This window comes from Anomalospiza imberbis, chromosome 6, assembly GCF_031753505.1.
Source record: "Anomalospiza imberbis isolate Cuckoo-Finch-1a 21T00152 chromosome 6, ASM3175350v1, whole genome shotgun sequence".
Classification (NCBI taxonomy): Eukaryota; Metazoa; Chordata; class Aves; order Passeriformes; family Viduidae; genus Anomalospiza; species Anomalospiza imberbis.
The window spans coordinates 8,374,415-8,657,647 of record NC_089686.1 but is presented as its reverse complement, the minus strand read 5'-3'; the positions used below and the strand labels follow the sequence as shown (position 1 = coordinate 8,657,647).

At 45.0% G+C, this 283,233-nt stretch overlaps 5 protein-coding genes and 1 long non-coding RNA gene across 18 annotated transcripts in view; 5 read left to right on the top strand and 1 right to left on the bottom strand.

The window, feature by feature from the left end:
• The first annotated feature begins 30,812 nt into the window (after positions 1 to 30,812).
• On the top strand, positions 30,813 to 37,222 carry ZBTB42 (zinc finger and BTB domain containing 42). 4 transcript variants are annotated; one of them, XM_068192267.1, is made up of 2 exons: positions 30,813 to 31,064; positions 32,440 to 37,222. In XM_068192267.1, the coding sequence occupies exon 2, from the start codon at positions 32,454 to 32,456 to the stop codon at positions 33,879 to 33,881; it is 1,428 nt and encodes a 475-aa protein (XP_068048368.1). In that variant the 5' UTR covers positions 30,813 to 31,064; positions 32,440 to 32,453; the 3' UTR covers positions 33,882 to 37,222. The 4 variants fall into 4 exon arrangements, with proteins under 4 accessions (XP_068048368.1, XP_068048367.1, XP_068048366.1 ...); XM_068192266.1 differs by lacking the exon at positions 30,813 to 31,064 and adding an exon at positions 31,146 to 31,301; XM_068192265.1 differs by lacking the exon at positions 30,813 to 31,064 and adding an exon at positions 31,373 to 31,723.
• A 35,687-nt stretch (positions 37,223 to 72,909) lies between these two features.
• Positions 72,910 to 131,876, top strand: CEP170B (centrosomal protein 170B). Of its 5 annotated transcripts, XM_068192245.1 has the most exons (21): positions 72,910 to 73,065; positions 74,306 to 74,441; positions 86,238 to 86,327; positions 89,337 to 89,415; positions 92,016 to 92,074; positions 93,345 to 93,483; positions 102,471 to 102,572; positions 103,128 to 103,604; positions 105,838 to 105,900; positions 106,798 to 107,546; positions 109,567 to 109,752; positions 109,947 to 110,055; positions 111,502 to 113,277; positions 116,571 to 116,820; positions 119,040 to 119,199; positions 123,039 to 123,077; positions 123,629 to 123,772; positions 125,257 to 125,345; positions 125,892 to 125,985; positions 126,912 to 126,963; positions 127,679 to 131,876. In XM_068192245.1, the coding sequence occupies exons 2-21, from the start codon at positions 74,322 to 74,324 to the stop codon at positions 127,912 to 127,914; spliced, it is 5,013 nt and encodes a 1,670-aa protein (XP_068048346.1). In that variant the 5' UTR covers positions 72,910 to 73,065; positions 74,306 to 74,321; the 3' UTR covers positions 127,915 to 131,876. The 5 variants fall into 5 exon arrangements, with proteins under 5 accessions (XP_068048346.1, XP_068048344.1, XP_068048343.1 ...); XM_068192243.1 differs by lacking the exons at positions 72,910 to 73,065; positions 74,306 to 74,441; positions 86,238 to 86,327; positions 89,337 to 89,415 and having other exon boundaries at positions 91,922 to 92,074; positions 116,676 to 116,820; XM_068192242.1 differs by lacking the exons at positions 72,910 to 73,065; positions 74,306 to 74,441; positions 86,238 to 86,327; positions 89,337 to 89,415; positions 105,838 to 105,900 and having other exon boundaries at positions 91,922 to 92,074.
• A 4,610-nt stretch (positions 131,877 to 136,486) lies between these two features.
• Positions 136,487 to 150,751, top strand: PLD4 (phospholipase D family member 4). 2 transcript variants are annotated; one of them, XM_068192238.1, is made up of 11 exons: positions 136,487 to 136,627; positions 139,530 to 139,619; positions 141,787 to 142,025; positions 142,685 to 142,868; positions 143,187 to 143,307; positions 143,666 to 143,793; positions 143,962 to 144,162; positions 144,564 to 144,703; positions 147,602 to 147,767; positions 148,783 to 148,879; positions 150,138 to 150,751. In XM_068192238.1, exons 1-11 carry the CDS (start codon positions 136,625 to 136,627, stop codon positions 150,353 to 150,355), a joined length of 1,587 nt encoding a protein of 528 aa, XP_068048339.1. In that variant the 5' UTR covers positions 136,487 to 136,624; the 3' UTR covers positions 150,356 to 150,751. The 2 variants fall into 2 exon arrangements, with proteins under 2 accessions (XP_068048339.1, XP_068048340.1); XM_068192239.1 differs by lacking the exon at positions 139,530 to 139,619 and having other exon boundaries at positions 136,488 to 136,627.
• A 4,078-nt stretch (positions 150,752 to 154,829) lies between these two features.
• AHNAK2 (AHNAK nucleoprotein 2) lies at positions 154,830 to 229,516 on the bottom strand. Of its 4 annotated transcripts, none has more exons than XM_068192234.1 (6): positions 229,241 to 229,516; positions 182,307 to 182,383; positions 181,435 to 181,524; positions 179,859 to 180,000; positions 179,344 to 179,519; positions 154,830 to 178,540 (listed from the first exon to the last, which is right to left on the bottom strand). In XM_068192234.1, the coding sequence occupies exons 1-6, from the start codon at positions 229,293 to 229,295 to the stop codon at positions 155,813 to 155,815; spliced, it is 23,268 nt and encodes a 7,755-aa protein (XP_068048335.1). In that variant the 5' UTR covers positions 229,296 to 229,516; the 3' UTR covers positions 154,830 to 155,812. The 4 variants fall into 4 exon arrangements, with proteins under 4 accessions (XP_068048335.1, XP_068048336.1, XP_068048337.1 ...); XM_068192235.1 differs by lacking the exon at positions 229,241 to 229,516 and adding an exon at positions 207,317 to 208,083; XM_068192236.1 differs by lacking the exons at positions 181,435 to 181,524; positions 182,307 to 182,383; positions 229,241 to 229,516 and adding an exon at positions 180,605 to 180,695.
• LOC137475199 (uncharacterized) lies at positions 180,621 to 187,002 on the top strand. The gene is made up of 3 exons (XR_010999738.1): positions 180,621 to 181,756; positions 185,836 to 185,867; positions 186,597 to 187,002. It is a non-coding gene; the product is annotated as an uncharacterized lncRNA (long non-coding RNA).
• A 51,555-nt stretch (positions 229,517 to 281,071) lies between the features above and the next one.
• Positions 281,072 to 283,233, top strand: part of CLBA1 (clathrin binding box of aftiphilin containing 1) — a 9,927-nt gene continuing 7,765 nt past the window's right edge. Inside the window, exons 1-2 of one of the 2 annotated variants that reach the window (XM_068192228.1) lie at positions 281,072 to 281,214; positions 281,769 to 282,453. In XM_068192228.1, coding sequence (XP_068048329.1) covers positions 281,995 to 282,453 — 459 coding nt within the window. In that variant the 5' untranslated portion in view covers positions 281,072 to 281,214; positions 281,769 to 281,994. Of the gene's footprint in view, positions 281,301 to 281,768; positions 282,454 to 283,233 lie in introns of both variants that reach the window. The other variant, XM_068192229.1, reaches the window with a different exon arrangement.

Sequence of the window (283,233 nt, the reverse complement as noted above, 5' to 3'; positions counted from 1 at the left end):
GCTCCGCGCCGCTCCCCGGACGGGGTTCGTGGCCTCGCCGGCCTCCGAGCTCCCACAGCGCGGCGGAGCAGCGCCCGCCGGCCCGGCCCCCTCCGCCCACCCGCCGGCCCGGCCCCAGGCCCCGGGGGCGGCGTTTCCTGGCCCCGGGCGGCTCGGTGTTCCCCCTTCCCCTGGCACCGTCCCGGCCTTGGACCAGAGCGGTGGGGACGCTGTGCCCCGGGAGGGGCGGGATGTGGCTTCTCCTGACACGGCCTGTGAACCGGCTGCCTGGAGCATGGACAATTTCACAGAATCACAGAATCAATTAGGTTTGAAAAGACAGCTCACCGAGTCCAACCTATGACCGAACACCCCACGTTAACTAGACCATGGCACTAAGTGCCACTTCAGTCGTTCCTTAAACACCTCCAGGGACAGTGACTCCATCACCTCCCACTGAAATGGGCAGCCCGTTCCAATGTCAAAACACCCTTCCTGTGAAGAATTTCTTGCTAATGTCCAGCCTAAACCTTTCTCGGTGCAGCATAAGACTATGTTCTCTGGTCCTGTCATTGATTGTCTGGCAAGAGAGACTGAGCTCCACCTGGCTACACCCTCCTGTCAGGGAATTCTGCAGAATTATAAAATCCTCTTTGAGCCTCCTTTTTTCCAGGCTAAGCACCCTCAGCTCTTTCAGCTTTTCCTTGTAAGATTTGTTCTCCAGGCCCTTCACCAGATTAGTGCCCTTCTCTGGACAAAGGGCACCTCCAAAAATGAGGCATCCTGCCCCACATATGTGAGAGGCTCAGGCAGCCCCAGCATTTCAGACTCTAGGAAGGGCCAGGCTCCTTTAAACCTCTGGGGGTGCTTCCAGCAAGCTTCCCCAAAAGCATGGGGTGCCAGCTCTGCTTCTCTGCCCTCAGAGTTTTCCCTTACAGTACTCCTGTAAAATACCAGGTGATTAAATAACGAGGTACCACAGCACCTTGGAGGATGCTCAATATCCCTTTCCACACTGGACAGGCTGCATTAAGGAATTGCCCGTGGAGGGGCTGGGGTGATGATTCTGGATGTTGCACTCGAGGCCATCCAGCTTTCACAGTAGGAATGGCTCAAAACATGGCAAATTGCTTCAACTATTGCTTCCAGCATGACAATATTTTTGGTAAGGTTTTTGAGAGCCATTCTGCTCTAAAAAACAATGCTGTGGAAACCCCTATGACAGATTAGCATTTCTCTGCCCTTCCACTATCAAAATTTGTCTTCTTCACTCATTAAGAGATCGTGCTTATTCTCAAATTGACAGTGCCATAAACATTAACTGGGTTGTAAGAAATGATTGGATTTCTTCAGAAACATACGATCACTGATGATCACATTTCTGCAATCGGAAGCTGGCTGGAATTTAGGAAACAGCACATCTTCCCACAGCTTTGCACTGTTGGCAATATAAAAGTGTATAAAACACATTTACAGCAGTAAAGCTGGGGAATACAGTTCTGCCTTTACAAACTTATTGGATCTAATAAGAGGCTTTTTTACCACATCATTTTTACGATTGTAAATGTTTACTGAAATTCACTTTCTTCTTCCGTTTTGGTCAGCTAGGTCTGACTGATCATATCTGTCATCAGGGTTCCCGAGCATCAAATGGATTCCTGGATTTTGGGTACACTGGTGCACTAGAGGAGCCAACGAAGAGGCAGAGGAGAAATGTTTCACTTTTCTTCATGGAAGGTGAAGAAAGAGTAATGCCTCCTTTCCCACCAACATACAGAGCAGCTGCTGCTGGCAGAGCAGCTACACCAGTGTGGGATTTCTGTGCGTCACCTTTAGGTTTACTGGGGCACATTTCAACACAATTTAAAAAATGTACCATTCAGGCACTTTAGCAGAGTAAGCAGGCCCCATTGTGCTGGCCCAGTTACCCAGGGCAGAATTGAATGGCTGTGGGAACTCTCTAAGATGTAAAGGTAATGGAAAGGAAAAATTTGGGTTTGTGATCACATTTTGACCTACCAAGCATTACTTACAAAATACTTAGTGTGTATTAAAATGTAGGTAGTCCTTGAAGATGTATTTAAAATTAAATTAATCATCAGTGTGCAAAACTTGCAGGCAGCTCAGAGGACATGTATTTTACTTAACAAAAACAAAATTAATTTATCAACTAATTTTGAGCCTTCAGGCTGTAGTTACATCCAGAAGTAAAGAGTGCATGTAAGTACAGGAGTTAACTGGCCGTGAGACAGTGGGGGCAGGGGGATCTCTGGTAATAGATCTGATTTCAGGAGAGCTTTCTCACCTTCCTGACAAACCCTCTCCTGACTGATAAGCTCCCAGGCTTCGTGGTGAGCAAGGTCATTAGGACTTCCCCCTGCAAATGAAGCAGCAGTTTAAAAAATAAGATCATAGAGTAAACAGTTTTCTGTCCTGAAGAGAAGAAAATAAACGTCCGTTGTTTGCTAGAAAGGAAGTACAATTAAAAAAAACCCTCCAGATTTCAACATGAACATATTGTTTAGATTTGCCGACTGTTGATTTACCATGATGAAAGACAGGCCCAAACTAGAAAGTTTGGATCCCGATCTGGATCTGACATTCCCCAAATCTGAGGGGGAAGTGTGATTCAGAGTCTGGAGTAAGGGCTTATCTCTCAAACACAGCAAAGTACTGTGGATAAAAATACCCAGGTAAAGTAGGAAGTGCCTGGTCTGCAACAACAAGAGTGACTTTGTATCAACAATGAACAAAAGCAGCTTTTTTTTTTCTTTGAGAACAATGAAATCACTCAAGAATTGTTATAAATACAAACAATGTGGGTTTTATCACTCAGCTATCATCAGTGGGATTATAGTCTATAAACCCTAATTTTCAGGGAAGTCCCTAGATTTCCCTGAGCGCTTCCTCAGATTTCACATCTGTTAACTCTAGTTTATTAAGTGCTTCAGGATAAGGTGCATCAACTGACCCTTGGTATTACATTACCTGAAAATACTGACTGTAGGAGTTAGTGGCAAAGAATGGATGATTTCCAGACAGTGTGTTGATACCACGCCAAAAGAGCAGGCACTCCTGTTCCCATCCATTTTTAACGCATATATAGATAACAATTAATTCAGCATCACTTTTAAAAATTACTTCTAAATTTTTAAATTATGAAGCTTTGGATAAAATTATCCAGTCAGGCATAAGAAGAAAGATTAGCATGGTAAGATGAAGTGGAATTACTGAGTTAACCCCCAGTAGAACAAGCTCTGTTCCATGATTCAAGTAATGACAGCATCTCTGTGGTCCAACAGTGAATTTGTTCCTCCCTTTTTAAAGGGTGGGCTGTACTCAGACATACTCAGAGGAAAAAACTGTATGACATCTTATTAGACTTACAGAGCTGGTATCTCAGTCTAGGCATTAATAGCTTTTAAACAAACAACTCAGTTTTGGTCTCAGAGAAGAATCTAGCTCAATATAAATAGAAATTAGAAGTGCTTTTCACAATGTCAAATATAATAAACATAGTTGTGCTTCTAAAACTGAACTAATCCAATGTTTGAAGGTGTATTTCTCAATAGCAAAACAATAGCAGGCTCTCTGGAAAAAAATAATAAATTTAGTCATGTTGAAACATGGTGCATTTGCTTTTTAGAAATTATTCTTGAGACTTAAATAGATGTATGAGTTCTGTATGTCTGTAATTCTCCGATGAATTTCTTACAAAACTGCTGTCAGCTGAACTGGTAACATTGCTGGAGAGCAGCACTGAATGAGGCCTTGCTGCTCTTCCTCATGCTGAAAGTCCTGGAATAGGCTGGACAGGAGACCTTTCTTTGGTTTCCTGCTTCTGTTCCTGTGATGCTAAAGCTAGACAGCCCTAGGATGGCGGGGTGTCAATGCTGTTAACTCCAAAGTGAGAGCAGTACAGTCCTCTTCACCAGGAGTAATGATAGCCATGACAAGGGGCAAATATGCTGTGGGGAGTTTGATACATAAACAGGAACCCAATGGGTTTGCATAGAAAATGCTCTAAATAAAACATACAAAATTAGCAGATATTCAGTTCTGTGCCATACCCTGCTGCAATAACCACATGTCTCAGTCTGGACTAGGCACCGTTAGGCACTGTAGGCACATCAGAAGACTTGGGCTTTGATCTGAAGGGACTGAAGTCTGCTTCAAACCACTGCTTTCCCCCCTTCCTTGTAAAGTGACTTGTCATGAATTCTTAGATCAGGAAAGATACCCAAAAAAGCTAAACTCCAATGATCAGCATGAGAGAACATCGCAATCTTGACTATAGTCAGATAGGCAAATCCTCCGAGACTGAAATACTGACATTATAGACACATACTAAAAGAAAAGCAAGAAACTTTCAGGTTCCTGTTGCATTCCCAACACTCACGCACCCAGTGCTGATTACGTTCTTCACCTAAAATTACAGAGCTAAGCAACCTGGGCATATTAACCTGGGGACTATTTCAGTGGTTGATTACCCCTGCAGATCCCCACATACAGATCTCTGTGAAAGGAGCAGCAGCCACTCTGCTGGATGAGGGCACAGGCACAGCAGTGGGTTCTTGGAGCACTGGTTCTGGCCCCATAGATCTCCAGGTGGCAGCCAGCACAGAGCAGCTCAGTTTTCCTCTTGACATTTGCAGTTTCCTAAAGAGCAAGAGTTGCAATCAAGTTTTTAAAGTTTTAAGCATTATGGTGACAGGGGCTTCCCATATCCTTTAAAGTGTATATACCTATGACATTTATCCAGTGCACTGGCAAGCGTTTTTATCATTTTCATAGTAATGCTAGAAGAGAGGAGATTGCTTGTAATTTCTTCAGTGTGTTTTTAATGGTATCTGCATGCACACAACAATCTGCTATGCTTTGAATCACCTGCTCAAAATTGTATAGTTTGGAAAATTAAGGGGAGAAGTGACTGCTTCATCATCATTCTGGTCTGACACTCTGGCTACTGCAACCACAAAATTGTGTTTACTAATGTCTTTATATACAGATTCTGCTTTATCTGTAATACAAGAAGCAGTCCTGTGAAAGGAAAGGTGCAGAAATAATTTATATATTATAATTTTTTTTTTGTTTGTTTGAGAATCTTTCTCCTGTGTTTCTTTGATGTCTAGGCTTATGCTACCACTTGTCTTCAGTGAAATCACTGAGTTCTCCTTTTCTGCAAGATGTCTTATTGTCACAAAACTTTTAAGTGCTTTTCTAGCCATACTGGTTTTGTTAGCTGTGCCTACAGATAGGCTTGTGGCTGCTGCACTCTGTGGCCTGAGTGAGTTATGTCCATCCTGCTCTGAGGGGTCTGGGCTCCTCTCCAAGCCCAAACCCTCTTCCTCTGCCCTCAGCCTGAAGTTCCCTGAGAGCAACAAGCTGCAATGCACTTGGTGTGTGTGAGCAGCAGTGGCCCTGGAGGAGTGGTTTTCTGGAGTGATTCTGTGGATGTTGAGGACCCCATCTCCAAACCAGAGGTGTTTCAGGGAAGTGGGGGTCCCATGGACTATATACCCAGTGATGGCCAGCGTTCATGTGAACTGCTCTGGAGGATCACACTGCTTTAGGTTCACTGCAAGGGCATTCAGTTCATGCACTCCCAGACTGGTCTGTGATACAAACCTAACTGCAATAAATCAATGTGATCTGGAGGTCTGCCTCAACAACACAGTCCTGATTCAAGCACGCTCGTAGAGAGTAAGGCATTGAAACCACAAGTTAAGTAGATATTAGGGAGAAGTTTAAGAAGATATTAGGAGCAAGAATCAGACACATGCACTGCAAAATTCAGAGTCAAAACCCCTGCACACATGCTGATGTTAACAAGTACCTATTTGGTTGCCCACCCCGCCCCTCAGCATACTTGGCACGTAGCATCATTTTTCTTGGACATTGCCTGTCTGCTGAGCTTCCCATCCCAGCCTTGAACAGAAGGGTTCATGCATTATCTGGGTCCAAGAGGAGCCTGTGTAGGTCAGGACAGGACTATGCCCCCAGGGCTGTGTGGGGCAGAACCCACCTCTCCACGTGTCCATGTCCAGTGCTAAGCACCATCTCTGCAGGAGCTTCTTGGTGCTCACATAACATACTAACTTTTAAAATAAGAAAGGCAACCCCAAAAGAAATCAATCTGTTGACTGGCCTTGCGGTCTTCACTGCCCTCAGCCTTGTCATCTGCATTCAGCTGGAGGAGCAACTGCTCCTCAGCCATTTATTGCCTGGCAGCCCAGAGGGAATCGAGCCCACTGTGCTCCTCTGCTGCATCCAGCCTGGCTCTCACACAACGTTCCCGCTGCAGCCCAGGAGCCTGCCAGGACAGGCTGGCAGTTGTAGGGAATGATGTCACCGAATGGGCAGGGCTTCTTTGCCACCGATAACATCTTAGCAGATGTCCTCCAAACGTGCTCGCAGATCTCCCATTATAGCATCTTTATTTTCCATCTACCTTTCATAGTCCCACCTTTTCAGCTAGAAAAGAAGTTACTCTTTGCTAAAGACTGTGTCCAAAACTGGAGAATAGCTTTGCCAAAGTTGTTTTAAGTGTTTTTGATTTATTCTTGGGCAGAAAAACTTTACATTTCAGTAAAACACCACTACTGAGATACTTCGAAGTGTATAGGTACCTGACTATCACTGAAAAAGTTTATGATTCTCCCTCATTCATTTACCCTCTTTCAAAATAAAACAAGGGATCAAAGTTGCTACCCATTACCTATAATGGTATGTTACCCATAAATCCTGCAGATTTTACTCCCACCTACTGTGCCTCATCCCTATTTAGAAAATCAGATCTACCCCAGGGTATCCTTTTGGACGTGTAGAGTTCCACTGAAATCAGCAGGGATCTGTTTAAGGACATGCTGGCAGAGAGTATCTGTTATTCTATATTTACACAGTACCCAGCATAATAGGACATGAAACCTGATTAAAGCCTCCAAACACCACTGCCATGGAAATCAGTCTTGTTATTGACTGATGACTCAACATGTCTGGATTTAGATGGAAGAGGGCTACTTTCAATTCCCAATTCTTTTATAGACTCTCTGCATAACCTAGCCAAGTCATTGAATCTCCATGCCTCAGATACTCCTGTATTTAATGCAGAGAAAGTCAATCATTGATTAATTCCCTTCTCCCAGCCCATTCTGCAGCTTTTGATTATAAGTTCCTTGGGGCAGGCATTGTCTCTTGTGAAGTGTGAGGACAGCACACAGCACCGGGGAGCTCTGGCAAGTCTATAAATAATAAAATAACAATCACGTACAATAGCACAGAAGCAGCTGTGATTGTCCTAATATTTGTCCTCACAGAGTCATTTTTTAATTGAAAGCACACCTGGGATAATTCAGTTCCAGGAGAGGCTTGGCCTGATCTTGGGATTATGACAACCTCTGAGTAACCTGAGCTACAGCACTGCCTTTAACAAAATAAGAAAATGTAAAATGAAGAAGAGTAATAGTTTAGTGGGTTTTTTGCAAAATTTAAAGCAATATGGGATGGATTCAAACCTTAAATAAAATACCAGCAGCCACACAGCTTTCCCTCTTCATGAGAACAGATGTGGAAATCCATTATTATAATTTGCAAATAATGTTACCCCCTTATGTGTGTCATTGGAGCTTTTTTATGACATGGATTCAGCTAGAGAGTTTCTTACATAACACTGTTATTGTGTTTTCACTTCAGATGTAGTTATCAGGTGATGGTTTCCCATGTAAAGGTTCTATTAATAAATAGCTATCAGTTACATAGCTATTTAGCTCAAAAAATCAGCGTTCTGAAATTGTGAAGGTATTTCCTAGGCTGGAATATTTGCCAAAATTTAAGCCCAGGAGCTAGGACAGATTCCTGCAGGTAAGCCACACAACTTGCACAGACAACCATTATTAATACAAATCACTTCAATTAAAATTGGCATGTGAGCTAATTAATAGGATGTTGATTGATAAACAAGACCTTGCTCATTTTATCCAGGCATTTGTTAATTACCTGCCCGATGTTGCAGATGACCAGCGAGGACACACTCCTACTCTAAGGAATGTTGTGAGGTTTTGTACATTCCAGTTTACCAGGGATTGGCTGTACCTACAAAATAGCAGTATTTTTTTAGCCATGCAATATGAAGTTTTGTGTGTGCCTGCATCACAGATGGGATACAGTATGCATCAGTTCACACACAGTAAGGAAAATAATACCTGTCATGTGATGCTACAGTAATTTTTCACATTGTTTGCTCACAGTATGTATCTTTTTTGTCTTCTCTATTTCCCCCTGTTTCTGAGGGCAGTGGCAGCCTCCACAGCGCTCTGTAGCAGTGAGCACACTGCGACACTGTTGCAGGGGTTCCCTACAGCAGAGCCTTCCCAGTGCCATTGATCAAGCCACAAGCACTAGTTAAGTAATGCAAGGTTGCTCTAATTCCCTGACTCATCTCCTGCTCCCCCTGGAAATCCTAAATGTGGTGCTGGAAACCAAACTGCAGTCCTCTGCAGCAGGATGAAGTAACTTTGATTGCTGAGTCACCACGCTGACCCACACAGCTCAAATGTGTAGTTAGCAATAGTCAAAAATGCTCATTGTAATCTTACCACAGTCAAGGTACTAACTGCATATTCCCTGGAAATGCATTCAGCCTGGCTTTCAGCTCGGGGCTCACATTCCCCAAATCACTATTTGTGTAGTGTTTACAAAAACACAATCCATTTTAAGTAGCCTTGAATTATTATATTCCTGGGGTCCTTTTTTTTATGCATATGTCATCTTAGGGCTAATCAGCATTCTGCTCTTGCGTTTGCAACTGCTGAGAAAGTCAGATCTTAAAAAGCCATAACTCCTTGACAATTTCTGCCCGTTGATAGCTTGTACAAGCTGTTTGGGTGTAGAAAGTAACGTGGAGGAAAATTGAAGATCAAATTATTCGCAGGTATGAATTAAATCTATTGCTTTGTAGCCGCCAACACATCTCCTTGCTGTGCGTGGCAAAATTCTCCTCATTATGTACTGCACGCTTTTACAAACACTGCTGTCCTCCTGAGCATGATCTATGTTTCTCTGATAGAAATCTGTGTTTTGCCACAGTGCCATCATTATGGAACACTTCTGATAGTGTTGGCAGTGAGTCCCACTGTTTTAGCTGCAAACCTTTTCTTCTGGTCCGTGATGTGACGTGGAATGTGTTTGACGTGAGTCTGACTGCAGAGGTAAATGGAAGAGTAGCAACACTTGTGTGCTATAGTTTGTTTCTAAAACTGGTCTTGACCAGTCAGCATGAAATGCATCATGTCAAAGCAGTTGCCATGATGCTCTTTCCTTAGGAGAAACGATTCCTCTTGGGCACAAGGCAAGCAGGAGTTGAGGGGGATACCTCTGCTGCCCCTTCAAACTGGCTGACAGAAAAAAGTCAGCTTGCAATTCAAAGCAAATTATGAAAACAGATTAGTGTAAATAAAGATGAAGGAAGAGGGGACTCACATCAGAGAAGACACAAATGAAAAGGCATGTGACCAGTTTAAAATACGAATGAGCTTCTGTTAAAAGAGCTCTCTTCAGTGACCTTCTTTCCTGCCATGTGACCAAATTCTTCAGTCAGGCACTGTAAAGGAATGCTAAAATTGTCTTTATTTTCATTTCAGATCTGACCACATTAGTCTGCACTTGGTGTATTCATTTATTGCCCAAATAATCTCACTTTCCGGTGAAGTCAAAGGGTATTTTTCTTGAAACCCCTCTCCTGGGTCTGCTTTGGGCTTCAGTGATGGTGCCTGCAAGGTTTCAGAATCCCAAGGACCTGGGGAGGCCAGCTCTATGCCATCTCAGGCCCATGTGGGAAGGGTGCAAGCAATTTTAAAGCCAGCAAATAGCTATGGAAGGAAACTGATCTCTGAGCAAGGCTGAAGGGCAAACTTCTCTGAAAACATCCAGCCCCAGCATGAGCAGAGGGTCCCTCTCTTTGGAGTTTATATCTAACCAAGACAAATGTCCTAAAAACAGGCACAGAGAGGTAGCAAAGTGGGTAACTGTATCTATGCAGTTTCTGTAATTTCACAAAATCCCTGCTGAATCCCAGACCCAGACCTGGAGGCAGCATTCACTTGGTTGCACCAGGTGTGAAATGCAGCAATATGGCAACTCCTTCTTCTCCACTCCCCCCCACTTAGAATTCCAAGGATCGCAGAAGAATTTCTGACATGCTCCAACATTGAACAAAGCAATCTCTGATCTTAAGGAGAAAAAAAATAAAAAAGAAAAGAAAAGCTGGGTTCAGTTTAATACAGGCAACTGGCAGAGATTCAAATTGCATCTTATTTTAGCCAAAGCTGTTCACCAATCCTGAGGAGAGATGTGAATTTTAAGCTCCAGTCAGATGCCTAATTATTCCTTGCTCCTTATCTTGCTTTTAAGATCTTGCCAAGGCTGCACCCATCCCTCTATCTCCAGGCATTTGAATACCACTCAAGGAACATCTGAACTCTGTGACGTTCAGCCTGTTTTCCTGTCACTGTGTAACCTCTCAGGAACCCCTGCAGATGACAGTGTCTGACAAAAAGCACCTCGTGCTGGAATGATGCTGCCTCTTACCTGTAGAGGTACCACTCCGTCCAGAAGGGATCTCTGGGGCTGTCAGCCTGCTCTCGCCACACAGGGGCACACCCTTTTCTACAAGGTGTTTAAGCAGAGCTACTGTGTGACAAATAATAGCATCCATTTTGCTCTAGGCAGGACCCAAGGTTGAATCCTGTTATTGACTACACAGTGGGGGCTTCCTCAAATTGCTAAGTCTAAATGAAAGAGAATGGCAAATAGGGTAAAACATGCAGGTTGTGTAGCACAAAATAAAAATTTTCCAAAATTCCAGTTTTGTTTTCCTTTCTAGCCAACTTTCTCATCTTCCATTTCCTCCCCACCCATGTTTTCTGCAAAGGTCTCTTTCAGAGGCTCACCAAACACTTGTTTCCTTCAGAGCTTGACTTCAGTCTCACCAAAGTCTGTGTCAGTCCCTAAGGATGTGAGATGATCACATCTGAGCCCCAGAGAAGAGACACTTTGGCTTCTGGCAGAGCATCAATTATAGAGTCAGAACAGATTATTTTAATGTGTCAGTTACAATTAGAGGAGTGACCTGAGTGATGGATAACTCTTGTGCGGCTTTGCACAGGGGCCACGCTCGCCCAGGTAAGGGTTAGCTCCACTAGGAGAGACTGATGGCATTTTATATTGCCTGGGAGACATGCTGTACATGCCACAGGACTAGTTTCTTAACATATCATGTAAGAGGATGCTATGGTTTCCTATATCACCTTCCACTTTTAGATCTGCTTATACTGTATCAGTTATAAAAGTGATTATTGTTTATTACCTTTGGCTTCAAAAATGGCCACCTGCCACTTTAGAGTACAGGACATGCTGAGAAACAAATTAATTTCAGTTCCCTCTCATTTATTAACAGCTTTGTGCTTGGGCTTCAGGTTTGGGCAAGGAAACATTAAACAAAATTCAGATTGGCTAGTGGAGAACCAAAGTCTCATTTTTAACCTTACAGACCTTTCTAAGACACATCCATTTGTGGGATCCCTGGAGAGTGTGTGACACCAAAGCCCCACTCTGAAGAGCTTGACATGCTTTAGAAGAGCAGGCATCAGTGACATTGATACATAATTTAGTCACCACCTTGAGGGTACATTAAATTAGCAAATTCCCTAATTTGCTAGGAATTCACATAGATGAATTGATGATTAAATAGCTGATTGAACTGAAGAACCCAAATGGAGTAGTTTGTTTCTAATTTAAATGCTCTCTATGTCTAGACCACTCTCCTTGTTACATTCTAATTGACCTAATTATTTCCAAAAACACCCTTTTAGTAATTTCTTTTGCATTTAGATTGTTCCATATGGGGGCTGGATGTGGGAGGAGGGCTGTTCTGGCGTATTCCAACAGCAGAAAGTATTTTAAGCATTTACTTTGGATAGCAGCAGCAGTGACTGCTTGTGAAGCCGTAGAACTTCACGTAGACCTGGGGAGAAGATTGTGGGCTTCCTATTTGAACTTTGCCACTGCACAGCCACAGTCCACTTCTAAGATGTCTGAAGAATGTCCACATCTCTGGAGAGGTCTCAGTCGAGTTCCTGCCTGTCAGCCCAGCCGAGTGAGGTGACTGCTGTAACCATGGGCCTGCTTTGCCTCCCATAAAGGCAGCAGAATGGCACTTGCTTGTGGTGAAAGCAGGGCTGAGATAGCACACTACAGTTGCTGTAGGGAGCTATTCTTATTGCTTGTAGGAGCAAGCACCCACAGAGTTACCAGAGCTCAGCTGACATGAGGTAGCTTGTTCGCTTGCGGTAGCTGGATCGTGCATCTGAGCCCCACGGGGACCTGGGCTTCCCTCACATCATACTGTTATATTTAATTTAAAGTAGTGAGGACAGCAGCTGTTTCATACAGGAAAGCTAAATGTTAAAACACATTTCTAGTCCTCTAGATCCTCTGTCTTTAATGTCAGGAAAAAAGCTAGGCAGCCTGTAAATGCTCTGCACAGAGAATCCACCATGGTTGCTGGGAAGCTGTTGCATTGGCTCATCATTTGTCCTGAAAACATGCTTTTTACAGTCAGGCTAAACTGCAAGTATTTTACTTTCCAGCTCCTGATCTTGTTTTACCTTTAGTTGTTAAATGTTCACCAAAAGTTACATGCAATCATCGAAGGAGCAGAATGGCTGTAATTATGTTTAACTCTTCTAGAATGCACTGGCAGATATCAACTTGTGTGACCAAAGCAGCCTTTTGTTTCCCTCATTTAGAGAGAGAAACTGAGGTGGGGGAAAGAAAAATTACTATCCCAGGTCCTACACAAAATCAGTGATGGTGCAAGTGGGGAAATTTGGATGGCTTGGTTAAGAGAATATCTCATCAGGCAGAAACATTTTAACCAAAACTCATACCATCTTTGGCCTGTCCTTCACTGGTCACAACTGAATTACTCCTGGCTCACTCCTGGTGGCTGAGAGAAGAGAATGAGGCTTAAGATGCACAAAAATGCATTTTGTTATCCTTGATGGCTGCTTTGGGTTTTATCAGTTTTCTGTAGCTGGATATGTGTCAGTCAGATGTTGTGCCAGATGTTTCCCCCAAATGGTCACATAAATGAAATAATTAGAGCAAGGTAGGAACATATCTGATTGCCAACTGCCTGCCAGTGCCTGCTGACTGGGTTTGGCAACCTATGGCTCTGCTCTTCTTCCAGTCAGCCTCAGAAGACTGGCCCATCCAAGGGACCCAGAGCAGATGGTCACGGCCACAACAACTGTGAGCAGACAATTACAGCGGCCACCCTGGTCTAGGCTGCCCTTTCTCTCTCTCCCTTTTCAGGAGGTCAGGACCTGTTGGCAGGGGCTGGCTGGTGTAGACTCATTGAGTGGCAATGCTGGACACCTGGACAGAAGGGCAGTTGCACAGCCATGGACAAGAAATAGCATAAAGCTTCTTGGTATAAACGATTCTGCTCCAAATAGCCTTTCAACAACTTTCCTGTAAAGTTTCTTTTCCAAATCCAGAATGCCAGGCGGGTGTTTCCTGGATCTGGGGCTTTAAGGGAGGTTTTCAGCTTACAAAGCACTGGATGTTTTCTGTCGCGTCAGGCCATGAGAAATTTCTGTCGTGTACTCATTTCTCAAATCAAGTACATAAAAAGATGGTGCGGGCAGCCAAGTCTCACACAGATCCGGCTGTGTACTGCCAAACCTTTACACGCTGCCACTGACCAATGCAACTGGCAGCCAAAAGTGGCTGCTAAATCCAGCAGCCTCCTCTGGAGGTGGTGCACGATGTGCAGATGCAGAACGTCCCTCCTCTCCATGCACCATCAGCCAGAGGCTCCCCAGCCTGGCCCCCAGTTTCCTGATCCTTATCCCCCCATGCTGATAGCAGTGAACTGGGTCTTTCCTTTTCCTCTAGACAGTCTCTCCCTTCCCACCTTTGGATACCCTAAAACCAAAAAATTAACCCTTTTTTAGGGAATTTAGCAATAAAAATCGGAGTAGCAGAAGCTCTGCTCCTCCTTCCAATACCTCGTGCATTATTATTCACCACACTTTTGGCTGTATCTTAGAAAGATTGTTATTTAGGGAAATCAACCATCACCTGGATCAATAGCCTGCATAAACCCTCTGATTATATCAGTGATCTCTGCCCATCACAGACTTCAACTCCCTCTTTTGGCTCTTCAGGGAGATCTTTGGTCTTTTCCAGGTTTTCTGTGTCAGTCCTCTGCTCATTCGCTATGATTGAATTGCAGTTAAATCCTTAAGGTATTTGCAAATATCTTTTCTCTTATTCTTGGTTTTTTTTTTTTTTTATTGCCACTTATACCATGAGTTTTCACTTACGGTTTTCTCAAAACTTCAGAACTAAAATTCTTTTTATGTGTGCATAGTACTTTTCTCTGAACAATATTTCTGCATGCAATTAAAAAACCCCTGATTCTGTACATTTTATAAATAAAGCCTCTAGACTTATATTTAGATTACAATGATCTCTTGGGCATGAACTGTGTTTCCAGTCTCTATTTATGAAGCACACAACACTACAGTAACAATAAAAGCAATGTCATCTGGTTGCATTCAGACAGCAAAGATCTATCATCAGCTATATCTGGATATCCTCCTTTCATCAGCAGCATGTAAAAAAAAAAACTTACATGAAAATTTCTCACTTGAAAAAAAAATTAGATTTCCAGCAAAGAGAAAGATTCTTGGGAAATTTCAGTTTTATTTGTTTTCTTGTTTTCACTGGGCACTTCAAACACAGCACAAAAAGTTCAGTGCAAACAAAACACAGGGATTTGGCATGTTAAGGTAAAAAACATACTCTTTGGTTTCAGGCCAGAACTACCAACAACAGAGGATGTTTTTTAATTAAAAATCAAAATTTCCTCTAGCTATTCTTTTGTTTTTCAGTAAAAACTGCCGAACAACATTTTCTTGCCAACTCTAGCACAAATAACCTCTCTTCTGGTTTTGACAACTTCCTTGGGATTATGTTGTTCTATTTCAAGTTCCTCCTTGTTTTCTTTCCTCTACCTTAATGCCAGTGTTGGCACTGAAGCTTCCCTTAATGATGACATATGTTCCTCACTCATTCAGAATATGATCTAACTCTTTATATAGAGCATCTGTTTATTTATCTGTGGGACATGTGGCTAGAACATAAACTTGAATGAGCTGTGGGAAAGGCCAATTTTAAATATGAAAATAGACTAACATTGGTGTAGTTACAGACACTTGCAGCTCCCTAATTTGATTACTAGTCACAGAAAATGCTTAGACATTCTCATGACAATTAGTATAAACATTATTCTTTCCATTGGAAAAAAATATTATCATAGCTGGACAAATAAACTGACCCAACTTAAAAATGAATGTCATTTCATTGCCTTTGAAGGCATAATTCAGTAGTGGTGCTTAATATTCTCAGCTGTCATCAACCATGCAGTAATTAGTTTCAGTTCTAATGAATATTTATTTATATGAACAAGGTATAAGAATTGCAAATACCATACGTATTTGACCACAGTTTATGGTGATGATATTGTACGATTGCATGTATGTATTCGTTATTATTACATTAATATTTCATAGATCAGTGTGAAATGTAATTACACCCCAGTATGTTTGCTTAATGTCAGTGTCAACAGTTTGATCTAGATTAGCATAAGACCAAGTCATTTTCTCAAGTTTCTCATCTCTGGTAGCAGGAACAAGATTTTGGGGATCATAAATAACAATGAGTTGCTCAGGGTACTTTTCCACAGCTTGAATCACTTGACAGAAACCTCTTCCTCAGCTCAAAGACAGATACAGGAGAAGAGGGGAAAATCATGTTCAGTTTTCTTGAATGCTTAACCCTAGATGAATCAAAGATACAGAGCTATCAGAGTTATGGAGTGTGCTGCAAAGATCTGCAGTCCATTGAAAGCCATTTATCCATTGCTCTTGCTCGGTTCAGGAAGAGTCCTAAACACAAACAATCTTTGTATCCTGCTGTCAGTAAGAATAAGATATTGTTTCATCGCATGCTAACACCTAAATTCTCTATTACATCAGTTGTTTAAAAATTTCCCATTTGCCTGAAATGTTGGAAGTTCTCTGTAATCACAAATATCCCCTAAAAATGAAAGATCAGAGAGAAAATAAAGCACTGCTTTCTATTTTTGTCGGTGTTTACTTTGTTCCCTTGTTCACATGTCATGCACAAAACCATTTCAGTTTCCTCTGTTGAGACAGTTTCTCTTGCAGTTTCAATGTCTTTCTCACAGAGCAAGACAGCAGAGAAAACATGTTTTAAATATAGGAAAATGTGACTGTAAAACCACAAACTTGTGTTTTGTACAGAGAAGAGGTGAAGATGGTCAGAGAGCTACTGCACAGAAATCCCTTTAATCTAAGTTTTGAATTGACAAAGTCTTACTAAAGATGAAACTCTTCACTTCTATACTCATATCAGCCTTGGTATCAGAACCTGTATACATTTGCATGTAGGAAATGATTTTTCAGTATTATTCAGCTGCATAATTTCCCTTTTTTCTTTAGATACCCCAGTTTGGGCATCTTTCATTTCCAGTACTGCTGACCCAAATTGCCCATTCTTTCTGAAATACTTCTGCTGAGATCCTAAATCGTGAAGATTTCACTGTATTAATCCATCAGTGCTGCAATGCCACAGCAGCTCTGTGGGACTCAGCTCAAGTCCATTGCTGGCTTAGTGTGTTTGGATGCTGCTCTGTGTTTGTGGGGGCTTATAATGCTGTTGGAAGGGAGTGCAGGATGGGGAGAAAACACTTCCCAAGGACAGGGTCACAGCCAACTTTTTTTTTCTGATCCTCTGAGCTGTGAAGCATATGCTGACATTTTCTACTGGTTGCTCTTGACAATCTCTGAACGATGTATATGGGTTTGCTTAGGACTTGACATTTTCTTGCTCAACCTGTGTATAAGGCGGAACCCCATGTGTCTGCAAGGGGCATATTCTCACCAACAAAACCTGCAAGTGCTACTCCTAGTCCCATCCCCCCAAGCATTATAGACCCAGACAGTACATGGATTTCATGAGAGGTGGCTTACAGAGGCACAGGAAGGGCTTCTGAGGTTTGGGGTGTGGAGAAATCCCATGGTGGGAGTAATCTGATGGTTGGAAACCTCTTCTGAGGCTGTGAATGGTATGCTGTCTTGGAAGAACTAATGGATTTTTTGCTGCTTTTAGGAAATGATTTTGTATGGAAAAGTTCTGGAAAAGGAGGCAGGATTTGTCTTTGCCTAAAGTCCTGCTAAGTCACGCTGCTTTATGATGTTGAGATGGTTCCCAGGTGTTTGGACTGAAACCACCAGCTAAGGTGACAGTATGCACAGTTTGTCACAACACAACGGGCATAGTGCCTGGCACAGGCTTTGTGACAAACTGAGTTATGGTAAGAGAGTGCCCAGACCCAATGACTCTGATATTTCTCTTTAAAGAGCCACCAGCTACCAAAGGCTTGAAGGATGGTTGGCAGAGGGGTGGCAAGAGCCACAGGCTTTCCAGGCACTGCTGATTTTGGGAATGTGTAGTACTCCATTTTCATCTCACGTGGGCTGTTTTTCTCAGTGTATCAGGTTGATATCAGCACTTTGCTACCTTGCCTCTATCAGCCATTCCCATAACTGCTGCATAGCCAGCACTGCTGTAATTTCAGCTGCTAAGCCCTTGGCTCTTCTTGGTTTTAATCTTCCTATCCATTTTCCTGTTTCAAATCACAAAGGTCCATCCTCATGAAGAACAGTCCTTTCCTCTTTGTGCTACTGCTTGTTCTGCAGCTGAATTTTTCCTTGATGCTTCCCTGGTGCTTTGTGTCTAAAGCACAGCACAGAGACATGCAATGTGCGCCCTCCTTATTAATATAGATTGATGTTGAAAGGAGTGCTGGATGCAAGATTTTAATCAAGAAACTGCAGCAACTTTATGAGCATTATATATCTCTCTTAATTTGGCCAGCAATGAAAATATGGTTGGCAGGAGGAAAAAAGAAAACTCCTTCTCCCTCTCTCACCAATGTACTTTCCAACATGGAAAAAAAAAAGGATTTTGAATGAAGTGCCAATATGGATGCATTTGAAACTGCGAAATGTGATTCTTAATTGCTCGTGATTGTCTCTCCAACAACTGGTAGGTTAACCACGGCAGGCTGACAGCCTGCACTAACTGACAATCAATATTGTTGAAGCACAGAACCTTTGCCTGCAAGACACAAAAACATTTCATTTTCAAACACTACAGGACATCTGCTTCTGGAGAGAAAAAGTTGCTTCTTCTCAGCAATCTGCACCAACTTGTAACTTATTTTTTCTCCTTGCTTCGAGGAAACAAAAGTCTTCTTTATACCATATCCTTTCCACTAATCTGGCAGCTATCCAGTGTGGGTTTAAACAGATGTTCTGGAAAAAAATATGGCATATACAAATGAGATGGAATCCAGCAATTCAGTCATGGATTATTACAGATATAAAATGTGAAGGGCTAAATTCTTCCCAGATTCACATTCTGTATAATATTTGGCACTAGATGTAAGAACAGTACACAAACAAATCATTAATACCCTCATTATAATAATTATTATATATTTAGCACAAAGACCCCAAGCTGGCTCAAACCCTACATGTTAAATACTGTACAGATGCATGTTCAGGCTGAGGAGTTGATTCAAATGGCTGCTTGCACCAAAGACTTAGATATGTAAGTAACTTTCCTTGTGCATGTTTGCAGGATTAAGCCCCACATGTGATTATATTATTGGCAACAACTGGCATTTCTTACTTTCCACGCTGCAGCCTTTGAATAAATCACAAAACAACGAACAATTTGATTTTAAAGGGAAAGAATTTGATTCTTGCAGCATCTAAGGCTACTAAGGGCTGCCACAGGGTTGAAAATTTAGTGGTATAAATTGTATGGACACACTCTTCATAAACATGTATTACACAATTACACACAAGGCAATGAAACTGATAAGCTTTATCTTTTGAAGTGCTGAAATGCATCATACAGTCTCCTGATGTGAAGGGCAACCACCTAAGCCCTGAGCTCTGATGACACTCCTGGGATGACCTGTGAAAGCATCAGGGAAGGAGAGCTTGTGTCTCATGACAGATGCTGGGTGGGACTGAGGGATGCTGGTAACTTTGGGAAAGGCACAAAGAAATTGCTTTCAGCTTTTACTGATATTGCAGAGCCAGTATGGTCTGATGGACAGAATGTCTAAGAGCAAGTGTACCCTTATGGTCTGTGGAGACCTCAGGGTTCTGATGCTTGTGGGGGAATCCTTGTCTCCCAAGGATTCAGCCTGAGCTCCCAGTGACTGGGACTGTGCCTACCATAACCTGCTTTTCTTTTTAATTTTTCCATTTCCAAACGTTGAGCAATGAAGCCCAATGCTTATGGTAATAAACTAAAAAAAAAAAATCACCTTTTTGAGTATTCACAAAGGACACTTGATAACTTGATAAAAAAGTCTGTATCCTATTATTGTTATTGCTGAACAAAATGAAATGAAAGATGTTGGGGTGATGCCAGGGTGATGAGTGGGAGGGATTCCCTTGTCCCCATTTTTTCTGGCTGCTTTTTCTTTGCAGTCTCTAAGTTCTCATCACTTCATAAACTTCAAAAAAGTTTCAGGGAAATGAAAATACAGCAAACTGTAGCTTTTCTACCCCCATACTTTTTGAAATGAGAGCTCACTTGATGGGTTGCAATGGAAGAATAATGAAAAAATGTAAATGAGGAAAACAAAGAACTGGGCAGGTTATTTTTTCCCCTGCAGACAGGGTGAAACACTAAACATCAGATCTTTGTGAAATCCAAAGATATCCATAAATCACCATCTAGGAAACATCCCAAACGCAACTGTAAAAACCACTGCATGTGAAACACCATGAAAGAAAAGCAGCCTGCACTTTTCCTTGCAGGAGTGTTCTTCCCTTTCCCCACTGCTGCCTGTTGCTGTGAGAGCACTTGCAAGAGCAGCACTGCTTGATGCCGGTGGCCTTTGCCAGGGGCAGATGTTCTGGCGCTTTCCCAGATGTTCCGGGAAAGCAGAGGTGCTGGCAGTGCCCGGAGCAGCCCGCATGGCTGCACACACCCTCCTCCCCACACACAGCCCGCCCAGGATCCTTGTGAACTTGATGTCTCTGCAGAAATGCTGGTGAGCAGCCACATGGAGATGGCTCCAGTGCACACTCTTGGGCAATTTTAATAAATTTAGCAACAGAAGAAGGAGCTGAATTGAACGTGCTGGCTGACTGCTGCAAACTGCCTGGTTCTGGTTACAAGCTCAAGAAATCGAGCGAAATAACACGCAAAGCTTAGCTTATCCCATCTAAGCCAGTGAGCAAGTCAGGCTTAGTGGGTTATTTGATGATATTTGATTCTCCTTCTATATGAATAACATCTGAAAATATGCTGAGTCTCTTTGGAGTTGGTTTTGGTTTAAAAGAATTTGTTATTTAGAGCATTTCAATCAGTCACTCCCTGCCTTGCTGCTTTGACTGGTCACAGTGTCACGTTTGAGCCTTCCCATCCCCTGCCTCAAGAAACATCATCCTCATAACAATCAGGTGTTTTTTATGGAAGCCTCCAAAGGCAACAGGAGAGAGCACTGATGCTATAAGCCCACTGCTGAGGGTTAGAAATGAGGATGATGTTAAAGCGGGGAAAAAAGACAAAATTAAATAAAGAAAAATATCTGATTTCCAAAGCTCCACTGGCTACTTTTAGATGTCTCAGCTGCAGCCAGCTCAGTGCTAGGTTAGTTCACATGTGCACCCACATTGCTGCTGTGGCAAGGCCAGGGACACTGGCAGTGTTAAGCCTCCCAGACATCCCAAAGACTCTTCCTGGGCAGCGATGCCTGGTCTTTCTAGGAAGGAGCTCAGGCAGAACTGTTTGTCTTTTTCACCCCAGTCAAGTCACAGGTGGGTGATGCTAGAAAAATTAGTGGCCACCACACCTTACCTCCATCATCTCCATCACATATCTAGAGGGCTTCTGCAACTGCCACTCGTAGCAAAGTGACAGGAAGCTTTCTTCTCTGTCTCAGGATAATAATGTAAAAAGGCCATCCTGGGACAGACCAGAGGTACATCAAGTCTAGTGTCTTCTCTCCAAAATAGAACAGCAATGATGTGGTCAGATGAATGCAAGAACAGGGTAAGCAACCAGTGATTCTACCCCAGAGTATTCTTCAGGCTGTCAGCCCTGTATGGCTTTATAAGCCCAAATCTGTGCATTGCATTTAACACCTTTTGATAAATTTATTAACCATGAAATTTTCTCATGGTCCTCCAAACCTGTGTAGTCTTGACACCCTAGAGGTGCTGTATCAAGGAGATGCACACCTTAACCACAATCCCACAGAGAATCACCTTTAATTCATCCTGAACCCACAATCTTGCTGAGTTTTCTGCTGTTCCCGATTCTTATCCTGGAAGAAAGAGGGAAGGCCTGACCTCCCCATAATGATCTGATCCTGCAGTGTCCTGCCACCCCACCCTGAGTCACCTCTCACCGAGGCTGCAAGAGCTGTCCCTCTACAACCAGCCTGAGACTACGTGGCCACGTCCACTAGTCTGGACAGTAAGCTTGGGATTGGGAATGATCTAGACACAAGCTCAAAGAGAGTCTCCTGACTGGTAAGCAGTTAAGCCTCACCCAGGCAGTGTGGCTTAACTCATCAGTGCCCACAAAGAATGCAGGTACCCAAGTGCCATGCATGAGAGCCAGCAGTGTGGCAGCAGATGGAGCAGACAGTACCCCAGCTTCTGGATATGTTTAGACAGACAGCAGTGTTTAGCAACAACAATTCTTCCACAGTTTTCCCACCTTTACCTCCTCTTTCCTTCCAGACTTTAAGGTAAGCAACCTTAAAAGCAGCTCCAGAAGTGGGCAGGGACTAAAGAAGAAAGTCCCAGAAAAAGCATCTGGGCAGGGAGAGATGGGAAGGAGGCACATGCCCGTACCCACTGTCACCAGCCTGCCTGAAAAGAGAACTAATATAATTTGTGTGGGATTTTCCTCCCCCTCCCGCAGATCAAAAGGACAGCAGCAATGCAATCTGCTGTTTGTGTAGGAAATGTGTCAGAAGAAGGAAGGAGGGGATACACATGGGAACATCTGCTCAAAGAAGCCACTTGAACATTAACCATTTAGGTCCTGATCCAGGGAGCACCTGCCTAGAGTTAAGCCTCAATGACACCAGGGTGTGCATGCTCATGGCACCTAATGCAAAGTCCTGGAGGAGGTTAAGGGTGATGAGCAGTTCTTCCTCAGGCTGGGCTCATGCTTGCAGAGTGGAGCCCTTCCTGGTGCGGCTGGGCAGGTACATGCAGGCTCACTCTGGTGGCTCAGCCAAAGATGTGGGAAGAGCTGTGGCTGGCCAGAGTTCTGCCTCTCCATCAAGGCACACCTGGACAAGTGCAAGGTTTGCAATGTGGCTCCCTGAGTCACTGGTGCCAAGAGCACGGCACAGGGGAGACAGGACTTTTTATCTCATTTGTCTGTCAGGCTTTAAGCATCAAATTCCTCCCTTCCACTGCTCTACTCATTGTTCTCTCCCTCTTTCTGCAACAGCTGGACCTGGCAGCCCACAGAAGAAGCAGAAAATTAAAGGTGAGAGCAGCACATCTGTCTGTGAGTATTAGAAGTGCCCTGATCACTCACGGCCACCCCTTGTGACCTTTGCGCAAAAACTTGTCATTGGAATAAAGTATTTGCTGACCTGGCCTTGTAACACCACCACACATAAAGATAAGTACAGTGGAGAAACAGAAAAGTAAAAAAAAAAAAAAAAAGAAAAAGGTTGAATTCTTTCTTCCTTCTGCACATAAAATTAAAAATCTCACATTGTCCCAGCGCAAAAGAGTTGAGCACAGAAGGGAAACAACAGCCCCGTGTTGTTCTAGGCCAGGCGCCAGGACAACTTGTGTGAGTTTGTGCTGGCAGCCGTGTGCTCCGGCTGAGGGTCCACGCTCGGCCGCCGCACGGAGCTGACACCACCGACCCTTCCTCCCAGGCCACTGAGTCACCTTCCTGCCAGTCCCCCGCCACCCTCAACCCTCCAGGCACTGCAGCAGAGGCTGCTTTTTTGTTGTTGTTTGTTCATTTGTTTGGTGTGTCCTGTAAGACATGTCCCATGATTGTCATTTACTACCCAGGGTGGCATAGGAAAGACTGCTGCCTCTGTGAAAACATCAACCTTAACCCAGTTTTGGACACAGTCCAACAAATCCTTTACCCAGAGAAATACTTTTACACAAGTATTGAAGTCAACAGGAATCCTTGCATGAGTAAAGGATTGTGGGATTTAGCCTTTACCCATCTTATTTTTCCAGTAAATAAAATGTACTTTTTTGCCATTTTTATCCTTTCACTGTTCCTTGGTGTTTGCTTATTTCCCCAGAGTTCCCTATGATTACAAACATCATTTACCTTGTAATTCCTTTTTTTCTCATCTCTGCTGTATATAAATTTTGCTATTTTTGCCCACCTTACCTGTATACATGAATCAAATGGGCAATCTGATCTCCAAATTAGGAAAGAGAAATTGTTTGGATTTCAGCTTCTGCATCAGAGCTGATCTTCTCAGTACTGACTCCACATCAAATGCAGTGCTGAAAGAGCTGGGTGAAATTAGGTAACTCTCAATAACCAAATTTAAAAAAAAATCCTCTTTAACTATATTTTTGTTAGAACTGATCTTAAAAGGACCTCTGCTTTCCTTTTCTGTCCCTACCTTGTTAGGAATCTGGTCTAAATGCATGTAGTCACAAATCCTCTCCTGTATTCATCACTAAGATGCAGCAGAGAGCCTGAGAGTATCCTGATTACAAAGGTGTCGTTTGAACATTGCTCTGGACTAGAACTGGAGGCTATCTCTACTTCACTCAGCTGAAAATAAGTACTTAGCCTTTTGGACTATGGAATTAAAGGTAGGCATGACCAGCAGCACATCACACCATGTACACTGCTGGCTACAAAAACCTTGGGTCCTACAGTCACCCCAGCCCAATGGACCCCCTAGGCACATCACCAAGTCTGGGTCATGAGGGTCAGACAAAAAAGGGAGATGTAAAAACCACAGGGTTTTGGCCCACTGCTACTTCTGCAACTCTCCCAGTCCATTTAGTTTTACTTTTAGTTTGGCCCCTTCTTTGTCTCCTGCAAAAGAGCCTTTCATTGTTGTGCCAGCTTCTACAAAACCCCTTCTTGTCTACAAATGGTCACCAGCACAATTTCCACCACTCTGCTGTGACCAGGTAACATCCTACCAGCAGCACCCGCAGGCCCCCGGCAGGTGATCACCATTCCAGGTTGTTCCTTTCACTTATTAACTGTTATGGGCTGGCCTCCAGGTTAAGCGTGGTGCTGGGTGTCTTTTTCTCTTTAGCAAGTGTCACCGGGTTCACCAGATGAGAGAGACACTCTGCAAAAGCATCAGGAGTATATCTTAATGAGCCGGTATTCTTTTCCCAAGGCTTTGTACATTTTCTGACATCTCTATTTCCAAGAGCAAACTACTGAAATCCTTCTCCTCTCTGGGTGCAGGTGGAGCTCAGGCTAGTCGCTGTGTTGCAAGAGGAACTTGGTAACGTGAGAGCCTGGATCTCAGACTACAGCCTGAACTTCCTGATGCAGTGAAGTCTGTTGCTTTGTTGTGAAGTCATGATACAGGAGCAAAGTGCTGAATACACAAGTACAGGCTCTGAAATTAAAACTCTTCCACAGACAGGGGTCTACCTGCATGTAAATTCAAACTTACTCAGGTTTCAGGGAGGCCATTCTCCCTCACTGCACCTTCACCTTGGTACTAAGTGCTCATCCTCCCACAGACCCAGCTGGGTGATCAGCTTCAGGTATCCAACTCTGCAGCCACATTCTGAAGCTTAATGTTATTCACATCTTTCAGTGATTCATTAAAGCAGGACTTACACTGAAAGCCTAATTAAGAGTGAAGTCCCATATTCATTTCCAGAGCAGTAAAAGGCAAGTTATGTAAACTCACAGCAAGTAATTCTTCTTTTACCAGAAGAGCAACATAAAAGCATAAAATGCATCCATAGGCAAAACAGTAAAAGAGGGGAGTGAAGGTTCTGGCAGACAGTACGTAAGAGAAGGAAGTCTAGAAAGACATTTTTATTTGCATTTCTTACATGACATTCTCTGGACTTCCCCTCCACCTGGAATACATCAGAGGGAAGTGGAGCAACCAGTGTGATGGCTACTGTACAGCTCTGAGACAAAAGCAGCTCATTTTGACTAGAAAAATGGTCTGTCTTGCTCTCCTCATGCCCAGCCTCCCATTTCCCTCTCCATACCTGGAGCTGGGCTGCTCTCAGAGGCACAGGTTTGGAATTCAAGCTCCCTAAGGAGTCAAGCAAAGACAGCCCACTGAGCCCAGCTTCTCTCTGCACACAGCTCCCTGAATCACCCCAAAATTCTTCCTATCCACTGTCACCAAAATCTTCATCCCAGCTCCTTTGACTACGTTGTGAGCAACATCAAGGCAAGGTTGAGGCACGGCAAAGAGCAGGACTTGTCTTTGCTGAAAGGGTCAGCACAAAAAGGTTACGAGGGTGAGGGAAGAGGAAAATGTCCTAGGAGGGTAAGGAATAAAGTTAAGAAGATGATACCAGTGTGAGCACTCCAAGTTACAGAGGGTCTTGGAAGTGGGAGCAAGCAGCTTGGTTTTGATTCAGTACCTGATAAAAGGATAAAGGAATAGTAGAGGTGATAGCCGCAGCTATGGGGATGTGTTTGGGAGGGCAGGAGTGGGTATCACAGACAGAGATTGTAGAAAGGACAGTCTGAACTGTGTAACACAGGAGGTTTTAGTATGGGCAATGGAGGAAAGTGAGATGTTTGGGATTTTCTTATTTAACAGGCATCTGGGATACTTATTTGTTTATACTCAGGCTAGGTTGATTTAGAAACCCCATGGAAAAGCAAAAGAGAAGACTGATATTATAGACCCTACATGTGTGGAAAGACAGAGTCTTTTATGCCCTGAGATTGCTGATTTATCTAATAAGGAACCCAACACTTGTTCTAAGAACACATTCTGCCAACTCCACAAGTCCCAGGAGAGGAATGGATCCTGCTTAAGAGATCTTTTGCAGATAGTGGGATAAATATGCCAGATCTCTGCCTTACAAAGCTCAGGGTAGTAGTTGTGGCTAACATTGATTTGTCTTGGGATGAAGTGTTTTCTGAGGAACTGCTGCAAAAGTGGTATGAGAACATCTTTAGAACGAAAGCCCTTTATTCTAGGTTATATTTTTTGCTTAGCAAGTATTTTGATCCTGAGATTTCCCAGTCCTAGTCTAGCAAAACACTTCTGCAGTATTAAGGTCTCTTCTGGGACTTACCAGAATAAAGTGCATTGTTAATACAGTGCATTATTTGCTTACAAATAGAGCAACGCCAATTAAATTCTCTGCTTTAATAAGAAATTAGTAACTCTACACTGGACCCTTAATGAGGATACAGCAGATTCTGATTTAAAGACTTTTGTCTGAGTTTGATAAATTTTATGTCTGGTCCCAAAGCAGAGACCAATTTTGTCTCTTACTGTCCACTGGTGTTTATTGTCTTTCACCATCCTTCTCTATATATCCTGCTACAAACTTCTATACACATGTTATTTTATAATGTGGGTCCTCAGGTTCTTTCCTGGGCATTGATAAATACATAAAACAAATATTAAAAAGGAAGGAACATGCTTAATTTTATTTGAATTTTAAAATTAATTTTGGCAAAGAAAACCCAAGCAATGTTAAAATACAGTTGCCAGGGTGATGAACAAGAGTGAAAGAGGAAAAAAAACTCTGAAAGAAGAGTGTGCCTTGTCAATGCCATGCAAATTTCCTTCACCATTGCAAAGCAAGAAGCATGCTCTCTTTACTGAAAAAGCAATGGCTTTATAAAGGTTGAAAAGGTACCTTCATTTACCATTTCTAGAAAAACAGAACACAGCAAACCGAAAAAAAACCCTACACAACCAGAAGCTAAGGGTGAGTGAAACTATGGAAGATGAATAACTGAGTGAAAGCTGCCTCCCAGATGCTGACAGGAGAGCCAAGGTACAGGTGTGATATTAAATGCTTGGCTGGCTTGGACAGGGATGTTGCAAGCTCTCACTGCAGAGTAGAATGTGACCTGTGCCAGTGGTACCTCTGCAGAGTCTTTTTTGATTTTAATGCGTGTTCCTAGATTGATGCAGCCTTATTGACAGCCACGTTATTGCAAATAGAACAATATGTAATTTATACATGCAGCTTAGTGCCACCAGCCTCTCCATTTGGTAGGATGATTTGACAATGGCCCTGGCTGCTCCTATATGTATTCACAAATACTGCAGCACATGCAGGGCCTCGTTATCGGGGAGAAATCAGCAGGACAGCCATAAAACAAATACGACTCACATAAGCGCACTGCTGAGGAGAATGTCTGCAATATATGCTCTGATTAATGTCTGGAATGGCAGCAGTGCAAGTTAATGCTTTCTGGAGTTTTGGATGACATGCTTGAAAAGATCTTTGGGAAAGTCGTGCCCACTTTTACGACTTGACTGCAAACTGAGCAACCCCCCAAATGCTGACCTTGGATTTGACTGCAGGGCAAGTGCTGGAGGAGATTGCTAATTGGGGATGCCAAGGGCAGCTCCTTGTCTTACCACCAGCATCTCTGCATCTTTTGGAGTTAAATTCCTCCCTGTTTCACAGGAGGGAATGAAGCATTCAGTCCTTCTAATTCTTGCTGCTGTCTGCAAGGATAAAACAGCCTTTGAAAAAGTTTGGAAGAACTTCTGCAAATAAACCTCACTATGACCAATGCACTTAAAATAGCTTCAATCCTGCAAGTATTAGACAGTCTTAGGCCCTGACTCTCCCTCTGAAATATAACTGGACTATCACAAAGAAGATGTCCTATTAAAAAAAAAAAAAAAAAAAGAACATAAAAGCACTGAAATCATGTAGAAACAAACACAAAGAGGCTTCTGCCCAATGCGGTGAGAGAGAAAACGATTAAATTGCATGAAAAACCTGTTGCTACCACTTCTGCATCTGGCCAACAAAGAGGGCTAGAGAGGCCCCACTCAGTAAATACCTACTCTTGTTGGATCAAAGGGGTAAGAATGGAAGCGAGTCCTCAGGCTTTATGGATCCAATCCAGTTGGTTTTTCTACTAATTTCTGTGGGCTTTGGCTGATGTCCAGGCAGCAAAAACAACCAGGAGCAGGGCTAGCCTTGCCTGGCAAGTGGAAGCCCTGCCAGCACCACTGATTTTTACTCTCTCTGCCCTAAAGCTGGGCTTTCTGTTCAAGTCTGGAAAGCTCCATAGGCAGCAAAAGGTTTGTTGGAGCCCAGGAGAGTTTTAGCCAGACCCAGGAATGCACACAGCTGCACAAAGATGCCCAACATAGTCACTCCCAACAGCTTCCATCAGTCCCCATCCACATTCAGCCGTCCCGCTGTTTGGTGGCACAGTGGTTGTGATCTCCTCCGAGCACAGGCACCAGCCACAAAGCTCTGTATTGGCCAAGCAGCTCTGCCTGGCTCTGCTCCATTGAGGAAGGACTGAAAACAGAGCCTTCTCTGGGCTTGGTGGGAGGGGAGCCCTCAGCCTGAGAAGGGCTCAGGGGCCAGGGAGAGGAAAGCAGATAGTTTGCTCACCCTGTCGCGCTCTCACAAGGGCTGTCAGAAACGCAGGAGCTCTCGGAATAAAGTTTCTGGGGCAGTTCTTCCTGTTGCCTTGCTTCCAGTAATGACTTTGTGCTTGTTTACATTAGCGAGTTGTACTACCAGTATTTTATACAGCCGTAGCTAAATCAGTACAACACCTGTATTGTACCCAGAGTTGCCTTGGTGTGAAGGTGAGTATAGTATTTCTGAGTCCTGAAAAAGCAAGCCAGCAACATGCCAAATGGATACTTAGAGGAAATGGGAATGCTGTTGTATTTTCTGACACTGCAAACTTGATAATGACTGCAGACTTACTGTGAAATTGTAATTGGCTTCCTAAAAATAAGACACTGCTAGATTGTAGACAATTATACCTAGCTTACAGCGCCCAAAGAGGAATTAAGACCTTGGTCCTTTTTGTAATCTTGTTTTTTTCTCAATTTATGTACTAAAGGGGAGAGGGTAACATGAATTATTAGTTACACAAAACTGCCTAGAAGCCTAATTCATACGAGTACAAAATTCTGCCTAACATTTCCAATGTACAAAGACAACAAAACTCCACAAGTTAGCAAATCCACAGAGTAACTTCATGGAGATTGCACTTGCATTTTGGGGAAGAAATTGCTCCAGTCTTGGTAGAGCCTGTGCAGGCTGTGACTGCAGGATGTCACCGTCTTTAAAAGGACAGCACTCCTCAGTCCTGTCTGCCATGGTGGACAAATAGATAAAGCTCTCAGCTTTACTGAATGGTGACAGATTTAACCCCAGGACCTTTAACTCTTTTGCTGGGCACCTCCACACTCTGAGCTGGAATTTTCCAATTTGAGCCCTGCAGCTGACAGTATTACCAAATACTGTTACTCTGAGAAGGGCTTTGTGACAACACAATCATTAATGCTCAGACACCCAAATATCCTGGCATTCACTGCAAATGGAGTTAAACAGTTGAGGTTTGTGGAAGAAAAGTGGTGTTGGTGATGCAGACCCCAGCTCCTGTGACAAAGAGCCTTAATATATCAGAAATCCAAATTAAATTAGATTAAACTCAAATTAAACCCAATGTTTTAAGGTGCTAATGCTACCATTGTAAAAAAAATGTGGAACAAAATGGATTTATTAAAAAAAAAAAAAAAACAAAAAAAAAACTTGCTATTTTGCAGATATTGTAATCTAGGCAAGGCAACCTAGAGGAAGGAAAGGGAAAGGAGTTTCCCTGCTGTACTTGTTGGAGACTAAAGCACAGTCTGGAGACTTCAGCTGGCACCACGCACGGCGTTCGCAGGGGAGCTCTGAAGCGCCCCCGGTGCTCCGCTACCCCTCCACTCTCCTTACCCACCAGCACTCTCACGTTCATCCCTCAAAAACGTCAACATCCACCTCGACCCGGAGCCTGAATCCACAGCCCCCTGCCCCCCCTCCCGGCGCTGCTGCAGCCCCGAGGCTCCGGGACAAGCCAGAGCCGCGACATCCCGGGCAGCTCCCTGCGGGGTCGGAGCGGCACCGGGGCTCCGGCAGCCGCAGCTTCCCAGCGGGTTTCGGCCGCGTCTGCCGGGTCCGACCGGGGTGGGAACCCCGGCGGGAACCCCGCGCTCCGCTCCCCGCTCCTTGCAGGGCGCTCACTTTGGATGCGAATGCAGCTAATTAAAATTTAAAATTCAAATCAACTATCGAAAAGGTCATCTTGAAAAATCCGTCGGCGTTTGGTGTTTATCAGCTGGCGCGCAACTACAGATAAACCCGGTGTGTGTGTGTGTGTGTGTGTGTGTGTGTGTGTGTGTGTCTCGGGGGGAGCAGCGCCGCGCCCCTCGCCTCAGCCCCGCGGCGGGGCGGGCGCCGCGCAGCTCCCGCGGCCGCGCAGCTCCCGCGGCCGCGCTGCCCCGGCCCCGCGCTCCGCGGCACGTCGGGCTGCAGCGGGCGGGCGGGCGCGCCCTGTCCGCGGCGGCGCAGCGGAGTTGGGAGCGGGACGGCGGCGCTGCCAATGCAGCGGCCGGGAGGGGAGGGCGGCAGCAGCAGCAGCGGCGGCGGCAGCAGCAGCAGCAGCAGGAGGAGGAGGAGGCGGCGAGGGGGAGGGCGCAGCCGGCAGCGCGCACCGGCCGGCGGCGGCGGGGCTGGCCGGGGCGGCGGGGCCATTGTGTGCTCCAGACGGGGACACGGCCGCTCGCTACCGCACCCTCGCCCGCACCCGCGGCTCGCAGCAGCGAAAGTATCGCGAGAGCGGCCGGCGAACAACCTGCTCCGCCACAGCCCCGCGCCGCGCCCGCGGAGCGCCCGCGCCGCCGCCGCGCACATGCGGACGCCGAGCGCCGCCGCCGCCCGCCGGTGAGTAACGCGGGGAGACCCGCGGAGCGGCGAAACGCGGGGGGAACTCGCCGCCACGCCACACCCCGGCGGGGGGAAAGTCCTCCCCGCAAAGTTGGGGAGCGCGGCTGTGAAAGGGGGAGATCCCAGGAGCGGCTCCGCGGTGCTTCCCCTTGCCGGCCCCCCCAGCGCTGCGCGGAGCCGGGCACCGGCGAAGGTCACAGCGGCGGGCTGCGGGGAGCAACTTTGCGGCGGGAGGTGGGGTCCGGGCTGGGGGCTGGTGGTGGCGAGAGTGTCGGAGGGGGGGGGGCGGGCTCGGGGCAAGTTTGTGGGATTTAATCGCGGGCTATAAATGGGGCTGCTGGAACTTTAAAAGGCAGCAAGCTGTGGTTGGCTGGTAGCGAGATTTGGAGTAACATATGGCATTAAAAGGCGCACAGCTGGAGGTAGCATTTCCATCGCAGTGAAGTCAGAGCAGCTGACTCTCCAGCTTGCGGTGTAATTAGCAAACCGAGCACTCCTCCTTCCCTCCCTCCTCCTCCCTCCCGCCTGCCTCTCTCTCTCTCTCTCTCTCTCTCCCCCTCCCTCCCTCCCGCCGCGCCTCGGTCGCACTCGCACCGCGCTCCCTCCTGCCCGCCCGGCTCCGCGCCCGCGGCCGGCCCCGCCGCGCCCCGCGGAAGGTAAGCGCCTGGCCGTGGCACGCAGCCGGCTGCAGCCTCAGTCCTGCCCTCCCGCCGGCCTTCCGCCGCTTATTTTCCTCCTTGCCTTTTAATAACTTCAAGGGAAACTTTTTTTTTTCCTCCCCCCTTTATCCTCCCCGCCCTTTTCGCGTGCGGGGGCCGGGGCCTCTCGCCCCCCTCCCCGCAGAGCCGCCGCTCCCCCAGCGCCAGCCGCCGCTGTTTTGTTGTGATTCGGTGCATAACGACTGAGGATAAAGTTTAAATGTGCGTGTGTGTGTGTGTGTGTGTGCGTGTGTGACGCGGGGAATACGCTTTATTAAAAGATGCCCCAAGTTAGCGTTGCTGGGAAGACAGCCTGGGAGTTGATGCTTTTTTTCTTTTTGGGGGTGTGTGTGCGCTTTCCTCTGCATAATTTTATTAAAGTGCTTAGTGGGAGAAACAAAGGTTGGAGGGGCTGCTGCCTTACTAGCTTTTGTTTACTTACAATCAAGTTTTTCCTGTTCGGAGCAGGTGCGAAAGGATGAGAAACATGTTGTGTTGGTGTTTTTTTTTTTTTTCCTCCCCCCCCTTAATAAAACTATTACAGACAATTAACAGTAAATGTTATCTCCAAGGCTGTTTCTTTGGCTTGGGTTACCAAAAAGCCGATCTGTTTGTTACAGCTGCTAGGAGGCTTTAGTTTACAGTAGCATTCAAGTTTTTCCTGTTTTGAACAGGTTATGAAGGAAGAATGGAGTTTCCAGACCATAGCCGCCAGTTGCTGCAGTGTCTGAGTCAGCAGCGTCACCAGGGCTTCCTGTGTGACTGTACTGTTTTAGTTGGAGAAGCTCAATTCAGAGCTCACAGAGCCGTTCTTGCCTCTTGCAGTATGTACTTCCATCTTTTCTACAGGGACCAGTTAGACAAAAGGGATATTGTGCATCTGAACAGTGACATTGTCACAGCCCCTGCCTTCAGCCTGCTGCTCGAATTCATGTACGAGGGAAAGCTGGAATTCAACAGTCTCCCAGTGGAAGATGTGCTGGCTGCGGCGAGCTACCTTCACATGTATGACATTGTGAAAGTCTGCAAGGGCAAGTTGAAAGATAAAGAATTGTGTTCGGAAGAGAAGATTAATGATGAGGCGGCTAGTTTGGAGAAAGCGGAGCAATTTCTAGACGCCGGAGTGCCCGTGGTCCACGAGTTTGACCCAGGAAACAAACAAAAATTCAGCGTTGCAGAATACGAGAGAGCAGCAGGCAAAGAAAAGGTCAGCAGTCACCCCGCCTGGTCCTCTGATCATATAAGTGTCAGCTCTGTGCCGACAGAGGCAGAACCGTGCGCCGCAGCAGCTGGAAAAACAAAGGCTAATGTCAATAGTTCCACAGGACCTTTGTCCCAAAGGTCTGTTAACCATCCCCTGGCTTCGAGTGATGTGGACTGCGCGCTGGATTTGTCTTTCAAGCCCGTGCCGGGGAGAGATTCTTTACACCCCTCCTATGTCTTTGGACAGCTGGCTTCCGACAGCCAGCAGCAGGGTACCGAGCCACTTGTTAAAGATGAACAAGACTTGCTGTCAGATCAGGAGGACAGCGAAGCCAGGAGTCCAGAGAGTCAGCATTTTGGGAATTCAGCCAAAAGCCTAGTGACAGGGTTAGGACACATGTTCGCGGGGAATGGCAGCTCTCATGCCCGAGAGGAGGATATAGATCAAGAGCGAGACGAGAGCGAGGACGACATGGATTCATCGGACATCTCCTCGGGCGTCCTCGTGCCTCCTGGGCATATCTGCATTTGTCCCCTCTGTAGCAAGGTGTTCCCGAGCCCGCACATCCTTCAGCTGCACCTGAGCTCTCACTTCCGTGACAAGGACGGCTCCCGGACCCGCCTGTCCCCCGACGGGTCGGTCCCCACTTGCACCCTCTGCGGAAAGACTTTTTCCTGCATGTACACGCTAAAGAGGCACGAGAGGACTCACTCGGGGGAGAAGCCGTACACCTGCGGCCAGTGCGGGAAGAGCTTCCAGTATTCCCACAACCTCAGCCGCCACGCGGTCGTGCACACGAGGGAGAAACCCCACGGGTGCAAGTGGTGCGAGAGACGCTTCACGCAGTCCGGGGATCTGTACAGACACATCCGCAAATTTCATTGTGGCCTTGTAAAGTCCTTGGTTGTTTGAGATGTGTGACTTTTGCTTTGTTTGGTTTTTTTTTGTTTGTTTGTTTTTTTTTTAATATCTACAACCCCCCCCCCTTTTAAAACAAAACAGAAAAAAAAAAAGGCAGCATCTGAATTTTAATTTTGTTTTTCTCCCTTTCCTTTATTTTGTTTTGGTGATACTCACTTCAGGTATATAATCTTTAAAAGATGCAGCGGTATACACTCCAGAGGCCTTTTAATGCAGTCCTTCCACCTCTCCATCTCTCCCCTTCCCCTGCCACCTTCCCTTCCTAGCACAGTCCTTTAGGTCTTCTTTTGTGCACCCATGTTACATTATTAATGTGAAATGATCTTAAGTAATTCTGCAATGATTTAGCATCACTTTTCACACTGGAAGTACTTGCTTAGTGGTCAGGGTTGGTTTGGGTTTTCTTTTCCTTTTTTTTTTTTTACCCTTTTTTTTGTTTTTGAAAAAAGAGTATCAGCACATTCTGGAGAAAAATTTGGCTTCCATTAAGCTCCCCAAATGCCCTCTGTGTGTTGCAGAGAAACATCTGAAGAGATAAACTATTATTTAAATACATTTTGGTGTAAGGAAACCTGTCCACACATTGCAGAGTGGGCAAGATGTACTTTTATTTTATAGAGTTAGATGAGACATTGAATTGGCCCTAATTTTAAAGGGGTTGAGAATTCCTGGCTGCGTCTTTGATACTGGTCATTTTTTATTCTCTTTATTCCATTAATACTGCTCTGCAGTTGGTCCTAAAATCTAAATGAGAAGTTTTTTGCCTTGGGACTTGACTTAAATTTTCCCTTCCCACCCATCCTCCTCACTGGGCTGACCTGCTGAAAAGCTGCTTTTGAGCATAAAATGTGGATGGAAAAACACTTTCTGTCTGCAGTGTATTCACTCCCAAAATGTTGAAGGATGTACACTAGGACATAGAAAAAATTTGTATAATATGTGAATATTTTCATTCCCATATTGACATCCAGAGGCTGATCCCATCTCCCTTGGAGGGGACAGCAGCTATAAAGTGGCCAAATACCCCTCCTGTTACCGGGTTTCTGGGGTTTCATAGTTCTAGGTAACTCATACCTTGTGCATTAGGAGATGCCCTGCTGTCTTGCCCAAAAAGTTTGCTGCCATGCTAAAACCAGCAGCATGAAATTATATTTTATTTTATTTTATTTTTATGAAGTTGGCAATTCCCTCTGAGCCAAATTGTGTGCAATTGCTGATGTTCCCAAGAGGCAGCATGAAGATGAACTGCTGAAGGGAAAGCGTGGCCTAACTTTGTCCCCAAGTCCCACCTTTTCAGGGGAAGTTGTTGGGGGTTTTGTTTTTTTCGTTTTTTTTTTTTTTTAGTTTGTTTGTAAACTGAGGCTGCCTGTAACTATAGCCAGTTTTACTCCAGATGATTCAGTTTATTGCCTATTAGATCATCATTTGGTCTGTGCATGTCGGTGGATATCACTTTGTTCCCTTCCAGTCAAATGACCCATTCAAGGTACATGTACACGGGACTGAAATATAATAATAATATCTGAGGGGTGTGAATGTCCTTCTGCTGCATTAGCATTGCTTCACCAGCTTTCTTGGCACTCCTGGAGTTGTTTGGTGAAACTTAAGTGTGGGTTTTAAAATGAATTTGAAGCACTGATTTAGATTATTTTTAAAAGTTGTGCTTAAAATACTGTATTGCATCTTATGAAGAAAAAACTTCCCAATGCCTTTCCCCCTCTGGTCCAAAAACTGAGCACTACCTACATAAATAATATGGGATTGACTTTTTTTTTTTTTTAATAAGTACTTTCTCTTTAAGGAAAATCAGGATATACTTGTTACAGCCTCTTACTATTCATCTCTTAAACTATGAATGTACATGTAATGTGAAATTTTGCTTTTATTTATAGTTTTGGGGTTTGTTTTCAGTTTATTTCTCAACTGTAAAATATTTTTGCTGAACCTGTTACATATGAAAGTTGTGGGAGAGTACTGTATCTTGAACATAAGTGGCTTTGGTACTGTGGTCTTATTCTACTTAATCAGTTTTTTTTCTTTTTTTTTTTTTTTCCTTTTTTTATTTTTGCTGTGATTGGAAATAGCACTGAACAAAATCTAGTAAAATTAAGTTATTTTTCTTTCTACTAAAATTAAGTTATTTTTTTCTCCTGAAGATACTTGATATAGTATTTATTAGATTTTTTGTTTTGTTTTTGAAGTGGAATTATTACTTTTAATCTATTTCAAAACTAGTTAATTTACACTTTAAATTTTATAACAATGGGTTTTGCATGTTGAGCAACATGTAAAGAGTTTAATGTAGAGTCAGCATTACTGAATCTGGTAATCTTAATTTTGCATTCTTGTGACACTTTTGTTTGCATTTCAGTCTTCAATTACTGTTTGTTTTTTTTTTAGAAGATCATAAAATAGGATGTGCCATAAGAACGTCATTAGTGTATGGAGCAGGGAAAAGTTGAAACAAGTTTTTGTCTGATCTTAGTATAGAAAAAATTCATTAAACTGATGCTATGAGCATGCTCTGTGCTGCAGTGAATATGGGGCAAAAGTTTTTGTTTTGTTTTTTTTTTTTTAATAAGAAAAGAAAAGACTTTCTCATCCTTGACTACATCATGAACACACTGTTCTCATAGTCTGGTGTTTGTGTTCCCACTCCTCTTAGCTTGAATTTCTAAAGTAAAGAAATGTTTGCACTTATTTTTGTTCTTAAGGTGACTTTATTTTGGCTATTTCTCTGTGTGTCTCTTATTTTTAAGTTGCAATAGGTTGGAGCATGTTTTCAAAATGGTTCATGGCTCTACGGAGAAGTACTAAAACACGGCACACTTAACGCTTGTCTCTTCATAAACTATTTCTCTGTGGGGCAGTTGCTGTCTCCATAGGGAACAGTCCTGCTCTGCATTTTAAACACTGGATTTGTCTTCTACTACAAACAAATACTGTGAAGTTAATGTAAAAAAAAATCATTGATATTTTTAATTGTTTTTAATCTTGGTGCAGTTCAGATTAAATATGTATATTTAAAGACACTAATTTTTGTGGGAGAGTTTTATAGTATACAGTATGTAGAAAAGCTATTGGAATGGAATATATTTTATAAAAATGTTCTATCACTGTTTTATAGTGAACTATTTTTCCTTCAGTGTTAGTGTAATACTGTTAGTCTAGATACGACAATCGCAGGAAGAGTGATTCAGGCTACTGTAGCGCTTAGTTTTGTGTGGAGTTCTGTTTGCAACTGTATTGGTATGTGCTGTACAATGTGACAATCGTGACTAGGATTGTTGTCTTTATAAATTTACATGAAATAAAACGTGCTAGCATTGTAAGCTTGAGCTTCCTCCCCCCTTTAGCAGAAGGGGTGTGGTGTTTGCCATTTTTTATGATGGATTAATAATGATTACTTTAATTGCAAGTATTTTATAATTTGCCACTTTAAAAAAATTTATTACTATGTACTCTAATAATTTCTTTGTTTTTCAGGGCCATCTGGAATTTTAGACATGTAAGGAGCTGTCATTTCTCAGTCAGAGCCTGACGGAACATTTTCTTAGTGACTGGGCTGGACCTAACCCAGCACCACTTGTGCATTTTGACCGGGGTTTTTGGGGCTGTTTGAAGGGGCTCAGCGCTCCCTGGGGGAGCTGTGGGCCAGCCCTGTCCCGAGCGATGCTGGTGGTGGCCAGGTGACAAACCTGTGAGCACGGGGGTGACGTGGTGTGTGAGGACAGCCCGGCACACTCGGGCTGATCCAGCACAGTGCTGGCTAACTGACATGAGGGCGTTCTCTTAAAGTGCAGAATCTCTCCCAGCCTTGGGGAGCTGGGCTCTGACCCACTCCTCTCAAAACCTGCCTCAATCCTTGGGCTGAGTTTAGCAGGAGCTGGGACTGGGAGGAAGAAGGCACGAGCTGTCCGTGCTGGCTGCTGCTCAGAGGAGGGCACTAAGCTGGTGGGGAGGTTTGCACATGTACCATGAGCACCGTGTCTTGTGTTTCTTAATTATTTGGAAGCAAAAGATCCTGGCAGAGTGGGACTGCCTCAAAGTGGTGCTGGTTAAAGGATGGGCAGGTTATAGTTAATGCTGGTGGGGAGGCACAGCTATCGCTCCCCTCCTGCTACCACGTAGCGGTTTCTTCGCAATCATCTCAAAATAGGTGGGTATTTCTTGCCTTCAAGCATGTGTCCCTTCCTTAGAGATCCTGTGCCTGCATCCCCATCTGTGGGGAGGGCTGAAAGCTGCTGAAGATACGTGGTGATCTGCTGCAATGTGGTGAAGTGTTAAAAACTATAAATACATAATTTTTTTTAGTTTTTTTTTTTTAGTTTTTTTTTTTTAATTTCTGCTGCTGAGAGTTAGGTGTCCCTGCAGCTGCTTATTTGTGGCACTCTGTTTCCAATCTTTTCTACTGCTGTGGATTCAAAGGTGTTTTATATTGCCCTTGCCCCCCCCAAAAATTAAATAATTTGCCCAAATCTGAGTGTGGTACTGGGGAAGGAGGAGGCAAAAGGCTTTTCTTTGAGAGAGAGGGTGCTCAGAAAGAAGCAAGCTTGAAGCTAAACCTGGGAGGTGGATGGCTTGCAAACAGGCTATAAATAACCATGAGTAGATTGAGGAGAGCAGCCCACATCTCCTCTGGCATGGGCATGCTGTGCCCATTTTCTTTGTTGATAGCAATTGCTAATGTGAATTCTGGCACTCCAAATCCTGATGCCTGTTGTTCTGATAACATAATTAAATCTTAGGAATGTGAAATATAAAAAGCTTTGAGAAGAAACCAGGCCACTAAGCGGATACTGGGAAGGGGGGTGTGCAGGCTGTGTATGTACCAAATAAGAAATGGGGTTGCTCTAGACAGGATTCCCTGCCTGCCAGCTCTTGGCCACGTTGGGAAATGCGACCTACAGGAAAAGGGGTGACCCCCAGGAGCATCTGCTGTCCTAATCCCATGCTGCAAGGGCTGTCATTACAGCACGTCATGGGCTCCTTACATTGGCAGGGGTCAGCTGTGCCCATGCCAGCAGCTTGGGTTCATGCCGACCTTACAAAGCCTGGTTCTCCTTGGGATGAGTGTTGGGAAATGGTTTTGTTTATTTTTAGCTTTTGTTTTGAAGTTTTAAGTGCCTTCTGGAAGTGGTTTGGTAGGCACAGAGGTGGCTGTGGCTATCTGGGTGCATCCGGCCGTGTGTCACCAAATGCTGCCGTGCAGCTGAAGACCACGGAGAAATGGCTTTTTCCTGGCTTAGGTGGTGGGGTCTGGGTTCGGACCAAGTGCCTCCAAAGCACGAGGAGGGTTCATGCTGACCCATAAGAGTGTCCCTGGTGCTGTTGGATTCTACATAGAGGGGAAGCACTGTGAGGATGGATCTCTTTTATTGCTTAAATTGGTTAAGTTCTTGCACGATTTTAATGAGGGAGGTCCCCTATGTGAAGTAGTTGGGGTAGAGGGATCTTTGTGCTATTGCCCAGCTGGTTGGCAGTACTGTCACCTTCCAGTTTCTACTGTGCTCGAGGTCAGCTCGTGCCACCCTGAGCTTCGCTTGCCCACGAGTGTCTTTCTGCGCCGTTGTGCTGAGCAAGGTGAACAGCAGAACATGAACAGCAGCTGTTTTCTGAGGGAATCAATGGCAGGTGTGACCCAGCAAAAACAGCCTATGTAGCACAAAGCTGGGCTCAAGTGAAATGGAGTCAAGCCTACAGTGCAGTTGGTGTGTGAAAACGCCTTGTCCTGGGAGGAGGAGGAGGAGGAATCGGGTAGAGCTGCAACTGACTGCCTGGAGAGCACATTATCTCAAAGGACTTGGTGTGTTGTGCCAGGGAGACCCAGCTGGAAGTGCTGCAGGTTGTGCAGCCATGTCTCCTGACAATCAGACCAAGGGATCCCAGGTTCTTACCATTCAGAGGCGGGATATCAAGTGCTTTCCAAGTAGGCACCCTCTATGTATGTGCTGTAGCTCTCTGCTCTTCCTGACATGCTCTTTTCATCCCAATAAAAAAAAAATAAAATAAGAAATTGCTGTTTAACAGGAGGAGAGTGAGCAAACAAATTGGTTATTGTTACCTGTTTCCTGTTTGTTGTTCTCTTTTGTACAGCTGCTTGCTTCTGTGCACAGCTGGCTCCCCTGCACTTTCAAAATGATCTGTTGCTGAAAACTGAAGTATTTTCCAACCTGGCTCTAAAAAAAACCTCAAACAACAAAAACCCAACAACTTCTCCTAAATCCTTCTTAATATTCTTCAACCTCCAACATATCAGCCTCCTCTGTACCCTACCCCAGCTAGAGGAGTTTGGTTCAGGCATGGATGAAGGCTGGTGCTCCCACCAGCAAAGCAACCTGGGCCGGGCGGTGCTGCCAGCATTTCCCAGTGGCAAAGGGCTCTGGCATCCCAGTGGGTTTTGAAGGCTTTTCCCAAGGGGGTTTTAAACAATATATGCTGTAGATGTCGGGATAGAGTTTCTAGGAAATTGATGTTCTCAGTCTTAATAACGCAGGAATTTGGGAAAACAAAAGTTCAAATGCCGACCTTATCCACAGGTTACTTATCCCTGGGGATAACTCAGCCCACACACTAGGTACTCTCTGTTCCCCAACCTTCGTTATCTCTCTCTCTCTTCTGTGCTATCCAGGTGGTGTTACGAACCATCTGCTGCAGTGATTCAGCAGAATCCATTTAGCGCTTTCCCAGAGAGGCCGGCATCTGCCAGGCAAGGGGGAGACCGTGGGGAAGCCCGGCACATCTGCCGCCGTGTCTGCGGGCGAGGGCCGGGGTCAGCGCAGCCTCCCGCGGGGCGCGGCTCCTGTGTGAGAGCACCGCCAGCTTCACCCTCCTCGGCCGGGCTCGTCTGGCTCGGCCCGCGTGGTTAATTATCAAATGGCTGATTTGGCTTCGGGAGGGAAGAGGTTCCCTTGCACTTTGTGGTGTTCTGCGGTGTCTGGCCGGCGCTTGGCAGGCGCTGGACTTCCTGGCTGGCACAAGATGGGAACGGGACGGTGCCATTTTCGTTCCCAAGGTCATGCTGAGAGTGCTTGGACTGAAAAGCACCAGAGTAAAAAGCTCTCCAAGGTGGGGGCAATAGGGGGGTGAATTCCCCTGCGGGGCTGTAAGACAGCTCCGGTCCAGCAGGATTTTGTAGAGCAAACGCTGTGCGGTACAGGAGCGGGGCAGAAAGGGTGATGCCACTTCTGCCTTGGGTATCACAAATTCCTTGGGGTAAGAATTTGCCTTGTGGTAATTTGCCTTGCCTTTTGCCTGCTCTTTGAGTGTGAAAATCACTCAGATTTTACTCTGGGATGGGGGGAAGATGATCTTTCAGATAACATGAAGAATTTCATTAGCAGTGCTACCTTTCCAACGTATTGGTAAGAGTCAAGTAATGCTTGGCAGCGGCTCTGCCAGCAAATACTGAGTCAGTATAAAAAGTAACTACCTGGCAACATGTTTTCAGTGCCTGTATGCATTTGAGCCTCTGGCAGGAAACATAATAGATCTTGTGTTAAAAAATCCATCACATCTGTGCAATAGGTTGTGGAAATGAGCACTGAAAGAGGACCAGGAACATTAAATTTCTCATGTACTGGAAGATGTTTTTAGCTCATGGAGGACCAGTGACATTTGGAGGAGCAGAAGCTGCTCTCTTTCTCACTCTGTAAATTAAATAAAAATATCTTCATTGTAGTAGACTAGGAGTAGTAACACTGACTGGGGTTTCAACCCTTCTGATGTCTAATCAGCTGTCAGAAGAAGCTGCTTTCCTTTTAATCATTTCCTCAGAGAGGTTTTTATATATCTAACAGTTTTGTTTCTGAAAATGTTTTGTAAGCAAAACCTTTCGCCATGTTGATGTCAAAGGATATGCACTAAATCCTTGGCACAAGAGGGGAAAAGACCTTGTCTGGGATCTGGTCTGCCCTGCTCCTGGTGAGGGGCAACCTGCTGTTAGTTTTACCTGAGGAGTATGTGTCTAACCTGCTTGTAGGAACCTCCTTGGGCACTCTGTCACGGTGCTCACCTCTCCCTTAGCTTAGAAAGCCTTTTTTCTCAGCATAATATTTAGTGCGGGTCATGGGCTCTGACATTTCACCTTTTTAGGTGGATAAAGAGGCAGGCTCTACTGTCAGTGTGATACCTGAGATGTAAAAATGTCTGTGTGGGGGACTGACCCAGTTCATAAACTAGACCTGGATGCAGTCTTGGGCAAAGCAGCTGAACAGCAGAACGAGCTTATTCTGAAGCCCCCTGGGGATTTTATTTCACAGCCAGGAAGATCTAGGAGGCCTCAGGGCATAAGCTGCTGTCTGTAGGTGGCCAGCATGAGGAACAGGCTGTTGGGTTGGTGCCTGCACAAGTGCCTTCAATAAAACATGCAAGATTAAGGCTGTTCTTCAGGACACTCTTAGGGACTGACTCCTGCTTAGCCAGCATTGGCTGAGTTCTTCTGGGCCTTGTCTTAGGCTTTTGCTTACGGTAGAATTTTGATCTCTTTTTAATGAACACAATTTAAATTTTTAGAGGTGTGGAGGGGAAACCCCAAGTGAGACTGTCTTCCCTTTCTTGTAGCCTTCAAACTGATCATCTGGTTCTGCCTTCAGAAATAACCTCATTAGCCTCTTACTAATGAAAGTAATTTCTCTTGCATTAATTCAAAACAAGGGTATTCAGACAGAGCATGCTAGGAAAAGGGGGACAGGGACCAGGTTACACCAGGGGTTATTAACCTTGTGAGACCTATTGGGCTGGGGCTGGACTGGTGTGGGACTGTGGTGGTGTTGGCAAGTGGATGAGGCAGTGAACATGGGAGTCCTTCCTGCCTTTGGCCTGCTAAGATCTGAACGCTTCAGCTGGCAAGATTGTGGTGGAGAAACTCGCTGCTGGAGGGAAAAGGACCTGGGGCTGCTGGGGGAGAGCAGAGAAACACCTGCTCTGTGAGACCTGGTGCTGGAGGTGCCCGTATCTCTGTTCTGCCTCGGGCTGATGGAAGGGTGAAGCAGGATTAATCAGTCCTGCTCAGTCATCCCCTGGTCTGGGCAGCACTTTGTCTCCAGATGCTTCTCATACACCTGGCAGAAAAACTTTCAGCTCCATGACTCGCAGGTAGTGTGAGAATTTTCCTTAAGCCCAAGTTTACCCAGTGCTTGGAGTTTTGCTTTAGGTCTGGAGCAGGTCTGAGGGAGCTCTGTTGAGCCACTCAGCTGAAATCCAATCTTAGTTTCAGTGCCATGAAAGTGGAGCGCTGAATTCCATTCAGCTCCATGTATCCAGAGGTGGTACAGCCTCAAGCACTTGGTAAGGTCTTGTTTGTACCTTTTTGAAGCTGGGGAAGGAAAGGAGATGAAGTCAGTGATGCCATTCAGTGCAATAAGCCTGGGATAGCAGCACTTGCCCAGGAGGGATCCCCTCCTGCAAGGGCAAGATTTGTCCAAAGAGAGAGAGAGAAGACAGCCAGGCTCTGCACCCACTGGATGAGGACAGTTTTGGAGAGGTCACAGTCTGAGGTTGCAGACTTCAACACAAAAGGTGTGATAGTTTTCAGAGCAAAGAACAGGGCTCTGACCCTAAAATCATGGTGACACTGCTGCTGCTTCTTGTTGCTTGTGTAACAGGACTGGGGCGCTCTGGGCTTCCAGCAGCCCCAAATTCCAGCAGGGCAGAGAAGCTGCAATACTTCCAAAGGCTGCATTTAACTTCTTACCATCAGCAGAATCAAAAATGCTTCTTTCCCCTAATATTAGGCTAAAAAGTCACCCGTGACTTCCAACAAAAAAGCCCCCTGTTTTATTTGGCTCAGGTTTCTTAAACCTTGCTGCTTGTAAAACCAGAATTTAAAAGATCAGACAACACTTTGTTCTACAGTATTTTCAGACATCAAAAGATGACAAAACTTGCTGAGCACTGCTCTGAAGTTAGGTATGAGCACAGTGCCTTCCTCGTGGTGTTCACTGTGTCTCCAGTAGCATTCTGGCAAGTTCTTGCAATGCTTTGTGTTCACCTTCAAATCAGAAATTCTGGCTTTTTGTTTCGTTTATTTCAAACTCAACAAAATGTGTCAACTGCTTTTGGAATATGGAAACTTAGGAGATTTATCTTGGAAATTATTTTTCAAAACATGCCTTTTTGTGTGTGTTTTTCTCTGTTTACTGGGTCTTCAGGGTATGCAGTGTGGCTGTGCACAGCTGATGGAGCACAGGGGAGTGTGGGGAGGTATCAGGAATGTAACTACAAAACCCGAATTTGTCCCCCAGGATGATTTCATGCACAGTCATGATATCTGGATCTCTTAATTCTCCTCTCAAGTTGACATATGTAACAGCCTTTTTGTTAAAATGTCAGTGCTGGGAGTTTCCCTGGGAGAGCCTGTCTCCACATCATGACCTGGCACAAACTCCCTTAGCTTCTACAACTGTGTGGTGTTAAAGGGTTCTGTGGAAGGAAAATAGATGTAGTGAGAGCTCTTATTGCCTCGCTGGCTTCTGGCACTGCAGCAAAAGCTGACTGATTCAGTTGGTTTCAAAAAATGGGTTGAAGTCTGATTCTTTTTTTTCTCTTTTTTTCTCTTTTTTTTCTCTTTTTTTCTCTTTTTTTTTTCCTCTTTTTTCTCTTTTTTTTTTCTCTTTTTTCTCTTTTTTCTCTTTTTTTCTCTTTTTTTTCTCTTTTTTTCTGTTTTTTTCTGTTTTTTTCTCTTTTTTTCTCTTTTTTCTCTTTTTTCTCTTTTTTCTCTTTTTTTCTCTTTTTTTTCCTCTTTTTTTCCTCTTTTTTCCTCTTTTTTTCCTCTTTTTTTCCTCTTTTTTTCCTCTTTTTTTCCTCTTTTTTTCCTCTTTTTTTCCTCTTTTTTTCCTCTTTTTTTCCTCTTTTTTTCCTCTTTTTTCCTCTTTTTTTTCTCCTTTTTTTTCTCCTTTTTTCTCCTTTTTTCTCCTTTTTTCTCCTTTTTTCTCCTTTTTTCTCCTTTTTTCTCCTTTTTTCTCCTTTTTTCTCCTTTTTTCTCCTTTTTTCTCCTTTTTTCTCCTTTTTTCTCCTTTTTTCTCCTTTTTTCTCCTTTTTTCTCCTTTTTTCTCCTTTTTTCTCCTTTTTTCTCCTTTTTTCTCTTTTTTCTCTTTTTTCTCTCTTTTTTCTCTCTTTTTTCTCTTTTTTCTCTTTTTTCTCTTTTTTTTCTCTTTTTTCTCTTTTTTCTCTTTTTTCTCTTTTTTTCTCTTTTTTTCCCTTTTTTCTCTTTTTTTCTCTTTTTTCTCTTTTTTCTCTTTTTTCTCTTTTTTCTCTTTTTTCTCCTTTTTTCTCCCTTTTTCTCCCTTTTTTCTCCCTTTTTTCTCCTTTTTTCTCCTTCTTTTTTCTCCTTCTTTTTTCTCCTTCTTTTTTCTCCTTCTTTTTTCTCCTTCTTTTTTCTCCTTCTTTTTTCTCCTTCTTTTTTCTCCTTCTTTTTTCTCCTTCTTTTTTCTCCTTCTTTTTTCTCCTCCTTTTTTCTCCTCCTTTTTTCTCCTTCTTTTTTCTCCTTCTTTTTTCTCCTTCTTTTTTCTCCTTCTTTTTTCTCCTTTTTTCTCCTTCTTTTTTCTCCTTCTTTTTTCTCCTTCTTTTTTCTCCTTCTTTTTTCTCCTTCTTTTTTCTCCTTCTTTTTTCTCCTTCTTTTTTCTCCTTCTTTTTTCTCCTTCTTTTTTCTCTTTTTTCTCCTTCTTTTTTCTCTTTTTTTCTCTTTTTTTCTCTTTTTTTCTCTTTTTTTCTCTTTTTTTCTCTTTTTTTCTTTTTTTCTCTTTTTTTCTCTTTTTTTCTCTTTTTTTCTCTTTTTTTCTCTTTTTCTCTCTTTTTCTCTCTTTTTTCTCTCTTTTTTCTCTCTTTTTTCTCTTTTTTCTCTTTTTTTTCTCTTTTTTCTCTTTTTTCTCTTTTTTCTCTTTTTTCTCTTTTTTCTCTTTTTTCTCTTTTTTCTCTTTTTTTCTCTTTTTTTCTCCTTTTTCTCCTTTTTCTCCTTTTTCTCCTTTTTCTCCTTTTTCTCCTTTTTCTCCTTTTTCTCCTTTTTTTTTCTCCTTTTTTTTTCTCCTTTTTTTTTCTCCTTTTTTTTTCTCCTTTTTTTTTCTCCTTTTTTCTCTTTTTTCTCCTTTTTTCTCTTTTTTCTCCTGTTTCTCCTTTTTTTTTTCTCCTTTTTTTTTTCTCCTTTTTTTTTCTCCTTTTTTTTTCTCCTTTTTTTTTCTCCTTTTTTTTTCTCCTTTTTTTTTCTCCTTTTTTTTCTCCTTTTTTTCTCCTTTTTTCTCCTTTTTTCTCCTTTTTTCTCCTTTTTTCTCCTTTTTTCCGCTTTTTTCCGCTTTTTTCCGCTTTTTTCCGCTTTTTTCCGCTTTTTTCCGCTTTTTTCCGCTTTTTCCCGCTTTTTTCCGCTTTTTTCCGCTTTTTTTTCGCTTTTTTCCGCTTTTTTCGCTTTTTTCTCGCTTTTTTTCTCTTTTTCCGCTTTTTTCTCTTTTCTTCTCTTTTTTTTTTTTAATTTTATTTTTATTTTTTTTTTTAATTATTTTAATCTGCTAAGGAAAGTATTCCATTGGCAGCCTTTCAGTTAAAAGTCTGCAGGTTTGCCATCCCCGCAGACTCTCGCGTGTGGAGGTATCAAGCTGCCGAAAATAGAACGTGCCTGGATTGCTGGCTGGGTCCTGCGAGGCTCAGCCCCGCGGTGGGGGCAAACTCCAGCTCAGTGGTGCAGAATTTTGCCCACGAGAGGCTGCGGGACGGGCTCGGCTGTTGCACAACGTCCGAGCGGGCTCCGCGGAGCCGGTACCTGCGCGCCTCTCCCTCTGCCTTGTGTACTTTGAAACCCCGAGGGAGGGAGACGCGGAATGAGTAAGTCACTGGGAACAGATGTTGCACAGTAGCAGCGAAACAAATATTTTGTGTTTATGCTACTTCCATTCAAGGGTAACGTTAACAGCGATGTGTCTGTGTTAACTTGCCCTTTTCTCAGCAGAATCTCAGCAGACCATCGGGATTGGTTACTAACAGAAGTCTGCTTGGAGCAGGGTGAGTGCTGGGCTCCTGAATGTGTGTGTTTGGTTCCTAATTCTGCAAAGTATATTGCTTATTCCCTTGCTATGTGTCATTTCTTCCCCTGCCTGACCTGTTTGCTCTCCCCCTGCTGCCAGTGGCAGTTTGCTTTGCATAAGGAGGAAAAGCACTACCCAGAAGGACTCAAATTTTTCCCCCCAGCTTTTATTTATTTTTTTTCCCAACGGAGTTTCTGAGTAAGAAGCACATACCCTGGTTTTTTTGTTTTTTGTTTGTTTTTTTTTTTCCTCTGAAGAGACCTGCCTATTCCTCTTGAGGCTTTTTCATGTAGATATGATGGGCTTGGGGTACACAGCTGCCCCACCATCCCCTTGTTCTCAGCTTGGAAGTCTGGGAAGTGCTTGGCTCCCCAGCCCTGGAGGATATTATCCCCGTGGCAGCATCTGGCTCTTGGCAGACTCTGTGGGCAGCCACACTGGCAGGGTTTGAAGTTCCCTTTTAGTTTTGTCGTGTGGTAATCTGTCAGTTGGCTCTTCGGGCTCCCTTGTTCTCTTGTGTGCCTTTTCTTTTTGACAAACCTCTTTATTCAGAGTTGGTCATTGAGAGTTCTGAGAATGATCCCTGGAATCTCTATCCACAAGGCATTTCTTTTACTTTGCTGCAAAGAGGGGTCTTTTGGAAAATCTTTGATTTATTATAACAATGGGGAGAGGGAAAAAAAAGCTGATCAAGTTCCTGGTAGCTCGTGGAATCTGTTAGTGTCAGTGGATAGGATAATTTGCTCAGCAGACTGATTTATTTACAGTAACCCTAAAAGCATTGACTCCCTCCCCAGGAAGGAAGCACTGATGGTTTGAAACAGAAAGAAAAGCCCTTAAACAAACTAAGAGTAAAGAGAAAATGCCAGTTCTGCTGCTGCTCTTGAAAATGAGTGGTTTTGGGGACAGACCTCAGTTGAAGTAAATCCCACCTGTCCCTTGGATTGTGTCACTGTGCACTGTTTGAAAACTGTCCCCCAAGGATATTACTATTATTTTCTCCATGTATGAATAAGCCACTTACAAGGCATAGCTGCTATATCTGCTATATTACAATTTCCTAAGAGGTGCTGGCATCTGGAGAGATTACATTCCACTGACCCTTGGGATGGAAAGAATGAGTTCAAGAACAAAGAATGAAACTCTCACTTCTGCACTCAGAAATCCAATATTCACCGAAGGGTAGGGGCCAGCCAGTAACCAGACCTCGACATTGCCACTGCTTGGCGTAACCTTCCCCTTCCCTGCCAAAAATTGGGCTGCACTGAACCATCCATAAACTTAAGCTTAATACTACTCAGGCTGAACTTGGTTGTGGGTGAGGGGGAGAGGAGGAGAAAAAAAAAGGCTCCTCTCTGTGGTGAACTTTGTGACACTGCAATGTGTAGGATTAGCAGCTCTGCGCTCCGGTGTCTATTTGCAGGACTGGCACGGTTCACGCCGTGGTCTTGGCAGCCGCGGCGCAGCCCCGGCACCTTGCTCTGCAGAGACACCTTTCTGGGTGGGAGGAGGATGCTGAGCGCCTGGCTGGCCGCCAGCCCGCGTCGAACCGCCACGCAAATTGCAGCGGAGCTGCAAAGAAACGGAGATCGCCCACTCCGAGCAGTCTGTGCCATCGGCTGTCTGGCAGGATTGATGGTTGTCACTACCGAACGCTGCTGAGCTGGAGCCAAAATCAAATGAGTGGATGTCCTTGTGAGCCTGCTTGGGGGAGAGAAAAAAAAAGCAACTTAAACTAAGAACTTCTTTTCAGTTTAGAAAATGAGCTAAAGAGGCTGGTTCCACTTTGTAATAGCTTAGTTGAGAAGAAGGGCTGGGAAGCATTCCTGCTGCATGCAGAATTGGAAGGCCACAGGTTTTTGTCTTCCTTGGTACTGATTTGTAGCAGAAGAGACTCTGTCAGGAAGGAGGGAGCATCTCATGTTAAACTGTCCATAGGGCACAGAGGAATGTATAACCATGGCCAGCCCTGATCTTGAGAGGTGTGGCATTACGTTGATGGTGGCAACAGGGGATGGGCTGATGTCCTTTAATGGTTTTCCCTCTTCCCACATGGACAACCAGCCCTGGGCATGCTCCAGGTCATGACTGTAGCAGTGGCTGATGTACAATGATAGTGAAGCAACTGGTTATAACCTCCCTGGGAAATCATAGAATAGTTTGTGTTGGAAGGTTAAAGATCATTCAGTCCAACCCTCCCGCAATGAGCAGGGACATCGTCATAGAGAGACAGAATGGTTGGGGTTGGAAGGGACCTTAAAGATAATCTAGCTCCAACCCCACTGCCATGGGCAGGGACACCTTCTGCCAGAGCAGGTTATTCAGAACCCCATCTAACCTGACCTTGAACACTTCCAGGGATGGGGCAGCCTCAACTTCTCTGGGCAGCCTGTGCCCGTGCCTCACTGCCCTCACAGTAAAGAATTTCTTCCCAATATCTAATCAAACCTGTCCTTTGTCAGCTTAAAACCACACTTCCTGTTTTTCCTATTGCTATGTGCCCTTTTATCTGATCTTCAGCTAGGTAAGATTGATCAGAGCCCCATCCCAAATGACCTTCAATGTCTCCCAGACAAAAAGAGGGGACTTGGTTTCCTGAATCTGAGAGGTGATACCAAAAGAATTTTACAAAATCACGGTAGAAACACAGTGTTGGAGCCTGGTTTGTCTGTAAGGGCTGAATTGAGCCACATTTACACCAGCAAAGCAGAGATGAGGCCCTACCCATGGCATGGGGTTGGCTCACCTTTCAGTCTCCAAATTGTTCACAAAATGGACAACATATCCTGAGGGGCAAGAACAACTTGGAAAATTGAATGCATTAATCTCTGCTCCTTCACCTCTTAAGAGAGGGACAAAAGGAAGGAAAGCAAGCCAGAAAGGAAAGAGATGTGCTTCCTTTTCTCCTCTATGTTGGGAAAAAAAAAGCTTACTCGTCTGCCACCATCCTCTTTCCTTCCCTCATGTCCTTAGTGTGGTAAGATACAGAAAATAGTGTTTTTCTCTACCAGGTATATCAAGTCCCTCTCCTGGGATGGAGGTGCTGTGGTGCTGCTACTGACTGGACTGAGGAGTGCTGGGTCTGGTCCTGCCAAATTTATTTTTTGGGGGTAGATCTGAGCTATCCAAACTAAATCCATGGGCCTTGCTAGAAAAATGGTGCCACAAATTCTTGAATTAGGTCAACAGATGTGGTGCCAAAGGTATCTTTGAGCCTCCTTGAGCTGAGGAAAAGCCTCCTGCCTGGTGATGTGACCTCTCCAGGATGCATCCTTCTGTTTTCTTCTGGTGTGACTTGAAGGGACTGATTCTGGCAGGGAGGTACTGCTGGGGGGACATCCTTGTGCCTGAGGTGGGGAGCGGGGTGGGGGCAGGGCATGCTGTGTTTGTGACATTGGCAGTGCCTACGTTCCTCATTCCTACAGGGATCCAAGCTGTAGAGCTAAAATGCCTGGTAAACACTGGCTTGGCAAATAGCAAAACTATGGCTGCAGTGAGGTAAGGACCATGTCCCCTGCCCTGCAGCCCAGCACTTCTTTGAGGTTGTATCCTCTGAGAGATGATCCCTCCTTGTTGTCCAGGCAGTGAGGTGAATCTCTTCTTTTCCTTGGAGCTCCTGCCCTGATGACCAGGAAACTCCACTCTTCAGATGGGCTATAAATATTTAGAGGAGAAAGCATAGGAGCCTGGCCATGCCAGGCCATCACTTCTGTGGCTTACAAACCTAAATTACTCCCATAAGCTGAATTCTTGGTTTGGAGGGTACTGTTGCGTGTTCAAACACTTTTCACCTCCCTGAGCAGGTACTTCCTCTCTCTGTTGGCTTCAGGAAGGATGCTCACCGCAAGACACCTCCTTCCTGACTCGGGTTCAGCCTGGCTTTACAAACCCACAGACACCTTCAGCCTGAGGGATCCTTCCATCGCTTCTCTGCATCAGAGAAAACCATGTCCAAGTGCTGTGTCTATCCCTAGGAAGGCATGTGGAGGATAAACTGGCTGCCTGTTTGTGTCTGGTCAAAGGTGTTACTTGGTTTGATTCCTTCTCCCTCCCTTTTCCCTGTTAGTCCAACGGTATCTTTATATTAAGCAGCACAAGAGAAGAATAAAGATTTAAGCTCATTTAACCTTGAACACAGCCATTAGTTAAGCAATTAAAATTAAAGGGTGAGTTAATGGGCAGTGTCAAACATTCAGAGAAACATCTGTTGTAATAGAAGTCTGCCTTTTAGTTGATGAATAATTGATCGTCTGTTTGTCAGCACCTAAGCCCAGGCAAGGCAGGAGCACTGGCACTGCCAGAGCATCTCCAGTGCCCCCTCCCCAGCCACAGGCTCCAGGAGAGCAGGAGGACCCAGCCACCAGCCCTTGGAGGTACATTAGGAAAACCACCTGTACTGCACCCCCTTGCTGAGGTGGTCCCTGCTGGGTCTCTTACTTAGCTGGGATCAGATGTGTTAGTCCAGGTCTGGAGGAATTGATGGTCTATTTTTAAGTCTTTATTACTGCATGTGTGGCTGGATGTGGTGTCTGGACACCCATAGCCAGGGATGTAGATGATTCAAACTGCTTTGAATTTAATCACTGAGTTAAATTTACTTGCTTTTTGGCAAGCAGTGGATGTGAGGGAACGTCTTCACTAATGCATTGAAGGCAGTACTGTAAATATTACCCAGAGTTTGAGTAGTAAAGAGCAGAAAGGGTTTGTCTCTTGGCTGTGGTAGAGCCAGTATTGCTGGAGTCACTTCTGCAGTATTGCCATCTCCCACAGGCATCCCTCTCTCCCTAGAGTGGAGAACAGCAAAAGATATTTGGGTGAAATCTTGTGTCCTGTGAGATGGAGGAGAGCTCTGCTATTGCCAGCAGCAGGGTGCCCTTGGTGCCTGGTCCTGCACACCCAGCTGGAAAGCACTTTCCAGCCAAAGCAGTCTCCATGTGGGGCTGGGAGTGCCTTAGCAGGGTGGGTTGATGGAGCAGGGTCTGGTTCCTGTGCTGAGCTCCTCGTGGCTGGGGCTGGGAGAAGTGCCAGAGCAACCCAGAAACCGAATCGAGGATATGAAACATTTGCAGCGTGGGATGTGGGAGAGGAAACCTGGGTCACGGAGGATTCTTGACGTGTTGTTTTCCATATTACCTCTCAATCCCTTTAAAAAAATCAAACTGAGCTTGTTGTGCAATTCTCCATAATTTGAGCATGCAAAACTGTGCAACAAACGGAATTAAATCAAAGCCACTGTCCCAGTCCAGCACAGAAGGAACAGTGGGTTTTTAGCAAGCCCAGGTGAGCCCCTCCACCCCCATATGGGGGATGCCATGAGCACAGATCCCTTTATAGAAGGCAGTTGGGAAAAGGCAGTGGGAAGACAGCAAAAAAAGCAGAAGGAAATTATTTTGAAGGTATGTCAGAGATGAATGTTGTCAGAATGTGGGCTCTACCCCTGCCTCAAGCTTTGTCAAGCCAAGCTTTTACCCTTTGAGGTAAAAAAATAATATCCATCTGGCTGTTTGTTAGAGAGAAACACAACAAAATCACCTCCACCCTCCTAAAGAAACCAATAGTAAATATATTTCGGTTTCATACACTTATCTTTCTTTTTTCCCTCCAAACTATCTGTAGAACTTGAATTTATGCAAGAGTTCAGGATTTGTTTAAAATTGGGTTAATTGGTATGTGCATCATAAGCATAAAGAAAGGGAAATAAACTGGGATGAGAAAATTATCTGTGTGTCTTCTGCTGGTTTTAGCTGACAACAAACAGAACCTGTAGCTTGGTTTCTTCCCCTATCTCCTCCTCTGCATGTAGAGGCTGCCTTAGCATTTGTCTGCACTTTTACTGCCGCTTCCACTTCCTTCTCTGCTTCTTTGGAGTAGAGCAGCTCTTTTTCAATTTTATATTGAAATTTCTATTTCAATGTAAAAAATCTCCTTGCATTATTATCAAGTCTTTGAAGCCTTTTCCCACTTGTACCTTTTCATTTAATTTGTCAATAATGTCTTTAACCACATGTGAATGCAAACAGACCTTGCTCTGAGGCCTGTGTACAGCAGGCAACAAATGTGGCTGTTCCAGAGTTCTTTAGACAAATTGTTTTTAAGCAAAATTTTAACTGCTGAGGTTATGAACACACAAACCAGCCCATCCAACTGTGTGTAGGACGTGCTCAGAAGAGATGTTCATGTTGAAATTAGTGTGGAAGCTTTTTTAAATCAGAGATGACTGTGAGGATGGATGAAGTAAAGGGTGGGGGTTTTTTATCCTAGATGAATTTTGTTTGAGGAAATCAGACCAGTTATTAAGGAGATTGTATTCAAAACTGTAATTCAGCCATTTTCAAATATGAATAGCAAAACACCCCTCAGAAACAACAACAAAGATCTTAGACCTCTGACTTTTCAAATTTACTTCTTCCTATGTTTGGCTATATTGTAGAGCCAAATGTGTATTTTCTAACTTTTCCCCAAAATTCCATATTCATATCTCTGCCTCAATCTGAACTTTGAGATTGTCCCCATGGTGATACAAGTGACACTATTTCCACTTTAATAACCTGGTTATATTTTGTTGGCCACAAAACTACAAAAATCATAATCATACTTTCTTTCACTCAAATATTTTGCAAGAAGGATCTATGAAGAAATCTCTGCTAAGTAGTTTAGCTGAAATTCATGTTTATTGACTTAAATGGAAGAAGATTTGAGCCTTAAGCAGGCTGCTGCCCTTTAGATAATATCCCCAAACAGCACTTTTTCATGTGTTTTCTGAGCCAGGTATTTTCTGAGTTGACTTCTTTCCAGCCCTCTGTTTACATCTACAGACAATAAAAAGGAGATTTACCCCAGAGCTTTCTTGCCTCTGATGAACATTTGTCCCCTGCACACCACATCTTCTCAGAGAAGGGAGCAAAGCAGTGCTGATTTATCTGAGCATGCAGGTTACAGGGAGAGCTGTTTTTTAAAAGTGGAGTTTATGCACGTGAATAGGGGATAGCTGAGAGCTGCTAACTAATCTGCTGCAAGCTTCCCCTCTACATTGTTACAGCAAAAGATTTAGGTGGTAATGCCTAATTTTTAATTGCAATTTCATTAGGATTATCAGCTAGTTATTTCATCCCTGTTGGGAGTGGCTGGGCTGCAAGGGAGGTACAAGGGCATCCTCAGCCTGGTCCAGCCAAACTTGTGTCACTCTCCCAGCAGGGGCAAATTCAGTGCCTCTGCCTGAGCTCTGCAGAGCCCACATACAGAACCCCTCATGCAAAAGCAGGAAACTTTCCAGGAGCCCTGCAGATGCTCGGGGGGACAAAGTGAAGTTGGGGATGGAGGAGGAAACCTCTTGATGTCGCAAAGACATCCCAGAGTCATAGAATCATCAAGGTTGGAAAAGACCTCCGGGGTCATCGAGTCCAGCCTTTCACCCAACACCACCTTGTCAGCTAAGCCATGGCACTGAGTGCCTCATCCAGGCATTTCAGGGATGGTGACTTCTCCACCTCCCTGGGCAGCCCATTGCAATGCTTAACCACGCTTTCAGTGAAAAGCTTCTTCCTGATGTCCAACCTGAACCTCCTCTGGTGCAGCCTCAGGCCAATTCTTCTCATCCTGTCACTGGCTGCCTGAAAGAAAAGGCTGACTCTCACCTGAGTCCTTTCAGAAAGTTGTAGAGAGTGATAAGGTCTCCCCTGAGTGTCTTTTCATCCAGGCTAAACACCCTCAGCTCTCTCAGCAGCTCTTCATAAAACTTACTCTGAAACGAGCATCTACCTCCCCAGAGATGCTGCTGAGGCAAGTCAGAATAACTACTGCTTTGTTTCAAAATAATAGAGGATTGATTTGGCATTTTCTTCTGAAAAGCTGCTTGCAATGTTAGCAACTACCCAGGCAAAACAGAGGAGAAAGGTACAACTTCCCAAGCCCTGGGTGTTCTCCCCCTGCCCGTGACTGACAGCTCCACTCTGCCTGTCATCTGCAAATGAGTTGAATTCCTCACCATAACAACAGTTGGAAGAATCTGTTTTTCTAGCCTAGAAATAGGGATTTGGCCTTGGCCTTTTTGGGTAATCTGTTTGGAATTTGGTGGTGGTGATGATGATCAACAGTTGTTCAAAGCTGCTGGCAGCCCACTGGCCTTCACGCATCGCACGTCTTGGGCTCTTTCCAGCTCTGTGCATTAAACATTGCTTTCCCATGATGCAAGAAAAAGGGTGCAGTCGATGCTAAAAGGCAGAAAATTTAAATCTGATGAAAGGAAATGTTTTTCCACACAATTAGCCTTTGGGATTTGTTACAACATGGAGCTGCTTAGGCCAAACATTTCACATGTCTTTGGGGGGAGGAAAGGGTGTCTGGGGATTTATATGGAAAGCAGATTTTCCAAGGAAAAAGGTTCAAATTTGAATGAGGGCTCTGAAGTTCAGAGCAGGAGTTTTAGCTTCATTTTGAGTGATTAAGATGCTCTCTGGACTGCAGCAAGGTCTCAAATTGCAACCTGCAGTCAGTCCCAAGTGAGAATCACAACTACTGGTTATGCTGTTCAGCAGTGGTACAGTTTGTTACCTTCCTCCTTGGGCCATACCAGCACTATGATACATGGGGCTTGATGATTTCATATGTGGGCAGCAAAGGCATTAGTGGCTTTCCTCATCACTCCAGCTGGTGGGTGACTTTGTGCTGTGGGAGAGGTCAAAATGTGCCTTCCCTTCAGACAGGAGCAAACCACAGGAAGTTTTGTGTATGAAATAAACTCTGCTGGATGGTCTGGCAAGGCTGAAGGCTGGAGGAAGCCTTCTTCCTGGGAAAGGTTTCTCCTGGCTATAGCCCCACAGGAGCTGGGCCCCTGAAGAGCCACCTGAGCTGGAGTTTTAGTACGGTTTTGATGGACACAGCCTCCAGTAATCACATCGTGTTAAAATTAATGTGCTTTTTAATGGTTGGGTTTTCTTTCACTTTTGTTTTGAGAATGCCAGGACCATTTTTAAAAACCAAAAAATCCCTCCCTGGGTTTTCTAACTTCCCCTGAAATATCAAGCCCTTCATTTAAAGTCCATTTTTATTATTAGTTTGGATTTCACTGGACAGTCTCAACTGGCATCCAGGTGTTTTGTTAGACTGGATTTGTTCCCGTGTGCCACAATGAGTTTCATCCTTCAAAATGAGGCAGTTTGCAGAAAAGGGGGGTTTTAGAGGAAGTCTATCAAACCAGAAAAATAAAACCATGGCAGAGCAAGAGACTATTGCCATTATAAACAAGTGTTTGGTGCAAACACAAATGTCTGCAGAAATTCCCTCGTTCCAGTGGGTGGGGCTGAAATTCAGAATATTCACGGAGCCTTTGGGAACTCCTGCCTGTTGGGAGATGGGTGCTGTGGTGGGGTGGGTGCATCTGCACAGTGCTGGAGAAATGCATAACAACCCCAATTTCCTCGTTTCCTTCCTTGTTGTCTATGATAAAGAGACATAAGGATTTATAAGTGTCCTTTAATTTGCCCCTTATTTGCTGTCAAAATCACAGAACCACAGAATGGTTTGGGTTGGAAGGGCCCTTAAAGATCCTCCAGTTCCAAACCCCCTCCATGGCCAGGGACACCTTCCACCAGGCCAGGCTGCTCAGAGCCCCATCCAGCCTGGCCTTGAACACTCCCAGGGATGGGACATCCCAGCTTCTCTGAGCAACCTGTTCCAGTACCTCACCACTCCCACAATTTTCTTCCTGATATCTAACCTGTACCTGCTCTCTTTCAGTCTAAAGCCATTCCCCCTTCCCAGTCACTACTCGCCCATGTGAAAAGCCCCTCTCCAACTCCCCTGTATTCTCCTTTAGGTACTGGAAGGTCTCCCTGGAGCCTTCTCTTATGTCCCACATAATGTATCACAAATAGGTGACTGAAAAAAACCCCAGCAAACAACTATTGGCCTTATCGAAGTCCCTGCCTGCCTCCATGCTGGTTCAAAATGTATATTGAGCAGTAATAGCGTTGCAAAAGCAGGGTAAGTAGTTTTTGTCACTGCTTTGCCACTTTTGTACGTGTGAACGTTTTCTTCTTATCTTTTCAAGCCTTGAAACACCGCCTAAGCCTTGGCTAAGCCTTTGTGAGCCTCGAAGCCGAGCGGATCGAGAAGGGAGAGAGGCGGTTTGCCTCTCACTGCTGACCCAAGAGCATCCTCTAGTGTGGATGGAAGGTAACACTTACACCTTGCCTCGAAAAACCGCTCTGGCGGAGCCAAGCAGCGAAAACGCAGCGCCGAGTTCGCGGCAGAAGGCAGCACGAGGGACGGAACGCAAACACCGGCACCGGGCGCTTGGCCCCGCTCCAGGCTGGCTTCGGGAGGAGGTGACAGAACAGAAACCCCCATGGCCTGAGCCTGTGAGGTGACTGGGCAGCTCTCATCTGCTAATCCCGAGTGAAACTCAAATGCCAGCCATTTCATAATGTTAAATGTATTGATGTGGCCAGGTTTATAAAAAATGGAAGAGCTGCTGTGGGCAGGCACCTTAAAATAATTTAAAATGTGTAGTATGCACTTATAGATTACAGTAGTTTCTGTAAGGGGTGTATTTTGAGTTTAAATGTATTTTGCTAAAAAAGGTAAGTGAAACCACCTTTGAGGCTATGGGGTTTTTTTTTTCTTTTTCTGTGAAAACCTTCTTTATATTTTTGGTAACAGTAAGCAATTTTTGTGCACTGAGCAACCAAAACCACACTTTGATTTTCACTGCACTGTAAAAACTGCGCCTCCATGACAGCAGGAGGACTGAGATCCAGCAGCTGCCATGGTCCACTCCTAGGACCATGTAAGGGGATGCATCTCCAGTAGATTGAAGGCTGGATAAATAATGAAGAGTGCGACTAAAGATTGTTAAATAGTCATTACGTGGCTGTTATGTGTATTTATGCTATTATGGTATTATATGACACAGATCTAGTCCCCCTGTGCCTTATTTTTGGTTCTGTAAAATGGAAAAAACAAGTTTAATTTCACTGCCTCAGGAGGGGATAAACTAATTATCCTGAGTGTGCATCTAAAAGCTGATGGGGAGCTGTAGAATTATTGCAGGTGGGTGGACACATGGCCAGTGACAGTGTGTTACCTTCCAAAGCCTGAACAGGAGAAATGAGGCCACGCTTTCCTTCCCCACCTCACTGCACCTCGGAATCACAGAATCATAGATTGGTTTGGGTTGGAAGGGACCTTAAAAATCATCCAGTTCCAAACCCCTTGCCATGGGCAGGGACACCTTCCACCAGACCAAGCTGCTCAGCCTGTCTGAGCCTGGATTTGGACGCTCCCAGGGATGGGGCATTCAAAACCTTTCTGAGCAACCTGTGCCAGGGCCTCAGCACCCTCACAGTAAAGAATTTCTTCCTGATATCTAATCCAAATCTACCTTTCCTTTGGTTTAAAACTGCTAGCCCTTGTTGTGTCCCTACACTCCCTGATCCCTCATCTTTCCTCTCCTTTAAGTGCTGGAACCATCCTGTTATGGGGTGGCCGCGTTGTTTCTGGTTGTTGCTGTTTGCTCAAAGCTTGCAGTGAAACTTTCTGCAGGAAGGAAGGCAGCACACATGCTGTCACCTGGAGAAGCTCACGTATTAGGACGAGTAACACACTCCATCTGTGCACAAATTTGGAAGAAGTAGAGAGGAAGGGTGAGATCAGGACAGACACAGGTTGGAGTAATCTCACCTCAGTGGGATGAAAGGCTTTGAAAGAAGCTTTGAAGGGATAAGTACTTATCCAACATGGGAGCAAACAGAAAATGAGATAAGATCCAACAGAGCTTACCCAAAGTCCACCATGCCAGCCTAACCTGTTAGCTTCCTTTGATAAGAGAGCTGATCTTCCAGATAAGATCTGCTGCACTACTTGCCTGGTCTCTCAGAGCAATTGGTAAAGTGCCATTTGGGAAATTATGCCCTCAGATGGGAAGTGGTAGAAATGTTGTGGTGAGGTAAGAAACTGGTCAGGGCAATGTCAGTAGCAGGGAAAGCCTTGGGGGAAGCTGTTGGAGACATTCCACAAGAAGACTGGAAAATCATTGCCAGTACAGGGCAGATGGGGTGTCCCAGTAGGGCACAGATGGAAAAAGTAGGAGAAAGGGAGGAAATTCAGTTGCTGTGAGCATGAGCTCATGGAGTAGCAATAGAGTTTCTGCCATCAAACAGGTACTCAAGACTTGGGAATGACTGGGAAGGAGAACACATCAGTGCCTCCCCTGAGAACGGGAGGATTGAGATCCACCAGCTGCCATGGCCTTGACAGTGGTGTGTCCACTCCCAGGATGTAATGGGTGGGGATGGATTTCCAGCAGATAGAAGGCAGGACAAAGGCCATAGAACAGAGGTGGGTGAGACTTCACCTGGGATATTCTGCTCAGTCTGGTCCTCTGTGGGAGGTACTGGGCATATCTACTAGACAAGGCAGGTGGCTTTGGGGAGAACAGGCACAGCTTTTTATAGGTAAATATTGACATTGGACAGGATGATCATTGCAGATCCCTTCCAACTGGAACTATCTTATTCTATTCTAACACCTTAAGAGAATTGCTGGGCATACCCCAAAATTTTCAGCTTACTTCTTTTGCTGACTTGTGATTTAATCAGATCATAGAGCTAAACACAAGAAAAAAAAGTTCAAGCAACACAGATCTTGAAAATTAAACCAGAAAAGTTAATACTGCCAAGGATTTTGCCTTGTGTCTGTGTGGACATCTGCCCATGGACTTGCAGGGCTGATTACTCACTTCCTGCCCTGCCTTGCTCCTGTGTCCTCTGAGTAAGTTACTGCAATCCCACCTTGAGAGCACACCAGCACCATTCAGGTTATGCTGGCAGTGGCTTCAGAGGGTTGGTATGGACAGTACAAGCACTGCAACAAACAGATAACATGAATAGACACAGGTGGGGCTAAATGATGTGTCATTTGGTCAATAAAAACCCTCTTAATAATACTCTGGATAGTAGAACTCCTGCATAGCAGTGGTGAGGGGAGGTGTTGCTGAAATTATGCAAAGCCTTGCACCCCCTTCCCTGTTCCATCATGCCCTGCTGAAAAGAGCAGCGGCTTAGCTCCTGATTGGAATGAGCATTTGATTGGGTGCTGAGGAATGCTGTGTGTTCTTCCACTCTCTGTTTTGACTGGCAATGCCACCTGCAGCACTGACTGCCAGGTTCCTCCCTAGACCCCGAGTGATGCTGCCCCTGGTGCCTTATGGTATCTCTCTGCCTTCTCTTCTATCTTTCTAACCAGGTTTTTACTCATTCACCCAGGCTATACTATTTTCCCCATGCTTGCTGCAGGAAGATAGGCTCTGGAGAAAATTCTGTGTTGCTTTTTGGCTCTTTGGCATCTGTCACTTTTAGGAAATCCATCCTACCCTCCCAACACCCAGTCCTGTCTCCCAAAACCAGCCTTCTAGCTATGCCATCTCCCTTCAAATCCAGAAGCTGCTTTTCTCCAGCAATTGAGCCAAGATTGATTTGTAAAGTTTATGGTTCTGAATAGTGCAGGCAATTACTTAATCTCTTTTAAGTCTCCCCCCTACCCTAGAAGGTTTAGCAGTTGCAAGATCCCTTGTATCCAGCTGATGGTCTTGCTGAGCACACGGATTGTGGTGGGAAGCCCCCCAGAGCCACACTGCCTTGGGCATGACTCCACTGAGGTGAATCACTAAAGCTCAGTGCCAAGAAATCACAGTCATTGCAGAGGGGCCTGAAGAAAAACTGTGCAAGCTGATCTAGAACAGCTTCCAAATGCACTGAGCCCTTCCAATACTGATGTCCTAAATCTCCTCTGCCTCTGCCAATATCAGGGACCCTGCTGTGCCCTGGTGAAAGAAGGTAGAACATGACCCCATGTGCCTTATATCCCTTTGGTGCAATTATATTGCAAATGATAAAAATTATTTGGAGTTTAAGGAGAGGCTGGGCAGATTCACAAAAGGCTGTTTACAAGAGGGAAACCACACACACATCAGGAAGGCCCTGGCAGCCAGGCTGCACCCAGGGCAAGTAGGTGTTTTTGCATTTTCCTCTAGGAATTCACTTGGACTGTGGCCAGGGAGGGACAGGATACAGCCATTAACAGGAAAGCCATCACTTTGCAAAGCACCTGTGAGCTCCTGGGTCTCATCACACACAGGCTCTGCTGCACATGGCTGCCATCAGTGGGAATGGGTCCCCAAGCTTTTGTAGTCTGGACCTTCTTGCTTCACATCACATCTAGAGCAAAGTGAAAGTGCTGCCTGAGCTGCAGTTGGCAGTGCTAGTTCTGGGTCAAAAACTTTCAGTTTTTCTTCAAATAGCAAAGGCTGCAGTTTAAACCTTTCCCTAAGCACAGGGTGATGTGTGTTTCTGACAGACAAGAACACAGCATGTAAAAGCTTTCCTTGCTGAACTCATCAGGAATTTACCTTTTCACATGGATGAGGGGCTTTTCTGGCCACCCCCCACCTTCCCATTGCAAAGGAATAGAGAGATGTGGTCCCACACAGCAGTCTCCAGTCAGCAAATCCTCCCATTGGGAACAGTAAGTTTATGAATTTTCATGATATCCATTAGTAGTAAGCAGAAGTTGCCTTGAGACAGACTTTTTGTTAATTAACTTTCTGAACACGCACTTTTGTTTCTAGATGGTGAATGAATTTGGTGTTCAAAGTCTTTCTCACATGCCCAGACTTTTGTCTTTTTCTCTTCCAGGTTAATGGCTTTATAATTCTTCATGGATAGTAAAATAATCACCAAAAGGCAAGAGCAATAATTACACAGAGCTGAATAAATGGATGTGGTCAGAACCTCAGCTAACGTAAAGAGATTTTGAGGGACCTGTTCCTACTAGATGAGGGTGTTCAAAGATTTTCCTGCCCTTCTGCCTCCTCAGAAGAGGAATTTGGAGTGTGTGTTCTCAAGGATGTGAAATTGTGCTGTGTAAGGCTGTCAGCATCTTCAGGTTTACTTCTCAGGTTTTTAATTTTACGCTGTCTAAGAAAAGCATTCAGGGCACAGATGAAACACTCAGATGTGCTAAATACTCCCAGTGAGACTGCTTTGGTGACTGAAAACCAGAATCCCAGGTTCTGAGCCTCTTGCACTCCAGTGGGTCCATGGCGATGGACGGTGGCACAGAGGGCTGGGAAGTTTCCAGGAGCAATGCACAGGAGGACGTGACCCACATCCAGCCAGCAAGGGGTTTCCTGAGCTGAGGGTTGGAGGGATATCTGAGGGCTCTGCACAGGGACAAGAGCAGAGCAGTTCAGATCAACTTGCTTCTCTGTCTGACCAGCTCTCATCCCTTCTGCCACAGCCCAGAGAGAGGCCCCAGGGCTGAGCTCCTGTCCTGCACCACTCTGCACTACCTAAACACCAAGGGACCAGCTGCAGCCCAGTTATACAATGATATTTTTAATAGCCAGTAGCAGGGAAGGCATTGGTACAAAAGCAGCTTCAGCTGGCATCCCTACAAACCAAGACATTCCATGTTTTTAGCAGGAGTCAGTTTTACAGAAACCACACACCTTAGAAGAAGCAGCAGAGTGATGCTGGCTGCAGTATCCAAACCTGGTTCATTCTGTTTCTTTCCAAGTCTTTACTGAGGCCTGTATTTCACTTAGGACTTGCCAATTTGTCATTTCTTAATTCACCTACCTTAATGCTATTACTTACTGCTATAAGTAGTGCAAACAATAAAGCAGTCTGCAAAAGGCAACTATCTTATATCTGTTTAGAAGCTGTTATCAACCAGGCAAATAATTTATGGAAAAGACAAAATCAAGCTCCTTTCACAAGCCTTTTTTCCTGTAAATTGTGTTGACCTCTATTATATACACTGGCATTCTTTATAGCTGACTTCTATACTAATATTTCATTACTTTGCCCAGAATGGCTGACTGGATGGCTTAGAATTACTTACATTGCCCTAATCATTTTTAAAATTATTTACCCAAAATGCAGCATTCCACCAGTCCTCTAAAATATTTTCAGTCCTCCAAGATTAAGTGGGAGTGGGTCAAAGATCCCTTGAGCCAATTCATTTCAGTTCTGAAGATGACAGTTGTCTGGACCTGTTAAGGTAATAATGTTTGTCTCTAGTAATGCTGTTTAATAGCTTCCTTGGTTACTAATGGGATGGAAAGTGCATTGTCCTCATGACATTTGTGCATGATTCTTCTTGTTTCCAAATTCAGAACAAAAATATTTATTGAACACCTCAGTCCTTTTCACATCATCATCAACAATTTTACCATTTCCACCATGTGATTCAAGTGTTTTTGAAGTGAGCATCATCTTAAATGTAAACTAGAGCCAAATGCCAACTTATTGCCCTGTTCTATTTTAATGCACTTGTGACCGATTTAGGACTTGATTGTTCAAGGCTGCAGCAATATGAAAATCCCACTAAAATCCTAGAGGATCTTCAGGGGTGAATTCAACCCCCAGATGGTATTGGCTGCCAAAATTACTTAAAAGATTAAAATAGGCAATGCCTGACACAGCATACCAATTGGCCTTATTGATTTTGTTAAAGCTAAAAATGGCTACAATTCAAGTTTTAAATTAGTCTGAAAAGCAGTATGGTACTTTTATTAAGCCAATGGCATTCTTAAATTTATATTCCCACAGCAAGCATCTTTCACGTAATGTTTTTAAAAGCTGGTCTCTATGCGCAATCCTTTCTAAGTGTTTCTAATGTTAAAAAAATTAACCAGGTGTAGCTCAGATAGGGAAGAAAATTGCTTAACTGCAATAGCACAGCACAGAAATGGCAGAGAGCTCCAAAAGTGCACTGTAAGAAGTGCCCAATGGCCAGTGACATCACTGCTGCCACTGTTGTCATCTACAGTCTGTGACCTAACCTGTGACCAGGGCTGTGCAGGGACTGAAACACCTTCCTGTGAGTTATGTTACATCAGGCAGACTTCTCTTTTCTTGGGCACTCTTGGGCTCAAGCTCCCTGCTGCTGTGGGTGCTCCCCACCAGCACAAAAACCTCTCCTGCTATTCCTTGTGCAAAGGGCTCAATGGGCACTACAACTGATAAAGTCCCTCTGGTCCTCCAACTCCATCCCCCTTTTCTGTAAGGAAATATAAAATGTTTTAAAGGATAGCTATTTGGGAGGGTTGGTTGGGGTTTGGGTATTTTGGTGGGTTTTTTTAGGTTGGATGGTTGGTTGGTTCAGAGGGTTTTTTTTTTTTTTTTTTTTACTTAAATCAGGAAATGCCATCTCTTTGAAAGGTGTTGTGCCTACTTCTGTTTGCAAAGGCAGATCTGTAGGGGCAAGGAAGTCTAAGCCATACCTCTGCATGATCCTTTATCCTGCAGGGTGGAACAAAGTAACCTGGCAAATTATTGGCCAATGCTCTAGGCAGAGTTCAAAATGCTTTCAAGCATTAACTGGAAGTTTTGAAAGTCCTTTTGTGCCACCCGTACAGTATTGTATTGCTCATTTTCTTCCCTTGAAAGACTTGCAAAAGACATTTGCATAGGGTTTGCTGAGCTCACTGTCAGAGGGCATGGCGAGCTCTCCACAGAGTGTGTTAACCTCACCTCCTCTCCTTGTCCAGACGTGTCCCCAGAAATCAGCTTATGGCTCAACAACAGATCACAGGACCAGTCAAACTACACACTGGAGGATTTCCTTTTCATCTTCTTCTTGCACTAATAAGACGACTTGTTATAAATGTGATCATTTTTCTGCTCAGCTATTACCAGTCCAGCAAAGAAAGAAATTATAGACCATGTCATCAACCTTAACTATTTTCACCAATTCTCTCCCCTCCTCAGTTTATTGTCTTAGATAAATTCCTGTAAGACATTATCTCTGGTTTACCTGGGGTCTTAAAGGGATCTGATTTACAGCCTTGCAAGGTATACACAAGCTTCTGTTGAATGATTATTTATATTAGAGGAGCGCTAAGAAGCTCAATGCATAGTACAAAAACATTATTTAAGACAGACCCTGATTAAAAATGGTTGCAGTCTACTTGGGAATCAAAGATCAGAGGCAAAACTGTAAAGTGGGACAATTCTTATGTCCCACCCATTGTTGCTGCCTCTTGGTCTCATAGAAGACCTACATGTACTGTCCTCAGGATTTTTCTTGCTCTCCTTGCATTTCCTTTTGCACTTGAGTTTTGCTGACCAAACCACTTGGAGAACCTTTTCATGGCATCTCTCTGCTGTGATGGCTCCTCTGTTCTCCATCATGTGTTTGAGCTGATGCACATGCAGGCCCAGGTACTGAGAAATATCTCTTGTAGAGTGGGGAATATAACCCTCGGGAATGAATGAGAAATTAAGATAAAATACAGTGCTAATGAATGTTTCTGCATTCAAAGTTAACTCATGGTGTGAGGGAGGAAAGCTCTAGCATGTTTCTTCAAGATCCCAAGAGCAGAAGTTTGACCTGTAGCAGCTAGTGGCAAAGGCAAATTGAGGGTAGGCATGACTGAGATGGGGAAGTGCTGTGTTGTGCCCACTGATGTGAGGCAGAACCTATTCTGCATGTCCCAGGACAAAAAAAAAAAAAAAAAAAAAAAAAGATGGCTAAAATCCTTTAGTGAGATTTAGTAGTATAATCTGTTCTCATCCCTAAGTACCCAGCCTGTGGGCAGGTGTGACCAGCATTGACTGGTGTGGCAGTCAATGTTTTTTTCTAGAGAAAAAACTTGCTTGCTGGTGTTACCTACCTCCTTTTCTTTCTGGAACAACTGCCAGGGTCTTTGAAAAAAGGAGAAATCTGCACAAATCTGCTCTGCAACAGGGAAAGGAGAGGCATCAGTCAAAGCTGGTGACTGGACCCTCCTGCACCCTCTGATATTAGATCTGGCCAGAAAGCTACAACATGGTCCTTCTGCCTGCCGTGGCCAGATGTGGTCAGTTCAGAATTGTTTCTGCTAAAGCTATTCCTGCAGAAAATGCAATTCAACCCCAAACATTGAAGCTGATTATTAACAAAGGGAGTTGTATGGTGACATTATCTCCCAGCAAGCATCCATCCTATAGGTACAGGTATTGAAAGGGCCCAAAATTTTATTAATCTTGAAAAAATTGTGCAAGATGGTGAAACTTAGTAGAGGTGAGAGGCATTCTGAGTGTCTTCTGGACAATTTAAACAGAGCAGCCTGTGTGTGTGGGAAGTGAAGAGTTGCTTCATGCTTGGCAGATAATCAAGACTGTGGTACCTCTCTTTTTTGTTCAAACGTCACTTAGCCTTCCTCAGTCAACTATCTCAACCTCCCACAACTCACTTTTGGGAATTAATTTCACCAGCATGGAAATACCCGGGAACCTAAGTCTTGCCAGGAGTGTTGCAATGATACAGAGATCTGTGCCCAGGTTACCTGAGAGCTTGTTTCAGTCCTGATCACTCTATTTACCTGAAATGAATGGAGCTTCTACTCATAAACTCTGTGGTGAGGACAGCCATGAGCCATGTGTGTGCAGTCAGAAAATGTGCATTTTTTGCAGGGTTTTAAGACGGTTTAATGAATGTGGAACACATGGCAGTTCATGAACCTGCTGACTAAAGAAGATTATTCTAGAGTATCCTGAAGCTTTTAAGAACCAGCATGTAATGAAGCCACTACTACATCTCAAAAATACTGCTCTGTTGGTCTCCTGCTTGCGGCTTTTTTTTCTCCAGTGATGCTGGTAATACAACTTTTTCCCCCAAAGAAATAAATATTATTCTGATGAGCTCTCATAAAATGCCTGACAAGCATATAAATCTCCAGCTGATGGCTTGTATGCTATAAATTACTAAAGCTGCCCCTACACTTGTCCCATCAAAGTGGGCTGGCTCCTCCAGACACTGCTAACCTTTTCTTCCACATTCATAGCATTCTTCCACCATTCTCAAGTGAAGAAAGAGCATCACTAAAGATCAACACAGTGGAGTATGGTTTTAACTTCACAGGGCAGAAAATATGTGAATCTCAAAGTGATTCAATAAATTATTCCCGGCAGGGCAGCAGATTATGAACCTTCACTTCCTCTAAGGCCTTTGCTGCTACACTGGATATTACTGAAGACATATTCTTCAATTTAAAGGGAAGTATATTTTTTTACATGTACCTATTACATGTTTCATCAAAGCTTTTCATCTTGCAGGCAAAAATGATAATGCAAGAAACCGAGAAGATAGTTTCAAGCAGAACTGACATTTTCATTAAACCAGAGTGGCATGATCAAGAGTCAGCAGAGTAAACACTTGTTTACAGAGGCAATAATAATGATTGCTTTAGAAATGCAACTGTACTGTTAACTAAAATGTTCTTTATAGCATCAGGAAAATAAGTTTATTGGTCTTGGATTTCCAGTAAAATGCATGAATTTGCTCAAATCATACAGGAATGACTTCTTTTCCAGAAGTTCTCATTTACCCATTGCTGAGTCTCTAAGTCTTGTCTTAACAAGTCTCTTAGGCAAGGAGCAACCTTGAATAGTTCATAAATCAGTGAGGTCCCGTTGAACAACAATGTTGGCTTTGTTTAGTGTAAACTGATGTTTCAATTTGAACTAGGATTTTTATAATCCTCATGAATTTTAACCAAATGGCCACAATGAACTAAATATGAAAAGGATTTTCCTAAAAATGCATAAAGTTGAACCAATGGGAGAAATTTTGTAAAGAATCTTCTAAGTGGACCCTTGGGAAAGGGTAGCAGAGGATCACCTGCATAGAACAGAGTCTGCAATGAATGTACTCACAAAATAAACCTTGGTCCAGATCTGAAAATGTGCAAGTACATGAGTGGAGTACTAGGGAAGAGGAAGGAAAATAAATAGAGGGGGTTACTGCAGCAAAACTGCTTAAGGAAATCCTGCATTTCTGGCATTCAACCAAATATTCCTGCCTTAGCATTATAATAACAACCACAGAGGAAGAGGAGAAAGAATTTGTTCATGGTTGGGAGGGCAAAGTACAGCCCTCTGGCCATGCATGTTGTGTTGAGTTCTCCAGGCCATGTGAAATCATTTTTCTGTTTAAGTAGGCTTGCAATCTTTCTCTTAAGAAATACACACGTATATGAAAATTAATTGAACGAATAAGAGGGAAAAGAACCCTGAAATAGAGACGATCTCAAGCTGCCTGTTGTTCCCATTCTCCCACACAGGAGGCCTCAAAACCCTGCTGCTTCTCTTATGAAACCAATCAACTTTCCCTGAGAAGCTATTTCTTTAAATGTGATATTGAAATGGCTCCGACTTGCCATAAGGTGATTCCCATTTAAGATGCCACACCATACAACTATGTATAATCTGACCTAATCTCATCAGACAGCACGACATCATCATTGACGAGCTTTTACTAATTAAACCCCCCTAAAAGGAGATCACTTAAGCGTATGTTTTAATTCTTTCAGCGAAGTTTTATACCACACAGATCCTAGATGAGACATTCTGACAATGCTTACACTAAACCAGCTCCACTCTTTTATTGCACTGATAATTCTTCCTGCTCCCCTGCCACAAGTTATGAGGGTCATAAATTAAAAATAGTTGTACAAATTCCTCTCCATAATAAAAATAAGATATTTTTTGTGGGTTAGCTGGGGAATAAAGGAGGATCACTGGAGAAGGCCATACTGCACATTCTGGAAAGAAGTGTTAACACAAATGGGGTTTTATTTTAGTAAATTCCATAGTAGTAAAATTAAATTGCATGTTGGTATGTAGGATTATGCTGTGGGTAAAAAAAAATACAAGTAAAATTCTCCAGCTGGTGTAAAACAACGATGCCAAACTAAAGCTGTTTTGGGCAATGCTACCACACTCCAGCTAAAAATCTGTCCTCATGGCTGGTTAATAAACAGGTTAAAAACACAAGTATTGTATAAAGCCATCTTGTAGAACCATCCAAATGACATAAGCCTATCCCATTCAGACTGTATCTCTGCAAACATTTATGCCAGGGAATAACCATGCACATGAATGGTCTTATTGTTTTCCAGTTGACTGGGCAGGGTTGGGGCCTGTTCCTGGCTATACAGGAGAGAAGAATGTTGGCAACCAGCACAACCGAGGTACTGGGCAGAGTGAAGGATTGGTGCTTAGACAGAGAGGAGAGGCAGATTGCTTTTGTTGGTCCAAACTCAGTTCAGCAAGGTTCCTACACCAAGCTAACTAAAATTGAGATAAACATCAATTTTAAAATAATTTAAAAAATTAATTTAAAAATCATCAGTCAGTAAGAAATGAACAAACAAAAAAAAAAACCTGAAATCAAAGGAAATATTTTTGAAATGACACTTAGAAGGTGTATATTCAGAAGGGGGATTATTTTCATGTTATGCTGATCCTGCTCATGCTGATACCCAGAACTAGTGATGAAAAGCTTTGGTCTCAGGCTCCATAGGAAAGGGCTCAGGGCAGCCAACAGCACCACTAGCTGTATGAAGTACACAGGTCCAGACCTGCAGCATTCTCTTGTGAAAGACCACAGATCTTTCCTGGTTACAGTAAAAATCCAGGCAGAAATCCTGACCTGAAGTGAGAATGCTGCAGGCACACATCTCCCTGCAGCAGGGCTCAAAGAGCTGGCATGGGTCCAATTTTGGCCTTCTGGGAAAGAAAGTAATCACTGAGGAGCAGAATCCATTTGAATGAAGAAGTGGTTAAGAAACCCTGCGTGACCTACTTGTGAACCTCTCCTGATGCTTCTCAAAGTGAGTTAACAAAGAACAAATGAAATAATCTTGGGGAACAGTGACTGACAACTACATCCCTTGGATGCAAAATAGTCAGGAATTCATGAGCTGCACATGTACTCATGAATGTGTGTGCATACAGCTGTGCATACTGGATTTCAGCCAGCCTGCAAAGAGTTAATCAGGCCACGTTCACTTAGCAGTCCTGCACACCTTCATTTATAAGCTACCCACCATGTTGACATCTAGCTCATGGACAGGGAAAACTGCCCTTCAGAGGGGAAGCCAAACAGGACATCTGGATCAGGCTATGATCGCTCTGGAACAGAAATCTCCTCTGCGGCAAGATGCAGCTCCTGTTTGGCAACTCTGTCAAAAAATCTCCTTCACACCAGAGCCTGCCAGCAAGAACTTGATTTAGCTCAGGTCCTTTGGGAATGGTGGGATCTGTGTTTTGAAGCAGGGATCTTAAGTGGTTCTGCTCCAAGCTGTAGGTTCAGGGTGTCAGACAGAAAGCATTTCAGTGGAGCAGATGACCTGATTCAATAGCTCCGGATACAGATTGCCCTGTGACCTGTTAATCTTCTGCCTGGACATTTTACCTTGCCTTCAATCTCCTTGTTTAGTGGGAATATGAGTGCTCTGGGACAGGGACTGGTCATTACTCTGCACCTGCACAACGTACAGAGCAGTGAACCTCCTGCCACTTGGGCCATGCAGGTTAACATAGCTGTGAGCATGTCCCCTGTAGCTGAAGGTGACAATGCTGTAGATGAATGTAGAGGGATTTGCATGATAAACATATGTCCCAAATTTAGTGTGAGCCACATTGTGCTGCTGCTACACCCAACTTTGTGAGGTCTTTCCCTGGCCTTTCCTCCTCCCAGCAGGAAGAAGCGGTTCTACGTCACTTTTATGGTGTTGTATTTTCCAAGACAGTTGTGTGTTTGGCTAGCCGGGGGGGTGAGCAGCCCAAGGGCTACACTGCCGGCCAAAAGGGCTTGTTTCAATAGGAAAAAAATTGTAAAACTCAAAGTACAGCAGTGCAACAGCTTGTCTTCCCCGTGGACACATGCTCTGACTGGGATTTAAAGATGACAGTGTTAGCATCAGGATATGCTGCCTACACACTCTTTTTGGAGGGGTGAGGAGTGAGGAGAGAGGACAAGGAAAAACTCAACTGATAATCTTTTTTATTCCTTTTAGATCACTGGAGTATAATAAAGATGCTGCAATGCAGCATTCAGCCAGGCCCAGGGTATTGGCCCAAACTTCATCTTCAGCCAGGTCAGAAGACACGTGGTGGGAACAGGGACTTTTTTTCTTCCCTATAAATGCTGAAGTACTGACTGACTGCTCAAATAAATACATGTGGATAAATGCATGGTAAAACTGGGCTTAAAGAGAGACTAAAGCAAACATCAATCTTTTTATAGCAACTTATAACAAAGATTTGCCTAGATGGCAGGCTTGTATAAAGAAGTAAATTATCCTACTTCCTTTGAGGAGTATAGAGATGCTCTACAGATCAGTTCATAGAGCAGCCTCTCCAGTAAATAGATGTAGTTCAGAAAGAAGTGAATAATATATATAAAAACTTAAGCTATAGGTCAGTTAAATCAATAATAAAACATCATTCAGTGACAGGATGGGCTGGCAAAATAGGGCAGAAGTCCATTTTTATTTATAAAGGATTTCTATTACTTCATGGCAGCACTCAATATAAAAGCCTTCAAAGTGCCGTGGAAGTGGCAGCTGCTCCCTCCGTCCTCCTGCCTGGTGTCTGAGGGACATGGCATGCTGCAAGGGTGTGGTGCTCTGCTCCAAGCAGAGACCAAGAGCACTTCAGTAAAACACAGATGCTGCGGCTCAGCCAGCTTCGAAGACTTTGAAGATAATGACACCCTGAAATCACTCCGGGGCATGACGTATCTGCCAAGAAAGAAGTCAAATGCTGATTAAAGAATACTATTAATTAAATAATAACAAAGTCCTACTGCTCTTCAGAAAGATGAGGAAAAGGAAGAAATGCTGTTTTCCTTCCCTCCTTACAGTCCTGCTGCAGTTCACTTTGCCCTTCCTGGCTCCTCAGCCTTGCAGCAAAGATATAAACCAGGAGTAAGCCCACAAAGTGATGTGGCTAAAGGGCCACCCCCTGCAAGTGGTGTGCCAGACCTGTGGTTTCCATGCCATCAGACTTTATTAAGATTACATTCTGAGCCAAAATTCCAAAGTGCACAACACTGAAGAGACCAAGAAAAGCTCTTGCATGTGACTGAGAAACGATACTCAAACCCAACTGTACAGTGTACAAAAGCAAAGCTGTCTTTCCAGCTGCAATATGAGCCTGGGGAAACATCACCGTGAACTTGGTGTTTTCCTATAGAATTCCTTTAGCAGCCTGTGTCAGCTGGAGCCAGAGAACCAGTGTTCAGCTGCTGCTCTTTGCAGCTCCACTGACATCTGCAGGAGCTGGGGCTCTCTTGAGAAAGCTTTACCATGATACTCAATGCTCCTCACAAAGGGAGAAAAAGTTGTAATTGCTCACTGCACATACAGTTCTTTAGAATTTTCTAGTTACCTACAACTGAAAAGATCTCATAGAATGGCACATCCTTTCACAGCACCCATTTCGGGCTCTTATTCCATGGTTAGATGCTCAAGATTAACTCAGTCCTGCCAACTGCATTTTGGTACTGCCCTGCAAGAGTTCAAGGAGTGTATGTAGAGATGGATGCTGACCTGCAGCTTGGTGGAGAGAGAGAGAGACTGGTGCTGAGGCTCGCTTGGGCGGCTGGAGAGGCTGTGCTGGGTCTTGGGCTGGAGAAACAGCTGGTGTTAGGACTTGCATGGGAGAAGAGGCTGGTGTTGGACCTCCCTTGGGCTGGTGTGGGGTCTGGTCCCAGTGTCTCGCAGAGGCAGCATCTCCAGTCCCATGGCATCAAGCTTGTATGTTGGACCTTCCCAGGTCAAGGATGGCTGCCCTGGTCAGAGAGGTGCCAGAGGCTCTGCTGGCATTCACTGAGCCTCTCTGAGAGCCCGAAATGAGGGACGCTGAACCAGGGCATGGCACTGCACTGCCACAGGCTTCCTGGAGAAGCTGTGGATGCCCCATCCCTGGAGGTGTTCAAGGCTAGGACAGATCCGGCTTTGAGCAACCTGGTCTGGCGGCTGGCATCTCTGCCCATGGTGGCAGGGTAGATGACCTTTAAGGTAGATGACCTTTAAGGCCCTTTCCAACCCAACCCATGCCTTGGTTGTGTCCCTGCAGCGACGACACGACCCAAAGCCAGGCCAGCACCTGCCGCTCAGGTGCCCCGCGAGCGCCGGCGAGCCGGGCGCGGGACCGGCCGCGGCACCGCCGCCTCCCCCGGCCGGGCCCGGCAGGGCTGGAGCCGCCTCCTGACGTCGGGAACCTGCGGCGCGGGGGCGGAGCGGGGCGGGCGCCGGGAGCGGCCCGCGGGGCAGGCAGAGCCGGCTGGCGGGGCGCGGCGCCCGGCTGCCACCGCGCCGAGGGCCGCAGCAGGTAGGGCAGGCGGGCGGGGGCCGGGGCGCTGCGGGGCCGGCACACAAAGGGCTGTGCCGGCGGCTCCCGGCTCCCCTTCCCGGGCGCTTTGTCGGGGCCGCGGTGTGTGGGGCCGCTCGCATGTCGTGACACGGGCGCGGCAGCCCGGAGCGGCAGGGAGGCGGCGGGGGCCGTGCGCGCTGTCCCCGTCCCCCGCGGAGGTCACCCATCCCCACCTGCGCGCCGGGGGCCGCCGGGGCCGCTGAGGCGGCGGTCGGGCCGGGGAGCGCCGCGCAGCCCGGGGAAAATGGAGATCTCCTTCCCCCGGTGCGCTTAGGAATGCAGCTGGGAGCCCGGGAGGTGGGTGAGGGGAAGGCGAGAGCCTGGCGTGTGCCGCTGAATCCTCCTTCCTTCAGCCAGGGAGAGGAAAATGGGATGTGGGAGAGGCAGGCGGAGAGGCCGCAGGAACAGGCTGCCCGCAGCCGGGCTGTAGCAGGGACAACAAACAGGTGTGGCCGGGAGAGCGCCCGGTGAGTGCCGCACGCAGGTCACAGCTGCCGCCCCTCCGCCTGCTGAGCACCGAAACCCCGGTGGGAATCGCAGCTTGTGCTTCGTGTCCTGGGGTAGCAGAGCGCTTCGGTGTTTGGACCAGCCGTGCAGCGGGGGAGGAAGGAAGGAAGGATTTGTGGGCTCCCAACTTACATCAGTGTGGAAGTGGGATGAGCAATAGGGAGGTTCTCCTAGCACTGGTGTAAGCGCTCCTGGGAATGCACTGTGAAAGGTTAAGGGAGCCACGTTATGTCACCTCACTGATGTGCTGGTCCACATCTCTGATGATGCGGGAGGCTCAAGCTGTGTAGCACTGTGGTAGTGGGTGAGGAAATGTTCTGGAAAGGAGATCTTTGTTGTTTTCTCTTTTTTCCCCTCCACCGTATTTCATAATTTCGTTGATTGGATTCAGCTGCATGCTTCCATTTTTTAAACAATCCTTTCTTCAGTTCCTTAGTCTTACTTTGCTATGGGAATATTTCTAGGGCTGCAGAGCTCCTTCCTACACATGGGCAGCAGGTCCTGGCAGACACTTCACAACTACTTGTTGTCATCAGAGATTTAAGATAGGAACACAAGTGCACGAGGCAGCGTTGGGTCCCACGGTAGAGGGAAATTTGGGAAATTGGGAATGGCGGCTACACACTCTTGTAGTTGCACGCTTCATTAATAGCTAACTGTGTCTTGTGGTTTTTTTTTTTTTTGTGTTTAGGATGTATAAAGGTTAAATGCCAAGCGCCAAAATGAGCGTGACTTCGTGGTTCTTGGTGAGCAGCACTGGCATTCGCCATCGGCTCCCTCGGGAGATGATATTTGTTGGAAGAGATGACTGTGAACTGATGCTCCAGGTAACATGGCTTTTTATTTTTTTGGTAATTGAAGATGCAGTAGATGTGTATGTAATGCTGGGGACCTGTAGAGATGTTTGATGCTTTCAAGTCACACCTTTTAAAAGGAATTCCCTCTTTTTATCCTGAGTCTGTTTCCCTTGAAGACTTCATGTTTGTGACAGCATGAGTGAGGTTTTCAAATTGCCATGTCATCAGATGGATAGGATCCGTAGTGGTGGGAGATTAATCAAATAGATTAATTGTCTTGATGCTACTAGAAGCAGTAAACAAAGACATACCATTCTGTCCTCATCTGTGATTATGCTGCTGGCTTTTTTAGCTTTTAGCACATGTGCTGTTTACATGTGATTTGAATGCAGGCAGGGTTTTTTGTTTACCTGTTTTTCCCTTTAAGTTTGATTAAATTATTTATGCTGGTATTTCTGGGGTGTTTTTATCATGGTAGAAAATGCTGATGTTTAGCAGAGGAAGTCTGTTTTGGTAGGCTGGTGACCTCTTCCCAAAGTAATTGTGTTACTTGGGCAAACTTTCAGCTTCTGTTAGTACTTTCCATACCAGCATGTGTCTCTGCTGGACCTAATCCAGCATGTCTGAAGTGTTGACTGTGGTCTGATGTTTGACAGCATAATGTAGTAGATGTCACTCCAGACAAATGAAGCTGGAATCTTGCAAAGAGCTTTTGACAGGAGCAGTTTAGCTCAGGAATTTGTAGAAGCTCAGAATTAAAATAGTGATTCTGCTAAACACCTTCCATGAGTACTTATGTGCACAAAAAATGTTCTACTGCACCTGCCCGTCCCCCTTTTGCCCCTTTGTGAAGGTGGCAAGTGTTCCTCTTGGTGGCAAAATTAGGAAGCTGCCTGCACAATGGAAACTCCCTCCTCATAATTTCCACTGCTGACCTGATCACAGGTATGTCCTAAATGCTGTGCTGATGATCTGCTGAGGAGGCTGCGTTAGTAGTTGCTGCAGGGATTTTGTATGATACGTTAGTAGGAGTTCTGTTTAGGGAGGTAGAAGTTCTTGTACGAGGTGTACTTTTGAAGGGCAAGGTGCTGTCTAGCTGTAATAAAATGTCAGTGTCCACAAGAGGAGAGCTTGCAGTGTTTGTCCTGCTCTGCCTGCTGGCAGTGCTGCTGTGGTAGAGTTGGGAGGTCCTGTTCCACAGCAGATCGTTTGTTTGGGTTCTCCCATGAATCACACTATCTCTTATTTCATGTTTCTACATGTCTGGCTGGTGAGGCATGTAAAGGTGAGACATTAAAAATGTCCTGATACTTGCTGTATGTCTGCATTTGGCTGCTCAGGAACCTGATTGTCATCTTCTCTCATGACTTGGAGGGAGAAAACACTCAGTGTCCCTGGTTTCCAGAAGTGGTCTGAGTTTTAGGCTGCCCATCTTAATATCTTGTGAAGGAACTTGAGGGTTGTTGTCAGCTTTCAGTACTCTGACAGTCATGTCTTAAGCTGTGGTCTCTAAAATAATAAAGAGCCCAAATACTAATTATGCTTAAAATGCACAGTTTATTTTTCTAGTTGCTTATGGGTTAACTGGATGTTGTGGATTGTGAGCCACTACATACCAACCAGAGTATTTCATGCTTCTTTGCAAGTCTGAGCTGGCTTGTCAGTGTTGCTTGTGGAGTACCCAGCCTTGTGAGGTTCTTCATTTGCCATGCGCTTTTCTACAAGGTAAATGAATTGAGATTCCTGGAGGAGCCAGGAATATCTGTGAAACAGTTGTGTCTGGGGGCTCATAGGTTGTGGGTGGTATTAAAAGAGATTTCCATTATTTCACCAGAGTGAAGGCTCTGGATTGTCTATAAAAGCCAGCATGGGGTGAGCTACATGTGACCCTTTATAAACATAACTGGTCTGCTATCTCCAGTAATAAAGCTTTTTCTAGGCTCACACGTAAGGTCTTGTTTTGAACAGCACAGCACATTCTTTTCCTAGCCATTTGCTTATGAAGATGTTTTCCAGAGCTACCTGGGGCTCCAAATGAGATGTCTGTAGTACGACTGAGTGCAGAAGAGAAACCGTGAACAGAGAGTCTTCATATCCAAGCAGAATTGTATGTGAGCAGATGGAGGATGAGATCTAAAAATAGACTTTTTCCCTGCTGTGACTGTCCATGTCACAAAATCGTTGTGCAGATTGGCACAATCATTTGTCTTGGGGGAGCTTAAGAAGCAGGGCAGTTATCAGAGCAGATGGACAGAGCTCCTGTGGCAGTTGTTTGCACCTTGTAGTATTTCTGTAGTACTGACCCTGAAACTGTATATTCACCGCGTGGTTATTTTCCATATATATTTCAAGATACTGGCATTTAATCCTTTAAAGTGCACAGCTGGGAGCAGACTGGCAGTGACTGGGTGACCTGGTCATTGTTTTTTCATGTCCAAGGCTGTTACTGCTTATTGATTTCATCGTGATACGGTTTGTGGTTCCCTGTTGAGACCATGTGTGACATGGTGCTTAAACACACAACACAGAGATAATCCTTGTCCTGGAGACCTGCAGTCTTGCCTTTCTCATTTTACTGTTTTAGGAATGTCTTGTCTATTGATATTTTCTTGGTATGTGCTGTCTCAAGTTATCAGATCTCTAAACAGCAAAAAAGGATGGATTTGTCACCAAACAATTAAGCTTTAGCTTTGTCTGGTTTTCTTATTTCATAATACAGGTAGTGGATTTGCTTTCTGATTAACAAAGAGGTGAAGAAACCCAGAGTCTTTAATCCTAAAATTGAGTAGGTCTGATAGTAGAGAAACATAATCTACCTTGATATCTTCTATACCTACTAAGAGGATTAGAAATATTTTAAATGTTTTTGCAGCCCTCTAAAGCTTCTAGTACAAGTAAATGCAAGATTTACATTGGGTTTGATTGTTAGTGCATGGGTGAAAATGCCATGAAGTGTAGCTGTAGCTTGGCATGCAGTGTTCCTACCAGAGCCAAGGGCTCCATTCTGCCCTTTTTCTAAGAAAAATGCTTGATTTCTTCAACAGCCTTGCTGCTTCCTTCAGGTAACAATCAACAAACTGCAGGATTGTGGAAATCTGCACCTTCACTAACTTGCACTGGTGTGGGTTTTTAATGTGAAACTTGGGGGTGTTAGGAAGTAATGGTCTGAAAAGATCTACTTTTTTTTTTAATCAAAAATAAAAAAATTTTGGGACCATCCTGAAGAAAATAATTTTTCCCTCCCCCCAACATCCTTCTTTTGGGAAATGCTGCCATTTTTATCAGCTTTGATCACTTGCTTAATGTGATGGGTACTCAGGGGACAAACATTTTGCAAGCTCTAAAATTTCACTTAACCATTAAAACATTCCCTGCTGCTCCTAAACAAAACTTTTTTTTTTTTTTTCATTTTTGCTAAATGTAAATATTTAACAGAATGGAAAGCAGTGTCATGATTTCCCTGTTTTTGTTTGGGAGTGATGTTTACTGGAAAATTTGGGGAATAGAAATGTTTAATCAGTGCTCCCCTGATTATTTCCCTCCCTTTAGAATGATGCTCTGGGCGTGTGAGTTTGTACATGAGTGTGAGTTACAGCAGGAGTAGGTGCAGACAGCATGGTGCTTTCTGTTTTATGCCTTTATCCTGTATGCCTTTTGGGACAGCCTGCATTTCCGATCAGGAGACACTGTTTGCAATTGCTTGTAACTCTGCTAAACTTTGTAGCTGTTTGGGATGAGAGTTTATTTCCCAGGCATCTGTTTTAATGCAGTGTGTTCTGGACGCAATAATTTATCTCCCTTCTTTGGTCTTAGCTGTGAGCAACTCTGAGAAAAATGCTGTTTCCTTCAGGTTAATTATTTAAAAGTATTTCTAGCCTGTTCTTTGAATTTCTGGCATTGTAGTAGAGCTGGGTCAGTGAAGATTTTCAAGAGTGAATTACTAGGTTGGAGGTGGTGTTTTTTTTTTTTTTCCCTTAATCGATAATCTAAATGTGTTTGACCAAGTTCCAAACTTTTGAATAAAAGCTGGAGTTTGACTGTGGTCAGCAGGGACTTATTTGATAGTATTGCCTTAAGTAATTTCATCTGGGAGTGAGGTTGACAAGGAGATGGAGTGGAGGAGTGTCACAGGTTGGGCAAAGAGGAGCTGGGTGCAGGTATTCACAAGGCTGGCGTGTAGATGTAACAGCAGCTGTGCTAGATTAGATCAGGGTACACCTAAGCTGGCATCCTGACTCAGTGGTCAAAGCAGCTGTCGAGGAAAGGGCAAGAACACGCCAAGAGTGTAATGATACTTTCAGAATGCTTGTTCAACCTCTTCACCTGTGTTTCAGGAAGCCATAGGTCAGATCTTTGCATGTAGTGGTTGGATTTCTACTCTATAGAGCTTCACCAAGTGATGAAGACTTGGCCAACCGAGGAAGTACAATGAGGATTCTGTTTGCACAGAGAGGAGGAGCAGCAGGACTTGGAAAAGTGGAGAGGGTGGTGCACAAAGGGCAGAAGCTGCTCGATGTGGGCAAAACGGGCATTACAGGATGTGGCTGCTGAGCAGCATCACCCTTAGGCCTGAGATGGGTCAAGACTTGCTGTTTATTATTCTGGTGTCAGAAGAGAGCTGTGAAAGCTCCTAGCCAAGCATCTGTCACTGGTCCAGATGGGACCAGTGCTGCTTATGATACCAATTAGTCAGTTCACGTGGTAGGGCCTTGTGAGCTGGACATACAAGTTCGTTCTGGTGAATTACACGAAGGTAACAATACTGTGTTTCCATCTTTTTAGCTTGCTTTGTTAAAAAGACAGGGAATTACAAGCATTCTAGGAACTGAAGGAGTATTCTCATGGCTGCTAAGTCAAGTGTTTATAACTGCAGAGCAGTTACAACACAGTAGTGTGAAGGCTGCTGAAGGCTGCCTGTGTAATCCTGCCTCTGCCCCTGTGTACATAGGCATGAAGATGCAATCTGTTATTGTGTCGTTCCCAGGTATTTTTCCCCGCAGGATCTGTTCTGTGTCTGGTATACAGGGTGCACGGCGTGCTCCACAAATAATAGAGTGCAAAGATGAACTCTGCCTGTGTGTGTGAGATCTGGTCAAATTAAGGTTTCACTGACCTGATGTATCCTGCCTTCCCTGGGCCATACTTGATAATACCATGTCTTTCCTATGTAGTTTATTAAGTGCATACATAAACAACCATAGGTCTGGTGTGGGTTGTCTACAGCGTTATGCTGGGAAGAAGCGGATGGTGAGAACTTGGTAGATGATCTTTTTCCTGGTCCTAGGTGGATTCACTACAGTGTAGAATTTGTATCCCTCCATTGCTCATGTATTTCCAGCACTGGGAGCTCCCAGAAGAAGCCATGAGGAGTCTCTGCTGGGTTTTGTGTCTGGACCTCCTTCCCCATGGCAGTGTAGGGTTGAAGTGGGAAGCTGTAGTCGGGACAGGGAGATGCCCCACCTGTGCTGTTTCACTGCAATTATCCGGAGGGTGTGAACAAGCACCTAAGTTACTCCCTGGGTGTTGGGAATTGCCAAGAATAATTCATTAGGTGTTACAAAGGAAGTAAATGTCTTACAGAAGGGAATGGATCTAGCCTTGGGAAGGTGCTGCTTTTTGACAGGTAGTGTTTCCAGGTGCTGGGACAGCAGCTGTGGGAGGAAGGATGCACATCCTGTATTTCCAGGCCTAGAGTTGTTTTTTTGGCTCTTCCTTGTCCCATTGTGTTCTGTTAATGTGCAGTTGATGGGAGGAGGTTACTATGACTGATGGCATATGGGTGTTTGAGGCTGGAGGCATAGCAAGATTGGCAGACCTGGGAGGGGAGTTCATTGCTGGAGGCAGGGTAGGGAGAGAAGTGATGGTAGCACTGAAGGCAGATGGTTATTAGGGTTGAGAGGGCTTCATGCAGGTGCTGGAACCCTGGACTGCCAAGGGTGGATTTGTCCCACTCTGGAGTGGGCAGAGAAAAAAGGGAGATGTATCTTCCTTGTATGAGATCCTGATCCAGACAGTAGCAGCTCAGCTGCACTATAAAAATTCAGGCTTGTGTCCCACCTAAAATGATGCTTTTCCATTCCTCCTGGGTGGCCATGTAAAACAAAGGGAAAGCCAGTGCATCTTGGGCAGCATGCTACCTGCCTGCCGTCAGGATCTGACCCTGGTTCACTTGAACCAGTTCACTTTGGGAATGAGGAACCAGCAAGCAAAAACCCATTTTACCCCAAAATAACGGGTTAAGTTTTTATGGGAACCGTGCCAGCCTCCAAATCCCTTTGCCAAGCTGTGGGGATTACAGTTTCATTTTCCTGGGGGATTTCTCTCTTTTGTTCAGTGCCTTATTTTTTGCTTGAATACTCAGGCCCTGGTTCAGCCACAGATCCTCAAAGCCCGTGATTTTGGCTGCAGCAAAGCTGAGGGCAGGAGCCTCTGCAGCCTGGGAGCTGTAAAGCGAGTCCAGCCCCAGGATGAGGTGGCTACACTTGCTGAAGAGATTTGTCTGCTTAGGCAGAGTCATTAGAAGCTGGCAGCACCTGCCCCTGGGAGAGATCAGGCTGCCACAGGGGTGGCACACTTGCAACCAGCCTGGGGCAGGATGGAGCATTCACTGATATTCTGGAAAAGTACTGGAGGGGGCCAATGCACACAACGCTGTGAAATGCTTTGTGGTGAAAGAGAAGGACCCAGTGTTCACATCTGTCATTAAATGTTATCCAGCATATGTTTACTTTTGAGGAGCAAAATTCACATTTCAGGCCAGAATGCCTGGAAATGGATTTTTTTATTATTGCTGTTGTTTTGTTGGGTGGGTGGTTTGTTTTTTGTTTTTTTAAATTTGGTTTTGTCTGTCTCCATTCTAAAGTGGGACACCAGCAGAGGTTTGTATTTCCTTACTGGGACACTTGTGCAGAGTACAGTACTGGCAGAAATGTAACCTGTTCACTATGGAAAGTATTTGAGCAACTGTTTTATTGCATGCTGCCACCAGAACACTGCAGTTACTTTGTGCCAGAAATGCACAGCAGACTGCAGTGAGGAACAGGGAAACTGCTCATGTTTGTTTATTTTATCTCCAGTGCCACAATGCCTCGTGGCACTGGCAAGGCGGAGGTCCAAATCTCAACCCCAACCAGTAGGTTTTCACCCATGGTAATTCTCCTGAGAAAACAGTAGCATCTGTATCTGCACAGACAGCTGAGCTGCGTCTGCTCCCCAGCCCTGTGGGGAAACGCAGGCTGGCTGGCTGGATTTCTCCTCCTGCCTTCCTAAGCAGGTCTTTTTGCCTTGTGGATTTTGTTTGGCATCTCTGCAGCTCATGCTTTCATCCCGAGATCCCTGCTCTCTGGATCACACCCTTCACCAAACACAAAGCTGTAGGGTATGTGCAGCACACGTAGCCAGTGTGATTTGTGCCTCTGGAGATTTCTGCAAGCTTTTGAAGCTGACTTTGCTGATTTGATGATGTGTGCAGTTTTGAGAATCACAAGTGAGCTGCCTGGTTGCATGGCTGATTGGAACCTGGTGATCCAAGGTGTTGGTACCACTGTGGGACTGGCAGACCCCCAGGTACTATTCCTGTGTTTTGTACTATCTAATTAACATGATTGTGGAAGAAGGAAGGGCTATATAAAAGTACCTCCATCCTCAGTTATATGCTGTGTGTGCATTTTGTCTACTAGGTATTTAAAACATGATGCATGGTAGATAGTATGACAGAAAAGCAGCACAACCTTATATTAGGAAGTGATTTGAATGTCTGGAAATTCCAGCCCTGGATGAGGGCTGAGTGTAGTAACAAATCAGTGTCCATGTTTTCCCTGCAAAGAAGTGTAAATATTCTTAATCACACACACGTGTTTTCCTGAGAGTTGTTTTTATTTGATAACAGGTCCGGCATTGGGACGTGGTGAGAATGCTATGTGCTTCCTTCATTTCAAGCCTTAAGTGTAGCTTTGTTTCTTGCCTGAAGATTACCACTGCTTAAGAGGACACCTTCCTTCCTTTTTTTCCCCTTCTCAACCTCACCTGAGGTGCTCTGCCTCTGGTTTGGTTGTTTGGATCTCTTACCCATAGCTCAGGACTACTGTTCACCCCATCACAAGTGCTTTTCTGGTGAAACAGATTAACTGCAAGGATGTACTGGTTATTTTTTGCTTTTGACATCTGGATATGGGTAATTGAGGTTTCTTATTAACACTTTATTGGAAATTTTTGTTGGGTTTTTTTTTTTTTTTTGGACCTCTGTGTCTACTCATGATGGATCAGTCTTGCCTTTCATTGTGGAGGTCATGGCTGATCATTAAGCAAAACTCAGTATTTGCTGCACGTGTGCATTTAGGGTAGAAGTCCTCTTATGTTAGTGATTCAGTCAACTTAATTGCAGTTTTTCAATTTATAGATGCCTAAAATCTTTCCAGTGAAGTTGAAGATGGCTGGGAGCTCTGCAGCCATGGATTTATTGTCTCGGGCTTCTTAAATCACTTTCTGTGATTCAGCAGGTCACTCCTTAGAAACCACTGGCCTGTTGGGCTGAAGTGACTGTCCCTGGGCTCTCAGCTGTTACCAGCATGGAAACTGGTTCCTCTCCTCATGGGAAATGGGATTGAGGGAGCCTGCTCCTCTCTGAGACAAAAACACCATCAGCTGCTGGCACTGCACACAAGAGCAGTTTATGTTAAATGTGACTGATGTTGAAATAAACCACACCTCAGTTCTCAAGTAAGAGTGACCTTTGGCAAGTCTGCATCAAAATAAATAAGGTGTGATTTTAGTTACTTTAAATTGAATTTCCTTGGAGACAGGCCCTTAGGAACTCCTGCTGCCAGTTCCTGTGATGTTTGCTGGCTTAACATAAACAAAACTAAGAAAATTCCTCTCTTCTCCACAAAAGCATGAAATTTCACAGAAGTGCAAACTGCATAACCGTTTGCCTTGTTCCTGATGTGCTCTTAAAGAGATGCTGAGAGGTTGGATGAAGACTGTGAGTCAGATTTTGCATGTTGTTTTGACTCCTTTTGCCGTGGGCTTTCTTGAACACAGCTGAAACTTCCTTGGAAAACAAAGTGGCATAAATTGGTTCCTTTGGTGACCTCTTTCTGCATTTATGGAGGGGAATATCATGTTGCTAGAATATATGTCTGCTCCCCTGAGATGACCCTCATCTGACTGGGGACCCCTGAGTGGCTGAAGTCAGCTGTTGTAGAACACAGCAGACCAAGGGCTGTGCTCAGTTACATCAGGGTCAGATGCAGGGCAAGTTGAATTTTTTGGAGACAGCTGGTTCCCAGAAATAAACTTCTTTTTAAGTGACCTGTGATACATTTAAAATCAGTTACCAGATCTGCCCCAGTTTTTTGTCTGGGTTAACTTTTTGGGCTGGAAACCTTTCTGCCCTTGGAAGGGGGCTAAATGGTTTGTTCTACCTTTAGAATCTGTTAATCTTTAAATGAACCTCCATGATGTGCTGTAAAAAGCTAAAGCAAACACTGCTGCACCAGTTAATCAGCATTCCCTTGTATCTCATTGGGAACAGTGACACGGACAATTTTGAGTAGCGGAGGGATCATGGGGAAGACAGACCCACGTCTCTGTTGGGCAGGCTCGGTCCCCTGTGCATGGTTGTCTTTGACTCCAGTGGCATGAAGCATGGCACATAAATGCCCATGGACAGGGAGAGGGGATGGTCATCCCCCTCTGCTTTGTAGCTGAGGTGTGGTGAGCCCTCCAGGAGGCCTGTCCAGAGCAGTGCTCAAACGGCCAGACTGTTGTGGGGACAGACTCTGGGCTCACATCCCTCCAAAGGGTGTGAGGGACCATGTGACAGATCAGGAACAACCCCAACTTGTGTAGCATCAGCTGCTGTGGCACCTGAGGCTGTGCCTGGAGACACTCCCGTCCTCAGGGCCATGTGCTGAGGTGCAGGGCCTGGGCAGTGTCCCTCAGCTATGCTTTCCTGGACCATCCTTACCTCGCACTGCACACACCTGCCACAGCCACTTGGGTCTTTGAAAAATGGACTGAGGAGCTGCATCTGGTGTGGATAATAAGAGAAAGAAGCAGTAGCTTCACTGCAAATGCTTGAGACCTGCCCTGCCTTGAGGTCAGGGGTCAGACACCAAGTGTGGGGATGGCATGGGGGTGAGGGTTTTGTGTGTGCCCCTCCTGGGAGGGCTTTGCTGTGTGTTGCTTCTCATGTTTAGTGCTCAGCATAGCAGGAGGCACAGGTGGGCTGTCTCCAGTCACGCTGTCTTTGCCTGTCCCACCTCTGTTTGTGTCTTTGGGGAGGTGATTGCTGTCTGAGCAGCATCAGTTGGGCAGCAAAGCATGAACTGCTTTCTTGGAAGTCCAGCAGCATGTGGGTAACTGTATTAGTGAGGGAGCTGGAGGCCTGGGGTCACCAGTCCTCGCTGCCTCTGCTTGGGGTGACATGTCATGAACAGTGTGAGGGACGTTGCAAGGTGGAAGGGTAATCTTATGGCCAGGTATGTGCTTGCTTCATATTGGTACTTCAGGGTTATTCTGGAGGATGTGTTTCCTGGGTTGATTGATGCTCTGCAGGGGAAGGAGATGCCATTTCTCAGGTGTTGTGGTACTTCTCATGTGCTTGACATTGGCAGAGCCAGAAGAAATTCCTGCAAGTAGTAGCAGTTTGTGTGAAAACAACCTCTTTTGTTTTCACCAAGGAATTGCCTGAAACAATCTTTGCCTCTGCATGCTTGCAAGAAGCCAGATAATGACTTGCTGAGAGCAGTGCTGTGGAAACCGGTGTGTCTCTACTTGGCAAAAGGGAAGGACTTTCAGCAAGGACTTGTTGGTTGGTGCCCAGGAAGATGAGGATTAGCTGACTTGGAGCCTGGCTGGTCTCTCTGCTCTGGTAGCATGCCCTCCCCTCCCCTGGCCTGAGGTACCAGGGAGGTCTAAGTGCTGTGTGTCCATGCTGATGGAGTGACTGCTTCCAGCCTAAGGTCAGCTGTAGCAAGGATTCAAGTTACGAGAGGCAGCAAGGCTAAAAACAGACAGTCTGGTGTCTTTATAGCTGTAACACCATATTTCAAAATTATTCATAGATTTTGTTCTAGCACTTCTTCTGAAGTCTGACATGATGCCTGCTCAAGTGTCACACTCTGTTTTGAAGATAAGGTGCATTACTTGTGCATTGTGACAAAGCCAGCGGCACCAGATCACTGTCAAGTTCAGTGTAAAACCCAGTTTACAATTTAAATTTTCCTGGAGTTGCTTTCTTTCTCATTCCAGGTTTACTAACCTCTCTCTAACTTGGAACACATCCTGAAATTTAAATCAATTCCAGGACATAATCCTGGGAACAGTATAAATTTTTGGGAACAAGTTTGGTTTGTAACTTAAGAAAATTATTTTTTTCTCTTTGAAAAATAGAAAGAAATGATCCCAAGTAGGAGCATCCCTAGTGTTGAGGCCATTTGCCTCAGCAGTTGAAAATTAGAGATCTTCTAGCTCATGCTGGCTCAGATCCTGGCCCCCAGGCTTTCAGTTTGACTGATTTTGTTCAGTGTGTATTGATACAATTTATTGAAATTGTGGTATAGTCTTGACAGCCTTCAGCGATTTTTTAAAAAACTTTTTCTTTTCCCTTCTCCATGAAATTAGCCTATTGTCTTCAAACTCTGCAAACAGCCATGGAAGCATTTACTGCTTATCCTTCCATTATTTATAGTAGTAAATAGTATTTAATCCTTCCTGCTTTCCCCCTCTGTCCCCCTACCCCACATCAAGCCAGTTTAATGTCTCAATGTTACCAGTGCCTGTTATGCCTGACCGCTCTCACGCTCATTGTGCTTCCATTGCCAGTCCCGCAGTGTGGACAAGCAGCACGCTGTAATCAACTACGACAAGGAGAAGGATGAGCACTGGGTGAAGGATCTCGGGAGCTTAAACGGAGTAAGTAGCAAACCTCCCAGCTGGCAGGGGTGGCCTGGTGCTGTGCTGAGTCTGCAAGCACTCATGTGCTCGCTGAATCCTGCTCTCAGACCCTTTTGGGTCACTGCAGCTGTTGGCATGAGTTAAGCCAAACATGCTTAATTATTTGCAAGGCCTGAGGTGAGGTCATGTAGCATCTCATCTTGGGAGGGTAAAGCTTTGGTGAATATTGTATTGCTTTTTCCCTCGCTGCTGGTATCCTTGCAGAATGCTTCAGGTCTTACAAAATTATAAAGCCTCTTGCAAAAAGGGAGGAAATAAATTCAGTTTCATGTTGAGGATCTTAACTTAAAACTGGTGGAGATTCTGGAGCAGCTGTTCAGCATGAGCAGGGTGACCTTTTGGTGGTTCAGTTGTCAGTGCATGAAGTGATTTATGGGGTGAGGAGACATTTAAGTTCATTGGGGGGAAACCACTTAAAACCACCTTTTTTTTTTTTTTTTAATAATAAAAATTGCTCTTTTGCCTGCCTTGAGCCTGGTTTGTGTGAAGACTGAGGAATACTGTGAGCACAGAGGAAGGAACTGAGCCTGACTGAATCTTAACCCTTGCTCTGGTTCGACTTATGTAGTGGTGTTAGACACTTGAATTCCATGATATTTAAATATACCATTGTTGTGAAAAATGTCCAAATGTCATAGCATGCCTCTGTTTTGGTAGTTTCTTCATGCAAGTCGAGCTATTCCTCTGCTGGAGCAGGCCTAAGCTAGATTCACATAATTGTCTTCCCAGTGGGGGTTTTACTGCAGCCATTGTTTCATTGACTTATAAGCCCTCCACCATCACAGCCACAAAAACCACAAGATGAGCCCAGAAACTTGTACAAAAACAGTGGCTAAAGCAGCCCTCAACCATTCTGCCTCTTCTGGCATCTGAACACAGCAGGAATGAGTCCTAATCCTTCTCATCCTAATAGCTGAAGGCACGGAGCCCTGCTGAAATGGGAATATTTCCAGTAACTGGTCTGGACTCTAGCTGGATCCCTGGTTCAAAAGCTGTGGTATTTAACTCATGGTGGCAGAATAGCATCTGAAGATTCTGCTTGCAAGGGAGGAAAGACTTGTACCACTAATTATTTCCTATCTTCACATGCTAACGCATAAGAATTTACAACATTTTAATAGTAGACTTGTGCTTAGAGAGGCAGTGGGGTAAAAGGGAGTTACAGCAGTGCCTGTCTTCTGCAGCTCATCAGACATTTCTGTTGAAAAAGACTGTTGTGGCCAAACCAAATTTGGCATGCAAGAAACATATCTTTATTTGAAAATTGTCACAAAAGCTTGTTTCCCCCCCTGAAACTAAAGAAATCATTTTTGAGCACCTTGATTTTAAATCCATGTTCAGAATTTCCTTTTATTTTGTATTTGTGTAGTCAGCAATGCATTATATGGCTTTGATGGATAATCTGGTTCATATTAATTGTCAAAGTGTTTTATATTGTTTTATTATAATGTTCAGGTAATCCTGCTGTCTCTATTCAGAGGTTTTTGTTTTTTAAGGGTAGCATTTTTATCCATATTAAGAGTTTTACTAAAGTTACTTTATCTCAGGTAAACATGGACAAATAGGTAACTATCAAAATGGGTTCTTGCAGACTTTTTTGAAGAAAATTCCACAAACAATTATTCCTGTTCCAGATGTGACTGTTGTGGGTTTTTTAAATATTAAAAACTTTAATGCAAATTGGAATTCTGTGCCTTTTAACTAGCTTCACTGTTTTTATTCTGAAATTATAGGCCTATTTCCCAGCTCTTCTGTAAATTGCCAGGAAACTGGGGGCTGTTGTCTGCTGAGGTTCTAGTTTCCTGCTCTACCATTTATTTTTCCTCTGTGGTTAATACTAGGTCTTATCATGCATGTTTGGCTTGGCTGAGGTGAGAAGACAGAAGGAAAAGACTGTGCTGCAGTCAAGAAAACATGTAAATTCATTTTCTAGTGTAATTTTGTTTCCTCAGCTGTATTTGCATTAATGGCACAAAGCCCCAGGAGCAGGTTCCTGGTCTGAGAGGCTGGATGAATCCCACCTTGTCAAGTAGGGTAACTCCTGGTGTCTGACTGCCTCAAATCCAGCTGTGGGAGTGGTTAATCCTAATCAGCACTCTAGGGCTTCTTCAGCCCCTTCTTATTTTTTGTTTGACCCAGGTAATTGCAAAAGTACATGGGTTTATTTGTGAAAAATGTACATGCACGCTTGGTTTCATGCTCGGTTGGTCTGGGAGAATTGTTTCATAGTGGGTCTCCTCAGGAAGCAGAGACATCAAAGACATTCATTCACAGCTGTGAAATACATGTCTTGCACCTTTAGAAGGATGTTAGTTTCTTTCAGCCTCAATTAACTGCCTGGAGCATAGGAAGAAGGGGTGTGTGAATTTTTAGCATGAGGGGTTTGGTTATTTCGGACAGTGTGGCCTCAGGTGTCATGGTGACACTGCTTCAAATTTTTTTTCCCATTTCCCTTGCATTTTCATTTCCCCTTCCCCAGTGATAGGCCTTGCTTGTGAAATTGTGAGGCCTTGGGGCTGACACCAGTCTTGTTTGCCATCCAGCAGAAAGCTGATTCCTAGCTCAGTAATTAAGGGCATGAGTTGCAACTGTTTGCTGGTTGAGACGGGTGGAGGAGAACCAAGAGCATTTGAAGTTCCTAACTTCAGGCACCTCATTTACCTGCTCAAGTCGGGGACTAAAATTGCATTTGCAGTTGGTGCAAAGGAAATCTCCCTAAAGGTCCCTTCACAGCACCTTGCTTTGAAGCATAATTGGGGTGCTCTGACTTGCCCATGGGAGCTACTTGCTGGTCTTGGTTTTTCCAGGGAACTTAGCTTCTAGCTCCTGACTTGGTGCTGGCACACTCTGAGTACGTGCAGTGCCATCAGCAGATGGACATGGGTGCCCTCCAGGAGCACCATCCATCTGAGATCCATCATCCTGATATCCTCAATCAAAACCCATTCCTGTGCTTCTCTCCTGCAGACATTTGTCAATGATGTGAGGATTCCTGACCAGAAGTACATCACCCTGAAACTGAATGATGTTATTCGCTTCGGCTATGATATCCTTTCTGAAGAGGATTGGGACTTGGGCTTTCTTTGGGTTTTGTGCTGTTGGCTGCATGAAGAGGTACCAGGGCTTACTGAGTAAGGTGTTTGTTTTGCCTCTTGGAGCCTTTGGATGGCTCATGAGCTTGTGTTTCTCTGCCATGAACCTGATTCAGAGCACATTAATCATGATGCCTGCATTGGGACTTTGGATCAGGCCCTGCACTGGCAGTACTGACTGTGGAAGTGCCTCTTCAGTCTCCTCCTAAGGAAGGGTTACGGTTTTTTTCTTTTTATTTGGGTGGCAACTGTAGCTGCTACCAGCTAGGAGCAAACATAGTTCATATAGTTTTGTATGAACTAACATCCTATTTTTTTTATTCGATTTGCCTTGTTTTATTAGTCATTTCACCCAGATGCTTTCTTTCAGACAATTTTCAGGCCTTCAGCCTTCAATATTTAGCTATAGAGCTTGTGGCCAGACCCTTGACTCTGTGCTGATTAAAGTTTGCCCATGCAAATTGGTTCTGCCACAAAATGCAAGAGTAAATCTCACTTTAGCAATAGCACATTTCACCTCTAGCAAGGGAAGCTAGGTTGCAGTTGCTGCTTTATTTACAGACCACAAATCCTGCTGGTGTCTGCTAAAACACCTTTGCTTTCATCCCTTTCCTTTTTTATCCTGATGTGACAGTATGGCTGGCTATAAACATAGATGTTGACATGCCTTTCTGAGCCTGAAGAGCAATAGTGATAAGTAGAGGCTCCTATTGCTGTCTTTTCATATAATCTAATGCTTTTTTCACTTTTTTTCAGTTGCTTCTATCTGCCAAACTTTGCCCACTCAAGCTGAATTTAGAAGTAGCAAGTGTCTTCTCCAGGGTTTTTTGTTTTTTTTTTTTTTTCTTTTCTGGGGAGATGTCAATTACAACAGTCCAGACATATCTGAGAATAGAGGCACAGACTAAGTTTTACCATTTGGTGGGGGAAAATGTTTGACTGGAGAACTCTTGTGCATCCTTGACCCCAAGGCCACATTCTTTTGCCTTTTGCTGTCCCCATGATAATCCATTTGTGCTTGACCATGCTTTAGCCCTTGAAATACTCTGGTCTTCCAGGGATCTGGTACTTCAGCTCTCAGCAGTGACAGTGCAGGAGCACTCACTGTCACAATCAGGATTGCTTAAACTTATGTGTGTGCCATCCTGGATCTGCAGGAAAGGAGGGTTTTCTGGGCCATGGATCATAATTTGGGTCTTGGTCACTGTCATAAAGGTGATGTCTTGCTGCACAAGTGATGAAATCTGTTACGGGCAACCTCAGTTGAAGCTTTTCTTGACTTTGCAAATATTTTTTTTTTTTTTATATAGCTGCTTGTGTATGTTCTGGTCTCTTGGTGTGTGAGGAAATGCACACAAGACTTGCTGTGAGCTCCAGTCCTGGGAAGGCAAAAATCAGTGCCTGGAGCATGGGTGGGTTTTAATGGCTGCAATACCAGTTTATACTTTTTACAAGCAATCCTCAGCAATGATCAGCTGAGTTTAAGTATTTAGTCCTGCAGCCCTTTCATTGATATTCAAGTGAAATTAATTGTGAAGTGAATTCTACAACAAAAGTGACTTGTAGAATCTGTTGCCCTCAACAGGAAAATTTTAAAGAATGTATGTTTTAGAGTAATCTTTGTAAGATGTACTGTACCTATGGCAGCTGTAAGGTCTTTCTCTGCTTTGCTGCTTCGGTGCCACTCTGTTTAGCAGAGCTTTCTGTGCACACTGCAGTCAGCTTGGTGTGGATGGCAGCATCTCCTAAGGTCTTGGAGTCACTGTGTCCTGTTGCACAAGAGCATTTCTCTTTTCCATTTACAGTTTCGCCTACAGGCTGTGCAGAGTTTCTCTGCTAGGCCAGTACCACTTGGTTTATTTTTAGTCTAACATTTTCCATCTTTCCTTTTTCCTTCTCTTTGCTTTCTGCTCTGCTGATTGGGTTGTTCATGATGACATTCCAGATGCCAGCTTTTTTCTTTCTTTTTTTTTTTTTTTTTTAATACAGCATTGCTGAGGATTATTGCCTGGGCTCAACCATGTGAATGCCTCCCTTCCTAAGAGGTCACAGCAGCTCATGACCTGATTTACTTTTCATCTAGAAAACTGCACTGACTGAAAGGCCTTGCAAGAGAGCCCCATAGTCCCAAGCATTTGAGCACGGAGCTGAACTCTGCTGCTCCCTTATCCATCTCCCTTATCATGTGAGACTGGCCCATCTTGGCCAGGATACTGAGTGGTCTGCCTGAAGCCATCAGCCAGGTGGAGACGATCAGGCTCTGAGCTGAGCTGGGGCTCTGGTTGCTCCCTCAGGTCCTGCACAGAGTTGCTGGTGCTCCTCCAGGCTTCTCCTGCTCAGGTCCCCATGTCTGCTGCCCCTCAGCTGTTGTGGGTCTGGCCAGCAAATGTGACTGTGCACAACAAAACCATGCTGGGCTGCAGCACAAGCAACTTTTACTACCCTGCATATTTTAAGACTTTCTGGTTTTATCATCTTGTTTTCTTTCTGTGACTAAATGCTAGATTTCTTTGTCTGTTCAATTCCTTTGCATTTTCCTTAATGAATTCCGTACATTCGAATATGTATGTCCTGGAACAAATTCAACACAAAGTACCAGAAGAAGCACTAAAGGTAAGAGTGGCTGGGTGCAGTGCATTTAAAAAAAAAATTCTAAGTACTCTAGTGATGGTCAAGCAGAGTGAAATATTAAATTACTCTTGATGGCAGTGAAATGTTTCAAAATGTGAGGCTCTCTTTGGATTTGGACTTAATAAAACCCTCCTTTCTGAGGTGCGATACATTTCCCAGTTATCTCGATTCTGATCTCTCCTGTCCCTGTGCTAGCATGTAGATCAAGTTCTTTATGTTTCATGACTGCCAAGCAAAAAAAAAAGGTTACTTAAAGCTGTAAGATGTTAAAGAACAACCAGTGCATGAACTTGTAGGTGAGGCACAGCAGAACTTTTTTCTTCCCAGAAGTGGAGCACAGATGTCTTCTTCTGAGCATGGGGACTTATGCCAGCTCCACCACACCTCCTCAATAAGGCTGAAGTTTGCTTAATTTATTCATGTGTACCATCTCAATTTTTGCCTTCAAGCTCCCAGTTTTTACTTACTGAGCAGTCAGTCCTCTTAGGAGTGAAGTGTTTTTTAAACATTGTTTAGTAGCAGGTAAGAAATATTCAAGCATTCCCTTATCTAAGGCAGAAAAGCAACCCCTTCTGGGCAAGAAAGCTGTAATGTTCAGCTGTGGGACTGGGCTGTCAGTGCCATGCATCAGCTCTTGGCTAGCAGATACTGCCTTCCTAGCCCTTTTCCATGTTTAGGACTTGGCAAGAATAGGAAATTTAACAGCTAGAATTGGGTAAATGATTCATTGAACTTACTCCGGGATAATCTGGATGGGTTCACCCTTTTATTAATTTACTTGTAATAAACCAACTTCTAAATAGCTCATTTACTGTGTTAATATGGAACCTGTTTTAAGGTAGAATCACTTTCCTAGCTGGGGAGAGGGTTTGGAAAAAATAATTAAAATAGATTCTAATTCCTTTGCTGAAAAACCGAGATACTGCAGTTGAGCGCCCTGAAATAATTTATAATGTTCCTTTAAGAACAAAGGGGATTTCAGGATTTGAATGCTGAGTGGAGAATGGCCTGAGCTCTGATTCTTCTCAGTCTATTTTTTAAAGGATTTTCTAATTAGTAGTTTTGCAGAGCTATGTCTCAGTGACCTTCTTGTGTACTACAATTGTCACTTAATGGCTTCCAAATGAGGTACTTCTGTTCTGTAGCTTCTGCTCAGGTGTGCATGCTTTTTGTTGAAGGACACAGCTGCAGTGGAGGTTTGGGTGATCTGTTGCTGGGGAAGAGGGGTTCACTGCTGTTTGTGTCTCTGCAGCATGAGAAGTACACCAGCCAGCTCCAGATGAATTACAAAGGCACGGCCATGAAGAGGGCAGAGCAGCCCATGGAGCACGGTGTCTACACAGAGTCCCCACAAGCAAAGCTGGAGAAAGGAGAGAGGAAAGCAATTACAGGTACCTACTTGGGAACCAGTTAGTCTGCATTCTGAGCAAAGTGCAGCTTGAGCCCTGTGCTGGGTTATAATTCTGACAGTAGAGTCTTGTGGGTTGCATTTGGGAGCAGTTCTGGAAGGATCATCTTTCTAAACTCCTGGAGTATTCCAGACTCTGGGTTTTTGGATATTCAGTCCCCTGCAAAAAAAAGTCAGCTGGTGTGATGGCTTCTACATGCCTTGTCGCTGTGTGTGTTCTGGAAAACCTGTGGGCAGAGCAGGTTTGGTAAGTTCTCTGGCACCTGTCTGGTCTATTTTTAATTTCCTAATCGTGAGCTGGTGTTTGAACAGAGAGGGTGACTCAGAGTAGAAGATGTATAGCTGCTGTGGCATGGTGCTGGCAGGCAAAGAAGCAGCAAGCCATTTCTTTCACAAAGCCCTGGATGGTTTTAAATGGCTGTATTTCCTAACATGCCAGTATGTGGGATTGAAACTGACTACCAAACTGGGAGATGACTGGGAGATGTTTGCTTCAGGTTTGCTGTTCCCTGGCTTCAAACCTTTTCTATTTGAGAAATTCCTTCTCTTCTCCATTTTGTTAACTGCTGCCTCCCTTTAAAGATCCTTTGTTGAACTTGGTTCCTCTGTGTTCCTCATTACAGTTTGTCAGGACTTCCCCAACAGTCTTGTCTCACCCATTTCACCCAAACTCCTGCCTCCTGTGTGTGCTGCCCTGAGAGGTCTCTCTCCCCAGTTCTGGTCAGGTATCAGTTCATGGCTTTCTGGAGCTTGCTGGTGCATGGGAGGAACAAATAAGGTTTTAAAGCATACTGGTGACATGACTGCCAGTGGGGGTGTTGTGGCTTCCGGATGGCAGAGCAATTGGAAGGCTTTAGGGTTCAGCAGGGGGAGTTGCCCACTCTCTGTTGGAGGGGGAATCAGGGAGGAGGGGGATGGGCAAGTAAAAGAGTGAGGTAAACATCTTGGGTGAGTTTGCCTAGAGACAGGTATGGCAGCTTTCTAAAAAAGTGAACAACTTTGGGCAAATCTGTTAAGGCTTCATGATAACTAATTGGAGTGGGTTGATTAACCATAATCTCCCATGTCTGGTCCTTATGAAAATCCCCTAAGCTGACACAGTGCACTAACACAGTGTAATGTTCCTCCCTGGTCTCCTTGCTGTCTCCAGCTGTGTGGTGAAGCACGTGCACCCACGTGCCCAACGTGCCTGACTCCCATTTTTGGCACCAGAAAACCTTTCTTTGTGTTGCTTTGACTGTGCCTGTGTGGCTGTGTTTGAGACTGAGCCTGAGTGTGAAAGTAAAGGGATGGAATTGTGGATGATTAGGTGTGGCACTGGGGAGGGTGAGAAGAGGTGAACCCCACTGAGGGAAGAGCTCTCCATTGCCTTTCAAGGGGCAGGACGTTCTTGAAAAGCTTTGCCAGTAACTGGAACCACTTTGTGTTTGCTACTGCCTGGTTCCATGAACACTCAGTTTTTTATTCTTGCCACCTTCCAAAATACACTCTCATTGATTTTAACCTACATAGTGTAAGCAGTGGATATTTGGAACACCTTCAAAGCCAGGACGTTGAGTGACTCTTCAGCAAGGTGACCCGTTTCTCTGGCCTGTGATTTGCAGACCTGCATTATGTTTCTGTCATCTTCAGTGGGCACAGACCAGAGGTCTGAGGCAAAACAGGCTCTGTGTTCTTACTGGGGACCAGCACTGAAGTATGTCACATGCAGTGGGACTGATGGGCAGAGCTAAAAAAATCTGTAAAGTGCTGCTAACCCCAGTGAACTATAGAGGAAATAAGGACTTTTTCTTTAAAGTATTTTGCTGAATTGGACTGAAGCCTGTGGAAACAAGAGCCTGAGCATTAAATCAGTTCCTGTCTCTCCCAGGGATTGATTTAGCATCTCTATCTCGTGAGCAGAATGATCAGTGAATCCCTTTCTCATCTGCGAGGTGACAATTCACCTTGTCCTTAGCTGCACACATGCACTGTTTCTCCTCGGCTGCTGGGAGGAGTGGCAGCAATTTGAAATGATTAGTGAAAAGAAGTGTGGAGTGTTCTTAAGGGGAGTGGGCTTGCTTAGTGGCAGCAGAAAGAGGCTTTAGGGAAAGAGCTATTTTGCTAAAGCCTGTAGGTATTTAGGAATTTGCATTGACTAATTAAAGCAAGGTCTGGGCTGACAAAAGCCTTTAGAAGGATCGGTTCCCAGGGCCCGGGTGGAAAAGAGGCAGAGGGAATGCGAGCTTTCAGGGAAGAGGTTTAACAAAACAATGTGAACAATTAGAGCTGCTTAGAAATGGGAGGAGGTGAGGGGCTGGGGATAAATGGGTGAGTGAATGGGAAACAGTCAGTTTAGTCTTTATGCTGTTGAACTTGCTGCTTTTGGGTGTGTGTTGCCTGTTAGCAGAAAATCATCAGTCTGTGAAATGTTTGAAGCAAGGAGCTTGGTTAATCCTCTAGCTTGGAGATGGATATGAATAAAAGTGTCCACAGTTCAGCTAGTTAATGCTAAAAATAACGATTAGCTCTCATGTCTAAAGCCTTAAGTTATCGAGAAGCCAGGTGGAGCCTTGAACTGAGTAGATTTCAAGGCAGTCACAATCCCTATTCCCATCTGTTGGTACCTGAGTTGAGGTACTTGATGAGATAAGCTGCTTTGTGGTCTTCTGTTCTCAGCACATAGTTAAATCCTCAGGCTGATCTTAATTTTTTGTTTTTTCAAAGCTGCCACTGCCTGATGGGACTGGGTAATCCTGAATCTGATGACTAACCTCTGAATAACTGCTGCAGGCCTGAGTTTCCAGGGGTGGAGGCTGCTTGCAGGGAAATGGGCATCATCACTTGCAGGAGCAGGACCAATTGCAGGAGCTTCTCCCGGGATCTGTGAAATAGGTTTGCTCACCAGGTCAGCGTCCATGTCATTAGTTAAGTCCTCTCAGCAGAGTGGACAGCTTGAAAATCTTGTTGATGTCCAGGGCTGAGGTCAGCAGACAGCATGGATGGAGGCAGTGGGAGCTGTGCCCAGTTGTGAAGTGGTTTCCATGGTCTTTGGCTGCTTTCCCCATGAGATCATGGCAATAGCTATTTAGACACACAGTACTGCCCTAGCCTTTAATTTAAGGGAGTGGTGTTATATCTGCTTTTTTGCCTGAACTAGAGTGGTGGTAACTGTAGCATGTTTAAGGTTTGACCATATAATTGATACATTTGTGATCATCAGCCTGATTTGAAAGTCCCTGGGATCCATGGATGTTCACAGCAGGTACAAAAGACCAGGGCCTAGATTAACCATGCACATAGAAAATAAATTGTGTGGCAAAGAGTCAGAGAACTACTTTATGATTATTCCTACTAGGTCTGAATTCCCTATTTTGGAGAGGAGTTAAAAAGCAGAGATGTAAGGGATTAATTTTAAAATGTTGTAGCTAGATCATCTTTTTTTATTCCCCAGGGCCTCTGCTGTAAGAAACCTACTCTGCATCTTCTGGACTTGGACATTATCGTTATTAATAATGAATCAAAAACAGTTTGACTTAAAGCAAGCTGGATTTCTCATGCTTTTGTTATGACTTAGAGTAGCGAGCTTCAAAGCTGTGTGTGCTTCTGTGAGCAAAGAAATTTGCTGTTGCTGACTGTCTCTCTCTCATGATTGTGTGAAGCTTTGTGAAGATTCGGGCAAAGCACAGTGCTCAGTCCTGTCCTGACCACAGGGGACACCTTCAAGGGAAATCAGGCCCCTCTGTTTAGTGGGAGCTGTGTGCTTGTCTTGAAAGCTCTCCTTCCTGCTTGATGATGGAAAGCAGCTTTAACACAGTCCTTCTCCTTTGCCTTTCATCACCAGGAGCGTATTTCTGGTTGTGGCCTTGTGTTCTGTGTGATTCACTTCTTCATAAATACACCCTTTGTATTGACATGTCTCATTCTCTCTTTTGATGCCTCTCCTTCAGATGATCAATAGTTCTATATTAATTTAACAGGCCACATTTTTGTCAGACTTTTAAGCAAATGGACTTCCCTTGTTCTGTGCTAAAACAGCCTTCATTTTTCCTTTTGAGTGACTGCCCCAAAGACTGAAATCCAGGAGCAGAACACGTGTATGTCAGTGGTCTTCCCTGTATTACACCATCACTGGTAGCTCAGTATTTATCTGGCTGAATGCTTGTGCTGACCTCAATTCAGTTATCTAAAAGGATGGTTTTCGGGCTGCCTGCCTGAATTGATGAGCCAAGAAATATGTCTAAATGAATTGGCACCATCTGGGCAGCCTGGCACAGAGCGGAGAGAGGTGGTAACGAGCTGCCATCAATTGGAGGAAGTCTCATGTCATTAAAATGACTGAGCAGTTCATTTTCATTGGTGTTCCTCCCTTCACTGCTGACTTGAACAAGCCCCAGGTTTCTCTGCTCTTGCAAGTGCATCCATCTTACACTAAAACAGAACAGACAGGAGGTGGCTTCAGGGTGCTTTGCATGTCTCAGGACACAGGCAAACATGCTGCTCTGGATGTTGCAGGTCCATGTTGAGGTTGCTACCCAAAATGGATCCCAGCTGGTGAAGAGCAAAGCCCGCTGGCACAACTGCATGTGTAGCTGCTCCCTGGCCCACTTCTGTCACAGCCATCTGTTTTAGCTGCCTTCCCATCGTGCTTTCCCCCCTGCCCCTCCCCTTTTCGTACAATGTTGTGTTAGAGCTGGAGCTGGGAGAGGTGTCAGTTGTGCTGGCAAATTAGAAGGGACAGAAGCTTCTGACTGAGCAGGGCAGCAAATTCATGTAGCTCTTTGTGCTGGTTTTGGCTGGGGTAGAGTTAATTTTCTTCCCAGTGGCCAGTATGGAGCTGTGTTTTGGATTTTTGCGGAACACAGTGTTGTTAATACAGAGCTGTTTTTGTTATTGCTGAGCAGGGCTTACACAGAGCCAAGGCCTTTTCTGCTTTCCATACTGCCACGCTGGTCAGGGGACTGGGGCTGCCTGGGAGGCTGGGAGGAGGCACAGCCTGGACAGGTGACCCAAAGGGACCAAAGGGGTATTCCAGACCACATCACATGCTCAGTATGTACTATAGGGGAAAGAAGGAGGAAGTGGGAGGGGATGTTTGGGGCGATGGTGTTTGTCTTCCCAAGTCACTGTTATGTGTAATGGAGTCCTGATTTCCTGGAGATGGCTGAGCACCTGCCTACCCTTGGGAAGTGGTGAATGAATTCCTTGTTTGGATGTTGGGGAAGATGAAATAGGAAAACCTTATAAATATGATTGCCTGGCAAAAGATTTGGAAAATACAGAAACTGAGATGACAACTAGATTTGAAATAAGAAACCTTGACTGCTGAATAACTAGAAAACAATAGTATAGCCAGGCTGAAAGCAATCCCCCCTTCTGATTAAACAATGCCCTTTACCTGCAGATAGGTCCAAAGCTCAAATGGAATGCTCTGTCTCACCCCCAATGTATGGTTCATCCCACACCTGTGACCCTCCCCTGAAGCATCAGGTATCTGGGACCCCATTGGCCCAAGTCCTGTTCCAGCCCACCTTGAAGCCCCCTGATAAGGCGTGCCCGAGGGACCTGACATTCTCTTGGATCTTCCCCTGGGACCCTCACCTGGAACCCTCGCTCCCTCTCTTTCCCTCTCCCTCTCTCCCTGGGCCTGCCATGAGTTGCGCCTGGCAACTCCAAGCAGGGCCTTTCCCCCCTTTTAATAAACCACATTTTCTAAGACCTGACTTCAGAGATCTCTCATCCATCCAAACCGTCCTGGAGACCTGATCTCGCTACATTTGGCTTTGCTTCTGTGCATGGCTTTTGCTTTCCTTACTAAACTCTCTATATCTCAACCCATGACTATTCTACCTTTTACCCTTCTGATTCTTTCCTTTATCCCACTGGTGGGGGAGCAAGTGAGTGGCTGTGTGGGGCTTGGTTGTTGGCTGGGGTTAAACCGCAACACTTTTCTGAAGTCAGAGAAGTGTTACTGTGTTTCTGGATCTGTGTGCTTTGACAGTGACTGTCATGTAACACTGTTGTCACTTGACATGTTACTCAAAATACAAATTAATGTGAATGCTCAGTGGAAACATTAATTGCTCTTAAAATATTGAAAATGTCCCCAAATAGCAAAATACTAACTCCTCAGCTTTCCACCTGTGCCTTTTGCAGCTTTAAAATTAAGTTCCCATTCATTCTGGAGGTTGGGAGAGGAAAGGAATGAAATGCCACACACACAAATGTCACAGATGCTGCAACAGGCATTGCAGGTGGGGCCATGTGAGCTCTGTGTCATGGAGCATGAGGAACCCTCTGCTGCTGTGCAGTGAATGCAGTGCAGTGTCTTCCACCTGGTGGCCCCAGATCTGTGCACTCTGGCCAACCTGGTGCACTCTTTTTAGGTGTTCCTAGGCCTGCTTTGGGGTTTTGACTTTGCGCTAGCTTTTGTCAGAGGGGCAGTTAGGGTAATTTCCAAGTACCTATTAGGGCTCAGGGAAATTTAGGACAGCAGAAGAGCTGGATCATTATTCTTTGTAAATCATTTCTTTTCCTCCTTCAGCTTCAGTTGTAATCCCAAAGTTCCTCATCAACAGGAGACATCTCACCAAAAGTCTGACTTACTCCCCTAGCTGCCTTTTCCCTGTAGTAGAAAAGCTCCTGGCCAAAAAAGGCAGAAGCTCCTGTGTTTGTACTCAGATGGGACGCAGATCTTCGAGCAATTTCTGGGAAGACTTCTGTCCTGCAGGATGAGTGTGAGCTCTCCTAGCTGTCTTCTGCCCCTCCGGACACAGAATTGTCTTGGAATAGATCACTGGCATCTTCTAGACTAGGGGGCCTTTGGGATCCCTTTGGGGCTGGGATGTGCTGGAGAGATGAGGTGTTAATGAGCTGCAACTCCTTGCAAGATGCAAGCAGTAACAGCACCCATCCTTGGGAAAGGTGCTGCCCGTGCAACAGTGGAGTGCAGGTGGTCTTTGCATTTCATCTATAGGGTAGTTGATCCCTTTAGGCACAAATTACCTCAGACAGCACTGGCTCTTGCTAATGGATTTGTGTTAAAGTGTTGATCTCCTCCCCCTGGCTTCCCCCAGATAGCTGCCTCTTGGCTATCAACCCTGAGATCTGTACTGCAAGCCAGAGGGTAATAATGCATGGTGTGCCCAAAGTGCCTGACGCTGGTGGAGCAGATCCTGCATGGGTGGGGTGGGGTCTAGTGGGCAAGTTATAGCATGAAAAGAGGATGGTAGGTTTCTGCTAGGCTGTGTGACAGAAGCTCTCAGCCTAGGAGAAACCAAACCCTACACTGAAGTAGGGTTCACTGACAACCTTGTGAATAGGTCTTTAAATTCTTTTTTTCCCCCCTCTCCCATGAGTGGTTTACCCATCAGTTATGAAACATATTGCTTGGCAATTCCAATTTATCATGGTGAGAAATGCTTCCTCCTTTGAACTTTCAAAGGCCGCCCACATAATAGGAACATGGTTTATCTTCATGCACTCTAGGCAGGGAGGAGAGTAATATTTTCAGCCTCTTTTGATCCTCTGTGAGAAGTGAGGCTGCGTGGTTAACTTTGAAACATGAACAAGATCTCTAGAAAAGGCCTGTGGGCTGCATCTGTAAAGTAAAAGTTTTGCTTGTGGACTGTCAGTGTATGAGTTTATATATCTGGAATGATCCTAGAACAAAAATATCTGAAGTAGTGGCCGCTGGGTCAGTGTAGCTTTAGAAACAACAACATAAAATCAGGCTGCTTTTTTAATTTGAGTTATTTAATTCCTCTTCCTCTCCTGACTTCCATTATGCTAACAACTGCTTTCTGTCACATCCCTACTAAAGCAGGGAATGCAAAATTGCAGGGCTGTTTGAGAACTGCTTTGCACAGAGCAGTGTGTGGCTTGAAAACCACAAGCTGAGCAGCAGCTGGCAGTAGAAGCCCAGCTATAGCTCTGGAGCTGGAGCCAGGGTTTCAAGACGTGGCCAGCTACAGCTGTTATCAGCAGAGGCAGAAGCAGCCTAACAAAGCTGGATCTTAACCTCAGCCCCTGACCTATCCCGGTGTTTCTGTCACCTCTAGATGAAAGAACAAAAGCTACTTGATTTGCTTCTCTTGGACTATGAAAAAACTGTAGTATTAACCATTCCACAGGCAAGTTTGGTGTATTCTTTTTTGTTCCATAAACAGCAGCAGCCCAAGGCACTGCCAAAACACAACCTTGTTTTGTGGGGTACAAAACGAGGAGCAGTGGATCAGCTCCTCTGAGTGGGTGCAGTGAAGCCCTGATCTTTCAGTGAGTGCTCACTGAATAGAGAAATAATGTAAGCCTGGCTCTTCTGGAGGAAATTCTCCATGAGAAAAACCTCTGTCCTACAATGACTATGCAACTCATTTGGTTTACTATAAATAAGCTTTAGAGAGCAAGAGTTTACTGCTTCTTTATGAAAGTATAAGGAGATGATTTTACTATTTTTCCTGAGTTTGTAATGCTTCAAGAATTTCCTGTTGTGGATTGTGTGTCACTTACAGTGGGAGTGGTAAATAGTGCAAAAAATCCCTAGCCTGGACACATCCAAGGACATGGTGGAACAAAAAAGGGTAGAGCTAAAGTCTTCCCAGTTAAGGTGAGGAAAAAAGATTTTCACCCAAATTGCAGATGAGTTGAAGACAGTTTTGTATTTAGTGTTTTATAGTCTGTCCTGCCAAAAATCTTCCACTTTGTGTGTATAGTAAGGCAAGAAAGGGACAAAAGCCAGTATCTGGGAAACACAACTATGAAGGACAATGAAATGAGGTGGAGTTAGTATCTTGCAATAGAATGTGAAAAGGAAAAAAGGTCAAAACAAAGAAAAGTCTGAATATATTATTATGTATAATTTGCTGTTGTTATAAGTGTGATATAAGAGGTTCATGGTCTCATCTGGCCCTGCTGTTTTTCCCCTTTTGCTGTGCAGTTGAACCTGGTAAATTAGTATTTTCTGTGCTAAAGTATCTGCTTATCCTCTTCTAGAAATGAATACTTACCGCACCCCTCTCTATGGGCAGCCCTCCTGGTGGGGGGAAGATGATGCAAATAACAAGGAAGAGAGAAGGCAAGAGGAACATTACTCAGGTAATGGAGGTGAGGTGGGGTGGGGGAAGATAGGGGACACAAAATTTTGGCACACTTTTAATATTTACTGTTTGAAGCTGTCCTGTTTCAAGACTTCTAATTACTACTTCTTTTTTGTGCTTGTATTTGCACATTCCTGTGTGTAGGTTGCTGCTGCTGAAACTGGAATAAGGGGGAATTAAAATGTTTTCCCTAAAATATTTGACCACTAGAAACAGCAGCTGTGGAGTAAATCACTAAGTTTGTTTTAGAGTTAGTTGTGTAGCTATATCTGTTTCTCACCTCATCATCCTTGGGAGCCATTTGGTCTTAACACTCCTGTTGTTATCAATCTGTGTGTATGGAAGAGGCATGTTGTTTTCACTTGTGCAGTAAACCTGATGTTTCCATCATCATATGCTCTACTGCACAAAGAATGTTTTATTTCAGTGCACACACAGTGTATCTGTTCTCTAGCAGAGAGGGGTTGTAGCCCTTCCAAGAAGTTGATACAAGTAAATTAAGTAGTACTGAAAAAATGTTATTTTATCCTTTTTTTTTTTTCCACTTTTGTAGAGAGATCAAAAGAGATAACCCAACATGAAGAGGAACTGAATGGGAATATTTCTACTTATAGGGATACCCAAGAACAATCTGTGTTTGCCTTCCGGAGAGAGCCAAGTTATTTTGAGATTCCAACTAAAGAATTTCAGCAGCCATCAAAGTCTCCAGAAACACAGGTCCATGAGATCCCAACAAAAGATGTTGATGCTGTGGTAGCCCCTGTGGTACAGAGTCATGCCTCTTTCACCATTGAATTTGATGATGGCACCCCTGGTAAAATAAAGATAAAAGACCATATAACAAAATTTTCACTCAGACAGAGAAGACCCTACTGTAAGGAACCAGCTCATACAGAAGTGATGTCAGCAGAGAGCAAAGTGGCTGACTGGCTTGTCCAAAATGACCCAAGCCTGATGAGAAGGCAGTCTGCAGGAGATGATGTTTACAGTACCAAGAGTGACCTGCCAGTTCATGTGAGGACGCTTAAAGGTGAGTGAGTGTCCTGTCATGTGGACACAGCTCTCTGTTGGCCATGCAAAATCCAGCCTTTCATAATGAAATATGAAAACCTTTCTCCCATCAAGGAGAACTGGACTTAATTATCTCTGCTCCAAATTTGCAAGATGAAGAATATTACTTTAATGACTGTTGGTATTTTTAATGCAGCTAGCAAGCTCTTCACCTGGCCCTGAAGTCATGTGTGATGTTAGCTTGGGGACACTAATGTGACTCCTCTGTATCTGTAATGCCAACTCAGCAGTAATTGGTTGAAAAAAAAATTTGATTTTTAAATGTCTAAAATAATTTCCATGTAGTCAGGCAGGCTGATAAACACAGATATTTCAGTGAATTTGGTTCTCTTGGCTTCTCCTAGCTGATGGAATGGCTTTTCTTTTTAACTCTAGTCCAGAGGAGTCTAGGCATGATATCCTGCTGCCTTAAGTCTAAGTGTGATCATCTGGTAATGACCAGAGTCAGTAGGTTGGATGACAGAAAGTTGTTACAGAGACAGTACTGGTAGAGTTGAGATACACATGATCCCTAGTAGAGGAAATTGTTGTGCTTGTAGGAAAAGGTTTCTTCTCCTAACCCAAAGCTTTTCTAAAATCCTGCTCTGTTCAAAAACATCAGATTTAGTGGACCTGTGTCTTCTTAAGTATGTCATTATGAGGAATTCTTTTGGGATTTTCAAAGGTCTGAAGTGAAGTTTGGAGCCCAGTTCTTAGAGCAGCTGATAGGACTTTCATGATTCTGATGCAACTTGCAATGCATTCTGCAAGATTTGTGATTGCTTGGGTGTCTCTCTTGGGCCATCCACTGAACAGCTCGGAGGAGACCAGTGATTCCTGCATTCTCACTGCCTTGCCTTTGGAAAAGCTATTGTTTTGAACTGTAGCTTGAGCTGATTCTGTGAAATTGAAGGTTACCAGACCTACTTGTGCTTGAGGTCCTACTTATTTAAGTAGGACCTTGTTTTCTCTTAAAGGAATATTTGCTTTGACCTTTTTGAAAAAAAGACCCCAAAACTCATCATAATATGAAGAGTTTTACGTATTACACCTCCAAATTGCTGGTTTGGGTACATATTTGTGGGAACCCTGTACCTATAAAAGTCTCATGTTCAGCCATGCGATTTGGCATGGCATGGAAATTGAACTATTATGTTGGCCATTGCTTGGTTCTAGTCCTTCCTAATAAGGGACAGTGTTGAGGTGCCCTGTTTCATTTTTTAGGGTCTTATTTTCAGCATACTGTGACTGTATGATGAAAGGGTTTCTGCTGGGATTTCTATTTTATTGTCATACTGGATTTTGTTGACTTACTGGAGAACATTGTCGGGGATAGAGATGTGCTTCAGTGGTTTTGCTCTTTCCTCTTGGAGAAAACTAGAGAGTTGGGCAGGTATTGCTGTTGTGATGCACAGGAACACTGCCTGCATTTGCCTCTCTACAGTCCATAATGCATGGAAAGAAGCAGAGATAATTCAGGGCGTAATTTGCATATCAAGAAATCAGCGCTGGACATTTGATTAAAACATAGTGTTGATGGCCTGAGGAGTTGATCCGCCTCTGCTTTGGCAGGTGTCATTTATCTGCGATAGCTGTGCAACGTGTTCTTCTGGCAGGGCTAATTTTGAAGATGTGTTGGAGGGTGCTGCTGGCTGCCTACCAGGTTTGGGTCTCCAGGATCAGAAATGCCCTCCATTAGGGCTATCTAAGTAACATTTATTCACTCCCAGCAACAATGTGGTGAATGTAAAGCCTGGTATCAAGACTACAGGGTGTTCAGGTCTTAGCAGCTTGAGGGGATGTGCATGATGTTCTGCTGGGGCATCCGTGAGCATGGTGCATGTTTTCCTTGTGTCCTCACCGGTTTGCATTCATCAGAGCTCTTTGTCAAGACCTTTAATTTAAGAACTTTCCCTTCCAAGGATGAAGCTTATCAGCCCTCAGGGCACAATGCAAAGTTTGCTGGCTTTCTTCATGAGTGTATTAGCAAACTCTTCATAGAATTGACTCCTGGGTTGAATGGACCTTACATTAAATTCTAATCGTTCACAGCTAACTTGATGTAATAAATGGTCTTCACCCATGAGTTTGGAGAACTCGCCAAGTTGGTTTGAGCAGTTTTCCTTAAAACACGTGGTGTTTTAGCCAGTATATCTTGCTACATATTACAGTCTAGAGCGCAGAGATCTCTTTCCCCGTTCTCCCGATGACAGGTTCCTGGTCGTTGACTGAATCGTGTTGTGTGCCTTCACACCCGTTTCCTTCTCCAAAAAAAGGTTTGTTTTTTGTTTTACTTTTAACTTTTTGTTTTAATTTTGACTTTTTGTTTTACTTCAACTTATTTTCTGAGAGTCCTGAGCTAAGGTGCTGAGAGGCAGGCAGGCACTGATACATAGAGACAGTTGTAAAGACGGTTGTTGCTAACATAAGTGAAAATAATTATAAACTTAGTTTAAGCTTAGTGAACTCTTAAGCAATGATTTAACCTTTGCTTGGCTGGTGATAGGATGGTGTAACTCATGGGGTTGTTATGGCATGATTCTTAAATCTCCAGGAAGAGTAAAGAATCCTGAAAATCCATTTTTCTGTTAGCCTCTGGTTTATTTCCCCTTGTAGAGGAGAGTGACATGGGTGCTCAGAGATGCATGTACTTGTAATGCAGTGATCTGGTCTTTCATTGTGGGGATTTGGTTTCATGGTATGCAGTGTGAGGGTTTTATTTCGTGATCCTGCAGAGATATTTCTGCTCTGTAAAAGAGAAAACCTAGTGAGGTGGTCTTGGACTACAGTAATTGGATAGAATGACAAAATAATCTCATAATTTTTATTTGAATTGAAAAAGTAAAGAAACAAAACATTAGGTATGTAAACCCATCACCACCAGAATCAGAAAAAATCAGAAATCCATGAGGTTGAAAGTACTACTTGAATTCTTTTTAAATAAATAATTAACTTGGTAGCCAACCAGTGGTGAAAAGTGGGGTCAGGAGAAAGCTGCCTTCTCTATTTCTTCTGATGGGGTGTAATCCCTGTACCACACAGATGTCTTTGGAGTTTTTTAATCTTACAGAATGCTTTTCTCATAACTGAAGTTATAAATTTCAACTGGGAGGTAATGACAGGCCTACAACAGCTGAGAGTATGAAGGTCAAATCTACATACCTTGTTTCCAGGCAACAGGCACGAGGACGGGACGCAGAGCGACACCGAAGACCCCAAGGCGGAGAAGGAGACGACGACGGGTGGGGAGCGTCCGACAGAGCAGACGAGGCTGCAGCGCCAGATGAGGCGTGACCCCCAGGAGATGCTGCACAACAAGCAGGCCTTCGTCATCGAGTTCTTCGAGGACACGCCGCGGAAGAAGCGGTCCCAGTCCTTCACGCACAGCGCTCACTCATCCCAGAGCGACACGGATCCGGGGCTGAAGAACAAGGTTGAAAAGCGCAAGAGTGCGTTGCCGGCGGAGAAGCCGGGAAATTCAGTGCCGCCATCCCACCTCACAGCCCAGGCGGGCAAAGCCACCAACAACTCCTGCGGGACCCAAAGAACGAGCTCCTTCAAGAGGGACAAGACGGAGGATCGGATCAACTCTTCATCCTCCTCTGCTCCCAGAGCCAAAAGTTACGGGAGCGTTGGGAGGAAGTCGAAAATGGCTCAGGATTTTATGGCTGAATACTTGCGTGAGACGGCTCAGTCTGGGAAGCCAAACGCTGAGAAACCATCCCCTGTGCCCATGCCGGTAGCTCCACGTGTGGTTATAAGCTCAGAACCAGAGCCTGCCTCTGCTCCACCTCCAGAGGTGAAGTCTGCCCAGGGCAGGAGGAATGATGAGGAAGACAGTGTAAGTGAGACGGGCACGTATACCATTGAGACAGAGTCGCAGGACAAAGAAGTGGAGGAAGCGCGAAAAATGATTGATCAGGTAAATGCTGCTTTTCTGTGCTTGGCCAGTGAGCTGAGGGCTGAAGGCTCGGAGGGCCTAAATTAACTGTTGCTATGGAAAGATGCAATTGGGTGCAGTGGGGCATTATAGTTAGGGGTGGAAAATCATCCTGAGTGACCTGGGCTAAGGATAGGCCCCAACAAACTGTGATGCTTGTCTTTGAAAAATCCCATCAAAACAACAAAATTACAAACAAACAAAAAACCGCAGAGTTAAAGAAGGCAAAATATGCCCACGGCAAAGAACTGCTTGCTTAAAAATGGAATTTGGAAGCAAAAGGGAAAGAGTGGGTTTGCCATCTGTTTAGAGGAAAGGCAACACCTGAATAAAGATCAGGCTGATCCTGCTGGCAGCTGTGGCTGGGAGCAGCTCTGCTCTCTAGGACTGCTCCTAAGCCTCTGCCTTGGCATTGCATCACCTCCTGCCCGCTGTTGTGAAGATGGGAGCTGTAGCCCATCACTGATGGATCATCCCATGGTAGGCCACAGGAAATGCCAAGGGCTGGTGCTTACAAGCCTTAGTGGCAGATGTTTCTCTACTTGGCTGTGCCTGATTAGAAAGGCAGTGCTTGCAGTCAGGGCAAGCGGCAGCTGGCTGAGATAGCAAAGGGTGTGATCTAGGGCAGAGGCAATCCCAGATGGATCTGTACTTGTTTGGATTTTGCAGAGTGAGTGATTGCCTAAAAGCTAAACACCAGAGGTGAGGGAGGCTTAAGAAGAACCCACCCAAGTAACCAACCGCAGGGCAAATGAAAGTTTGGCTGATTTTCAGGTTTAACTCTCATCTGCGGTCTATTATGAAAACAAAACTGGCAAGTTGTTATGAAGATTTAGTGAAATGTAGTCAGGAGGATGGCAAGGTTTAAAGGAAGCCTTAATTGAACCTGGCTTTAGAGCTTTGTATATAGTGTTTATGAGCCTGGATCTAGCTTCTCTCTTTTGTTTTTGATTGAATTTGTTCCTTACATCTTGTTTGAAATGTGATCGGAAGCTTTCAGGGCATGGTATTTAGGTCACAGCAAGGTCCTAGTCCTGACAATAGATAACTAATTGTTCTGATGGGGAAATATGAGGGAAAATGCCACAAAAATACAAATATTTCTGGGGAGTAGTCTTGGCAGCCATGTGACTCTGGCAGACAAACTGCCCAGCTTCTGGCCTGACTGTGCCATAGACTTCGTGCAGTGCAGACCTGCCACTTGTGAAACAGCTGATAACTGAACCTCAGTGCTTCTGTCCAGGAAGAAAGAAAATGAATTCTGGACTTACTTAGGTTCTAAAGTGTTTCTGTTCTTTATTCCTCCACCGTTGCAAGCCCATTTTTTCAACAGCAGTGAGAGTGGAGATCTTTATGGCTATCTCTGCTCAGCCAAGACACCCTCTGTGGTGGTATCTTCCTCTGAACTTCTTGCAGTCAAATGAGAGGAACAAGCCCTTCTGAGGCATGAGTCTTTGTCATTCCCCATAGAAGGCCTGTTTATCTTCAGGGGGAATCTGTGCAATGAGCTCAAAAAAACTCACCCATCTCAGAGGTGCATCCTGTCCCAGTTCCCTGTGGCAGTGCAGGGCTGCTTTGCTCAACCCACTCACAGCTACGGTCTATGAAAGGCACTGGGGATGGAGCTTACCCATTTTCTCTGTCTAAATCTTCATGAATGAGCTGGTAAATAGCTTTCCCAACATTCATCCTAAATTTCTCTGGGCTGAAAAGGGACTCCTTTTCAGTGAAAGTTACTGCTGTTAAAGGCAACACCCCCTAAAATAATGAGGAGAGAGGAAATGTGGGTGTGAGTGGAATTCTATGATTATGTATATTTAAAGCTGCTGCTGTAGAGTACAGAATGAAATCATTTACATGGTTTGCATGGAAGCATTGGCAAGTGTTTCTGGCCCCTTGGGATCATAGTTTGTATGTGTCTGTTTCACAGATTTTCACAGATTTTGGCTAATGTTTTTCTGTTTCCTTGCATTTTTATATTCCCATGCAAACATCTTTTCAGGTTTTTGGCGTTCTTGAATCGCCTGAATTTTCCAGAATCTCTTCAACCTTTAGACCAATAATTAAAGGTGAAAAAGATGACTCCGGTTCTCAGCATCTAATCAGTGAAAATGGCACTAGTCAGAAGTCACCCTTGCTCCAGGCATTTTCCTCAAAAGCTGTGAATGGGTCTCAGGCTGAAGCACAGGTACGGGCAGTCCAGGTGGATTTCCTGGGATGGTGGAGGTGTAGATGGGTTTTCTGTCTGGATGTAAATGTGATGTGTAGCTTGATTTCCATCTTGAACAGACCGAATGATGTAAGTACGAGAGGAGAGATTTTGTGCCTAGGATTTTGTGTACAAGCCCTCTTTCTGACCTCATCTTCCCCACCTTGTTGTAGATGTCTGCAGCATCTCAAGGGAGTCAGAAGTGGGTGTCAAGGTGGGCAAGCCTTGCGGACAGTTACTCTGACTCTGGATCTGTCTCTGGGCAGGGTGATGGAAGTGCAGGTAAGTCCCATCTGACACTGCCATTCAAGGATATCTGAATCTGAATCTAAACCAGTATGATAGAAGAAGCAGAAATTAAGGGCATCTCTGCATCTGGCTGTAGCTTATTTTCTGTTTTAGATGCAGTAGTTGGAGATGGGAAGCACAGAGTGAATAGTTCCCAGTGGACTGGAGACAGAGAAAGCCTCTGGTTTGCATTTTGGAGTTATTCAAGAGATTTTTAAATGTTAGGTTTGGCATGACTAAGGAGAACCTGGGAAGGAGAAAGCTTGTAAGGGCTTTGGGTGTTAACCAGCTCCAGGCTGTGATTCCTTAGACTGCCTTATGATGCCAGATGAGAACCCTTTGCACATAGCCTTGGAGTTAGTTCCTGACCTGAATGTTTTTTGTGTGCTTCTCCTGTGTCTGGCTGTGCTGAGAATTTAGGCTGTTCTGGGATTTGCTGCTGAGTGGCAGTTTTAAAGGGTGCAGATCAGCATAGAAAACTAGCTAAGGTGGGAGAGAAAGAAAGTTGGAGGATATCAGATTCCCATCATAACTTGGAAGACAACTTAGACCCTGTGGTCCTCTTGGTATGTGAGAAAATGAGAGAAGCGCTTCATTGGCTTTTGCAAATGTTTTCAACTTTTTTTTTTTTTTTTTGGTTGGGATTACTTGTCATATGTTCTTGCCATCCACAGCTATAGATAGAACCAATAAAGATAAGAAGGAAACTTTGTTTCAGAGATCATTGCTACTGTTTTAACACCATGTAGGATACCTAACTCCGGGAGTGCTTGTAATATTACCATAGCCAAATAACCAGTTATCCTGCTGTTTAGAGGTCTTATCAGATATGGAGGAGGCCTGGCCAGCAGCATGGGAGAAATAGGAACACTCTTTCTAGGGAGTGTTAGTGTTCCTGCTGATAAGCCCACACAATTCAGAGCCTCTTGATTATTACAGGGTCTTTCTCCTGGGACTTTGCTCTGGGATATGAGTGTAGGAGAACTTGTACTGTGAAAAACACAATCTGTTTAGTCAAATGGACAGTGTTGTTTAGAATGGCACTTAAAGCACTGCTTCACTGATGTATGATGGCTTTGCATCTCATTCCTGTGGCCTGATTGATGCTAGATGCCAGCAATATCATTATACTCCATAGTGCTTGTACTGAGAGGTATATTATGGGAGAATGAATCTGGCATACTACCATGAGAGGGGAAGGTGTTGAGCAGTGTGATTCAACAAAGTAATTAAGTTTAATGTCTGTATTGATAAACCCAAGGGAGCAGGGACCAACCAGGCCCTGCTGATGTTCATTTCACATAAAACCTTAGTCCTAAGCACATCTTATAAGTGCTTGTGTGGACTTGCATTTTGCAGATCAAGCTCTTCCTAAACAAATAAATAAATAATTGGCACAGTTTTACAGTAATTGATTCTTTTCCTCTTAACTTTCTTCAGAAAGTGGGGTACCCCCAAAATCTGGGGAGCCAGAAAACTCTGTACCCTCGAGAACAAGGCGCCTTCTTCCCCAACTCCCACCAAGTGATAAATCAGACAGCCCCACTCCCCCAGTCCTGGTGTGCCAGGAGTCCTACTCTGAGGTTACCAAGAGAACCATCGTGAAGGACCACTGTATGGAAGCCTATGGCGATTCCAGCAGCCACCTCTTCATCCAAGAAGACCTGGATCCGGATAGCCTCAGCGATGCCAGCAGATCTGATGATGGCTTCAGCACGGAAAAAGGCAAGAAATACAAAGAGAACAGCAAAGTGCTAGAGCAGATGAGGGAAGACAATAGATCAGAGAGTCAGCAGCCAGGAGCCTCCCGGATCTCTCACGTGAGAGCTGTGAGTGAGCCAGTTTCTACTTCGTTCTACATTGGTGATGACAGCAATGATGCAGAGGTTCCCTCCAAGCTCTCTCTGAGTGTGTCCCACACTCGAGCAGACAAGGACAGCAAGGATCCAGAGTTTTCCTTCAAGTGTGCTGGCACACCAGTTTCTGGAAAGGCACCGGTCAAAGATGTTAGTGCTTATATAAACACGGCTGGAAAAGTTGTCATTTCCCTTCATCAGAGTCTTCCTCAAGATCAAGAAAACATGTCAGGAAAGGAAACAGCATCTTTTGTTAGACAAGAAAGTTTTACCAAAGATAAATCAAGCAGTGGTGTTCCTCAGAATAAGCTCCCACATATTTCAAGTCACCCTCTGCTTAAAGATTTAGAGGCTGTTCGGTCAACTCGTATGGACTTTAGTCAGGACACTCATCTTCTGCTTAAGGACACTGAAACTGCCTTGGCAGCGCTGGAAGCCAAATTGCTTGGTCAAAGCCAACAGCTGGAGCCGTCGGAAACTGGTGGTCAGCTGGAGGACTCCTTGTCAGGGGACTCAGATGTAGACACGGCCAGCACAGTCAGCTTGGTGAGTGGCAAAAACGTCCCAGCAAGTGCCCCGAAACGCAAAGCAGTTGTGAGCTTGCAGAAGGAGAAATCTTCCTCCACGCCATCCATCCAGGACCAATGTGGGCAGCCCAGCGCTCGGGACAGGCTGACGGAGAAGCGGAAAACACAAGCACCAGAGGCACCCAACCGAGCAGAGGCCGCCAAACGCTTCCAGATGAAGCGGAGCGCTGGGACTCGAGGGTCACTTGACTTCACAGATGATGAGAGAAGTTCAAACTCACCCTACCTGCCAGTCCCAGATGCGGTTGTGTCTGACCACGAGCACTCGGTAACCCGACCTGTTCCCAGGAGGAAACCTTTCACTCAGGCCACCAGGGAGGATCAGAGCAAAACGACCTCAAATGTACAGAAAATCCAGCAGGTTCTCACCCGGTCCAACAGTTTATCCACCCCACGGCCCACAAGGGCCTCAAAGCTGCGCCGTGCCCGGCTGGGAGATGCTTCGGACAATGAATGCGTAGATGGTGACAAAACAGCCTCCAACTCGGATGCCACTGCTCAGGGCACCAAGCAGCCCACGGAGACGAAGAAGCTCTCCCGGCTGGACATCCTGGCCATGCCCAGGAAACGGGCAGGGTCATTTACAGTGCCCAGTGACTCGGAGACGGCGCAGTCGAGGACGGGGTTTTCGGGCCGCAGCGCTGAGTCCTATCGGAAGATGGGCGTTTCGGAGGTGAGAGCTGCAGCCAGGAAAACAGCAGCTGCTGCCTCTGCCAAGCAGCCTTTCAGCAGGACTCGTTCAAGCAGTGTCAAGTATTCCTCCTCATCATCCTGTAAGTGGTCCTGCTTTATGTTTCTCCCCTCTTCTCCCCTCTTCCCCAATTATGTTTCTGACTTACAGGCAGCACATGGTTGCCAAGGATTAGTATTACAGTAGTAGAGGTGCTGCCTTGGCGACTACAAAAGTCTGCATTAATAAGCAGCACAGATGTTGAGATTTCGTGTGGATTTGGAGACAGCAGAGCACTCTAATACTCAGTGAGATGGTATTGTGGTTATGTCTGTGAAGATACTACAAATAGCTACTTTTTTTTTTTCTCCAGTGGTTTATTTTTGAACAACCAGTTGCCATTTGACAGTACTTTTTTTAAAAAAAGATGGAATTTAATGCCTTTCTACTGCTACAAAAAATTCTGATCAGTTTAACTTGTAAGATTCAAGGTTTTCTCCCAAAGCGTTTATAATGATGTTGGTGACAGCTGATATCCAAGGTGGCAGGTTTGAAGGCATCTGAAACTGGAGAACAAGCAATATATGTCCCTGTGTTGTGAAAGCTGTTCCCTTGTTGTTCCTGAAAATATAAATCCAGAGCTAGACACTGAACACTGATTACCCCAAGAAATTGACACTTCTGTATATATTCAGTGACTTTTGCCACAGTTAAGGCAGGTTCACAGTTGTGGTTCCCATGAGGCAGAGGTGTGGGGACTACATCGTCCTGTAGTTGAGCACTCAGCAGACCCTTGAAATACCAGCATTTGTCACATTGAAATCAGCTTTCAATTAAGAGGTGGGGACAATTCAGATGAGAACTTTAGGATGGTAATTGGTAATGGGAGATTGTTCCTGAAACCTTTGGTCTAAGTTCAGGTCTGTGCCTGTAGTTCTTGACCTTCTACAGATGTGGCAAAGCAGATGTGTTTGCTTAGGATTTTAGGAATGATTGGTAGCCAAAGGGAAAGGAAGAACATCTTTGGCTGGGTTTCTCAGTCCTGTTGAGAGGAATGCTATTTTCAACAGTTTCATGATTTTGTAAGGGTTCTTGGAGTTCTGGATGTGTCCTTTAATATATTTTCATACAGCTGAGTATTTATCCATCTTGCAGTATTCATTTTTATTGCATGCTAAAAATGTCATTTGCTGCTTGTTTTGATTTGGATTGTTTTGGTACATTCAGCTTCACCTTTAATTTCAGTGATTTTTTTTTTCTTACACACTTTTATATGCATGTAAATCTGAATGTGATTAAGCTAAAAGTGTATGTACAGTCTCTTCTCTTGCCTTTTTTGAGATGATGCTATTATTAACTTCTTGTTAATGCTGATAAACAAATTTAAAGCAAGATAATGTGGTCAGAGTTTTCCAAACAGCAGGTGCTCTTTGCACTCCCTCTGCCTTTGGACCACAGGCTTCAAATCATTCAGAGAAAAATGATAAGTGTTGGCCAGTTCTTTATTTAAATGAATTGGTTTTTGATTTCCACACCTCTGTAGCAGCATGCTAACACCTTTCCTTGTCCATAGTTGCAGCAGGTGATGCTAATCCTTCCTCTGAATTAGTCACTCTTAAAATACTAACCTTGTAATTCCTTGATAGGAATTGATCCTTGTGCAAGCTCTAAGTACATGCTGGTGTATTTTGAGCTTCATCATGCTTGCTTGTCGTGTGATCCATGCTCTTGTACTAATGCTGTTATAGCCATAGCAAATCAGCAGCTAGAACTCCCTTTCTGCAACAAGAGTGACACGTTAAACTGGACTAGTGCACTGTGCCATCAAGACTTTTTTAGCATGATACCAACAACCCTTGAAAGCTTTGAATGTCAGGCCTAGGGGATAAGGAGGCAGATGTGGCTGATTTATTCCAGGAGTTCTTAGTGTTTAGCTAACCACAGGAGCTCCCAACTCTCCCAGTGGGAGAAAGTTAATCATGCTAGTGGAGGAACAGCATGAACTGTCTGCCCATGAGACAAGAAGTGCTGGTATATTGTTGGGCCATATGAAGTAGCTTTCTGTGAAAGTCACAGATAACATCAGAATAATCCAAGTTACCAGTTCTGAAAGCTAAAGGCCTATCTCCCATGCTCCTCTGTGTACACAATTTGTTAACTCAGGGTAATTTAAATGATACTGAGGGAGCTGATGCTGATTTCCCTTGGCGCACAGAGATGGAAAATGAGTCTCATCATTTTAAAATTGCTGTTCAGTGACAGGGTGACCTCTTGATTCTAAAACTGCATTAAAAAAAAGAGATGCAACTCTATGAATTGAATATGAGCAAATTTATTTTTATTTATATATATATATATATATATATATATATATATTTATATATTTATATATATATATATATAAATCCCAAGGCAAGGCATTGTTGTAGCTATGGGTGAGATAGCAATGTCTAGGAATTCTTCTTGCACTATACAGTAATTATCTATAATTTCTACCTGCATCTTACAAGCCAGATTAGTTGGTTTTGTTTGTATGGTGTATGATGCTGACTTAATTCAGAGGTAGTGTTTCAGTGTTAGGATTGTCTTGGTAACACAGTGAAGTTTTTTAGTGTTGTAATTCTAAAAAACTCGTCTGGTTCTGTTTGGTGTGTCTTCATTCTCCAGGGGCAGACAGAAGGGAATGAAGCAGTACCTGTAGGGAGTATAGTGAGGGAGCAAACATTGGGAGCCCAGTTTTCAAACAAGGACACCTTGACATTTCCCATGCAAGGAAGACCTGGGTGTCTGCAGGTCTGCAGAACAAGTTGGGATAAGTGAGCAGCTTCCACTTGGCTCCAGGGCTTGCAGCCAGTCCTGACTGTGAACACTTTCTTGTAGAGTGTCATTAATGGTGAATTGTGAGGCAGGAGGTGAACACCGGGTGTGTACTCTTGCAAATAACACCAAGCACCACAGTCTGCTCTTCACTCAAAAACCTCTCCTTCTGCTTGTACTTGAAGCTAATTAGAAAGGTATCTGCAGGCTTGAAAATTGGGCTCTCTTTAGAAAAGGACTTCTGTGGGACTATGAGGAGTCTGAAATGTGTGCTACTTATACACAGAGCTTCTGTGCATGGAAAGCTGAGTCCGTGGTAGTAATTTACTAGAGTGGAGGCGTTAACCCAGTCATTATGATTTTCCATTGGAATTTTCCACTCCAAATTTGTACAGTGAATGGGAGCCATAGAGGGGCTCAACTTTGAAATAAACTCAGAGAATGTGGTGTTTTAACTTAAGATCTGCACAGAAACTCTCCTTTCCTTGTGCTCTTGGGCTAGTTTTGTGTTACCTTTCAGCCTTTTGTAGTTACTCTTGACTACTGTCCTCGATCTGAAACCAATTCATTTTTTATAAGCATCAAGGCGGAGACCACAGGGTTCAGATTACACTTCTACTTCGGAGGAGGAATATGGCTCAAATCACAGCTCCCCTAAACACAAACGCTCCCATACTTCAACAGCCACACAAACACCGAGGATGCGTGGCTCTGGGCTGGGCAAGCAGAAGCACAACGGCAGAGAAACAGATGAGGATGAAGATTTTGATGACAACCCTGACCCCTACAACTTCATGGCGCAAACAGCAGAGATAGCAGAAATAGCCAGGTGAGGTGGGGCTTTATCTCTTAACCCACGAGTTGAAAATGAGTTGTTTTCTCCTTGGGGTTCAAATCAAACCCAGGTGTGGGGGTAGAAGGAGAGGCTCTCTCCTGTTGTTTGTGTGCCCACATCTCCTTTATATATGAACATGGACTTGGAAGGTTTTCATGAACCTTTACAGCCTGGATGTGCTGGTTGTACCTTGTATCTACAAAAGGCCACGGTGCAGGGTGTCTTCTGTTGGTTTGTTTCTTGCTCAAGCTGTGGGAAGTCTAATTGTTTATACCTGCATAACTCTGCTCTCTGGTGGAAGTCACAGTGTATGTGTGTGTGTATGGTGTGGTTGGTGTGAACTCTCCTAATTCTCTGCAGAGGAAGTCAAATAGATTAACAAAGACTGAATATGTAAACTGTGGAAGCTGCTTTGCCTGAAGCTGGTGAGGGAGCGGTAAGGAATAGCTGCAGGGCAGAAACCTCTTTGGCACAACTGAATCTGAACCTGTCTAGACCTTGTATATAAATGAATCATTGCTTAGCTTGATGTCCCTGGATACGGTACTTGCTGTGTACTGGTGGTCTGATGGTTGCCTGGAGGACCTCAGCAATAAAGCAAATAGATTCTTTTTTTAAACAGTGGCATTTGAGGTTTGTCATCTCTAATATGCAACTGTGTTATGCCAACTTTCCAGAAATACTGGTCTTCCATTGTACTGGCCATACTTGAAATACTTTTGCCTGAGGAAGCTGCCTTGTGTCTGCTTTTGGCCACATTGCCGTCTCCGCTGCCATCCTCACCTCAAAAGGGCTTTTCTTGCTAAAGGTTGCTGTCAAGCTGCTAGAAAGTGTGTCAGCCTTCAAACCAGGCTGCTCCACCTGTGCTGCACGAAGTGTGTGTGTGTGAGATGCCGGCTTCCCTCCCAGCAGCATTCCCAGCACCGGGGAGCGCTCCGGCTCTCAGCAGCTATAAATAAAGGCTTGCGTCAGGCTCGTCTGGCGCTGCACCGTGCAGCGCTCTGTCACAGAGTCTGCCTGGTAATTGCAGTTCTGATTTCCCTTGCTGCTCCCGAATTAACTGGGAGGGGTTTAGAGGAGTCAGGGAGAGTTAAAAGGGAAAATGCCACTTGTTTACAGTACTGAGTCACATAATGCAAGTGTTTGGTGACAGCTCTATCCAAACCAGCACAGAAAGGGGTTACCTTATGCAGGCAGCTCCGCCTGTATTTTATTAGTTCAACTGTGCATTTTCTTTCCAAGGAAATGTTTTGATGAACTGACAGTTTTATCGCATTGCTTGTTTTCCTTGTGGGTGCCTTCCAACTTGTAATATTCCATAATAACGTGGGGTTTTGTTGTTGGGTGATGTGTTTTGGGGTTTTTTCTTTGGTTGGTTGTTTTGTTTTTTTTCATTAAAAGAAGACAGTTGTTTCAAATGAATCTGACTAGCTGTAAGATTTTTTTTTTTCCTCATGGAAGTTTTCCTTTAAAATTACCACAACAGCTACTTCTGGTCTGAAGGGTTTTTTTTAAAGCTCTACTACCAACAATCCAGAGACTTAGGAGCTGTTTTTGAGCTCTAGAGCAGATAGAGCAAGGTCCTGCCAACACTGAGTGTTAACTGGACACCTGTCAAGGGGCTTGAAGTTTCAAGACTTGGTTTCTGAAAACCAGATCCCTCTAATGTATGCTATGCTTATCCTCATAATCCCTCAGTTCTTCTGGAGAATGTGCAGGCATATTGTGATTTTTCAGTCTACAGACCACAAGGAAAATGCAAGAGAAATTGAAGTTTTTTCTTTAAGTAAAAATTTTTTCCCTGTATGTACTTTTTAATGGAAAACAAGACTCAGGAAGGAAAATTAACTGTACTGTATTAAGAAAACAAACAAACAAGAGAAAGAAGTAGAGTGAATGGGTGGGGGAGCAATAACATAAAATTTCTTTATGGATTGTCTCTACTTTCTGGCAGTGTGTAGTTACTAGAATTTGCTTTATATCAATTCTTCACTTTGAAGCTGGATTCAGGCAGGAAGGGGATTTATTTTTTATGCAGCCAGAGCATTCCTCAGCACCTTGCCAAGGCAGCCCAAAAAACCCTGCTTGCCCTAGCTTCTGCAGAGGTTATAGTTCCCACAAACCTTTTGTGGGTCCTCTTTTTATATTTTATGAATGTGAGGCATGTTGGTATTCTGTGTCCTAATGGTTCTGCTTTGTTGCCTGTGCTTTAGGCTCAGCCAAACCTTGGTGAAGGATGTGGCCATCCTTGCTCGAGAGATTCACGATGTTGCTGGAGATGGGGACTCACAGAGTTCCTCGGGGACGGGACCAAGCCCCTGCCTCAGCTCTGTGCCCAACACTCCGGCTTCCACCATATCCGCGAGAGAAGAGGTAAGGTCTGGAATCACAGAGGTCTCTGCCCCTCGGTGCTAGTAAGTGCCTGGGGCATGATTGGCGTGGGAGACCAGGGTAGCATCCCCAGTTGCTGTAGCACTGAAAATCCTTCATTCCTTGTTCTCCTAAAAAGCACCACCAGAAAGACCAACTGCAGCCTATTTAGGGTGCTCTTTATTTTGTCCTCTCTGCCGCAGCCAGCCTTGCAGGAATCATATAATTTCCTAAGGCTCTCAAGGCTTCTGTTTGGACACTGGTCCCTGAAATTTGCATCTGAGGAACAGGATGGAGGGGATGTGTTGTGCTGCTGTGCCAGGGAGCCAGAGCCTTCCTCTTTGTTTCGCACAAGGCACTGACCGTGTGTGCTGGCTGCATTCTCTGTGTCAACTGTGTTTTGTACTTCTGCTGTGTCCTTTCTGCCAGAACTGTTGAAATGCTGTGCAGGTGTTGCTTGAATCCTTTCCCTTCATCTGAGTATTGATGGAGGAGGGCAAGGACTCTGAGAGCTGGGCAGGGAGGCAGGCAGGTAGCTTGGGAAGTGCTGTCACCCAGCCCTTCAGTGAAGCTGTGGCTTCCTCCCAAACTGTGTAGCACAGTTTGTCTGCACTAGGCTGGGAAGGAGAGAGGCAGTTTCTTAATTTGCCTCACTGGTGCCGCAGCGCAGGGACCAGCTCAGCTCAAATTTGGCTGCAAGGTCACCAGGAGGCTTCAGCTGCTGAAGAAAAATTGCCTTTGCTACTGTTTAAATCCAAATTCCCTCCTGTATACCACCAGCATGGGCTTAAAAAATACACAGGTCTCTGCTGCTCAGATGGTTCCTCTGGCCCCCTGTTGTCTTTGACTGTTGTGAGAATTGCAGACCCATCCTAGGCAGGGTTCAAAGCTGAGACCAAACCTGTTACTCTGCCAAGAGAGTCCTTGGGGGTCCCATGATCCTGCTGTGATCAGCACTAGAGGTGCACAGCAGAAGTTTAGGGTGATACCCAGAAGATCTGGCGAGTGTGGCTGTGGTTGTGCTAAACTGAGATCAGCTGCTGCCTGCTCAGGGAGGGGTTTGTCCTGGGGCCTTTTGGAGCCAAAGTGCACAAATGTTTCACAATAACTGCAGACTCTGAGATAAAATGTTTTATTGCTTTGTTTCCTTGCAAGTGCCACACCTGCCAAGCTGCCTTTTGTGTTATTCTTTTCAAGCAGTAAAGGTGACATGCCTACTGTACTTCTGACTTGCAAATGAAACATTTTACTGGGCTCCCACTTGCTTACAGGGGAAGAAGAGCAGCATCCCTGCTTTTTTTTTGTGGAGTGCCACTGAAGGGTTCAACCGTAACTCAGCTCATACAGAGGGATATTCCCAGCTGCTAGAGGAAGACACCTGCAAAAGTGTGTTTCTAGTTTCTCTAGTGTTTCTGCTCTGTGCAAAATGACAGGCTTCAAAGTGTGGTGATGAATAGCAGAATCACAAACCCAGGATTGCTCAGACCTGGATGAGGGCTTCTCTGTGGCTTTGCAGTGCTGCTGTGTGGGACATGCCAGTCAGTCCCTCACAACAGTCAGGAGAGCAAATTCAGGACTGTCACACTGTAGGGAATACTCCTGGCAGTGCCCACTGCTAGAGCAGTTCTTGAGATCTTTCAGTGGTGTGAAGGACGAAGCCCATGAAGACAGATCAGGAACCATAACCTTTGGTGTGTTCAGGTAGTGGCTGAGAGCACTCTAAAGGCTTCTAACGAGGCTTCCTCTGAACAGGAGTGGATATCAGCATGATTTCAGCAGGGCCAGCATCTGGCAGGCCATTTGAATACACCCAAAATGCCACAATGCATCAGTGTTGCTGCCTTACGTGATCGATAGCCAGGAACAGGTTCCATCAGCAGGGCTTTCTGCTGGCAGTGCTGAGACGTGGAGCAGATCCTGAATAGCTTGGGATTCTAAACAGTGCAGCTTGGGGGTCTTGTTATGAATGCCAACAATATAAACTGGTGTGAGTTTAATAAACACACATCATCTTTGGCACTGGACCAGATTCATCATCAGTGCACTGCCACCCCTGCTTCCCACAGTCTAAGTGTTGTTGAAATTGTGCTGAATTAATAATTTTGGCTTGATGCAGAGAAGCTACTGGGAAATGTCTGAAGATCAGTGTGTGTGATGCTAAGCACTGTGAATTTTGTGAGTGTTTATCAAGCAACTCTATATTAAATATTCTAGGAAAGGACACAGTGATGAGAAATAGCTACCATGGTTATAATAGTAATATATTGAAATACCTGATAGAAGTGATGATGTGACTAAGAAAAGTTTTCTCTATGTGGCTGTCTCTTACGCTGCAATGGCTTATGCAGTGTTGTATGCCATTCTGCATTCTAGTACTAAATATTTATATCTATTCCAAAAAAGTGGGGGGAAATGCAGGAAAAAGAAGTACTGATACTGGAATCACTTTCGAGTGTTTAATGCTGTACCAGAAACGTCATTTGGGACCAGTATGTGGTTGGCATTTCTTGGCCTCAAATGAACGGCTTTTTAATTACTTTTATTAAGAAGCTTGGTCAAAGTTTAAATGAGAAGTATCCTCTTTTAAGTTAAGGTGGAGCCTTAGATTTAAACCTTATTCTTCATGTTCTGTCCTTTCAGGTTCAGTGCTGGCTTGGATGTGTGCCAGGGAGACTTTCCATTTCCCCAGTGTATGTTTGGGGTGGTTTTGTTTTTCTAGCCTCAGCTGTACAGTTTATGATAAGATAGATTCTTGGCATACAGAAGAGTACTGCTACAAATTAAGCAAATTAAAAAAAAAAAAAAAAAACCAGCAAAAAAACCCCACAAAAAACCCCAAAAAAACCCAGAACAAAAGAGTTCAGCAAGGGTGAAACCTTAATGATTCCTGTTTACCAAAGCCTTAGGTTGTTTGAGATGCCTTGCTTTGTGGGTGTGTAGGTTTTGCAGGACCCAGCTTTCTGCAGAGCTCAGGCATCAAACTTAAACCTCAAATGCTGCAAACACAATCAGGTTAGATCATCCCAAATCACTGGCTACTTCTGCAAATTTTAGACCTGCATAAAATTCTTTTGGCAGATCTTTTTAAAAAAAGTTGATAATGATGGAAGAAAAACCAAAGAGCCTGATTAGTTTGTTAAGTTGTTGTGTAATGACCTCAGTATGAGTGTTGGCACGACAAGAGGAAATGCTTACGGGTGTGACGGAACAGAAAATGTGAGAACAGAACAGGTCATGTGCAGAATCTCCTGGATGGTGGAGCAGGTGCTGTCCTTACCTTGATTTCAGCTCTTTGTGCTGAGACCTGCTCACTGCAGGAATATCTCATTCCCTTCTGACACTTTTACTGCTGCAATCAGCCTAACTTACTGTTTCTACACTTGATGAAAGGAAGCTTATTAGCTAAATATTTTGGCTGTTCTGGCCCTGCGCCATAATATCTCACCTGCTGCCTGTGTATAACCCAAGTGCTGCTGCATAGGGTGGGGAGCCTGGACCTTGGATGGCACACGGTTTCCTCACAAGGAGCTGTGTGCTTTGCCATCCAAAGAGCCTCTTGGGCTGGGTGTTCAGCCCTTTCCCAGAGTGCTCTGGATTTCACTCAGTACAGTCTGGTTTGGATTAACTGGGGAGCTGCCCGAGGCCACCTCAGCAGAACTGGCTGGTGACCAGGATCTCCATGGGCTTCAGTGCATGATGGGGGGTGGGCACCAAGTGCTGATCCTCAGGAATGTGCTTTTGGGAATGTCAACCCCAAATAACCCCAAACCCTGTGTTCTCTTTGATACTTGCTGTCACAGTCATTCACTAGCATTGATCTCTTTGTTTCTGTTTTAACACAGATTGCTCGTAGATCTTTTCGGCTGGCATATCCATCTCAGGTGCACTTTCCATCCCATTATTTTTGTATCTCTGTCTTGTCACTGTTATTTTCTTCCCCTTCTTTTAAAGTTTTTGTCAGTAAACCCAACAGGAGTAACTGTCTTGTCATTTCTGTTCTTCCAGTTAATTATTTGTTTTTTTAGTGGTTTTGTATTGCTTTTTCATCTCTTTCATGTGTTACTAAATGGTTTCTGATTAATTTGAGTGTGTCTTTAATGTTGCATTGATATATTAAGACATAAGATATGGGAAAATAGGGTCCTTTTGAGTTTTTGCTAAATTCAGAAAAGACAAAGATGTGCTTGTCCATACATGCTCAAGACTCAAAATTTTAAAGTAGAATAGCCCCACAGAGTTTTGTGGTATGACTCCAGTGAGTAGGCACTTGCAGGATTGTGGTCTAGTAATTTGCTTATGAGCTTATACCTGTCTGAACAAGACTTAAATGAATCAGGGTTCCTCTCGGGCTTGCCTGAAAATCTGCAATACCTGCAGTGAGTGCCTGCTTTCCCTACTAATTTTTAATGACTCATTACTCATTATTTCCAAGTTGGTGCAGCACATTCCAGAAGCAAGTCTGAACTACCAGAAAGTGCCTCCAGGATCAGTGGAACTGAAGGATTTTGACCAAAATATGAACGATAATAGAGAAGAGGATCCCTCAAGAAAAACAAGGACAAGAAACCGTGAGGAGGCAGGCCACCTTTTTCTTTACTTTACATATGACATTGCTTTAAGCTGCTGTAGGTGAACTTGTTGTTTGTAAGCTGCCAAAGGAGGCTGCTCATTAAAAAAAAACAAAAAAACCAAAAAAAACCCAAAAAAAACCCACCACACTTCTCAGCAGCCCTGATGTGTGGGTATAGAAACAGTGTTTAAAAATAAAGAAGAGGAGCGGAACCACCCCTCTTGCCAGTAGTGACTGGAAGTTTCCTCTCTTGTGTAACATGCTAGTAAAACCTGAGGCTTGGTCACCTGTTTTTGGGAGCACACATTCAGTGTCAAAGCCTTCTTAGGCTATTTCACTGCTATCTTAGAGAAGAGCTCAAACATCTCAACTTTGAAATCTGAAGCACTGATAGTTTAATGGCACCTTACTGTTCTGCAGCTGGCATCCTGGTTAGAGCTGCTCATGGAGCAGCAGTGGCAAGGTCTGGAGCTTAGGAGGGGATGTGTGACAGCTGTCTTGCTGTGCCCTGCAGTCTGGGAGCATCACTCACTCCAATGTTACGTGCAGGGTGACCTGCAAATCCCTGGGGTGATGGTAAAGGCTGAGAAAGCCTGGCCTGCACTTGAGGCTGGGGATGGTGTTGGGATGAGAGGTGTAGTGGGGGGATGGTGCCAGGGGGAGGAGGAGAAAGCTGCTGATCCAGCACTGGCTGTTGCTCTTGCTTGCTTTCTGCCTGCCTGCCCGCTGTGGTGGGAAGGAAGAGCTGGGGCAGAGGCTCCAGGGAGGCAGTGCAGGCAGGAGGGCAGAGCTGGCTCCAGCACATCCAGTCTGCAGGTGTTGTGACTCACACAGACACATCCAGGGGACCGTGGGCTGGGCCACTGGAACCGATCCTGTCCTGTGACTGGCTTGAAGCAATCCCTTCCTCTCCTGTAGGGAAGTGCCAAGGCTGGATAAAAGGTGCAGCTTCAGAGTGCCCCCAGCTTGATGTGGGCTTTCCTGGCAGAAGCCTGGAGGCTCTGCTGAGCTACAGGACTTGAATATTTGGGGTTTGATAGTATTTTGTTGTTACTTTTAATAAAGCAGAATGTAACGTGGTGGGATACCTGGCTGTGAAGGTGGTTTGAACTCATATGTGTCACATTAGATAGTTTCAGTAGGACTGCTTGTGGGGCTTCTTGCATTGTGATTTGACTTTTTGGGGTTTTTTTTTTTTTTTTTGTGAGGTGTGGAAAGTCCTAAGTGCTGTTCTTTCAGAAATGCTTAAATGCTTACGTTACTGCAAACAGCTGTGTATCTGTCTCTAAAAAAAGTCTGAACAAGTTAGTATTAACCATTTTGCCTAAGTGCTGCAGTAAAGCTGCATGTCATCTTAATCTCCCTTGAACTTCAAGTATTATCCCCACAAATAAAGGTGTTTCAGTGGAGATGATTTACTGTACAAAAAATTCCCATTTTGTAATATACTGCTTTTGCTAAAAGTTTTCCAATCTGTCCTCATATTTTAGGTAATCTTTGACAATCTGATGTTGAACCCAGTGTCCCAGTTATCACATACAATCCGTGAAAATACAGAAAACCTTGCTGAAAAAATGAAGTAAGTAACTTCTCGTCCCTGGCCTGAAACATTGACTTGCTGGTGAATTTGTTGACTTGCTGCTTGTGGAAGATACTGTACTGTTGTCTTGGAAGGTTCTGTAATTAGGATGCAGGGAATCTCCATGTAGGAAATTGTGTGTGTATAGCCACCCAGAGGTAATATGATTATTTGCTATCACTTTTCCTCATATCTTTGGCCTTTGGAATTTTAATGCTGGACTTATAATGCCTTGACTTTGAAATGCTGCCTATGCAGGAGATAGAGCAGAAAACTGGTGAATTGTTTCTTCTTTCCTTTTCTGTACCAAGGCTCTCGTAAGTATGCAATATGTAACCAAGCTTGTGAAATATTTTCAAAGTTTGTTGTTGCTCTAGAGACATCAGAGAGAAGGACTTTGGATTGTTCCTAAATCAGCTGAAAGGAGCTTTGTCCAGCTGCTAATCCACTAATCTCTTTTGTTGCCACATCTTGTGATAATTAAGTCTTTTAAACAAGCAGTTTTTGATGGCAGTTTTAAGATCTGTTCTACTTTTTGTGTTACAGGATTCTGTTTCAAAATTCAGAAAGGACCTGGGAGGAAATGGAGGCCAAAATCAATTCAGAAAATGAAGTGCCAATTCTGAAGACATCAAACAAAGTAAGTCCATGCAAACAAGTGAAATACTAAAGACTTGATCCATGAAAGCTTTGTAACAAACCAAACTAACAATCTCTGAGCCTTCTCAAATCCATTTCTGAAATTTCTGGTCCATTTTCATGTGTTGAACTGCTGGATTTCATTACTGTTTGAAGTGTGACAAAGTGAGTTCCTTCTGTGGTTTTGTTTCACCAAACTCTTTCCCAGTTCCTTTGCAAATGATTTTCAGAGACTGGGTCTCTTAACAGATGTTGAAGTTCAGGGTCATTAGGCCTCATTTAAACATTTACCAAAGGGTCACCTACCATGTGGTTGCCACAGCTTCAGTTCAGCTTTCTCATGAGGAAACACCTGTTTGTTTTTTTCACCTGTAAATGTTTGATATTAGGGCAGTAAAAATCCACCTCAGGATGCATTCGCTCAGGTGATTCAGCCTCAAGATGGTGCTTGTGCTCTCATGACCTTTCATTGTCCTTGAAGGGGGATTGTCAGTAAGGATTTAAGTGCAGTAGTGGACCCAGTGAATATGATTAATGCTAAACAACCTCGTGCTAGACCTTTGTAGCTTGGTGCTGCAGCAGTACAAATGTGGTCAAATATTCTGTCTGGTCTAGGAGTTGAGTTTATAAATATCTTAGTGTATTTCATAGTAAGGAGGAGTCTTTGCACAGTGTAGCATTTCATATCTAAAAGCCACTGTGGCTGTGAATGGGGTGTGTAGTATAGTAGCACTTGGTGACACGATGCAGAGCAGGCTCCCTGTGCACTGACCAAATGCCCCTCAATGCAGCTTTTCTGTTAAATGACCAAGGTTGGGCCTGACTTTGAATCTTCTTGATCAGATAAGGCAGAAGCAGTAAGACTAAATTCCTGTGTCAGTTGAATACTTTGTTGCTTAATTTTCTTTCTGATGCTTTTGTTTCTAGGAAATCAGTTCTATCCTGAAGGAGCTCAGGCGAGTTCAAAAACAGCTTGAAGGTTGGTCATATAAAATGTTCCTGTTGTCTCTCAAATGCCAGTAGATTTGCACAAAATAATGTTGGCCTGATTGGTTAGTGGAAGCTGGGAGAGGATGCAGAAGTTCAGGCTGTTACCACAGTGCTGTCTGATGAGTGCATAGGCAATTAACTGTAGATTTATCTTTATACTGCCAGTTTTTAGGAAGATTTTTGACTATTGAAATTTAGAAGCTGTTGCTATGGAAATGCTTTGTTTGTGGTAATTAGCATATTCCCATAAGATAAACCGGTGCAGGACTGTTCTGATGAAATGGTATTTATCAGCTCTTTCAACCAATAAGCTGTGCTATGCTTTTGGACTTGAATTTTGCACCTAGATCTTTGCATTAGAAAAAGCAAGACAAACTCTTGCATCATCTAAAAGCGTAGTAAAGGCATGTAAAAACATCCAGGCATGATTCTGGGCTCCTGCTAAAAGCTTGCCATTTGCCAGCTGTAGTTTGTCTTTTCCAATTTAACCAGAAAGTTGAGAGTCCACATCTCTACAGTCTGGGAGAGGTTTTGTTTGTTAAAGCTGTTTAGACCTGAAAATACTAATGAGGAAAATAACCTGACTAAAATGAATGAAAGTACTGCTTACAGTTCTTCTGCCTTCAAAATGAAGGCAGCAAACTTCTGTTTGGAAACTTCGCTGACTGCTGCTAATGTGTTTATGTCTCTTTTTTTTTTCCTAGTCATTAACGCTATCATTGACCCTACTGGAAACTTGGATGTAGTTGCCAGTAACAAAGCATCTTCTGCTGCTAAACAATCTACAGCCACTAAAGTCAGGACTGCTAACAATTCTGGGTCCACACTGGAGACTTTGTCCCTAGCACAGATGAGGAACTACGCTCAGAAATCGAACTGTGGGTCTTCTAGCTTACAAGAGTCGAATTTCATTCCAGATGGAGAGAAATATGTGATCTGATACAATATTTTGTATTGCTGTTATACTGTAATCTACTGTTGCATTAGTATTGTGTATGAGTGGTTTGTGGACAGTTTGTGTGGAGCAGTTGTTTAGATTGCTAACATGTTGCACAAAAAAGAAAAATCTATGCTGTGAGGGTGAATGGAAAGTCTGTGTATGCCTTTTAAACAAGACTAGCACTGTGGAGCAGCACATACTCAGCACAGAGGCAAAACTGATTTTTGCTAAAGTACTCATTTATTATTCCAGTGTGCCATAAGAAAACAGGCTTTGCATATTTTCCATTCAATACTGCTGAGGCTAAAGTGCTCTTGCATTGGCCTGTTTATAACTATTCAGTTGTAATGAGGCTCTATTTGAAAAAAAAAACAACACACTTTATTGGTAGTATATTTGTTTGGGTTTTATTTGATTGAATTTTTTGGAAGTGTACAAGTGAAGCATTACAACTCTGTTGGAATCAACTTGCAAATCCAACAGAACAATTGTGCAATATCATGGGTTTCTGATAGAAACCTTTACTGCAGTTGTGTAAGATTTCCTTTCAACAGTCATAAAAAAGCAACCACACTGAAGTTGTGCATCTGTTTTTCAGTCCAAAAACCAAAACAAGACAGAATAAACCCGTTTGTTTTTTCTCTTGAGAAAGTATAAAAGTTAATAATGGTATGAATGTCAAGACTACTGATACAGCTACTATTTTTGATTATATTTCAGACCCAAAGTTTGGGGTAGGTACAAAGTTATATTTTACAATTTAGCTTGCCAAATTTTCATGATTTTGGTACAAATGCTGTCTTTAAGCAGCTTTTCTTTTTTAATTTAAGTATGCCGTCTTTTTGTAATGAGCTACAAGTGCTCTTGGCTGGGCCAAAGACTAAGATGTTTGCAATTACCCAATTGCAAAGAAAACCATCTGTTCCAATGGCTCATGGAATAAACTCAATTACACAGTTGCTGTGAACTAGTGCAATCACTTGACAGCACTGAAAAAATAATGGCTTTGATGTAGCTCCACCTTTATGGCTAGTTCTGTTATGAATTTTTTTTTTCAATGCAAAAGTGCTTGCGAAGGCCACCATTGTGGTGTTCCTCAGAAACTATTCAACAGTGTCAAGCACTTGGTACGTTTGGGATTTTTATCTCTGGATTTAATTTTTGGTCCGTTATAATCCTAGAAACACTAAGCATTTTGTACAGTTGTTTGAGCAATTTCTTATTTAACAAAACTTGGGGTTTTTATTCTGTCTCTGTGTTAAACTGCAAAACACTAAGCAATTTTTGTTGCTTTAAGAGCAAAAATTTTGGTTTTGAGGGGATCTCTTCCAGATGTGTTTGCTCCCAGTTTTTTCTGTCTTGTATCGATTCCTTTTTCGTTCTTCCAGGTCAACAAATAGTAATCGGGTAACGAAATTCTTTTGTAGCTGTGGAGGATACTTTTACTGGGAAAGGTGAGCAGATGAGTTCCACTTTGCCCTCATACAGTATGTAGTTTAACCAGTGAAAATGGTTTCCCAAGCTTGACTGCTTCTTGTGTGCTGACTCTATATTTTGGGGTGAGTAGTGGATTCCTTAGTTAGCTTCAGTAGTTACCTGAGCTTTTCTGCTAGGATGTTGTAACAGTGGGAACCTGTTAAAATAATTTAAATAAATAGGGGTGCTCACAAAGTGTTTAACCTTACTAGTGAAGAAGGTGATTGCTTTCCTGGTGGAGCCAGTGAGAGCCTTCCATCAATTTCAGCAGAGACAAGATCGGTCGCAGAATAGGAGTATGTCAACACATCATTAGTTTATTTTTGAGCCTGCAAGATGCTGGCTGGTAAATAGTAGGTGCAGATATCCTTCAGAGATTTCCAGTAGACTATAAGCTCATCTGCTTGTGTGGAGATGCCCTTCCATGAAGAAATCTGCTGGATTTCACATAGATGAATGCAGAATAAAAAGAATTTGCCCTTGACGTTGTTCTGCCTGTAATATACGCACTATCTGAATGTGTTAATTCATGTTGATCCTGATCTGTCTTTTATTGAAATACCTGACTGTGTCCTTGGTGAATATCATAAGTGGTGGTATCATTCCTGACATATGAGACACAATTTTTCAAGCCCTTCTTAGTTAGGGTTTGAACTGACCAGGTGCTACCCCAACTCACTAGGAGTTGAAGGACCTTCACAGATAAGGTGTTGCTGTTAGTTTCAGTTTTGCTGTAGAGGCAAGTGAATTACTAAGATGTACATCTGACTTCTCTGATTATTTGTTATTTCCACATCTTCATGGCTATGCGCAAGTGGATTCTGTTTCTCTGCAATGTGTCCTTGATGGGACTTCTGTTTACTTTCACTTGAAAATTGCTTGATTCTTCTTTGATTCTTGAACACATCAGGGAGGGATTTTTCTCCCTTGGTTGCTCTGTTCTGAACTAGAGAGAGCAAGCCCACAGACACCTTGCATCAATTAAATCAACCTGCAAAATACAGTACCTCTTCAAGTGACTAATGAGGATGCAACAATCGGTGTCTCTTGATAATTTGTAAATGAGTGTGTGAAGGCAGGGAGGATGCACAGCTTGATTTCTTTTATTTGTGACTCAGCCAAACTGTAAAATGCTTCTGTGTCCTGACACAATGCTCATTCTTGGATCTTTGCATTTGAAAAGGTTTTGCTAGTCAACGATGAAACGCAACATATTTTTTCTTGTGCTCACTGCTTCTGAAGTACTGTGGTTTGCACTTGTCTGCTCCAGATAAGCCAAAGAGCTATCCACTCCTATGATTGTTGGTTCTTACAAGCAGTACTGTATGCAACCATGGAAATATGCCTGTGTGACTCCAATGTGAACCTGACCCATGTGTAGACGTGTATCTGGGGGGCCCAGGATCAGCGCACGAGATTCCTGCTGGCTCGCATGAGCTGTGGATGGGCCCTGCATTGAGCTTGGCAGGGGTGACGCTGCCCTGTGCGTCACTCCTGGGCCACTTTGCTGTTGTGTGTTTTGTGTTTGACTAAAGCAATGTAACCAAGGGTGGGATTTTCGAAGTCTTGGGGAAGCAAGTGCTCAGGTCCTTTTGGATTTTCCATATGCTTTGGGTGCTTGATGCCCTGAGCACCTTCCAAAATCCCAGCCCTCAGCTCTTCCACTATACTTGAAAACTTTCCAGTTTGACGCTTTCAAATGTAAAATCCTGTTATTCTGTTCTGATGGCGTGAATGTAAATTCTTGTAAGGATGTGTAGGAGCTTCGGGAGTGAGGACCCAGCTGGATCTGTGGTGGTGTCATGTTGTGCTCATGCTCCAGGAGGAAAGAACATCTGCATCATCTTTGAGTATTTTAGTAAAGGTACAATTAGTGGAATGTTTACATGCAGCCTACTGACAAAAAAGGAGACAAAAAGAAAAAGATAAAAAAGTGTAAAGTATTTAAGTGCGAGACTCTACTAGTTTTTTCTTGTTTTGCAGATCACACTAGCTATTTTTGAAGTTGGTAAATGTGTATAACTTTTGCAAAGACCAGACAGAACTACCTGTTCACTTTCAGTGTGCCCCGTGCTGAATTGTGCCTATTTCACTCTCTGCTGTTGTTATGCTGCTGATTCTGCTGTTCTGAACTGTTCACTGGATCATTCCATTTGCATGCAACACAAATGCAAGCTGAGCTGTCTGAGAGTAAAGCTGAAACACGTTTGTATAACTTGAATCGATTAATGACTTTCTCTTTTCCACACCCTCTTGAAATGCTGTGTATAATTTTGATTTGTTTCTTCTGCCCTGTTTTCTTTCCACTTTTGTTTTTTTTTTTTTTTTTTTTTTTTGGAACTGTAATTTATTTTTGTTTGGATTATAGGCAGTATCTGTACATTTTGTTTCAAGGTGATATTGTGGATGTCTTTAAAAAACCAAAATGTTATTTTATATAATTTTATCATAAAGTTGCTCTAATAAATCATTCTTTTATCATGTGACAGTGATGCTGCATCTTGTGCATTAATTTGGAGGAGGATGTGTGTTTGGTGGATGGATTGTTTTAACTGCCTGTTCTCACTGGTGTTAATTGCAGTGCAATGACAGAATGGTCAGCAACTGAAGACTCAGACCATGGCTGGATCAGTCCTGGTGACACCTATGGCTGGGCAGATCCCTCTCCAAAGAGCAGGAGTCCCCTTATTCCCCCAGAACCTCTGGGGTTTAAGGCCCTAAGTACCTTTAACATGAAGGAACCACATCTCAGTATTCTATGGTGATAACTTTTTTAAAATTTTAGTGCTGTTTTGTTTCATTGCCATGATTAACATGGTGGTTGAATCCAGCCTGGAAGTGATCCTTCCCCAGGAGGTATGTGATTGCAGATACATTATTAGGCTTTTTTTTTTTTTTTTGCTCTCACCTTAGAGATATATATATATATATATATGTATATATAGATGTATATAGATGTATATGTTATGTGTCTGTGAAATAGTTTTTGATGTTTTCCTTCATTCCACCAGTTTCCTCCTTCCCTCCTGCAGTACTGTCTGAGCTTTGCATCCTTCCTGGCACTTTAGAAATAATGTTAATTCCTCCTTCTCTGCACTGCCTTCAACCTCCCCCACGCTGCCTGGTGCCACGTGAGACTCTGCATTAGCATAGCTCCTGTAAGAAGCAGAACACATGCAGCTGATGAAAACATGGCGTTGTTTGCCAGCAATAACTAAAACAGAAAGAGGAAGAAAATCCTAGTCCCTAACTAGAATCACTGGGAGATTTTCCATCCCCTTGTTACCTTTCTGTTAGATACTTGCGTATGGAAATCTTTGACATTTGAAAGCTTTAGGGAGGGATTTTGTATTTAAAAAACAATAAATCTAACACCTCTCTTAAAAAGCCTTCTGAAGCTTCATTTGTGTGCTGTGTCTGCAGAGGTTTTCTGTGTTGCCTACAATGCAGGGCTGCATTGCACACTGACAATATTGCCTTTCCCCAGGCTTCCCTGACAGTATGGAGCCGTGTTTGAGTTGGGATGCTGTGCAAAGGGCCCTTTTGAAATCAATAGTGCACCCACTTCATTATTTTTTAACATTTTGACTGAATAAACATAAGAGGCAGTGGAACTGTAGCCAAAACTATTTGCAACATAATGAAAGCTGCTAGAATTGAAAAATAAAGGATAGATGGGAAAAGTAATGATCTCCTCTGTGCATCTTCCTGCTGAGCCTTCAGCTGCAAGCCTGGCTCTCCAACATCCTCAGCTGCTTTGGGAAATAGAGCCTAATTTTCCACGTGTGCATAGCAGGCAACACCAGAATGCTTTGCCTTGAGCAGGGTTTCAGGATCCTTTCTCAGAACAAACCTTTTAATTCTTTGGAGGAGGCAGGTTCTCTTTTTTTGGATGTTGTGTGAAGATCCAGCGGTAGACCCTCATCTGCTGGGTTCTGCCCACGTGATGGTGAGAGAGCACCATGTCCTTCTCAGCCAGGACATCCTTGGGCTTTGAAGAGCAAAGCCCTGCAGGTCTCAGCTGGTGAGGTGGGGTTGGTGAGGGGCAGCAGTGGGCAGTTTGCCTGAAGGAGTGCTGCTTTCTGTAATGGGGTGCAACCATTTGGATGCAACCCTGCAAAGACTCTGAGCACCAGCACACAGGAGCTCCCTGTGCAGTTACCTGGAAAAGGTGTTATTTTAGTGGGTTGGCTGCTGAGCTCTGTGAGTGATGTGGGCTGAGCAAGAGAAGCCAAGAACAATGAATGTAAGAAAGTAGCACTCATTAGGACTCTACCTTGATTAAGCCTTTTCTCCTCTGAACAGAAAATACTGTACTTGCCAAAAGAGTTGGTGCCAGAAATGGTATGTTCAACACTAAATGCTTCTGTCAACATTCAAATCACAGGAAGGGAAAAAAACCACCAAACAACCCAAAATACAACATCCACCTGGCACCTGCAGACACTTCCCAAACAGGAGATCCAGAGGCCTGCGTGAGGTTTGGATTCAGCCAGAGCAATAACCACAGAAAGAAGAGAAGGAGTACAATTTTTATAACAGAAAATACATTCAACACAGTATACACTGAAGTATTTTCCTAATACTTGCAATTCATCTTTCCCGTGTGTGACTGGAGGGTGAGTGTTACAAAAGATGGGTGACAAGACTGAGACAGCAAAGGACTCTGCAGTCTCTTGTGCTGTATGAATCACAGCTTTATTTATTTGTTTTCAACTGAAATATTTTTTCCAAATAAAACATGGCTGGCAGGCATTCAGTATTTAATTTTAGGCTGAAGAAAATTATTCCATGTAAGTTAAATATTTCAAGTCCATGGCCAGATATCTTAGTGAATTTACTGAATATTTTAAAAAGTGGAAACTGAGTAAATCTTGAAAAATACTTCCAAACAAATCACAATTTTATTTGGACTTTGAAATTTTCCCTTGGCTTGTCAGCTGAATTACTTCCCAGTTCTAAACCTGAAATAATTTCTTTTGGGTCCTCCTCCCCACCCCCCCCCCCCTCCCTCCAGCTAGTTTAAATATACAATCTTTTGGCACAAAGTATAAATAGAGCATTTTTCTTTTCTTTTGTACAGACCTTGACTACTCCTGCCTCCTATCCTTCTGTCAGCTGTTGGTATTTGCAGCCCAGCCTTGTTCTCATGAAACAGAAACTGTAGTTTTGTAGTAATCTCTGCAGTGGTACTGATGTTTTTGTCTGTAATTAGCTCTCAGAGATGACAATGTGTTAAACTGGCAGTTTCTTCTTAGCAAACCTCCCACACAGGCAGAAAAAGCTCCTCCACTGTATCTTTTAATGCACCCTATAACAAACTGGAAGTCCAGGCATGATTTTTAGAGGGAATATGTTAACCACAGAGTGCCACCCAACCGTACAGCAAGAGATGCATTTATTCTATGTGGGATGGTGGCAAGTCAGCCAGAGCAACTGGCAGAAGGAGCCTTGTCTGAGAGATGGGGAAGAGGAAGAATAAAGAAAATTTCCTGTTTGCTCTAAAACTTGCTATTCTTTTTTTCTTTCCTCCCCCCAGCTGCATGAATTGGTCAAATAGAACCATATTCTACCCATAAACCCTCTTCCATCCTGAAGCTGTCATAGCTACAACACTGTTAGTAAGAACAGAAATGCAGAACGGTTGCGCTGGTATGTGAGATCAGATGAGAAGGAAACCAGGATTTTGCAGCTGCAATGGAGGAGGACAATGGAATTTATCAGTGCTGCAAGTGGTTAGAGAGCTGACAAAGAGGAGAAATACAGAGCATTCCTTTTCCTGGAAGCTGCTTTTCCTCTGATACAACCCTCTTAAACTGAACTTGTGATATTGGAGAAATAAATTATAAATCCTGAACTTCATAAAAAGGTGCTGCTGCCTGTGTGGTTTGATCCTGAAGTCAGTGGGAGTTTTTGTGACTTATGCTGACATAGTTCATGCCAGGATTTCAGTCCTGCACACAAGCAGGAGCTTAGCTGAAATATTTAGTTGGAATGCTCAGCCTCTGAAGTCATCGAGGGCCAGGGACACTTCCTGGGGGTGATTTGGATCTTTAGCAGGGGTGGCTTTCTGGACCTCTTTTCATTGGCTGCAGATCCTGCCTCCAGCTTTCTGGTGATTTGGATCTACAGGGACAGCAGCAGCCTTTGCTTTGTTTTTAAGTTCTGTTGTAAATCCAGATGAGATGGCTCCCATGATAAGTGCTCTGTGCATAGCAGTAAATTCAGGAGTGAGGTGGCTGGGCAAGAGGTGTCCTATCTGCTCCACTAATTACTTTTTGGGCTTCTTTGACTTCATGCTTGTGTTTTGGTCTTGAGGGAAGCAGAGGACTCATGGCACTTGCAGTTTCCCAGGGAAAGCCAGACTTATCCCGGCTCCTGTTGTATCAGACCTATCCTCTGGCTCCTTATTTTTTCTATCTTCAGCAGCATAATACAAGGTGTGCTAAAGCCTAAACAAGGTGTTCCAAGTTGTCTCTCCATTGACTCCTTACAGCATCCTTCCTCTGGTACTGCACTAGGGAACTGCATCCTTGGGTTCAGTAGGAACAAGAGGCTGCCTGGAGAAAAGTAGCAGCGTTCCCAGAGCCATTCGTGTTGGCTGAGGTGCAGCCTTTGGATCTTTATAGAAGGCATAATTTCTTAGAAGCTGCCCCAAACTCAATGTCAGATATAACCCCTCAACTGCAAATTCCAAATGCCACATGGTCAAGATGACGTCTGCATTGTTTCAAAGGAGCTGGCTTGCTCCCTCGTGTTTGTGCTTTTAAGAAAAACTTTGCAGAGAGGTTGTTTTGGAGGGTTTGTTTGCCTGCTTAAAATGAAGCTTCTGGTTAAGAATAATGCAGTGAAAATAGAGCCACGTTTGGGCTGCTAACAGCACCAAATCCAAGCAGTCCTTCCAACCAGTGTCTTCTCATGCTGATATGGACTCTGACTTTCTACCACTGAGTGGGAGCTTTGCCATCCAACAGAGCAAGTTATGGCAAACCTGTGAAGATCAGGATCTGGGGTTTAAGAACTGGGTCACACCAACTGGAGGATAACTTAGTACTCTGTCAGTACATGTGAAACTCAGTGTCTAAGAGGAAGTGATCTACAGCAGGAGGGGGAAAAAAACCAGAAGAACCCTAAACAAATTTGCTGACAGAGCATGAGTATTGCCTTTTGTACATAAGGCTGGGAGTAACATCAGAGTACAGTGGGACATCCACACAGGAGGAGACCTTCCAGGATGGTAAGTACATTTGTCATCATCTTGAGAGGGCTGGGGGGTGGCCATGGAGAGATGAATGCATCTTGTTCATCTGAGGAACTTCAAACAGCTCCTGGGGAGGATTTGGTATAGTGAAAAATCACATTCTTGTGTTTGAAATTCAAAGTCTGACACAATTTGTTGCTGGTGGAGAAAAGTACCAAGAGGTATTTCAGAGGCAAGGAGAAAGCAACCTTAATGTTATAAGCAGCAGTGTCCTGTGGGTAGTCAGCAGACTGGTACTAGCTGGTGTCCCAGCCTGTGAAGCAATGCTTAGTGCTTATATTTATTGCTCTTGGATGAGCTTCATTCAGTCATTGAAACTGGCAGCTGGTAGAGCCCTGAAAGCTTCCAGGGAGCTGTAGTTGATTGCTGACTAGCTACAATATTATTCTTAGGAATTCTGGTTGTGTCTGTGATGTTTCCCTTCTTGAAAATTAAACTGTTTTAGAGCAGTTCTCATGACTTCTGTAAAGCAGGTGGGACTTCAACCTGTCACCAGTCAAAAACATCAAGAAGGGCTTTGTTTGAACAGAATGGTAGATGATTCTATCACAGCACATATGAAATCTGTTCACCTTCGTATTTTGAGAAAAATGCTGCTTTTGGAAGACATTTTGTAACTGTTGCTGAAAAGAGAAGTGAAACAAGTTGTTTCTGGTAAACTCCATCCATCTGAGGCCATCATGTGGCTCTAGTAGCACTGACACCTGCAGTTTCTTACCAAGACACTGCCTGGGTCACCAGATGTGACTTTGGGAGCCAGAGGGACAAGGGAGCCAGAGGGAGGCCTCTCAGCTCCAGTTCTGTGATGAGAACACTCGTGGTGGCTGTTTGTTCCTGGCCAGCCCAGCTGACTGGGCAGCTGTGCCAACGTCACAGGCTGTAGAGTGTGACCTGCAGCCTCAGTGGGCTCTCCTGGCCCAGCCTGAAGGGCTGCTGCTGTTTGTCAGATGCCTTTCTTCTCCTCCTTTAAAATGCCTTTGCCTCACTTTCTACCCAACTCTTTCACATCTTGCTGTCTCTTCCCTTTCCTCCCACGAAGATTTCTGGGTTGGAGTGTGACCATTTCCTCTCATGTGTGTTGCTGTCACACACCTTTCTCTGTGTGGTGGGTTATATCCTGCCATCTGCTTGGGCTGTCAGCTCTTTGGGGTATGGCAGTGGGTCTTTATATTGTGCTAAAAACATGAACTGGGATTTCAGAGGCATGGGAATGGCCAAATGTCCTTCACTGCTGGCAGCCACTACATTTCTCCAGGGCTGGGAGAATGGATGCTTACCTGCCAGCATTTGTAACTATTTCTAGTGGAAAAGCTTGCAGCTGAGCCTGGGGCAGCAAACAGAAGTGACGGTGAAAAGTGTGAGTAAAACTGCTTTGGGAAGTGAGCCCTGCTGTAGTGATTGCAGCTGATAACAACAAGCAGGTCCTCAAGTGGAAACAGGGTTTTTTTCTATGCAGCTCCGGTCCTGCTTTTAAGCAGGAGTGTTTGTACCTTTTCTTCCTTCTCCACCTTTTACATCTTTGTCATTCTCTCTCGCCTGCTCTTTAACCACAGGCCCTCCCTTTCCACATCCCTCTCTGCATTCCCTAAGTCACTGTTTCAGACCCACCTCCCTTGTCTTCCAAGACATCCTCCACCCCTTTGGTTCAGCCCCACCAGTACCTGTGAGTCGAGTCCCACAGAAGCCTTTGGGGCTGTGTCCACCCCCTGCCTGTTCCATGCAGCCACAGCATCCATACAGAAAGGTGGAGTGGGCAGGAGCTGGAAGCAGCAGGGAGCGTGGATGGCCATGCTGCTTTACCGCTGGGGGAGGGCAGACACCGTAACCTCACCCAGTTCAGGTGACAACAGCTGTGAACACAGGGCAAGATGGATGGGACAAACCTGGCAGGATCCTTCCTACGTAAAACTTGTTTGAGTGTGGCCACCCACAGAGCAGCTCCACATCCAATGCAGCAGGTTCATCCTCCAGGCTACAAAAGCCCCGTGGCTCAGGGGTCAGAAGCAGTAGTTCAGGGACTGGACAGGTGGAGGGATCATCTGGTAGCACCTTATGAGATCTGCTGTACCCCAGGATCTGCTTCTTGCTTCTGAGAATGAAAAGTGTCATCAGGCTCCTGTGGGGTAAATTCACCTCTGCCAATGCTGGGATGATTCATGACCCACTGTCAAGTTTTTGAGAAGGTTAAATAGGCAAGTGCCAACTCCCCCTGTCTGGCCATCTGCTGTCATATTGGCATATTTTGATATTTGCTCTTATGGTTGCCTCTGCTGATGGTAACACAAGATTGGAGAAATACTGCCTGAGAAGGAAAAGAAGATAACTTATTTTCCAGAGTCATGACTGCAAGAGGGGAGAAGGGGAGTTTGTATTTCAGCATGGTCCCTGTCCCCTTAACAGAGTCACTTCTGGAAGAGACACTGACATTGAAGACAACTCACAGGCACAGGAAGAGAGCAGAAGCCTGACAGAGTCACACGCAGGATGAGACTGATGCTGCACATTATCACCCACTGCTTCTGCTTTTAATTACTGCTTGTTGGCAAATATGTTCACTTGCAACAGGACAAAAGTGGGTGTTGAAGGATGGCTGGAAGAGGCAGCGATGCAGTTGTTTACACATTAATTACTGCAGGGATTTTTGTGTGTAGACAGGACTGGGGAAAAACTGTGGGGACATGGCTCTCTGTCACTTTGGGATCTGTTAATGTCACTCAAGACCCATAATACAGGGAACATGTTGCACAGATCCATACTCAAATCTCAGAGCACTGTTTAAAGCAGTGGCAGTAACCTGCACTTTTTGTCTGTAATTGACTGTACACAAATGTTGTCACAAAGCTTTATTTTTCCCCTTGTATACATTTCTGTTTTTCAGATTGTGAAAAAAGCATTAAAAACATCCCTGATGTTTAATGAGTCCTCCAACATGAAATTAGGCGTGAACAATCAAAAAGACGTCAAAACGGTAATTATTGGGAAACACCACATTTGCTTACAAGAGCTGAGATTGTATTGACACTTCTGAAAAGAAATAACAGGTTAAGAAGAATGATTTTATTGGCCATTTTAGAAATCTGTGTAGATTTCAATCCTATTTGGAAACAAGTGAGTGACAAAACCCTCATTGATGTATCTGGTAGACTGATCAAACCTTGCCCAGAGGGAGTAATGTGGAGATAAATCCTGCAGCTCAGTCTGGCTTGGGACAAGGAAACCATGCTCATACAAACAGCCTCACTTCCAGCACTGGCACAGCATTTATTCATGTATTCATTTGTTCATTTATTCAGATGCCCAGAGTACCTGGACATCACAGTGTATAGCATGGTGACAGCCATGATGTGACTTCAAAATAGATTTCTTACCTTAGAAATGTCTTCTAAAACCTGTCTAAGTCTTGCTAACGTGTTCATGTGATGAAATGTGGATCTGTTAAAAATGTGTGAGATATTTTTTTTGTGGTAAGGTGGAGAACAAGCCAGAGGGCAAAAATTTAAGTAGATAGCTTAAAGATGATTTTTTTGTTGAAATCACAGCCTGAAATCCATGTCATCCCTGTAGATTTTGAGCAAAGCAGGGAAGATTAAAAGCAAGAAATTTATTTCTTCTATGTGTATTTATCCACATAGAAACTGAAATAGAAACTTTCAGAGGCAAGTGGTTTCTGAGTGGTTTTCCCATGTGCTTGATTTAGCACAGATTTATGGCTACAGCCTCACGACCACCCCCAGACTCAATTCTCCTGCCTGGAAGCCCAGAAGCTCAGCTCTGAAGTCCATGTTGCCTATCACAGGGTGGTGGATGGTTCCAGCTCCCACCAATTGCCATGGGGAGCCAGGCATGATAATTACTGAGGGGAAATAGATCTGTATGCGTGGCTGGTTGTCTTTTCCTGCTCGGCACAGGGCAGCATTTAGAGCCTGATGCTATAATTTTCAGCATGTGAGTGGCTGGACTACAGATCTGAAGCTACCAGGTAGCCAGGCTACTTTTGGTTTTTTTTCATCTACATTCAGGAAAAAAAAAAACCTGAAAGTGCAGCAAAAGGGCAATGGAACTAACTCACCACACCAGAATGACATGGGAATACTGTGCACATGGATAAATGAGATTTGTGTAGTTTCAGTTAAGGGAGGTTTAAAACAAAACCAGAACATGTTCAGAAACAACAAATTGTCTTTCTGCCTCTGACACTTTCTGCCTGTTTTTTTCTCTCCTGACAACACAAATTTCCTTTTTATGGTAATGCTTGGCTTAATCCCACAGCTAACCTTGTGTTAGAAATTTCCCTATTTTGATTTTGGTAGAAATTTTGTTGAACATCCATTGGTCCTGTGCTAAAATAAAGCTAATCAATGACAAATTAATCACAAAATTTGGGGAAAAAACAAAGGATTGATATGTTGGCACAAAAAATTAAACCAAAAAAAGGAACTAAAATCACAGTCATGACATAAACCAACACTAATCCATTTCCAAATTTTCTTTTTTTTCCCCCCAATTCCACTTTATTTGATCATATTTCCTTTCCAGAGTGTTCGTTCCTCTTGATTCTCTAATTTCAAGATTTCATGAAATTTAATGAAATTCTTCCTTTCAGGAAAGGGACAGAAATCTTGCCATTTCAATGAGGATCAATTGGGCAAGCTTTGGTCCATTTCCCTGCATGTCATGTCGTCTCATTGGCTTTTATTGTTTTCACTTAGTTTCAGAATTTTCTCTTTTGTTTTTTAGCATTTCCTTTCTTCAATATATTCTCTTTTCTCTCTGTTTACTTTTCTTCCCCAGTTTTGGGGTTTCAATGTGAATAATTTAAGCAAGTTTTGGTCCTTCACACTGCACCTCATTTCAGTTTAAAGGGACCTTCTAAAGGTCATCTAATCCAACCCCCCTGCAGAGAGAAGGGACATCTTCAACTAGATCAGGCTTCTCAGGGTCCTGGCCAAGCAGACCTTGAACAGTTGTTCCTCACTTTGAGTGCTGTACCTAAGAACACTGTCTGGCAGTAGCTGCAAGCAGATGTCCTATTCAAAGATTGTGATTTATTCACCTGCATAGGTTGTCATCCATTAGCTGGTGCATCAATGCCTTGGTGATCACTTAAATCTTCTCCTCTCTGGGTTCTGTTCTAGTTTCAAATCTTAGGGGCAATTCTGATGCTCGGTCTTGTCCTGATGGCTTTTTACTTCCTGAGTCTGGACAGCACAGTTGATGCTGATGGAGAAGAAGCAGCAGTTGTCAGCATTTACAGAAAGGTGGAGGAGGAAGAAGGACTGTACAGAGATCTCCCAGAGGAAGAAGGACTCTATGGAGATCTCCCAAGAACCACAAAAACTGAGGAGGGCACCAATAGATCCAATGACTCCTGCAGGTGAGTCAGGTTTGATGGCACGTGGAGAAGTCATCACCAGTTACACTACTGATAATATCAGCACGGTTTTATTCTCTTCCCACTGTATCATAAGTGATGAAGCACCACTAATTTGGGAACAGTGGGGGTGCTGTTTAGGCATTGGATAATTGGTAATTGCCTGCTGTGAGGGACAGCAGGGGCAGTGTCACAGCTCCTCTCCCAGTCCTATGCTTGTATGTTCATCTCAGCTCATTTCCTCCTCTGCCACCTCCAGCCATCCTCCTTTTCTGTCACAGCAGAGTGACCAGCTGGCAGAGCAGTGGTTTCTCAGAGGCTGAAGGGGCAGGGAATGTCTGTGCTGGGAGAGGGTGAAGAGGGTACCCTAGCAATATCCAGCTATGGGGGTTTGCTTTTCTCCACATCTTAGGCGTGGTAACATAAAAAGCTCAGAATGGCTACTGAGAAACCACTCTGCTGAACTGGGGAGGTCGCTGTACAGCAATATAAGCCTGGCTATAAAAAATAGGGGTAGAGAGCACTCCCAGCCTGTTGGTCCAGCTCATCTTGTTTGCTGTGGAGGCTGACACCCAGCATGGCCAACTGTGTGCCCTGACAGGTGCTTGGTGTCCTGCTGGGGGCACAGTCGCTTGCTTCACAATACAAAATTGCCATTGCAGCTTTGAACTCGTGGAAAATGTTCCTTATGACTTACCCTTCGAGATAAACAGCACTGCAGCCAAACCCTTGTACCAAGCCTGGATGAGACTGCTTGATCTAGCCCAGGAAAAAGTGCACGTGGCTTCTTACTATTGGTCTCTTACTGGGAAGGATATTGGTGTCAATGACTCCTCCTCCAAGCAGGTAAGGTAAAATTCACAGCAAGCACGTCTGTGGTTGTTTTTCCTCATGTCCATATGGTAGAGGACAGGCTGGCTGTATGGTCTGTCTCCCAGAGACATTGCTTAACTCCTCCTGCAAATCCAGGAAGGTTTTCCATGCTGTTCTGAAGCAACATTCCAACTTTCCTCCCTCAGTCAAGTTAGACTGAAATAGGTGAAAATTCTGACCTTCCTTGTGCTGGGGTTCTTCAAAGGAAGTACCCATTAATAACACTGCCCTTGCATATATCTTACTACACCTTCTGTAACAAAATATAAAAAATAGCAATGTACCACACAGGGTGAAGATATTCTGCAGAGGTTTGAGAGGTTACTTGCAGAGAATGTCTCTTTGTATATTGCAGCAAGTTCACCAACTCTGGCTACAAAATCAAGGGACCTTGAGCTTTTAGAGGAAAAAGGTAATTACTTCCCTTCAGTGATCCACTCACAGCTTCTGTATTGCAAAAAGGCATTTGTGGGAAACTGGTCTCCAAGGCCTGTTCTGATGTAGTGCTTAAATGGGTTCACAGAACAAGCACCATTTGCTTATTAGTTCATGCTTTCTTTCGTGTTGCAATGCTCTTTAGGATTTTCTGGAAGTTCACATTTTGCATATTTTTTTTTTTCAAGTTACTGTGTTCCCAGGAATGAGTGCTTATAAATTTTGGTAGCTGTTACTGCCTGCAAGAGTCAGACATGCAGATGTGTTCTGGCTGTTGAAGAACCAACTCCATGCTGTATCTCAACTCTTTTTTCCCCCTCTCCGTCTTTCTTCAGGGGCTCATGTGAAAAAGATTGATTTTGGACGTTTGACAGGAGGAGTGTTGCATAGCAAATTCTGGATAGTAGACATGAAACACATATATATTGGTAGTGCAAACATGGACTGGAGATCTTTATCTCAGGTAACGTCTGCTGCTGTGTATTCAAAAATCTGGGGGAAAATTCATGTCCTAGCAGATAACAGAGAAAAATCATAATGATGTAAAATATTGTCAGAGCATAAGAAACAGCACAGAAACCCCTGGAGGTGGCTCTTTCTGGGGCTGTGACACAGATTGCTCTCTTTGCAGGTGAAGGAGTTTGGTGCTGTGATGTATAACTGCAGCTGTTTGGCTCAAGACCTCTGGAAAACATTTAGTACCTACTGGGATGTTGGATATCCTAATGCTACCATCCCAAAGCCTTGGCCTCTTAATTATTCAACCCACATTAACAATCATTGGCCTCTGGAAGTAGAATTTAATGGAATCTTGACAGAAACCTATTTTTCTGTAAGTATGTTTGAAAATAATATGACAGACTGTAAACTGTTTAAGGATTGAGCAGGAAAGTTTCTTCAGCAGTCCTCCTCAGTTGCTTGTGTTCCAGGTGGATAATAATTTGTTCCTTAGGTTTCTCTGGAACTGTTCAAAGGATAGGGATAAACCCAGCATAAGCTGTCAAATTGTATGGCAGGAACAGCGTGCAGGTCTCTTTTAACCACCTGTAGGCTCAATATATCCATAAGTGTCTGACCCAGCAGGATATGGAAGGCACAAGGAAAGATGGTGGTCCATCTCAAGTGCTTTGTGATATTTTAATGAAAACTAGACAGATCTTAACATACAGGAGTCTGAAATGAAAAAAAAAAAATCACTGATCTACGCTTTTTTTTTTTTTTTTTTTTTTACAGGCTTCCCCTCCAGCATTTTGTCCAGAAGGTCGCACCCATGACCTCTCTGCTATACTCAGTATTATCAGTCGGGCACAGAAGTTTGTCTATGTTTCTGTTATGGAATATTTCCCTACCAGCCGTTTTGTTCAACCAAAAAGGTACATTTTTAATCCTGAGCAAATCAGCTACTTGTACTATTTAAAGAAAATATATGATTCCTCTCCTTCTGCAATACAAATATTCAGAATGGAGAGAGGCTTTGTTCTGCATTCACAACCATCCTGCAGACTGTTTAGGTTGGATGTTAGGAAAAAGAAATTAATGGATATGGTTGTCAGGTATTGGAACAGACTGCCCAGGGAAGCAGTGGAGCCACCATCCCTGGAAGTGTTTAAAAATTCGATGGATATGGCACTTGAGTACATGGTTTAGTGGTGAACATGGTGCTAGTGCTGGGCTGAGAGTTGGACTTGATGATCTTGAAGGTCTTTTCCAGAACCTAACAATTCTAGGATTCTGTGATTCCAGTCCTGATGCTGCAGGAAGGATGATTACCAATACCTGTGTGCTTTGCTGGTGTTTTAGAGCACCCTCCGGTGCTCTACACACAGCAGAAAAGCTGTGAAATGCCATACTAGGGACAGTCAGGTCCAGTGTCCTCCAAAATTCAACACAGCAGCTTTATGAATTGAGAGAGGGAAGGAAACACCAGAAATATATGTGACATCAGATTTTTCAGAGAAAACATTGCTGTGCTCTCCTTTCTTGCTCCCATTTTTCTTTCTTGCTGTCCTTTACTTCTGAAGAGTCTTGACTTCCTGCTCTATTTCCTGCTTGATGCACTTGACCAATAGTTTAGAGGGTAGTTCTTGACTCTCCTGACCTTTGCAGTGAGAGCTGAAACAGCCTCTAAAAGAAATTTCTGGGGTTTTTGTTTGCTTGGGGGTTGGTGGTTTTTTTGTTGCTGTTGTTGAGTTTTTTTTTTTTTCTTGAGGTTTTTGTTTTGTTTTTAATAATTCCATCTAAGTTCCAGCAACAGCTTCAGAGATAAGGTGATAGTGGTGATCTGGAGTGATCACAGAATCACAGAATGGTTTGGGCTACAGACCACCTCCTTCCTCCCCCTCCTGTGCCATGGACAGGGACACCTTTCACTAGACCAGGCTGCTCAAAGCTCCATCCTGGCCTTGAGCCTGCGTGTGGTGAACCACTGCCATGGTCCCAGAGACTGCCCAAGGCTACAGCAGAACTATGCAGGCTCTGCACATGAACCCAAACCTGAGCAGCACAGAAAGTTAGTCATGGGGCAGCACTAAGACTCCTAAATCCTCTTAGATATGCTTGAATTGGGAAGTTCATCTGCAGCCAAGGGCTCTGAATTATCTGCTTACATCATTTCTGAGTTTTCCAGCCACCAAAATAATATGAGAAAGAAGTTCAAGTGAAAGAATTATGTGCAACATGTCTTGTGGAATAGGGTAAGCGCTAGACTGCCATTTATCCAGAATGATATAATGTATTTTGTCCCTCTGTCACAACTGTGTAAAGCCTCTGTTGTTCAGCTGAGGCATAGGTGCGTTATGGGGAAGATTTTAGGATAATCGACACAGATAATTCTACTGTCCAAGAAACAAAATCTTGAGACCAGCCTCTACTTGGAGGATATCTTTTATAAATCAAACACCTCAGAGGATTTTAAGTTTATATGTAATACAATTGAGTTTCTGGGAAATAAGTTCCCAGAAAGTCTCTTTTCCCCCTTAGGATTGAGTGCATTAATATGCCTTATTCTTCATCTGAAGGCTTAATCCACAGTTTGTGACATCTAGGGCTGATCAGATGCAAACAAGAGTTTGAAAGGCCCAGGGAAAGCGGCACAGGGCCTCGGGCTATCTCCACAGCAACCAGCTGTAGTGCCATGAATTGACGCTGATTAGTTCAGGTTAGGTTCCTCCAGCAGCTGAGGCAGAGGGAACAAAGCTGCTGTCTAATGCCTAAGTGTTAATCAACTAGAAACTGATATATTTTAAAAATTGAAACCATTCAAAAATTGCATTTCAAATAGCATGATTTTCCAAGCTTTTCAGGATCTATAAGTCAAGCCTGAGCCTCAGAGCACGTGGCCAGGCCATTGATCGCAATAGGACGATGCACAGGGGAGGATTAGAGAATTCAGGCCTTTGTACATAGGACCAAAAGGATTAAGCTAGGCAAATTAATTCATCATTGCTCATGGGACTGTGAGCAAATGCTGGACCTCTCTCTGTATCAGCCCTCCAATCTGTACTAAACATGCTTGTCTCCCTCCGTGCAGCATTTGTCAGGATCTACACAATGAAAATGCCACGTGGGTGTTTGGAGTTACCAGCCCTGGAATGCACACTGTTCAGTTCTTAGTGTTGTGTAGCTGGGTGAAGGATGTTAAAAATGTTCCCCATAGCTACAGCCAACACAAGTGTCAGGAAAACGGATTTTCCCATGTTCAGGGAACATGGAGAGCACAGCTGTGTCCATTACCTTGGGCACACACAATGAGGATGGGGAGAGGTGGAGAGGGATAGAGTCTGCCCACGCTCGCTGATGGCACAGGACCACTGCAGAAGCTGGAAATAATCTCCAGGGGCCTGAAAAAGCCATATTCTGCAAGATGGTTCTTAGACTTTCCTCTGGGCTCTGTACTGCCCTGTTTACTCTGTGCTGTATGAACTGGCTTAACCCTGGAGTTGCTATTGTTATCTTTAGTTTCCTAAGGAGATAAGTATGGTGGCACCATGCTGTGTGTGTATCTGTATGTGCACTTTACTAAGCTTTAAACTTTTGGATGAATTTCACCCCAATTTGGCAGAGTCTGGAGGTCTCAAAACACGTTCTGTGAAAAGAACAGACTTGGTAGAAGGCAGAAACCTTGCTTGTACCTCCAGGGGAGCCACAAGTGTTTCACTTACTAGACAACAGAAATCCCATCTGTGCATCATCACTCGTAGTCTCAGTTTAACTTCACAGCTTTCTAGTGAAAAAAAAAAAATCCCTTTTTGCACACCCCTCCTTTTCTGCAGATACTGGCCAGCCATTGACAATGCCCTGAGACGTGCGGCTTTCAACCACAGAGTGCAAGTCCGGCTCCTGGTCAGCTGCTGGGCATACACTGACCCAGCCATGCTCCACTATCTGAGGTCCCTGCGTGCTCTCAACAATCCACCTGCCCACATCAGTGTCGACGTGGTATGAATATGAAACCTGATTTTGGAAAGACAGCTTGAGGACATGGCCCCACACTGATTTCTGAGAATAAGCTGCTGTTTGTGCGTACAAATGTTAGCTTTTAGAAAAGCAGTTTGTCTGTTTTTGCAGCGACTGCTTCCCATTTTAGTGAAAATAAGGGCAATATATAATCTTTCAGGAAGCAGCTATTTCAAGCTACTAGTGATATCAGGTATGTGCCTGGCTGTGGCACTTGAGACATTATCCAGGCAGCTGCTTTTGCTGAGCACTGTGACAGTAACAGTTTATATGATAACTCAGTGCTCCTCTCAGAGACCTTTTCCTGCATGGCATATATTAAATTGGTCTAACTGGTATCAGTTTTTTTTAAATGGATAGCTCTGCTGTCTGCCTATGCAGATAGATCTGTTTTTGAACACTAAATATTGCACACAGGTCATAGGCATTAGGCTGGAATACATTAGGTGGAGTGTGGATGCTCCCAACATGATGCAGTAATCACAACAGAGAAATATCACAGAAGGAGGAGTGAGTTTCAGAAAAAAAATAAAAAGGGAAATGTAGATTTTGGTAAGAGTTAAAACAAAAAGTTAGGCATTATAGTTGCCTACAGTACCCCTTGTGTCTGTGATCAGCCCATTCTCACACAAAATAAGAGCAGCAATCAGTGGTAAATGCAATCTATTAAACAGCTGCCTAAAACTGCATTTTATTGTCTGCCCTGTAATGATAATAGCTGTGCCACTAATGGAACATTGTGAGGCAAACATTTTCTGTATCTGATCTTAATTGCTTATCCAGTTTTATGTATAGTGGAAGTATTATTTGCTAATTTTCTTGGATAGAAGTAAAATTTCTTTTACGGTCTATTCAATAACAGAGAGCAGTATGTTCTCTTTTCTTCTTCCCATACTCTTCTATTCTTTGAAACTATAGAAAACATGCACTGTCCAATCATGACGTCTGTTCCTCACTCTAGTATTTGTGTTAATATTTTTAATTTCTCCCCCTCCAGAAACTCTTCATTGTTCCTGTTCTGAATCACACAAACATTCCTCATGGGAGAGTGAATCACAACAAATATATGGTCACTGATAAAGTAGCCTACATCGGTATGTATTCCATTATTCCAAATACTTACAGTATCTCCAGATGTACTGGACTGAGACTGCAGTACCAAAAAATACCTCATTTTGCCATAAAAATCAAAGTTTGTCCTAGGTAAAGAAGTACAGATATGAAGGGGAGAAAATAATGTAGATCAAGTTCAGTAAGAGATTATTTCATATGATTGTGAACCATTAGGAGCAGAGCATGACAAGGCTGAGTGCACAGCCTGTGACAAGCACAGCGGGAATTTCACAGCCTGTGTGCTCAGAATGACACAGGGATAGCTGGTGCTCCAGTATATAACATTATAGTGCTTTAACATAAAGGAACTGCTGGGAGGAATTAATTCTATGCACTGTTTGTTGAACAGAATTCTAGGAAAGGAAATGAGAAAACAGTAATGTCAACTGTGCGCTGTTCCTGAAAGCTGGGATGGTGTTTACATTTTATTCTTTTATTAGGAACCCTCAAAAAAGGAGATGTGAAAGTGCTCTGTCATTTCAGCCAGCTCATCCTCCCAGCAATACACACCAGCAAATAGCCTGATCTTCCAACTGGCTGAGGGTTTGCAGCTCCAATTGCCTTCAATACTTTAATAACTTGTTTTACACTTGAAGGCAGATATGCAGATGATTTGTTTTCATGCCTAAGCACCTTCTGGAATTGACAGATTTTTCTGGCTAAGGTAATCACGAGGGGAAGTGCGTAAGTGATAAAATGTGTATTGTTCATAGTGCTTGATTTTCTGAATTGAGGTAGCTTTGGAGAGAGCCCTAGACAATGTCTGAGGCTGGATTTCCAGCTTTGCCTGGTTTAGAAGCAGGCTTTCCATGTCAAGCTCAGAACAGCTCCTGAGGGTTTATTCATCAGGAGTCCAGTTTCTCCTTTTGTTTTCCTTTAACAAGTGAAGAGAATTAAGTAAATTAAAGACTTTTTTCTTTAAACACTGAAACTCATGTCAAACACTGGCTTTTACTTCTCTTAATACTCAAATATTGCACTTTATTACCATGTTTATGAGTAGATTTGTGCATTCTGTCACAGGCTGTAATGAATCAGAAGGTTATGAACCTTCAGGGTTGCAGTTAATACCAAGTTTTCAAAACCTGAGGTCTGGCATAAGAAGGAGGTGACCTGATTTTTGCTGCCTCGTTGGTCCTAATGAGATTTGCAGTCATAGAGCAAATCAACAAAGCCCAGAGCTCAAACAGAACACTGGGAAATGAATGTTTTCTAATCAGCTACTTTTCCATTGCACAGGGACTTCCAATTGGTCAGAAAACTACTTCACTGATACAGCTGGTGTGGGTCTAATTATCAAACAGAATTCAACCAACCTGCAAAGAAGGCAACAACCTGTTCAGGAACAGCTGAAAGATCTTTTTGAGCGAGACTGGAATTCCAAATATGCAGTGAATCTGGAAGATGTGCAGGGACAGAAAGACTGTAACTGGGATGCAGACCCTGAAGTGAATTGAAATGTGCACTTAAAATAGAAACAAAAAAATTAATTTTAATCTTGTTTACGTGCAAATCAAGGAATTATCTTCTTTTTGTCTTTGTCAGAGAAATCGCTTCCTCGTGGCATCCACATTGGTGACATGAGAATTTCTGATAGTTGACTCTACCTGTAAAACCACTAGTCAATGTGTGATGTTTGATTTTTTTTTTGTGTGATTACCTCATTGCAGAGTTAATGAAATGGATACAGTGTTGTATGACAAGCTGTCTGGTATTAAAGCAAACATCAGAGACACAGATCATTATTGCTCTGCTATTTTATCTTTAGAAACTATATATTTCAACATAGAGGTTCCATTAACAGTGTTTGCTTACATGTATTTAAGCATTTTTAATAAACTCCTGGCCACCTTAACATTTCAGCCATATATAGGATCAACTACAATAGGAAGGGCAGATTTTTAAAAGCAGTTTGAAATTAGAGATGCAGGGATTAATGTTGGTTGAAGAAATTAGAGATTACCTGTTTCTAAGTGTTGAGGCTAGCTGCCTCACCATGAATTCCTGGGATTTAAACTTTGGGGCCAGTTTCCAATTCAGCTGCCCTGGAGCCCTGAGTGTCTGGGGATGTTTGGATGTCTGTGTGTTGGTCTTGTGCAGCAAACAGGATGGGGAGCAGGGCAAAGCTGTTATATGGGTGCTGTTGTGGCTAGGACATCCCACCTGCACTGTGGGCAGTGCTTGGAGAGCCTCCTTGCTCCTTCTGGGCTGCCCTGGTGCTGGCGCTGAGCATTGTTGTGTCTCTGGGCTGCCTTTCTTCCTGCAGTCCCTCAGGGACCACAACCCTGAGCCATCTGGTGCCTGATATCCGTATCCACCACACCTCTGCCCTGGGTGACTTTCTGAGGTGACAGGAAAGGAGAGCAGGGCTCATGCTTCAGCCGTGAGTGACACTGGGCTGGAGCTCCTTGAGCCTTGCCAGGGCTGTGCATACACAAAAATCCCCATACAAATATGGACTTTTAGAGATGACACCCATCAATGTTCCTTTTTTCGGTTTCCAGACTGCCCCTTAGCTATCTCTTCTGACACTTCCAAGATTCCTCGGAGTATCTTATCCATCATTACAAATCAATGCTTCTTGTTACTGTGGCAGATTTTTTAATACATGTAGTTACATGTACAGATATTACTGAAATTTTGGGAGTATTCACATACATGCCAAAATATTGAGGAACATGCAGGTGCTTTTCGTGCTCTTACACCCTATTTCCTTACTAGAGTTAGCTTGAAAATCTTTGTGAGACCTTACATCTTCCACCAACAAAACAGTTTTCTCTAGAGGAGCGCATCCTCTAGATGGCACTCCAAGCTGTGTTTTCTGTTTCGGCAGGGATACATATGGCAGGAGTAAGAAGAAAACTTCCTTTTCTTCTACTTGGGAGCTCAAATCTGACAGTGCTGGATTAGTTGTTCAGTGGGACAGAGTTTCTGGACAAGCTGGCAGAATTTTTCTTATGGCCATATAAACCTCAGGTGGGTTAAGTTTTCACTTATAAAAGAAAAATGGATGCTTAGGAGAGTGCTCTTCTGTTTTCTCTACTGACATCACTGTTGGTTTTCCTCTACATATGGGAAGGTGAGGGGAGAGTTTATAATTAATACAATGAACTTGATCTAAGAGGAACTTGGGAGTATTTCCCTGGTTACTTGTGGGGCTTTTGAAGCCTGTTCATACCTTGATTCTTATTTACTTGTTTTCTATTAGAAAGGTAGAATATAATGTAAATTATAACCAGGCTTTGAGTCTCAATACTTTTGTATTTATGAAACAGGGTTAATAATAGTCCTTAACCGTTCACCTCTTACTTATGTCTTTCATTTAGATGGTGATTTCTTCAAGCTAAGGGATATACCAAATGTATCCTGGGTCCTCCAGTGGCATTTATTAGCATCATCCTTGGGCAGATTGGCTATTAGAAAAAGGTTCTTCACCCAGAGGGTGGCTGGGCAGTGGCAAGGCTCCCCAGGAAAGCTGTCACATCAAGAAGCATTTGAAATACACTCTTGGAGATGTGGTGTGATTCTTGGGGCTGTACTGTGTAGAGCCAGGAGCTGGACCCTGTGAATCCCTTCTGACTCAGGATACTCTATGATTTTCTAGTCTAACTGTAGGCTGTTCAAATTTTTGTCAGTATTGGTTTATTCATGTCTAGAAAAGGTCACTGTTTTGGCTCTTGAGCATGGATGCTCTCCTCTGATCAGCTCATCTCAGGTACCTGTGTGATGAGGGGGTACAAGGTGTGCAAATTGGCTCTGCTTTACTGCGGTGGCTTTCAGGAGGAGCTGCTGCACTGCTCCCCCAGCAGGATCACCTCTGGAAGCTCTTGGTGCAGTGCCTTGTGGCTACAATGCTGCAAAAGCAATGCAGACAACAGCAAGACAGAACCTAGCTGGCTCCATGGGTTATGAGCACTGACATGACCACACAGTCACCTTAGACATTAGACACCAGCTTGTTCCAAAAGCTTTAGTGTTAGCTGTTCACATTTTTCCCTGCCATTTTTCCTGCCAGGATTTTCCTTTCCCAGTTGTTCCAGATAAAACACACCTTTGTTGCTCTAATACAGGTGCTGAGAAAACATTTAATCTACCATTTATGCCATATCAGAGTACACTTAATTTCTTGTTGGTCATGAATATCCCCACAATCCTTAGAGGATAGCTCTTGGGCCATGAGCACTGACTCACAGACTTCTGCTCTCAGTAGAGGCCCAGAAAAGTCAGCTTTAGTTGCAGGGTGGATGGTGGTGGTGCAGTTTCCTGAAGAGGGGAAGTGGAGAGGGAGGTGCCAGTTCTTTCTTCCTGGTATCCAGTGTTAGGATGTGTGGGAATAGTTCTAAGTTGCATCAGGGTAGGTTCAAACTTGGCATTAGGAAACATTTCCTTACCAAAAGAGTGGTCAAACACTAAACCAGACTTGTCTTGAGAAGTGTTCAATGCCACAAGCCTGTCAGTGTTCAAGAGGCATTTGGACAGTGCCCTTAATAACCTCAATGTTTTTTCAATGTTTTGGTCATCCCTGAAGTGGTCAAGCAATTGGACTGAATAATCATTGTGGGCCCCTTTCAATTAACTATTCTATTCTGTTCTGTTCTATTCTAAATGTCTGTAATGGGAAACAGAGTTAGGTCAGATATAAGGAAAAAAAAAACTTTACTGTGAGGGTGGTGAGGCCCTTTCACAGGTTGCCCAGAGAAGCTGCAGCTGCCCCTGGGAGTGTTAGGCCAGGCTGGATGGGGCTCTGAGCAAGCTAGGCCAGTGGAAGGTGTCCCTGCCCATGGCAGGGGGTTAGATGGATGATCTTAAAGATTCCTTCTGTCCCCTTAACATTCAATGATTCCGTGATAAGAAGAAGAGAAGAAATGAAGAACATCTTAATCTACAGATGGTTAGACAGGCAAGCGCACTTCACTTACAACCCATTTCCTAAGTGTTTTGCTGTGTCCACTTTCCTGTACTAAGTAGAATATGGAGAAATATGGGAAGAGAAAACCACTATAATGAAGCATGTCTGCACTTGTCATTCTGGAGAGAGGATCTTGTGAGTGAAGTGGTGATTGCAGCCATCTTGGCCGAAGAGGCCACAAATAAATTGAGTTTAAAATCTCTGTCGACAGGAGGAAAAGGGACAGCAAAACTTCAACTCTGGACAGGAGGAGAGCTGACTTTAGGTTGTTCAGGGAACTAGTGAGTAAAGTGTCCTGGGAAAATGTTTTTGTATTTGAGGGGAGTGTCCTGCTCTGCTCTGCACTGGGGCAGCCTTGTCTGGAGTCCTGTGAGCAGTTTTGTGTGCCACAATAAAAAAAAAAGGCATTAGAGAGCGTCCAAAGGAGACCACAAGGATGATGAAGGGTCTGGAGGGGAAGCTGTATGAGGAGTGGCTGAAGTCTCTTGGTCTGTCCAGCCTGGAGGAGACTGAGGGGAGAGCTCAGTGTGGCCTTCAAATGCCCATGAGGGGAAGCAGAGGGACAGGTGCTGATCTCTTCACTCTCATGCCCAATGACAGGACCTGAGGAAATGGCTGGAGCTGAGTCATGAGGGGTTTAGGATTGATGTTAGGAAAAGATTTTTCACCCAAAGGGTATTTGAGCACTGTGACAGAGTCTCCAGGGCAGTGGTCACAGCCCCAAGCCTGACAGAGTTCAAGAAGCCTTTGGACAATGTTGTCACACACATGGTAGGAGTCTTGGGGTGTCCTGTGCAGGGCTAGGAATGAGATTCAAGGATCCTGACAGATTCCTTCCAAATCAACATATTCTATGATTCAACTTGGGATTGTAATGAGTGAAAATCTCTATTACCCTTACGTTAAGGAACTGCACTGTCATTAAGCATCCACCTCAGCAGACAGTGAAGTACATGCGAACTTTTGCAAATTTAACCTGGGATTTTCCTAATCAGAAATGTCAGTAACTCACACTACTCAAGTTATTATTCATATAGTGAGTTTATTGTGAATTAAGAGTACAGAGAGTGTTTTAATGGTACATGTGAAAGCTGTCACATACGCACTCTTTTCATTGTGCACTTGGGAGAAGCGTTAATATAAACACAGGAGCAAAATAATTATATACACCTCCTTTCCCAGAAAATCTCTGAAGCAATTCCACCAGTGTGGCAGATCATTCTAAGCATTTAACTATCCCATAAGTATATACATTAAAATTTATTTATCCACATTTGAATAATATTCTTTGTAAGCATGTCTTATTCTGGTATCTTACAAACATGATTTAGTTACATGTTTTTTGGTCTTGAAATTATTCTGTTGGTTTTGCTGTTTTTTTTTTAATTATTGTAAGGCTAAATATGACCCGCCATAATAATAAAAAATGAGGAGAGAGGAAGAGGCAAAGCGTTAGTCTCTCTACACTAATATTTAATTTTTATTTTATATTTTAAAATGTTTGTGGGATATACATACTACCTTAGCTGAAATAAAGAAAAAAACATTTTAATAACAAAGAAAAAGTAGATCAGAAAGTTCCAAAATCTAAACAGGTACGTACAGTTCTCATAATACTTGTTAAGAGCCCATTCTGGAAATAATCTGTAATCTAAATATAACTGGTGGGTTTTAAGAAGCCTCTTTTACAATTCTTTTGGTATCGTTGAGCCTTTCAATGATTTACTTTCATGGTTCTGGTATCTACTCAGACTTTGCTCAAACTATGGGCTCATCTGCACCTGTCATAATTGCTGCCCTTGGGGTAGATATGAAGAAATCATTGTTTTTATTAGTGTACACTCTAGTACATCCATGTACTTGAAAATTTGAATGTAGTAAATTCTGTTCAAGTGTTTTCATGAATACCAACCTTGGGTTTTAATTTTCAGTTAGTAGAAAATGAGGAAAACATTCTCTTCTGTGGATGGTTTTGTTTTCATTGAGGATCGAGAAAATACAACCTTCATTTGGTTGTATCTCCAACAATATTATATTTACTGTCTTTTTCTTCCTCCAACAAGATTAGTTCAGTTCTTGCTGAAGATGTCACGATAGATGAGGCCCTGTCAGTTTCAGCTTTTTCACCCTCTCCTATTTCTTTAGGTGATAAGCTTTCTTGTGCATCAAAAAACACATCTGGCTTATCTGTTGGGCTATCTTCATCTGAGAGTCTCCCCTCTTTGTGACCCACCTCTTCTTTGTCAACAGACTTAGCCTTTTTGGAGGGAGATGTGAAACCAAGCTTGGGAAATCTAAACCATCCAGTTTTTTCACCCTGCTTAGAGGAATCATCTGATGTGTCAGCAGGTTTCACATCTTCTGGAACTGATTTTTTTATTTCTGCTTTTGCATCTGTGCTTACTTCATCCCCAGAAGATGAAAAGCCAATACTTGGAAGCCAAAATTTAAATCTTCCAGGAGATCTTTTACTATCAGTCTTTTCTTTCTCATTGGTTATGTCTTTTTCTTCTTCCACTGTTTCAACTATATCTTCATCTTCAGAGAGAGGAGCTGCAGTTACTCCCTCTGGTGATTTATCAGGAAAACTCTCTTCAAGTTTACTGGAACCCTTTACTTCAGCAGCAGATGTTTTTAACTTTGACAAACTTACTTTTTCTGTAGATTCTTCAGACTCACAGTGTGGTTTGTCAGATAGTTTAAGCTCAGAACTTCCAATTCTCTGTGCTGCTACTCCAAAGCTTTCACCAGCAACTGTAGGTTTTCTCACTGATGCATCTCCTGTTGGAGATGGCTGCTGGACCAGCATGTCTAAATCACTGTGTGATTCAGGCAACTTGGCCTTGAGCAATGAGAATCCCAAAGTAGCAGTTTTGACCTCTGATGACAGAATCTCTGATTCTTTCAGTATTTCAGTAGTGTAAATCTCACACCGCTCAATAGCAACATGTTCAGTTTCTACTTTTTCACTTACTTCTTGGCCCTCTATATAAGACCAATGAACGTCTTGCCCTGCACTTGAAAGGGAGGACTCAATGGTAGCTGTCATTTTTGCTGTTTTAATGTCAGGTTCAGTCAGTGTTAAAATTTTGCTTTTTGCTTTTTGAATACCCCCCTCTACAGCTCCTGGTGTTTCTTCAGGGACAGCAGAGCTTGCTTGCAGTTGCACTATTTCAATGTCAGTACTAGATCCCTTTGGATCTGTTACAACTTTTGATAGCAAAACATCCGCTTCAACTGGGGGAGTTCTGAAGGTGAATCTTGGTATTTTTAGTTTAGGAATTCTTACACTTACTTCTGGGACACCTTTTGTTTGGTCCGCTATTTCCCCTGTTATTCTGGCAGATGCTTCTATATGATCTAGAGCTGGACTTTTCAGGCCAATCCATCCTTCTGGTTTTTGTAACTGCATTTCTGCTGTGACTCTTTCACTTTTAGGTGCTGAATCAGCTTCTGACTTTGGCAAATAGGTATCATCTTCAAACCCCTTGATTTCAGAATGCAACATTCCAAATCTTGGAATCTTAAACTTGTATGCTTTAATTTTACTTATTTCTGCTCTGTCTTCTACTTGCACTTCCACTCCTGCAGACACATCCTTTTCAACACTTTTCACTCGAAATTTCATTTCAGGATCTACTCCAGTAATTTTAACATCCGTCTTCACTGTTGGAACTTCTACCTTTAGATCTTCCAGTTTAGCAGTAACGTAAGTACCATCTTCCGATCCTTCTGTTGTTGACCATTCACATGTAGTCCTTTCTAATTTACTTTCTTCACTATCTTTTCCTATGATTTTCACCTCACCCTTTATCTTTCCTTTTTTAATTGCTGCCTCTTTATTTTGAGAATCTAGCTCTTCCTTTGGAAGACTAACATCTCTTTTCTTCTGTGTTGCATCCAGAGTAATTTCAGCTGATGATGGTTTGCATTTTACCCCCGATGTCTCTAATTTCATGGAACTTTCTACCTTTTGGACATTTATATCCTGTGATTTGCCTTTATGCTCTGGAAATGTCAGAGTACACGTAGGAAACCTATTTGTTGAACTCTTGTCCTTGTCAGTTTCAGAACTTGGGTATGATTTAGACAATTCTGCTGCAGACACTGTGATTTCTGAAGTATGTCCTTCAGCACTGCGCTTAACTACATCCGCGTAAGTTTCAGGTTTTTGAATACTCATTCTACTATCTGTTCTTTCTGTGGATAATGAAATATCTCCTTCCATCTTTGGCAAGCTAACATTAGAACTCTTCACAGAATCTCCTAATTTTTGAATCCCTTCTTTTCCAATAGTAATTTCAGCAACTGCATGTGGTAATGAGAAGGTATTTTCAGGAACACTTGTTTCAGTTTGTACTTTAGCAGAAGGAGTAGTCACCTGAGCTTTTTCCATACTTCTTTCCATATCAGCATCACTTTTTTTTTCCTTTAAGGATGACCTGCCAAATGCAGGTATTCTGAATTTTGGCAGTTTAAACCATCCCTGATGTTCTTCAGTCTGAACTTCTTCAGCTTTTATTTCATGTTCTTTTAATTTGATTTCCTTCTCCCCAAGACTCTCAGTAACTTCCTCTGTTTTTGGTTTAGGCACTGACTGGGTGCTTATGTCTACCTTTGCATCTTCAATGCCACCCGTCAGAACTTGGGGTGTTTTTATCTTACCATCAACTACTCCAGGGTCTGACATATCAGATGTAAATTCTGATGCTGGAACTCCCACAGCAATGTCAGCAATTTCGTTTGTTGCTCTTAGTTGGGGTGGCTCAGTTTCTATTTTTGGAGAGCTTATCTCTGTCTCTGGGACTTTCCCTTTCGTTCGGGAGATTCCAAACTTTGTCTTCTGGAATTTGGGCATTTTAATCTTCCCTTCAGGACCTTCCAATTTCACTTTTCTTCTATCCACAACTGATGAATTTTCTGTTAACATATCAGGGCTCTTCAAATCAACTGAAGCTTCTCCTTTGGGGAGCTTAGTACCTGTTTTTTGAATGTTACCTTCATTGGTAGAACTTATTTTTAAGTCAACCTGTTGAAAACTCCCCTCTGAGGGAGCCAAAGAAGCATCAATATTTGCTGAGCTGACTGTTATTTCAGTTTTAGAGGCTTCGGTTTCTATTCTGGAAAACTCCAGAGTATGGACCGTAGTGTCAGCCAGTTTTATGCTGATTTGTGCCCCTTCTTTAATCCCTTCAGAATGACTTTTTTCTATATCAGGTATCTTAATTGAATCATCACCCTCTATTTCTCTTTTAGGAAGAGTAGCATCAGCTTCGAATTTTGGTGAATGAGACTGAGATTTTGGAACCTTGATCTTGGAGAGTGAAATTTTAGGCATGACAAATTGAGGCTTTTTAATGGGGCTTTTTTGTTCAACTTTTCCTGCAGATATTTCCAGATCAAGGTCTGGCCCACTACCTTGATCATCAGTTACAGTACCTTTCACTTCTGTGTCTATTCTGCTTGACATGACAGCAAGTTTTTGGTCTTCCAAATTTGCTCCACAATCAGATTTAACACTTGCTTCCTTCTTTGGTGACCAACTGAAGGATGGAAGTTTGAATTTGGGAATTTTGAAATGTCCTTCTTTCTCTTCTCCATCTCCATCTTGCTTTATTTCCCCCTTGATCTTTACTGCTGCATCTGAATCCTGAATATCACTGTCTGTTTTTGGAATAGGAATGTAAGCTGATGGGAGGTGAACATCAGCCTCTGATGTCTTACTGTCAGTTTTGGTAATTTTGGCTTCAGGGCTGTAAGTCCCCGTTTCTGTGCCACATTCCACCTTCAAGTCGGGTGCTTCAACAGCTATGTCAAATATTTCTACTGTTGCTTTTAGTTGGGGAACCTTTACTTCTGATTTGGATTGGCCAACATCCTTTTCTGACCCTTTCCCTTTAGAAAGGGTAATTCCTACCTTTGGCATTTGGATTTTAGACATTTTTGTTTTTCCTTCAGAACCTTCAGCTTTTATCTCTACATCACCCACAGCAATTTCACTTGCTGTTCCTTCAACACTTATGTCAGGACTCTTCACCTCAAGCGAACCTTCAGGTATTATCTTAATATCTGAGGTGGAGAGGCTGGCATTAGCAGCAGCTGATTTCAGTGTCAGCTCATCTCCTTCACAGGTAGGAACTTTGACCTCACCTGTAGGCATGCTAATATCCATCTCTATTTTGGGAGCTTTGGCTTCTGGTTTGGAAAATTCCAAAGTTGGGACTGTAACTTTAGGCACTTCTATGCCCAGTCCTGCCCCTTCTCCACTACTTCCTTTCTCAGATTTCTGAACAGAAACACCTTCTATATCTTGTTTGGGTCCAGAAACATCAGTTTCCAGTACAGGCAGAGAGACCTGTACTTTCTGACCCTTAATTTTAGGGAATGAGATCTTTGGCATGGTAAATTGGGACTTCTTGGTTTTGGGCTTTTCACCATCTTTTTCTGTTGTATCAAATTCTTCATGAAGGTATTGATTCTCAGGAGTAGGAAAAGTTAATTCAGATCCCATGTCTCCAGATAAGGTAGACAAAGTGGGTCCTTCCAGATGTTCCTCAACACGAGAAGGAGCAATAGCTTCTTTCTTTGGTGACCACCTAAATGAAGGCAGTTTGAATTTTGATGATGTAAATTTGTTTTCTTTCTCCTCAGTACCCTTCTCTCCTGTAACTACTTCCTGTTCTGCCTTGCACTCTAAATCTGGGCCATGGATTTCTGCTTCCAGGTTTGGCAAGGTAACTTCCCTGGATGAGAGATTTGGATCCATTGTTGGTGCATCCAGAAAAACTTCAAGTGAAGGCTTATGCAACTTTACACCAAGATGGGCATCAGAGATTTGAGCTGGTTTTTCAGTGTCAGGATCAGCTGTATCTGATGTTATCCCTCCCTTGGAAATTTCAGATTCCATGCTGGAACCAATGTCACTTTCAGATGTTTTTCCCTTAGATCGAATTCTGAATTTTGGTTTTCGGAATTTAGGAATTTTAACTGTGACCTCTGTGTCAACCAAAGATATTTCAGCAGATGTAGTTTTGCCCTCTAGCTTAATACCTCCGTGCTCCTCAGAACCATCCACACATAAAATTTCAAAATCTGAAAGATTTTCATCTGCAGGAGATGCTATTTTTGATTCTGTGGAATTAATTTGGTATTTAGTAAGAGTAACATCCCCCTTTTGTAATGAGGACTCCAGATCAATTTTAGATGAAGTCACTTCAGATTTAGAAAAACCAATGCTAGGAATTCTGAATTTTGTACTTTTAGATATACCCTCTTCCTTAATGTCAGGAAAAAGTTGAGGTTCAACACTCTCAGAAGGAACAGAAGAAGTTTCCTCTGTTAAAGAATAACAAACAGTTTCTGAAGCAGAAACATCACATCCAGATTTGCTTTGAGCATGAGGTTTGAAACTTTTAGAAAGAGAAATTTTAGGCATTCTAAAAACAGAACTTTTAGATTTACCAGCTTCCATCTCTCTACAAATAGAAGAATCTAGAGAATCATCAAAACTGGGCATTTGGATCTCAGAGTCAGAAAATGTCATGGCCACATCAGCCATTCCCGACGGCACCGTCACTTGTGGCTCCTGGAGGCTGACGTCCACCTCAGCGGCCACGGTGCCCTTGGCCTCTTTGCTGCTGGACCAGCCAAAGGAAGGCATGCCGAACTTGGGCATCTTGAACTTGCCGTCCTTGGTCTTGGCGGCCTCCTTCTCTGGGACTTTGGCTTCTCCTTCAAGGCTAAGCGTGGCCTCGGGCACCTGCAGGTCGACGCTGGCCTGTGGAAGGGTGACGTCGACGGAGGGCAGGCTGATGTCCACCTTGGGAGCTTTGACGTCAGCTTTGGGCATCTTGAGCGAGGGCTTCTCCAGCTTCCAGCCGGTGCCCTCCCCTGCAGCTGTCACGGTGGTGGAGGAGAGGTCGACCTCTGCGCTGGGCAAGCTGACCTCGGCTGTGGGCGCCACGGCCTTGGGGGAGGACACTGTGAATTTGGGCTTGTCAAACTTGGGCATCTTGAGCTTGCCTTTCAGACCCGAGCCTTCCGTCTCGAGCTTGCCTTCGGCGGAGGGCGCTTTGAGGTCTATGTCAGGCGCCTGGATCTCGAGGGAGCCTTCGACGGAGGGCAGCGTGACGTCGGGGGCCGTGACGGTGACTTCGGCGTCAGCGGCCTTGAGCTCAGCCGGTGGGAGGCTGATGTCTGCATCCAGTTTGGGAGACTTGACGGTGGGCTTGGAGAAGACCACGCTGGGCACCTTGACTTTGGGCATGTGTATTTTCAAGCCACCGCCCTCAGCTTTGCCCGCGGCCACCTCCAGGCTGGCTTCGGCCTCGGGGCCCTGCAGGGCGACTTCGCCCTCCTGGCCTTTGGGCAGCGACACCTCGGCCTTGGGCAGGCTGACCTGCGCCTGGGGAGCTTTGACTTTGGGCAGCTTGACGCTGGGCATCTTGACGTCGGGCATCTTGAATCGGCCTTTCTCACCCTCTGCTGCAGCTGTGGCCGTCTCAACGGTCACCTCCACACTGGGCGCTTGGATATCGGCTGCGGGCAGGGTCACCTCCACTTCGGTGGCTCCAGAAGGCACCGTCACTTGTGGCTCCTGGAGGCTGACGTCCACCTCAGCGGCCACGGTGCCCTTGGCCTCTTTGCTGCTGGACCAGCCAAAGGAAGGCATGCCGAACTTGGGCATCTTGAACTTGCCGTCCTTGGTCTTGGCGGCCTCCTTCTCTGGGACTTTGGCTTCTCCTTCAAGGCTAAGCGTGGCCTCGGGCGCCTGCAGGTCGACGCTGGCCTGTGGAAGGGTGACGTCGACGGAGGGCAGGCTGATGTCCACCTTGGGAGCTTTGACGTCAGCTTTGGGCATCTTGAGCGAGGGCTTCTCCAGCTTCCAGCCGGTGCCCTCCCCTGCAGCCGTCACGGTGGTGGAGGAGAGGTCGACCTCTGCGCTGGGCAAGCTGACCTCGGCTGTGGGCGCCACGGCCTTGGGGGAGGACACTGTGAATTTGGGCTTGTCAAACTTGGGCATCTTGAGCTTGCCTTTCAGACCCGAGCCTTCCGTCTCGAGCTTGCCTTCGGCGGAGGGCGCTTTGAGGTCTATGTCAGGCGCCTGGATCTCGAGGGAGCCTTCGACGGAGGGCAGCGTGACGTCGGGGGCCGTGACGGTGACTTCGGCGTCAGCGGCCTTGAGCTCAGCCGGTGGGAGGCTGATGTCTGCATCCAGTTTGGGAGACTTGACGGTGGGCTTGGAGAAGACCACACTGGGCACCTTGACTTTGGGCATGTGTATTTTCATGCCACCGCCCTCAGCTTTGCCCGCGGCCACCTCCAGGCTGGCTTCGGCCTCGGGGCCCTGCAGGGCGACTTCGCCCTCCTGGCCTTTGGGCAGCGACACCTCGGCCTTGGGCAGGCTGACCTGCGCCTGGGGAGCTTTGACTTTGGGCAGCTTGACGCTGGGCATCTTGACGTCGGGCATCTTGAATCGGCCTTTCTCACCCTCTGCTGCAGCTGTGGCCGTCTCAACGGTCACCTCCACACTGGGCGCTTGGATATCGGCTGCGGGCAGGGTCACCTCCACTTCGGTGGCTCCAGAAGGCACCGTCACTTGTGGCTCCTGGAGGCTGACGTCCACCTCAGCGGCCACGGTGCCCTTGGCCTCTTTGCTGCTGGACCAGCCAAAGGAAGGCATGCCGAACTTGGGCATCTTGAACTTGCCGTCCTTGGTCTTGGCGGCCTCCTTCTCTGGGACTTTGGCTTCTCCTTCAAGGCTAAGCGTGGCCTCGGGCACCTGCAGGTCGACGCTGGCCTGTGGAAGGGTGACATCGACGGAGGGCAGGCTGATGTCCACCTTGGGAGCTTTGACGTCAGCTTTGGGCATCTTGAGCGAGGGCTTCTCCAGCTTCCAGCCGGTGCCCTCCCCTGCAGCCGTCACGGTGGTGGAGGAGAGGTCGACCTCTGCGCTGGGCAAGCTGACCTCGGCTGTGGGCGCCACGGCCTTGGGGGAGGACACTGTGAATTTGGGCTTGTCAAACTTGGGCATCTTGAGCTTGCCTTTCAGACCCGAGCCTTCCGTCTCGAGCTTGCCTTCGGCGGAGGGCGCTTTGAGGTCTATGTCAGGCACCTGGATCTCGAGGGAGCCTTCGACGGAGGGCAGCGTGACGTCGGGGGCCGTGACGGTGACTTCGGCATCAGCGGCCTTGAGCTCAGCCGGTGGGAGGCTGATGTCTGCATCCAGTTTGGGAGACTTGACGGTGGGCTTGGAGAAGACCACGCTGGGCACCTTGACTTTGGGCATGTGTATTTTCAAGCCACCGCCCTCAGCTTTGCCCGCGGCCACCTCCAGGCTGGCTTCGGCCTCGGGGCCCTGCAGGGCGACTTCGCCCTCCTGGCCTTTGGGCAGCAACACCTCGGCCTTGGGCAGGCTGACCTGCGCCTGGGGAGCTTTGACTTTGGGCAGCTTGACGCTGGGCATCTTGACGTCGGGCATCTTGAATCGGCCTTTCTCACCCTCTGCTGCAGCTGTGGCCGTCTCAACGGTCACCTCCACACTGGGCGCTTGGATATCGGCTGCGGGCAGGGTCACCTCCACTTCGGTGGCTCCAGAAGGCACCGTCACTTGTGGCTCCTGGAGGCTGACGTCCACCTCAGCGGCCACGGTGCCCTTGGCCTCTTTGCTGCTGGACCAGCCAAAGGAAGGCATGCCGAACTTGGGCATCTTGAACTTGCCGTCCTTGGTCTTGGCGGCCTCCTTCTCTGGGACTTTGGCTTCTCCTTCAAGGCTAAGCGTGGCCTCGGGCACCTGCAGGTCGACGCTGGCCTGTGGAAGGGTGACGTCGACGGAGGGCAGGCTGATGTCCACCTTGGGAGCTTTGACGTCAGCTTTGGGCATCTTGAGCGAGGGCTTCTCCAGCTTCCAGCCAGTGCCCTCCCCTGCAGCCGTCACGGTGGTGGAGGAGAGGTCGACCTCTGCGCTGGGCAAGCTGACCTCAGCTGTGGGCGCCACGGCCTTGGGGGAGGACACTGTGAATTTGGGCTTGTCAAACTTGGGCATCTTGAGCTTGCCTTTCAGACCCGAGCCTTCTGTCTCGAGCTTGCCTTCGGCGGAGGGCGCTTTGAGGTCTATGTCAGGCGCCTGGATCTCGAGGGAGCCTTCGACGGAGGGCAGCGTGACGTCGGGGGCCGTGACGGTGACTTCGGCGTCAGCGGCCTTGAGCTCAGCCGGTGGGAGGCTGATGTCTGCATCCAGTTTGGGAGACTTGACGGTGGGCTTGGAGAAGACCACGCTGGGCACCTTGACTTTGGGCATGTGTATTTTCATGCCACCGCCCTCAGCTTTGCCCGCGGCCACCTCCAGGCTGGCTTCGGCCTCGGGGCCCTGCAGGGCGACTTCGCCCTCCTGGCCTTTGGGCAGCGACACCTCGGCCTTGGGCAGGCTGACCTGCGCCTGGGGAGCTTTGACTTTGGGCAGCTTGACGCTGGGCATCTTGACGTCGGGCATCTTGAATCGGCCTTTCTCACCCTCTGCTGCAGCTGTGGCCGTCTCAACGGTCACCTCCACACTGGGCGCTTGGATATCGGCTGCGGGCAGGGTCACCTCCACTTCGGTGGCTCCAGAAGGCACCGTCACTTGTGGCTCCTGGAGGCTGACGTCCACCTCAGCGGCCACGGTGCCCTTGGCCTCTTTGCTGCTGGACCAGCCAAAGGAAGGCATGCCGAACTTGGGCATCTTGAACTTGCCGTCCTTGGTCTTGGCGGCCTCCTTCTCTGGGACTTTGGCTTCTCCTTCAAGGCTAAGCGTGGCCTCGGGCGCCTGCAGGTCGACACTGGCCTGTGGAAGGGTGACGTCGACGGAGGGCAGGCTGATGTCCACCTTGGGAGCTTTGACGTCAGCTTTGGGCATCTTGAGCGAGGGCTTCTCCAGCTTCCAGCCGGTGCCCTCCCCTGCAGCCGTCACAGTGGTGGAGGAGAGGTCGACCTCTGCGCTGGGCAAGCTGACCTCGGCTGTGGGCGCCACGGCCTTGGGGGAGGACACTGTGAATTTGGGCTTGTCAAACTTGGGCATCTTGAGCTTGCCTTTCAGACCCGAGCCTTCCGTCTCGAGCTTGCCTTCGGCGGAGGGCGCTTTGAGGTCTATGTCAGGCGCCTGGATCTCGAGGGAGCCTTCGACGGAGGGCAGCGTGACGTCGGGGGCCGTGACGGTGACTTCGGCATCAGCGGCCTTGAGCTCAGCCGGTGGGAGGCTGATGTCTGCATCCAGTTTGGGAGACTTGACGGTGGGCTTGGAGAAGACCACGCTGGGCACCTTGACTTTGGGCATGTGTATTTTCATGCCACCGCCCTCAGCTTTGCCCGCGGCCACCTCCAGGCTGGCTTCGGCCTCGGGGCCCTGCAGGGCGACTTCGCCCTCCTGGCCTTTGGGCAGCGACACCTCGGCCTTGGGCAGGCTGACCTGCGCCTGGGGAGCTTTGACTTTGGGCAGCTTGACGCTGGGCATCTTGACATCGGGCATCTTGAATCGGCCTTTCTCACCCTCTGCTGCAGCTGTGGCCGTCTCAACGGTCACCTCCACACTGGGCGCTTGGATATCGGCTGCGGGCAGGGTCACCTCCACTTCGGTGGCTCCAGAAGGCACCGTCACTTGTGGCTCCTGGAGGCTGACGTCCACCTCAGCGGCCACGGTGCCCTTGGCCTCTTTGCTGCTGGACCAGCCAAAGGAAGGCATGCTGAACTTGGGCATCTTGAACTTGCCGTCCTTGGTCTTGGCGGCCTCCTTCTCTGGGACTTTGGCTTCTCCTTCAAGGCTAAGCGTGGCCTCGGGCACCTGCAGGTCGACGCTGGCCTGTGGAAGGGTGACGTCGACGGAGGGCAGGCTGATGTCCACCTTGGGAGCTTTGACGTCAGCTTTGGGCATCTTGAGCGAGGGCTTCTCCAGCTTCCAGCCGGTGCCCTCCCCTGCAGCCGTCACGGTGGTGGAGGAGAGGTCGACCTCTGCGCTGGGCAAGCTGACCTCGGCTGTGGGCGCCACGGCCTTGGGGGAGGACACTGTGAATTTGGGCTTGTCAAACTTGGGCATCTTGAGCTTGCCTTTCAGACCCGAGCCTTCCGTCTCGAGCTTGCCTTCGGCGGAGGGCGCTTTGAGGTCTATGTCAGGCGCCTGGATCTCGAGGGAGCCTTCGACGGAGGGCAGCGTGACGTCGGGGGCCGTGACGGTGACTTCGGCATCAGCGGCCTTGAGCTCAGCCGGTGGGAGGCTGATGTCTGCATCCAGTTTGGGAGACTTGACGGTGGGCTTGGAGAAGACCACGCTGGGCACCTTGACTTTGGGCATGTGTATTTTCAAGCCACCGCCCTCAGCTTTGCCCGCGGCCACCTCCAGGCTGGCTTCGGCCTCGGGGCCCTGCAGGGCGACTTCGCCCTCCTGGCCTTTGGGCAGCAACACCTCGGCCTTGGGCAGGCTGACCTGCGCCTGGGGAGCTTTGACTTTGGGCAGCTTGACGCTGGGCATCTTGACGTCGGGCATCTTGAATCGGCCTTTCTCACCCTCTGCTGCAGCTGTGGCCGTCTCAACGGTCACCTCCACACTGGGCGCTTGGATATCGGCTGCGGGCAGGGTCACCTCCACTTCGGTGGCTCCAGAAGGCACCGTCACTTGTGGCTCCTGGAGGCTGACGTCCACCTCAGCGGCCACGGTGCCCTTGGCCTCTTTGCTGCTGGACCAGCCAAAGGAAGGCATGCCGAACTTGGGCATCTTGAACTTGCCGTCCTTGGTCTTGGCGGCCTCCTTCTCTGGGACTTTGGCTTCTCCTTCAAGGCTAAGCGTGGCCTCGGGCGCCTGCAGGTCGACGCTGGCCTGTGGAAGGGTGACGTCGACGGAGGGCAGGCTGATGTCCACCTTGGGAGCTTTGACGTCAGCTTTGGGCATCTTGAGCGAGGGCTTCTCCAGCTTCCAGCCGGTGCCCTCCCCTGCAGCCGTCACGGTGGTGGAGGAGAGGTCGACCTCTGCGCTGGGCAAGCTGACCTCGGCTGTGGGCGCCACGGCCTTGGGGGAGGACACTGTGAATTTGGGCTTGTCAAACTTGGGCATCTTGAGCTTGCCTTTCAGACCCGAGCCTTCCGTCTCGAGCTTGCCTTCGGCGGAGGGCGCTTTGAGGTCTATGTCAGGCGCCTGGATCTCGAGGGAGCCTTCGACGGAGGGCAGCGTGACGTCGGGGGCCGTGACGGTGACTTCGGCGTCAGCGGCCTTGAGCTCAGCCGGTGGGAGGCTGATGTCTGCATCCAGTTTGGGAGACTTGACGGTGGGCTTGGAGAAGACCACACTGGGCACCTTGACTTTGGGCATGTGTATTTTCATGCCACCGCCCTCAGCTTTGCCCGCGGCCACCTCCAGGCTGGCTTCGGCCTCGGGGCCCTGCAGGGCGACTTCGCCCTCCTGGCCTTTGGGCAGCGACACCTCGGCCTTGGGCAGGCTGACCTGCGCCTGGGGAGCTTTGACTTTGGGCAGCTTGACGCTGGGCATCTTGACGTCGGGCATCTTGAATCGGCCTTTCTCACCCTCTGCTGCAGCTGTGGCCGTCTCAACGGTCACCTCCACACTGGGCGCTTGGATATCGGCTGCGGGCAGGGTCACCTCCACTTCGGTGGCTCCAGAAGGCACCGTCACTTGTGGCTCCTGGAGGCTGACGTCCACCTCAGCGGCCACGGTGCCCTTGGCCTCTTTGCTGCTGGACCAGCCAAAGGAAGGCATGCCGAACTTGGGCATCTTGAACTTGCCGTCCTTGGTCTTGGCGGCCTCCTTCTCTGGGACTTTGGCTTCTCCTTCAAGGCTAAGCGTGGCCTCGGGCGCCTGCAGGTCGACGCTGGCCTGTGGAAGGGTGACGTCGACGGAGGGCAGGCTGATGTCCACCTTGGGAGCTTTGACGTCAGCTTTGGGCATCTTGAGCGAGGGCTTCTCCAGCTTCCAGCCGGTGCCCTCCCCTGCAGCCGTCACGGTGGTGGAGGAGAGGTCGACCTCTGCGCTGGGCAAGCTGACCTCGGCTGTGGGCGCCACGGCCTTGGGGGAGGACACTGTGAATTTGGGCTTGTCAAACTTGGGCATCTTGAGCTTGCCTTTCAGACCCGAGCCTTCCGTCTCGAGCTTGCCTTCGGCGGAGGGCGCTTTGAGGTCTATGTCAGGCGCCTGGATCTCGAGGGAGCCTTCGACGGAGGGCAGCGTGACGTCGGGGGCCGTGACGGTGACTTCGGCGTCAGCGGCCTTGAGCTCAGCCGGTGGGAGGCTGATGTCTGCATCCAGTTTGGGAGACTTGACGGTGGGCTTGGAGAAGACCACACTGGGCACCTTGACTTTGGGCATGTGTATTTTCATGCCACCGCCCTCAGCTTTGCCCGCGGCCACCTCCAGGCTGGCTTCGGCCTCGGGGCCCTGCAGGGCGACTTCGCCCTCCTGGCCTTTGGGCAGCGACACCTCGGCCTTGGGCAGGCTGACCTGCGCCTGGGGAGCTTTGACTTTGGGCAGCTTGACGCTGGGCATCTTGACGTCGGGCATCTTGAATCGGCCTTTCTCACCCTCTGCTGCAGCTGTGGCCGTCTCAACGGTCACCTCCACACTGGGCGCTTGGATATCGGCTGCGGGCAGGGTCACCTCCACTTCGGTGGCTCCAGAAGGCACCGTCACTTGTGGCTCCTGGAGGCTGACGTCCACCTCAGCGGCCACGGTGCCCTTGGCCTCTTTGCTGCTGGACCAGCCAAAGGAAGGCATGCCGAACTTGGGCATCTTGAACTTGCCGTCCTTGGTCTTGGCGGCCTCCTTCTCTGGGACTTTGGCTTCTCCTTCAAGGCTAAGCGTGGCCTCGGGCGCCTGCAGGTCGACGCTGGCCTGTGGAAGGGTGACGTCGACGGAGGGCAGGCTGATGTCCACCTTGGGAGCTTTGACGTCAGCTTTGGGCATCTTGAGCGAGGGCTTCTCCAGCTTCCAGCCGGTGCCCTCCCCTGCAGCCGTCACGGTGGTGGAGGAGAGGTCGACCTCTGCGCTGGGCAAGCTGACCTCAGCTGTGGGCGCCACGGCCTTGGGGGAGGACACTGTGAATTTGGGCTTGTCAAACTTGGGCATCTTGAGCTTGCCTTTCAGACCCGAGCCTTCTGTCTCGAGCTTGCCTTCGGCGGAGGGCGCTTTGAGGTCTATGTCAGGCGCCTGGATCTCGAGGGAGCCTTCGACGGAGGGCAGCGTGACGTTGGGGGCCGTGACGGTGACTTCGGCGTCAGCGGCCTTGAGCTCAGCCGGTGGGAGGCTGATGTCTGCATCCAGTTTGGGAGACTTGACGGTGGGCTTGGAGAAGACCACGCTGGGCACCTTGACTTTGGGCATGTGTATTTTCATGCCACCGCCCTCAGCTTTGCCCGCGGCCACCTCCAGGCTGGCTTCGGCCTCGGGGCCCTGCAGGGCGACTTCGCCCTCCTGGCCTTTGGGCAGCGACACCTCGGCCTTGGGCAGGCTGACCTGCGCCTGGGGAGCTTTGACTTTGGGCAGCTTGACGCTGGGCATCTTGACGTCGGGCATCTTGAATCGGCCTTTCTCACCCTCTGCTGCAGCTGTGGCCGTCTCAACGGTCACCTCCACACTGGGCGCTTGGATATCGGCTGCGGGCAGGGTCACCTCCACTTCGGTGGCTCCAGAAGGCACCGTCACTTGTGGCTCCTGGAGGCTGACGTCCACCTCAGCGGCCACGGTGCCCTTGGCCTCTTTGCTGCTGGACCAGCCAAAGGAAGGCATGCCGAACTTGGGCATCTTGAACTTGCCGTCCTTGGTCTTGGCGGCCTCCTTCTCTGGGACTTTGGCTTCTCCTTCAAGGCTAAGCGTGGCCTCGGGCGCCTGCAGGTCGACACTGGCCTGTGGAAGGGTGACGTCGACGGAGGGCAGGCTGATGTCCACCTTGGGAGCTTTGACGTCAGCTTTGGGCATCTTGAGCGAGGGCTTCTCCAGCTTCCAGCCGGTGCCCTCCCCTGCAGCCGTCACGGTGGTGGAGGAGAGGTCGACCTCTGCGCTGGGCAAGCTGACCTCGGCTGTGGGCGCCACGGCCTTGGGGGAGGACACTGTGAATTTGGGCTTGTCAAACTTGGGCATCTTGAGCTTGCCTTTCAGACCCGAGCCTTCCGTCTCGAGCTTGCCTTCGGCGGAGGGCGCTTTGAGGTCTATGTCAGGCGCCTGGATCTCGAGGGAGCCTTCGACGGAGGGCAGCGTGACGTCGGGGGCCGTGACGGTGACTTCGGCATCAGCGGCCTTGAGCTCAGCCGGTGGGAGGCTGATGTCTGCATCCAGTTTGGGAGACTTGACGGTGGGCTTGGAGAAGACCACGCTGGGCACCTTGACTTTGGGCATGTGTATTTTCATGCCACCGCCCTCAGCTTTGCCCGCGGCCACCTCCAGGCTGGCTTCGGCCTCGGGGCCCTGCAGGGCGACTTCGCCCTCCTGGCCTTTGGGCAGCGACACCTCGGCCTTGGGCAGGCTGACCTGCGCCTGGGGAGCTTTGACTTTGGGCAGCTTGACGCTGGGCATCTTGACGTCGGGCATCTTGAATCGGCCTTTCTCACCCTCTGCTGCAGCTGTGGCCGTCTCAACGGTCACCTCCACACTGGGCGCTTGGATATCGGCTGCGGGCAGGGTCACCTCCACTTCGGTGGCTCCAGAAGGCACCGTCACTTGTGGCTCCTGGAGGCTGACGTCCACCTCAGCGGCCACGGTGCCCTTGGCCTCTTTGCTGCTGGACCAGCCAAAGGAAGGCATGCCGAACTTGGGCATCTTGAACTTGCCGTCCTTGGTCTTGGCGGCCTCCTTCTCTGGGACTTTGGCTTCTCCTTCAAGGCTAAGCGTGGCCTCGGGCGCCTGCAGGTCGACGCTGGCCTGTGGAAGGGTGACGTCGACGGAGGGCAGGCTGATGTCCACCTTGGGAGCTTTGACGTCAGCTTTGGGCACCTTGAGCGAGGGCTTCTCCAGCTTCCAGCCGGTGCCCTCCCCTGCAGCCGTCACGGTGGTGGAGGAGAGGTCGACCTCTGCGCTGGGCAAGCTGACCTCGGCTGTGGGCGCCACGGCCTTGGGGGAGGACACTGTGAATTTGGGCTTGTCAAACTTGGGCATCTTGAGCTTGCCTTTCAGACCCGAGCCTTCCGTCTCGAGCTTGCCTTCGGCGGAGGGCGCTTTGAGGTCTATGTCAGGCGCCTGGATCTCGAGGGAGCCTTCGACGGAGGGCAGCGTGACGTCGGGGGCCGTGACGGTGACTTCGGCATCAGCGGCCTTGAGCTCAGCCGGTGGGAGGCTGATGTCTGCATCCAGTTTGGGAGACTTGACGGTGGGCTTGGAGAAGACCACGCTGGGCACCTTGACTTTGGGCATGTGTATTTTCAAGCCACCGCCCTCAGCTTTGCCCGCGGCCACCTCCAGGCTGGCTTCGGCCTCGGGGCCCTGCAGGGCGACTTCGCCCTCCTGGCCTTTGGGCAGCAACACCTCGGCCTTGGGCAGGCTGACCTGCGCCTGGGGAGCTTTGACTTTGGGCAGCTTGACGCTGGGCATCTTGACGTCGGGCATCTTGAATCGGCCTTTCTCACCCTCTGCTGCAGCTGTGGCCGTCTCAACGGTCACCTCCACACTGGGCGCTTGGATATCGGCTGCGGGCAGGGTCACCTCCACTTCGGTGGCTCCAGAAGGCACCGTCACTTGTGGCTCCTGGAGGCTGACGTCCACCTCAGCGGCCACGGTGCCCTTGGCCTCTTTGCTGCTGGACCAGCCAAAGGAAGGCATGCCGAACTTGGGCATCTTGAACTTGCCGTCCTTGGTCTTGGCGGCCTCCTTCTCTGGGACTTTGGCTTCTCCTTCAAGGCTAAGCGTGGCCTCGGGCGCCTGCAGGTCGACGCTGGCCTGTGGAAGGGTGACGTCGACGGAGGGCAGGCTGATGTCCACCTTGGGAGCTTTGACGTCAGCTTTGGGCATCTTGAGCGAGGGCTTCTCCAGCTTCCAGCCGGTGCCCTCCCCTGCAGCCGTCACGGTGGTGGAGGAGAGGTCGACCTCTGCGCTGGGCAAGCTGACCTCAGCTGTGGGCGCCACGGCCTTGGGGGAGGACACTGTGAATTTGGGCTTGTCAAACTTGGGCATCTTGAGCTTGCCTTTCAGACCCGAGCCTTCCGTCTCGAGCTTGCCTTCGGCGGAGGGCGCTTTGAGGTCTATGTCAGGCGCCTGGATCTCGAGGGAGCCTTCGACGGAGGGCAGCGTGACGTTGGGGGCCGTGACGGTGACTTCGGCGTCAGCGGCCTTGAGCTCAGCCGGTGGGAGGCTGATGTCTGCATCCAGTTTGGGAGACTTGACGGTGGGCTTGGAGAAGACCACGCTGGGCACCTTGACTTTGGGCATGTGTATTTTCATGCCACCGCCCTCAGCTTTGCCCGCGGCCACCTCCAGGCTGGCTTCGGCCTCGGGGCCCTGCAGGGCGACTTCGCCCTCCTGGCCTTTGGGCAGCGACACCTCGGCCTTGGGCAGGCTGACCTGCGCCTGGGGAGCTTTGACTTTGGGCAGCTTGACGCTGGGCATCTTGACGTCGGGCATCTTGAATCGGCCTTTCTCACCCTCTGCTGCAGCTGTGGCCGTCTCAACGGTCACCTCCACACTGGGCGCTTGGATATCGGCTGCGGGCAGGGTCACCTCCACTTCGGTGGCTCCAGAAGGCACCGTCACTTGTGGCTCCTGGAGGCTGACGTCCACCTCAGCGGCCACGGTGCCCTTGGCCTCTTTGCTGCTGGACCAGCCAAAGGAAGGCATGCCGAACTTGAGCATCTTGAACTTGCCGTCCTTGGTCTTGGCGGCCTCCTTCTCTGGGACTTTGGCTTCTCCTTCAAGGCTAAGCGTGGCCTCGGGCGCCTGCAGGTCGACGCTGGCCTGTGGAAGGGTGACGTCGACGGAGGGCAGGCTGATGTCCACCTTGGGAGCTTTGACGTCAGCTTTGGGCATCTTGAGCGAGGGCTTCTCCAGCTTCCAGCCGGTGCCCTCCCCTGCAGCCGTCACGGTGGTGGAGGAGAGGTCGACCTCTGCGCTGGGCAAGCTGACCTCGGCTGTGGGCGCCACGGCCTTGGGGGAGGACACTGTGAATTTGGGCTTGTCAAACTTGGGCATCTTGAGCTTGCCTTTCAGACCCGAGCCTTCTGTCTCGAGCTTGCCTTCGGCGGAGGGCGCTTTGAGGTCTATGTCAGGCGCCTGGATCTCGAGGGAGCCTTCGACGGAGGGCAGCGTGACGTCGGGGGCCGTGACGGTGACTTCGGCGTCAGCGGCCTTGAGCTCAGCCGGTGGGAGGCTGATGTCTGCATCCAGTTTGGGAGACTTGACGGTGGGCTTGGAGAAGACCACGCTGGGCACCTTGACTTTGGGCATGTGTATTTTCATGCCACCGCCCTCAGCTTTGCCCGCGGCCACCTCCAGGCTGGCTTCGGCCTCGGGGCCCTGCAGGGCGACTTCGCCCTCCTGGCCTTTGGGCAGCGACACCTCGGCCTTGGGCAGGCTGACCTGCGCCTGGGGAGCTTTGACTTTGGGCAGCTTGACGCTGGGCATCTTGACGTCGGGCATCTTGAATCGGCCTTTCTCACCCTCTGCTGCAGCTGTGGCCGTCTCAACGGTCACCTCCACACTGGGCGCTTGGATATCGGCTGCGGGCAGGGTCACCTCCACTTCGGTGGCTCCAGAAGGCACCGTCACTTGTGGCTCCTGGAGGCTGACGTCCACCTCAGCGGCCACAGTGCCCTTGGCCTCTTTGCTGCTGGACCAGCCAAAGGAAGGCATGCCGAACTTGGGCATCTTGAACTTGCCGTCCTTGGTCTTGGCGGCCTCCTTCTCTGGGACTTTGGCTTCTCCCTCAAGGCTAAGCGTGGCCTCGGGCGCCTGCAGGTCGACGCTGGCCTGTGGAAGGGTGACGTCGACGGAGGGCAGGCTGATGTCCACCTTGGGAGCTTTGACGTCAGCTTTGGGCATCTTGAGCGAGGGCTTCTCCAGCTTCCAGCCGGTGCCCTCCCCTGCAGCCGTCACGGTGGTGGAGGAGAGGTCGACCTCTGCGCTGGGCAAGCTGACCTCGGCTGTGGGCGCCACGGCCTTGGGGGAGGACACTGTGAATTTGGGCTTGTCAAACTTGGGCATCTTGAGCTTGCCTTTCAGACCCGAGCCTTCCGTCTCGAGCTTGCCTTCGGCGGAGGGCGCTTTGAGGTCTATGTCAGGCGCCTGGATCTCGAGGGAGCCTTCGACGGAGGGCAGCGTGACGTCGGGGGCCGTGACGGTGACTTCGGCGTCAGCGGCCTTGAGCTCAGCCGGTGGGAGGCTGATGTCTGCATCCAGTTTGGGAGACTTGACGGTGGGCTTGGAGAAGACCACGCTGGGCACCTTGACTTTGGGCATGTGTATTTTCATGCCACCGCCCTCAGCTTTGCCCGCGGCCACCTCCAGGCTGGCTTCGGCCTCGGGGCCCTGCAGGGCGACTTCGCCCTCCTGGCCTTTGGGCAGCGACACCTCGGCCTTGGGCAGGCTGACCTGCGCCTGGGGAGCTTTGACTTTGGGCAGCTTGACGCTGGGCATCTTGACGTCGGGCATCTTGAATCGGCCTTTCTCACCCTCTGCTGCAGCTGTGGCCGTCTCAACGGTCACCTCCACACTGGGCGCTTGGATATCGGCTGCGGGCAGGGTCACCTCCACTTCGGTGGCTCCAGAAGGCACCGTCACTTGTGGCTCCTGGAGGCTGACGTCCACCTCAGCGGCCACAGTGCCCTTGGCCTCTTTGCTGCTGGACCAGCCAAAGGAAGGCATGCCGAACTTGGGCATCTTGAACTTGCCGTCCTTGGTCTTGGCGGCCTCCTTCTCTGGGACTTTGGCTTCTCCTTCAAGGCTAAGCGTGGCCTCGGGCACCTGCAGGTCGACGCTGGCCTGTGGAAGGGTGACGTCGACGGAGGGCAGGCTGATGTCCACCTTGGGAGCTTTGACGTCAGCTTTGGGCATCTTGAGCGAGGGCTTCTCCAGCTTCCAGCCGGTGCCCTCCCCTGCAGCCGTCACGGTGGTGGAGGAGAGGTCGACCTCTGCGCTGGGCAAGCTGACCTCGGCTGTGGGCGCCACGGCCTTGGGGGAGGACACTGTGAATTTGGGCTTGTCAAACTTGGGCATCTTGAGCTTGCCTTTCAGACCCAAGCCTTCCGTCTCGAGCTTGCCTTCGGCGGAGGGCGCTTTGAGGTCTATGTCAGGCGCCTGGATCTCGAGGGAGCCTTCGACGGAGGGCAGCGTGACGTCGGGGGCCGTGACGGTGACTTCGGCATCAGCGGCCTTGAGCTCAGCCGGTGGGAGGCTGATGTCTGCATCCAGTTTGGGAGACTTGACGGTGGGCTTGGAGAAGACCACGCTGGGCACCTTGACTTTGGGCATGTGTATTTTCATGCCACCGCCCTCAGCTTTGCCCGCGGCCACCTCCAGGCTGGCTTCGGCCTCGGGGCCCTGCAGGGCGACTTCGCCCTCCTGGCCTTTGGGCAGCGACACCTCGGCCTTGGGCAGGCTGACCTGCGCCTGGGGAGCTTTGACTTTGGGCAGCTTGACGCTGGGCATCTTGACGTCGGGCATCTTGAATCGGCCTTTCTCACCCTCTGCTGCAGCTGTGGCCGTCTCAACGGTCACCTCCACACTGGGCGCTTGGATATCGGCTGCGGGCAGGGTCACCTCCACTTCGGTGGCTCCAGAAGGCACCGTCACTTGTGGCTCCTGGAGGCTGACGTCCACCTCAGCGGCCACGGTGCCCTTGGCCTCTTTGCTGCTGGACCAGCCAAAGGAAGGCATGCCGAACTTGGGCATCTTGAACTTGCCGTCCTTGGTCTTGGCGGCCTCCTTCTCTGGGACTTTGGCTTCTCCTTCAAGGCTAAGCGTGGCCTCGGGCGCCTGCAGGTCGACGCTGGCCTGTGGAAGGGTGACGTCGACGGAGGGCAGGCTGATGTCCACCTTGGGAGTTTTGATTTCAGATTGTCTAATTTCTGATATTTCATGTTTTGATTTTTTATTGAATTCCTTCGTCTGCATTTGAATATCTGTTTTTGAAATCCATATTTTTGCCTTTGTGTCTACTGTTTTAGTTTCCATTGGCAAAGATTTTATAGTTAGTTCTTTTGAAGTCAGCAACTGGCCTTCGGGGTTTTGCTTTATGTTGTTTTCATCTCTTTTTCCTATGGATAATCCTATATGCATTTCATCACTTGGAACCCTAATTTCTCCTGGTAGTCCACTTAACTGAACTCCTCCTGCATTTTCTATTGTTTGCACTTTCACTTCCCTTTCACTTTTTTGTACTTCATGCTGGGCTGTTTCTTCCTTAGTAGCTGACCAGGTAAATGTAGGGAATTTTAACTTTGGCAGTCTGAATTTGCTTTCTTTCCCCTCTATATCTTTTTCTCCTCTCTTCATTTCAATTTCTATGTTTAAGGCTTTGTCATTTGTGGGCATGCCATTATCCTCAATCCGTTCCTTTCTTACACTATCTTCTGTGTCCTCTCTGCTTTTTTCTCTTCTTATTGTCATGTCAGTTCTAGGTGCTTTGGCCACTTTCAATGATGGCATTTGTATTTTTGAAGTAGATACATCTGATTCTGCATCTGGCATAAGAGTTTTCACATTGAATTTCCTGCTGTCCTCTGAAGTCATATCAGCTGTTTTTTCTGGTACTGAATGCAGAACGTCACTTCCCTGTTTGGTAGTGTCAGTCTCTGTCTCTTTTTTTTGGGGCACTGAAATTCCATAATTTATTTTCTGAATGTTTAGTATTTGTGTGTCTTCTTCTGCTTGTTTTTCTCCTGTTTCCAGTGTGTCAGATGTCTGTAATTCTGCTTTGACAGTGCCAATTTCTAGGCCTTTTACCTGTACATATCCTTTAGTATTGTGACCCATCAAGTCTATGTTAATTCCACTTTCTCCATCTTTTTTATCTGCTGTTCCCTTCTGTTTCTTTTTTCGGGATTTTGATGAGGCTTGTGGTGATTTTTTAGTTGGGCTTACTTTCAGATCAGCTGTTTCTAAACTGGGCTTTGATATCTCTGTTGTTACGTTGGGTACTTCAGGTACACTACATTTTGATGTTGCTTCCTTGTCTTTTTCTTTTTTAATGCTTATTTCAACTTCAGGGCATTGTTTTACATGAGATGGAATACCATTTTTCATCTCTTTTAAGTCTTTTGTTAAAGTTTCATGTCCCTCCCCTGTTTTTATTTCATAAGCAAGAGATGTGGTATATTCAACAGTTAAGATTTCGGGATTTTCCAGGCTTATATCATCTTTATGTGTTTTTTCTTGTTCAGAGATCAGTGTCGTTTTTATTTCTTTTTTTTGCTTCTCTTGTGGTTCTGGTCTGGACCTGTGCATTCTGAATCCAATGCTAGGGAACTTCAGCTTCCTTTGGCTTCCCTTTTTCTCTTTGGTATGGACCTCTTGTGGAAATTGAGACTCTGTGTCCGTGCTTGTAGGGGAAGTATCCTGCACAGCAGGCTCATATGCATCTGATGTACTATGAGATCTTCTGTGCCTCAGTATCTTTTTATTTTTGATTGACTGAAATTTTGGCCATGACAATCTATCTTTTTTAGGTCTCTTACTTCTTCCTACCCTTTGGCTTACAATTAATGTTTCCCTGTCTTCTTCTGAAATGGCTTTTCCTGAAACATGCAGTGTTTCTTCAGGAATGCTCTCACCGAGTTCTTTTTCCTAAAACAACAAATAGTCATCAGAAGATTAGAAGTAACCTAAATATAGGTGCAACAGAAAATAAAAAAACATAAAACACGTAGAAAAATGTTCTTTTTGTTACTAGTATCTACTTGTTATATTAAAAAAATCCTGAAGATTAAAAAAAAATATGCAATGTTTAGCAGAAATGACATAAAACAAATTGATTGTAATATATGGATTTCTGAAGATTTTAATTCCTTGCAAAACATTACAGTAAACGGAGGTTTTTATATGTATCTATATTTGTATATATGTTGCTACAAATATATATTATATATATTTGAAAAATATATGAAAACTATAAGAAGAAAATATAACCTTTAAGTTGATGGAAACTTATGAAGAGATCATAGGTCTATCAGAATATCAGTGGTTAGACATAGATTTTTTTAATAGAAAAATTTTACAGAGGAGTTTTGGATAAAAATTTTTACTGATATTTTACATTTTGAACATACTTATTATAAGTATTACAGAGATTACCCAAATCTGTTCCATCAGTGGACAATTAACAATTAAAAATGCTGACTCACTAAAGAATATTTTCATACCCTAAAACAAGATTGTGGATTTATATAACATCTATAGTCTCACTCAAGATATTTAAAAAGCTGCAAATATTGTGTGGGATTTTTTTAAAATCATGAATATTCATGTTAGTAATTTTAAACACATGTGTAAGTCTTAAGAAGACACAAACGTGTGTTTTATGATCTATTTCCACACAGCATATTACTATAGTATGTTACCCAAACTTTGCAAACTAATTGGATATCTACCTGGCCTATCCTTTCCTTTTTGTGCTGGGTTGTAGAGTGTTCTAGATCTTCTTGCACAGCAATTTTTCTTTTGAGGCTGAATTGGACTCTGTATGGCTCGGAATATTGGAGAATCTTGAGTGCATCTTCATATTTGATATTATCAAAAAATATTGTAGCACTTAGAAGCTGATCACCTGCAAGTGAAATAACGTATAATTTTAATTACTTTATGTGTTTTCTTATAGTTTTTTTTCCATTTTAGTTTTGTATATACTACTTTCTATGTGTCTTCTCCACTGTTCCAGTGAAAACTGATTTTTTTTATGGTATACAAAAAACATCACATTTCATTATTGTTCAAGCAAGTGATCTTAGAAATTCTTAATACGAACAGGTTGAGCTCACAGATAACATTAGTTGGTTTGAAATCTACTATTTCTGATACCAAAAAAGATGGCAGATCACACAGCTACAAATCTCATTATTTAAAGATACAGAATAAAATCATAAGAAAATAAAAAATCACACTGTACCTTCTCTAAGACTAAATATTTTTGAAGCAGGAGATTCCTTAAGTACTTTTTTAATAAATATTCCTTCATTTCCTCCACCTTTCACACTAAAACCACTAGCTCCAGCTTCCACTTCTGTTTTCAGGGTCACTTCCATTGTCTCCTAGAGATGGAAAAAGATGTGAATTTATCATTTTTATTCATTTGTATTAAAGAATTCTAAGTTGTTCTACAGCAACAAATTTAGTCTCCTCAGGTATATTTTCAATAGCTCAAGAATGATTATCCAAAATACAAAATATACTTAGTGTAGGTTTGATTCTGTTCTAAATTACAATTAAGCATGTGCCTAGGGGTTATGTTGAATCAGGGTCATAGTGAAAACAGGTTATAATTTTAAAATGTGAAATATATGGAAACTTTTAGGGCTGAAGGGTTGTATTTTCTGTGAAGATGTTAACCACTCAAATTAAAGTCTATGGGCCAGAAAAGTCAGAATAAGAGCTAATGCTGTACTGCACTCAAATTAGAGAAGGCTAAAGAAAGAATTCTAAAAAGAATTCTGGAAGGACCACAGATAGGACAAATAAATGTTCCTGCCCGTGCCACAACTCAGCCATTCATGAAGTTCCTGGTCAAAACAAATCCAAAGTGCTTCTTTGCCCATTTGTCCTTCCTTCTGTCCACCCATTCATGTCTGTGTCTTTTAACAAACTTTGCTATTTACAAGGCTCATACCTAAAACTACAGAGTGCTTTTAAACTGACCTGTGGATGACTCTGCTTTGATTTGTCTGTAGAATGTTTTTTGTTTTCTTCTTGAAGCTGAAAAATAATTTTTAATTATTTCAAGTTCAGAAGCCACGGTGTTCTTAAGTACAACCAAAGTCAATTAAAATTCCTGGTTTACAGCAAGAAATTAGGTTGAATTTAATGGCAACAAAGCAAAATCAGAATCAAGTGCTATGTACAACATGAATGATTTAACTATACTAATCCCAGTAGTAAATTAGATGCCAAGGCCTCCCTTCATTGTAACAAAATTTGCATTATATCACAGACCATTGTACCAAAATTTGCATTTGGTCAGAGACCAAATGTCTTAAGATATTGGGAGCTTTTCTGTGTCCTAATGTAGTATATTGTTCACCTTTCAATTTTGTAAATATATTTTATTTTTACTTATTCAACTCCAGTATGAATTTTACACTGTTGCCTATTTAACATGGCTGTACTAATTAAATCTCTAACTTTGAATAACCAAGAGGTACAGGTAATTTTGAAATACTTATTAGTAAGATTCAAGCCATGCATTCTAACAGGAAAAACACTATAATTTCTTTATGGCCTCTGCCTTGTGTCCTTTACAGAATTAAGTCAAATGCATTTTCTTGCCAAGAAACAAGAACATGGTCAGCAAGTCCAGCACAAAATAAATCCATCAATGAACACAGATGCAGTTTAGGTGGGGACAGGAAGACAATATGGCTGCAACAATGGCCCATTCTATGACATGTGACTCTCTAGTACTTGTGGGAGCTAAAGCCTCTTGAATCAACTTGATAAAGCCATGCCTGCATGAAAATTCAGTATCTTGCCTTTAAATAGTCTTCTTCTACTGGATATTCATAAACTGGAGAGGATCCTTGTGGCCTTGGACGAATGTCTTCTACTGCCACTTCATTAACCTGTGGAAAAGACATGAGTGGTGGTAAAGGAACACCCACCATTAAACAGTGACTCTTTTTTAGGAGTGTTTCTCTAGCTATCCATAATGTCCTTCTGAGTAAAAAATCTTTCATTAGTGATGGTGGATAAAAAATAACCAGTAACTTTTTTTTTGATTAAGAACAAATACAGTTCTCATGTTAAAGCACTCAAAACCACAAGGGACAGAGTTCCAAGAGACAAAATCAAGTGGTAAGCTTATTTTTATTTTCTTTATGTATTGTATGTATCTACAGACTGAAAAGACTGAAAATGGACAGAACAATTAGTAATAATTGAAGAAGTAAAAAAAAAAAAAAAAAATCCCTTCCCTGCTCTATTTGCACACCTAAACTTTGCATCCAATGGTTTCAAACTTTATTGCCCTCTATAAGCAAGCAAACCATGGAAATGTCCCAGCAGGAATTTCTACTCACAAGCACTTGGCATTCTTCCTTCTCCAGTCGGACAATAGGGAACCTAAACTGTCTAAATCCTTAAAGAAAATTACTGTAGTTAACAGCCATGTAATAGTTTGCTAAGTCTTGGTAGTAAACTTATGCCAAGGAACCATGGCAAAGAGCAGATGCCTTTACACTGAAACATCTTCCTGGGTTTTGAGCTGGCAGGACAATACCAAGCTAAAATACAACATTTTTAATGGGAAGGAAAACCACCAGCAAGACCCAGCCATAAACAAAATATTTAAGATCCCATTTTGCCAAACTGTCATCACAGAAAAACTCAACTCCAAAAAACTCACAGAATCTTCCTCCTCTGCATCTGCATCGGCATCAGCATCTCCCGGGGGCTCAGCCGGTCTCAGCTGTCGTCCAGAACCTGAAAGCAGCACACAGGTTGTTGGTGCCTGCACAATCCACACAGAGCACAGAGCAGTCAGCTTGCAAGCTGAAACCCCCTGGAGCAGCACAGCAAGGGCCGTGCACAGGCCACTGGAAAGGCCTGCCTTAATTTAGACTCCTAGCATCACAGAATGGTTTGGCTTGGAAGATTATCTAGTTCTCCCTACCAGCCATGGGTAGGGGTTATAATCTGGTTTACCTCTAGTTCTACATTTTCTCCCAGCTGGGGGTTTTTCTCCTTCACAAAAGCCACATTTCTGGATATGAGTATTTCTGCTGTCTTTGAAAAAACGAAAGCATTGACCATCTGCTGACCCTTGTCTTCTTCACCAGCTCCCACCTTTCCAAAGGGACTGAATGTAACCCACAGTGAAGGCTTGGAGGGACTGGTGACCAGAAAAAGGGAAGGAGAGATCTGTAGAGGGTATCCAAAGTGCTTTTCCCTGAGTTGTTTTAGTCTTTAAAATAACAGAATCAGTAATTAACAGTTTGCTAATTCACAATGAATTGAATTGGTTGAAATTCCCCATACTGAAACTCTTCCTTGCTTCTGACAAAGGTCTTAAGAACAGGAGAGTAAACATCATGAACCTTGATAGTCGTAAAGACACTGTTTTCTTAGTTTTTAGAAGTATTGAGGGTGGACAGAGATGAGGTGAAGGAGATGGGCTGTCTGAAATTATGAGTCTCTTGAAATGCTTTAAATTGGGCACCAAAGAATGAAAACAGCATGAATTAGAACATTTTCAGAGATCCAGGCTTAGCCAGTAGAGGACAGTGTGGCTGAACTACATATTCCCTAATGCACCAGCTATTCACACACACGCCCAAGTCCCTGTCCTAATAACTATGTCTCTTTCCTGTCTCCATGCTTGTTTTTCCCAAGCCATCAGGCTGTCTAGATCCCCAACACTCAGTTCTGCAACTGCCATTGCTATACATAGTTTTGGCTCTCATAAACAGATCCTCTGGCTTAAAAATATGCTCAAAAGCTAGAGAAAACAACTGACGAGACGAACTGTGCAACACATTGTCTGTTTTCAATGGAGAATCCTTGGGCTGGAACACAAGATTTCTGGATGTTACACGCCGTGTGTGCAGACAAGATGGCACGACTTAGTCATGTCTGCAATCACTGACTTACACATGTTGCCAAGCTCTTGTTAAAGCTGCTGGGATTTTGTTGGCCACTCCTCACAGTCTTCTGATCTCCTACATTTACTTTTTCCTTGATTTTTTGAAGGTGAAATTATATAGTACAGGCAAGGTTTTGAAAGAGTTATGCCCCAGTGATCAGTGATGGACCACTTTGTTAAGATGAATGGGAAGAGTGTGCTTCCAGTGGGAATATCCCATAACAGTCTGTGGGTCAGGCTTCCAAACCTGATAAAATAAAAGGCAATCCACATTAGCGATATGTGCAGCATCATAATCAGCTCTCCTGCAGTATTCCTGCTCCAGGGAATTAGGATCAACCCGGAACACATCAGGGCTGCCAGATCATTCCTCATTTAGCCTTCACAGCACTAGTCCTGACACCTACAATAGACAATTCCAGCAAATTCTAGAAAATGGTCTTAATGCACATTTTAACTCAGATTAATGACCTGCCTGAAATTTAGCTTGATTTTTTTTCAAAAACTCTAGCATTTGCAGTCTTCAGAAGCTCAAAAATTTGAAAAATAAGCATAAATTTTATTTAAAAATTTAGACATGGAGTTATAAACTTAATTTTAAGCATTTCTGCTTGAAAATTCTGGAATGCATTCATGAAGCACTTCACCAAATGTATTTTAATAAGCATCATATGAGGAGAAGAGCTGCAGGCTTGATGCTTGATTGTTTAATTTGCCTAGTGCTTCTAAAGATTCAGGTGCCAACAACACATTTTATGGCTGTTACTAAAATTCCAAGAAATAGTAAGGACTTAGTCTTGTGGTCTTGCCATATTTTTCACTTGGGAGAATCCCACCCACAAGCCCTGCAGTCCAGTAGAATGACTTAACAGAAAATTGCTTGGATTGCTGGAGTGCTTGCTCTTCAGTGCAGCACTCCAGTGTTAACTACAGCATTGATCCCTGGAGGCTGCCAATAATTTTGCTACTGGAAAAAAAACAGGAAAGAATCCTCTGTGGGACTCCTTAGGCTGGTTCACTGCAGTTTCTCTTGTTTTACTCTGATGTAACTTCAGTGACACTTTAACTGTCTGGAGCTGGAGCAATGAAAGTACAGTACCTCTCCTAAACTGGGATAGCAATGCCTTTTCCTAAAAAAATCAACCAACATATTACTGCCCCCAGGGCTAACAGAGATGTGAGTGAGACTGCATGGAGGGGCATCAGACACACAGATGACCTTCCCTCCCAAAGCTTCACACTGAGGCTTTTCCATCCACCCTGATTTCCCCAAACGCTGCCCAGGCTGCCCCTCTATGATAGTTAAGCCATGTCATAAAAGACTTCTCGTGCCCTTCATCCCTACTGTTGACTAAGATTTGCTTCTGATTATTTCCTGATTCAGAATACTTTCAAAAGAAATCTATAAAAGAGGGGCATTACAGTACATTTCCAGCAAAGCCTTCTTTCTGAGTAGAAAAGCCTGTGCCAATAAACTATGATTTATATGCATGTCATTCTCATGCCCTGAATAGCAGTGATGCCAACATTCTATAGATTTTAACTTTTTTTTTATGGACCCTAGACAATCAATGCTTTGTTCAAAATGTTTTCATAAACAAGATGGAATTTACATCAGTGACTACTTCTAATAGCCGCTGGACTGACTTCAGAACAAGGGAATTTTTTGAAAGTAAGCTGTAGGAGTTATATAGACTGGATAATTTTCATATCATATGACTGAAATGTGTAGCTGCTTTTTGAAATGCAATTATTTAAAAATTATTTTATTTTTAGCCCAGCAACCCAGATGGACTGTTTGCGCAAAACCAGAAGGAAAAAAGTAAAAACAGGTTATTTTTTTGGTATTCGCATTCAGTGGGCAACAGTCTCCAAAATCACATTTGATACAAGTTAATGAATTCCAAGTATGACAGTGTCGTTGAATTTAAATCAAACGTGCTTTAATGTATTGTATAAAGAGAAACCTAGTTTTAATTGGAACACTGGCATATAAAATTCCTGTGATGTGTATACTTCAAAATTAAATAAAACAGTACATGAAAATACCAGAGATGTTAATACAAGAAACAAAAATGTCTTTTGCTGATCATCCTAGCTTCTCTGCTTCCAGATTATAGTCCTTTTTCTGCAATTCTTAGAATTGGGCTTTTTGCTTTTCAAGATTTTGTACTGAAATGATATCTGCCTATGAGTAGTGAATTTAAGTAATCTGCTTTTATCTTTAAGCATATTACTTTTCCTTGCATCAACGTCAATGTTACTTCAACATATAATTTCTCTTAACAGACAGAAACCTGATCTATGATAAATATCTGTCCACAGGTGAAAACTTTTACGCTTGGCTCACTCACTTATTGTTATTAACAATAACACACCCTATGCCTTTTCTGTATGCTTTGTCACAACCTATGCCTTTTCTTTGGGAGGATTTTGGCATTTGCTAGTTACCATTTCTAAGCTGTGACAAGAAACAAACAGTTCTGTTTGTGCAGTGTTGTGAAAATAACTCTGAGTCCATAGCCAGTTAGAAAACTTGTACCTTGACATGTGGGCAAGGCTGGGACATCTATAAATCAGGTCTTTTCTGACACTGCAAAGCACGCTCTGGACACATAACCCCATTTATATTATTAATAAGGAGAAGGAGGAATTAATAATTGCAAGAAAAACAACAGCAGTAATAATTTAATGTCATTGTCATTGTTGGCACTGTGTTTGACCCACTGGAAGAATTCATACATGTAGGTCAGCAGTTTTCACAGTGCTCCCTCCTCATGGCCTTCTGTCTTGTTATAAACAAAGTTGTGCATGGCTGCTGTCACAGACAGCTTCAGCTGGCTCCTGTACCAGACCTCTCCTCCTGCAGCCATCAGTCCCTGTACCTGCAGGTCTGTCTGTCCCTCTGCCCTCAGGCACCCTGTCAGGGGCTGTTATTCCTCATGCACGAATGGCTGGTAACTGCTGATGCATTCCTCCAGAAAGTCTTCTGGTTTTAACCAGATGGATGGTGTGCCTGACTTTCACCCACAGCTTGTTCTCCCTCTCTTGCAGGTATCGCAATTACTGGGATTCCTTTTCCTCCCTCAGAGCTCTCACAGCTCCTGAGCAATGCTGCCGTGAAGTCCTGCAGCTCCTTCTGATTCACTTCTTAGAGTTGAAATAGGGAATACTTAGAATACTTAGAATATTTTAAATGGCAGGTCCCAGTTCAGGAAAGCACTTGATAACAGGAACACTATGCACACGCCTGACATTAATCTTGGCCTCTCAAGAGCACTTTTTCAGATAGGTAAGTTCACCTGACTTCCAAGCAAGTAATGCTGGAGGGAAATGATCCTGCAAGCATCAGCTGCAAAGATAAGAATCTGAAAGTGCCTGCAAATAAACCTTGTTATGCGTGCGCTGTGCTCCTGAAGGAAGCTTCCATGAGGTTTAAACGCGGTTTATAGCACAGGCTCTTGCAGCCTGTGCAGGCTCGACCACGACCTGGAGAAGGTTTGTGGCATTTCCAGTAAACAGCTCCAGTGATGCTAGGGAAAACCACCAGCATAAAAATCAAGAGGTTCATCTTCTACAGAGATTTCCTAGTGCATTCCAGAGACCTGGATTCATTCCATTGTCCTGGATTCGTTCCATTGTCCTGCAAGATCCCGCGGAGTGAGTTACAGCGACTGCTGGGCAGGGCTCTGGGGCACGGCCGGAGCGCAGCAGGAATGCTCGGCTGTCACTCTATCCGGGCAGGCTCCACGGCCATGGGGAGATGCGGGCACTCCGGCACGGACAGGCTGCCTCTCCCAGCCCTCCATCGCAGGAATGTCATGTCACTTCACTTGAACCGCTGCCAGAGAGACAGCGGGGCACGCAGCAGCTCCACCTAGAAGAACCAGCTCGCCAGCTCTGCAAAGAACGGCTGCCACAGCGAAAAAGCAGCTGTTCTGCCTCAAAAAAAAAAAGGTGTTCAAGTGAGCATCAGCACCGCCCCTTTAGTGCTTCCCTCTGCTCTGTGCTGGGAGTGGGACCCTCCCCACCATGCCCTGAAATTTCTGTGGGATGAAGACAAAGGACTGCTCTGTGGAATGAAGATAAAGATTTTGCTGCTGAAGGAGTTTAACAGGCCTCATTATCAGCGGGATGCTATCAGAACCAGCTGGGCCGGTGTTCAAGCTACACTCCTGCCTTTGTTTTGCACTGGTTTGGCAATGCCCCTTGGCTGCACTCTGTCCCTGGGCTGCATACTTGTGCTGTGATGAATGTAGCTCAGACCTGGGAGCCGAAAGCAGGGGCACAGTCGTGCTAAAGGAGCAGCTACTCCCAAACAACCAATGTGTGTGAATAGTTTCCTTCCATTCAAGGCATGAACAAGATGTTTTGATTCATTGCCTTGGTATGTTAAGCTGCCCTTGTTGGCTGTTAGAGTACTTCATTAAAAGCCTTCAAATCATTTCATCTCAAAACCTTTTGAAGACATTATATATATGTGTTACAATTAGGAGTCTCCTTGCCCAGCCAGAGGATTGTCCATGAAGTTAACACTTATTTTTATCAAAAGGAGCAGTACTTTGCTCTGCAAAGTACATCCAAGCAGGGAATGTCTCGGGAATTAAGGCTCCTTGCAGACCGTACTGAGCTCTGTAGGATTTTATAGAGCATTTTCTACAGTTTGACTAATATCAGGAAAGATGTGTAAGAGCACTGGCAACTAAAAACTGATATAAACACTACCATAAAACCAGAAACTCACGGCCCCCAGATGAAAAGAAGAGGGAATGGCTTTTCCATGAGTGTGTGTTTATTGATAAGCTCTGCCCACAGACTGAAAAGTATTAAAAGCATTCCTGCTCACACTTCACAACAGGAGCAAAGCCTTTAGGAAGGCTGATCAGAAAGAAGTTCTTGATTCTTACAGTGGTCCACCTTTCCTCTGATGGGAAAGATAAACTTAATAGAAACCATAGAACAATTCAGAACATGAAAATAAATCACTCTGGTGGGTCCCTGCACAGACCTTCTCAGTTTGAATCATTTTTTAACATAAGAAGCAGAGAGGACTTTTTTTTCCAACTGTCAAACTGAAATTTCCCAGGTCCTGAGATAATGCCTTTCATCTAGCTATCATCATTTACTGGTTACTTGGCTATATAGGAAATATAGTTTGGCCAGATCCACATAACTCTTCTGCTACAAGGATAAAATATTAACTAAAGTATTTCTTTAGTCTGATATTTTACCTCTTACTGAAATAGAATAATGTTTCCTACAAGTAACAGAGAGTTTGAAAATAACCTCTTTACCAAAGTTTATCACAAGAACATGATAGAGTGATGTGCAATAAAGACAGCAAAAGCAGACAGCAGTGGTTGATAGCTGTATTTGGCTCTCCCGGTCTGCCCTCCTCTTCCTAGCTAAAACACATGTGAAAAAGGTAAATGCTCATGGTACCCAGCAGGCAACCAGAGATTTGGTGCTGTTTTTCCTAGGCCATGGTTCTGTCTCAGAAGCACAAGTTTTGCATAATCTCCAGTTTTAGTCTGTTTGCATGGAGGGCAGGTGTAACTTCCTGCCCTGTGTGTCTGTCTTGCATGTCTCAGGCAGGAGTTTTCCTCTCTCTCAGGTTTCATGTGACAGAATGGGTTTCCAGTCTGTGCTTTACTTCCTGCATGAATTCGTACAGTGTTTTCTTGCATAATATTGTGATAATGTAGTGAATCAGGACTCTCTCTGATAATTACAAATTATGATTTTTCCAGGATTGCAGGGCCTGTTCTCACAAAGATGATAAGAAAAGGGAATAACTTTTTAGCAATTGTTGCTATGTGTGCCCAAACTCCTGGACTGAACCAAAATTGCTTACCACCCTTTTGGACAGAAAGTGAGTTAGCAATTCATAGCCAAATAAAGCAATAAAGACAGGTCTAATCCACTCTGATCCTCAACAGTTTTATCTCCTGGGGCTCTCAACAGTTTTATCTCTTGGGATATACTGGTTTTACTTGCAATTGATTCGCTACCGTGCTGTAAATAGTTGTATGGATACCCAAATAAAATTTCCTGGAGTGTTACTGCTAATCTGGATGATCTAAGTTTTAAGAAGTGTTTCAGGAACATGTTGCAGATGAAGAGCTCTCACTTGTTCACTTAGCTTCAGAAACCCTAGTGGGAACTACTGTGCAGCTATTTGGTTATCCACTATATTGATTAGGCATCTTGCAGTTTTCTCCCCTCTGAAAGAAACCCCTTCACCTATACAACAAACTAGACTTGGGAAGGAAATGCACAGCACATCTGCCTTCCTGTCAGAGCAAGGAGTTGATTCCTGCTGTCTTCCCTGTCGGACAGCTGTGAACTCAGCTCTTACCATGACTCACCTAGAAGCACAAACAGGTGGGTGCCTATTGCAGATAAGGCCCATAAGCATCACAAAAATTAACTTTGCCACATTCCTTCTCCACTCTGATTCACCCTTCCAAGAATTCAGGCTTCCACCAAAGCAGATTGCCTGTTCCACTGCCAAAGCACAGCCCTCCTCAGATTTATAAATGAATCAAATGAACGCATTTATGGAAAATGATCTCTCTGCCTGCGTAGGCTTGATTGGCAGCCCCAGAGACTCAATTTCTCTGGCCACAGAGTCAGTATTTCTTAAGAAGAAGTGGTTGTAACCCCAAGCTGTCTCTTAAGGTAGCCCAGTAGTGACACACTGAAGAAAGATGCTAATTCTTGACGGTTTTGGTAGAAAGCACATTTATTCTGTTACAGTAGGTCTTAAGATAAGAATAGAGGAACTGCTAACATTTTGCAAAAAGCCCAAAGAAACTGATGCAGGCTTTGTATAAATGGCACTTACCACTCCAAATTAGAAACAGACATTTTAGCCCAAACTGCTAAAAATGCTCTTCAAACCCTTTGCTTAAAAAAATCCTCAGAATCAATGCTTTAAAAAATCAGTATCAATGCTCAGTAAAAATGTTTGTATTTAGAGATAAACCCATACATACATACATACATATATAGAGAGAAAGAGTTTGTACTATGATCCTTATGGTCTTAAGGTCCTTATGGTCTAGAAGACTTTTATTTCTCCTTATCCAACTGATAAAATTCAGTGCACAATTAAGTGCCCAGATACAGCAATATTAATGGAGTGATGCTACTCTGGCTGACTCTCTGGTATGCTGGGCACAGCCCCTCTCAAAACAGGAATGCAGAAAAAAACCTTGTAGTTTTCCCACAACCTTTTATGGGGGCTTTTATATAAATATCTGCCTTTGGAAACAGGTTTTCAGCTTGAGAGAAAATTCCCTGAGCAACTTGTTTGGATGTAAATCACCACAGAAGAAAATATTTTTTAAGCTTTTAAATTCCTTAATGTATATGTAATACAAGAGATACGGGATAAAGGTGACAGAAAGTTATTATGGGAAAATATCTTACATCAAAGATAAAGTTAACAGTTCCCTCACTTTGTTAATACAAAAACCTTTTCTGTCAATAAACACTGACAGAAGCAAAATAGCATTTGGCACAGCTCACTTTTGCTTGTTTTTGTGTGGTAGGAGATTCTCTTTAAAATTAGAGAGAACTTCTGGATGCAGACTGTGGGTTTACAAAAGCGTAAAAATCTAATTTACAAACTAATCCATTGAGTCAGATAAATAAATAAATCAGCTTAGTTCTGCCCACATCAGTGTAATTCAAATCTGAATAAATGGACTATAAACTTGGGGTTCAGTCACAAAAAGGTCAGATTTCAAAATAATTGGATTGGTCACATACCAAATTCTTTTTGAAATGTTGTTTCATGATTTCAGCCCATTGGTTTTTGCCTCTTTTTTGAACACCTTTCCCTAACAGATGTATACCTTGCCCCAGCATTTTCTAAATGTGTCGCTTGATACTTGTCTTCTTTTACAAATTAAATCTATTAACTTAATCTTCATTGTTTTAAATTAGAAATAATTATGTAAGACTGAAAAGCATTGGGATTTTAAGTGCATATTAATTTACAGAAGGAAAAACTGTCGCTGACAAACTTTTGTTGCATTATATTTTTGAAAAAAATAAAATTGAATCTTTGCATGTGCTTTTTAAATGGTTCAGTCCTGATTTTCCATTTCTGTACCTCCTAACACCCAAAAATAACAAATCAAAATGCTTACTTAATAGATTAGAGAAAAAAACAGTTTAGTTAAGGAAACAGATTTCAGTTTTAGGTTTCACAGACACTAGCATAAACTATAGGGAGAAACCATTTCTTTAAAGACTGATTACTGCAGTTCTCGATTTCTTTCTGGTTAAAGACTAAAATAGCAAGAAAGTAACTACACTGTGGTTCATCCATGTAGTATCTGGTGAATGAATTGATATGGGTGGAGTTGTTTGAAAGCACTAAGAGGACTATTTCTTGGATTTGATTATCAACCCTAACGCTGATTCATAACATTTCCAAACATCCAGAGCTTCTCAGTAATATGAATATAATGATATATAATGGAAATGAGTAACTCTATCATCATGGTCTGTTCACACTCAGGTTAAGTATTTTCTAACTCAATTAAAAGAGGATGCACTCTTTTGAAGGCACATAGTAAGATTTTTCTTAATAAACAGCTGTGCTAAATTCAGACTAATTAATAAGGGAGAGTAAATTACATTTTACTCTTCAGCCAGATCAAGGGCTCCACTGAAAATAAAACAGCTTTGTACCAATACAAAGTATAAGGAAAAGGAAGATCCTGGAGCTTCAGTTACAGTTTTTGAGATCTGCTGCAAGGTGGCTTCTTCAGTCATTTCAATCTGTGCAACAGGAGGACATTCCAGTGGCTTGTCCCCACTCACAGGAATAGCAATGACCACCCTGATTTGTGGAACAGTGAAGAGTTTAAGCAAAAGGAAAGGATGGAAGGCACCTGGAGATGCCCTTCAGTCCATCTGTAGGGTTTTCTGCACATCTTTGCAAAGAGTATTTTTAAACCACTGGTGTTTTACTACCTGTGCTCTCTTGCACCCCGCCTGATCTAATGGCCACAGTGAGGACTCTGCTGTCTGAGCAGTGGCTCAGCTCTCTGTGAGCACTGTGTGCAGCAGAGAGACCATTGCTCTCTCCTAAGGAAGGTGGATTTGCATTCCTTGCACTATGCACAGTCAGTAATGCCAGAAAAGGAGAACAATTGCTACCATGAAATTACCCCGTCTAAAACAAAAGGCTCCACCACCATCTTACTGTGACATTTTTAAATACTGCAGTTCCAAAGTCCTCCATGGACTGAGGTGTTAATAGGGTTTTAGCAGAGACTGAAATATTTGCTTTATATAGTGGTGCTGGGGCAGTGTTGACAGAATTCTGCAACTACACTGGGAGCAGAATTTGTTTCTTTCTTCATTGCAAATACTTTGAAGACGACTTAATCCCACTTTGAACAGTTATGGAGAAGATTTGCTTCCATTTGACCAAAACGGAGTAAAGAAAAGCACTCTGCTGGCCTTAGAAGACAAATGCTCAGAGCTCTTCTTCTTTTCAGAGAAATCAAGTGCAGGGCTTGATGGAAAAGGAAACACATGAGAAAAGGGCAAAGGCAAACCCACACATAAGTCCGGAGTAAGTCACAGAATCAGAGAATCACTGAATGGTTTAGAAAGGACTTTAAAGATCATCTAAATCCAACCTCCTGCCATGGACAGAGATACCTTTCACTAGACCAGGTTGGTCAAAGCCTCCTGAAGTCCTGCTAGCTGCAAAACAGGTCCTTTACACTTCTATATCAGGGAAATCTACTGTGGAAAAATTATCTCAGAAGGTTTTGAAAATACACCTGGGCCAGGGTCTCAAGCACGTAGGACCCAGATTCAACAACACTAAGCAAAGCACAGAGTGAGGGTTAAAATGTAGGATCTTTTGGGGCATGTCCTTCTGCTAGGGGGTTGGTTAAGAAAAAAAACTTTGTTTTTGGAACACAACCTAACCAATGCTAGGTCTTGTTCCTGATCCCTGAACTTGTAAAGCCAATTCTCAGAGGGCTCAAGCACACAAGTGCAAAGTACACCTTGCTGCAGGTTTATCCTCTGCAGCTGGAACCACTGGCCCTGTGAAGAACTTCTAGACTGGTCGGTACAAGGAGGTTCTGATGGATTTGTTACTCTTATCACTTGGGCAGGTGGATATTACAGCTATGTTACTCTGCACACCTCTGCAGCAGGGAAGGTCATGACCACTTCACACATATACCTTCAAAGAGAAGGATCTGAAAATGTATCTGAACAATTTCTAGGGAAGTTTAAGTTCTCCTTGCAGAGCAGTGCCAGCTCAGGAATACTGGAAAACACATTTTTCATGCATATGTTTTTTATTAAATGCAGCTGTCAAAACAGAGCAGGGCTCATGTTCCTGAAAAGGTGCAGGGATGAGGAGACAAATGGTTGGAATAAAGCAGGAATGTGCCTACTCTGCCTAGGCAAAAATCACCACTTCTGTAGAGCCTTCAGGGCAACCTTTAAACTAGCTGGCTCGGGGAATGGTAGCTGTGGGATTTCAGCGAACGCCTTACAAACCCAACCAACTCCCCAGGGAAGCCAGGACTTGCTGCACCAGCCACTCCTCCCGTGCCCAGAACGGCTGGACAGACACCAGCTCTGCACAAACTGCACCTTCCCAGTGCTGTGGAGGCAGAGCCAGACAGAGACTGTCCTAACCAATGCTCCCTCCCTGCCATGCTGCAGACAATGTGTTCCAAGAGTGCTGGCAGTGAACTTACACCATCTACCGCAATCTGGTGACACCTACCTCTTATCATTTTGCTGCAGTAGAATTATGGAAAACAGCAAAAGCAAAGTAAGATTTTATTTTTAAATTATAATTTTCCTTTTATTCCACAGATATAGATTCAGATTTTAGCCTCTGATCTAAATTTGTGTCCTGAAGGTGTTCAGCTGAATTTATAACAGTGCATTAGCAGAATCTGGCCGTGATCTTCAGACAACAACATCAGTTAAAAGACTTGCTTATTTCTCTATAATGTATTATTTGGGTTTTCTACGATGTTCCTATTCAGCCAGGATTATAGTCTAAATACAATGCAGTTGTGTGGCAACAGTGTACCAGATAAATTCAGCTAACTCTGGGTAATATCACAAAAAAAAATGTGTTTATAGCCTCATGCCAGTTTCTGACTAATGCTTTTGTTTGTTGCTATAGCAAACCACACATGAATCTGATAGCCAAAAGCATGTTTATGACTAACCTTAGCTCTCTGGGGATTGAAAATATGGAATAAAAAAAATCCCTAAACCACAACACACAATGTGAGTAGAACATGGTAGGAAGCACCTTTTTTGGCACAAGTTACTATGAACATTAAAAGAGAAGAACATCATAAGTGGAAAACATTAGGAAATGGGAACTGTGGGAATAACCGCCTTTAACCCACGGCAATTCAAATCGAGCTTTCACTTCACATCACAAAGTTGTCTGTGCAGGACTAGAGAACTTTGCAGGAAGTCCTGGCTGCATGCTAAGAGATGGATTTAAGCCTCTGAAATCTGGAGAAGCTTTGTATCACACTTTAAAACACTCAGACCACTTTACTGGAGATAATTTTTACACCCTGCCTTGACACCTAGGACATGGTATTCACTTAATTAATTTCTATTACCGTTTATGCTTTAGTAGTTTCCAAGAGCCTGCCCCAAGACTGATACCTCATTATGCTGTACAAATACACAATGGAGAACCGTGCTGGCCCCAAAGGGCTTTCTGTTAAACTAACAGAGAGAGGCAAAGCGGCAGGGGGCTGGACAGAGGGGGAGGCAGACACAGAGAGGTGACCTGACTGCATTATCCACCCAGTCAGAGGTTGAACCTGTTGTCTCGCACCCCAGTTCAACTGGCTGATTCTAGTTGCCAAATATGTTACTGTGAGAAGAAGAATATATTATGTACCCTGCAAAGGAGAGAAAATCAATGCAATTGAAGTGACACCTAAACTAGAACAGCTTACAACAAAGCTACAGTACGTCAGGAAAAATTTAGACTTGTTTTAACCTGTTATTCTTAATAACCTTTCTCCTTCATAGGTTAAAATAAAGGGGGGTGGTAATATTGCAGTAGAGTGTATAGAACAGATCAGTCTCCATGAATGTTTTCTATTGATTTTAACAATCATTCTGTCTCTAGACTTGAATATTACATCTTTATTCTCAGATCTGTACAGTGCATAAAGGCACATGATTACCACTATTCCTGACAAGTTCTTCCATCATCTGTCGGATACTCAACAGTCTTGAGTTCATGTACAACTTTGTGGAGAGGTAAGTCTGCCCAAGCTCTCATGTTCCAGGTATTTCCAAAAGGTTTCATGAAAGACATCTTGACCCACCAGTAGGATCATAAGGACACAGCCTGGAAGCTGTGGAAATGGAAGCTTACAAAAATCAGTAGGACTTACATGATACCTGCTGATCATTTAATGCCACAGGATCAAATCCTGAAGTACTGATGTTTCATTTTGTGCCTACTCAAGCAAGACATCACTTGGCCTCATTGAAACTGATACATGGCATGTTACATTGCATTCATCTTGTAATTCAGACTGTGATATGGGCTGAGGTCAGCTTTGATTTCATCTTGCGAAATCCAGCAGAGCACACATGACTGCTCACAGCAATAACACCTGCAACCTTGTAAGAGTAAATGCTTTGAGAAAAAAAATGCGTTTTGTAGATTAGCCATGAGCTCCATTGGTGGATACAGCAAGCAGCGCTAAGACATCAGTGTTGTATAAAGTGAGAAACAAAGGCAAATAAGAGATTGGCAGAAGTTTTCCAGGAATAGCCCAAGTATCACTGCTGGACTACAGTCGTGGTGGCATGCAGAGGGCCATATATGACTCTCTCTTGGCTTTCACATGCTTTTTCAGTTCTTTCACATTTGGCAGAAAATGCATCTTACGAAAAAGAAAAAAAAAAATGGAAGCTGCCAGCCTTCTTTCCTCCACACTGAGATCCTGAAAACAGCTTTGAGTCCAGGAAGCACAAATACAGAGACCATTTAAAAACAGCCACTTCATTCTCTGTGATTTAGCCCCAAAGCAATTGCTCTTCCCAGGGAGTGCTGTAGAAAATGAAATAGGAGATGATAGATAGAGGTTGCCAACCCAGCTTTTGCTCCAAATTACTTTGTGATGTAGGAGACACTGGTTACTGGCACTTATGGACACATGTTTATGCAGGCATGGTGCTACTTCATGAACATCTTTCTCTCTGGGCTCTCAAAAGGCACAGCTACCCCTTGCACCTTCTGTCACACAGACAGCACTGCCTGGCACATATTAATCTGCCAGCTTGGCAACTGCACCGTCTTGGTTATGGTCACCAAGGAAGTCCCTCCACCTGCCCAAAGCACCATGTGAAACTAGGTGAGCTCTCCCCACCTTGCAGAAAGTAAGATAGCAAAGTGAAAAAAAAAAACAAAAAAACTTGCTCAAAGTCACAAAGCATGTTGGCAGCAGAGCCAGCAATAAATACAACCCAGATGTCCTGGATTCCACCTCCTCCATGCACCATGCTGCCTCTCTTAGCTGGAAGGAAATGTTTTACATTTACTCATCCCTCCTTTTCCTTTGTCAATAGAAATTAAAGCAGGCATCTGACTGCCTAAGTCTTGAATACTCCAATGGTTTCCAAGGCTTGCAGTAAAGTCAGCCAAAATTTCTATTGAATCCAGCCCTAATGGACAACTAAAAGTGATTTCTTTGCCAAGTAGCCTATCAGTGCAAAACTCATTTAAGCACATACTACTTTTATATAGATATGCATTGTGCATACATATATATATTTCATGATTATGCAAAGAACCACTAATTACAAACCCACAATTTTTGTAACTGTGATGGTTTTGGCTGAGGTAGAGTTAATTTTTTTTCATAGTAGCTGGTATGGGGCTGTGTTTTGGATTTGTGCTGGAAACAGTGTTGATAATTCAGGGATGTTTTTGTTATTGCTGAGCAGTGCTTCCACAGAGTCAAGGCTTTTTCTGCTCCTCACAGCAACCCCACCACTGAGCAAAGTGGAGGTGCAAAAGGAGCTGGGAGGGGACGCAGCTGGGACAGCTGACCCAAACTGACCCAAAGGATATTCCAGACCATATGGCATCTGCTCAGCATCTAAAGCTGGGGGAAGAAGGAGGAGGGGGACAACACATTCAGAGTCATGGCATTTGTCTTCCCCAGTGCCTGTGATGGAGTCCTGATTTCCTGAGGATGGCTGAACACATGTCTGCCAATGGGAAACAGTGAATCAATTCCTTGTATTGCTTTGCTTTTGTGTGTGGATTTTGTTTTACCTATTAAACTGCTCTTACTTCAGCCCATGAGTTTTTTTCATTTTTACTCTTCGTATTCTCTCCCCATTCCACTGAGGGAGGGAGGGAGTGAATGGCCCTGTGGGGCTGAGCTGACATCTGGGGTTAAACCATGACACCAACTTAACCAAGCACTGAATAAACTGAGCTACTACTATTAAAAAAAAAAAACAAAAAAACCCCAAAAAAACTACAGGATGCTTTTTGTAAGTATAAATTTAAGACAAGCCTCTATATCTTTTTATTTTGTTGAAAGGTATTAAAGTCTGTCAGGATGTTTCTTTCATTGAAGCCACTCAGGTCTGCCAAAAGACTGATAGCTAATTAACGTTAATTTCCCATAAATTTATTTTGTGAACAGAATGTCCAAATATTTTAAATTTGCTTATTAAGCTATCTATGGTGTCTGTGTCGTAGGCCATGTTCATATCTTTTCCAAAAGCAATGTAAATCTATTTCCATCAAATACGTCATGTCCTGTCAGCAAAATATCCTTACTGCTGTCAGCCCAAGGTAAGTCCATGTCTCTGAGGAGTTAAACACACTCTTACTTGCCTGTTTTCTCACCCTCAAGGTGAATGCCATTCCATTTTTCCTACCTTTCATCATACAAATCCAACTGGGATTGTAGGTATTGTGCTGCTGTTGCTGTAACTCCACTTCCAGGAGTTATAGCAGAGCAGCAAATGTTGCTCTGTCTACTGAAAGAACTTCAGGGGAGCTGGACAGAAGTTAAAAAGAAGTGCAGTATTTCATGCTGCATCCTCCTCTTACCCAAATACTCAAGAGGCATGATAGTGGGAACAAAAACTTCAGCAGCTGCAGGTTGCCTAAACACTTAACTCCCTCACTTCTCTTAACTGGAAAACAATTGCCCTCCAGATTTTGCATTCAGGTCTCTTGTCAGAGAGCAGCAGTCTCCTGCTCCTCTGCAGAAGAGCAGCTGAGATCCCACACATGGCAAGGTCAAAGAGCTCATGGTCTTCTTAGATGCTCTTGTATCTGGTGCCTTCACCGAGAGCACTCTGCATGAACCCACATGCTGGATAACTGCATCCACAGCTTTGCTCCAGCCACCAGGGCTTTACTACGATTGACATTTTCTGAGACCTTCTAGACAATGAAGCAGACAAATATGCACCTCGAAAAAGCCTTCCTTCTTTCTCTGTAGAACTTTCTGCTATTTCCTCATTACTGTCACCTCCATTTTGCTCAGCTTGTGTGACACAAACTTTCTAAATCCTCCAAGGCACACCTGGGCAGGAGACTGTGTATCAGCTAACATGGTGGGGACCTTAACCTGCCCTCAGACTGCAGCAGCAATAAATGAAGAATAGGTCTTGACAAACATGGCTGGGTTGTGCCATTTTTGTGTAACAATAGTCAGTTTTACAGATCTGAGCCTGTGCTCCTGCCAGAGACACTGCTGTCTGCAAAGTCCCTGCGAAGCGGGAAGCTCTCACTCCTGCTCCTCAGAGCTACTGCAGCCAGGTCAAGGACATTGCTCCTTGCTGCAATCTGTCAGTGCCGATTTAGCAATTCCCCTGAATGCACGGGCTCTGGCTGGCCTTCCCCATGGTTCCAAGCGTGTCTGAGAGCCAAAACCTTATCGCAGTCCATCTCTGTCTCCTCACAAGAGCAGAGTTAGTGGAGGAGCTGGTGTGGTCTATTTGTGCTGGTATGACAGCCAGCTCCTGCTTTGGATTAGAGGATGATGGTTTTCCCTCCCTCTACATCCCTTACTGGGCATTTGAAAGAGGAGGATTTGTGGGGAGGGGAAACATTCATAATGGGTTTTCATAGCTCTTTTGCCCTCCCTTTGCTCTGGTGCAAGGAAAGCCCCAGGCCCGTGGGCTGTATCTGTGTGTGCTGTTACGGGACCCAAACTTTGTCAGCCCAGGCCATGAAACAACAGTTTGATAGTGCAGAGGTGTTCATGCAGCACCTGAGCTTAGCTGCAGCTCCCTGCAGAGAGGACAGCTGGCAGAGGACCAGTTTCCAGTGCATGTCACAACTTGGGGGATCATTGCAAAAGCACCGGTTCCCTATCAAACGCCAGGGTGGAGATCTGCTGACTCCAATCCCCATCTTTCAGAGCAGGGCAGGGACTGGATGTGAACCAGACACAGGAGGGCAGATAAATTAATGAAGCACAGCTGAGAATGACGGGGACAGTGGTCAGCAGAAACACCCCAAACACACTGCAGTGTGCCTTGTTGCTTATGTGCAACACAGCTCTGGGGCACCAGCATCTGACACAAGTCCTACCAGGTGTTTCTCCTGGGCTGGAAAATGCTGTGGTTGCCCACATAGGCAAGGAGGGGATTTTGCTGCATGAGGCTGTCTCACCCACACTGGTTTTCATTGGGCTGTGGCTGGATGTGTCTGTGTGTGGCCCTGCTGGCTGCTTTCTCAGTGCCCCTGAGAAATAATCCAAAATCACTGGTTTTCTTTCCATGCCATTTGCTTCTGTCCCTGCTCTGGGGTTGTCTTTGACTCCATCACTGCATCCCAAGGGTCTGCAGGCACCTTTGGGCAGCCTTGCTGAGGCAGCAGCCTACGGTATGGGGGTGTGCTGCGAGCTCCCCTGCTCCCATACCTGTCTTTTTGCCAAGGTATCTTCCCTCAACACTGCTTCTGCCAAGCAGACTGATTCCAAAGGTACCAGCTGCAAAGGACTTCAAGGTGAGCCTGTCACAATCTTCCTTCTTAGGTGCTGTATGAAGTTAAAGTTTTCTTTGGGGGAAAAAAAGCCCTAAAACCTGAAAATAAGAAATCAGATTTTTTTTTTTTTTTCCCACAGGTTTTCCTTCCCAAGCCATGCCATCAACTATTGTCCACATCCAACAAGTTAATCTGACTTGGTGCTTCACCACCTCTGCTCCAGAGCACCTGCAGTGCTGAGTGCCCTGAATGCCCCTGCTAGCATTGCACCATTTGCCTGCCTGCAAACACCCAACCTGCAGAACCACCACCCATCTGCTCTGCCATCTGCCTGCCACAGCCTTCCCTGCCCTGCACCAGGCACTGCTCTCCTGGAAAAGCCATGGTTCTATGTTGACAGAGAGGGACTGCAGCATTTTCCTAATCAAGAGAGGGGCAGTTCTGAATTTGTGTGACAACGTGCTCTGGAGCCCGTAGGTTGACTACAACATCTTCTCACTGATGTGCACTAAATGCTGCTGACACATGTACCTGTCCATGCTGGCCCCAGAATGATAAAACACTGCTGCCCTCCAAATAACATTTCTGCTGCCAGATTCTCCCTACCTACTGCTGCTGAGATCCTGCCTGGCCAGTCTGGGATGCTTTACTTTCCAATACCCTCTGAGCAGCCTGACTTCTGAACAGGGATACCTCAGGCACCCACACACCCTCCACACTCCTCGTCCTGCTGTGTTCAGCAGCAGCAGAAGGGAAGAGATGATCCAGGTCTCTGGGAAGGGTCCCATGGCCTGGGACTGGCCATGTGGTTGGGATGTGAGCGGTTCTGCAGGACTGGGGCTGTTTATCCATGGCAGAAAAGCAGACAGAGTGAGAAAGGGAGAGAAGGATGAGGAAGCACTGGGCAGAGCTCCCAGGAAAATGTTGCTGTGGACAGTTTGCTTGGGCCCCTCAGGGACTCCTGATGGCTGCTCTGATCTCCTTGCCATGAGACCCAGGGATGATTTGTTGTCACATGTGCTGAGCACACTGTTTTCTTTCTAAGAAAAAAGCTGGTATATTAAGGAGAGATTACATTCATGCTTGAACTTATCCAAAAGTGCTAGGCTTATTCTGTGGGCTTTAAGGTTTATTTAGGCTAAATAAGGTTTATATATTTGGTTGGTAAAGCATGCAATGTATACATTATAATTATGTAGTTAATACACTAATCTCTGCGATGAGCTTTCCTGGCATAACCCAGTACAGTTATCCAAAAGCTTCTTTTTAATCTCAGAGGAAGGATAATTTTAAGAAGAAAAACATGATTTCTCCTGCTATCTCTATCCAAACCCTTTCATTCACAGATTGCTTTTAGACTGACTGAAGCAGTGGTTAAATCCACTGTGAACATATAATCCAAACACAGATATCTAAGATCACAGTGCCATTACTGAATTTATTCCTTTCACAGCAGACCTGTGGGGGCCCTGCCTCCATCCAGCTCTGTTGATCACTGGAATGCCCCCTCATAAATACCTGTGTGTGAAGAGTCTGTTTTACACCACTTACATAGTCAATCATTTTCTAGTCTGAGACGTGCCCCCAAAAAGGATACTAATAGCAAAGCCTAAGAACACACTACCCATCACTGTTCATGGGAAGCCTGAGTAGCAAGATGGCATCACCATGAACCCAAGTGCTGCATGTAGTCATTCTCATGTGAAAATGCCCAGTTTGCCTCCAAAATGAGCTCTTACTCGCTCTTTAGGCACTGAGCTGGCTGAGCTATTCATTCTGCAAACAATTTTTTTCTCATAATCAAGCCCATTATGTGAAAAGGCCAGCCTTAAGGAGTGTGAGGACGCAGATCATATAAAAATCAATGCAACCTTTCACTGAAGCATAAATCAGATCAGCTCTGACATATATGCAAATATTTGGGGAATGTTTAATGACATTTTTGTGTTCTTGTAAATTATTTGCTTTCAGCTGATTTTAGAAGCAGGAGTAGGGGAAGCTCAGCTCATATCAGGAAACATCAGCAATTGAAACCGCCAGCCTTCTCATGGTAGTTTCATAGATCTTTATCTCTTATAGACCTTCCAATAAAATCACACACAGAATCACAGGATCTTTAAATGTGGAAAAGACTTCCAAGATGATAAAGTCCAACCTTTGACCTAATACCACCCATACTCAGTTTTCAAGCAAATTAAAAAAAAAATCAAACCCAATCTTTTGTTTGCTTATCTGATCTTCTGATCTGAGGGAGAGCTGCTAACTTCTCCGAGGTTCACCAAAAGCTGATCTCTAACTAATTTTCAAGATAATGATGCCCCATGCCACAGAGCCATTTTTTCCCCTTCAGAATACAATGCAAGCATCAGTTAAAGCCATTCCTGTTGTGTGGAAAAGTTATTATCCCATTTGCTAACTTTAATAATTTTTTGCTCATGCATGCATGTCCTTCGAGTTTCTTCTAGTCAGGCTAAAATTCCCATTTTGGAATTCATTCCTCCAAGTAATAGTGCCAAGGCAAATTCTTTGCATTAAAAAAGAGTGATGTGAGGAAAAGAAAAGTTCCTGCATGTGTCTACTTGAGGGAAAAGTAGAGCACTGTGCCTGGCTGACAGTCAAAGGTCCAGGAGCTCGAGTAAATCACACAGCAAGTAAATGAGGAGAGGACCTGTGGAAACCTGATGACATTTGCTTCCTATGGCTGGTATGGAGTATGGGAATCCTAGGAAAAGAGGGCATGCCTGGACTAATAAAGTGTGTGAGCTTTCAGGATACACTTCAAGGTGGAATATTTTGTATCTATAACAGTTTATTAGACTATTTAGCTAGGACTTGTGGAAATGGGAAGAAGTGTGTGGAGCTTGAAAGTTTTGCTTTTCAGTGCTGGCCAGCTGAGGCTGCAACCACACCACTGTTCAAGGGGAGGGAACTGGGAGGTCAGTGGGCAGGTAAAAGGTATTTAAAATCAGAGGGCTGCATGGATAAGAGGCTCCTGTGACTCGATGAAAGTCAGGTACAGACCACTGCTATCAAAATCAAGTAGTGTTTGTTCTCTTAACTACAGAGAAGAAACAACATTTGCCCAGCAGTGAAGAGCAGTTCCTGTGGCTTTGGAGCCTTGAGTATTTATCAGCAAGCTTGGAAATCATATAAACCTTATCTCCTTGTTTGTGTTTCTGAAAAACAGATAATTCTGCCCCCTGAAGACACTACTATCTTTATTAGGCAGATGAAGTGGACTTGGTGCCTGCTCTTCTTCAGGCACTTGCATTCCTGCTCCATGGAATTTTACTGGGATTTGGGCTGTTACCCTGGCCTGGGACTCTCTCCCCTGCAGAGCTGCCATCCCTTACTGATGGGTCTTCTATCAATTATCTTGGCCTATTTATTACTTACATGCCATAGCACCCTTAGCATATTTTGACTTGTTTCACTCTGGACTCACTATTTTCACTTGTCACTCTAGACCACACATTCGGGCATCCCCTTCTTTAAAAGAAAACTGCAGACTTATTCTCTGCAGTAAGTCAGTGGTTACTTTCAGATATTTGGCTACCTATAGTCCCCTTTCAGGAAGTAAACATATTGGTAGGAAGTATTTAGTAGGTGAACAGTCATCTCCTAGCCTGAGGTTTTGTTTTCCAATATGAAATAATGAATTCCAGCCTTGATTCTGAAATCCAGAGTGAAATGAGCAAACACGTGGATTTAGCAAATTTTCCTTGGAGCAGGCATAACCCTTCCTCACTGGGGCTAGGCACAGCTCTGAGTCATCCAAAGGACCTTCCCTGCCACGAGGATGTTGCCTTGATTCCTGCAGCATGTGGAGAGATAGCAAACCAGTTTTGGTCGGGTTTAATCTTAGCTCCACCAGGAGCTGAATCCCCTACATCACTCAGCGCTGCTCCACCACTTGGCTGTGGAGGGAAAAGCCTGCTGGGCAGACTGGAAGTTACACCTGAGGGAAGCAGACAAGGCAGCAGTTGTTAGCTGGAGTTGTCAGGAAAACAGTTTGTGGGTGCACTGGGGGTCAGGGACGTGGCAAACTGCCTGAGAGCAAGTACTTGCCCTTCCTGGGTCTGCCTGTGCTGGTGCAGAAAGCCAGGTCCCCTCCTCACTCCAAACAAGGTTAATGGTGAGGCTTTTCTCAGCCTTACTGGTTCAGATTGTAGCTGCAATACAGAGCCCACAAACACAGAGAGATGTTTCTCCAGAGGAGGAAACGCTGGGTATTTTCAGGGCATATTTTACTGTTTCCAAATGTAAGCAACACTATGGAATGCAAAAAATAGCTAGATGTAAAAAATTAGATTGACTTGATTTACTCATATATAAGCTTTCACACCTTTCAAATACAACGCCTTATATTCTAATCATTTAGGTCTCTGAATGTGAGGAATCCTGGAAAAAGTCTTATCCCTCAGTGTTTTACACTTGTATAGGATGAATTTACTTCTTTGCCCAAGTAGAAAACTTGAGGAATAAAAACAACCCAAAGCTCTGAGTATATTTGGAGATTCAAACCTTCAAATACACATTCCTGTGGCTTCATGTAAGGCATGACATCTCAGTAAGACCCTGATGCTCCCACCACTCACAGTGACAACATTAAGTGAAATGCCTGTGAAGTTCATGGTGTGGCTTCCTGGAGAAAGGTGTGTCCAAGCACAGGGCACTGAACCCCCTGAAGTCAACAGCAGGTTAATTCAGATTGCAGCTATTCCCAATAACCATGCATTACAGACTGTTGGATTTTGTTTCAGTGATGAGCTTCAAGTACAGCCAAAAGCGAATAGAGGCACGTTGACCTCATAGTTCTGTGAATACAGACTGAGCGTCCAAGACAATTAAAAGCAGGGAATACATGCCATCTCCAAACCCCTGGCCAGCCACTGCCAGAAGTTACCGCTGCCCCATCCGACTGAAAAGACATTAACACCCGCTGCAGAGGAGCTTGGAAGGCAGCCATCCCCAATGGATTGCTTATGAGCACTGACTAGAGTCAAACTGACTTCAGTCAGAGATTTACACAAGCCTCATAATCTAATAGTAGAGTTTACTTTACGAGAGTGCCACACCAAAGATAGTAAAATGCAGTTTTAGCTAACAAATCTACATGCTCGCACAGAAAAGCTACAGCCATCATGGAGCATGTCAGCACTGCAGAGTGCCTGGCGCAGATTTATAGTTTTCAGTTTATTGCTGAAGAGTTATTGTTAACTCCATTGTTATAGACTTTCTGCAATTAAAAGTTCCAGTCACACTTATCATTTTTAAACATAGCTAATAAAACCCAGTAAATCCTGAGATGTTACAGGTTTTCCCTTGCCATTAAACATCTGACTTTTTTTTTATGCTGGATTTTTGACGTATGTTAGGCTAGATTTTGGGAGTAAATTGGCTGTTGTAAGCTGCTTTACTTCTGATTTGCTTAGATCTGCAAAATTTCTTGACATTTTTCTTTATTATAGTAAAAGAAAGAGTGAGGCAATACTTAGACTTTTTCCCTCATGCATGCAACAGGTGATCATAAGTACTGTGTCTTTTACAAGTCATCTTCCAATCTTCTGTGCTTTTTGTGCCATAAATTATAAAGAATAATGGTTATTTTTGTTTTAGCAATGACTTCTGGTGTTTTCTCTCATATGAATAATGTTTTCTCTCTTTACTATTGAAGCTTTGAGAGAATGGACTTTTCATTTTCTCTACAGGTGGTTACAGTTATAAGTTCTACTTCTGACCATCTGTATTGACACATTCAGAAAGGTATCAGGGTACATGGATGAACCTAGACAGGTGGACAGAATAATTATATCCTGTGTATTTCCCAGCACTTTATGAACTAGCCTCAGCAGCCTTGCAGTGAGCACTTCCAGGATCCAACTTCTACTGATAAGGTTATAGATCTGCTTTTTGAATGCTTCAAGGTTAATCTTCGTCTCAAATTCCATGTCAGTATATATATATATATATATATATATATATATGTATTGCAAATAGTATCTATTGAGATATAATATCTACACAAATAGTATTCCTCTTATAGGAGCAGAGATACTATAAAATCCAAACACATCTAGGATAAGAACAAATAACAGAAAACTCATGTTCATCAGAAATCAACCTCACTGGAAGAAAATGGCTATTTGCACCCTGAAATTCATTGCAACAATTGGGATTGGCTCTTTGCACTACAAAAGAGTTTCACTATCTTTGAGATGGTCCCGATGGGTTATGTATACAGACAGAGGAAGTAAGAAAAACAACATGTATGATCTGGAATAGAGATTATTGAATGAAGGGGTGTGTATACACTAAGAACCAACATCCCTCTGAAAGCTTTGGGAGGCTTAGAGACTCGAAACCCCCTACGTAAAAACGTGGATCAGAAACTTTTTATCAGGGTGAACACAGTTGTTCATCCCTGATCTCACCTCTTCCCATACACAAGACAGGGACAAAGGTGAGATGCACCTTGGCTGAAGCTCTGGGCATACTTTTCCCCAGCAGTGTCATTTAACACACAACATCTTCAGGTTTCACTTATCAAGTACAGCAGCTGGGAACATTATGTCTTTACAATTGTAAAGTCCGGTTTCTGTACCAAAGGACACAAAATGCTCACACCCACATCTCTCTGCATTTTTAAAAGCCCATCATCTACTGCAAACTTTTGCAATCTGCATCAGAGATTTCACAGAAAGAAAGAAAGAATGAAAGCGAGAGAGACGTTTGGGTTTTAAGAATAAAAACTTACCAAAAATAACTGAAGTTCTCTAAAGTTGCCCTGAAGTTGAAATAGCCCAGAACACCAGTGCAGAGCCTGCCTTAAACTCTCTCTCACTCCCCCTCTCTCTCCAGCAATTGGAAGGAGGGCTGTGCAGAAATTCAGCAAACAATTTTCCTTCTATGTCGACCGGGGCGTTCCTCACGGGCAGAAAGGGGATGGCTGAGCCTGGGTGAGGCTCGCTGCGATCCCCAAGGCAAAGAGCACTGTCGCAGATTACACAGCCCGTGAAATCCAATCCCTTTCTCTGCTCAGGCAACAGCTGTACGGCTTCAGCTGAGGCGGGAGCAGGGGATAGACCCTGGGCTTGGTGCTGGTCAGGCTTTCCATGTCGGGGGCCGCTGAGGAATGGGGGCACAGGGGTTGTTCCCGTGAGCTCCGTGTCCTCTCCCAGCTCGCTGCAGGCACGGGCGCTCGCAGGGCGGGGATGCGGGGCAGTTTCCGCGGGACTGGAAGTATATGGGATGTGGGCACCCGCGCAAAACAAACATTTCTCTTCCTGAAATTCATTCCCAGCCTTGCTTCAGGACATAACTGGGTAATTAACGTTGTACGTGTTAGTAAATTCTCATGCAGGCATGCACACACGCAGGATGCAGCCTGTCAGCCTGTGTCACAACAGCGCGGTTCAAACGGGCTTCAAGGCTGTCCCAGTGTCCCCTCTAAGCTCGTTTTTCCTTGTCACTTTTAGTCAGCTGTTGGGTTCTTTCCGGAAGCCCCCTGCATGCTGAGCTGACGGTGCTTGCACCAAGTTATGGGGGCTGGCGAGGTGGGAGTGCCAGCGCTCGGCGCTGCGTTCACCGTGCGCTGATACTCTACACTTGAGGGAAGCTGCTGAACGCCAGCAAAAACGGATTTATGGTAATTCCCAGCCCCTCCTCTCACCTGTTTCTATTTCACCCCACGTAAAGGAAAGAAATATGTAATACAGCTGATTCCTCCCTCTCCCAGGAATTCCGCTGATCCTTTGACTCCTCCCTGAAGCTTTAAAAAGTCACAGCAGCAGATTTCAGCCCGTGTTTCCGTGTTTCACAGAAGCATCTGGCTGCTGGTTTGCATTCTGTCAAATAGGGCTGAGGTGAGAGAAGGTGCAAAATACAAACAACACCTAAGTAGCCGTGGGAGTGTCCTGCAATTGCTCCGGCTGCTTTGCCAACACCCCAGAGCAGGTAAAAAACACTCCAGCCAAAGGAGAAGGAAAACCCCTGTGTTTACAGAGCAGCCTGGTTTCGTGTCCAGGCAGATGCTGTGCCAGGGATTTTTATGCTGTTGGTTCTGAATAGGTTTTGATACCTGAAATTCTGGAGATGTTGGATTTCTGGGCCCAAGTTTGGAATGGGTGTGCATGGTTTCCACAGAGGGCATTAGAAAATCTGAGAGGGAAAACTGAGTGTATATCTCTGATTCCATCCTATGTGGGTGCTTAACAGGCATTTTATGAAAACAGGGTCACACAACTACAGTATTTATAGTAAAGCAAATTATTTAACTTGTGCAATTAATGTATATTATTACATCTAATTATACATTATGTATTAATTACAGATCACAGATATAACTTAATTTAGAAATACTATATGTAATTTTATTTAATTAATATACAGTTTTTCAGCACATGAACTGAATAACACTTCAGCAATTGTGTCTATTATGTGATTCTATTGTATATCTATACAAAATAAATAATATATAATCTCATTTAATGTGTGTTTATATACTATATCTATAATAATATATAATTAATATAAATATGTTGCGAAGCAGTATGCAGTTCACATGCAACCTCTGTCTTCTTGTGAGTGTGGCGTTCACATAAAGAGTTAAAAGCAGAGGTTGGCTGTAGCCACTGCAAGGTGGTAAGGCTGTGAAGGAGGAAGATGAGGCACTGGGACAGTGTCAGCACAGGGGAAGTGAGAAGGTGACACCTGAAGTGTTGAAGGCCAGGCTGGGTGGGGTTTGGAGCAACCTGATCTAGTGGATAGATCAGGATAGATCCAAGCCCCATAGCAGGGGATTGGAACTGGATGGTCTTTAAGGTCCCTTCCACCCCAAACCATTCCATGATTCTGAGTTTTGAGCAAGATGTCCTGCAGCTGCCTCAAGGATGGAGGTGGCCAGAAGCAACAAAGGCCTCCTGAGGTGCAGTCGACAGCAGCAGAGTGAACTGAGATGGCTGAGAAAGGGAACAAGACCTTGCTAAGAGCTGGCTCAGGCTTGCTCTGCTGCCATCCCTATTTCTGTGCACTGTCTTTAGGACTATGCTAAGGTCCAGCCTTTCTGAGCCATCTTACAACATCCTGACAAACAACATCCATTTTTAGAAACACACATGCAAAACAAGAAGCCCAGCCTACATCATGGATTGATGTGGGGACAGTTTGTTGGATGCAGAAATGTGGCTCCCCCCTCTAGGGCGAGTGGTGCCAGCAGCAGCACTCCAGCAGGGCACAGGCTGTGGGGTGGCAGCAGCTGCAGTGTGCTCCATCCCCAGTCAGTGCTGCATTTCAGCTGTCTTTGCTGAATATATGGATGGGCGTTGTTTCTATCTTTTAAGAATTTTTAAAGTCCACATGAGACAAACTCCTGGCTAAGTTGAGAGAAGCCAACTGTTTTTCCATAAACCTGGAAGAAATGACTCTGTTGGTTTTCATGGTATTGGGAAATCTACGTTCACTGTCAGTGACTTTTTTCCAGTTTCATCTCGGATCGGAAGGTGTAAGTCCGGATGTCTGAGCACTGCCCTGCAACTGTGACTCCAGTGAAGACAACTGCTGTGTCAGAGATTTATCCCCACACAACTTCAAGCCTAAAATCTCCCTTCTTTTCAGCCCATACGCTGCTGTTCTGGGATTGTCAAATTATTTCAGCATTTTTGGACTGACAGGAATTCATAATGCTCACTTGGTTTATTTTTAAATATTTATCAAATCCACTGTTTGTCTACTGAGCTATTGAAAAAATGCTATCACAGACCGATAATTTCCCAATTCACCAAGTGATTCCAGCACGAGTTATTCAGTGAGAACACTCCAGACAACCCTTGTGTTTACTCTTCTTGACAGACATCTAAATATTAAAAGATAAAGCTCTTTGAGTTATGCTGCAACAATATTAAAAAATACTCCTTTCTGCTCAACTGCCTTGGCAGGGAGCACCATTGTATCTCACATTTCTCTATCCTGTATCTAATCCCGTTTCTCAACAATGTTGTTTTCTCTACTCTGCCCACAGGTAAATTTGCAAACACACAGCTGAATGACACAAGCTTTCTTTTATTAGTGCTACTCACACCCTGACCTGTGCATGGACTCATGTTAGACTTATGCAAAAGGGTGTGCTGCTTTAATAATAATTGAGAAATGAAATTAAAAACAACAGGAATGTTCCTGTGTTTTCTTTGACCCAAAGAGAGAGAGGCAGCATGTTCCATGAGACTCTAGTAAAGCCTGCTCTGGAACACAAATCCCTGTAGTTTAATACAGAGGATGCAAGGGTGATTGTTTCTATTGTTGTTCCTTTTTAGCAGTTATGAATATTCAGATATCTGGGGGAAAAATACGAAGCCACAAATTTCCACAAGTAGATAAGACTGGGTTGCAGAGATCAGCTAGAGAAAGCAAACTTGTCTGCACAATTCAGAAAGGAGTTAAAAAATTGAGGACCTCCAGCTGAAAGAGACACAGGCTGCTAAGAGAATGAACCACAAGAAAAAGAAAAAGGAAAGGAGAGACAAGATCAATGCAAACTCAAGATGTAGAAGAGTGGATGGAACTGAACATCAGATTGGCAATGAGAGCAATGAATGGGTGGAAGCATCTGGCCACCAACTCCCAGTTCTAGCCTAGAGGAAGACCTCCAATTTAGACATCTCCCATGCTTTGTCTCCCATGACTGCATTTTGTTACGACACATGAATATATATTTATCTATTTCATAGTCAGTTAGTTTGAACTAAAAAGGTATTTAAGCCAGCCCTGCAGACTTCCTCTGAATTTCTTCTCTTTTGCAATACATAAGCCATTAATTTCATTGATTTCCTTCAACTCTTTTTGCATAAAACTTCCATTTGCAGGTAGACATGCAACCTCACAGAGAGAGAGCCAGGTATGGAAATGAGGTTCCATCACTGCCTCTTTTAAGAAACCTCAGGGTTGGACTCAAAGACCTCTTTCTGAAGTTAGTCAATTCAGATGAGTTTTCCCCCAAAAAGTGAATGGGTGTCATTCATGTATCTTATAACTTAACTGAAGTCTGTCCTCCAAATAGATTGGTCTTTTCATCTGAGAATTTACTCAAAAGAGGCTCCAGTGTCTACCTGCCTGTGGCAAGTTCTACCAGCACTACCTGCTTCCTGCACTAACACCAAGACATAACTGATAATATTTTGTATAGAAAGAGGTTTCTCCTTTGTGAAGATAAACAAATGTCAACTCCAGATATCCAGGGCTGGAGTGGTAAAATCTAAACTCATGGCAAAATAACCCACACAAACCCAGGGAAGAGTTGTATCTTTTCAGAAATTCAAAAATTCTCTTCCAGGATTCTAAATTTTCACTTCAGTGGTTAATATTGTTGCTGATGGGAAAAAAAAAAAAAAAAAAAAAAAAAAAAGGAGCCTAAAAATGCAGATCTACAACCAACATAAACAAAAAAATCCCAACAACAACAGAGAAAGCATTATTTAGAAATGAAACAAAATGAGACATTTCCAAGAGCAATCCTTTTACTAACAGGAGAAGAAAAAGGAAACCAATTCACCCTGCACAGTTTCTTTTATTTTGTCCTTGGGCATATGCTCCATCTCTCTTTGTCCCCTAAATGCGTTTCCACTTGCCCTGACAGTGCTGGCATTGACCTTCTGCAGCCAAAATAGCTTGGACAGAACGAAACAGAAAAACAGGAGCCAGCCAGAGCAAGGGGCAACGCAGCCATGGCCACGGACCTGGGGGAAAACTGCTATAATTGGCAAGGCTCGTACAAAACCCAGGGTACTCGTGGAGCTGCTGCCTTCCTGCCCTGCCAGTGCCGTGTCAGGTCATTGAGAGCAGAGGGGAGCAAAGCCACCGCCTGCAGGACTCGTCACACCCCCTGGCCTGAGCAGTCACTGCTGCTGCTGGACATCCATCTCCAGACTGTGCTGTGGAGGGCTTTAACTAAAAGGTAATATTTACTCCAGGTTCCCCAAACCATCTCGTTCCCTGCTCTCTGCTGCTTTCAGTTCCCCGCTCAAATGGAATTCAGAGCTGGCTGACCGTGAGTCTTTATTATTTTACTATTTCGAAACCCGTGACACTGTATGAAAAGCAGAGCTGGGCTCCTCCCTGAAAAGTGAATATTAGTGACAAATAGCCGACAGGAGGAAAACAAAAGCAACTCTTCAAGCTGGAAACATAGGTGTTAATTACCCGTGAATAACCTGTTTGTACTAGGTGGTAATGCTCAAGCACCTGGAAAAAAACCTATTTGAAACAAACTGTTTCTCTTTCTGCAATGCCATTATGCTGCCTTAAGCACTTTTATTTCCACAGTTTTGGTACTTCTGGATATCACAAAGTCAGTAAGTTTTCTCATTTCGAAATCCAGGGGGACAAAATGTCCTAAGGACTGTCAAAGTACGGATACGACATTCACAAACTCTCCATTTTCAATCACTTACTGAGTTAGATTTTTCTGAAGTACTTCTAAGCATCTGTGTGACATTTGTTGTATTTCGACGAGACACTTTTTTCCTATCAAATTGAAAGTAGAAGGATATTGCTACCAATATGGAATAATATAAAAAGATCTCCTATAAAAAACAGACATCAATAAAAGCCAAGTATAATTATTAAATGCAGTAGCTCAGATGCCATTGAAAAGAGCAGAACTTTTTATCTGCTATAGCAAAACACATTTCAGATGCTTCACTAAAAGTTGGGGTTTTTTCCCTTTTCCTTTTTACCAGTCCCTGTATGGAATGGCATAAACTCTTGCATTTTGCAGGTGCTCGTGTGGCTTATGACATTCCAGCTGAGGAAATGCTTCAGTGAACCCTTCCTTGTTGTCCTTCTCTCCAAAGCCTTAGAACAGTTCTTAAACAAAGATCTTAAAATAAAAGACTCCTGGCAGATGATGTCACTACGTGCCCTGGGGTTTCCATGGCATTTAGTGGTGGTTACCAGTGATTACCTCGTTTGTTGGAGGAGTAATTGGGAACTGCACTGAAATAATCCCTTTCTTCTGCCTTCGGAGTCCCGATGAAACCTGCTCTGGGCGATGGAAGGGGTGCAGATGCTCACCGGGGGACCTGGCTGTGCCCACGCAGCCCCAGTCAGGAAAGGGCTGTTTGCAGGCAGCGGCTCTGGGCACGGGAGAGGCATTTCTTACAGATCCTTCTTCTTTAGCAGTGTTTTCACCTAAGCCCTCACACGCATCGGGAGTAGCGCCTGTTACTGGATTACTTGCACCTGTTTCTGAGTCCTGCCTCGGGGGCACGAGCTGCCAGATGCTGCCTTTGACAAGCAGCAAGAAGCCCAGGTGAATGGAAAAAACGGGAGAAACTCCCTCAAACTGGGAACAAGCAAGCACCAGCTCCTGTCTTGCTAATAAAACAAACTGTTTTCCTCCAGATGATGAATGCTCACCCTGTTTTGCCCCTCCGTCGCAGGGGGAGGCTGGGGATTAAGGGAGGGTATTTCACACACACAGGAGCTGCTGTGTGTCTGTGGCTGGCACACACCACCATGGAAAAACAGGGTCAGTGTTGCTGCTGTTCCTGAGACTCGGTGTGCATCTTCAGGGCGTGGGCTGGGACAGAGAAAGGACTCAGCAGATGACAATGGGGCTCAGTGTTTGCTGTAGGATGTCAGCAACACAGCAGGATTTATTTCTTAATGAAGTGAGTCACTTGATTGGTATCAAGTATCTGTTGAGTGATGGGGTGGATCCGAATGTTAGAGGACCTCGTTTTAAATATACCATTCACCACTCTGGACTGCCTAGCACTGTGTAAACATCAGTGAGAGACGGAAATACATTAGGTTAATTACATCTGGGGTTTCTAAGTCTCCTGCTTCCTCACAGAGCTAAGGCTGATTTTCCAACAGCACAAAATTCACCTCACTGCCCTACATCCCATCAGAAAAAAGCCTTCCCTAGGAAAGGGGAAAGCCAGAAGTACAGGACAAGTAAAATCAGATAATCAGCACAGTTATCTAACTTCTGCACTTTGGCTTACTCAGCTGAACTGGCTCGCTGGTGCCCCAGAAAGGAAAGCTCTGGGAAACAGCAGCCAAGAGGGAGTAAGAAAAGGAGTGCTCCCTCCACAATGCATTTGTGATGTCATTGGCTTTGTCCTGTGCAGTTCCTAGAGCTGAAATGAAATCTTTGGGCTTTAAGCGTCTTGGCACATGCATATTTTGGTTTCAGGTATTTTCATCCTGTTTACTGTCACTGAAGTCAGCTATAGTATTGCCTGTGACTTTTAATGGCAGCAATGTTGAGCCTTTTAATGCTTCATTCCTGACTTTCTCCCTCTGAAGAGCAGAGGAAACAACAGCAACCAGCCTCAGTCAGGGGTGGGAAATACATCATGTCATCTTTTTCACTGGTCAGTGCCAGAGAAAGGTAAAATGTTACTGAAACTGCCGGATTCCCCAATACACACCCAGAAATTGAATTTAAACATTGATTGATGCTCCTGGCAGAGAAAATCAGCTTGCTAAGTATGACTAGGATTCCCTTGGGTTCTACTGAAGCACTCAGCTGTGAAGCAGCATTTCTGTGTGGAGGAAGGAGCCCTAAAAGAGACCTTTCCCCACCACTGCACTGGTGCCTTTGAGTTCAGCTGCCAGCCACTTGGTTGGGTGAAGAAACCCAGTGTGTAAGAACTAATTCCTCCTGATTTTCAATGATGCTAATGGTAAACAAGGTCACTGCTCAGTCTTGCACACCACACAGTGCTATGTTGGTACTGGCTGCAGTTGCCAATAGATAGGAATCAATTAAGTGAGGGAGAAGAGCTCATATTTTTTTAAAGGGAGACATATATATTGTGGAGTTTTGACAGCAGAAGTGCTCTCAGTTGCTGATGCACACCCTGTAAATGTAGGCTGAGAAGAAAGAGCTCAAAATGGGTCAGGAGCAGAGAAGAGCATTTATTCTGAGATCACAGCAAACTGAACACTGCCAGCAGTGAGTCCTGTTCTTCCACAATCTCTTATCTCACACAAGTGCTTGTGTCTTCAGCCTTTGTTTGCTTATAAATAAAAGTGCTTTAGTTTTATTTTTCCTTAAAAAAAAAAGGTATTGAATGTATTTAGGGGGTAGGAGCAGAACCTTGAAGATTTTTATACAGTGTTCATGAAAGGATTTGAAAAGCTACATAAAGAATTACTGATAGTTTAGCTCTGGTTTTGCCTTGTTTCAAATAAGAAGTTATGCTATTAATGAAAAGAATCCCAAGAAGTACCCTGGATTTACCAGGGACAAAATAGAACAGCAAAAAAAGAAGGGAGAGTGGACGTAGCTCTTCTCTTTTCTACCTCGTGCTTGGTCAGCTTAATTATGTTAGCTTAGTTTAAACACCTTTGCTTTTAAAAAATGGGGGAAAGTGTCCTTAGAAGTTCCTGTATTTGAAATGGGTATTCCTGTGGATGAATGGTTAAGACAGAAGTTAGTGGGGAATTTTTTAAATGTATTTTTTAGCCGCTGTTCAGTTCTTGCTCAAGGAACTCAAATGGAGGCTGCAGTGCTCCTCATGGTATCACATAGGTGATCCTTCCTGCTCACACAGTCCTGAGCTCTCTCCAAGTCCCTCTGGCAGCTGCAGGATCCTGCCTGGACTCTTGCCTGGGCATACCCATGTGCCACATCCCAGCCCATGATTCTGAGTAATACGAGTGACTCAGGAAACAAACACATGTGACACCTCACAAGCAGCTCTGTGAAGGCTTCCAATTTCCCACTACACCACCACATGATTCATCACCTTCTTCTGCTGATGGCTTCCTATGTAGAGAGTGGTTCAGTTAAACAGCACTGGCCCTACCTATTTCCAAACTCAAAATCCTGGTTTCAAGAAACTACTCCTTTTCTAAATATTCAACAAATACATGACAGAGGAAAAGGTGTGATAGGGAAACAGAAAAGCCGAACTGCAAGCATCACCTGCTCAAGCGTGATTTGTTAGTCCTCACTGAAGGTTTTTGGATGCAAGAACAGAAGCCAGTTATCCTTTAAGCAGCGTCCATGAATGAGAAGGATGCTGAGAGCGAAGCACAGGTCCTGCAGCGCCATGGGAAAACAGCACGGGTCAGTCCTCGCGCTGCCTTTTTCTTGTGCTTAGGGCAATGACGGGGCTCAAGTGTCCTGTGATAAACTACTGCCGGGAGCCCATTTCCATCTGTAATTGTTAGCACAGCTGAGTATCGTCCCTGCGTTAAAGGATCACCCGCTACTCCGGGCTCCGGTGACTCAGCTCCTGAGCGCTATTCCGGGCGGCAGAGGGGAGAAGCTGCCAGGCTGGCATCCCCTCCTGCTTCCCGGGGGGAAATCCGTGCTGCTCTGCGAGCTGTCTGAAGGCTCGTCACGGAGCGCTCTGGCACTGCCGATGTGTTACGAGCGATCCATTTTTCACCCGCGGGAGGAAAGCCAGAGGAATGGAAAGCTAAAACGTGAACCTGGTGAGCACAAAAACCCAGCAAGTGATTCATGCTGGGGCAAAAGGGCCTCACTGGGTGCAGGCCTGTAGTTCTGTAGAATTTAGCATAGCTACAGGGGCTAATAATTTATCTCGTTTACAGCAACATTTGTCTTTCTCTTGGTCCTGAAAAATGCCTGGGCACAGCACGTGCACCATGGGTGAGCCTTGACTGTGTCTGCTTGCCCAGGGGCTTTTCAGCTCCCACAGATGGCAGAGGAAGGTGGAATTCTGTTCTTCCCTTGTGAGCAGGGGGATAAGGGAGCAGAGCAGATTTTGATTAGCACACAAACCCAATATAACAGCAATTAAACCAGATTTGATTTGGTTTGTATTCCCTCTCATACGCAGTTGTGCTGGGTTCAGAGGGTTTCTCATTCTATTCTGAGCCCTTCTCACTGGGGATTTCAGTAAGAAACATGAACACCACTCCCTTGCTTCAGGGGGAGCTGGAAGGGCTGGGCACATTGCAGAAGGGTGCTCAGCTTTTACCCCACAATCCCCTCAGAGACACCTTTCTGCTCACCTTGCTTCCATCATTTTCAGCTCCAAGACTAATTCTGGAACCACATTCATAATGCTGTGGCCTAGGACTGTTCTTTCCCTGCATTAGAATATTTTTATAGTCCATTTTGCCAAGGAATCACAACAGAAAAGCTGCAGATTGGCTTTTCTGATTATTCTCTCCCTCCTTGCTGAAAAGTTTCTCTCATCATTCTGCTGGACATGGAAATTTAAACAGGGAAAAGCCAATAAAACACAGTTTATATTCAGATACAAAATTCTCATTCAAAGAGAAATGGATTTTTTTTTTTTCTTGGGAAAAGAATTAATTTCCTCTCCTGGATTTTGAACTTTATTCTTTTCTTACAGATCCTTTGGTGAGAAATGTAGGACCCATTAACCATCTCCAAACTGATCATGCACCACAGAAAACCAGAAAACCTTGCAGGCAACATGAAGTCCCCAGTCAACAAACTAAAACTTTAAAACTGGTAAAGGAATGAAGGAGTAAAACATCCCAAATACACAATTAGTCAGTTTTATGATCATATTTTGTGTGGTCTCTGTGAAAATCTGGCCACATCTCACAGGCTCTGAGACCATCAAAAAGATGTTGCATGTGCATACCCCATAATAAAGCCGTTAGAAACCCAAGAGGAGTTTTCTAGTGTGAGTCATGATACTCAGGAAGACATGAGGCAGGGCAGCCAATTCACTTTTAAACAGCAGTGTGAGCCCAGTGCAAATTCAGCAAATCCAGATGACCTGGATATCACACACAGGGTTTTATTTACAGCCTCAGAAATGCCTAAATCTCAACCAAGCTGCAAATCTAACTCCCTGCACTGTTATGGAGGCAGGAGGGGGTGCAGATGCAAGCAACAGCTACAAAGGTTTATCTGTAGTCTGCAGCACCCACCTAACCCTCCAGTAAACTTGGAGAGGGGAGGACCAAGGGTTGTGAGACAAAGGAGTGAGAGCACGGATGAATTGGTTCTCGGTAACTACACAGAGGAGAAGCCTTCGTGAGACCTTGAAGACATCTTGGGAAAGAGATCAATTTTGGGTACAGCACTAATCTTCTATTTCCTTATTTCACACTTTTTTAATCTCAAGGAGATTTTGGCTTTTTCAGTAGGGAACAAGTTATAACAGAGCAGCACTGCAGAACACCCTAGGGGTGCCTATGAACCAGAACAGGTTTGGGAATCTGCAGCTCAAGGCCCACAGCTGTCATCCAGGGAGCTGCAGAAAGGAAAGTCATCCTGCCAGATGTCACCTACAGTCTTCCAGCAAGGCCACTCATTAATATTAAGAAACAGCCACTTTATGAAGAACAAACCGACCAGGAACTCGGCAGAGCAGAACAGTGCAGATGCAAAGAGCATTGGGTATGTGCTTCAGATAGAGCCAACATGAGACAGACAGGAGCCTGAAGCAGCCCTTCCTTCCCAACCATGGCAGTATTTTCTTAGCTCAGTTGCCCTGCTTGTTCACCCCCTAAAACTTCACTGTTTCTGGACAGAACATGTCCTTACCAGGAGCACCCATCCCTTGGGGCAGGAAAGGATGGCAGCACATCAGCTTCTGCCTGGGATCAATCCTGCAGATGGTAGAGGTGGAAAGAGGAGACAGCAGGCAAGAACTGTGGCTGGCGGAATTAAGCTCAGGTACAAGTTGGATTTAGTCAAGGCTCAGCCAAGGAGGGCACATCTTCACCTGGACTGAACAAGGAGCGTGGTGGAAACCTCCAGAGCTCTTGGAGGCAGATGCCAGCAGTACAGAAGAAGCTGGAATTTAATGTGTGGAACAAGGAGGAAGGAAGTGTTGGAGAGTTGGGTCTAGTGGGGAACAGTCGTCTCAAGAGTGTAGCTGGGATTTGCCCCTCATGCATTTTCTGCTCACTACAACTGCATTTCACAAATCCTCTAGCACACAAGCTCATGGGGAAGAGCCTAGAGGAAGATTTTGAGCATCACTTTATAGCAGATGAAGTAATTGGGTGGTAAGCCAAGGTGTATCCAGTGATGGCCAATCACCATCATTCCCATGTTAGAGCCCAAATGTTCAAAGAAAAAGCTAGGACTGACAGAACAAACCACCACCCACAGCTGGTGATTCCAAAACTATTGTTATTTCCCTGGAAATCCTGGAAATCTCTGACTGTTGAGCAAGTAATTTTCACTCATGAAAGATTTAAGCTTTTTTTAAGGTGGCATCTTGCCAGCAGAAAGAAAGGTGGTGGACAACAAAAAATGTGGGTTTTAATTTTGGCTGTACCTGCTGACCCTGACCTGGTGACAGATGGAACACACTGAATGTTTTATAACGCATAAATACTTTGTCCATCTGGACAGGATCTCCCATAGCGTGACACACTAATGGCCACCCTTTCTCCTGTACCTACTGGCATCTCACAAGGCAATTGAAAGCTGATTTCAATGCCACTGTTCCTGCCTTGGGGGTCCCATAGCCCCTTGCATCCTTTTGTCTTTAATTTCAAAAAGCATAATTGCCTGCTCATTCTGAAAACAAGCCTATCCCTCAGGTTTAGGCACATCCATGAGTTTGCCCTTCTCATCAGTGATCACAAGCAATGAAGGACAAGCACAGTTGGTAGAAATAAGGGTGTAGTTACAGGCTTTTGCATCAAGTCACACCTTCCCCCTAACCTCTAGGCTGAGAAATCTGTGCATGCTCCAAGTCTGGAGAGGTGTCAGTCAGACTGAGTGTACTGAAAGCCAGTATGGGTAGGTGCCTGGTTTAGGACCTTTCCATGAGCCTTTGAAGTATCCATACAAAACAGAACAGCAAGAATTACGAGAAAATTGACACCCTCAAGCAAAGAGAGACTTTTATTCTGAAAAACTACTTAAATGCAATCTGCTGCTGTGTAATATATATGCCAGAGGGACAAAATATGGTGTAAAGTAAGATCTCAGCAAGTTGAGATCCAGCTTACATATTTGGCCTACTTAATCCAAGGATGAAAATAATTACGCAAATTCAGTCTAAGCAATCCCAGAAGGATTTGAACATATGAAATACAGTCACTGCAAGCAGCGGAAGGAAGGGAGAGCTTCACCAGTTTCAGTTCCCCTTGGCTTTCCTACGCTTGTGTGTGAATTTGGCCCAGAAAACTGTCTGGCACAGGGGATGGTGATCATTCATCCCTTCTATTTGCACAAGAATGTGGGAAGGGCTTAGAAAAAGCTCCTCTTTCTCCCATCTGGGGGTCTGGGTGCGTGCCAGTTAAGTTCAATGATGCATAACCATTTCAAGAAGCTCCTTGCCACTCTCTGTTTTGCAGGCATTTGTAATGAAAGCAAATGTACATGCCCCAGTAGCATGTTGGTTGTTCTGTCAGGGTAGGGGGTATCCTACTTTTCTCTGCTTGTCATGACAGCAATACCAGGCAGAAAGGAAATAAAACCAGTTAATCACCTTAGCACACATCCAACAAGATTTTCAAACCCCAGCAGCTGGGGAAAAGAGAGAGAAGGAGCTTAACACGCAGGTAGAAATTCTTGATGTGCTGCGTGCTCAGAGAAGCCAGAAACTACATCTTCTTGAGGGCACCAAGTGCCTCTTCTCACTCACATGAGCAGCAAAGCAGTGGAGGCAAAGCAACAGGATGTGCTGCAAGAAGCGAGCTCCTACCTGGAAGCCGTGGGCAGGTTTTGGTCCCGGTGTCCTGCTGACAGTGTCCCTGCTGTGATGGATGAGGTGCTTTGGGTCATCCATGCACCCAGGTCCCTGGGTGGGGCCAGCGGGGGTGGCTTTGGCTGCAAACCCCGCCTCACATCATGTGAGCCCTTCGCAGCGAGCTCTCCCCAAAGGGTGCTCCCTTCTGCCATGTCTCTGTGAGCCCTCCTGAGGAGCCTCTCTGTATGTTGAGCGGCAAATTGCAGCCAGCCTGCCTCGCCTTTGAGTCCTCGCCAAGGCTTTGTTTGTTTTCTCTTCTGTTTCAAACGTCCTTTGTGCCTTTCTGGCTCAGCTAATTAGCTACAATGCTCTGCTTCTCCAGTTTTTAAGGGCTGCCCAAATAATAGCTGGTCAGACCTAGAGAGACTTTAAAGCCTATGCTGAAGGTGTGCTGAGGAAGGAAGGTGGTCTCTGCCTGTGGGGCAAGTTCATCCAGCTGATGCACAGAACTTCAGAAAAGACACGGTGGCTTCGGGTCAGTCTCACAATAGGGTTTGTACCTTGGTATCTGCAGTGCCCTGCAGCCAGAACTGCCACATCTGTGCTCGTGGTCCTGGCACACATCACTGGGTTCAGGTAACAGAGAGGAAGCATCAGCACCTGCAGTTGCAGGAGGAGTGGCCAGGTCATAGAAAGGATGACACCATGAACACATTGGTGCAAAGGAACATCTCCAGGACATCCTCAGCAGCCATAAAGAGTGGGAAGCCTGAGAAAGCACGCCTGGGGAATGGGGGGAACTGCTCTGAGGGAGAGATAGGAGAAGGACAGAAAGGTCGTGTATAGGCAAGAAAATCAGGAAGAAAAGCAGCCTCAGATATTTGGAGTTGTTCTATCAGATGGACCATCAAACTGTATTTTAAAGGTTTGTCTGAGCTTGACTGTTCTTACAGCTCCATGATGTCACTTATCTTTACCTACCACAAGGCAGTGTGTCCAGGGGTTAAAACTGCAGTTTCCAGCCATGTGGCAGCCTGTTGTAATCCACCCCTATTACATAACCCAGCAAATATTTTGCTAAAGTTCAGTTTAATTGCAGGATTGATGGTGGCGAGAAGTATATTCTCCTTTATGAATTCTTCCCCTTTGGAAATCAGGATAGACACATGCAAAGGGCAGTTTTTTCTCTGCTTGCCTTATTCAGTGGCCAAGAAAAGGCACTGTGCTCCCCCTCACACCAGTCTTGTTTTGCTTCTCAAGGGAAAGGTTAACATCTCTCCTTTCCCTACTTCTCCTGCTGTGGCACATACCAGAGGTCAGAGTGCAAGAGACAAACATGACACAAGTCAAGCAAAGAACTAGAAACAGGGCGGGGACGAGGTGAGTTATCCTTAGACCAAATTAGGTGGAGCCCAGCTATTCTTGTGCTGTTTTCCTAAGGTCACTCTGGATTAAGGGGCGACACAAAGGGGAAGGGAGTGAGACAAAAAAAAAGTTTTGCTATTTAGCTTTTTCCTGAGACTGTTTATAGGTTGCTTGACATCATTTCACTTTCTGATGATGGGTGGGATCTGTGTGGCTCTTTCCAGATCTCATATTTTCTCCTGCTCTTCCTCATGTGCTTCTCTCTTCTCATCATAATGTTGGCCCTTCTGTGTAATACAGAGAACAGCTGTTGGAGGCTCATACATGCTGACTCTTGGGCCGCATCACAAATTTCTCTGTTCTTTACAACAACTTCAGATCCAGCTCTTTCAGATCCATGCTGACCCACCTTTTCCATCTTTTTTCCATACCTTCTTTTAATCCATTTTGTTTTTCTAATCATAGCTGTAATCCCCATTTATTAAAGCTTTTTGTGGTCCAGCTCCCTTTTCCAGTTACACTAGAGTGAATCCAGAGTAAATCTGCTGGTGTAATTGGGATCATAAGATATGAGATGACTGTACCTTCCGGGAGCCAGAGCCAAAACCAATGTCGCCGTCATCAGCATCTTTCTCGCCATTGTTTCCAGTATCAAAGAGAGATTGCAGTCTGGGAACGGTGATACCAATCATCAGACTGGGAGTTAAGTTGCATCATTTACCTACTTCAACCTTCTCCAGATGCTTTTCAGCCATTAATTAAGTATAGGAGCCCAGCAAAGACAAGGGTTATCATTTTCAGGGTGAGGCACTAAGAAGGCAACAATGTTCTCAAAGGCACATACGAAGAGTCCCCCTGGCTCTGTGGTGAAACCCCACATTGATTTTATTGGCTCAAAATCAGCAATAGGAGTAAAAAAAAAAAAAAAAAAAAGTCCCTGTCTCTTGTCTGTCTCTTACCAGAATGTTGATCCCACTGGGAAAGTGGGTGCCACAGAATGGGTTCTGAGTCTTTGCTATGCTATGGTTGTGTCAAATTTGGGGTTGGTGTTTTGTTGAATAGGGTCAGAGGAAATATAAATATCCGTGACAAGGTGACAAGCCACTCCATATGGCACTGGCTTCACCAGGGCTATCACATTTCCCCTTCCAGCCCATGGCAGCAAGCTTCCAGGTCCCTCAGGATTTGGGGACAGATTTTCCCCTTTCATTCTACTGTTGAGTCCCAAAGGGATTTACTGATGTTGGTCGTCAGTCCAAGCTAAGCAGAGCTTGGGTGATGCCAGACCTTGAAAACAAAAGTGTGGAGAACTTGATCTGTTCTGCATTGATCCACATTCCCAGAACCTCTCCTGAAACACATCTGATGCCACGGTAGCTTAAAGGATTCTGCTTCATGCTGTGTGTCATGAACTCAAAAAAAAAAATAGGAGCCTGGAAAACTTCCCAGACTGCGCAGTGCATTTGCCTTTTGTGCCCTAAGAAAAGGGTGAAGGTGGTAGGGCTGTTTCCTTTAATTTTCTTGGCTCATAAGTATGCATCATGTTCTCACACTGGACTAGTCTGCTGGTCCATCCCAGCTGTGTGTTTCATTAAAAAAACTTTGTATTGAGGTGAGATGGAGAACCTTATGGCAGTGAAAGACAGATGAAACAGTTTTGTTTCTTGACTCTTATGTATTCTAGGTATTCTAAATGCAGGTAGAAGAGTGTATGTGTAATGCACCTGTGTAATTTGCAATCAATTTGCTAGCAATAAGTCACTAATATTTCTCCCTCAGTAATTCTAACAACTAGATAGATTTTATTTTTTTGTACAGCCTGTTCTGACAGAGAAAGATACACTGATAGAAATCTAATGGAAATATGTACTAAAGAAAACTGGAAGGCCAGCCAGGACTAATTACTGCAACCTCAGACCTGGCTGCTATCTGCATGGTGAGGCTCTGTGCAAGCACACTGGCTGGCAGGGTTAGTAGGGGAATAAACTAATGCAGAAACAGGAATGAAAGGTTACACTTGTGCAACTCTTATGGCCCTGAAGATACTTCAACACAAAATATTATGTCAGCAAGTTTTGGTACACAGACACTACTATTTAGTTGTAATATCTACTATTAATAAATACAAAGCCTTAAGGCTGGAAAAATTAGGACCTTATTGGCATTTTCAAACTCATGATTGGACACAGTTATGTAATTGTCTGTGTTGCCATAAAGGCAGGGTTGTATCCTTGAGAGATAGTTATTCCTTTGGTGTTTGAGAGTTTGGGGCCCTGAATTTCCTACAGTAAATGCACTCTAGCATGGGCTGGCCAGGATGGAGAAAGCTCCCTCATGCAGAATACCAGCTCCATGTGCCTTTTCTTACAGATCAACACTGGCTCAAGAAGGTCCTTGTTATCCCCTCTCTGCACCCCCTGCACTGCCACATCATCCCCAAAGGTGTGCTCTCAGACCAGGGACAAAATAACCCTCCTGCAACCTCACTGGCAACCAAAACCCCATGGGGATATCCCACTGCTCAGTAATGCAGCCTTGAGCACCCCACACATCCAGGTTACCCAGGGTGGCTGCACTGGCAGACCCTACAGGACAGACGTGCTGGGGATGGGATTGTGGCTGGGACAAGGGTGCACTGCCCTGTGCCATGGGAAACACGGAAACGAGGACAACATGATGTCCATCTGCACAGGACACTGGCACTGGCTGACCATGCGTGCTGCAAGCTTGGATCCAGAAGTATTTTGCAGCCACTCCTCTGCACAGACAAGCCCGGCCTGGCTGATTGTTGGAGTGTTTTTCTTGGCAGCGAGTCCCCACGTCAAACCAAGGGTGTCATTTATCTCCGGTGGTGGCAGCGCACTCCAGAGCGAGGAGCAATAGCAGCAGCCCTGGAGGCCCTGGCTCGTGGGGGCTCTCCCTGGCCTTTGCTTCACATTCTTCCACCTCTCACACAGTAACAAGAGCCCTGGAAAAGAGGCTGCTGCAGCCAGAGTGCCTTGGACAGAAACAGATGGTGCACAAACTGCTGGGTGAAATGCATCCCGCTTTGGTGCCCAGGGAGGAACACACTACCACAGTGGACTTGAGATGTCTGTTGATCTTCCTTCTTGAAGTTTTGAAATGCAGCAGTAAAGAAAAATCAGCATTTTTCAGCTGGTTTTGGTTTGCTGCTGGGGTATGTCCATTCCTCCCATGAATCAGAAGCTGTGGAAAACACAATGTGCTGTGCCTCTGGCGGGTACATACCATCCCCATTTCTTGCAGCTTGATGGAGAACAGCAAACCCTTCACTGGATGGGGCATGGACAAAGAAAGCTTTGTTGCCTGTGGGGCTCTGTCATGCCGATGTTTCTTTTCCACTTGTGCTCATAAGTCACCAACGGGCCCGTTCGTAACCATTGGAAATAGAAGTGTGAAACTAATAACTAAAAATATAAACTCTGGAGGGAAGAAGATGAGTCAGGAGGGAGGGAATACTGAGAGAAGCCAGAGGGATGCAATTTACTGAACCTGATTCATGATGCTGGCAGGGAGCTCTCTGCCAGAGCCAGATGAATCAGATTCCCTTTCAGTCCGTGCTGGCACCACAGTTATTTTGGTGTCACCATGGGTAGTACAAGAGTAGATCTTGGGAAGCATTACTGTGCAGAGAGTGAGTGTTTGCTGAGACTGAAACAGCTTGTCATTTTAACAATATACTCACTGAATGAAGTAAAAGGAGGGAAAATGACATATGCTGGTGTGTCAGGTCAGAGCTTCTCCTGAGAGCCAGGGAGGGTGTTCCTCACCCAAGCTGGCAGTCTGGCTGCTACAGGGTTTTTTTATCTCTGTCTCTTGATGGGGAATAGATGCTGTTGCAGCTCATAGTCAAAGATTTTGAGAAAATATTTCTAAGAAAAAGTGCAACTGAGCTGGCATTTTTGTTTAAACCCCCAAAATATGTGGACCATATTCAGCAGTTCATATGGTGGAATGGACATGCAGCCTTTGGCATGGCAGACAAGAACAGAGGAGAAGGGATGTCACTGTACTTGTAGAGTTTTTCTGGATGTCACAGCTTGCAGTGGAGCCCTGGCCATGGACTTCTACAGCTCCAGCTGATCTCGGGATCTCAGGTGTGTTATCCCCACGCAGTGCAAAGATCAGCGTGGCACCTGAGAAGCAGTAATCTTGTGGTCCAGGTGTCCATTCAGCAAAGGACTAAGGTTCGTGTTTTATTTTGACCCCTGCTCCAGTCTGGGGGCAATTAGGAGACCATACACACTTGATCCAGTGACTCAGTGAATGGAGTATTTTACAGCCATTAGTTTCTGGGGATATAGATCATGCCCCAAAATAAGGTGAAGAAAAGGTTTAGAAAACATTTGTGCTAGAAAGACCTCTATATTTTAGGATTTGGCCAATTGCCACAGTTTGCTGATGGAGATGTTCTCTTCTCCTACTTATTTATTGTTCTGACTCAAAAATTATCCATGAAAAACATGTTCATCAACAACTGCAAAATGCTCCCAGCCTCCTCCAGATATCAGATCCAAGTGCATGCCTGTTCTTGTGTGGCTAATAAAGAAAACTGGCAAAGTTTTGTTTATCTGTTTCTCACCTGTGTCATCCTGACACACAGCTAAAGCAGGAGCAGTGAATATAGCCAGCAGAGACAGGAGCTTACAAAACCAGCCTATTTTTAGCCAGTCTTCCTTCCATGCCGTGGAGGAAACGAGGCATTTAATATGCTCTGCTTGATGTGGGATTCATGGTGTGGTTTTCCCCACCCTTGCTCAGATGATCCTGCCTCATCACTACGCTGATACTCCTTTCTCAAGCCCGTATCGCATGCCTGGGCAGCCAGCCAGCCTACCTGTCTGAGAAAAACAGAGCTGCCACACCCTGAGCTCCGAGGATGATAACCCATTGCCAGGAAACATCAGCAATAACTGTTTGGAAAGCAGATGCCTGTCAAATTTCAGATGCAGCCATCTTTCCCTGCTGCACCCCTTCCCAGCACAGATCTTGTTGTAGGTGTCATGGCTCTGATCCTGCTTGGCACCTCCCAGGCACCAGGAGCTGGTTGGTGCCATGGCACGACCCCATGCAGGAGATGCTCCTCTTACATGTGACACACCAACAGCATCCTTTCACACCACCCGAAAACTGGTACCATGGAAGTAACAACCCAGCTTCATGGCATGGGGAAATTTTGTTTCCTTAGCCAAAAAAAAGCCTGAAAAAAAACCCAACCCAAACATTTTGCTAATCGGTGAGGAAAGCCTGGTTTGGTGGAGTGCTGTGTTAGTGTTCTGGTTGTATTTGTTTCTATTAGGTAGCACCTAGAAGTCCCAAGAATGGCTCTGATGTGGTAAATAGAAAGATTAGTAAGAACCACAAAACTAGTTTGTTTGCTAAACAAGTTAATCTGTGCAGGCAGACAAATATTAGGAAAAAGCTACTACTGGAAAAGTCACATTTACAAAAGAAAATATTTTCACCAAAACTATGTCAAATATATTTTGAATAAATAATACTTAAATGCTGTCAGAGTGTAGTCCTAAAATATTTGCTATAACCTTATAGCAATTCAATTGGTTTATCTAATCACCAGGTAACCAGCAGACAGTCAGACTGTATCTGTATCTTTTGTTGGGTGGAGAGATATGAGTTATTCCTTGAGTTGTCTCCTTGATTCCAACAAGTCAACTTAGGCAATAATAGGACTCAGAGTCTGACAAGCAATTTCTGACTTTCCATTGTTATGGAAAATATAATCCTAAACTATTTACAAAAGAAAACAGAAATAATCAGGCATTTAAAGAAAAAAATAAAAGTGCTCCACTTTTAGGCTATCAAAATCTTACAGACTATGTTTTGTAGACTATAACTTCTACCAGAATAAATAGTGAGAAAATTTATTGCAGCATGTAGATAAACATAGTTTTTTTGTATATTTTAGGGAGAAAAATATACTGTAGAAATTTTAGATTCCTGCCATTTTTGTAGACACAACTTTAAGACTACAAATTGCTTGTTTTAAAACAGGTCAATCTCTGCATAAACTAAAGAGCACATTTGTAATTTATTGATACTCTTCTGCCAGCTAAGCACTGTGTTGCATTACTCTTTAGACTCATTCCCCCAGTCATCACTGTTCTGCTTCAGCAATATTTTATATTAAAATGTGTATCTTTTCCCCTTAAAAAAAATTAAATTGCTAATTTCCTCCTGCTCTGCAGGGAAACCCAGGAAAATAATTCCTTCTTCCAGAGTGCCGTGTTGTCCAGCCAACAGACCGAACACAGAGCATAGGACACGTTGAATTTGCAAACATACACTGCACAGCACAGCTTTAAGCCATTGTAAATGCCGGGTGGATTGGATCATGCAGGAATCCTGCTACTCTGAGAAATGAAGGGCAAACTCGTGAATTAAGGCATGCAACCCGAAAGAGGTCATTTAGACACAGCTTGAATTTAATTTGTTTACAAAGTCAAAGGCTTCTTTAAGCATAGCTTCGACATGTGCAGGAAAGTTTAGAGGAGGTAACGACAGGCTTTTCTTAACTCTATTTTTCCTTATCTGATTCATGCAGCATCAGAGAAAGCCACACCCCAGCAGCTGCAGGGTTTGCCTGGGAGGCTGAGTCGCAGCGAGCGGAGCACAGGGAAGCAGAAGCAGAATACAGAAAAATATAGAAAACGTAAGCCCACCACTGGCTGGAGATCCTTGCCAGTTAGGAAGAACTAGATGAAAGCAGTCACACATCTTGGTAGATTGTGGTGGTACAGCAATAACAAGAGAGGAAAACTCTGTCTTTTCAGAGGATCCCAGTGCAGAATCAGTCCCAATCCAGAGGAGGAGACGAAGATTTTGTGATTCTGTGCTGCAGGAAAAGTGCAGCTAGACTGAAACTAAATGCTGACACACTCCTCAGCCTCTCAGTGAATATACATCCTTGGATGCCAACCAGATTATTCCGGGCTGCCCCGCATTGCATTATGCCTCACTGCTCTCTGCGTGCAGAGCTGGAGTTCGGGTCATTGCAGAGAGGGAAGAGGAGTGGTGAGGATGCTCCTCGCAGAGTCTGAACACACTTAGGGAGATTGATGAGGGCTGCCCGATTGGCTGCTGCACTCCCCGAGCTCCAGCGGTGAGGCCACGCTGACATGAGAGCACAGCAGCCTCCTGGTGATGGAGAGAGCCAGGAGGAGTGGGGCTGGGAAGTGTTCTGCATGCCTCCCTGAGGAAAAGCAGGGAAGCATGCAAGAAGGATGAGCAGACCTTGGGATTTTCCCCTCCCTGCAAGCATGATCTGATGCAAACCTCCCCCCCCACCCCCACCCCAAAATCAGCAGAAGGGAATCCCACTTGTCTGCTTAAAATTGCATTCTTAAACCCTGGACACTCATCAGAAGAAGGGATTTGGGACACGTCTTGAAAATAAACTTGTATTCATGGCCAGCTATTTACCACCACCAAGAATGAAAAAGAAAAGTTATAAATTATAAGTAGATTTTCTGTGTTGAAGTTATTATAATGCTCAGACATTTCATTAGTAATCTTTTAAAAACAGGAAAATAATGCTGCCCATTCCACATGTAACCAGCCTGGGGCCAAAACCAGCTGCTGTGCAAGAATGTGCACTGGGTCTGATCCAGTGCCCACTGAGATCAACAGGACAAGTTTCCCTCATCCTAGTGGGAGCTGAGGAGAGCACGAGAGCAGCCAGTGTGAGCCAGGAGACCAGTGCTGCTGAATGGGAATGTGTCCATATCATCACCCCTGTTTTCTGGCTGTGAGTATTGCAGCGGTGTTGGTGAAGAGCACAGGGTAGGAAGGGACTTCAAGGCTTTGTGCCACAGTTGGCCTCCTTGGCATTTATGGCAAAGAAGGCAAGAAGTGTGGCTGTACTACTTGGCATCCACCTGAGATTATGGTAGCCCTTAGTTTGTCCTGAGGAGCACAATCCCCATGACACCAGCTAGCATGGCCCCACCAGCTCTGTGGGGACTTGGTGTCTCAAAGATCACAGGAGAGGTGACTCCCACCAGAATTCAGGTCAGTGGACTTCTGAGGCCAGGGTTCAACTCCCACTGCTTTAGATTTCTACAGAATAAAAGCTTCATGCTGTGTCCCATTGCAGTCAAAGGACTCTAGTAATCCAAGCATATTTTGTTAATTGTATCTCTAATCTTTATACTCTGCCAACTGTGCCTGCTAGCATAAATCCTTGAGCAGCAGAGCCAGTTCAAGGCCCCAGCTTGCCATGGCTCAAACATGGAGAAGATGGATCAGAAGATAGAGTGGTGACTCAGGGATTCTCTGTGCGCATAGGATGTGGTTTCTCTCTGCAGAACCAGCTGATCAAGAGAGCAGTGTGGTATCTGACTAGTGAATTATTCTTAGTGCAGTAGAGGAATAAAAATCCATGTGTTCTTCCCTACTGTTGAAAGCCCTTTAAAAACATGCTTTTGAACATAGTAAAATATTTAGTGAAGATGACAACAGTTCAAGGAAAAATGCAGATACAAGCACATGTGCATGCACACACAGGAGAACAACTCAGCTGGAAGATCTCCCTATTTACTCATTTCAGCCATATGTTTGCACCTAGAAAGCCAAAATACTTCTTGGGGCAGATATTTTTGGTTAGCTTTATTTTTGCTAGTGGTTTCAGTAGTGAATTCCTGTACAATGCAGAAAGTGTGCAGGATAAGGAATGCACCAATATGTCACTATGCAGCACAGGAAGCAGAAGAGCAGGACCTGGAAGAGATCCATAATTGGGGACTAGAATTAAATGAGATTTCTGAGCTTGAAACATGACATGTGCAGAAATGAGTCCAGCACTGTGCTGCCATGTGGATATTCTCAGTTCAGTCAGAGAGAAAAAGAGAAGGTTTTTTAACCAGGCGAGAGCCTGGGAGACAGTTGGGAAAGAATGTAAATAATTCTGTAATCTATCTTGTTGTTCACATTGTTTATAGATAAGTTCTGCCACTGTGCGTCATTCACTGCACACCAATGGTGTGAGATGTTTTTACTCTAAGACCAACGAAATTAGCCTGCACGATATTCCCTATAAATAGAGCGGTGCATTTAAAAATCAGAGTTCATTCTCTAGCCTTTGACTTGGAGTCTTCTCGTTACCGTCCTGCTCTACAGCGACACTGCCAGGCACCCCAGCTCTCTGCTAGGGCTGCTGCCTTGTGCTAAACACAAATACCTTCTGGAGGGAGGGCATTTGTTTCTGTTGCCCAAGAAATTGGATCTCTCCCACACAGGCCCAGAGGGGGCTGATCTGCAGGAGAAGTTCAGTTCATCTGGATTCCTGAGCCTGCTGAGCTGCTGGATCTCCAGAGATGTTTTGTTAGGTATCCTTGGAGCTCAGTTTATCCACGGCAGCAGGTTTGGGTTTCTCCACCTGCAGTGGTTTAGGGGTGGTACCCGCTTTTGTCATAACACACCAGTTCCTGGAGCACTCTCCTGGCATGCAGGTGGTCTGGGTTCAGTTCTCAGCTTGCTCTGTGAGGGTGAGGGTTTGGATTCACATTTTCCTTACCTCAGAAGAACCAGAGACATAAATATGGAGCTTCATTGGGTCTGGAAAACATCCCTTCTTGACACCATTAAGAAATCTCTGTGTCTCTTGCTTGCTGAATGCATTCCATCAGAGTCTTCACAAATGCAGATGAAGGGAAAGTGACAGCCCCTTCCTTCAGGAAATGGCCATAAATCAGTAGCTGCTTGCCCATGGACCAGATGTCACCACAGTCTCTGCTGAAACAAGGCCTGGGGTGCTGATAGAAGGGACCAAAGAGTTAGAACTGCACAATCACATAGACCTGCTGGCCACCCTCTGCAGGGCCACAGCTCAGCCTGTCTTCCCTAGGCTCTTCCCAGCCTTCCTGCTGCTCTCTGCAAACATTTTCAATCTGTCAATAGGGCTAATGCTACAGTTTTCTGAGCACACCCTTTCTCTGTAAAATCCAAGTGTCTTGTCCTCTGAAAATGTCCTCCCTCCATTGCTCATTACGTTCAGCCAGGTGGAGATGCCCTCAGGGCTGGCAGCTGAATCTGATGGCCTCAGGGCAAGTGTGTCATGGAAATATCCACAGATGACAGAAGAACAGGGAAAAGCAATTGCAAAGTGCTAATGCTCCCTCAGGGGCTGTGAACAAAAATAAGATAAAAAGACAATACCAGACCTTTCTCGTGACATTTCATACCCCAGAAAATTTGTGGTGAGGGAGGAGCAGTCCCTGGTGCAAGCGGTTTTGGGAGCACTGCCTCTCTGGGAGCCTTTTCCCATGTGCTGTGCAGCCTTGTTGCTCTGTGTCCCTTTAGTGCTTGTCATGTCTCCTGGACCAGGCTGAGTTGGACCAGGCCACCAACTGAGCAATGTCCCAGAGCAAGGCAGTCATTGGCTGTCAGAGTTTGGTGGTGTGGTATTTCTGGGCTCTTTGTTTCCCACTGAGTCTACAAAGACCCAAAGTTGAGACACTGGGGGGAGTATGTTTGCATGACTAAAGAAGAGGGTAACTGAAGTGTCTTTAGGTTTTTCAAGTGGGACATGTATATTGCAAGTTAATTTTCAAGGATTTTTTTAATAGTGTCTGGAAAGAGAAATGTCCCTCTGGAGGGAGATTCCTCTAGAGATGGGTGTTGCAGACACACACACCTCTCCATTACTGCTCAAGGACCCTGGAGGATGGATTCAGTCCAGTTTCTCCATTTTCTTCTGTACACAAAGGTACTTGATGCCCATCCTAGGTGCCTTAGGCTCCCTAGACATCTACATGGGGCTAGCAGATCTGACCCAGGACCCAGGATAAACCTGTCTCCTCTCAGAGAGGCCAGCAGAGGCAAGGCAGCATATCCTGGTTGTCTCAGAGAGCACGACTTGCCTACATTTGCACAGCTGAACCTGGCCAGGGAGGCTGCACTTTGACATTGTTAAAGCTGAGTCAACACATCTGTTCTGGATCTTGACAATCCCAATAATGGGTAGATCAAAATTGTTCAGAGATGCATATTTATTTTTCTACATTCTAGTAGAATGTAGAAAACATTTCTACTTGTTTTGATTGAATTACTCTTTCCCTTGCAGTTCAGCTCATGCAAACAGTGCAGCACAAGTGACAATGACTCTTCAAATGAGCTTGTGTTTCTGTCCTGTGTGTACTTCCTGGATAACAACACCTCAGTGGGCTTCTTCTTAGAAACTTCCTCCTCTGGACGTGTGACCCAGTTCATTTCACAGGCAGGACTCCTCCAGCGGGATTTATGGCTCTGGCCTGGCACACCTCATTCCCTCTGTGGTGTTGAAGGAGGGCAGCCTTGCAGGAGCACAATGGCAGGGTGAGGTCAGGGCACAGATCTCCTCAATTCTCACAGTAACACCATAGTCCTGCCAAAAATATAAATATTGCCAGAAAGTAGGGCCTAGCAATATACTTTCTAGAGGTATCACAGAATAGTTTGGGTTGGAAGGGTTCTGTAAAGGTGATATAGTGAAACCCCCCTGCAGTAAGCAGGGACATCTTCAAATAGATGAGCTTGTTCAAAGCTCCACCCAACCTGCCCTTGAACACTTCCAGGGGTGGGGCATCTGCTGACTCTCTGGGCAACCTATATTTCACCAATTTCATTGCAAAAAACACTTCTTCATATCTAATCTTTTAGTTGGTAACCTTTCCCCTTCGTCCCACCACTCCATGCCCTTGTAAAAAGTCCCTCTCCAGCTTTCTTGGAGCCCGTTCAGGCACTGGAAGGTGCTATAAGGTCTCCCTGGAGCCTTCTCTCCTCCAGGCTGAGCAACTCCTGCTCTCTCAGCCTGTAGGACAGGTGGTCCAGCCCTCTGATCTTTTCTGTGGCCTTCTCTGGACCTGCTCCAGCAGGTCCATGTTCTATCCTGAGCAATTCCTCAGAATGTCAGCACTCACCATGTCTCCACACACCAGTGTGTTCAGATGACTTTGCCCTAGGTCAGCGCGTACGGGAGAAAGAATTCCAGCTGTCCTTTGGCTCTGCAGTTTTCATACCACTGAAAGGTTAATGAGGCTGAATGCCTCCCTGATCCTCAAATACTTGGGCAAAACATGGGGAACACAGCTCGTGCCTTTGAAACTCAGAGCTGGAGGAAGGCTGCTCAGCCACAGGCATCTGTTCTCAGCGGGGCTGGCTGCGTGAGCCCTGCAGTGTCTTCTCCAGCCCTTCAGCTGCTCTGCAGCAGCACATTGCTGAATTGGGAGCAGCTTCTTTCTTCCCATGGGCATGGATGTCGCTGTCACTCTGCACTGTAACTTTCCAGGTTGCACAGCTATCTCCCAGCCTCGATTCCTACGTGCATCCCAGCATTTGTGCTCTACATCCAAATTAATATACTTGCTCTTTTGAGGGCCCAGATTCTTCTCTCTTCATTCCCTTCTTTCTTGCTCTCAGTGTCCTTCTATTCTTTACCACTGACCCTCAGTGGTTGGTTATTGGTCAGATGGTGCTGCCACTGCACGGGCAATTATGGAAAATGGGTGCCAGGAGATTTTTCCACTGAGGTCTGTTGGGATCAGAGGGGAGATGAATTGCCCTGGGAAATGTTCACATTTCCATGTCCACCAGAAGCCTCAGCTAGTCCTTCCTCAGCCTTCCCTCTCCCCTTTGATGGCCTCCTGAAGTGTGCCCATTTTTATTTGCTAGATGTCTTCTGCTAGGATTTATACTCTGGCCAGTTCAGCTATTTGAGATCTGCAAGGTCCTGCAACATCTCCTGAATTACCAATTTTCTTGTTTGCTTTATGTGACTCTGTGCTTTTTTCCTAGAGTGTTTTACATAACTTTCTAGATGATTGGAGGTTTTAGTCTACGTGACATGGACCAGTTCCAGTGACTTTTCCCACTTCACTTTTGTGATCTGGTATCTGCTGAGTTACACAATCTCCTCCAACAGTAACATTCAGCTCATCACTCCCCCAAGGTAAAAATCTGCTCAGGGAGCTGCTCTCATCTCAGATGCACAAACCTTTTCTGGCACAAATGAAATGGGAAAGTCAGACAATAAAGTTCCCTGGAGCCAAATGGGTGTCATTCATTCCTGCTATGTCTTGCTCTTTTAAGCAGTACAGCAAGAACAGAACAAGGAACTTAGAAGCAAGTTTAGAAGTTGTCTGAAATTGTTCTTACAGGCAAGCAGAGCTAATAAATGTACATGGGAAAATGAGATTCAAAATATTAAAATATTTTGCCTGAAATAAAAAAAAAAAACCCAAAACCTTCTCAACATCAGCCTTGCAGCCCCATCCCTCCCATTTAAATATGTTTGTGATGTGCTCCACCGTTGGAGCTGTGCACATGGAACATCTAAAACGAACATGCAAGGCACCCTCAGTTTCTGCTGCAGCATTCCTGATGCAGAAGGAGCCCGGGTGCACTGGCCTTTACTGTGCAGAGTCCAGGTGCATGAAAAAATGGACATTTTCTAACAAAATTTGGCACAGCTCTTTACACTGGTGTTTTCCTTCTAGCCTGAGATCTTTTCCTTTAGTAACTTGGGACCATACCATTTTGCTGGACTAAGTGGAGACTCCAGAATTTGGTTCCTGACTGTAAAGGATCTTGTCATGGCGGTTTGTTCTCTTTTTTTAATGTGTATTTGGTGCATGTAAGTGGGCATGTACTGGTACATCCATGGGGCAGGGAAGAAAGAAAATATGCAGTGCCCAGTGAATTTCTGTAGGGTCATGTTTTGATGTCCTGACTCAGCTGTTCTTTTGGCCAAGCTCTACTGACCAGCTGTTCAAAGCTATTTAGGCACCGGATGTCTCAATATAGTTCAGCATCTGTCTCAGGCTGACTGAGGCCTGGTAAGGACCTGTAGAGACTGATCCATTCATGATTATTATTTGTAAAGACATTGGCTTTTGCTGCTGATATAACTGGATTCTGTGTGCCTAAATTCCTTTTCTTTTTCCTAGAGAATTTCTACTATTGCTCTTTGTGCCTTTTAGAAGAGACCCCCCCTCTTCTGTTGGATTTTAGCCTCCTCCCGATAAGTCTCTAGGCAGAGATCAAGGCTTGGGCAGAAGAGATTTCACTGCTTTAAACAGAGAGAAAAACTTAGTCCAGGTTAAGTCTCCCGCACTTTCATCACACTCTAGTAATGCTAAAGTGCAGTACGGATGTTCCTAGTAAAATGCACTTACTTTCGGGTTTCCTTTTTGAGACAATCAAGTGTAATAGCTCAGTGTTTTACCCAAAAATACTCTTAGTTAGGGTTCCAATAAAATAACTTTGAAAGTTTCATTAAAATGTGTCTGAAAATTTCTGAGTGAGATATATCAACCTCAACTATATAAAAGCTTTCATTTTTACAAGAAACTATCTGCATACCCTGATTTGTCCAGTTATGAGGATAGTTCATTTATCTCTTTCTATTTCAGCCATTTGAGTACCAGAATATCAATTACAGAAATTTCTTCCCTTTTACAAGGACACATTTTTCAATGTTACATTCCTTGGGCTGTGAAGAGGTATTGGTTGCCTAAAATCTGCTAGTTTTCCATAGCTCTGTTTCCCAATCTCCTCTTCCCAGATGAAGAGAAAATATCAGTGCAGGAAGGCCTTTTCTTCCACAATGGTCAGATCAGTGCTTCTCCATTAACCAGTCAAAAGCTACTCAGATGACAGGAACTGCCCAGACAGAAAGGATTTTAGAGGCTGCAGGGCTGAGTATTTCAGGACTTTACCTCTTACATTTCTCTATCCAGTTCTGACTGGAGTCATGTGCAGGTTCTGAGAGAACTCAGCATGTAAAAGTGGGACTCACCTAGGCCAACAAGGAGCAATCCCCTAAGTTAGCCTGAAGGAAATGGCAAGGACAGTAGCAGGGACCTGCAAAGAGATAGAGATACTTAGCTCTGAGCTGCAGAAGTACCTGCTCTCACCTGGAATCTGCAACCATACTGACTCTTCGCTGGAGGTCATGTCCAAGCCACCCTTTTGTCACAAAGATGAGGCCCACCTGCCTGTGCACAGAGTAGCTCAGTGTTTGCAGGACACTTCTGGAAGGTGAGAAGCTGAAGAGCAATTCCCTCCATTTCCTGGAGAAGGGTGCCTGAAGGTGACCTCTCTCTGTGCAAGAGCCCTGAGAGCATTGGCTGAACCACGGAGTAGGAGAGAGGCACTGTGCCCTGCATGAAAACATCCCTCAACCCAGCAGCAAAAGTGTGTGAACTGGGCTCTGGCCAGTCTGGGAGAATGCTTTGGCTGGTGGGCATCTCTTCTTTCTGTGTTTCCAGAGGCTGTGTTCCAGAGCTTGCTGCCTTGGAGGGTGCCTAATGTGAGTCTTTCATGCTCATCCCTGCAAAATAATCTCCCACATGAAAAAGGCCTTTTGACTTTAGTGTTCCATGTGTTGTCCCAGTGCTGAAATCTGCCCAGTCCATCTTTGCTGCATGTCTTCTCTATCTGCTGCAGACTTAAGTATTCACCTGAGCAGTGCCTCCCACTCCATTAGCCTGTGTTGCATCTGCTCTCTCGTTCTCTCACCTTCCTCCATGCCAGGATCATTCCTCTGGTTCCTCAGTGTGTTGGTTTTTTGAAAAAGAAAATTCTTTTACAGAGATGACTTCATAACAAGTGGATCACCATCCTTATCAGTGGGATTTACAAAGAGGCCATCGTTCAGTTGTGAAAATGCATTAAGGTCCTTTCTAGTGTTAGCTGACTTGTACAGCACACCCAGTGCCACCCAGTGCCTGGCATGGGGTTAGGAGCTGCTTGTGATTTCCACACTTTGCTTTTGCCTCTGGAAGGAGGCTCTCATGGTGCTCCAAATGATGCGGTTCACAAACAAAAGCATTTGCTCTGTTCTTTTATAATTTCCTGAGAGGGTGTGTTCATCTCCTTCCTACTTGTGGCTGTCATCCAGCGCCTGGATCTGTGCAGGAAATCTGCCTTGAACAACACGTGAGGGCTGCCAAGACATGCAGTGCTGGTCCCCACAGGCACCAGCAGACAGCACCATAATTATTTCTCCTTGGGAGATCAAGTGGTACGTGGTGTTCTCCTCCAAAGAGCAGAGCACTTTCCTATTGCACGGTAGCTCTGCTTGGGGACGGAGGGGGGACAGCGCTGGGGCTGCTGTTACACTGGGACAGAGAAGGCTGCAGGACCATTTTGGTGTTGCAACCTCCCTCACATCTGACTGAGCTGTTTGCTGTCAGCTCAGCAGGCTCTGTCACAGTGGAGAGGGCTGTGACTCCAGTGGGATCAGATATCTGAGCACGCCAAACTTCCCAGAGACCAGGGACTAAGGCAAGAGCTGTGGCTGCTCTCTGTGAGCAAGGGGCTTCACCCTTCTGCTTGCTTGTGCTGCAGACCAACCTCAGGTCAGTCAAGGGTTGCAGGGAGAGTGTTTTTCTTCCTGCTTAAAAGAGGACAAAGCCTGAAGCAGGTTTCATGCAGACCTCACTCTACTCTCCCTGGCAGTGAGAGCGGTGCCTCTCCAAGCCCAGGTATCCCATCTCCCACCAGGGAGGGGTCTGGTCATGGCTGGGGGATTTTTGCCCTTTTTTCTCACAGAGGAGGGAAGGGAGAACAAGTTCTGAGGAGGGAGACAGTTCTGAGTTGCCTACTGGGGTTTCAACCTGGTCCTCAACAAGGCAGGAGCCTTCCAGCAGAGCTGCTGCTATCCATTTCATATGTGTGGTACCTCTGTGAAGGCAAAGCATGAGAGTGACTCAGGCTGCTCCCACAGGGATTTACAGTTTCAGCCAGGCACAGGGGTGGGACAGCCATGCCACCAGAACACAAGGACACACCATCAGCTGAAGCCACTGCTATTCACCTGCCATAAAATTTGGGATCAGTTATCATTCTCATGTTAACAGAGGCCATGATCTGCGCAGCATCACCTCTGAAAACAAGCTAGCTGTGAGAGCTCACAGGGAGGGCTGCTCTCCCTGGATAGCCTGACACTTCCAGGCAGGCTGCGCTGTTTTCCTGTAAATAGGGACAAAAATTCAATGCATGATGCTCTTGAACTGGTCTCCCTAGGAAAAAACTCTGTGTGTGAACAAAAATGTGATCCCAAACAGAAAATGGTCACACAACTGAAAAGTATATGGCTGGAGGAGAGGTAAGAGCTGGTGAGAGGGAGGGTAACTGCAGTACCATCAGAGATAATGCACTCCCTAAGGAATAACCCCATGCTGCTGCTTTTTGGGAGCTGAGGGTGGCTCAGCCCAGCGCTGTGCCTTGCAGAGGCTGTGAATACTCAGCCAGAGCCTCTGTGCTGGAGCAGAGCCCTCTCCAGCAGCCAGCAGGGTCTGCTGGCCACCTGCCCTCTGTCCTCCTCCTGGTGTCCACCTGCAGTGGCCCATTAAGTTCACTGGTTTCTTCACACTGTCAGTGGCTGACATTGCCACAGGAGTGCCACCACCCAGCCCAAGGTATTACCTGAACACTTGTGCCTCAGTGGGAGCAGTGTCCTTTCCAGGACTGCAAGGAGACACCTACAGCCAGCTGGCATCCACCACCCAGCACCTTTTCCTGAAGGCAGGTGCAGACACACTACCTTTCCCAGACCTCACCAGAGCTGAATCCTTTCTATCTGAATTAATCCATTCCTCCTTTTCAGTGACTACACATAATCTGGAGCTTTGGTCCAAGAACTGGGGGAGCCAGGTTTGCTGAGTAATGGGATTCAAATCCATGCTTGCTCACCAGGTAGTCCAGTGGGAGCTGTGGGAATTCCCATTGCATTTCCTGAAAGTGGGTCTGCTGTGCAGCAAGAAGCTCAGACTCTGATCAGATAGAGAGGCACCACTGCAAATATGACTGTGATTTAGTGGTCAGGGTAAGCAGGTGGCTGCCAAACCTTGTTGTACATTTTACATTAAATATTTAGCACATAAAAAAAAAGGAAGTGGTTTTCTGGAGCAGAATGCCCCTTCTTCTAGGTGAGTGGCTTGACTGCTAAACCATCAAAGTCATCATTTTTTCCTTGATGCATGTGCTGAGGTTTTTTTGCTTTCTACAATCTGAAGGAAAAGATTGACCTGTGAGAGGTAACTTGCAAAATATTTTACCGGGGAATACCAGAATACCATTATCCAAACACTGCTTTTTGGTGAGCTTATGGGATTTTCAAGGCTTCAGCTTGCAGGTTTTTTGAGTTATTTCATGATGCAAGACTACCCTAAGACTAATGGAGTGAAATGCTCTTTCTTCTAAATTGCTGCACCCCTATGAAAAATAAAGGTGTTCATATGTTTGTTTACCACTCTGCTTCTCTCCGTGGTTTTGGTGTGAACTCTGAGCAGCCAAAGGTACAAAGAGATCCCACAAACTGATGAGAGAGGTGGGTACCTCCAGCTGCAGCACAGGGCAGTATTTAACAGCAACTCTAATTATCCAGAGGGGTTGCTGAGAGAGGCTGCTGTGGCTTCCCTACTGCATTAAGCCCTTCACTGAAGGTTGTTTTCTTTAGGAAGTCTAAAGGTTTTCTAGCACTTATCAGTGGGTAAGTGCCAGCACATGGGTGTGAAGATGAGGAGAGGGTGCAAGGCTGGGGACCACTCTGGGAGCAAGAAGGTGCAGAAGAGAAGGAACCACAGGGAGGAAGCCACGGCTTGGTGTACAGCCAACAGGCAGGGTCAGGGACAGGCTGCTAGAGGGAACAGTATGTTGGAAGAGAAAATGATTTGGCTTTTCTGTTTTAAAGAAAAATAGTGTTCTCGGTGTAAGGCTGTGCTGGGACACCCTGTCCGACCTTGCTCTGAACCTGGGTGTGTGACCAGACGTTATCTGGTGGGGGCCTTCTAGAGGTCTGTTGTAAATACTGTTCAAAGGAGATATTCCTACCGGAGGAGGAGGAAGAGTTGTGCCAGGAGAAGTGAGGGACAGAGCCCCACCGATGGTGACAATGGGGTAAGGGCAGGATGGTGGCTGCCCAGCTCCCACACGTCAGGGCCACCCTGTGCACACCCCAGAGCTCTGCTCTATCTCTAATTCATTTTGCATGATTAGCTTGACATGATGTAACCCCTGTCCTTGTGACTCAGCAGGCCAAATATAAGCATCAAATGACTACAGAGTCATCTGATTTACAGGAGTCTCACTTATAACAGCTCATTACCGAGCCAGCAAAGTATCTGTGAGCCGGCCAGCAGAGAGCAGATTGGAGAGCTTATGAAAGCAGATTTTGGGAAGACTTTCCTAGTCACGCCTGCAAAACCATCTACTTAGAGCAAATAAGCAAAATCATCTTTCCTTACCTTTTAAGTTTTCCTTTTTCACTTCACTTTGTCTCAGGAAACGAAGTTTCACCAACCAAAGCCCATCTCGGGAATGGTCTAATGAGTTTGTTTAAAACCAAGTAAAAATGTAATCTGGCTGAGAGCTAGGTGATGGAAGTAAAGTTTTCTACCAGCACAGGGTGAAACCAAAGGAAACTCTCAGACATGCAGCTCTGCCGATGGCAGAATTTTCATGTGGTGTCTCTGCATGTCTGTTAGTGAGTCCTGTCACGAGCCAGTCAGTGGTCAGAAACTCCAGTTGGCTGAGAAGTATAGTCACTCACAGGCCCTCTGCATTTAATGTATTACTTAAAGAGAGCCAGATCACCAAAAGTTTTCTTAAATCCCCCTACTGTGCTTTACAGCTCACTCCTAAAAAAGCTACATTGGGTCAGTTACTTGGGTGGTCAGGCTACAATATTTTCTGAATTACTGCAGCCAAAACTACTCCCATGAAATATCCCAGGAACTAAACGTGCCATTTGACTGCAAAGCACCCATTTGACATCACCTGCCTTTATGCTAACTTAGGAAAGGAAATTGAGACATTCAAAAGTGCAATACCACTTGCATTTAAGTTTTGCCTAATATGATCCCTGCTATCATGTATTTCTGTAATTTTTCTTTCTGGGCTGGTGCAGGTCTGCCTGTGCCCTGAAAACATGAAGTTGGAGGGATGTGATCTCAGACTTGTACTTATGGATAGAGAAGACATGTCTAAGCCCTTCTTGACATGGTACAATGCACACACCTCTCTAATGGGGTATTTCCCTGACCTCCAGGCTATAGGATACGTGGGATAAGGGGTTTCTGGGAGCTGAGATGGGCACTCAGGTCTTCCCACAGCTAGATGGGTGTAACTCCAATCCCTTGCAGCCACTGAAGAAATAAAATGTTTTTATTCCAAGTCACTGGGCTGTGCCCAGCCCCACTTAGAGGGGCCATACTCCCTACCTGCACATGTCCTCAACTGCACATTGTCATGATGTAGAAAACACAGGTAAGAGATTCAGTTTGTAAGGAAAATACAGAATGTCTGAGTGTATGCTTATCCATGGGTATTTTTCATTCCCTCTCAGTCTTTTTATGCAAAGCTGTCATAGGAGACATCTGACAGAACCTCTTGGGCTTTGTCCATGTATGACCAGTGTTTGTACTTAAAAAAAAATAATCTCGGAAATGTTTTGCCTAGTTCACATGATTTATTGCTTCAGGATAAGGTTTTCTGGAAATCTGTGAGATCCTCCAGGATCAAAGCAGCCTAGCAAAGGCAAGGTGCTGTTATCATTACGTCTTCAGTTGCCTTGCTTTCCCCATGGGTAGAAGTAATTGTGCATGCAGTTTGTGTCTGGAGGCAGTATATTCCACAGAAATGCCACTTATTACTGTACTGCTTTTCATCTGCAGAGGGGAGAAGTGATGTGAAAATGCCTGGAGGAGCAGGAATGTGATAATATGAATCTCATTTTGCCATGCCTAAAAGAACCTCATGTAGACAAGGAGTTGATAAAAGAGAGTCAACGCTGAATAAAAATCCCCAATTAGAGCCCTATCAAAAGCAGCACTTCCATGGTGAAGTGGCTTAGCTGTCCCTGCTTTTACAGGAACCTGTGCTAGTGTGTGCTTGCTTGGCTTTTTTGTAAGGTGTACCTCTCCCATCTTGAAGCCATGGCTTTCTTTCCAGGTAGCTGCATGACACTTCCAGCAGCTGGATGGCCAAAAGCTCTGGTGTGGTGCTGCAAGGTCATTGCTCCAAGGCAGGGCACTGGAACTCCCCAGTCCCAAAATACAGAGTTTTTTGCCATCAAGTGATGGCAACTCAGAGTTGTTGCCATCACTTTAAATGGACACATCCAGTCAGCCCTGAACCTGATAGGAAACTGATGGTGCTCAGCAGCTCAGCCCTGGCTTGTGGCAGTCTGGAGACAAGTCTCATTTTCAGGCTGGGTTTGGAAAGCAGGATGTGGGTGGAGGGACAGCTTGTAGCTGCTGCTGTGGGGCCCAAGGTTTTGGGGAGGGCTGGAAGGCTCCAGTTTGTGGAGAGTTATCTGCTCCTCATGGGCTGAGGCACAGTCCTGGTTTGCACCAGCCACCACCTCCCTTGTGCAAAGGGAGGTGTTTAGGACCATCCCCAGCTGAGCCAGGGGCTCACGCTGGGAGGCTCAGCTTGGGATCTGGCAGCAATCCCTTTGTCCCAGCTGCTTTTCTCATTCCTTGCACCACTGACACCCGGGGGGCAACTCCTCAGGCAGGGATGTGAAGTTACAGATTCACGCTTCCTGCCCTGGAGTCTGTCCTTGCAGTGCGCTGTGGTGGGCTTCAGATTTGCTTTTACCATCCCATTGCATTTGAGGGAGGTAAAGCATAAACAGCTTTTGCAAAACCATGCTCTGTGCAACTATCCCTTCAGATCAGGTGAATCTTTCCTCCACACAGACCCCTTGCTCTCACACAGAGCCTTATCAGCAGAGGCTGACTGATAGACCAGGGCAGTGCCACTCAGGGCTGTGTTACGTGCATCTTGGCCACACACACAGAAACACACGTGTGTGCGCACACATTCCTGCCAAGCAAGAGGCAGCAGTGAAGCTTCCAGTGATCTGGAAGGGACCTGAGGGCTCTCAGAGAAGAACCAAGCTTTTAAGAACCCTTTTGCATTCAGCCTCTTCCTCTAGGTAAGAGCTGATTTGTAACATCTGATTTTCCCCTCATCACATTCATGCCACCTGCTCTTACAATTATTTCTGATTTTGCCCAGTGTGAATTTCTGCTGTGCCATTTATAACTGACTGTCACAGGGTGCCACAGATCCTGCTGTCAGAGTGAGCACACGCCTGATTTATTCACTAGGCTTATGTTAGGAAATTATTAGTTTACGTTTGGGGGGGGGGAAAGTTATATTTTGTCTTCATCCTCTCAAATTTTATCACAGCACCATCAAAAATAAGGGCTGAAAGGGATTTCTGAAAGTCATCCAGCCCTGGGCAGAGCCAGGAGCATCTAAATCCCTTTGGACTCTGCTTGGCCCCAGTGTAAAGGCACAGCCACACAGTCACAACATCACAGAGTAACCACCGCTCTGTAGTGGCAATCTGCAGAGTTTGCCTCACCTCGTAGTTCAGGAGCTCCGGGGCAGCCCTCCCTTTGTACCAGCAAAGTTTTCATTTTACTGTGTGTCTGAAGTAAACATGCCTCCCCCAGATATGCTCCTGGAGGGGAGGTTTCACTGGAAATGTTTGTTGTCATGAGAAAAGACAAAAGCAGCCTCCACATCTGCCCGTGCAGAGTCCTGGTGGTCACAGGGTGCAGGAGCAGCAGGCGCAGGGTGGTTTTAGTGCTGTTGGGAGTGGCTGGATCTCACTGCAGGGAAGGGTGCTCCCATCCCTTCATCTCAATGAGCCCAGCAGGACCACTCTCTTCTCAGTGACAGACCCAGTGCCACAAGGTTATAGCACCAGTGAAGCTCCCCAGCATGCAGCAAACGAGCTGTGAGCAGCCGGGGAGTGGTTCCCATGTGAGGGCCTGGATGGAGAGATTGGTGCCCACGGTACCACTGCCTCCATGCCAAAACACAAATCTGCCTCTTCCCACAGGAGGATGGAGCTGTTTAAAACAGGCACGGTGCTCCTGATAAGGAGTGATTCTTCTTTACAGTCTCCAGGTCTCCAAGCAGATGTATTTTGTAGTTTCTACAACAGCTGTGTGGGAAGCTGTGTGTTGCCAGTGTTACTGCTGTGTGAGTTCCTTTTTCAGATGTTTATTTGTATTGCCAATGTCCTCAGTGTGTCCTTGCTATGGGTGTAGCTCTAGTGCCAATAAAAACCTCCCGAAATTTCAGCAAGGGCATCTGATCCTATATTAGGTTGCAGGAATAATGAGTGCTTTTCAACTGGTACTTGAACTTAAAACCTAATCCTGATTTATAGCCCCATAGATCTCCTTTTCAAGCCCTGTGTGTTTCCTCCTTCCTTGGGAGTGGTGGCATGGCTGTGCTGTGGCATCAGTCAGTGGCTCAGGACGTCAGGGAAGCACATCTAGGTGACACAGGTGTTGGTGACCCCAGGAATCTTTCCCTGGAGTTTGTCCAGGGCAGAGATTCACTCTTTTCCAAAGTAATGTCTTGCAAAAAGGGGAGTCGTGGTGAAGGTTATGACATGTGGACGGCGGCAGAGTTAAGGGGGGACAGTTGTTTCAGTCTGCTGCCTCTTCCTGTAGTTCATGGAAATTAACAGGTTGGGCTCAAGTGTGAGGTGTTGTTGCTTTCTCTCTCTCTTCTGCAGTTTCAGGATCAAGAACATTTCTTTATCTGCAATTTAATGTCTACACAGAGTGCTCAGATCACACGGGTCGTTGTATTTAGTAATGCCCTGCTGAGGGAGGAGGCTTTGCAGTCTGAAGCACATTTAGCAAAGTACATAAATATGGGGAGGGGAGGAAAATCCCTGAAGGCATCACTTGTACAACTATGCAACATAAAAATTTTTGCCACTTCAATAAAGTATACACAAATAGTTTACAGTCCCTCTTCAATCCTAGCTGCTCTACTGTGATTTCTAAATAGAATATGATTAATGTTAAAAATAATCCAATATATGAATTCTGTCTTCTGGATTGTTTTTAGCAGGTCAAAGGCCATTATTGCAGTAATTGAATAATCCTGCAGCCCTTTGCTCCAGACATTCACTATGGAAACTAAGCAGTGAGGACTGGCTATTCTATTTTCCAGTCATCCAGACAGCATTTTAATGGGAAAGAAAAATCTGATGCAGTTAAAAGCCCCTCTAAAAGCAGATTATGGGGAAAAAATAGATGCTCAGATGAGATGTGGGCTGATGATTCACTTCAAAATACTGTAATTGTTAAAGACACTGATAATCACTTTGGCAGGAATGCAAAGACATATAAATGCTTTTTTACCCTGTGTTCTCTAGATTGAGAGACAAGGGGGAGGGCTGTTTTCTTTCCATGAGACCAGCGAAAAGCACATATTTCTAAAGCAGAAATCAGTGTTTGTTCCGAGAATGTTTTAAGACTCTCGGATGAAAAATACTCTGCTGTTAGAAATGTTGCATGTCATATTTAGACAACAGTGTTTATTAATTATAGGATAGAATCATCTAATGACTCCAGCTGAGATTGTGACATAGTGTACCAAGTGTTATATACACATCATACAGCGAGGTGTAAAAACAGCCAGGGACAGCTCAAATCTAAGTAGACTTGTAACTGAACACTGTTTCACCTGTTTTTACATCCTTGCAAATCCATTGACCCCAGCTGAGATGCTCTTGGACCTACCTCAACTTTGGAGGGAGACAAATCATAGGCAAATTTTATTATTCTCATTTTTTTTCTGAGAAAAGGGCAGGGAAAAGGTAGCTTACTTGTCTGAAGTCACAGGAGGAATCTATGGAAAAGGTGGCATTGACTCTGGATAGTGTCCTAGATGCATAAGACTGTTTTCCTCCTGTAAGAAACGTCCTAAGCTCATTTCAAGATGAGTGAGAGTTAGCCAGAAACACCCAGGTACTGTTTGGTGGTGAGTCTCCATCACTTCTCCTCCATCCCCCTGGAGTTTTCACTTGTGTCCTGGTGGGTTCACATCACCTGTGATCCTTTCACAACCACCACAGAAGACTCTGTAGATCTTGAGAGATCCAGGGAAAGCAAGTGCAAACTGAAATGCAGACAAGAGGCACGATCCAACCCTTTGACCACACAGGGCTGCCAGTGTGGCACTCACCAGGCTGGTTACTGAGCCAGCCAGGCTTGGCTGCTAAAAACATCCTGGGATTTGCTTGCAGAACTTAACCTTTAGAAGCCCAGCAGCTGCTCCCCAGGTCCTCTGAGAGGCAAAGCAGTCAGCATTTAAGATCCAAGATTTGAAGCATTGCAGATTCAATATTTTATGCATCTTCAATAACCTAAAAAAAGCTAAAGGTCTGCTAAAGATGCAGCTGCATTACCGGGAGAGAACCATTTAAGATCTGGCACAGGGAAAAGCACATATTTAAAAGACAAGCCTATCAGTCTTTAATGAGGTTATATGGGGACTGAGTGGTCATCTCATCATTGAGTAATCCTTAATGCAACGTGCTCTGAATCTATAATTAAAGCAGCTTCCACCTTTATCTCGCATGCTAAATCTTGATTTCTCCCAGTTCTTGCAAAACTTCTCTCTGTCTTAAAGGTACACCTGATGTGTCCATGAGCCCTGAAAGGACTCATCTTGAGTAGCCTAGTGGCACTGTGAAGGGCTCACTTGGAGCTGAGAAACTCCAAAGTGATGTTTCCTACTGAGTGAGTTTCAGCAAAATAAAACAGGTTTTAACAGAACAAAGCACATTTATCAATTGTTATTACTCTATGGAGAAAATCTTCTCTGCTTCTTCTTCAAAAAATCCTCTCTCCACCCAGAGGCTCTTCAGATCTCCCAGGAGACTCCCTGCCTTCTCCCTCAGTGAAGTCGCTCCCACCTGAGCCATTGCAAAACTCTCCAACAGCACCTGTTGCTGGAAAAAAGCAACTCGGGGCAAAATTAATTACCTACATTTCTAGAAATTATAGCTTGGAAGAACTCAGGCTTAATGGCTGCCAAGATACCCTCAGGGGTAAGAGAAAGAAGGAACCTGTAGGTCCTAAAGGGAAGATTCTTACAGAGCAAAGTTGGCAGACCAAGCCCTTTGCCTCTTTTTTGGGAGACTGTGAAATTGTTCTAAAAGCACAATAATGAACATTGTCAGATAATTGCCCTGTGGTCCAGGCACTGACCAACAATTTGGCATTTTCTATCAGTTCCTAACTTTATCCCAGGTTTCCTGTGTGATCTTCAGCAAGTTGCTCAGACTAAACTTCCTCTTGCATATGCAGGTACCCAATTCCCACTGAATTAGGTCAGTGTCTGCCAAGGACCTTGCAGCAGTACAGCTCAGCCTCAAGGCCCAGCCTGTGCAGCCCTGCCTTTCTCCTGATGGCTTTCGTACTTATTTAGATACATTGGGACTGGGTGGCACACACTGTCTTCTCTGCAGCACCCACAGCTGAGAATTCCAGCTTTGATTTGGGGCTCTAACACACCTTCGACCACAACACAGTAGAAATAAACTACAGGTGGTGGCAAAGCTTTCATGTCTACATGAGAAGTGCAGGGACTGCTTTATCTCCTTGCAGCAGATAACCTAAATCAGCCCCAGTTTTCCCCCAGCTACTGAGCTGGAAATGTGCACAGGCAGAGTTTCCACAAACAGTAATTTATTCAATCACGTAGCACGGAGCAATGCGGATCGCTGTCTCAGCACAAAGAGATAAATGTGTCAAGAGCTTCTCCTGAAGGAACAGCAGCCTTCCGGCTGTGCCTGTGGGAACTGTGTTGTCTTTATTGAGAGTCCAGACCTGGTGTGATTTCACAGCACCTCTTGTACACAAAATGAGAGGCATGTGAAGGCAGGTGAGCTGAGGGCATCTTTCTAAACATGGCAAGTGTTTTTCAAATAACTCGTGAGAGCTGCAGCCAAGCCCAGCTGAGCTCTCTCTGCCTGCTCTTGGAGAAGGCTTTTTGTGCACTGCTGCTGCCCAGATCCTTTAGGTGACATCCAACAGGTGGCAAGGGTTCAGCCCTGGAGTCTGGGTGGTACAAACTAGAGACCTTTCATTTCAGAGACCACAGCATGGTCATCCTCCTGTGTTCACTGTGCCCAATTTCTGCACAAATCCCAGGCTTGCAAAGCTGGAGGAGCATTGTGGTGTGGTCTAGGTTTAGAAAACCCACTACTAAGGAGACGTTTAGGTGGTGACTGCAAAAAGGGAGTTCCACAATCTGTTAGTACCGACTGTGGCCCTTCACAGGCTTGCTGGGGAGGGCTTGGAAGGAAAGGTGCCCACTGGAGGGTGGGATTTGATGAAGTTGACAGAGCAATTAAAAAAAAACAAACAAATAAAAACAAAAGAGAGTTGAACATTTTAAGAAAAGGTTGCATTTTGACTGAAATTAATGAAATTAAGCATTAAACAGATAAATGCATTTCTGGTTCTAACCCTAATTTTTGTAATATATCCAGTGCCCTGTTAGGAAGAAAAACTCATTCAATGTCACAGTGCCTCTGAAACAGAGGTGACTGATGTGTTGGTAAATTGGAAATGCAGCTCACTCCATCTTCAGCCAGAGAACCGTGTCCTGCATCTGACATTGCTTCATTATATTAATCTTTTTCTTTTTCTTTTTTGGAGATCATGTTCCCAGACAATTTGAGTCACAAATAAATCAACCTGTCTTACATGTCAGTTCAGCTTTTTCTTATTAAATTGAACAACTACTGGAAGTTAGAGTTTTAGGAAAGAGCTTTCAAATTAATGCAAAGCTTGAAGTAGTCTTATACTGCAAACCAGTGGGAAAGAGTAAAGCTCCCTCTGACTGGCAGCCAACAGCCACTTAAATTAAGGAAGAATCAATCCTTTTGCCAGTTTCACAAAATGTCAACACATTTGTCTGAATTATGAATTAGTAATGCTGAGTTTAAGTAGAAAAAAAAAAACCAGACAAAAAATGGACAAAACCAGATCTGGATCTCCAGGTTAGATGCAGAGAACTGAACTCTGTTACTTCTACTTTTATGTAATTGTCAAAACAATGTTGAAAAGCACCTCTGCTTAAACAACTTAAATGCTCAGTAAAGTACTAACAACCTTGGAATCCCTTGATACTTTTTCTTTAATTTAAGGTTTTCTTTGTTGGTTTGCTTACACTAGAACTCCATCTTGAAATTAATTGCATTTTTGCTCTATACTGAACAACCTGGCAGTCTTCTGGCTTACTGGGAACTGTTGTGTATGTTGTCTCAAGTAATGAAAAAAAATTAAAACCCATTTTAATTAGAATTTAATTATGGTGTATATGCAAATTATATACATATATCTCTGTATAATTTTATTTTAATTTCATTATAATAGCCATTACCAGCCCTGTAGGTAACACATACTATGAGTAGGCTTCAAAGCATTTCACAAAGGGAGTAAACATATAATTAGCACTGCTTTACAGATGGGGAAACTGAGTCAGAGCTGTCTTGGCCAGAAGAAGGCAAGAAGTTAGCACCAGGTACTGCACCTCAATCCTCTGGGCCCAGCTCCATGCCCAGGCTTGGTCAGATGCTCTGGTATCTTTCTGAGAGCAGGGACTAAGCTGGGTATTTAGGAGCTCTAATTCCTTTTTCCAAACCCTTCTACTTCCCTGCAAAATCCTAGACAACATCCACCTCCAAAAAAAATGCCATTAGGCCATACATGCTAATTATTATTATGGCAAAACTTTCTGGCAATCAGTCAGACAAGACGTTGTCATGGAAGGCTTGTACACCTTTAGTCACTTCTCTAGCTGTAAAAAAAAACCACCTCTGGAGTGACTGTCCCTGCTGAGACCTCTTGAGGCTTCCCTTGTCCAACCCAGCATCCCATCTGTGATCTGGGACATTCTGAGGTCCCTCCTGGCCACGTTTGGTAGCTGCTGCTCAGCCCTGCAGACAGACACGGCGAGGGCTCACCGTGTGCTTTGCCAGGTCACCATACCAGAGAGATCAGCAGATCTGGATTGCTGCAAGAAATGTGTGGATGAGGAATTAATCCTTGCCTAATTTGCTGCTAATAACTCCCTAGCTGTAACATACTCCACAGCCAGCACTAGTCTGTACAGTTTCAGACCCTAAGAAAACAGAAATACATGCCTAAAGCACAGCATGATCCAAAAGGTATAAAAAAAGAGATGTGTTTATTAGGAAAAGGAAGATATAAAAGAAGAGATTGTCATGAATAACTGAGTGTATATATGTATATTTGTATATCTCTATATATGTATATAAAAGAGGTAGAGAGCTTGGCCGTGTCAGTCTTTTCCATCCTAATTGGTTTTGTGGTCCCTGACTTGAAGGTTGTTGTTGATGATTTCTGTCATCATAATACTCACCAAAAAAAAAAAAAAAAAAAAAAAAGTGAAATACTATTTTTTTCTCTTTACTCTTAAAAAAAATCACTTTTTTTCCCATGTACTGGTGAGGTGACCGGGCATTCTCTGGAATAAAGTAGAGTGAGACATAGTTCAAATAAATTAAAAAGGAATGGGAGAAGTACAGAGTACAGATATGTCTGAATGAGTCATACATACACTGTCAGGAGAGATGAAGTTACAAAGAAAAGTTGGCATGTTTGTGAAATTTCGTGCCCAGATTGTGCCAACAGAACTCACATATGGGCTTTTGAAGCTGCAATAACCCTCATGTGTCCGTGCCAGAGGCTTTTGTCCGTGCAACAGTCTCTCTGCTGTTGGGAACAATCCTCCTGGGCCCAGGCCAGAGGGGAGGGTGGCTGCAGACTCTCTGCAGGCAATGTGTGAAATGTGGCCTGGGACTTCAAAGCAATTTTTGTCATTCTGGGAAGGTGAGAATTGAAGAAAAGGTGTTTCATACCGTTTTGTTTAAAGACCTACAACAAAGAGGAGTGTGCTGTAGGGTAGGATCCCTGGACTGGAATCCTGGCTTGCTGGGTGACTTTGGACAAGACCCTTAACAGTCTCAGCTTCCCCTTCACAGAGAGGATACTGGCATCTTTCATGGAGCACTCCCAGATCCACTGATGAAAAAGACATTTATGTTGTTATTACCTTCCACTAGCATTTCTGAGTATGTGCCATGGGTGGGTCATGTCCAGGAGGCTCTGATCCAAGTAGAGTATATCTGAGCTGTAAGTGTGGCAGCATGAATAAAACAGAATAGGAAATTATCACAACTACCTCATAGCCAAAGTGCTGGAAGTGGGAGGATGGGTGAAGCACACTTTGCAGCCATGCAGAAAGCCTCCCTGCTGCTCCACTCACAGCCCCACTCTGACCAGGGACAGCTCTGCAGCTCCCTCAGCTTTTCCTGTGCTCCTGCCCACAGGCACCTTGTCTCTCACCAAAGAGGTCCAGAACTTCCTTCTCCCTGGAGCTCTGGTGTTGCCTAATTGTGATGAAAAGTTCAAAGAGGTTGGCTTGTGCACTCACCTCATCCAAGGGCACAGGAATCGTGGAATTGTTTAAGTTGGAAAAGACCTCTAGGATGGAGGTAAAAGGAGGAAAACATGTGAGAAGCACAGCACAAACCAGCAAGGAGGAATGGCACGTGGGTCCGGATTAATGGAAGAGCTACCAGCACACCTTGGAGATGATGCTCCTGGAGGAAGGCCTGGTATGGAAAATGGCACAGAGCAAGGGCAGGGTGAAGGACACAGGCAGCACACCTGGGCACACATGAGGGAGTGAGGGATGAAGGGAAAATATGGCCTAGAGGCAAGAGAAGAATCCAGAGAGAGGGTGAAGAACTGCGACAGGATAAGAGCAAGAGTGTTCAGGGGTAATCAGAAGAGAAAATCTCCCTGGGATAGTATTACATAATTTAATTTGTCTGGACATTACATCACATGATTTCTGACTTGCTTTCACTGTAGCAATTACTGACAAACTCCTCAACTTACTTAAAACACAGAAATACACAAATGAGCGGCCTACCAAGACCTGTAGGTTGCAGCCCAAGAGCAATTCTCTCTTGCAGGCAGCGCTGGGTGGGTGGGCTCTGCCTTTTGTCCTCACCCCTGGGACCAGGTGAACTGCTGGCTGTGCTGTCCCACTCCCATCCTTGCTGCTGGGTGCTGCTTCCAGCCCAGGCTCACTGTTCACAGCAATGAGGACACCCTGCTCTCCAGTGGCTGGAGGACTGGCAAGGAGGTGCATGCAGGAGGTGGGATGTGCCCTCAGGAAAGGTCTGAGTCTCATGAGAATGGATGAGGGAAGATACAGACAACCCTGGAAGGTTTCACAAGGCTCAGAGGCCCATTGTGAAACTTTTGTTTCTTGGTGCTGGGAAAAAGGAAGGGAAAAAAGACAGAGATAAACAAAATTAGCACTAATGTTTTTCTCAAAGTACAACTTTCAGGGTCAGGGCAGCAGGTCAGAAACTCTTTCCTCTTGCACAGCCCTTTCTCAGCTCTCTACCCTCCCTAAGATCATTCCATAAATCTCTTGAGGAAGACTCCACAGGTGTAAATACCTTAACTCCCTTGGCTTTGGGTGGAGATGGGGATATTGCTGATTTGAACCAGCTGAGGTTCTAGTCTCCCTGAGCCCAGAACAGTTTGATCTGAGAATAAAATGCTATCCCAAGCATGAGTGCACCTTAGGAACATCCTAACAGGTGAATGTTGTCTTGAAAAATCTGATTTTCAGCAGAAGTTACATCACCTGCATTTGTTATTCTTCATCCATTTCTAAAGTCTGGGTTCCAGGATGTCTCTGTTCCACTGGTAGCTAATGGGAAACCTTTATATCTTAGTGAGATGTTATTCATTCCAAGTGAATACACTTGTTAGCTTTTCTAATTACCCTCTTCATGTTCTCACATAAAAATGACTCAAAAAAATTTGTATTTCCTGGAACAGTCATTGACAGCATGTTTACCATCTTTAATTGATCACCCATCACAGACTCCTTCTCTGCCATAACCACTCAATATTTCAGAGCCAGGCCAAGAGCTCGCATTAAGTGGAGAATATTTGCACAGTGTGTCTCCAAAACAAGAGGAACCCTTTGAAAAGTTAAATGCTGGGGTCTGCAGCACTCCCAGTCTTGGCTGGAGGCTGAGATGCTGCAGGCAGGAGTGTGGGACACTGCAGCAGCCTTCAGCAGCCTCAGGACTGCTGGCTCAGCTAGGCTTTGGGTCTGGAAGCTGGAGGAAATGGGAGCAGTCCTAGTTAGAAGGTGATTATAACCACTTACATTTGCCTTCCCACCTAGCACTCTCCTAGGGATTTTTTGCATCTCCAGCAAAACCATGTTTCAGCAAAAGAATAGAATGGTTCTCTTTATTTATTTTCTTCCTCTGCAAATTCCATTAGTGCCAGATTGGAGGACTCGGGATGGAAAAGCAGACAGCCACACAAAATCTAAACATCCACCATGAAAAACGTGGAACACCAGGAAATGTTTCATTCTGCATCAAAATGGAATAAAGTTATTGTTTGCAAATTGTGAATGCTGAGCAAGTTAATAAACAACCATAGCTCTTGTGGTATTTGAAAAGCAATCTCTTATTTCAAAAGCACTTCTCACTGATAATACTTCAGGTTCTTACCATAATTTTCCCCCCAGATTCCTATAGCACATAATGTTCCTGGGCGTGGGCTGGGCCTGACTCAAGGAGGTGGGATATGGGATACTTGGAAACACAAGGCATCCCTTGCCCTGCATGCTACCCCTGGCTCCAGCCCCAGTCTGGACATGGCAGTGCCTGAGCAGCAGGGTGGCCTGGTGCAGGGTGCACATCCCACAGACAAAGGCTGTGTGCACTGGGCCTCCATCCAGAGGCAAGGATTTTATCCTCACATCAAACTCCCCTGCTGGGGATGATGCTGCCCTCAGCCATGCAGGGCACAAAGAGCTTGGGAATTGCGATGAATCAGTCCAGAGCCAGCATGAGATTGTTCACAGCACGGTATTTCATTAGAGTCATTCGCTGTCATTAAAACAGGTTGGTGAGCAGCAGGACTTCCCAGTCCATCCATTTCTGGGCAGGCTCGTAAAGTCCTTTGTGTCCACTGACAATAATTATCCATGGCTAGCTGTGTGGGGGTGCTGTAAAAGCAAACCTTTGGAGGTGAGGACCTGCACTGAGCTGCTTCTGAAGAGGAGATTCAGGGCATTTGTGTGCAGTGAGATGTGAGCGAGCAGGCAGGGTGGAACAGCATGGCACACAGCACTGAGAGAGGAGCAGGGAACCCAGGGACAGGCATTTCCTTCGCTGGGGCTGCACAGCCCAGCTTCCCTGAAGATGCCTCTGCAGGAACAGCACTGCCACAGCCCAGCTATACATTTTCCAGTCCTATAGCCTGCCCACCCTGTGTGACAGACACCGTCACACAGAGGGGTTCACTCTTTGTCACCAGCATCACACAGGTCTTGCCAAGCTGAGCTCCTCATGCTTCAGCTCTTCAGTAACGTACTGGGAGCTGCAGGATGTACACTTTGCACAGGAGTTTTGAGATGAAATCCATCAAAACTCAGGGTACCGCTCAAAGGAGGCCATGTAAGTCCCATCTATACTTTCTGAATTGTGCTTAATTTGATTCAGGTCTTATCTAATCATGATATTGCATTCAAAGAGAAGCTGGTTTAATGTAAGAAATTTCCCAGCAAGGACAAGCTCCAGCTGCTGATCCTGTGTACCCTGGTGCTGAGGAGTGGTGTGTTCCAGCTGTACAAGCAGTATGAACATTTTCACTGTGCATTTAGCAGATCTCACCTGAAATTCCTATGAATACATCGTAAAAGTGGAAGGAGATACCCTTTGATCCATGACTGAAGTTCCCTGCCATTTTCCTGCTTCTCTGGCTGCCAATCAGTCCCTCACCTGGCAGTCAAATGACCCCTTTGCCAGAGATCCCAGGTGCATCCATGAACAATGTAAATCCCCCTTACACTATGAATCAAGCACACAGCTGTCTGATCCAGCTCCTGCTGGACTTGGTTTTGCCTGTGGTTTATCCCAGAGCAGAGCCAGGCCACTTTGAGGATCAAACCAGTCACCCCAGCACTGCTCCTAAATCATCACCCAACGAAGAGCTGCACGCCTCCCTCCCCCCCTCATCCACTCCGTGCCTCCCCACATCAGTGGCTCCTGAGCAGCTGACTTTAGCATAATGCAGCCATCCAAACACCAGCGGACACAGCAGGATTTACTGGAAGACGTCGTCTCTCACAATCCATTATTTATAGCAGTGCCTTATGATTAAACCTGAAGCCATTAGAATGGAAAAAGCTCAGGCTGGAAGTGTGTCAGCTTACTCAGAAGCACACAGGCACGGCCATACCAGAAAAAGCATGTTTCCCTGAGCTGCCTTTGGGATATATAGGGAAAGGGTAAGCAAGCAAACAAAATGACAGTGTAAGGCTGCAGGGATGGAATCTAATCTTGAGGGAACTCACCATAATTTGTGTGGGTAGCACTGGGGCTGTTTGTGGGGCCACCTTGTCTGCACAAACCTTGCCGGAGATGCAGCACCCTCCTTCTCCCTGGCCTGGATGCAGGTGCTCTCTGGGGAGGTGCACCAAATCCCTCTGGCACATCCACACTCCGGTGACCTGCCCCAGGCCTCAGCCCCAGCAGAGAGCTCTGCAACCCTCCCTCCCTTAGCACAGCCAGTTGTGTATGGATGTGTGCAAAATCCTAATGCTTAATCCTGCTGCTGCTGCATCTACAGAGAGCTCCTCTGAGGAGCCCCCCATGAAGCTGCCAGCCATGGCTGCAACTACAGCAAACATTCAGGCAGCAATACTGATAATATCCAGAGCACCCAGGATGCACCTAAATCCTGGCCAGTGCAGTCCTGTGGTGGTTTGGGTGCAGCTGCCTCCATGAGGGAGCACCAGTGGAGCCCATGATCCCCTGGCGAGGTGCTGCCCAAATGTGATGGCAAAGCAAAACTTCCCTCCTGGAAGGTCTCTGCTTGGTCATTACCCTGCCACCCTCCCTGTCACTGTAGGGTTGTCGGGGCCAAAAACCCTGTAGAGCTGCTCTTCAGCTGAACATCAGCCTGTGCTGACTGTTTGAGGCTAGTTTGTCAAAGTTTTCTCCTCCTGGAGGGCTGTTCTTCCCATACCACCTGTGGCAAAACTGCACAGGTCAGTTACTTTTCAAAAGTGAAGAACATACTCGTCGTGTAGCCTGATGAGAACTTTCCCATCCCATTTAGCAGATCTCAGCTCCCATGTGGAGCAGGGCTCTCAGCCAGCACTCACCTTATTTAGGGGAAAGCAGCGAAAGACCCAGAGAAAACTTTAAAATGAGCCTCTCCAAGCCTTCTCTGTGCACGGCTGCTATCCACCCCAGTAAGCTGGAGGCAAGGGATGCCTTATCCCACCCCACAGCAGGAGCTTCATCCAGCAGTGAGATGGAGATGTCAGAACCTCCCAGAGGATCTGGAAGGGGTGTGGGGGTGCAGAGGCAAGAGGAACTGCAGGTTTTCCCTTTCTCACGTCTCAGCCCTGGCAGGCAAGCAGGGCTGAACAGAAGCATACCAGAGAGTACAGAGAAAATTAACTCTACCCACACCAAACTAAGTTTGCTCTCCAGCATGGTGAATTAGGAGAGACAGACAAGGAGAAGGGAAAGAAGGAATTAAGGGAAAGGCCCCTTTTCTTCTCTGAAAGAACAAGGGCTGGCAGCTGTAGATCAGGGTTATCTGACAGCTCCCTGCATCCCCTTGGTTCTAGCAGGAGAGCTCATCTGCATTGGCTGCCAGGGCTCTACACCAGACACAGCAGCAACAACCTTCTGTGTCCGTGAAAAATGCTTGCAATGATGCTCTCCAGAGCCATCCTTCTGGTATCCCTTGCTTGGACCCCTTCCTCACCCAGGGGCTGACCCTGAACTGCTCCATGTGCAGACAGGAGTCAAAGGCCACAAACCTCCAAACTCAGAAAGAAGAAAAATTACTTTCTCCACCCAAGAAGGTAGAGGGAGAAAAAAATAACAACCGAAACCCCTGATGGCAGCAGTTTTCCTGGGCAATGAATTAAGGGATCTCTCTGTGTCAGAAAGAACATCAATATGGCATCTTTTTCCACCACTGAAGAGTTAGAGTTGTAGGTTCATCACAGATTTTTTTCATTGCCATAGGTCAGTCTGCGACATTTTAATATCACAGCCCATGTTTTTTGGAGCACGAGACTTGTTTGGGCATCACAATTCCCTTCTAGTCCTGTATCAAATGTTCCCCCATGGAGAATCCCCACATTGGCATAAGAAAAGCTCGGTGTTGGCATAGCTGGTGGAGCACATCACACTTTCTTTACAGAACTACTCACACAGCAGTGAACTCCTTCAGCTCAGCTCTGCACTAGTGTAAATTAGGAGTAACAACACTGTGGTTCAGTGAGATAAACCCATGATGAGCAACAGATTCCCTTGGATTTCCTTATCTTACTGCTGTGACCTGGCTGCTGAAATGTAACCTCAATCCATCACTTATGGAGAATAAATTCTGTTACCAAACTTCAAGCCTGGAGTCTGTCAGTCCCTGGTCATCAGGGTTAGGAGATTACTTTACACTGCCTGACCTCTGACACTATGTAAGGGCTCATCTACAGCTACCACTATTCATAACAATTTAATACTTTCATATTTCCCACATGTGATTTCATCTGCCCGACTGTAATATTAATCAGTGTGCAAAACCAGAGTTTTCTTAAAATAACTGCCTTATAGGGGGCATAGTGGGCAGACAGTTTTTCTGCACATCTGTCAGATTTCTTTGGAATAACCTACCTTTTTATCAGTCTTATGGGGTCAGTCCTGTGTCTCATACTCATTTCAGATTGCATTGTCAAGCTGATTTGCAAGAAGAGTGGCCCAGCTTATTTTGTGGTCACAAGATGTCAATAAAAATGGCAAGCATTTGCTTGTTCTAATAAAAATCCTTGCCCTGTGTTGGACAATTAGCTAATTTTGTACAGCCCAAAACAATTTCAGGTGTTGTTTGAGGTTCAATCCATTATTTCAGCAAACCCTTGAGCCAAAGGATGCTCCTGTTACCACCTGAAGGCATGACTGGTTTCAGTAGCATTTCCACTCCTCAAACATACAACATCTTATATTTGTGTGACTCAAAGACAAGCAGAGTCAAGCTGGTGAGAACAGGGCATCAATTATCTCCTTTGAATGCTGTACTTTGGAGTAATATGTCCAAGGATATATTATTGTACAAAATAAAATCAAGGTGTTTGGGTTTTTTAGCCAGCAGACACAGTTCTGTCAATGATTCACCCAGCTGAGCTCAGTTTTGCTGTGGCAAAACCAACTGTAACAAAATGGATTGGGTACAAGAACTGGGGCATTTTGAAGTAGATAAGAGGTATCTTCCTGCAGGTTTCACCACCCTAAAGTGATGCACCTGGGGATTTTTTTAATCTTTTCATAGGTACTTTTGCCTTTAGGTCATAAAGTAATTGATCCACTTCATAAGGATCATTATTAAGTCAGGCAGAAAATACTGGATTGCATTTGAGGACACTGGCCTTGTTGGGTTGCTGGTATTGGGGCACTGAATAGCAATAAATGTGAACAACATGAGGAATGATTAAGGCGGGGGGAAATAAGAAGGTTTTACAGTCATAAAAGAAGGTGGTTGAGGAACAACAGGGCATTATTCATCATACATGAGAACTGAAGGGTGTCCAGTGAAAAGAGCAAGTAGCAGATTTATTTTAAAATAAACAAGGGGAAGTACTTGTTCACACAATGCATAACTGAATCGTGACTCATTGCTGCAGGATGTTGTGGAGGACAAAAGCCTGCACAGGTTTCCACAAACTCAGGGAGAAGAAGTCCACTGAGAGCTATTGAATAAGCTAATTCAGATGTTCCCTATAATTCAGAGTCCCTAAAGCACTGGTTGCAGGGATCTGGGCTGGAATGGCATAAGCAGGTAACTCAGTACGTGCTGTATTTCCTACTTCTTCCCCCAGGAGTCTGCTTCTTGTCTCTGTCAGAGAGAACTGTCAGAGGGCTTTCTGACCTAGCAGGCATTTATATTTAGCAACACAGGCTTATTTGTGGAAGAAATTGTGGTTGTATTGATGACTTGCCTATGGGGAAGATCGCTGTGAGGGGTCTGCTGTGTGTGAAAGACGTGTGTGTGCCTCTTATATGGAATAAATCCACTGCTCATCTGCTTTGCTTCCAGGCTGTGATAGGGAGTAGGGAGCACAGTAACAGTGAGGAGCGCTGGTTTTGTCACATACTTGGGGTTTTACTGTGAAGGGGAAAGGCAGAGAATTTAACCAAGGGCCTGAGTCCAGCTGGTTTTGCTGCTTTGTGCTCTTCTAAGTCAGTGAAGGAAGGAAAAGTTGTTTTGGAACTTAAGTAAGTGGTTTATAATAGTTTACCTAAATACATGTAGATCTCAGTGTTGGAGAGCACTCACAGGACCCTCACAACAGTTTTGGATAGCTTGGTTTTCTTCCAGCATCTCTGTCTGCTGGCTGGGCCTCTAAAACACAGTGATCAAATTAGTGAGGAGGTTCTTGTTCTCATCCACTGAGCAGCCTCTCAGGAAGATCACTGCAAATTTCATCTTTGTGTCTATTTAACCTATTTACTCAAATCTACAAGATCTTGTAGGGCTTTTATATCTGAGGTTGTCTCTGACTGCATGGGGAGTGAGGGGATTTGCAACTGGGCTTGAGAAACAGTGAGAATTATAAAACTGCTGCTTTTATCCTCCTAAAGGAACTTCACCTAAGTGTATCCAAGGTCCCACTGCAAAGTATGAGTAACACTGTAAAATGATGGCCAGGTAAGTGCAGGGTTAATAATATTATAACCACCAAAGAGAGAAAGCAACTAATATTGTACCAACCCAAACATCCCTGCAGAGCAGGCAGGCTGTCAAAAACATTTCCTTTCTGAGTTTCATTTAGAGAGTGAGGTGGAGAGGCTGTAATGGCAGGGAAGGTGTGAACAAGTAAATCTCAGGGGCCAAAGCTGAGAACCAAGTAAACACTCCAGTGAGGTGGCTCTTTCACAGAAGTCTGTGCCATTGCAGTGATGATCTGTAGTAAAACATGTTCTCCTCTCTTTTCCTTGGCTCACTGGATGGAGATTACCTGATCCATCCAGCTCTAAAAGCTTTGAAAAATCATGGTTTTTCTTGTGATTTTTGTTCTCCTGGCCTTATGCGAAGAAAAAATATGTGCCCAAGTTTAATTGGACTTGTCTCTTCCATCAGTTCTCTGAAAATATAGAAATTGGATCTGGCCATGTTTTCCCCTTAAACTCTGGAAAATATATTGGATCAGTCAGATGAAAGAAGCTGTACAAATTAGCTATCAGCTGCTAAATACTTGGCAGCCTGGACAATGCCAGTATCAATCAAGTTAACAATTCAGTGTTTTGCTCGTTCTCCTGGATCAAAAAACTGAACACTGAACTGCTCTGCTCATGTAAGAAACCACCAGAATTCATCTTCTCTGTGCTTGGGTTGCTCTTTACCCAAGAAGTCCCCAGTAACATTTTGCTTCCAATTCCTGTGCTGTGGAATTACAGCTATCTCTCTGTGCTATCTGAGAAGGTGATTTGTTACTCATTGTTTTGGTGAGATGAAACAAATTGCAGGAAATTGAGCTTGGATGGATGGATGGATGGATGGATGGATGGATGGGAGCTCTGGGTGGCACTGAGTCTGTGTTGAATCCCTCAGGTTTTAATTAAGGGGCCTTTTTGCTTCTTGTTCAATTTCCCTGCTTTAAACCATATGGAATTAACTGTCCTTGGACGAGGAAGGAATGAGGTGAGAAACTCCACCAGCTTTGTGCTTTTCTTGTCCTGCCAGAGCTGACTTCTGGAAGGGATCACAGGTCTTGCTTTCAGCGGTCCCCTTCTCTAAACATTATAAGTGCTGCACTGTCCTGACCCTTGTCTTTAAGTCCCTAAGACAAGAAAATTGTTAAAGATACAGCCAGTGCCAACAATACATAGCAGTATTATATCTTCTTAGGCAATTGCTGCCTGAAAAAAGAATCCAATCTGGTAGTCCTGAACTGAAGACCATGGCAGAAAATCTGTTCCCGGCAGGACCAGCAGGAGACTGAGCCTGTCCATGCCCTGCTGCTCCCACAGTGTCTCACCTGCAGCTCCTGACAGCACAGCACCACCTGCCACTACCAGCCAGTTCAGAGCTGGAGGCCAGCAGCAGGGAGAGGATGTGGGAGGACTGATTTTTTGGGAAGTATCATCCCTTTTAGCTTTATGCCTTTTCCTACGTAAGAAATACTCCTTAAAACAACAGTTCTACAACCTTCCTTTTTATGCTGTTCGTACCCACAGCTCCACAGAAAATCCCTAACAGAACATCCACACTCACAGCTCCCAGCAGCTTGGTTTGAAGAGATCTTCTTAAGAGTGAAAGCTCCTACTCGACAAACAAAAAGTGGTTTTTGCAAAGACAAGTGATTTAAGCCATTTGGGAAGCACATATGTGCCTTACCATCTTGCTGATCTGATGGATGAATTGCTTGAAAAGACAGGATGGGGGGCCACAAACTTCTCCTATCTCCCCTTTGCTGCCTCCAGAGCCTGCTCACTGCAACAGAGTTTTATGTGCACTGTGAGCACATAAAACCTACAGAGAGCACCCTCAGTGACTGGAATGTTGTACCCTGGGGTGCCAGAACTGTGCAAATCCTCCAAAGCCCCCCTCTCCAGCCACCAGCTCCTTGCATCCAGCTCTCCTGTGGCAGCTCTGTGCTGTAAGATGTGCATGATGCATCATCCCATTAAATCTCTAGGTTTGTCTCCTCAAGCCACAGCAAGACCCCTTTAGACTAGACCTGTGTGTCTGTCCTTTCTTAATGGGAAAAAAACTCCACTACATTTCTTATATTGCTTTTTTTCTCCAGGATCAAATGTAATTTGTCCTTCCCCATAATACAGAATTTCACAAATTTGAACTTTATTTCTTATCCAATTGCATAATTGTTTTGACTACAGAAAACTAAATAAAGACTTTCCTGAGATTTTTATTTTGCCATGTTTAAGTAGGTTTGAAGTGCTAGAATTCAACTGAGCTTTAAAAAACCCAAAAAACCCTTATGCTTTGGAAGATGTTAACTTTGGCTCCTATAATGGACTAGCCATAATACTAAACACATGCTGTCAAAACTCAGGAAAACAGAGACACACAGACTCTTTTTTTCAGTAATTTTGGACATTGTCTCCATGTGTAACTTTATACATAAATAAGAATTCTTTCTCTCCCACTCCACACATGCATTTTTAATATTCTCTCTGGAAGGAGTTTCCTTAAACACTTTAAGGAAACTGCTTCTTCTTCAAAGATTTTTTTCCTGCCTTCTCAGTTAAAACAAGAACTTGGGTGGCCTCTTTTCTGATAAAGGGCGTCAGCTCTGTGAGCTTTGGGGTTTCAGCTCTGTCTTTCCCTTAGCATCTGTCCTGGCTGATGCCTGAACACACAGTGAATGAAGCAGGTGCTCTAGAAAGACTCCAAGAGAAAATGTTTTGCCAGCAATGTTCCTGTAGCAATAACTGCAATGAGCAGAAATTTAGAACTACTTTGGCAGCCACACTCATGAGCACTTTGGATCCAGAGACTGCTGTATTTTAGAAATTGCTGGTTCTGGAGGAATGTTTTGGAACCCAGAGAGCTCTGGCAATGCCACAGGAACCTCAGTGCAGTTGTTCTTCTCTCTAATAGGGCACAATTTGGACAGTGGGTCGCTGTCCAGCTGGAATTGTCTATCCTTGACTCAAAAAGGCCTGAAAATGGGGGGGTTCAGCAGATAGGATGGGTGGGCATCTGGAGAACATGATCTACAGGGTGGGACTTGGGGAACTGGGCTTGTTCAGCCTCAAAAAGCAAAAGCTGAGGGTGATTTTCCTGCTCTCTTCAGCTGCCTTGTGGCAGGGCACTGGAAGATGCAGTCAGACTTTTCCTGGAGGTGCACAGCAATAGGATAAAACACAATGGACGGAAGTAGGAGAGTGAGAAGCTTACCTACTAAGGAAAATTACTAGGAGGACTGACAAGCACTGGGCAAGGCAGAGGATGGGAAATCTCCATCCTGGAAGACAGTAAAAACTTAGACAAGGTTCAGAGAAACCCATATAGTTGGCCCCGCTTTGAGAACAGACCTGAACTAGATGACAGCTAGGGGTCCCTTCCAACCTGAATTTTTCAATGTTTCTGTGATTTCTCATCACAGATTCCTTTCAGTTTTCTTTTGTGTTCATAGTCTTGTGTACTGTGCCCAGTCATTTTATCTGAAACATGCACAAGAAACAATTTTGTCTGGCTCAGATTTAAGGATCTACTGAATGATGATTTTGGGATTCAGCAGAAGTGGCCAGTATTTCACTTCCACAAATGTCTTACTTATACATCATGGCTTGCTTGTTTCATTGACATTCCAATCTCTAAGAACTCCTGGTGTGATACCAGAGTGGAAAAATAAAAGAATCCGTTACACAGGTAGGTGAGAGGAAAGAGACAGTGTCACACACTAGTAGAAGATTCTGGAGCAGTTTCATTATTTCTGCCTTTATACACAGACTTCTGTCTACACTAGTACAGTTCTTCCTTTTGATTGCTCCAGCACACTGCCAAATGTGAAGACAGGGATCTTGAACCACCTCCCTTAACTTAGTGAATCTAATCCAGCAGTGTATTAAAAGCACTGAAATATAGACCCAGGAGGAGCCTTGTCTCACAGAAGTTAGAGCAAAGAAGAGAATAAAATAGACTGCCAACATTGCATCCAGTCAAGCCAGGAATGCCAGGCCTTTTCTGAAAAGAAACCACACCAGGTTCACTCATCTTTTCTGTTGCCATTGGTAGGAAATAAGCAAATGTTCCTATTTCTTCTTCTACATAAATATTTCCAATAAGTTAATACAAGGATATAGGAGCATGAATTATTCCTATGCTTGCCAAGTGCTGTGACATCTCTGGAAAAAAAAAGTCTGTGAAGGTTTTAGCCATTATTAATTAACATGATTATTGATTTTTGCAAAATACTGCCTGCTTGGGATAGTGTAATGTCACTGTAAGTGGTGCAATAGTGCAACATAAACCAGAGCATGGTGTGTGTGTTTCTCAGGCACATGTGAGACACAAACACACGCAGGGCAAGTGCTCTGTGATCCAGCCATCTCTCCTTCCTACCCTGGCTTCAGGGAAACAAAGGCAATATTCAGGAACCTCAGCTGTTCCAATGGGCATTTACCATCTCAGTAACCAACAGAGGAACTGATGGGCCAAAGAGAAGAGTCAGCAGTAATGTGTTTGCTCAATCAGTGCCCAACAACTCCTCCATGTGCTCAAACAGTGCTTTATGAGTAAATTGTGTCACTTCCTACTAAGTTTGCACAACACACTTTGGTTTGGGATGTAGACCTGTGGTTTGTCTTGGCTGCATCCAGACAGCCATGTCAGCATCCCTGCAGCACTGCAAGCTCAGAGCTGATGGAAGTGTGTCATTATCACAGCTGTGTAACCCCACAGCTCACAGAGAAATCCAGCATCAGTGCTGGGCACTTGGGCTCCTCAGCCAAGGAGCAGGTCCTCTATGTGCAGTTCAGGATGACCAGGTTGCTGGGGGAAGAGCAGAAAGAACTACACAAACTTCACCCACATGCAGTGATGAAGCACCTTCCCTGAGCTGTTAGCCTGAGCCTTTATTCCTTTGGGATCCATATTCTGCACCAGTCAAGAGAGGGGCCTCAGCCCCCTAGGGGCTTTTTCTTAGGAATAAAATCCACTACTTTCTTTCAAAATATGTGACAGAATCATACTGAGGAAGGAGGTGTATGCACTCTTCCATGAGGAATATTCAGAGCACTGAAGACAGGGGCAGCCAGCACCAGTCCCTGACAAAGGTTTGGGACAGTCTAAGTGACTTCCAACCTGATTTCAGCTTCCTTCTGGGACTATTTGTGCACTACATCTGAAAATCATCTGCACGAGCAGATGAACAGGAACAAGGTTTATACTACAGGATTCCTGACTCTGAAGGCATTACCTTAAAATTAACATTTTTACTTGCTCTCTTCCTGACAAAATATATCTTGAACATCACTCAGACAGAAGCTGGGAGAGACAGTCTCTTTGAGGACATGGTGGCTTAGACCAAGGAGTCTGGGAGAAACGCTGGCCCTGGTACCTCTGAACATGGGCAGACACATGCCATGGTGTCCATCAGCAGCTCAATGCAGAGGATGACCAGCTGCAGTGCTCAGATCCAGGCCTTGTCCTATTTACTCACAGAGAAGGATCATTTAGCTCACACTACAGACTCATATGTCTAAGGATGTGCTGTGTTTACCTCACAGTGTACCAAGATCCCCTGGGAGATGTTCTGTTTCTGCTAGACTTCCTCCCAGATAATGATTGACATATTTTCTTTATTTCTCTTTAGTATTTACACCTGATGGTGGATGGCAGGTATGGCAATGTTGGCACACCTATGGGCACAGACTCTCTCCCATACAAATGTAATCAGCATTTCAGGTTTTAAAGTCTGTGATGGCAGACAGTATCTTTCCTGTAGATAGAAAGGTACTTTCTAGCCAAACCAGCTAAGTACAATCCTGATCTCCCAATCCCTGTGTCTTAAATTAGAAGCTTGGGCATGTTTCACCTGTGAAATTCCTGGAGCAAAGCCTTCAGGCCCTGGTCTAGTGTGATTGCTGGGGGGAGGGTCTGCATCTCCAGAGAGCTCACCTGGGCAAGACTCTGCACAGGTGGAACTCAGAGGCAGCAGAGTGATGGTGGATGTACCTCTGGAGCACACGTGTCAGCATGGAAAGGCCAAATCTGAAAACCACTAGAACTGTTTCATAAACAACATGGAGGATAATTAATGACCCCATTATAAAGACACAGCTATGGAAACAATTGCAAATTGACTTTTGGCAGACATTTTTGGCAGAACTGATATGAAATACCAGAGAGGGCCTCACAGGATTGGGGTTTGTTTGCTGCACACAGTATTTGCCCGTCAATTCCTGGGGAAGCCGAGGGACAGAATCACAGAATGGGTAGGGCTGAACTGTCCCACAGAGATGGAGAATATTCCTTTCAGGTCTGCCAAGCACTCACTTGCTCTTCCTTGAGCTCCACACTCTGCTCCCACACTTCACAAGTTAAGTTTCATGACTTGTTTGATAGGCTCTCTGACTGCTTTACCCTAGTGTAATCCAAGGAAAATAATAATTTTAAGTGCCTTGACATTTCAGGTGCTTATTGGAATTTTTAGGATTTCAGATGAAGACTCGTTAAAAAATTCAGTCCCTTCGGTCTTTTCATGCTCAGAAGCCTCAGCCTTCTGATGCAGTTTGTGTTGTAGCAAGTGACTTGCTGTCTCATTAAAAAAACAAAACAAAACAAAACACAAAAAACCCCAACAAAACATGAAAAAAAAAAAAAAGAGAAAGGAAAATGATGCTCATGTGTCTGGGCAAGGAAATGACACACATCCACCTCCTTTTTCAAGCAAACAAACAGCTCCAGAGCAGTTGTTTGAGTCACAGCTGCCTGAAGAGAGCTGAGTGCTGATCTCCAGGCTTGCTCACCCAGGACATCAGAGGGATGCTGCCCCAGGTTATTACCAGCAAGCAGAGCTGAACCAGTGGCAGTCTGACCACACAAAGATACAAATCTGTCTGTCACTTCATCCTGCACAAGCCCATATTTTAAGTAACTGTACACAAAAGCCACTGCAGCCATAGCAACACTTTTTAAACAAACTGCTCCTCAATGTAGTTTTTTTGTGCATTTATGTAACCCCTTCTTAGGCGAATATGGGGGGGTGTGTGTCTTTATGGTTAGAATTTAAACATGCACATATACACATTGATAACTATATAAAGACATTGATAGCTAGAGGTACATACATGTGATGCAGAATTATGGTGATGCCCTGGAAGTCAGAGTTCTGTGAAGATGGTCAGTGACTCAAAACACTGCTCGTCACCCTGGGAGGGGGAGCCCTGCCTAGAGAAGGCCAGGTCACCCCATGGCCAGCTCAGCCACTAGCCTGGCAGCAGACTAACCCAGCAGAAAAACAGGGAATCTTTTTCTTCAGTGTTGGAAAGCTGATCTGGCTGGTGGGAAAGCCTGGTGAGTGTAAGAGCAAGCTGGAGGGAGCAGACAGACAGGAGGAAGAGACATTGCTCTTTCAGCACCTGTTCGTGAGATCAGTTCAGTGCATCCACAGCCCCAGTTGTTCTCTGGAAAAGCCTTTTTCTCTCTCCCTTGACTGTGGAAAGAGCCCAGGCAAACAAGTCTTCCGTGTCTTAGCCTTACTAAATACCCCTCACAATGCTTACCCAGGATTTACGACAGCTTAACTAAACAGATCGTGGGACCGATTAAAGCAAATCCATGGAATTCAGGACACGTGAAGTTCCACAGTCTGACCACATCAGTTGGCTTTCATTTCGTTTCTCCTCTGTTCTCGTCCTCTTTTGCAACTTGTCCGAAGGAGCGTTGCATGGCCCTGCAGTTTGAGGGTTCTTCAAGCTGTTTCTGTGATTTGAAGACAACTTGTAATGGGAGGGGTTCAGAGGAACAGCTCAGAGAGATTATTAACACACTTCAGAGTGGAATTCTGTCCAAGTGAGAACAGCTTGGACATTTCACCCCAGCCCTCTCACAAGTTGGAAGATAAGAACCCAATCCCCCCAAGGCAAAACACCGTAATATTTCTTACTTGACACCTTGTACCCATGAAAAATGCCTTTCAAAATTGCTCAAATAATAGGAAAATAAACATTAAATATTCTTCTAAGGTGTTTTTTTTAAGATTAATATTTTGCAACTTTATATATACACTGTGAATAATTTAGTCTGATTATTTAAACTGACACACACACACATATCCCTACTATTTAGCACTGAAAATCCACCTCAGAAATGTAAAAATCTAGATCAATTAATTCAGAAGCTCACCTTGCAAGTCTATAAAATGACTTGATTAATGTTCATATTACAGAAACATTAATTGAGGAAAACTGTTGGATCAGTTGCAACAACTAATGCTGGAATGTGAATTTATCATATCATACAATTATTTCATATGTTGCATTAGAATAAATTGCTGCTTAAGAGAAGGGAAGAATATTTTAGGATGGACTTTGCAAATGTTTTCCTGATTTAACTATTCCAAACTTGTGATTTTGCTGATAGAAAATCTGAGCAAATGAAGGAAGGGTTTTTACTGAAACACACAAGGAAGAGCTCTGTAGCCACAGAACAGAGTATTCTCAAGTCTCTTGCTGAGCCTTGTTTCTTAGAGTGTCAGGGGCTTCAGGACTGATATCTAGAAAACAGAGTTGTAAAATCATGGATTCTGTATCTTGTTGAGAAAGTTTCTTCAGTTCCTGAGAAAAGCATAGAGATAGAAAGGGGTATAGTGCTAGAATCAGGTTTCACTTTTGTACACACATAATTTCTGCTGGTTGTAATTGATTCAAGACTATCCATGTTATACACCAGACATTTAAATCGGTAATTTGGTCTGGTTTACTGAATGTTGAAATCCTTGCAGTAAATGAAGCCAAATTAGCTAAGGCTCTGCAAATTTTTTTGAGATGTAGTAAAAGAAAAGAGCAAAAATAACAGCAAAACCAGGAAAGAGACAACTGTCTTACACAGGGCACTCCTAATAGCAGACTGCTGGTGTGGCTGTCTGAGGAGTGAGGTATAAAACATCTATTTATGCCCCTGGCTGAACCGCCATCTCATGGACACTTCAGTTTGAGAAGAGGGGCAAGTGATGGGTAATCATGTTTTTACCCTCATGCCAGTGGGTGAGAAGGGAAAGAACCTCTTGCAGCCCACCTTCAGGGTGGACTGACACTGAGGGACACAGGGCACGGCTGGGCTCCGTCCTTGTGCAGAGCTGGGTGAAACCTGGGCAGCAGATCACAGCAGTCTGCACAAAGGGGTGATCCACCAGCAGCCACATGCTCCTGCTGAGCAGATGGAGCACAGATCCTCTGCAGAACTACAGCTCGTGCTCTGCTGGGTTAGCAAAATCCCCAGCACAGGGGGCAAAGCAAATGCACATGCTCCAGCTGAGCTAACCAGTCTGCCCAGCAGTGCCCAAGCCTTGCTCAGTGTATCAGGAGGATGGAGGGATGGAGGGGTGACTGCTGGATCCAGCTCTTTGGATGCTTGTAACCTGACAGCAGCCGATTTTGGCATGCGGCTCACAGGACAAGAGGGTCCGAGAGCCCCCATCACCATGGCTCCACTGCTAAGCTGGCATTTCCCTTGCACCACTGACATTTCCCTTGCAGTACCAACATTTCCCTTGCAGAATCGTGTCTGAGGATTGTTTTCAGTCTGTGGAACCACCTGGGATGCTTTTTCCTATATTGCAGGCTCTACTTTGCTGCTTTTCTCTTCCCACAGTATATTGGCCCTTCCAATACTCAGCAGTCCCACAATGAGATTTTCTTGCCATAATTCACCCCACTGGGGTAGTATGGGAAACAGGATGCTGTAACACACACACAAAATACACCATCAGTCTCAACTGAGGGCTGAGGAAAATTGCACTGCTGTCCTCCACGAGGCTCCAGCCTGGAAAACAGCAGCTTGAAGCTGAGTGTGGCTGAGAAGAGTCCCCTGCAGCAGAGCTGTTGGGTATGCTGATTCAGACTGCATGCATTTCTCATCTAATGTCACTGACTTCCAAGCCTCTCCTTGGGGCTCTCTGGAAGTTGCTTTGTGCTGCCACAGCCCTTCATGCAGATGTTGTCAAATGGATTCACAACCCTTACTTACTCAGTAAGGAGCTCCCATTAACTGGAACTAAATTTAGCCCAGTTCTTCCATGTTGAAAGATGCTGTATAGAAATGCAAAATGAATACATTAAAAATTAAGCAAGGCAAAGATCTAAAATACTAACCTTACCACAATACATTCAGCTCAGTCTTCTCTATATTCTCAATATTTTGCCAGCCATCTCTTCCATATAAATTTATTAAAATATGGAAGCCTTGGTGTCATTATTTCAAAAGAGAGGACCCAATCTTTTTTCCAGTTATTGCTAGTGAACTGATCTCACTGACATTAGGGAGAACAAAATCCAGGTGTTAGCGATAAACTCAAAAATCTAAAGTGTTCTAGCCAACTTATTCTGCAAGGTTCCACTCCTAAACAGCACATCTAAATGGGTTGTAGGAAAAGAGCAACTGGTGAATAGACTGACAGGATAGTCTATGGTTAAATATTTAATAAAACTTAATGTCTCACTAGATTTACTTTGAAAGAGCATTTTATTTAACAAAATGCCTTTTCTTGACATGTTCCTACCCATATATAACTTCTGATTTTCCCTGATACATTTATACCCTTGTAAGTCATGTCTATACTCAAGCTAATAATAAATGTATGTGCTTTTATACAATACTCAAAAATGGAAAATTAATATAAAGTGTGATTGAACTTCTCAACAAGTGCTTTTTCTTTTAAAAAATGAACTATTGGTGTGTCTGTGCATCTCAAGTTTATATTTTGCTGTATTATTAATTGACACAAACTGTGTGCTTTGATGTCTGAATTGAGCAGCCTTTTACGGCCACTGTTTCCTTTAATGTAAAATGTGTGTGGCATAGGACTCATTGCTAATTGCAACCTTACGATAATATTCTGCAGAGTCCTACTGACCTCATTTACAATAGCATAAGAAGCCAAGGCCAGCTGCTAATAGATGCATGCTAAGCCTTTTCTCTTTGGTGTTTTTTTTTTAGCATAAATAGAAATGAACAAAATCTAAATCTTAAAATGCAAGTCCTTGGGCATCTGGGGAGAGTTTGGATCTAGACCCAAACTTTGAATTGGCACCTGGGCCAGACCCAGGTGCTGCAGCAGAGGTTCCCTGCTTTTGCCGCTGATTTGTTTTGCTCTCAGAAATGTGACCTCAGCATGGAGTAATATAAACCATTGAATAAAACACATGCTGCCCTCTTCCAGCTGGAGCTGTGATAGCGTTGTTAGCGCAGGAGGGACTGGCTGTGCTCCCTCCTCTGCCCTCTTTCGATTTTGCTGTAAATTGTCCAGCCTTGTATTTATGGTGTTTCCGACACAGAGCTGGGAGCAGCCGTCTTTCCCCAGCCAGCTCCTGGCTGTCAGCTCCAGCCTCGGAGGTTTAAACAGTTCTCTCTTTGCAAAAACAACTACCTTGTGATCCATTTGGTTGTATTTCGTTTTACCACTTGCAATACAGACAAAACGAGGCTAAAACCTGACTTCTTATGAACTGCATGCTACAAAGAGCATCTGGAAACATGGCTCAAGGAGGTGCTTGAATAAGTTTTTAATGCAGTCAGTACAGTGCAGGCACGGTTCTAAAACAGTTGTGGTGTGGTACAGACTGTGCACCACAGCTGTGAGGGGAAGGGATAGGCAAGGTGACATGAAGGACGTTCGTAGCAAAGGTGGGAGAGAAGGATTTGTTCCTACAGACCCTTCCAACATTCCCAGGCACACAGAATTTCATTCCTGGGGTTGTCCTGTGCCCAGGACAGGAACTGGACTTGTGGTTCCCTTGTGGTTCCCTTGTGGTTCCCTTTTATCTCAGGATATTGTATGATTCTATGGTTCTGTGGCAGCCTGCCTGGCTGCTTTGGGCTCACCTGCATCCCAACGTGATGGACTTACTGCAGCTTCACCAGCTGCCATCTGTCACCTGTCCTAGCCCTGGAACCCGCATTCTAGCTCACCCAGCTATGTTTGAGATAGCACATTCCCACCTCCCAGGGGCAGAAGCAGGCAGAGCAGGGGTTTGGAAGTACAGGAGGCAGTTTACTTCAGCTTCAGAAATTGTCACCTCTTTTATGTGACAGCTAAGCCCTTGCCTGCTGTCTGTACTGCAGCCATACTGCTTTACTGGAGAGGTGGCAGTCTCTGGTAAGAAAGGCAGGTGACTGTCTTGGACACATATGCAAAATTCAAACAAATTCTGTCTTTTTGCTATTTAATTCCATGGGATTATTTTCCTTGCAAGGATCACAGAATCACAGGTAAGATTGGAAGAGACTACATTGGGTATTTTGGTCCAACCTCCCTGCTCAAGCAAGACCATCCCAGAGCACATGGCATAGGATTGCATCCAGATGGTTCTTGAATATCTCCATTGAGAGAGACTCCACACCTTCTCTGGGCATCTGCTCCAGTGCACGGTCACTGCACAGTAAAGAAGTTTTTCCTTATGTTCAGGTAGAACTTCCTGTGCATCGGTTTTGCCCATTGCCTCTTGTTCCATAGCTTGGCACTACCAAGCAGAGCCTGGTCCATGCTCTTGCCACCCTTTCTTCAGATACTGACAGACATTGATGAGGTCCCTTCTCAGCCATCTCCTCTCAAGGCTGGACAGGCCCAGCTCCCTCAGCCTTTCCTCATAAAAGAAATGCTCCAGTCCCTTCATCATCTTTGTCACTCTCTGCTGGACCCACTCCAGGACCTCCATGTCTTATCCTGAGGAGCCCAGAATTGGACACAGCACTCCACATGCACCTCACCAGGGCTGAGGAGAGGGGCAAGATCACCTCCCTGACCTTCTGCCAATGCTCCTCTTAATGCACCTCAGGATCCCACTGGCCTTCTTGGCCACAAGAGTTCACTGCTGGCTCACAGACAGCTTGTCCCCTGGGACACCCACAGGTCCCTCTCCACAGAGCTGCTTTTCAGCAGGTCACCCCCAGCCTGTGCTGGTGCCTGGGGTTGTTCCTCCCCAAGTGCAGGACCTGCATTTGCATTTGTTGAATTTCAGCAGGTCCTTCTCTGCCCATCTCTCCAACCTGTTGAGGTCTTTCTGCACAGACCTCTGGGGTATTGGCCACTCCTCTCAGCATGGGAGGACAGCATGTATTTTTCATTCATACTGCAGTGCTACATTTTAAGCAATAAAACGACACCTTTACTGACAATTTAATTTCACAAGGTTTGGAGACAGGGACTTTGTGTCTTCTTTTAGGGGCAGATAACTTAAATCATCTTTAATGGTGTTTCCCACAGTTCAAGGCAGAGTGGTGATGTTTCCCCCCATGCAAAGTGCAGTGATGACCACTAGTGCACCAAGCTTACAGCCCCTGCACAGCTCACTTGCAGAATGAAGAAGTAAGATCCTTGTAATTAAGGAGCTATGAAGACGCTAATTATCATAATTTTGTGTTCTTTCATGTGCTTCTTGAAGTGAGGACTTGAGTTTTTAAAATATTTTTATGCTAATGCTTTATTTGATTCTTTTTTCCTAGAGATTTCCTCAGTGTCAAATGTAATGACTTCAAGTTGAAGCACAGCATTTCTAATGGATTGGGTGACCTTTCCACAACCTCACTGAACAGCACCAATGAAATTTCCAGGCAAGCTAATTAATACACTGGTACAGCACCAGGCGGGTGAACCTCTAGCAGCTTAACTCTCAGCCGAGAGGATGAAATCCTCCTGCCCTCCCCACACCCACATCCCTCTAACAATGATGGATTTGGGACCTAATCAGGCATTAAAACAGAGGATTAGTGAGCTGCAGACCGCAGCAATCACGGCTCGGTTTATGGGGCATGCAGGGGACTGGCAAAAATTGCCAAGCATGCTCCCAGTAAATTAAGATCTATGTACCTGAAAAACCTCAGCGGGCAGCAGAGACTTAATATATAAATGTGATGATTTTGAAAGATCAGCAGAGAAAGCAGCACAGAACAGCAGCTTAGTGTGAAATTTTAATAGAGGAGCAGGTATAGGTAGGTGGATGTGAAGCTTCGAATGCAATCCAAGTGTGGTACCACACCCCACTGTCCTACATTTAAACAACCCCCTTCTGGAAGATGTGGCTTATGTAGCAGGTTCAGGGAGTGTAGGGCCCACTTTCACCTGTGTCCAGAAAAGGTACTACAGGAGAAGGTACCAAAGGAGAATACGTGCTCCTAGCTTTTCTTCTTTGACTACACTCAAAGCAAGAGAAATTGAAGTAGGAAAGGAACACAGCATTAAGAGAAGCAGGAGTTGGAGGTTTCAGAGCTAAAATAAATGTGTAAATGTGCCTTCTTTATGATCCTTTTCTTGGCTGAGTTGATCAGAAGAAGCAAAATATTTATATGCCCACTATTATGCATACAATAATAAATAATTTGGTATAATAAGTACTGGGCTTGCACATCAGTCATGGAAGGTGCTGAACTGCTTCCACCTCTGGCTCCTGCCACAGGCCTTCCTGTGAGATGTGTGTGCAACAACTTGGTGGCTTTGGAGGAAGACACTGGTGCTAGGCTGTGTAACCTCTCCAGAGCCTCTAGAAGCCAGTCTGGCACCTTGGATATCTGCCAGCCCCACTGAAGGAGAGAAGAAGCCATCCCACCATTTGTTTTACACAAACATGGCAATGTTTGCTGCATGGCTTTGAGGCAAAGCCATCACCCTAGATCAGGGCTGGGCAGGCAGATCTGATCATTGCTGGGATTTTCACCTAGCTGCTGTGTGAGTTATTTCTCCTGCATCCCATAGCCCCTGTGGAATTGCTTTTAGAGGTGTGCCAGCACTCCTGGGCAGTCTGGTGATATTTATCACTTCCCTGCAGATCTGAGCCCAGAGCTGTAATTCCTTCAGAAGCTTTGCCCCCCTGCCAAGCAGCCAGTATAGAAAAGCAGCACTCACTGTGCTGGAGACAGGAGTGCGGATACAGGGTGCTGGTTCCAGCTAATGAGGGGAGGAGGTGAAAAAGGCATCTTACAATATGGCCTTGAAGGGATCTTCTGTGGGATCCAAGAATAGCACCCTGGAGCCAGATCAAAGCACTGCCACTTCTCCAGGTCCTCCAGCATGGTGACAGAGTCCATGTCAGCTGTATTGTGCTCTCATAGCAGGTGTGTGTCTGCCGTGCTCTTGGTGCAGTGTAATAGAACTTCAAGAGGATCACCTTTATTCTCTGAAATCTGTTGCTGGCCAGTGCTCTCATACAGTCATAACATTAGCAATCTCCTGCTTCTACCAGCAAATTATCCTGCTACTAAGGAAATCTTTGTCCCTCTCATGTCCTGCTCTCTGAATACAAAGCACCACCACTTCCATCAGGGGCCCAAGTCTCAGCACTCTGGGTTTTCAGGAGGTTGAAGGCAGAAGAGAGAACAGTTGGAAGATTGATAGTAAGAAAAAGATCTGATAAAATAATTGAAACGTTCAGCAAGTGGGACTGACAACAGAAGGGAAAGCAGCTGAAGAGAGGAATGGGTTTCAAACTAGCAGTGTCACTGGACGATGGAGTGGTGGCAGAGTGGAAGACAGGCAAATGCTGGGCAACAGGAAGGTGCCTGTGGCACTTGGCCCTTTTCATACAGGCACAAAACCCAATTTGGGATCTTGTGGGAGCTCTGAATGGTTTGGGAGCCTTCTTTTAGCACATGTGCTGCGTGAATTGCTGAACGATCCTGAAGTGGTGCTGCCCACTGGATTTGGAAGACGATGTTTCCATGAAGTGCCGGCGTGGAACAGTGTTTCACTGCCTTTCCCCAGTTTGTGCTCCCCAAAATCACTCTGAGAACCAGAGTAACTGTCAAAGCAAATGTGAGCTTTGCTTTGGAGCCACAAAAAATGGTGGGCAAACACCCACATAAAGGCAGCCACTGAACACAGGGCACTGATGCCTCTTGCACATCTTGCTTTTTTCAGAGGTGGACTACAGCTCCCATATCTTTCACACCTGAGACAAGAAGAGAAAGACATAAAGTACATCTTCCACCTCCTACACAGGATGCCACTTTCTTTATCACTTCTACACTGACAGCCCATCAATGAAGGGGTCCTGTGGGATGGATTTTCTGTGGTCAGCACATAAAGCAGGTGACCCAATACCTTTATAAAGTGGAGTGTAGAGGGGATTAATTACTTCCCCTGCTCAGGAGAACTGACAGATGTGTTGTGTGCACGAAAGAGAGACAAGGGAGAGCTGCCACCTGCTGTTGGAAAATTCCTGGTTCGTCTTTTAGCCCAGGCACTGCTAAAAGCTGCAGGTGGCTCCTTCGTGTCAGCAGCTCCCACCACAGTGGGATAGCGCACAGGGCAATATTCCACAGGGGAAACAGGAATCCAAACCCACCTTGCACTGGGGAGGATAGAGGTTTGCCCCGAAGATCTGCTCCTCTCATGTGTAAATCAGGAAGAAAAGGATGGATTTACCGACCTTTCCAACCATCCATGCCAGCAGCAAAGCAAAGAGGGAAGAAGGTATGGCAAATCCACTGTGCCTCCAGGAGGGACCTGAGTGGAAAAATCAAGCACATCTTCAAATGTAAGCCACAGATAGTCAATTAGATCAGTATTTAGACATGATCTCTGCAGTGGATTTTCAAAAAGCTGAGCATTCTGTATTATCATGGACATGAAAAAATTGGTGACGTCCTACATTCTAAACTCTGGGTACTCGGGGTGAAAAAAAAAATCACTAACTGAAAAGTCAGCTTATTTATTGAAATGCCATTCTGAGTCATTCAAAATTGCTTATATGCTTCTGAAAACATGTTTACTTCTATTTTTAAGTGACATTTTACGTCAGTTCAGCTAAATGTATTATTTTTTACAAGAAAGGACATCCAAGTATTTAACATAAATTAAAAAAAAATATTTCAGTCCTTTAAATAACAAGTTAATGTTGTTTAAAACTTCAGTTAAGTAAACCCAAACAAATCTGAAAATTCTGCATACAAAGGTATCTCTTGCTTATATTTTTTTTCCAAAAGAAGATATGAACGAAGGAAAAAACAATCCATAAAAAAACAATCCTTGTCATTTACAAGGGAACCATACAATTCAATAATCCAAGACCAGGTCTTTCATAAGCAAACACAAATTTGTTATACAGCAGCATGGTGCTGATTTGACCTGAAAGTAAGCACTTTTCAGTTATTATATTGAATTTTTTCACTGCAAAATGGCATTTTTCAAAAGGATAAAAAGAAAAAGATAATAATTCTGGAGTATGTGTACTAAACTCTAATGATTTTCCAGTAGGAATGCTGAGAGGAGCACTAATAATAGTTAAAGATGAGTGTTCAGTCAATTCAGTTGTTTGCATTGGTGAATTTTTGAGTAATGATGTTCTGCTCTGGTCTATGCCTATGTGTGTGTGTCTAAATAGAAGCTTATAGTCCAAGTCTGAAGCTTTTGACCTCTTTACCTTTTAAATAATGACTGAGTTATTAAAAACAAAAAAACAAAAAAAACAAAAAAAAAAAAAAAAAAAAAAAAAAAAACCAAACCAAACCCCAATGGTCATAGTTCAAAAAGAAATATTGATTTAATGCAGTAATCATGCACAAGGCCTGGTCTGACAAAACTGTGAAATTCTTTTTTTCCCCCAAACAGATAACAGGAATTTTATCCCACTATATTTCAGAGGGGAAAATTTTTAATTTTTAATCCAACTGTGCTGATGCTTCTAACTGAACCCAGTGTCATTTAAAGCAGGAGCTGGTGATCCCAGCAGCAGCTCTCACACACTCAGCTGAGTCCAGAGGACTGAATTCAGATGAGGGCAGGTGAAATCCCCTTTGAAGGGCAGCTGTACTTCACACCGACCCCTTTTGAAGTGAAAACCTTCCAAAACCACACCAGGGCAGGTTTTTCTTGTGTTCGTGTGGGTTTCCAGAGGCATTTGCCTGAGAGCAGAAGGCAGCAGTGGTTACACCCAGCAGATGCTGCAGCCAATTGTTCCAGTGCAGGGACCCAGGGCTAGCAACTGGTTTTCCCAAGGTGGCTTGTAAGGTGTGCTGGAGAGACACAAACAGCAGCATTACATGGCCAACCCTTCACAGAGTTTCTGATGTTACTCTGGAAAGAAGGTGCTAGAGCTTCCCTCTGTTCCCACACTCTGGTGTCAGAGGCCTGTGGCAGCTTCTGAAGATCCCCAGCTCTCTCACAGCTCCTTGCTCTGTTGCAGAGACACCTTGAACTCGGCAGGGCTTGCAAAACCCACGCAGCCCTTCCCCTCCGGATGCAAAGCATGGGAGAGGAGAAGATCACCTCAGCATTTGTGCCGCCCGTTCGTGGCCTTCTCCTTCGAGAAGACAAAGCTGAAAGTCTAAAGCCGAGCAAAACAATCTCAGTCACTGCAAAAAAATGTTGATCTCCCTTCAAAACTGAAGCGAGAGCTGGAAGCCCCGCGGTGCCCACGGCGCTCACGGACAGCAGCGCGGGGCGGTGCCGGGCGCTCCGGGCTGAATCAGCCTCACCGAGCCGGTCGGATATCCTGAGAGCTGCCGGCTGCCTCGGGATGGCCACGCAGGGCAGGAAACCGCTCCAAAGCAGAAAGAAAACAAATTTGAAAAACCTCTCAGACAGTTGCCAATAAGGTTTCTTTGGCTCTGCGTCTGGGCATGGCTCCCAAATCCAGCCTCTTGCCCGCGTATAAAGCACTACGGCCGGGAATGAGAGTCAGATGCGTGGGAGGAGTGCATGTGTCTGTGTCTGGGCTGGAAAACATATGTACTGTAGTGCCTAGAAAAAGCTTTTTACTTTGGGCCTTGCTCCAGAAAACCTCTTTCCTTGCTTTTACAACTGTCCCCTGTTCCTTGGGACCCAGATGTTTAACCCAGCCTGAGGACAGGGAGCTGAGGACTTTTCTCGGTGTCATTCCCTCTGACCCCCAGGCCTGGGAGCAGCCAGCCTGGGGCATGCAGGCTCCAGCCCGCAGCTCTGTTCCTCACCGGGTGGGATGGGATGGGATGGGATGGGATGGGATGGGATGGGATGGGATGGGATGGAAATGGGATGGGATGGGATGGGATGGGATGGGATGGGATGGGATGGGATGGGATGGGATGGGATGGAAATGGGATGGGATGGGATGGGATGGGATGGAAATGGGATGGGATGGGATGGGATGGAAATGGGATGGGATGGTCACCCAGGCCGCAGGGTGACCCGTGAGCAGCACTGCACCCACAGCTTCTGGCTTTACCTGTTGGGAGGGGATCAAGCCTCAGTCTCAGCAGAGAGGCCCAAATACCTTGGGGGCCAAAGAAGAGAGGGAGGAATAGGGTTATTGTTGGTCTGTTCCTACTGTTTAACCCTGAGGTTCTGTTAATGAGTGGACTGATTGTCACTTTTTAAAAATCCGTATCCTGGAACTTTGCAACTTTGTGGGAATTTTAGCTAGTCTCAAATGAAAGGCAAACATGAACCCCCACCATCAAACCATGCGTCCTTAGCCTGCCAGGCTGCAGCAAGAAGCTGGGGGAGGAAAAAAGGAGAGAATACTTTTCTTTTTCACATCACAGTTTGAAGCCCAGCCTCTTCCCGGCGGCCAGGGCGGCTGGAACCCGAGAGATGCGGGTGCGAGCGAGGCCCGGGGGCGAGGGCGGAGAGGCGCTGGTGGAAGCAGAGCGGGGGCAGACAGCGGGCGCTGAGGATGCGCTGAGGCTCCCTGCTCTCCACGGGGCGGAGGGATGGAGGGCTCGGCTGTCCCGGGCGGTGCCGCCCGCCCCGGCCCGCCCCGCACACCTCGGCCCGCCCCTGGCGACCTGCGGGCGGCGGCGGGGCCGCTCCGCCGATGCCGCTCCGTGCCCGGACAGGTGACATCGCGGGCGGAGCAGCCGCCGCCCCGGGGGAAGCGCCCGCGGCTCCGGACGCGCGTCCCCCGCCCTGTCCCTCCCGGGGGACTCCACCGTGTCCCTGGGGGCAGGCGAGGGACCTGCCGCACCCCTGCTCTGTGCCCGGCCCGCCTACGAAGGAAACCCGGGGGAAAAACATACGTTTGGTTCTGTTTAGCACCGCGGCAGGTCGGTGAGAGGCGCGTTTAGTGAGTGTTTTTTAACCCGCCCCCCAAAACTGCTCGGGAAAATGCTTGAGGAGATGGGGTTAATCTAACATGACCAATGCAGCAGTGTCTGCATCGTTTACAGATGCCAAAGTGAAGTTATTAGATCTGCCTCAATTACCTACATAGCTGCAAATATTATATTTTTACAGGATTCTAGTCGTTGGGATGGGGCAGCTCGTGCCGGCAGAAATAGCATTATTTGAGTTCGCACGAGGTGGATGAAGTGGTCACAGAAAATATTTTTAAAGTGTTGGATGTTGACTGTAGTTATTTTAGTTTGTCTCCAGTGTATTCAGTCAGCAACTTCTGTTATGTATCTGCTGAGTATTGTTCACTAATTTAGTGGCTTTCTTGTGGTGTGGGCAGATAGTTCTGTGTAAATTTTAAATAATTTTGCCTACAGCAGTTTTCAGTGGATAATGCTGGAATGTGTTTATTTTAACCCAGGCATTCTTTCTCCTACCTTATCGGCTATCTTTATTCCTACATAGGCCTTATCACAGAGGTATTTATTTATAATCCTTTCTTTGCAGGCTTAATACTCTACACAGAAAGTGAGGCCGAATAACATGCACATGCCGAGTACTGGAGGAGAGGCTGAAGGACATCCTGTTTTGTTTCAGCAGTGTTGTTATTCTTTGGGGTGAAATGAAGAATTTGATTTTGTTTTGGAAACACTCATATTTCTGATGCAACTGAACTTCAGTAACCTTTTTGCAGTACAGATTTCAACAAATTATTTTTTTCTCTTGAACAAAGATGCAGAACTTGTCAGTGGTAGAAAGTCTTGGTAATACAGACATATCACACTGTGAGCCTCCAAAAGACCTGACAGCTGAGGCGAGTGGCGTGTCTCTCCATGAAAGTGGCTGTAACTGGAATGAAAGAACAAGTAATGAAGAAATGTTTAATCTTGAAGCAACGCAGCAAAGGCTCCCTGTAAAGAACAGTGAAGGGAGAAGTTGTGAGGAGTTTCCTGAGAGCAGCTTTAGTACCTCAGAATCCAGTGGTTCCTGGGGTGATTTTGAAGGCTTCAGGGAGCCCTTAGACAAATCAGAGAGATTCAGTCATAACCTTGAAGTTTTGGTGAAGTCAGCAAAAACTTGGGGAGCCGACCCGGACCTAAGCAGCAGAGGCTGCAGCATTTCTGCTGCCCACGTGGGTGCTGAGCCATCCCTGTGCCATGGGATGCAGGAGGCTTCGGGCTCCCTGACTGAGGTACGTGTTCACAGCAAACCAAGGACCAGAAGTGTTTGTTTTACTGCTCCCTACACCTCCGGATTTCTGTCTGTCTTCTCTGTAGAGGGTAACGCTGCACATGCAGAGAAACTATCCAGCTACTTTGCAGCTACCTCAACTGGAACAAAAGCAACTTCTTTACAGTGTTTGACAAATACTTAAGCTGTCCTGCTAGAGAGCTTTAAAGAATGTAATGCACTATTTTGCTTCTAGGCACTAGGAATAAGTAGGTACGTAGGCAAGTAAGCACGTAGGCACCATGAACCTTGCCCTGAAGGACATGCAGTGTAAAATTTAGACAAGAAAGAGCATAAGAAACAGCAAATGGGGAAAGTGGGTGACAAAAGCAGGGTGGACAGAAATTCTGTGAGTTGCCAGCAAACTTATTGAAGTAAACTCACGTACCATTGAGTTAGAAATTGGCAAAACCAATGTCTTTTGTTATTTAGTATACCCCCTGAATAATATCAACAGTTTGTCTGGAATTTTAGTCTGATGGTGACACACAAGACATTAGTAGAAATAATATAATTAATTTTTTAGCATAGGATATAACATTTTCTCTTACAGTGTTAGAGATAAAATTCTGAGTAAATAGTGCAATGAATTCTTATCAGCACAAAAAAAATGGTTCAGGTAAAGGGTTATACATTGTTGGGATAAACGTGTTTCCATGTGGACCAAACATGCATCAGCAGAGGGAAGGAAAGTAACAAAAGGGCAGAAAGAATGTAGAAATCCAGAATAAAATCCCCTTGT

What these genes read in the sequence shown, in the direction of transcription:
- ZBTB42 (XM_068192264.1), top strand. Translation starts at nt 32,047, where the DNA reads ATGCCCCAAGTTAGCGTTGCTGGGAAGACAGCCTGGGAGTTGATGCTT. An exon ending in GTTTTTCCTGTTCGGAGCAG is followed by an intron (nt 32,234 to 32,439) that starts GTGCGAAAGGAT and finishes TGTTTTGAACAG; the next exon opens with GTTATGAAGGAAGAATGGAG.
- CEP170B (XM_068192245.1), top strand. Translation starts at nt 74,322, where the DNA reads ATGCCAAGCGCCAAAATGAGCGTGACTTCGTGGTTCTTGGTGAGCAGC. An exon ending in GTTTCCTTCTCCAAAAAAAG is followed by an intron (nt 105,901 to 106,797) that starts GTTTGTTTTTTG and finishes CCTTGTTTCCAG; the next exon opens with GCAACAGGCACGAGGACGGG. An exon ending in GGACAAGAAACCGTGAGGAG is followed by an intron (nt 123,773 to 125,256) that starts GCAGGCCACCTT and finishes CTCATATTTTAG; the next exon opens with GTAATCTTTGACAATCTGAT.
- PLD4 (XM_068192238.1), top strand. An exon ending in CCCACATCAGTGTCGACGTG is followed by an intron (nt 147,768 to 148,782) that starts GTATGAATATGA and finishes CTCCCCCTCCAG; the next exon opens with AAACTCTTCATTGTTCCTGT. An exon ending in TGATAAAGTAGCCTACATCG is followed by an intron (nt 148,880 to 150,137) that starts GTATGTATTCCA and finishes TCCATTGCACAG; the next exon opens with GGACTTCCAATTGGTCAGAA.
- AHNAK2 (XM_068192234.1), bottom strand. Translation starts at nt 229,295, where the DNA reads ATGTGTGACTGCTTTCATCTAGTTCTTCCTAACTGGCAAGGATCTCCA. An exon ending in GCAAGGATCTCCAGCCAGTG is followed by an intron (nt 182,384 to 229,240) that starts GTGGGCTTACGT and finishes TGCTGCTTTCAG; the next exon opens with GTTCTGGACGACAGCTGAGA. An exon ending in AAAAGGAAAGGATAGGCCAG is followed by an intron (nt 178,541 to 179,343) that starts GTAGATATCCAA and finishes TTGTTGTTTTAG; the next exon opens with GAAAAAGAACTCGGTGAGAG.